Below are 275,889 nucleotides of genomic sequence, written 5' to 3'. Positions count from 1 at the left end.
GAGAAACAGGCTCTCCGCTGAGCGGGGAGCTGAATGTGGGGCTCGATCCCAAGACCCCAGGATCATGACCTGAGCCGAAGGCAGCCGCTTAATGGACTGAGCCACCCAGGCGCCCCGGTGAGTATTCATTTATTATCTACCTTCCCAGAGCCCTCCCTTCCTCCGCCCCCACCCCCGGCCCCCGGACTTATTTACCAAAAAGCTTAGGAGCTCTGGCTTTATGATGACTAATGGAACCTCAAAGAGGTCAGTATTAGGCATTCTATTTCCCTGAGGGCAAGGACTGTGGTTTTTTTTAAAAGATCTTTTCAGGGGCACCTGGGTGGTACAGTCGGTTAAGTGGCCGACTCTCGGTTTTGGCTCCGGTCATGATCTCAGGGTCTTGGGATTGAGCCCCGCGTCGGGCTCCGTGCTCAGCGCAGAGTCCGCTTGGGACTCTCTTTCCCTCTCCCTCTGCCCCTCCCTCTCCTTGCCTTTCTCTCTTTCTCTCTCTCTCTCTCTCTCAAATAAATAAACAAATCTTCTAAAAAAATTAAAAATCTTTCCAGCTCTGACCCTCCCTAATACAATGCCTGGCTCATAGTTGATGCTTAATCCATATTTGTGAAGTAAATGTATGAATCATTAAGCCAGTGGGAGGTTTATAATTTGGCGATGTCTCAGAAGGGTAATTTACTTATATATTCATTTACTTCTCACTTTATTTCTATTATGTTTTGTTCCACAAGGGATTTGAAAAAGCTTATAAGAATACATAAGATCAAATAGAAAATGTAAATAATAAATAAAGCCAGGATCATTAAAAACATGCATTAGGCAAAGACAAGTCAGTGGAGTAGAATGAGTTATGCAAGCAATAGGGCTCCGCATAATTATCTGAACCACAGATTCAGATCTGAGTTTTCTGCTGAAAAAAATGAAGGCCAAAAATGATTCTCTTGACTATAAAGGCAAAACATTCTAGTTTCTCAAGCTTTTCCTGGAACTTAGCTCTAAAATAAATTTCTGGTGTGGAACTTTATATCTGGGACATTGAGTGATGTAGTAAACGATGTCCTCAATGATATTCTTTTTTTTATTATTTATTTATTTATTTGAGAGAGAGAAACAGAGAGCATAAGCTGGGGAAGTGGCAGAGGGAGAATTAGACTTCCCACTGAAAAGGGGGCTTTGGCATGAGGCTCGATCCCAGGACCCTGAGATCATGACCCAAGCCAAAGGCAGACACCCAACTGACTGATCCACCCAGGTGCCTCTCAGTGATATTCTTATAGCAAATCCTATAGGGCTTTTTAAAAGTTGTGTCTTATAGCATGAAAACCTGAGGTTTGTCCTATAGTGCAACGCATGGAAGTAATTTTATAGGAGACCAAGGAAATATGGTTTAAGACTAAAACTTTCTAAATTTTTAGCTAAATAAAAAAAAATAGATCTCAGAAACCCAGAGGATTGCTAGTCCTTCAACACTTCCCCATTGAGATCCCCTCTCTGAACCAGACCTTTCATAGGGGTTGGGAACAGACCATTGGAGTTAGTATCTTCTTTCAAGACCTGAAAAATCCTTGTTCTATGTTGTTCATTCAGAGTAGCAACATATACTATTGTAATGAGATTAAAATTTTTTTACAAGCTTTTATGAAAATGGAGGTATCTAACCAAAACCTTCAGGATGGATGACTAGCTACCCTCTGTTTTGGTTATCTATTGCTGCCTAGCAAACTATCTTTAAACTTTGGCTTAAAACAACAATGACCATTATTATTATCTTTCATGGTTATAGGGGTTGACTGGGCTCAACTAGGCAGTTCTTGCTCAACTTTCCTCATGCAGTTATAGACAGTGACTGGGGCTGGAATCATCTGAAGGCCTGCTCACTCACACGTCTGGTACCAGGATAAGAAGAGTTGATCAGCTGGGGGCTGGGACATTGAGGCTCCTTGGGCAACTCTGTGTGGTCTCTCCACATGTTTTCCCCACAACACGGGTTCAAAATAGCTGGACTTCTCACACAGGGGCTCGGCGGAGGGGAGAAAGAGAGAGAGAGAGACAGAGAACGAGATGGAAGTCATATCATCTTTTTTTGACCTAGCCTTGAAGGTCAGTCATGCACTGTCATTTCTACAACATTCTATTCATTGAGGAATGCACAAAAATCTGCCCAGTTTCAAGAGGAGAGGAAATAAACTCCAGGAGACATAGATGGGGAAGTGGCAGGGTTTGGAAGAACGTGTGGGACCAGAAATATTGTTGCAGACATTTTTGTCAAATACAATCTGCCACATCCTCCTCATTTCAAAGGTCCACCAAGGGAATACCAATAACCAAGATAGGATTTTTCTTTTTTTTAAAAGATTTTATTTATTTACTCATGAGAGACAGAGAGGCAGAGGCAGAGGGAGAAGCAGGCTCCCCGCGGAGCAGGAAGCCTGATGTGGAACTCGATCCCAGGACCCTGGGATCATGACCTGAGCCAAAGGCAGACGCTTAACCGACTGAGCCACACAGGCGTCCCTAAGATAGGATTTTTCTTAAGGACCCAATTCTGAGCCTTTAATACGTGAATAAATGGAAGTCTTTCAAGTTTGTTTTTTTTTTTTAATCATAGAATGTAGATAAAGTGACTTAGCATGGAAGATTTTCAAAGAAGCTTTTTCCAATCACTCACCACAGACATAGAAAAAACTGCATAATGCTTCCATGACAAGCCCAGTTTTGAACATGAAAGCCATTCCTAGTTTATATCTCCAGCAGGGAAGGAATTCAGCCAGATCACCCAATGGTTTTCTATCATTCAAAGAGCAGTTAAAAGGAAAGTGTGGGAAGGGGGAAGAATAGATTCCTGCTTTAGGCCCTTCAATACAGTTATCTGGTTTTCCGGGAGCTAGATCTATCTGAAGACAGATACTGATACTTGCTAAGATGTTAAAATGCAGCTTTTGTATAAGAACCAATAGCTAGGAATTAATACTGTGTTCAGGAAACTTTGCCTAGAGTAAAGGAGTAAAGGCAAAGAAGAGGTAAATTAAAAACAAACAGGAAAAATCAACTTTATAATTCATTTATTTAAGTTTTAAAGTCATACCCATTTCATTTCAAGAAAGGTCACTAATAATCTATTATGATATACTTTTTATTCAAGTATAATTAATATACGGTGTTATATTAGTTTCAGATGTACAATATAATGATTCAACAATTCTATACATTACTCAGTGCTCATCACAATGAGTGTACTCTTAATCCCTTTCACCTGTTATTTTTGATCATTTTTTCCTGTTAAGTAATAGTAGAGTATTTGTGCTTGCAACTCTGTTGAATCTTGTATAAAGTATCAATCCAGAAATCCTCACTCTGACATATTTTAAGGAAGAAATAGGCATAAAGTTTAAATGGAATGTTTAACAAACAGATGGCTCTATATTTTGGAGGAAGTAATTTAGAACAGGCTTTGCATAATTTTGATAGCAGAAAGCCTTCACCTGCTGCTTTATTTAAATTAAGGCTTGTAGCCAAATGGAATACATGAGGAGATGTTCCTGGGTACCAACCTTAGAAACTATAAATTTCAATGTAGTCTTAGGATGATACTAGCAGGAAGAAAGGGAAACCTCCCAGTTATCAACTGAGATTTGTGCAAATTTGTGCTGACCATAAATAATTATGTCTCCAGATCTCTCTTCTTTATTGGTTCTGACAGTAAAAATCCAGGTGTCCTACAATGTTCATGAAATTGAATTTTAGGCACTGGTTTAAATTTGAAGAAATCCCATCTGATCCTTCTGCATTCCTTTTATACACCACTGCACCAACCCAAGTAAAAATCAGAGGAATATTAACTAGAATTCTGAGCTCCCAGAACTCTAACTCCACCAGGCTCCCAGATAGATGTCCTAAGAGAGTGCTCCTGAAACCCTCCTTCTTTGGAGGCTCAGTGGGGGGAATGCACTTGAGGTATTGTAGGAAGAGTAGAAACTTCTGTTCTTAGACCCCCCTAGGGTGGGCGTACTCATTGCTTACCCAATGGTTCCTTGGGAATAGAACTCCCAGGGGTTTTTTCTTTTTTGGTAACTTTTAGGGAGGGACAATACATATACACCAAAAGCACCAAACCTAAGTGCATAGCTTGATGAATTATTGTACACACATTTGTGTCACCACCACACAGATCAGGATGTAGAAAATTCCCAGCACCTCAAAAGATTCCTTCTCACTTCTTCCCAGTTTGTACCCCAAACCATGGGGAGGTAATCACTATTCTCAGTTCTATCATTATTGACTAGTTTTGACTGTTCTTAAACTTTGTATAAGTGGAAACGTTTTCTCTTAAATTGTCTTCTTCCACTCAGTTTAATATTTATGAGATTCTTCATGTTGTTGCATGTACCAGTAGTCTGTTCTTTTTTTAATCGCTGTGTAGTATTTTATTTCATGCATATACCACAACTTATTTATCTATTCTTCTGTTAACTGTCATGGAGTTGTTTCCACTTTGGCTAATACAAATAAAGCTGTGATGGACATTCTTAAGCACGTTCTTTGTGGGCATAGGTACTCGTTTCTCTTGAGTAAATTCCTAGAACTGGAATTGCTATCATAGGGTTGGCAGTGTTTAGCTTCAGCAGAAACTGTCAAGTTGGCTTATGAAGTAGATATAACATTTTACACTCTCATCAGCAATGTAAAGAATCTCAGTTCTTCCATATATTTGCCATCATTTGGCACTGTCAGTCCTCTTAATCCAGTCATTCTGCTTGGTGTCTGGTAGTATTTCATTACGGTTTTAAATTTACATTTTCCTAGTGAGTAATATTGCTGAGCACTTTGTCGTATGCATATTGGATGTTTGGTTGTCTTATTTTGTGAAATGCCTGTTCGAGTGGTATGTCCACTTTTGGTTAGGTTGTTCATTTTTTTTTCTTTTTGGGGGGGGTGGAGGAAGAGAATCTTAAGCAGGATCCATGTCCTGCGCAGACCCCAACGCAGGGCTCCATCTCACATCCCTGAAATCATGACCTGAGCCAAAGTCAAGAGTCAGGTGCTTAACCAACTGAACCACCCAGGTACCCCTTTTTTCTTATTGATTTGTAGGCGTTATTTACATATTCTGAACATAAGTCTTTTGTTAGAAATATGTGTTGTGAATATCTTCTCCCAGTGTGTGACTTGTCTTTTTATTCTTTTAATGGCATCTTTTAACGAAGTACAATTTATCAAGTTTTTCTCTTTTATAATCTTGTTCTTTGAGTCCTGGTTAAGAACTTCCACTGATTGGATCCGGCTCATCCACATTTTCTAGGATATCTCCCTTACTTAAAGTCAACTGATTTTAAACTTTAATCACATCTATAAAATGCCAATATCTAGATTAGTGTCTGATTGAATGAGTGGGGACTATAGCTCAGTCAATTTAACACATCAAAAGATCATTATAGTCATTAACATATTTTTCTATGTTTTCTTCTAGAAGTTTTATTGCTTTACCTTTTTATTTAGTTGGACAATCCATCTTGTGGGTGGTGTGAAACAGGGGTCAAAGTCAAATGGGGTATAGTTATGGGGCAGAATATGCTCAGGGAAGATGTGCTATGGCCCCAGCCTCAGGAGAGGAATTGCAGATTGATACACGCCAGTCATGGTAATCCATTCATTCAGCAAATATTTATTGAGTCCTTACTGTGTACCAAACATATTCTCAGTTCTGAGATCCACCATGAATAAAACGGGTAAATTCCCTGTTGTTGTGAAATTTTCCTTTGCAAGTAATTGATTAGAGATTAGGTACATGACCCCATTCTAGGCAATGGTACCTGAAGAGACATGCTGTAGACATCTGGGAAAGGTGTTACTTCTTGATAAAAGGGAGACTTTCAAAGAAAAACTCTGCCTTGTACATGGGAGCATGTGATATTTGGTATTAAAGCAGTCTTAGAGTAATACCCAGAGAATGACAGAGAAGCCAACCCAGAGCCCTGACACCTTCAAGCTCCTTTATTATCCAATTCTGGAACAGCCCATCTCCAGGTTTCGAATGTGACATTATTAAATATTCTCATTGTTTAAGCCACACTTGGGCATTCTATCACTTGTAGCTGTAGATGCATACATTTCTCGGCATGGCCCAGCAGCTCGCTAATACTTGTGCTATAACTCGCCTTAATTTTGCCTTCCACCTTAGACATTTGCCCTCACACCTTCTCCAGTTCCCTTTCTAACCTGCTTTGGACTTTAATGAAGAAAATTGATCCCTTCTGCTGAGGTCACTCTGCCCCAAATTTTCCACCTCAAAACTATATCCATCTTAACTTCCCTGCCATAACCAACTTCTTTTTCTAGTTTGACTTCCATCTCTCCAACCCTCCCATATACCAAGCCCCAGCTGCAGAGGTAGGCACTCGATGATGGTTATGCAGTATTTGAGCTATGGTTGGTGCATTTTTTGATGCAAAGCCACATGAAATAAGATGCTATGGGGAGCGCCTGGGTGCCTCAGTTGGTTGAGCGTCTGACTCTTGGTTTCAGCTCAGGTCATGATCTCAGGTTGTGGGACTGAGCCCTGACTCAGGCTCTGTGCTCAGTGGGGAGTCTGCTTTTCTCTCTCCCTTTGCCCCTCCCCCCACTCGCAAACACACTCTCTCTCTCAAATCAATCAATAAGTAAATCTTAAAAAAAAAAAGAAATATGATGCTATGGAGGAACAGAAACTAAAAGCCTCGTCCAGAAACCAGACTTCAGAGACAGAAGTGGACAGCAGAGTTGAGAGAACACACTGTCCCAGAAAGACAGAGAAAGACAGAGAATAGCTGCTCAATGATTTCTGGTTACCATAGGCCTGACTGTACTTCTTGCACTGAGTTCCTTGGAAGTGCCTTGAGTTCTCATAATGAAACTCTTTCCTTAAGCTACCTTGAAAGGATTTCTGTTTCTTGCAAACAAATCACTTAGACTTATGGCTCTTGCAGTCCCAAAGGGGGCCTTATTCTGTCAAGTGTGCAATTCCCCCTGTGAGAGAATGTTACCAAGTGTTTGGGGGAAGCCGGGTATCTGTTATGTAGACTTCCAAACTGCGCCAGCAACACCTTCTACAGATTCTAGCCTAGGACTCTGAAATAGAGAATAAATCCTTCCCCAGTCCTTCCTCAGGGTGGGTTCTTAAATTCCTAGAGTTCCCTTCCTAGAGAAGCCAAGAGAAGCATTTAACTTTTCAGTCTTAGTTTGGGTCATTCTTCCCCCAAAGCAGAGCCTGGACGAGGACTTGAGTTCAATTAGTTTATTTGGACGGTGACTTGAGGAAGCAAGAATGAGGAGCAAGCAGAGTGTCACAGGGCAGGAGGAAAAGGTCAGTAAGTGGTTCATTATTAAGCTGGTTACCACCAAGTGACAGGAGCTCAGCTGCAGTGGAAACTTTCTGAAAATCCATGTATGTAGTATGTGCCTTAGAATCCACCTACTCTGTCCACCATTGATTGAGGTTTGTCCCCAGGATGTTAATTTCCCTGTACTTTTGGGCTGTTCTGCACAAGGAATAAAGGAACTCTGTGGCTTCAGAAAAACCCCAGAGGCAGAAGAGCTAAGAGTTATAGGGGTCTCAATGTGGGACACTGGCGGTGAGCATGGGAACTGTTCAATTTCAGCTGACATCAGAGGTGGACTAAGGAGATGTGCCCAAACCATCTTCTACATCCTCTCTTTGGGGAAAGGCTTTAATTCAACTCTCTTTAGACATGATTGTGGGTCCCCAGAAGCAGGAACCCTAGAAGTAAATATGTTATCTTTTGTGACAGACTGCTATCTGCTAACCAAAAATCCACGTTCTCTTCTTCCTGGGCATTCTGCTGGCCCATATTTCCCAGCCTTCCTTGCAATTAGGTGTGGCCAACTGACTGAGTTCCAGCCAATGGAATGTGAGCTGAAGTAATTGTGTACCACTACCAGGCCTGGTCATAAATACCTTCCCATGCATACTTCTCCATGTTCTTTTCCCTTTTGTTGGCTTGATGTTGATTCTCAGGCGACCTTTGAAACCATATGTTGAAGATAGCAGAGCCTCTGCCTTCTGGGTCCCTGAATAACTGTGTGCAACACACCATCTCTCCCTCCTCCTCCTCCAGCCCCATCTCACCCACCTGTAACTGCCTTGCTCTGAGAGAGAGAAAAAACTTCTATGGTGTTTGGGCCATTATACATTTGGGTATTAATTCATTATAGCAACTAGCTTACCCTAACTAATATACCTACCGCAACACCATACCATTCCCCTGGCACAGAAATTATTCTTCAGGTGTCTCTGAACTACACTAACTATGAAAGACTTAAAAGTTTAGAAAGATAATTATAAAATTGATACATACACATGTACAAATATTAAACAATACAAGAGAGTCTAAAGTCAAAGTAAAAGACCCTTGTCTCCTTTCTCACCCCATTCCCAGCCCCACTCCATTAGATAACCACTTTAAACTATTCCTCCCATTATTTTCCTGATTGTTACCTCCATATAATCTCCTATTTGTAGTTTTACCAGCGTTAAAAATTATTTAGTGGCATCCCACTATGAAAGATGAGTAGTTACCAAAGTTGTTTCTTTAACCTAGGAATGTGAAAGAGTTCTAGACAGAAGAAACAAAGTGGTAGGAGGAGCTCACACCTGCTTTAATTATATGAAAGAGAAGCAGCACGGTAATGTGGGACAAACACAAACTTTGAACTCAGATTTGTGTGGAGTTTAGCTTCTACCGCTTATTTGCAAAATTAGGAGTTTGTGAGAAATGATGCATCTGCTGGTGTTGTTCTGGGTTCATCCCTAGAAATATTTTCAGGTAGTTGCGCTCTATGGTAGTTGCCAATTAATCTTAGTGTCAAATCTGAAGACCAAAGTGTTTTGGAGGGTAACCTGTATGAAGTGCCTTGCACATATATTACTAGAAACAGATCCTTAGGTCCCTGAATCAACAATTCCACCGAAGTCAGCACGTCTTGCTCCAGCCGATAGAGGGCAGTAAGAGACACAGAGTGCACTTGCCTTTAGAGCAAGGGAAGTCTTGCTTAGCAAGTTGAAGTAGTAGTTCAATTGTTATCAGCCTATCAATGCTGGCCGAAGTTCAGAAGTATATAAAATTCTCACATGATATGTCCATCAAAAATGACTTCAAAAAAATCCACCAGATTTCTTGAAACATCAAATAATAAATTTGTGTTTACATCAACAATAACATAATAAACATAATAATAAAATAATATAATAACATTACATATTCATTCAGAAATAATCAACCTACATATTTAGATACTTTGCTCAACCATTAGGTAGCAGCCATAAGAAGATTTTCGTCCTGTTGCTACCGTGTTGTTATATGAAGAAAATAGCTCATTTTTTGTTCTCTGTACTATGTCCAAAGTGATTCTTGTGCTGATTCATGTTACTAAACAAATGATATCATCTAGAATCTACAACAGAGTGTTCTTTAGTGACACTCTTCTCCTTCAGTCTGTTTCAATGTTCCACTATGGAATTTTTTAGATTGGAAAAATAACAAACTCCTAACTGACTATTCAGTAATGGGAATTCTCAGGAATCCTTAAATTACATAAATAAATCACGGAGGGAGTCTGCCTGAGACCGGATGTGCTACCATGGATGGAAAGATAAACGTCAGGCTTTCAGACTTGGAAAAATAAGTCACTTTTTCCCATTGCTACTTGATCTTAGAATTCAGATACATTTTGATTAATTCCAAGTTCAAGTGGGAGGATAATATGGGAGAGTAGGTATAAGGGAAGAAGGAAGATGGGAATATGCTTCAATATCATTCTTGAATTTCTTTTTAGAAATAAGCCTGCCAGGATGATAGTTGGGAGCCTTATCTTAAAAAGGCATCAGTTGCCAGAACAATAAAACATCTGACACACAAATGAATTTAATATTCAAAAGAAAAATAAATTATTAATATATATTTTAAACATCTCTATATAATAATAAAAAACTAATGTCTATCAGAAATTTTCTTAGTTAAATGCACAATTCATTCTCAATTTTGCTTCATGTATCACTAGACTCTTTCTTCTCTGAGAATTCTCACTGACCCTATGGGTTTGCGTCTTTAAGTAGAAAAGGAAAACACCATCCTTCAAATATTCAGTTTATTTGGTATAAGTGTTAGGAAAGTTGCCTTTTTAAAGTAAAACTCATCAGGGGGCGCCTGGTTGGCGCAGTCTGTCGAGTATCTGACTCTTGGTTTGGGCTCAGGTCGTGATCTCAGGGTCACGATCTCAGGGTTGTGATCTCAGAGTCGTGAGACAGAGCCAGGCATTGGGCTCCACACTCAGCGAGGAGTCTGCTTAAGACTTTCTCTCCCTCTGCATCTCCCGCTCCCTCTCTCTTTCTCTTTCTCTCTCTCAAATAAATAACTAAATCTTTAAAGTAAATCTCATCAGGAGGTAACAGACAGGGTCTGTGTTAGGCAGATGGGTCTCCTACTTCCGATCTACTACTGACTGTCCATTTGACAATAAGCAAATTATTTAGCCTTTCTTTGCCTTTGTGTCCTCATCTGAAAAATAGGGATAATGATAGAATGCCCAACTCATGGGGTTGTACTTGGAATATGGTAAGCACTCAGTTGTGTAAAAAGTTTTGTTTTGTTTTTTTTTTTTAGTGTCAGAAATTATTTTTGAGTAAATGACTAATAAATGTTACCTGCTATCATCACTACTTTGGGCCATAACTTCAGCAAATATCAGCTATTTCAGCAGAAAACAGTTATTTTGTTTTTTCCCTTTTCCATTTTTCCTGCTTTGGGAAACATAGCACTGTCCATATTCTGATGCTTGTTCTTGCTCTAGCAAGAATTTTACAGCATCTGCCATAATTATGGTCTTTGATAGGGACAATCCATGTAGACCGGAGGCCAGGACAGGAATGGAAGCTGATTCACAGTTAAGCCTGCAAGTCTGAACACGGGAACCAGGGGGACACATGTGTTCAAGATTGAATTGGGGACATCAGCTTACATGGGAGAAGGAGGTAAAAGAGATGGGAGGGGAAATAGCATTAGCCAGTTGTTCCTACTGAATCCAAAATCCTGGGTATCTAGGACTCAAGACAGGCAATCAGTGGGACTTAATGCAATATCTGGAAGATCTTTGTATATAGTTGACATTCAAGATAGTCATCAGCTGATATTAGTGCCTCAGTCATGAGGACACCGGGAATTAGAGGCAAGAAATCCAGACTCTGCAGAGGATGAGGTACCAGAAGGAATTTGGTTTGGGGGAAGCTGGTGAAAGGAGAAACTATAAGGGGACTCAGGAAGATAGCAGGATTTATTTCAAGGGAATGAGTTAAGATTCTCTTGGGCAGGACCACTTCTGGGTAGATGGCCCAATTTGAGTCACTTGGTATCAGTGTGTCAGCACCATTCCAGTGGCCCAATTTCACATGATTGCAAGGGGCAAGGTGCCTGCTGGCCAGTGGGGCCATATAGTTACTATCTGTCCTCTTGAAACTGGAGCCATTCATGGGCTTCCAAGGTGACTCCAAAGATATAGATACCAGAGCTCTTTGGGGCACCTGGTCAACCCCTCTGGTTGGGGGTCTATTGGGGGGTATGGTGTTGGAAAGTGCCCCAAATTATAGAAATGGGGACTAGGATCCACACAAATCATGGGCTAGCCTTGAGTCCCATGCACCGGATGGGGACTAGAAAATTTTGAGGAAGGCGCTACAAAGAAAGAGGAAGTGTGGGGCCCAGCTTCCCAGCTTTGCTTGCCCAGGTGCAAGGATGGTACTTCACTTAGGTCAGAGTGGAGTCAACAGCACCTGTATATTAACTTATTTAGTCAGAGTAACTGTCTGGAAAGGGATTGGCCTAGAGAATGACCCTAGTTTTAGCAGTTAAACACTCATAGTTATGCCAGTTAAGCATGTTAGTGCTTAGGAGTCGCAACTAAACTTGACCAGTGGTTCTCAATGCTGGCTACACGGTAAAATTAACTGAGAAACTTTAAAACAGAACAACACACATACACAAGCACACACAGAAGCACTTGGACCCTCAGACCAATTAAATCAGAGTCTAAAGGGATGATGGACTGATAACATGATTAAAAAAAAATCTTCCCCAGTGGTTCATTGTACAGCCAGAATTGAGACTCACTGCTCTAGATTTTCCTCACCCAACACCCATTTCTCTGGTGATGGCTTTCTTTATTGCCACTTGATTCCTGGAAATTCACTTGATAGTTTCTGAGCACAGATAACTGTGCTCTCCAGCCAAGTCTGGATTATCTACAATTAGGGAACCCTCACTTGCTCTTTACTTCTATCGGCCACAGATGTTGTAGATCTTAGCTCAGTCCTTCCCCAAACTCTGACTTCAGTCTGGCGCTTTCTGTTACCTGCTGTTTCTGTTTTGCATGCACTCTATTGCACACCATCATTCAGTCAATACTGAGCTGTAAGCCTCAGTATTCTTGGAATCACACGAATGAGTTGTTTGACCTTGAAACCCTTCAATCTTACCTGTTTGCTAAAAGTACTCTGTGAGCTCTACTTATTTTTTAGCCATAAAGTAAATAAAAAGTAATTGGTTTAGAGATTTTGGAGATGCCTTAGAATGTCATAAACTAGAATGAAAACCCATTGCTATAAAAATGTCTTATCTCTTTAAAATAACAAGGAAAACCCTAGCAGAAGACTTAATATCAGCCCTTTCTAAAAGCTTATCTATGCACTTAAGCAAATGTCCCAAGCATTTGTGAGTATTCCTCCCCAGGGCAAGGGAAGTCCACTATACACAAAAAGCTCCAAATCTCCCTTCCTTCCTTCCTTCCTTCCTTCCTTCCTTCCTTCCTTCCTTCCTTCCTTCCTTCCTTCCTTCCTTCTTTCTTCTTTCTTTCTTTCTCTCTCTCTTTCCTTCTTTCCTTCTTTCCTTCCTTTTCTCTTTCTTTCTTTTTTCTTTCTTTTTCTTTCTTTCTTTCTTTCTTTCTTTCTTTCTTTCTTTCTTTCTTTCTTTCTTTCTTTCTTTCTTTCTTTCTTTCTTTCTTTTTCTTTCTTTCTTTCTTTCTTTCTTTTTCTTTGCCTTAAATGGCTTCATGGTGCTCCTACTGAAGGAAAATAGATGAAACAAGCAAGTTACCAGAATACTTTTTAGCCCCACAAATCTGATTTGTATTTGCTGCTTAATTAGGAGTAACTACTTTACTTTACAAAATCCTTCCTCAGCAAAGTGTCCATCTACCAGCTTTCTTATTTCTCTCCTAAAGATGCTAGCTTGGGAAGCCAACAGCATTTATGTGTGGCCTTCCTGTGATTTTTTTTAAAAGGTTTTGTTTATTTATTTGACAGAGAGAGACACAGTGCGAGAGGGAACACAAGCAGGGGCAGTGGGAGAGGGAGAAGCAGGCTTCCCGCTGAGCGGGGAGCCCGACGATGCGGGGCTCGATCCCAGGAAGCTGGGACCATGACCTGAGCCGAAGGCAGACGCTTAACGACTGAACCACCCAGGCACCACCCTTCCTTTGATATTTTTAAAAGTCACTCAGAAAAGCTGACAACATCTTAATAATAATTTTTATGTGTAAAAAACCTTTATATCCTTTATCTCTTTGGAGCCTGATACCAACCTGGTGAGGGGCAAGGCATGTATGTCTAGTCCCATTTCCTTTTTCTTTCTTTCTTTCTTTCTTTCTTTCTTTCTTTCTTTCTTTCTTTCTTTCTTTCTTTCTTTCTTTCTTTCTTTCTTCTTTCTTCTTTTTTTCTTTTTCTTTCTTTCTTTCTTTCTTTCTTTTTCTTCTTTTTTTTAAATTTAAAACTCTCATTTATTAGTGTACCACTCAATCTTTTTTTAAAAGATTTTATTTATTTGAGAGAGAGAGTAAGGGGAGGGGCAGAGGGAGAGGGAAGAGCAGAGGGAGAAGCAGACTCCCCATTGAGCACAGAGCCTGATGCGGGGCTTGATCTCAGGACCCTGAGATCATGACCTGAGCTGAAGTCAGATGCTTAACCAACTGAGCCACCCAGGTGCCCCAACCACTCAATCTTAAAGGAAAAAAAAAAAAAAGCAGCTCCAAAGATAGTCTTCTACCATTCTTTAAAAAAGGAAACTGTTTCTTTTAACTTTATACCCACCCCACACCCCATTTTCAAAACATATCATTTAACTGTCTTGGTCATGGACATTTCCAAGATGAGATTTCATATTTTGCTCCCATAGCTTCTGGCTATCAGAAAAACCATGCTTTCCTTCACTGAAGGAGTTTGGGCCTGCTGATGTTCGTGTATCCCTTCCAGTATTCTTCATCCTCATCTCTGCTTCTGGAGGCATTTCCTCTGGTTCACTATCTTCATCTTCATTAAAATCTGCTGCTACTGACAGGGTTTGGGGGCAAGAGTTGGAACAGTTTCTTTCGGCTTACTTGATCCAAGTTTGGTGGCTATGGCTAAGGCTTTCTTTGTCGTCTATCTATGGCAAATCCAAACTTGGAGATCTTTGTAGGCTTTTTTGGGAGGTCTGCAGCTTCTTCAATGGATCGCTTCTCAGTGCTGTGACTGGAACTTTACCCTCCATTACTCTGGTGGCTCTAGCTCACTGCAGCTTCTTAGGCTTCTCCTCTCACACCATTTTCCCTGCCGTGGCCTCCCCTGTAGCCACACCAAGCCCCATTTCCTTTTTCTATTTTACAACCAGAGGACAGAGATTCAGATGGTTTACATGGCCCTGGGGAAAACACACAAGTCAGAATTAGAACTCAATTACAGGGTGTTGGGATTCACAAGTCTGGTGCCTCCTCACTATTGAACTGTGAAAATATCAACTGCCCACATTCATTACTGAATACTGTATTAGTCTGGGTTCTCCAGAGAGAAACAGAACTAATAGGAGATTATATATATATGATTTATTATAAGGAATTGGCTCCTGTGGTTATGGAGGCTGAGAAGTCCCAAGATTGTGGTTGGCAAGCTGAAGACCCAGGAGAGCCAATGGTGCAGTTCCAGCCTGAATCCAAAGACCTGAGAACCAAGAGGCTGATGGTACAATTTTCATTCTGTGAGAAGACCAGCATCCCAGCCTGAAGACAGTCAGGCAGAGAATAAATTCTCCTTTACCCCACCTTCTGTTCTATTCAGGCCTTCAACAGATTGGATGAGACCCACCCACATTGGGGAGGGCAAGTTGCTTTGCTCATTCTACCAATTCAAATACTAATCTCATTCAGAAATAACCCTCGGGTGCCTGGGTGGCTCAGTTGGTTAAGCGACTGCCTTCAGCTCAGGTCATGGTCCTGGAGTCCCGGGATCGAGTCCCACATCGGGCTCCCTGCTCAGCAGGGAGTCTGCTTCTCCCTCTGACCCTCTTCCCTCTCATGCTTCCTATCTCTCATTCTCTCTCTCTCTCAAATAAATAAATAAAATCTTTAAAAAAAAAAAAAGAAATAACCCTCACAGACATACCCAGAATAATATTTAACCAAATATCTGGGCAGCCCATGGCCCAGTCAAGTTGACACATTCAATTAACCATTACGAGTACCCACTTAATTGTGTGTACATCTCAGTGCTAGACATTCCTGGAACTGTCCCCTTCTTGTGTCACTGCCTGAGAGTCAGAAACCCAGCTTGCCCTTTTGGATCTCGCCTGAACTGGCTGTGGTGGACAAGTCATTTCATCTCTATTGTTCTCGGTTTTCTCAACTGTAAAATAACAAGAGTCAGATTTAGATGACTTTGTAGGACACTTACAGCTTGAAAAGGGTGTTTCTGTGATTCTTTAATTGAATTCTAAGAAAGATTTTAAAAGATGATTTGACTTCTGTTTCATTCAAAGCTGTGTCCTGGGTCCAACAAACGCATGACTATTGCAGGTACTTACTCATCAAATAAAATCAATATGGAGGTGATAATGCTGTATCTGTACACAGAAATGTGAGAGTCTATTATGCGGTCAGCTTTAGACTGACTACCATGGTAGATATAGATATAATTTGTAATACCATCCTCGCACCAAGGACCTTACCATCTGCTCTTGAAAAGATTAGCACAGAAGAAATCCTGGTATGACTTAGAGTGAGGTACAGCCTACAGGAACCATTACCAAAGACAGTGGGATGTCAGTGAGTCAGGCATCCCCTAAAGAAGGAATTAGGACTTGGGCTGGGTTTAAAAAACAAAACAAAGCAAATAAAAACATAGGAACAATTTGGATAAACAGAGGCAAAAGAGGAGGACTTTCCAGGCTAGGGAAAACTCAGGCAAGAGTAAGCAAGGATCATTTGTATGAGAATGAATGGACTGGGCAGACATGTTTGGATAGGAGATTGCCAATAGAAAAAGGCAAAATAAAAATAGTATTTTTTCAGGTATCACCTGACAGCAATGGGAGGATGGAGTGAAGGGTTCTCAGAAACTAGCTCCCTTTTACTAACTGCCTACTATGTGCCAGGCTCTGTGATAGAATTTTATATATATATATATATTTTTAAAGGTTTTATTTATTTATTTGACAGAGAGAGACAAAGCGAGAGAAGGAACACAAGCAGGGGGAGTGGAAGAGGGAGAAGCAGGCTTCCCGCGGAGCAGGGAGCCCGATGCAGGGCTCGTTGCGGGGCTCGATCCCAGGATCCTGGGATCATGACCTGAGCTGAAGGCAGACACTTAACAACTGAGCCACCCAGGCACCCCAGAATTTTATATATGTTATCTGGAATATTTGCAACAGTCTACCAAGTAGGCTTTCTTATCTCTTCATTTTACAGATAAGGAAATTCAAGGTCAAAGAGATTAAGAGTCCAAGGCAATCCAGCTGATAGGAGGCTCAGTAAAAATTCCAACCCAGTTTGAGCTGACTCCATAATAACTCCTTATTCCACAACCCACACTGCCCCCTTCCCAAACCAGAAACTGCGGCCAGTTTCAACAAATCAACCAAAATGTGATCATTTGGTGGGTTTTGCCATTGTGGCAGCCAGTTACCCAACAGTTGATTATCTTGCCTGGCAGTGATCTCATTTAGTTGCTATGAATGTTTAACTCAGCCACTTGGTGGTCTGTCTTAAGGACAGACTGCGATCCGGTGTGTGGCAGGCCATGTGACTGGGGGCAGAGAAGGCAATCGGACTGGTAAGTGCTCTCCTATTGACTCCCAGAGGCAAACGGCAGAGGCAGGTCCTGTGAGGAGCTGCTGTAACCACAAACCAAGGGCAGTCCTTTATTTGTGCCTAATGTGGAAAAATCGTTCGTCACGCACCAGTCATTTCAGTAACACCTGCACGTTCCTGGCCTTTGAGCACAAATTAAAAACCAAATTTGAATTCAGACATTGAAGTTATTTACATGAAAGGCTCTACAATTATACAGAAGATCGGAGGGAGAGTCAGAAGTAGAAGCTATAGTTTATGATCCCCACATGTCTTTTGTTAGTTTCCCGAAGAAATCAGAAGAGAGATGGTAGTATGTTTGGTTGGGGAGACGGGGATCCTAGTTCTGTACAAAAAAATCTATTCAATTATATTATAAAGATAAATCATTGTACCAATCCTAGTTCCAAAAAACCTGTCTTTCTTTTTTTAAAAATAGAGAGAGAGGGGCGCCTGGGTGGCTCAGTTAGTTAAGCGTCTACCTGAGGCTCAGGTCATGATCTCAGGGTCCTGGGATCGAGTCCCATGTCAGGCTTCCTGCTCAGTGGGAAGCCTGCTTCTCCCTCTGTCTGCCGCTCCCCCTGCTGTGCTCTCTTTCTGGGAAAAAAAAAAAAAAGAATAGACATATTTGGTACCCTGTGCCCCACACCACTGATGCAGTTCAACCCAGACATAAACAGTCTGATGATGTCACTGCTGCACATCTAGCTAGTTTCTCTATTGAGACCTTCCAAGGTGTTAATTGCAGTTTTGAATTAATCATTATTCTAACTGAGCCAGACTTGTTTTTCCCTCTTGAAGCTTGTCATAATTAAGTTTGCTTGAATTGGTTAATGCGCCATCAATGCAAATTATCATTCCACAATACACTACTAAACATGTACAATTGTTTTTATTATGCATGGAATTTTATATGTGGAAAAGTCATAATTAACTATTTATTCTAAAATTCTATTTTCATGCCTTTCTTACTGTTCACTTCATAGGTCAGGATTTTTATCAGGATCTCCTTTTCTTTCACACTTTGAAATCTAAAAGGAAAGCCACAATGGTTTCAGTCTTTTCTGAAAGTGACCTATTTCAGAAAAGAATATCAATAAATATTTTGTATGAGTCCTTTTCAAATGTAATATCTCTTTTCTGCTTTTATATACATTAACAAAATTTCTATAACATTCTCACCAGGATAAAAATAATTCAGCAAAACTGGTTATTAATCTATCAAGATGACTGTGTATAACTTCCTTATTTTCCATAAGTTTCCATTGCTGGAAGTAAGGTTTTGTTTTGTTTGTTTTTTGGGATTTTTTTTAATGGAACTAAGGGCTTTTAATGAAAGTGCCTCATCAAGAATAGCTAGAGGAAAGCTGCTCCTTTATTTTGGGAACCAGTGGGACTCGGTAGGGGTCTAACTAGGAGAAGGTTTAGCATTTCGCACAGAATCCTGCACTGGGGTGGGTCAGGCCCTGGGGATACTGATCTGGTCACACCTAGGTGGAGGTCCTAACTGGCAAGCTTAGGTGTTCTGTGGGTTCTAGTCTGGACCTGGGGTTGGAAAGGAGAGGACCAAGGTACAGAGATTGGAACCAGTTTGATGCTTAGCAGGTGTCCACTTTTTCAAAAAGGTAAAATCTGAAGAGTCAGAAATCCAGGCATGAGTCAGCAGCTAGCTGATTTATCAATGAGCCACCAACTTTGGGATTCAAGGATAAGCTCTGTCCTTGGGAGATTCTTGTCTTCAAGCCAGGCTCCAGGCCCAGGATGGGATGGAGTATCAGCAGAGTATTCTAGAACCTTTGCTCAGTGCACTTGTAGAACTCTCTACCCCCTATTGTACTCACTCCCACTGTGAATACTAGTTTAATGCCTTCCCCATAAGCTCCATGAAAGGACAGACGTGGCATGTAGTGTTCACCCCACTATCCAGCCCTGTGTGTGGTTTTCACCACTTCAGGCCAGGCTATTATCAGTTCTTACCCAGATCATGGCAACAGCCTCCAGACTACTCTCTCCACTTCTACTCTTTCATCTGTCCAATATATTCTTCACACAACACCTGGTGTGTCTTTCAAAATGCGGATCTGGTTTTGCTATCAGCCTTCTTATAACCCTTCAGTGATTCCCCATTGTCCTCAGGATAGAGCCCAAATCCCAAATGTGGTCTCCAAGCCAACCAGCTACCCTGGCTTCTTTCAGTTCTTCATGCCACACTCTTTGCCACCTCCTCCCCAGGCGCCCCTTCACCTACCTAACTCCGTCTCGTCCTTCAACGCTCTGCCTGGAGATCATTTCCTGGAGAAATCCTTCCTTGAAACCTTGGTCTCCCTGGTATTCTCTCCAATGGTGCTTCCTTTTCATAGCCCCTTCCCAAGTGTGTGACTCATTCATCATTTTTTATAATTTTGTTTTTTAAGATTTTATTTATTTATTTGACACAGAGAGACACAGTGAGAGAGGGAACACAAGCAAGGGGAGCTGGAGAGGGAGAAGCAGCCCGATTCGGGGCTCGATCCCAGGATGCTGGGATCATGACCTGAGCCGAAGCCAGATGCTTAACGACTGAGCCACCCAGGCGCCCCCATCATCATTTTTTTTTAAGATTTTATTTATTTATTAGAGAGCGAGTGAGAGAGAAACAGCATGAGAGGGGAGAGGGTCAGAGGGAGAAGCAGGCTCCCTGATGAGCCGGGAGCCCGATGTGGGACTCGATCCCAGGACCCCAGGATCATGACCTGAGTCGAAGGCAGTCGCTTAACCAACCGAGCCACCCAGGCGCCCATCCCCCATCATCATTTTTGATTAATGTCTGTTTCTCTGATTTGACTTGTAAATTTCATGAGTGTGGGGGGTGGGGGGGTGGGGGAGGAATGTACCCATTTTGTTCAGTCCAGAACATAGGACTTAGGAACCCTAAGTTTATGTTGAGTTAGCTCATGAACACTTCTTAGGTATTATGTAAAGTATCATGAATACTTAGGTACTAAGTCCAGTAATGAAAACTGGAGCTAGGAGTGGGCTGACGAGTGGAGGGCTGGGTAAGATGGAATTGGAGCAGCTCCACACAAACCCAGCAAGAGGTGGTCTAGAGGGGCATAAGCACCTCCTGCCTCAGCTCAAGGGGCCTCACTGAACTCTCCCAGCAATGCTGAACTTCAGTATAGATGAATAAATTACACCTTCCCAAGATCATATAGCTGGTCTAGGGGAGACCCAAGACTCCCAACAGGCTTTGTTCAGGTGTCCCTTCTCACACCAAGGAGCTACTTTTCTCTTTCATAAGAACAATCAGGCAGCAGATAAATAATTACTAAGGTGCCTGCCTGGGACTTCTGTCCTTACTTCTCTCTCTCTCATTCTCCATAACAACAGCATCTGTGTTACTCAGTTATTCTTCAGTCATGCCTAGCTTGGGACCAGATGATGATGGATACTACCTAGAGGTTTGTGCGGAACATCTGAATCCCAGGCTTTGCTGGTGGTGATTGTTTTCTGCTGAGTGCTGTGGGCCCCGGCATGGCCAGGAGGCTGACAGAGCTACTCAGGAAGCCGGATGGGAGCTTGGTCACGCTGCGAAGCCACCCGTGGCAGAGCAAGCAACAAGCAGATGGAACATGGATGTTGCTGTCTCGGGAAAGTCTCGGACAGCAGCAAAGAAGCAGGCTCAGAAAGAAGTATAGGGGCAGTCTGCGCAGCAGAGGCTCAAGTGACATCCTCACACTGGGTGGACACCAACGGTGGCCATGTTTCCACACAGACTAGGGACTCCCGCAGGAGAAAGACACACTCCATCTTTTCACTTGCTTCTGTATGAAAGCTTTTTTGTGAGAGGAAATCTGCGGTATGAAGGGGAATGCTTCCCTGCCTGGGTGTACTATAAGCTGCTAAGGATATTTCAGGGGACTGAAGACATTACCTACCTGCTCTGTGTACAGCTGTGTTTCTATTGATTAAAGAGCTTGCCCTGGGTATCCTTTTTGGTTTGCTTCATTGATTTCCGACCTTGATTTCAAATCATTTTGTAAGGACAGAATTCACACTTACTGAGAAAATCTTTGTTTTTGGAAGCAATTTTTCTGGAGCCAGTTGGAAATGGTAAAATCCTGTCTCTGCTTCACTTCCACGACATTAGAAATACAGTTTATATAATGAAGGACTCGGAAAATGATACTACTTGTTACCTTTTCAAAATTCACCTAGAATTCTTACTTCTAGCTGTTTATACAAAAATGGGTTTCTATACTTTTGTCCTCTTTCAAACAATTGCAAAACCTTTATTTCAAATATCTTTGCTAATTTCTTCCTTTACTTACAAGGTTTTATACCAAATGACCCCAGTCAAATGGACATCTTCAATGAGAAAGTAAATGGCTATAGGAAGATAAAAACAAACTGTCCCTTAATTTACAGACTGTGGAATGTTCTTCATGTGTCCTTGGCAATCTCTAGTGAGTTCTGTTTTTATATCTAGATGGGCAATATCGGCAGCCATACGTGAATGTGTTGAGAATCAACCTTTGAAATGTTGAGCCACTGACTATTTTAAATGCTAAATCAATCACATGTCTGAGCCATTTTAGAAATGAAGGTTACATAACACACTTAGATTTCCACACTATATTTTTGGAAGCTATTATAAACTTAAGATATGATTTAAATAAGGCATTATATTTATTATTAATTTCAAGCCCTCTTTCCCCTTTGTTACGTACACTCTTGAAGCAGGGAAGGTACAAACATAACATCAGTTCACTGATTTGGGGTTTCTATTCATGAAATGAAAGGTTGCACTTTCTCACTGTCGTTCCAATTTTTTGACCTGACAGGTACTGTTTAAATAAGGGTCATAGGATTTCAGGGTTTACAGGGCCCTTCTGGAATTTGTCTGGACAGCATAGGTGCCCTTAATTCTCAGGAACTTGGCCTTGGGCATCAGCAAAAGGCTCTTAGCCCTGGGGATGGGAGCTCTTCATGTCTCCCTCTGAACTTGCTTCCTGTGTCATTTTGCAAACCCCAGACTTCAGTTGTTCTCATTCTTGTCTCTAGGACTTGAAGCTTTATTTAGGTCCTTCTTGGCTTCCTAGCAGGCCTCTTGTGAATGTGTATTCCATTCCTCTTTGCTTTTTCCAGCTTCAGCCTTATGCCTAATTGTGGCTCCCTTTGGCTCCGTGTCTCCCTTTCAGGCCAGTCTGACCCACCTTGGGAGGGAAGAAACAAAATTTATTTTCCAGTGTGAAACATACCCATCGTCTGTAAATGTTTTGATACTGTTTTATTCATTCAACAGATATTTATTGAGCAACTATACTCCACCAGGCCAGTGCTGGGAGCTCAGTGAAGTGCATAAAGCTATCAGGGTCCCTGTCATCACCCAGCTCACTGACTAGTGGGGGAGACAGACATTAATGGAAAAGTCACACAAATACATACATAAATGATTACAGACTAATGGGAAGAATGGTATAGGATGCTTTGGAATTGTGTCAAGGTGACTTGATCTGTAAAGGATCGGGGAGGAGAAAAGGCAATGGAATGATCTTTTTTAGACACAGTCCTGTTTTGCAGCTTAATCCAGATATTTTCATCCCTGATTGCATCTAGAATCTCCTGTGCAGCTTTAATAAATACCCAAGCTTGGGCTTGGGTTTTATTTATTTAAGTAATCTCAACACCCAATGTGGGGCTCGAACTCATGACCCCAAGATCAAGCGTCACACGTTTCTTCAACTGAGCCAGCCAGGAGCCCCTCACCCTCAGAGATTCTGATGTAATTGGCCTGAGCATCAATATTTTCTGCAAAGCTTTCAGTGTGATTCTAAAATGCAGCAGGTTTTAAGAGCTTACTCTTTTAAACCTACGTGTTGATGTTTTCAATGTCCTACACTTTTTCTCTGATGTTCAAATACAAATCATCTATATGAAAAAAGACCTAACTTGGGGTGCCTGGGTGGCTCAGGCAGTTAAGCATCTGGCTCTTGGTTTCAGTTCAGGTCATGATCTCAGGGTCCTGGGATCAAGCCCCGTGTCCAGCTCCTTGCTCAACAGGGAGTCAGCTTGAGGATTCTCTCCCTCTTCCTCTGCCCCTCCCCCCCCACTCTCTCTCTCCTTAAAATAAATAAATCTTTAAAAAACAAAAATAAAATAAAATAGACCTCACTAAAAGTTTCAAATAAAGTTGGAAACGGGTGCCTGGGTGGCTCAGTCGGTTAAGCGGCTGCCTTCAGCTCAGGTCATGATCCCAGGGTCCTGCGATCGAGCCCCGCATCGGACTCCCTGGTCAGCAGAGAGCCTGCTTCTCCCTCTCCCTCTGCCTGCCACTCTGCCTGCTTGTGCTCTCTATCTCTCTGTCAAATAAATACATAAAAAATATCTTTAAAAAAAGTTGGAAACAATACTTGTCATTCCTTACTCATTTGGAATAACTGCCAGCAAATACCCTATAAAATATACTTTTGTGATCTTCAAAATGTTTTTTTCTTTTGAAAGTAACATGAGCATATTATTAACCATTTGAGGAAGAAGGAAGAAGAGATTAAAAAGGGAAGCACACTCATAAAGTCACTATCCAGGGCGCCTGGGTGGCTCTGTTGGTTGAGTACCCGATTTGTGGTTTCTGCTCAGGCCCTGATCTCGGGGTCATGAGATCGAGCCCCAAGTCGGGCTTTGCACTCAGTGGGGAGTCTGCTAGAGATTCTCTCTCTCTCTGCCCCTCCTCTGCTTGCTTTCTCTCTCCTGCCTCTCTAAAATGAATAAATAAATCTTAAAAAAAAAAACTCACTGTCCTACTGCGGGCACTATAAGAATTGTGGTGTATTTTCTTCTCCCTCCCCCATGGATCTGTACAATCTGACAATATTTTTTATTTTTTTTATTTTTTTTAAAGATTTTATTTATTTATTTGAGAGAGAGAATGAGAGATAGAGAGCACAAGAGGGAAGAGGGTCAGAGGGAGAAACAGACTCCCTGCTGAGCAGGGAGCCCGATGCGGGACTCAATCCGGGGACTCCAGGATCATGACCTGAGCCGAAGGCAGTCGCTTAACCAACTGAGCCACCCAGGCGCCCCTGACAATATTTTTTAATAAAGTAGGCTCTACACCCACTGTGGGGCTTGAACTCACAACCCTGAGATCAGGAGTCACATGTTCTACCAACTAAGCCAGCCAGGCACCCCTATATAGACAATAAATTAAATGATGACTTAAAACCTACAAATAGTTTCGATATAAATTATATTATATATATATATATTTTAAGATTTTATTTATTTATTTGACAGAGGGAGAGAGAGAGAGAGATTGAGAGAGCACAAGCAGGGGGAGTGGCAAGTAGAGGGAGAAGCAGACTCCCCGCTGAGCAGGAAGCCCGATGCGGGGCTTGATCCCAGGTCCCTGGGATCATGACCTAAGCCGAAGGCAGACGCTTAACCGCCTGAGCCACCCAGGTGCCCCTAAATTATATTTTATATAATACATATAACATAAATGATGTGTATCGGACCGCGAAAAATTGAATCTCGTGACTCCCTCTTCTAGCCACCTCAACATAGATTCCTATCCTTACCTCTTGGTCCTGCATTGCTCTCTGGCTCGAAGGAGTAAGACTCAGTTTGGCCAATGTCACAGTGATCTCCTAACTGCCTCTTACCCCATGGGGCTAATCTTCAGCCCTATCGAACGGCTCTCTGTAGCATTTGGCACAGTGGAACACTCTTCCCTGCTTGAAACCCTTGTCCTTTGATTTGTAGAACACCATTTCCTTCCTCCCACCCTCCCCATTTTTCCTCCTGTTTCTCTGAAAACTTCATAGTTTCCTTTATGGTTCTTCTCTCTGGTCCTAGATGTTGGGGTTCCCCAGGGTTCCATCTCTGGCCCCTTCTTTTCTCATTCTATCCTTCCTGGGATTCCCTCCAAGCCCAAAGCCTCAGCTACTATTTATGTGCTGATAACTCCCTTGGGGGAGGCCTGATCTGCTGAAACCTCCAAAAGGCCAATGGTATGGCAAGAAATAAGGTGCAGAAGTCTGTTGCTAGGGTGCAGCAAGAAGATTCTTCATATGGAGACAAGCTGGACATTCGAAAAATGACCTGTCTTCCCCTCTCTTCACCATCCCCTACCCCAAGCCTTGCCTAAAATAGAATAAAAGACAGCAGAGTGAGCCCCATGATTCTGCTTCCCTTGACGCACAGATTCCTCACACCTAGGGACTGTTGGGACCAGAACTCTGCCTAGGGGGCCGTGTCCGCTCACATGTCCCTGGGTGTATATCCTTTGCAGTGTTTGTTTGGAAATAAAATAGAGTAAAAAGCCGCATTTTTTGAGTCCCCAGTCATCATTCTCACAAGTTCTGGAAATTGGACTGGCCTCAGTGGCCTGCCTACATCACTCTCAATCTACAGTTCCGGTCCAAGCCTCTCACCGGACCAGCTCACACCACTGCCCACCAACCATATTCACCCAGTGGCCCACGTGCCCCAAATGGGATCTCCCTTCCATCTTCTTGCAAAAGCCCTGCTGGGTTAGATGCCTTAACTCTGGTTGGCAGTGCCAAGCCACTATTCTACCTACTTGCTCGTGTCAGAAATCTGACAATCAACCTGTTCGCGCCCCTCCATACCTGTATCCACTCCCAGGTGATTCCATGCCATAAATACCTTCACGACTGCACTCCTCCCCTTCCGTGCCCACTGCCACAGCTTGATCCAGGCTTCCAGGATCTGTTCTGGCTTAAGTGTGGTGCCAGTAGCCGTCTTTGATTCGAAAAATACAGATAGAACTAGAAAATGAGATACCTTCATTCCATTATTAAGGAAATGTACTTAGTTATAAAGATTAGAGTTATGTTTCTGAAAATGGAAAAGGTTATATAAAAAAAAGTTGCCATTGATTTTTACTGCCTGACCTACTCCAGATTTATTATTTTTAAAATGATGATTATCTTACTTTTCCCAGATAATCAAGAAATTGAAGAATTTTTTTGTCGGCTCATTTTCCTCTTAAAACTAGATCGTCACTATCCACAACTTAAACTATATAAATCATATATTCTCCAAAAACTTTTTTCTTTGTTTGAGTCTCCCAGAGAACTGGAGACAAAGGAAGCAAGTTCGGTTATCTTACATAGGAACACAATAAACTGAAAGGTAGAGGTATATTATGGGGCAGGATGGTGCATGTTGGGGACGAGGAATGTTAAGATCGTGTCCCCACAACATGCAAAGCTAGTACCAATTTTTAAACAGCTTTAGGTGGATTGAAAACTCTCCTAAATATCCTTTTTCTATATTTTCTCCTATTTCTAAATATAAATTATCATTAGCAAGTAATTATGGTGAATAATAACACTGTCCTTTAATTTCCTGCCAGCTAAGGCCTGGCACAGTCAAAGCATGCTGAACTCGAGAATGTGCAATTTTAGCATTGAACACTTAAACTCAGAGAAGATGGGAGTAGAGGTTACCGTGGCAACCTGGTCCCGCAACCCTGTGTGTGGCCATATTGTTCCAGTGTTTGAGCCACAAAGGCTGGTTATTATGATTTAGAATACAGGCAATGTTTGGGTACAGATAGGGAGTTTCCCTTGTGCACGCTTAGAAAGGACAGGTACTTTGGAATCTGCAGAAGAGGATTATATGATTTTCAGCAAAGTGACACTGAAGTAGTGAAAATAATTAGTAGTTGTTAATGACAGTGTGTAATTGTAAACTATGCCATAAAAATAATGGAATTATTGGTTCTGTAAAAATAGTTGCATTGGAATTTAATAATTAAGTATAATTGCATAAGTAGTATAACTAATTCATTCAATAATACTGATTAAATCCTAATATTTGCCAACCTTGTTGTAGGTGCTGGCATTCAGTGAACAGAATAGGGGAAACAACATGCAGCAAATAGTTTATGGTATCGAGTGTGGTAGGATGTTGTGAGGGGTATGAGGACAGAACAAAGCAGGGCAGGTGGATTGGGAACGCTGGGGAGGGGAGGGGTGCGGTATGACAGTTTTAAGTTGGGTTCTCAAGGAAGGCCTCGTGGAGAAGATGTCATTTGAAGCGACTCAAAAAGGTTGAGGGCGTGAGCCATGCAGACATGTGGGGAAGAACATTCCAGGCAGAAGGGATGCCAGTGCAAAGGCCGTGAGGGAGAGGCATGCTTGCTATGTTCAAGGAGCAGTAAAAAAAAAAAAAAAAAAAAAAAAATTGGAATAGAGTGAGTGAGAGGGAGAAAAATAAAAGATGAGATCAGTAGTAACTGGGCAAGATCCTATAGGGCTTGGTAGGTCACTGAAAGTATTTTGGCCTTTATTCAGAGAGAAATAGGCAGCCACTAAAAGATTTTGAGCAGAGGAGTGACATGACCAGTTAGGAGCCAATAGCAACAACTAAGGGAGGAAATTATGGTGACCAGGGAGGTAGTAATGAAACTAGGAAGAAGCAATCAGATTCTGGACATATTTTGAAAGTAGATACAATAGGATTTCCTGATGGATTAGATGTGGGGCATGAAAGAAAGGAGAGTCAAAGATGACTACAAGCTTTGAGGCCTAAACGACTAGGGATAATGGAATCACCATCATCTGAGATGGGGAACACTGTGGATGGAGTGGGTTTGGTGGTGACGATAGGTTGGAGTGGGAGAGCAGAACAACGACATCTATTAGACATACAAGTAGGAAAAGAGAAGGCAGTTGGGTGTACAAGTCCAGAGTTGAGGGGAGAGGCCTGGCTGTAGGTATACAATTGGCGGTCATAGAGCAAATAAAGCCAGAAGATCAGATGAGACAACCAAGGGATGGAGAAGAGCTGATGGAGCCCTAGGACACCATAACAGTAAGACGTTGAGAAGAAAAGATGGGACCAGCAAGAGACTAGGGGGAAGCCAGAGAGATAAAAGCAAAACCAAGTGAGTTCAGGGTTCTAGAAACCAAATGAGGAAAGTTTTTCCAAGAAGAGGTCGTTGGTGCTCTTGACTCATCAGAGTGATGAAAGTGAAGCCCGATTGGAGTGGATACAAGAGAATAGCAGGCAAGGAATCAGAGGCAACCTGCAGACAGCTCTTTTGGGGAGTGTTTTGTTTTGTTTTGTTTTGTTTTGTTTTGGGAACGTCAGCTAGAGGGAAAGTGCGTTCATGAGAAGATTTTTATTTTTATTTTTTATTTTTAAATTTTAGGTAGGAGATTTAAGATGGATAAAAACAGGGGCGCCTGGGTGGTTCAGTTGGTTGAGTGTCCGACTCTTGATTTCAGTTCAGGTCCTGATCTCAGGTGGTAAGACCCAGCGCTGCGGCAGGCTCACGCTCAGCAGGGAGTCTGCTTGTCCCTCTCCCTCTGCTCCTCCCCCTGCACTCTCTCTTAATCTCTAAAATTAAAAAAAATTTTAGAAGATGGATAAAAATATAGCCTGCTTTTATACTATGTGTATATAAAGTTACTATTTTATATTCTTGATTATTTTATATTGAAATTTATCTTCCGGACACTATAGACCTTATTCCCTAACACCTCCAATTGGCTAAGCCTTTGTCCTTCACTTGGGGTATTGATCCTTTCCTGAAGATATGAGTGTTTTATTCAGCCTGGATAACATGGGCAGTCTTTCAATCCGGAATTTCTCACCAACATGGAATTTGAATGCCCCCAGGCTTTCTAATATGTCCAGTGAGTCACTCCAGCATGAGTCCGTCTGTAATATTCTCAGTCTCTGCTCCTAGTCTCAAGTCCCACAGTGATGCTGAAGGAAGACACAAAAATGCAGGCGTGACCGGCCATTCACCCATCACATCCAGCCCCAGCCCCAGCCAGGCCTTTGGCACTGGGCTGCATTTCCCATATCTCTTGTTAGTTACCTATTGAATCGATCCTAGGAACTGTTTTAGTCTAGGCCAAATGGGAGCATTTGCAGGCCGTGTGTCGCCGGGAAGCTCTACCCTCCTGGCCAGAGGACAGGATGGTTGTCAAATCCTGCAACGTCCCTGCAGCCCAGGAGGGAGACAGAGCTCACAGGCAGCAAAAGAGGGATGTGCCTTTCACACAACAGCAGCATGGCATTGGCAGGAAGACACAGTGGAGCAATGCAAATCTCTTTAGAAATCTGTTCAGTGTGACGATGCGCTTGAAGGGTGAGCTCTGAGAAATCACAAGCAGAAACTAAGAATCCCGTTCTGTGTGCACAAACCCCCTGCTGCTGAAGTTGGCCATTCAGAAGCTGACAGGGAGAGAGGGAGGCCCTGAGGGGTGGGGAGAGGCGGGGAGTAGATGGTGTTCAACCTGGTTAAAGAGAGAAGAGAATCAGCACTGCAAAGGGACCAAGAAGTTTTCTTTTCACGGCCTATGGACCTCAGGTGTGGAGTGGAGTTAATCATGCTCCTTGGCTTGCTTGGTATCTCCCTCCCCAGCCCCACCTAACCATCTGACCAATGTCTTCCTGAGTGGGGTTTTTTATAGTTCAGACAACACACACACACACACACACACACACACACACACACACACACACACACACTTTAAAATTAGCTCATATTCATAAAACTGTGCCAGAATATAGCTTTTATTCCATTTAGAGGGTTCAGTTGTTAATCCTTTTGCTATTTTCATGAAGCCGTGAGTTAAAGAATCCTACTCAGGTATAGTTAAAGGCAGTTAGAAACTGGGTGGCACCAACTAACAACTGTAATCAAGATTTTGGTGCAAAGGGTGAGCACTTCTCTCATTCAGGAAATATTTACTGACTGTCCACTATGTGTTAGTACTGTTTTTGTTTTTCTTTCGACTTACAGAACTACTACATTTATCAAGTATTTGCCTGGTGTGCTTTTCTGACAACCAATCAGTTCTCCAACTCCAACTGAGTGTCCTACAGTTCAACTCAATTCCGACACTGACTGGTCAGAGTTAGTGCAGACGGCACAGGGTAAGGACCCAGTCCCACAAGATCATCCCCACTTCAGTTAGCAGTTGCATATTGAGGGCCACCCATACATCTGACCAACTGGCCATAAATCAGAGAGCCTCATCACCCCTTCCTCAGGTTCCCTGATTTGCTAGAATGGCTCGCAGAACTCAGGAATACACTTTATCTATGATTACTGGTTCATTATAACGGTTACAACTTAGGGACAGCCAATGGCAGAGATGCATGGGCAACAGATAACTCTGGGGTGAGGGGTGGGGGGACACAGAGCTTCCACGACCTCTGCAGGCAACCCACTCTCCCAGCACTTCAATCTATTCACCAGCCTCATTCAAAAGTTTGTATAGAACTCAATCTCTACCCCATCTTCTTCCCAGGGGGGTTGGTGGGTGGGGCTCAAAGTTGCAATTTTCAAATCACTTGGTCTTTCTGGTGACCGGCCCAGCCCCCATCGAGTTGACCTAGGGGTCCCACCCTAAGTCACCTTGTTAGCATAAACTCAGGTGCGATCAGAGGGTTTGTTATGAACGATGAAAGACATCTTATCACTCAGGAAACGCCAAGAACCTTAAGAGCTCCGTGCCAGGAACCAGAGACAAAGACTGCACACATTTTTGTCCTCTACCACAGCACCATTTGTCAGTATCTCTGCTGCGCTGCCCAGATCCCGGACTCAGATCTGAGCCTCATTCCCTCAACTGCTGGGAGTGCTGTTGGCAGCTGACAGCTTTCAGCCTCTGGGAGCTGCCCTCAGCTGAGGACAGTTGCCTCATCCGAGGTCACGTAACGTCCCTGGGGGATGTCCACTGGCCGATGGGGTGCAAGCCAGAGCCACTCTGAAGGACTTTCCCAGCCCCAGGGCTTACTGTGACCACGTTCTAGTTCAGTTTTCTTCTCTGCCCACTCCCATCTCTTCCCTCCCCGATACTGATCCCAAGGGCATTCCTTAATAAAACCCCTGCACGCACATCTCCCTCTCAGAGCCAGTTTCCAGTTTCCCACGTAAGACAGCAGGCATTATGCTTGGTACTTTACATGTAACATATATTTTAATTTTCCTAATGACCCAATAAGATAGACATTATTGCCACTTTAGAGAAGAGAATACTGAAAACGAGTAAAGTTGAATAAATTTCCCAAAGTCACAGAGCTGAGAAAGTAGCAGAAGCAGGACTTGACGTGAGTCCACTTAACTCCAAAGATAAGTTCTTATCACTGTGACACCTCAACTTACTGGCCATTTACCTGTTTGGGTGCCACCCAGAGCCTGGGCCAATCTGGTGCGAAGCAGGGGAAGGAGAGGCACCAGGGTCAGGTCAGGAGGGTGTTAAGAATGGCTGACTTGGGGACTCCTGGGTGGCTCAGTTTGGTTAAGTGTCTGCCTTCGGCTTAGGATCTCTGGATCCTGGGATCGAGCCCCGTGCCGGGCTCCCTGCTCAATGGGGAGTCTGCTTCTCCCTCTCCCTCTGCCTCTGACCCTGCCTGTGCTCTCTCTCTCTCTCAAATAAGTAAATAAAATCTTAAAAAAAAAAAATGGCTGAGCTGTGAGGAAGTAATGAAAGCAAGGAAGGAGTCAAGGTGGGAGGCTGGAAAAACCAACTCTTCCGCCAGACTGGGAGGCAGATATTGAGACTTTGTAGGTAAGAAGAGTCAGAAAGAATGAGTTGAGGGAGTAAACAAGGGGAGCAATTTAATCTTAATCTGCAACCCAGAAATACCTCTGTGTGCGCCCTGGAGTGTCGCTGGTGGACATATCTTTCAAGGAACTAAATTAAATATGACTTTGGCAGTTTTCCATAATTATTGCATATTTTTGTCATTTAAGAAAATCTACTTTTATGTTCTAGAGTTGCCACCAATCCTAGTAATTTATTACACAGATATTAGGAAATATCCATGTATAATTAAAAAGAGGGTTCACTTACCTGTTCTGTTTAGCTGCTAATTCTACATTATTAAATGTATAATTGTGGTCTGCAGTTTAAAAATATTTCTTTGTCACATGAGAAATCATTATGCATCTAGGAGGTGTAGGTTTCCAAATACATTTATATTTTTATTTCTTCTTGCCAGTTCATCCTTCCATTAAGCCTTTAAGGAATACTTATTATGTTAGACTGCAGGCAAACAAAAATCAATAAAACACAATTCCTGTCAAGGTATTAATAGTCTAGTGGGAGAAACAGACAATTAAACAATAACAAAAAATGACAAAAAGGCATATATAGCAAGCTCTGAGCACCCATTGAAGGGAGCCACTAACTCTGATGGGGATAACAGTCTTAGAGCGGTTTAAGGGAATATCCAAGATTGGAAATCAAGTAATAGTGAGAGCAAAACCAGTGTTAAAAAACAAAATTCAACTGAGTAAATTTAAAGATCTGCTTGGCTTTATTAAAGGATTCATGAATCAGGCAGCATCCCATCTAGTAAGTAGAGGGGAGCTCCAAAGGGCTACAGAAAGGGAAAGGTTTTTAAAGACAAGTTAAGGAAGTCATAAACAGGTTATTTGGGGGAGGTCACCTTCCTTTGGGGACAAAAGGGTCTTATTAGGTGAATTACCTCATCTTCTTTTGGGGGATAGAGAGGGTCCATGTGACCTTACTGGGGCTGACCAGAAATTCTTGACTGGCCAGTTAAGACCACATTTCTGGGGGAGGTTGAAAAGGCCATTAGGTTAGGTAATAAGCCCTGGTTTGGTGATGTGGCCGAACATAAGTGACTCCATATTGGACATGTGGTTTTCTTTTTGATGCCAGTAAGAATCAATTCACAATGGGGGCACCTGGTTGGCTCAGTTGGTTGTGTGTCTGACTCTTGGTTTGGGCTTAGGTCATGATCTCATGGGTCGTGGGATGGAGCCCCATATAGGGCTCAGCACGGAGTCCTCTTGGGACTCTCTCTCCCTCTGCCCCTCCCCCCTGCTCTCTCTCTCTCTCTCTCTCTAATAAATAAATAAATCTTTAAAAAAAAGAATCAATTCACAATAGATAAGATTAGCCATCAGGAAAAATTATCCAGTATGTTGTCTCCTATGCTTAAACTCTTCAGTGCTTCTCTGTTGTCCTTGGGAGTAAGCTCAAACTTCTTACCATGACTGTCCATTATCCTTGCTTGCTTTTCCAATTTCATCTCAGGTTCCCAGTGATTTGTAAGCACTTCAAAGCACCTGGGATCACACACGAGAGCTTGACATTTGTGCCAGTTAGAGTCTTTCAGCTCCAAATGACCTCAATCAGCCTTGTGAAGCTGACACTGGGATTTGCAAACCGATCTGGGCTGTGCCAGCTGGCTTGCCGCTGGGCTCTGCCTCCAGGGGAACTAGAGCGAGATGGCTGGGCTAGAAGAAAAAAGGTGACTCACCCTCCCCTTGTCCTTCCTGCTCCAGAGAGCCTCACTCCCGCAGAGCTGCTCCACGGCAGCCGGTACCTCCACTGGTAGCCATCGAATCGTGTTGGCAGGTTTTTCAACATCTGCAGAACCAGCTTCATCATGCTCCTCAGAGACACCAGCACCACCAGCAGAGGTCTGAGGGGTTAAATGTTGCCTTGTCTACGTTTTTAAGTTTTTTTTTCTTTTTTAAGATTTTATTTATTTATTTGTTAGAGAGAGGGAGCAGCAGGTAGAGGGAGAAGCAGGTCCCCACTGAGCAAGCAGCCTGATGTGGGACTCAATCCCAGGACCCTGGGATCATGACTGAGCTGAAGGCAAACACTTAACGACTGACCCACCCAGGCGCCCCTGCATTTTTAAATTTTAATAATTCCAGCTTCTTCTCATCATTCCTCCAGCTGTAGGGGTGGTAGATGCCATAGGGCAGTGGTTCTCATGCGGGAGAAAGTCTGCCTCACAGGAAACGTTCAGCAATGTCTGGAGAGATTTTTGGTTGTCACAATTCAGCAGAGCCAGCAGGATGGTTAACCACCCACAGTGCCCAGGACAGCCCACACTACAAAGAAGTGTTCCGTCTTAAACAGTGTCAACATTCAGAAACGCTCTTCATTTTTCAGTTAATTTTATACACAAAAAGTATATTCGATTCCCTCTGGCCAAATAATTGCCTGATTTTTAACTGAATCCTGACTGATTCAGCTCTCAAGAGTGTTAAAAAAAGAAATTGGATGACTAGGGGAAAGTTGAAGATATCCATGGTTGAATCTAAAGAATATAGTTACATGTAAGTGACTTTAATCTTCATGTATCATGATATGAATTAAGTGCATAATATATAAAATGTCTAAAGTGGATAAATCAAGAGGTAGTGGTATTATATAGGAAAATAGAACTTTTGGGGGGAATGGCGTCTGAGAGAGGTAGAGCAGGGGATTGCAGCTTTTCATTGTAAGCTTTTTTTTTTTAAAGATTTTATTTATTTATTTATTTGACAGAGAAAGACACAGCGAGAGAGGGAACACAAGCAGGGGGAGTGGGAGAGGGAGAAGCAGGCTTCCCGCTGAGCAGGGAGCCCAATGCGGGGCTCGATCCTAGGACCCTGGGATCATGACCCAAGCCGAAGGCAGCTGCTTAACCGACTGAGCCACCCAGGTGCCCCCATTGTAAGCTCTTTATACTATTTTGAAAAACCCATGCTCATGTATTATTTTGAATAAAATATTTTAAGGAAGAACTTTCCATGACTTATGTACTACTCTGCAAATATACAACTGAAGCCCCGAGCTGGTGGTGATCAACAGATGTGTTTTGTTTGATCTTCACTGTATTTTTTAAATGGCCAGTATTGTAAAAAATGTAATATTGTGCACAAAAATCCAATTTTAAAGAATTTTCCTGAAAAATCAGAAAATTTGGCAGTTACAAGTCCTCATTTGCATATGGTAACAATCAGCTATGCTTGAGCAGCTGCCCACCTCAGACAGAGTCTGTGTTTTCCATTTTGCCACGGTCCCCACCGCTCCCTGCTTCCTTCCTGAGTATTCTTGTGCAAGGCTGGCTTTCTTCTTTTGGGCTACTGGCTGCACTTATAGCCTTTGGAGTTTGTAACCCCAGAGGTACAGTAATAAATAATCTCCATTGTCTTGTACCACGGTATTATCAGCATACAAAGCCACAAAAGGAATCTACGTGAGTAGATCCTGGTTCAGGATTGTCACAGGTCTGGTACCATTTATTTTAAGTGAAGGAAGAGAAAGGCTCCTCTTTGCACCAGTTTATGATAATTTATGTGCCAGCATTATTCTAAGTGATCCACATGTATTAACTCAGTTAATCCTCACGACAGTTCAGTGAAATAGGTAATAGTATCCATTTTACAGATGAAGAAACCAAGGCCTGGAGAGGTTGAGTGACTTATACAATATCATATAAGTCCCCTCCACAAGTTATCTATTTTTAGCCAATATGAAAAAAACAGCCCGTGCAGTTAGTTCAGTTGGTCTTTGTATTAGCTGGGACTGTTTCTGCTCCAAATATAGAAAGCCAGCTCAGACCAGCTTTAAAACAAAACATCTCAAATGTGGATTAATAGACTCACACAGTCAAAGCGCGGGATGTCAGTGTTGGCTCTGGTCCCTGGGTGATCGCATCCAGCCTGTTCTCTTATTCTCTCCCCCTAATTCAGATTGTCTCTATATGTCGACTTCATTCTTTCAAGTTCCTCAATGTCATGAGTGATGCAGGCTGGAGGGAAGACCCTGATATGGAGTTTAACACTCGGAATGTTTATTAAGGCGTATCTTCAGGGGGACACCTGGGTGGCTCAGTCGTTAAGCGTCTGCCTTCGGCTCAGGTCATGATCCCAGGGTCCTGGGATCGAGCTCCGAGTTGGGCTCCCTGCTCAGTGGGGCGTCTGTTTTTCCCTCTGCCTGCCGCTCCCCCTGCTTGTGCTCGCTCTCTCTCTATCAAATGAATAAATAAAACCTTTTTTTTTTTTTTTAAAAAAGGTGTATCCTCAGGATTAATATGTAGGGAAGGGAAAAGCAGGATGTAGGATTGGGCAGAGGGGAAAATCACGCTGTGGTGCGGACGCAGTGCCCGCCACGGATGACCCCATAAGGAACAGTGGAGTTCGAATGGCCTGTCAGAATTGTCCCACATCAGAATGAGGTGGCCTGACTCCTGGGTCACTCAGTCTTTGGAGGCAGGCTACGCAGGGAATGGAGTGACCTTGAGCAAGGAGGTTCTCTGTAGCTGAGGCAATTCCTGAAGGCTGACAGCCAAAGCTATGTGCCAACAATACTCCCCGCAGCTGGGGCAAGTCCTTCACTGAAGCGGAACCTTGGCCAGGCATCCAGTGGAGGACAGGACTGTCAGCCATTCTGGGGTCACATTCTTATAGCTTTCCATCTAAGGAAAAGAAAAGATCTTCCCTGAACTCCAACAAATTCTATAGAAGGAATCTGGTCTACCTTGAATCAAATGCCTACTCCTTGGGCCAGTCATTTGGCCAGGGGGTGAGTACTGTGATGGGCACATTTTTGGTCATGCCCACCCTTGTGGGCAACTGGGTATTCAGCAGAGGACTGGGGTTGGCAGTCCCACAAAACCCCCTAGAGTCAGGGAACAGCATTTCCCCAACAGAAGAGGCGGTGGTGCTATAACCCCAAGAGGAGGGAGGCAGTGCATTATGTAGACTGAAGCAACAGCTGCTACGAATTTTCCTGTTTCTCAGTTCAGCGTTTCAGTGTTGACCTGCTCCTGGATGATACTGGCAGCCGTAACTTTTACTCAGCTGGAAACCGGAGAAGGGTGCACAGCTATCTGCTTAGGGAGAATTAAAGTCAGCTGGACCCTCCAGGCCCCCGGGAGTAAAGGATCAGTCATCTGCCAGTTTCTGACCTCAACCTAGCCCCATAACAGAGACCCTTAGTTAGTGGCCAGCTTTGGCAGAGTGTTCCCCCTCCCCCCAGTCAACCAATGAGAATGTGGTCAATCAGGAATTTAATAGTCTGTCTTGCCCCGAGAGCTTTAAGCCAGCTTGGTACATACTCTGGACACCTGCGAAAATCTTCCTGTATTAATGGAGTATCATCTCAGATCCTCTTCAGCTCCCCAACAGCTTCCTCTTCATACACATCTCTTTCCCTTTCCCGAATTTTGTCTTCATCTTGGGATTCTCTTCCTTTCTTTGACTTTGGTGTTTGCTTTGGATTTTTTGGATGCTGAATTTTGGCTCCTACTGCCTTGGATTCATTGTTCACACCCGTCCTAGTTAATCCCTTGGTCCCCACTGACTTGACAGCCATGCTCCTGTCTGCCTGTTCCCTTATGCGGGGGGGCACAAAGGGTCTCAAAATACTGCACTCTGTACATCTATGTGGTTTTAAATTCTTTGAAAACACCTCAAATGGAAGAGCACACAGTGATTAAAAAAATAGAGAGGTGCAAATAGGAAAAGCCAGATATCTGCCAAGAGACAGAGGAATGGTTACTTGATGGCCTTCCCCTGATCCAGGGTCTGACCTTGCAGGTGACGACTGTATGTGACCTCGTCAGTTGGTTATAGTTAGACGTGGTGCCCAATACTACTGAAAGCTTACAAGAGATGGAAAGTTATAAATAAGAATGATCATCTATTATTTTACAGAGGAAATGTAACTACAAAAGGGACTAGATACTTGAGCCTTCTTGCCAGCATATTCTCTCCTTTATGGCAAGTTCCAATTTTGACTCATTTCGTAAGGTAATAAGGAAAAAGTCAACCCAATACATCTCAGAGGAACCGGGTTGACCTGGATGAACTGAACTCTTGGATGGCGGGCAGTGCCACCTTGTGGTAGCTTCAGGTGTCCACTGGCCCGCCAAGCTCCGAATGGCAGGTTGGGTGGGAGGTGATGGTTTGAGCATCTTTGTGATCTATAAAAGTATACTTGGTGTGACATACACAGGAGAAGGGAGAGCTGCCTCTGCCCTTTGCATTGCATTAACATGTGTCTCGACCTCTTGATGCACTCGCCCAGGTCAAGTCTTGCTGGCCTCAGAACCATTTGTCTCTCCGAGCTGCCTATCTCTGAGCAGTTAATGTATGTGTTTACATCTCAGAGGGGACGTTTATTTTCAAGCACTTGGTGGGATAGTTTACCGTCTCCCCTGTGTATAGACCAAGTGGCTTCTGCTGTTACAAAGGTCCGGGAAGTGGGGCTCGGCCAGCTCTCTTGTGATGCTGTTAGAGGCTGTACCGGGCTGAGCCCCATTCCTCCTGGGTCTCTTGAATAATCTATGTGCTTCTGCTCTGCATTTTTCTGTCCCCCAAGTACCTCCAGGGTCTGCCAGAGACCTGCTTCTCTCCAGGAGAGATTTCCAGTTCTTGTTTCCCTTGCTACGTTTGGATTGAATTACCTGGCTCAGGTGCCTAGCTTCCTGCTGCTGCATGTCCGCATACCCTGTGCTTGGGGATCCAGTTTTTGTTCAGAACTTGAGTGGCAGGTCTAAAACTGGCCTGAATCTGGGGCGCCTGGGTGGCTCAGCCAGTTGAGCATCTGCCTTCGGCTCAGGTCATGATCCCGGGGTCCTGGGATCAAGCCCCGCATCATCGGGCTCCCTGCTCGGCAGGAAGCCTGCTTCTCCCTCTCCCACTCCGACTGCTTGTGTTCCCTCTCTCGCTGTGTCTCTCTCTGTCAAATAAATAAAAAACAAAATCTTTAAAAAAAATAAAAAATAAAACTGGGGTGAATCTTTTTGCCCATGTTTGGTCTTTGATCTTCTGTCCCAGGAAGGGTGCCTAGGGCTCTGACCTCTTTGGTGTCCCTGCTTGCTCCTTTCCAGCTACCTCTTTGCCCCCCCCCTGGGTATGGTGTAGGGCCAGTGTTCCAAGTGAAGGACCCCAAACCCTTGCTTAAAAAAAAATTGCCCTTCTAGCCGATCTGATCTAGAATCCCTGTTTATTTATTTATTTAAAAAAAGATTTTATTTATTTATCTGAGAGAGAGAACACATACAAGCGCACAAGAGGGGTGGGGGTGGGGGCAGGGGGACTTGATCCCAGGACCCTGGGATCATGACCTGAGCCGAAGGCAGGCACTTAATCAAATGACCCACCCAGGCGCCCCTTGAGTGGCACAATTTTTAAGATTTTATTTATTTATTTGACAGAGAGAGACACAGCGAGAGAGGGAACACCAGCAGGAGGAGTGGGAGAGGGAGAAGCAGGCTCCCTGCTGAGCAGGGAGCCCGCTGTGGGGCTCGATCCCAGGATCCCGGATCATGACCTGAGCCGAAGGCAGACGCTTAACCGGCTGAGCCACCCAGGCGCCCCGAGTGGGACAATTTAAAAAATAAATAAATAACTGTTCTCTTTAGCACAGACCTATTTCTGCTGAACGTTTTTACAGTATGTATATCTAATAGCTGTCAAGGCAGCAGAAATACTGAAACTGAATAATATAAAGTGTAGTGACATTTTACAGTGAGTGATTTATCCTATATCCTATTTTCTAATTTTTAAAAATTATCAATCCTGCCCCCTGCCCCCTTCCCCAAATGTGTAGGATTCAGAAACCCAAAGGCAAACTTGGGAAATAATTATAAAAAAAAATGAAAAATAAAAAGCTTTGCAAAATCTCTCAGAAGTTTGATCTGCTTTGACTTTCAGCTAGTAAAAGTGAATTAGCCAAGTACATGTCCCTAAACATAGTTTTTATTAATATTTGTTTTACTAAAAAATTCCATATGTCACATGGCATTCATACCTGTATAGTGAAGTATAAAAATATGAATGGGGAGGAAGGGATACATAGGTTTCAACTGTATTTCTAGTGGGTTGTTTTCTGAGTTTCCGTTTTCCAGTTTTATTGAGATATAATTGATGTATAATATTGTATTAGCTTAAGGTACACAATGTAATGATTTGATATAGGTAACATATTATAAAACGATCACCACAGTAAGTTCAGTTAACATGTATCCCCTCCTGTAGTTATAATTATTTTTCTTATGATGAGACCTTTAAAGATCTACCCTCTTGGCAATTTTCAAATATATAATATGATATTGTTAACTGCTGTCACCATGCTGTACAGTATATCTTATTTATCTTATTTATTTATCTTATAACTGGAAGTCTGTACCTTTTGACCACCTTTACCCATTTTCCCCATCCCACTGTAGTGTTTTCTTTCTTAAGTGGTGTAACAGATGTACCGGTGTTTATTATATTATTTTTTGATTTTTATTTATTTATTTTTAAAAAGATTTTATTTATTATTTATTTGAGAGAGAGAGAGAGAGAGAGAGAAACAGCATGAGAGGGGAGAGGGTCAGAGGGAGAAGCAGGCTCCCCACTGAGCTGGGAGCCTGATGCAGGACTCTATCCCAGGACTCCGGGATCATGAGCTGAACTGAAGGCAGATGCTTAACCGACTGAGCCACCCAGGTGCCCCTATTTATTTTTATTTTTTAAAAAAGGTTTTATTTATTTGAGAGAGAGAGAAAGGGGGAGGGGCAGAGGGAGAGCTAGAGAGAATCTTAAGCAGACTCCCTGCTGAGCACGGAGCTGGAGGGGGGTCTCAATCCCAGGACCCTGAGATCTTGACCCGAGCTGAAATCAAGAGTCAGCCGCTCAACCCACTGAGCTACCCAGGCACCCCATTATTATATTATTCTTTAAAAAATGGTTTAAAAATAGACTTTTCCCTACCCCTCACTGAATACATTTTTTAAAGATTTTATTTATTTATTTGACAGAGAGACACACAGTGTGAGAGAGAGAGAGCACACAAGCAGGGGGAGTGGGAGAGGGAGAGGCAGGCTTCCCACTGAGCAGGGAGCCTGACGCAGGGCTCGATCCCAGGACCCTGGGACCATGACCCGAGCCAAAGGCAGACACTTAACCCACTGAGCCACCCAGGTGGCCCCCTCACCGAATACATTTAAAGTAGCACCAAGTTAACAGCCTCCCAGGAAGCACACATCCCGTTCTTGCCATGCCCGTGGTGTTTTGTACTTCTCTTTTGGCTCTGATGACACGGGACTGTATGTTAATTGTCTCATACTTCTCTTTCTCTGTCTCGCCCGTGGCCGTGAACTCTTAGGGGCAGGGGTCACTGATTCCTCACTGTTGTCTGCCAGGCCCAGGTGCAGTGCTAACACAGAATTGGTGCTCAATCAATATTTGTTGAATGGATAGGTGGCAAGATGGATATAGGGCAGGGTGATGTCCTCAAAGCAGCCAACTAAGCAGTGCCAAAATCCCAGCCCCTAGATGTCTGTCATTAACTTCTCTCAACCTTCTTCCTCCTAACAAAATCTCAAGGGGCTGCCTAAGTAACAGGTCGCATAGAGAATGTGCTCAAATGGCAAAACCTCATCCATAGCTCTCGTTCCCTAAGGAAGAGCTGTCTGGGAGGTTCATAGAGACTTGGGTCACCTTCCTGGGTGACTTTGGAGAGGAAGGGTAGAGGTGCTCTCATTTATTCATTATCTACCATGTGCTTAGAACCATGTTAGGCACTTGAACATATACTATTCTCACCTCGTTCTTACAACCATGCTGTAAGGTAGGTATTATTATATCTGTATACATGTATACAGATGAAAAAATGGAGCTGCAGAAAGATGACAGACCTTGACCAATTAATAGGCAGCAAGAGGTGGTGCCCAGGCTTACTCTAGGGCTCTCTGGCACCGATGCCCAAGCATGTTCCTTCTACCACATACCCCACGCTCAGAGACAGAATGCTCTGACCTGAGAGGAATTCCAGAGGTTGTCCATGTAATGCAACCTTTTGCAATTAAAATGATTTTCTTAAAAAAAAAAAGAGAGAGAGAGAGAACTTTGGAACATTCCTCTTGCCAAATAGGATTTTGCAAATCATGATTTTGCCAAGAGAAACAAAGAATGCTCAATTATCCTTTAAATCTATAATTGATTGAGCAACTCTTAGCCAGAACTTTTTGGCCCTAGCGGATGAGTGAGGCATGCCCTGCCATTTTACACATCGAGGGCATTCTGGCTCCGCTCTCCATAACATAGGGATGACTTTTATTCAGCTCCAAGGACCTGCTTTACCGGTCTTCAGGGCTGCTACCTGAATCATCTCAGCTAATCCTGTGACCCTAGGAAGAACGTAATATAAGTAACCCCAACTGATCTTCAGGAAAACATAACTTCCTCACAGAGACTATGACTGGTGAAACTGAAATGGGATCCAGATCGGTGTGAATCCAGAATCAGTGTTTTTAAAAACCCCACCCTGATGAGCTTGTCCTACAGGCTACACTGCAGTCAAGATGAGAGGAACCAGAGGCGCTGAGCTCTGAGTAGCTTACATTTATTGCCTCCCACTGAGCAGCATTTCCTGTTGGCTTGAGATACATGGGGTAGAGCTGCGACTAGCAGGCACATCTCCAGGATCACAAATCCCTTTCATAATTAGAAAAGATTTCCTTTGTCTGGATTTTTAAAAAACTACTTTCCTTGGAAAGACTCCCTTTGTTGAGCAAAGGCAGAGAATTCTTTCTGTTTTCAGTATGGGTGCTTGGGGGTAAAAAAGAACACAAATCCTTTAATGTTAGTGGCTGTTACCAAATGGGTTCGAGAGTATAAGCAGAATGGTTGAGGTTGAAGCCATTTTTGTGAGTTTTCAGTGAACAAGATCAATTTGGTGAGATTTATGTCCTGCCTAGAACTTTGCCACCTCACACTGTTCATTTGTTCTTAAATTAAGAGGGTTTATTTCTTAGGTAACACAAATATAAACAGACAGGAGAAAATACCCTCAGGATTGAACTAGAGAAGTAGTGGTATATGCAAACAGCTGCTGGAGAAATTTCTTGAAATTCTATTTATGATCACCTCCTTTTGGGAAATGAGGAAAGGAAAGCAGACGTCGGCCTGTGGAATATTTTGCAGAGGATTGTTTATGATTATGTCACCCTGAGTAGAAGGAATGTAAAAGAGACACTTGATGTTTCGTTTGGAAATGTAGGATGAATGGGGGCTAATTTGGCATTGGTGAGCAAGACTGGACCACACGGACTACTGAGCCAAGACCAATTAGAGGAGGGGGATTTGTGAGAAACTGGCCCTGCTCATATGGATAGGAGGGTGTGTGTGTGTGTGTGTGTGTGTGTGTGCGCGCGCGCGCGCATGTGTGTGCATTGGTGCACTGAGCCCAGGGGTTCTGCCGTGATATCTACCAAGTTCTGACCTGACCCTCTACAACTTCCCACATAGAAAAGGCAACAGTCGTCCAGGCTGCCCTAAAAGGGTCACTAATAGCACATTCATCCCAAGGAAGAATACCCAAGCTGGAAGGGCATCCTTGCCGCTAAAGGTCATGGAACATGTATGAGGGGAGGGGAGGGGATGGGAATGAACAGGGCATGGTGCCAAATACTTTCTATTATACCTCTGAGCCTGTCACTTTTCTCCTTTTAAACAGTCTGTTGTACTTGATTATATCTTACTACATAGGTGGGCTGAGAAGGATTTTTTTTGTTATCTCTTTCCTTCTACAAAAACATCTCCAGCTAATTCAGAGATGCCATCGGCAATGTAGCACTAGAAAAGTCAGAGACTGCCCGCTTTCTGCCCCTGCTACTAACTAGCTCTGTGACCTTGAGCAAGTCACTTCAGCTCTGGGCCTCAGATGTGTTATCAGTAAAAGGATTAGACTGGTAAAAAGATGATTTCTAAGGTCCTTGTCAATGCTAAAATTTACAGGGCTAACTTTCCTATAAAATTCAAGATTTTTTCTGTCTGTTCGTATGTTGTGTTTCTTTTTTTTTTTCCATTTAAAATCACCTTCTTTAATGTACCAGAAACACATGAGACACAAAGAACACAAAGAAAGCCCAAGAAAACACTTAGTCCCTGAGTTGGTAGTTTGGGGGGCAGGGCGCGAAGACAATGAGGCTTTCTAGTCTCCCAGGGAAAGAAGGGGTTGAGAGGACACAATACCACTAGGCCCCCGGTGAATGCACAATCTAGTTCTCTCCCAAGTTTGGAAAGTGCTGATTTTCCTAGTCCTGGTCCTGACCCTGCTCCCATGCTTGGCCTCCAGTTTTCAAAAGTCATGTGGTTCCCAGAATGGCCCCTTTCTTTCGTTTCCTAGCATTTTCACTCAAGGAAGAAGGCTACTTACCCCGTCGTGGTGTCAGAGTCCCAGTGAAGTTATCATCTTGTAGGATGGTGAGGGGAGAGCTCCCTAGTCCCTTGCCATTCACCTGCCATCTATTAGGCTTAGAACCTGATGATCAGGGAGCCTCAGGGTCTCTCGAAGGCTCGGCCAAGCCCTGGCTGGTCAAGAGGTTTCTGAGGGCTGTCCTGCTTCCTCCTTGGAGAATATTTGCTTGGAGGGGAGCTCAGTCTGGCTCCCGGGCGCCATCAGGTCCTCAATGGAAAACCAGGTGGCTAGAGGCAAGTCCAATTCAGAAGGTGAATTGCCTGTAGAGGCAATACGGGCTCTGGGGAAGATTCAATGTGGGGGCTTCAGTCTCAAATACTTCACCCAGCCGTTTCACCAGTCGGCTTGGGGGCTCTCAGCTGCTGGTCTTCATAGGTGTCCATGCAATGCCAAGGATAGGAGAGCAGGGATCAAGTCTTGGGCCTACTTAGGACCCTCCAGCTGCTCCCCTGCTGGTAGGTTTGGCTGTGGAGAGCTCTCCAGCTGGATGGGAGTGTGCAGGATCCTGACACTAGGTGAACTGGGGTCCACCACTCCAGCCAGAAGCTTGTTGTGCGGCAGAGGCCACACTGGAGTGACTGGGACGCACTTGGCAGAGCCCATCTGAACTGGGAGGACTAAGGTGGAGCAGGGCCCAGCCTGGGGTGAGAAGGGGTTGCTGGGTTCCAATTCCTCTTATGGGTGCACTGCAGCTGGAGCTTCAACTCCCAGCACTGAGTTTGAAAACCTCATATGTTGTATTTCAGTGTCCCTGAACGAAACTTGGTAAAGGATTAGCGATTTGGTTATGGTGAAAAATATGGGTCTACAATGGATGGTTTCAGCCTGGAAGATTTCCTCACCTCCTTTCAGAGTGCCTAGCTATAAGGAAGTTTCTACATTCTGTAAGCTGAGCCTTGACAAGTCTACACCTACCTTCTTAAAAGAAACATTTGTGGAGGATTCCTGAGATTATTCCTTCATTATAACTTTATTCCTTTTAAATGCAACCTTTATTAAGTAGTCTCATCGCCTTGGATCCTCATCTAGATCTTACTGCATTCTAAGGAAATACGATACTGAGTGAAACCTAACTCTACATAATCACTTATCTCACCTCATTATAACTTACCTGTTTTCCAAAGTGCCTTGCCAACTCAATTGTGCACCTTTGAAGGTAGAAATCATGTTTTATTTATTTTTCCATTCCCTACTGCTGAGTTTAGCATTCTGACTCAAGAGTTACTTTTTGAATAAAAGATCATTAATTCATCACGGTCAACCCATGAGTTACAACTGAGATTTGGCCCACTACCTTCGTGCACTGTTAAGAAGGGCGAGTAGTATGGGGTTCATGAGGTTCACCAGAAAGTCTTCTTGGGTTCCTCATTCACACAGTCTGTGGTGTTGGGACGGGTCTATTTCAAAAAGTGTAGCCCCAGATGATTATAATATACTCATTTCCCATCTTCCCGAGGAAAAAAGAAACACTCAAAAGTTGTGCATTTTCCAGGTGTTCCTATCGAGGGCTGCTTGAAGACACTATAGCCAAATTATGGAAGCAGCCCAAGTGTCCGTCGGCTGATGAATGGAAAAAGAAGATGTAGTGTATATACAATGGAATACTACTCAGCCATAACAAAGAATGAACTCTTTGCAATGACATGGATGGAGCTAGAGAGTATCGTCCTAAGTGAAATAAGTCAAAGAAAGACAAATACCAGATGATTTCACTCATATGTGGAATTCAAGAAACAAAATGAGGCTTGTAAGGATATGACCTATTTTTTACATTGATGATGAAAGCTCATGTGATCTTGTCAGTTCAGAGGAAAGAAGGAATGCTAGGGGTCATATCACCCCCAGAAACAGCTGGACTGGCCAAGGAACCTGTAGGAATGCAACCTCACTGGTTTAACACAAAGAATCAAGATATTTTTCAGATTCCAGGTCTCTTGAGATGCAACAGGCCTCTGGGAACCAGATGAAGCGGCACCAGAGCACCTGCTAGGATGACCTGATGGGCCTCTAATCAGCGGCATCCACCTTCTCAAGAGACCCCTGCCCCAAATTTTGTGCTTAAAAACCCTGACTTGTTCAGGATTTTTGAACATCTATCTTTCTTCAGTAAATTATCTATCTCTCCTCACTGCAAGGATTCAGTGTCAGTTTTTGGCTTGCTGTGCCTCGGGTGGATGGACTCTCATTTGGTTTCATTACATTATGACTTTGTGACTGATGGGGAATGTAATTATATTTCGATGATTATAGTGAAACGCTCAACTGCCTGAACTAGCCATACTGTTTGCCTTCAAGATCAGATGAAGTGGTAAATGCAAGAAATAATAATAGACTAGAAGCTGAAGTTACGGAGCCATTTCTGTGCTAACTGGGCCAGATCTCAGCAGTGTGTTTATCAGAAATTTAGTAACTGGAATAGATATCTAGAAATCTAATTATATGGTCTCTTATCTGCAGTAAGAGCCACTAAATTGGAAAATTATCTCCTGATCCCTCCTACTTATTTCCATTAACATTCAAATAGGTAAATCTTCGCCTAATCCCCCTCTCTCACCCAGCCCATCAAGCCTACCTTCGTACATTAAAAAAAAAAAACTGCTTTCTTCACAAAAACTTCCTTTTCTGAGCCATGAACCATCATAGTTTAGAAGGTAATAGGCTAAAATGTTAACAGTGGTTACCTCTGGATGACAGAATTATAAGTAACATTTTCTTATATTCTTCTGTACTTACCAAACTTTTCATAATGAGCATTTATTCTTTTCATACTAGGAAGAGAAACAAGGAAACAGATTTATTTAGGCAACGCTACAAAATGACTATAATCCTAATGCTTGGCAATATCCTGCAAGGAATAAGACACAATATAAATTTGGGAAATACTAGACACTATCTCCTTTTGGGAGAGTCCCAAAACACGATAGTATATTAAACATTTGCAAATTCCTCCAAAAAAAGAAGCCTGCTTCACTTAGTTTAATTCTGCGCTTTCCAACATTTTTCATAAAAGATGTTTTTCCTGCAAAATCTGTAAATATTTTGTGAAATCAGAAATCCACAGGATATCTTTTTGGGAAACACAGGTGATTGAGTACAACTTTATTTTTCTAAGAGGATGACATGGGTTTTCTTACCCAGGGTCTGAGGATCCCTGGAGGGTCCACGAGTGGGCTTTAGGCAGGTGCCACAAACCCCAGAAGTTCTTTGCACAATACTGAGTGTATGTACATGTGTGCTTTATTCTTGGGGAGATGGTCCATAACACTCATCATGTTCTCAGGCATCCACATCCTGAAAAGATAGAGGACCATGGACATGGAGTAAAATCAGCTTCTTGACATTCATCACTCTTGGCTAAGTAACACTTTGCCCTCAAAACAGAAAAATCAAGAAATCTGTTGCCGTATTTAGCAAAAACAAAACAAATAGGATGCCCAATGAAATGTGAGTCTCAGATACACAATGGACAATTTTTTCATATAAGAATACCCCATGCAATATCTGAGACATCTTTATACTAAAAAATTATTTCTTGTTTATCTGAAATTAAAATTAAACTGGGTATCAGGGGCCTGGGTGGCTCAGTTGGTTAAGCGTCTATCTCCGGCTCAGGTCATGATCTCAGGGTCCTGGGATTGAGCTCCGCATCGGGCTCCCTGCTCAGTGGGGAGCCTGCTTCCCCGTCTCCCTCTGCCTGCCGCTCCCCCTGCGTGTGTGTGCTCTCTCTCTGTGTCAAATAAATAAATAAAATCTTTTTAAAAAATTATAAAAATTAAACTGGGTATCCCGTATTTTATCTCACAACCTTAGTTAACTCAAATGTATTAATACTGGGGCTATGGAGCAACCATGAGAAATGCCTTTCTACTCAATGTTTGACCCATGGGACAGGAACATCAACATCACCTGGAAGCTTGCTAGAAATGCAGAAGCTCGGGCTTCACAGCAACCCTGCTGAATCAGAATCCGCATTGTGTCAAGATCCCCAGGTGAAGCTTTTCCATGTTAAAGTCTGAGAAGCCGCGATATGAAGAATTCCTGACCTCGTAATTGTCAACCTTGGCTGCACATTGGAATCACCTGGAAGCTCTAAAAAGCCACATGCCTGGGCTCACTCCCAGGGCATCAGATTTAGTTGATCTGAAGGACAATACGGTCATTAATATTTTTTAATATCTGCTATCTCCACCCCAAATGATTCTAATGTGTAGCTGCGATATTGTGATTTATAAGAAATATATATTTGGTTATCCAGACCATCAAAATATATTTCTCACATATATATTTGGTCTTGTCTACGGCTCCTGGCTCACAGCTCCTAAAACCCTTGCAATTTCTCAAGCAATAAGAGCAATGGGAGCCTCTTGTGTTGTATTTGGTCTCTTGACCTGAAATTGATTCAGAGCCCTCAGGGGAAAAAACGTGTCTTGTTATTCCTAACAAACCCCTTTCCACCTGAACTGGGTTTTTGTTAATGAAGTGACCCCGCATCTAAGGATGGGGGCTTGTTGCCAGGAGAACCAACCATGTGATTAGAGGGTTGGAACTTTCAGTCTCACCCCCCAATCACCAATGGCCAATGATTCAATCAATTATGCCTATGTTGTGAAGCCTCCATAAAAATCCAGAAGGTGAGGGTGTGAAGAACTTCTGGACTGATGAACGTGTGTGAAGCTCCTGGGAGAGTGGTGCACTCAGAGAGCATGGAAGCTCTGTGCGCTTTACCTGTCCTTTGCCCTACGTATCTCCTCCACCCAGCTGTTTCTGAGTTATATTCTTTTATAATAAACCAGTAATGTGGTAAGTAAGATGTTTTTCTGAGTTCTGTGAGCTGCTCTAGCAAATGAATCGAACATGAAATGGGGGTTGTGGGAACCCGGTTTAGAGCCAGTTGGTCAGAAGTGCAGGTAACGACCTAGACTTCCGACTGGCATCTGCCATGGGGCGAGGGGAGCAACCTTGTAGGACTGAACTCCTAACCTGCCGGAGAGGACACTATCTCCAAGTAGCGTCAGATTGGAGTTGAATTGTAGGACACCCAGTTGTTATCAAAGAATTCTGCGGTTGTGGAGAAAACTCCCTACCCCACACCCACATCAGAATGAGATGTAGAACCTTTAGTAGCCAAGGTGGCATTCTTACATAAAGTCAGGGACCCAACCAAGATGAGGACTTTATGAGAATTACCTGTGGAGAACTTCCCGCCATACATTTGTGTGCCCAACTAGGTCTATTGAACCAAAATCTCCAGGTATGTTTGCAATTTCAGAAAGTCTCTGGTACAATTCTGCTATATATTCTCCAGGTGAGAACCATTAATGTTTAGGATGATGTAAAATGGGATTCTCCAGCTTCTATCTAGCCACCAAGTTATTGGGGGAAGAAGGTTTACCCAGAGGAACTCAGCATCAGGCTTGGTTTTCCTCCTGGTCCCCTGGCACCCACAGAACCACAGGTGGCAGGACGCAGAACGCAGGATGGCCTATGCCCATCAGAGGGAGTCATAAGAATGTTCTAGTTCTCTATGAAGAGCTGCTGTATTGCCTGAGGATAAAGGTGTTCACTGTCTCTTACCAGATTAAGTCCTTTGTTTCGGCTCTTAAAATGTGAAATGGCACCCCACATGTCTATTTAGAATACTAAATGAATTAGGAAAATAATTCCAGCAGAAGCAGGGAATGACTTAAATATTCTGAGTTCTATTATACAGTGCAGGTGGTGACTTGTTTGCTCGCTGATCATGTAAAACCCAGCTGCAGAGAATGACAGAAAGGACTTGTCAGGGGTGTTGGATCCCTGGGCTGAAAAATGGGCTAAGCAGCAACAGTTAAATTATCTCATCCTTTTCTCCAACACATGGTAATTGAGTGCAAAGCTTGATAAGAGGCAGGCAGAATTTTAATTAAAAAAAAACTAAATTAAATCTTAGGGGTTTCATCTGAGGTTGAGCCTGCAAAATGTCCGTCTTTTAGTTTTGCATCTTCTTTTAGAAGAAAATGAATATCAACAGTTTTCTCAGCCTTGGAATTATTAAATTAAATTAAAAGGTATAAAGAAATGCTTGGTTTCCTTAGGGGAGGATGAGAAATGGGATGTGAATACATTAAGAGCCGGACAGTATCTTTGATTGAAGCAAATTAGGCCTATTTCTGGGTTGATGACCACTTGGTAGCCTGAAGGCTTACTGGCAAGTTCATCCTGTTGATGACATTAACACAGGCAGCTAGTGGGGTAGCTAGCTCAAAAGAGACAAGCCAGTGTTCTTATTCTTTTTCAGAAGTTCAGAGTGGATCTCCTTCAAGGCTGAAATGTTTGAAGATTTTATTCAGGAAAATGCATTGTGTTTTACTGTCCTTACGTTCTAGTAAACCCTAGAATGTGGTATGCATATGGTTCATCATGGGATCTTGCTAAAATGCAGTTACTGATGGAGTAAACCTGGTGTGGCCTGAAACTGTGCATTTCTAACAGGCTCCCAGCTGAGGTTGAGGCGGGTCCGCTCCAAGAGCACACTTTGAGTAGCCACACTATAAGGACTTAAGCCATGTGGACCAGACAGGGTCTTCTGGAGAGAGAACCAAGTAGATACAGATACATACATGTGAGGGGGAGAGAGGGGAAGAAGGAGGGAGGGGGGGAGAGGGGGAGAGGGGGAGAGGGGGAGAGAGGGGGAGAGACTAGCCTCCAGCTTACTGCACCAGAGCTGTACTGGCCTTGCAGTAAAAAACCATGAAAATCTTGGCTCCATCAGTGAAGTGAGCAAATAGAACTTGAAGAGATGCTAGGAATAGTTGCTTTGAGTAGGAAGTTACTCGTTTTCTGGGCAGGTTGCAGGGCGGCTTCCCAAGCATTAAGTTCCTGGTCTATAAAATTTAATAATCCTGCTGAAGTTTTGAGGATTAAAGAATACAGAGTTCTAAGAGATTAAGTGAATCACATGGAATCCTCTTTAAATTGTGCTAGGGGCCAAATGGGATGACTCATGTAGCTGCTTCACGAGCAAGGTAACCTACGTGACTGTTCTCTGTAATATAGTCACAGGACCTACTGGATTGGGGTTTTTTTCCTAATAAACTTTGAGTAATTTTAGACTTATGAAAACATTGCAAAGATAGTGCAAAGTCTTCCTGAATACTCCTCTTCCAGTTTCCTCCATTTACATCTTTTACATTATCAAGATACTTTCATCAAGTAACAAACGTTGGTATGTTACCACGAAACTCCAGACTCCATTTGGAGTTCCCTGGTTTTTCCATCTGCCTCCTGTGTTCCAGGATCTATCCATCCCTTTGTCTTGTCTTCCCCAGTGACCTGTAGTCTGTGACTGTTTCTTGATCTTCTTTCCCATGACCTTGACGGTTCTGAGGAGTACGGCTCTGTATCCAATAGAATGACCCCCAGTCTAGGGTCAGTGGGTGTTTCTCTTAGGGTTCGACTGGGGTTACCTCCCAGGGTTTTTTGGGGATTTGAGAGAATCTGCAAAGCACTCAGGACTCTATTGGATAGGTTTTCTTTATCCATGTGCATTTTTTTTTTAAGTAGGCTCTATGGCCATCGTGGAGCCCAACGCAGGCCTTGAACTCATGACCCCAAGATCAAGACCTGAGCTGAGATCGAGTCTGACGCTTGACTGAGTCACACAGGAGCCCCAGTCCAGGTGCCTTTTTAATGCACAAAGGCAAAGCGGAGTTGTGGCAGGGAAGAGATGCTCTGCAGCCTGGGTCTGAGTCCCCCCGCTGCTGCTGCTTTCTAGCTGTGTGACCCTGGACATGTCTTTAAGCCTCTCAATTTTCCTCCCCTATGGATAAGGATAATAGCATTTTTCTCATAGGGTTGTTGTGAGAATCAAATTGATACATACGTGAGCTGATACAGAGGGCTTATTGCATTCTGGGCACCCAATCAAGCAAGCTCCCTTTACTTTTTGCTACTCGTATGAATAGTGTGGCACCATCTCTCTCCTCTTCGGAGTGATTCTCCATCTTGGTGTAACTGTTTATCTACAGTGGTGATGCCTGTGAAGGTGTGTTTGGAGGGTGCCGATCTGAAGTGTCCTTGTGAGCACAGGTCCTTGGGCCATCTTCAGAATCCTAGGAGCCCTCCTTCAGCAGCAGCTCCCACTCCACAGAATTTTCTGCTTCCAGCTCAGCGCCATCCAAGGGTGGGGGGACCAGGCGAAAGGTGGAGACAGCCCCTGGCCTTGCACGGAGGGTCCCGAATCAGGCATACGGAAGAAACCTGGAGGAGGGTGGCTGCAAGGAGCAGAGCCTCCTGCAGCAGGACACAGAGCCTGGGCTGCATGGGCTGACCTCATATCTGCCATCATCGTTCAGGGCAGGTTTCAAGTAGGGATCCCTGCGTTCAGCACACAGGGGATGGCTCATGGCTACACCACAGTGTAGTTCTAACTAATCCTAGGACAACCTTCTAAAATTACGTAATTAAAGTCTTGACTAGAATGAAGTCTGAGTGTATGATTTAATAAAGTGGATCAAAAGGGCTATTTAAAAAAAGTAGAGGGAAAGAGTGAACAATAAGCCTGAGAAGAAAGAAAACTGAAACCAATAACCTCCCTCTCCCCGCTTCCTGCTGTCTCATTTCTGTGGTGCCTTTTTGTCTAGTCTTATTTGTCTCACTTATGTGCTAATCCCTCCCCGGGCCAGAAGGGTGTCACCTTGATTTCAGTGCAGCTCTAGCACGGAGGAATTCCTTAGATGTTTTTTTAAAAAAAGAGCAAGAACAATCACCTCACACTTCCTTACATTCTAACGGCTCTTCCTTGCCTCTTCATATTTGACTCCTTCATAAAACCATTTTGAGCTATGTTGTAAATGAAGATTTTAAGCTTCCCAGATATCTTATTAGGTGGGTAGGTGACAGGTATCTCACAAATACTGAGGGTCTATTATGGGCCAGACACTGTTTTAGGCATTCAGGAACAGAGCAGACCAAGATCTATGTCTATGTGCTTCCATGTTGGTGGGAGACCCAGGTAGAACATTACAAGTATAGTGTGTAGCCTTTGAGTGGTGGGAAGTGCTATGGAAAAGACTAGCAGAGGGACCCGGGAAGTGGTCGGTGGGAGGACTGGGTTCTCCATTCTTCCCATTTGCCAACAGGGGGCTACATTCAGGACCAAGCACTCCGTTCTTTCCCTTACTTTCCCCAGTGTCTGCTCTAAGCTTTGTCTAGGGGTCTCTGACCCTTTTCTGTATCCACTGTAGAATAGGAAGAGGAGTAAATGTACCTAGGCACTTTGCTCTGGAGCCAAAGTGTCTGGAATTGGTCCCTCGCTCCGTGGCCTGCTTCTCTGTGACCTTGGGCAAATACCCTTCTCTCTGCTTTGATTTCCCCATCTATAAAATATATGTACTTCACAGGGTTGTGGAGAAGATTAAATGTGTTACTATAAGGTGCTTAGTGCAGTGTCTGGCACATAGAAAGCGCTCAGAGGTTAGCTTTAAAATAGTGGTATCAGTGTGTTGTGGAGTGGGGGAGGGTTGTGAGTTGGAGAGTCTCCTTAAGAAATGAGGGGCAGCATGAAGCACAGGATCCATTTCTATCCCTAAATACCCCTAAACACCTCTAAGCCTAGCTACATGGGGCTCCTTCCCTCAAGAATCCAAAATATGAAGCTTGGTATCTCCCACCTTATTTATTGAACAACTTTATGGAGACCTGTTAATACCATGTTGAAGGTCAGAGGCTATTTCAAAAATGGGTAAGAAAAAAGGTTAAAGAAAATACTCCTGATTTTTGTGTTTTCCTGAGAATTCCTATAAATTTAGTCTTCTCTAAAGCGGACAATGTGATGGGTTGAAGGCACAAGTCAAAGGGGTGGCCAGAGAATTAGCACAAATACTGCCGAATAAACTCACTGTATCTAGACAACTTTCCTGGGGTAGCTTATTTTCTGAATGAGTCCTAAGGACTCTCCCATAGTAAATTATTAAACTTTGTGCAAGGTCTAAGATTGAGATAAAAGAGAAGAAAGTTATGTAAAGTGGAAGGTCAAATACACTTAATGCATCTCTGTGAGCTGGAAACCTCTTCTATCCTTCACCACGCTGACAACGAGGGGCTGGACAAACAGTGTAGTCACAGTGATTCCTTTTGTAGCATTCCAGTTGTTCCACAAGTGCTACCTTAACCTTGTCTCAAGTGCAGAAGGTCCTCTTTGTCAAGGGAGAAATAAGGAGCTCTGTGTTTTCAGACCAGGTTGTATAGTATCTGGTCAGTCTTACTGAGGGCCCTAAGTGAATTTGTATCCCATTTTCCAATTATCAGACCCCTACCTTGGTTTCTAACGTGAGACCCCAGTTCCTCCAAGACTGGGCCTTGACTTCTGGCTTCCATCCCCTCCCGGAGGCTGGTGTCCTGACCATCTTCCGGGAAGATCTACACGTGATGCAGATTTCCCAGACTCTCCATCACTGTTCTGTCTACCTGGCAGGACTTCCTCCTATCCTGGACCTCTTGGCCAACACTCTGCCATCTTGGGCCACCCGTTGCCCCTGAAATCTGCTGATAACACACTCTACACTCTGGACTTCTTGCACCTGGGTCTCAGCCCTTCCTGTTCTGGTTGATTCCGCTGTTCACCGAGTTCTCATCCCAACCTGACCTGAAGGCGGTTGTAGAAGGCAGAAGTAGGTTATATGTTAGCCATTCCGTTCTGATCCAGAATGTCTGTGCTGCTTCCTGGGGCCGTCGTGATGATCGAATGAGTCCATGCATCTAGGTGATACCTGAAATGAAACCTGAAGCATGAGACCTGGAGGACGGATGGAGGCATTCCAGACAGAGGGAACTTCCAAGTGAAGACAGATCCCAGTGTCCATGGCCCAGAGGCCTCGGGGTGTCCCTACTGGACCAAGGAAGTGGTCTTTTGCTGAGGACATCAGGGTCCTGGAATTCACAGTTTTAGAAGGGTCCCGGCACAAGGCTGCTCAGACACATTTGCCTCCCTTCCTTCCCAGCTGAACCTAGACATTTTTGATTAGACTATCAGGTGCTAATTAAAATCACTAAGTGAACCACTTTCCTTTTACTCTTAATTTTCGAATACTACCATACTGATGCATACTAAATGTGTCAGATTAGCTTGGCTCTAAGTTTTAATTTACTGCGATACTGAACTCGATTTATGTAAGTTCTCCTTCCCAGTGGGCTGTTTACATAGCAAGATGATATTTTGCAAAATTGTGAGCATTAAATAGGAGTCCCATTTAGCTACTTGTCTACTTACAACTTTAACTCTTTGTAATCAAAAGTCCCATAAAATGTAGAGTGATACTTCTTTAATCCACATATCTAATTCCTATGCTTATTCTCTGCCTTTTCCCCAGGAGCATCTTAACTGACTATCATTTTGTTTTTTCTTATGTGTGTATTCTAGAATCTAATAAAGGGAGGGGGGAATATTCAGGGAAAAGTTGAAGGTATTTGATTATTTTCTAATTTAGCTCACATCTGGTAGACTTTTCACCATTATCTCTAAGGATTAATAAGCAAAAAGATGGCTTTACATTTCCCAACTTATTTATCTTTCATCTCTGTGCTTAAATCTCTAGTGCATATTTGTGTTGCTACAGGACAAAAACTCACTTCTAGTTCATGCAGGGATCTAAGGGCTCTTGGCTGTCAACAATATACAGCATAGAGCCCCTTAATAAACCTGACCTTGTCTGTCTCCAAGTCAAATGGGTTATATCAGCCTTGGAATATGTGCGGTTGGTATGCTTTCGAGAATGTGATTGGATTCATATAATAAACCATGCACTAGTGGGACATAAGAGATGAACAATAGGAGAAAATAGCTATATGTTGTACTGAGGGGTAAGGATTACTGTCATTATATAAAGAATTGTTTTGAGGATTTATTCAGTTGGTCAGTCTTCATTCATTAATTCAACAAAAGTCCATTAAGCATATATGTATTGAATTATGTCCCCCTGCACCCCTCCCCCTGACAAAAAGTTCATATGTTGAAATCCAAGTTCCCAAATCTCATAATGTGACTTTATTTTTAAGATGGGTTCTTTGCAGAGGCAATCAAGTTAAAATGAAATAATTAAGGTAGGCCCTAATCCAATACAACTGGTATCCTTATATAAAGAGGAAATTTGGACACAGAGATACACATAGAGGGAAGATAATGTGAAGAGACATAAGAAGATGGCCATCTACAAGCCAAAAAGAGAGACATGGAACAGATCCCTCCCTCATGCCCTCAGAAGGAACCCACCCTGTAGACACCTTGACCTTGGACTTCTAGCCTTCAGAACCCTGAGATAATCATTCTCTGTTGTTTAAAACACCCAAGTCTGTGATCCCTTTGTTAAGGCAGCCCTTGCAAACTAATATAAGCCCCACTGTGTGCCAGACACTGTTCCAGGTGCTTAGAATACGGCAATGAACAAAACCAACAGCATCTGTCTTTCTGGAACTCATATTCTAACATGAGAAACAATCAAGAATATAAATAGATATAGTTAAATCAAAATCTATGCTTTGAGGAAATAGGAGGCAAATTAAGGAGACAGTGATAGAATGTGTTATTTAGACTGGGGGAAGCAGTTCAAGGAAAATTTCCCTGAGGAGGTGATATTTAAGAAGAGACCTGAATGAAGTGAGAGAAAACTAGGTGGCTATCTGTGGAGAGACGATCCCTGGTGGAAGGAACAGCCAGGACAAAGGCCCTGAGGCAGACATATGCTTGACCTTCTTGCTCTTCCATGACCATGGTCTATGTTTGAAGCACAGCAAGAGAGGAGGAAGAATGGCAGACAGTGGAGTCAAAGATGAAGGCCAGTGTCAGGAGCTATAGGACCAGACCCTGTAAGGGCTTTGGGTGTTACTGTGATGACAGCCATCAGATGGTGTTAAGCAGGGTAATAAGATCTGATAACCTTTTTTTTTAAAGATTTATTTGAGAGTGTGTGAGCACATGCACGTGCGAGTAAGCAGGGAGAGGGGCAGAGGAAGCGGGAAAGCGAGAATCCCAAGCAACACAGGACCCTGAGATCATGACCTGAGCCAAAATCGAGAGTTAGACACTTAACCAACTGAGCCACCCAGGTGCTCCAGGATCTGATTACTTCATAAAGGCTTACTCTGCCTACTGTGTATAGAATAGATGGTAGGGACACAAGAAGAGGGGCAAGGAGACAAGTTATATAGTAAAAGGCTGTTGGAATAATTCAGGAGAAATTCTAGTGGCAAAGACCAACCTGGCAGCAGGAGAGGAGAAAATCTTGGATCTATTTCATATTTAGAATCTTTGTAATTTACTGGTAGATTGAATATGGGATGTTAGAGAAAGAGTCAAGTAAGACTCCATGAATTTTGGCCTGAAAAACCACATGAGTCATGATGCTTGTTGAGATGAGGGACACCTAAAGGGAAGAGAACTGAGAGTTCTGTTTTGGACCTGTTGATTGGGAGGTGGCCATTGGACATACAAGAGGAGTTTAGGAGAGCGGTCTGAGCTGGAGATGTAAATTGGTTATCTAGTTAAAGCCAAGATCCTGGCACCTAAAGACTAATTGTAGAGAAGAAAGAGATCCAAAGCCTGAGCCCCGAGGATCCACATGATAGTGAAATGAAAGAAACCAGAATAAGTGGCACTGAGAGGGGGAGCAAGTTGTCCAGGAAATCAAGGGGGACGGGCATTTCAGGGAGGGGGAGTGATAAACTCTGTCCGTGGCTGCTCATGGGTTGAGTGAGATAAGGACTGAACTGCTCTTTGGTTTGGCAAGTGGGAGACTATTGGTGACCTCAATCAGGTTTTGGTAAAGTGGCGAGATGACTACCTCCTTGGCCTGGATTCCAGACATAATGGATGGTGACGGGGAGACAGCCAAGTCTTTTCATTGTTCTTCAAGGGATTTTTCTACAAGGCAGAATGAAGCAGTGGAGAGGTGGGCTCTAGGGAGGTTTGCTGCTGCTGTTTGTGTAAAGCTGGGAGATAGTAAGTCTATGTCCTTCAGATTTTGTGTTGAAGGAAATTATCCAATAGAAAGGGGAAATTGATGTAGGAATCAGGATTCTTGCAGAGCTGGTAAGGGAAATGGAATCCATGAACAATTGAAAGGTTGGTCTCAATGTGGCCTCCCAGTCTTGCACATTCAGGATGACTCACCCAGTGTTACTGGAGAGGAGGCAGGCTTATGAAAATAGAGAAAGGTAGGGAGATGAATGCTTGGCTTTTCTCAGTGAAACAGCAAGTAAGGTGATGAGCCGAGGATAAAGAGAGAGGAGGGCATCTTTGGAGGTTTGAAGACAGGAGAAGGTGTGAAATAGTCCTCTTAGTGAATGGACTCGGGATGTGTGTAGACTTTGATGGGCTCAGGTGAGGTTTGAGATCCTAAATTTAAAGTGAGACTAATTGCCATGGTTGTATGTTTTTTCTTCAGCTGTATCTGGCTACTTAGGTGGAAGCATAAGAGAAGGGAATGACTCGGGGCGCCTGGGTGGTTCAGTCATTAAGCATCTGCCTTCAGCTCGGGTCATGATCGCAGGGTCCTGGGATGGAGCCCCGCAGCAGGCTCCCTGCTCGGCGGGAAGCCTGCTTCTCTCTCTCCCACTCCCCCTGCTTGTGTTCCCTCTCTCACTGTGTCTCTCTCTGTCAAATAAATAAATAAAATCTTTAAAAAAAAATCTTAGAAAATTTAAAAAAAAGAGAGAGAGAAGGGAATGACTTAGATTTAACCAGTGTTATGGACTGACTTGCCCCCAACCCCATTCATGAGCTCAAGTCTTAGCTCCTAATGTTACTGTCTTTGGAGATAGGGCCTATAAGGAGGTAATAAATGTTAAGAGTGGGGCCTTCATCCCATTGAACTGGTGTCTTCCTAAGAAGAAGAGCCATCCAAAATTTCCCCTTCTGTGTACACACAGAAGAAAGGCCATGTGAGGACACTGGGAGAAGGTGGCTGTTTGCAAGCCAGGAAGAGAGCCCTTACCAGAAACCAACCCTGACTGTACTTTGATCATGGACTCCTAGCCTCCAGAATGGAGGAAAACAAATTTCCACCCAGTTTGGAATTTCGGTAGGGCAGCCTGAGCAAACCAATACAACTAGACATGGAGGTGTACCAGGCAAATGAGACAGAAGATGGAATGAGGAATGACCATGGAGTCATGGAGGCGGGTCGAATGAGAAAATGTAGAATGCTAAGCCTTCTGCGGGGAACATGGCAACTGCTCAACCAAAGGTGGCTGCTGCTAGCTGTCTTCTAAGTGTGGCCTGCCCTCTGGTCCTGCTAGCACAGGTGCCATGTCTGGAGGACAGTCATGGAAGCAGTTAGGGGTTTGTCCTCAGGGAACTCACAGTCAGGTGGACGAGACAGAAACAGTGTCAATACAACATAGTCAGCACTGTCATAAGAAATTCACCGCATTCTGATCCAGGGGAAATATCACAGAGGAGGTGACAGTTGAGCTGAGCAGAGCACTGAAACTGAGTAGAAGCTTACCAGAAGAGAAGAGGCATCCGAGGCTGAGGGAACAGAAGGCTCAGAGGAGAAAAGGACACTTGAGAGAGAGTGTAATGCATTTACCAAGACTTCATGCGGAAGGGAGGGACAGGGTGTGGTGGTGGGGAGGGAGTGAGGAGGCTAGTTGTAACCAGAAAGTGCAAAGCCTGGAGTTGATCTTACAGTAAGCAGAGGAGTGATAAGGGAACAATATTGAAAGGGAACTCAAGGTAGTGGCTAATTAAAGGGGGCGATGTGTGGGAGAGGCAGGTGTAACAATTATTCCTAATTTTCTGGCTTGGATGACTGGGTGTATCAAGATACGATCATAAGATAATAGGTGAAAGTGTTTAATGGGGATGGGGCCCGGCAGTTGGGATGGTGTTAATGAGTTCCGTTTTAGACCTGCTCAGTTTGAGGGGCCTGTAGATGTCAGCTGGCAGTTAAAATATTGATTTGGTGCTTAGGGGAGAGCTCTAGGCTAGAAAAATTCATTTGATTATTTCATACAGTAACTGAAACCACGGGTGTGCTTGGGAAAAAGACAGCTATCACTTACTGAGTCTTCATCATCTGCCAAGCTCTACACTTTATGTGGATTACCTCCTTGAATCCTGGCAGTGAATTTACTTAGCAGATACTACGGCTGTGTTTTCAGATGAATAATCCGAGATTTAGAGTCAGTGATCTGCCCAAATTCACATAGTTGATATGTGGATTTTGAACCCAAGTGGTCTGACCTAGTACCCTGCTCTCTGCCCGTGGTCATGGAGATGTCTATGTTTAAGGGGCAAGGAAAAGCGGGGTCTGGGTGGGAAATACTTAAAAACTATATTTTTAAATACTTTAAAAGTTTGACAGATGGAGAGCAGCATCAAATGCTGAAAAGTATCCAAAGGGGGGTCAGTGGAGATGAGCTCTAAATTTAAGCCCAAATTGGATAAGACGACCATGGATCTACTTCCTGGGGGCAGTCTTAGTGAAGAACAGGGGCAGAGGCTGACTGTAAATGCTGAGGAGCAAATGGGGCAGGGGTTTGTTGTACAAGCCACACAGCAGATCAGATGGAGCCCATAGGTCTGAGAGAGGAGAAGGCTGGCCACCTAGACCGTATACTGCCTACAGGTGATACCGCCTTGGCAAACTTCCCTCTAGACCTCAGCCTGGCAAGCTGAGGAATGGAGTTTGCCAGCACAGGGACCCGAGCCTATGGGGATTTATATTTAAAAACCAGAACGTTGATTGATTAATTGGTACTGAGTAATAAACCACCAAGCAAGCCAGATGTTCATAGTTTGCTAATGAGAGAATTATAGCTTGTAGGCAAAGCCTAATTATGATCAAAATGTTGCCAGGAAGCATAACTCAGCAACAGGATTCACCTGTGATAATGACTGTGTCATCAATCTGTGATACATTGCGTATCCATTTCTACCATGGTGTATACTTGCCATATAGTTCAGGTGCTCATGTTTATGGGCCATGGCACCTTCTCCTTTGGGCAGCAATGGAGTCACTCTGACAAATTTTATTTCTCTGGATTTTTCTTTACAAGCCATGCCATTCCTTTTGGAATGATCCCAAGTATGATCATTCTCATACCAGCCCCCTAATATTTGCCATATCCATATCCCACTGGTCTATACTATTATTAGCTTAATTTAGAATAATTAACATCAACATTAACAGTAAAGCTATTTTAAAGAGAATTTTGTTATGAGCATAAATGGAAATCCAGTACCCTTTGCCACAAAGAGAAGTCAATGGTAAAGCTAAAGACAAAGCTTTAAAAAACTTTTTTGTTATCATTTGTCCCCCCCGAATCTTCTTAAATAGTAGCAACGATATGTTTACTACCTTCTAGGAAGCACTTTTCTCAAAGAACACAATATAATCACTAGAGGTACGCTTTCTCAGCAACATTCTCAATTACTGGAATGTCCCCACACCATCACCTGGGCAGAGGCAGACTCACTGAGGCTCGTAAGTGTTAGCCTTCAGGACCCATTGCTTTGACCTGTCTCTTCCAAAGTCTTGTATATGAGGACCTAATTTTGTGTTTTCACAAAGAGAGCCCCACCACTACCATCTTGTATAAGGTTTAGGCCCTGAACCTGTATCCTCCTACTTCCAGATCATTCTAGGGGTGGCTAAGTTCACCACTGAAAGTTCTTTTTCCTCATTTCCTACTGCAGGAGTAAGGTGTGTTTTGTTTTGTTTTGTTTTTTCAGGTTTGTTGATGTCCCACAGTTTGTCCCCATACCATCTTTGCAGGAGAAGAGAGATTTGATGAATAGCTTTGAGGGTAGGTGAGTATGAAGGGATTACATTTAGACTAGAAAAACTTGAACATATTCATGAAGAATGGAAAGAATGAGATAAAGGATGCCTAAGAGGAAGATATTGTTGGAGAGGAGGATATTGTTGGAGAGGGGGGTTAGCACGCGGGAGAGGGGCTTGGCCTTCGAGAGGAAGAAGTATCTCTCTCCCTCTAAGCTAACAGGAGGCAAGAAGAGATGTATTTTATGTTGATCAACAAATGCAGGAGTCTCTGGCTCACGGGGCCTCTAATTTCTTGGATCCTCAGAAAACATCCTATGCCAAGAGTAAGGGTCATGCAGGTTGTGTGGGAGCTTTGAAGAGAAATCTGTTTGAAATTTTCAACATGCAGCCTGCAAGAGGGGGCTCACCAGAGGCAGGGGAAAGCACCACGGAGCCACTTCCGTGAAGCAAGCTTGAGGTGGTTGGCGGGGGGGGCGAGTTACTGGGCAGTGCAGGGCTAGGAATCTCTCCCATGTGACTCTGAAGGCCCCAGAGTCTGATTCTTTCTGGGCCTGAGTCTAAGGAGAGAAAGGAGGCCAAAGTGGCAAAGGAAAGGGAGTTGCTGATAAACATGTCACTTAAGGGATTAACCAGAGAACAGGCTGTTTATAGATTGGAATTTGGGGACTGCAGGTCTTAGCTCAAAGAGCCCGCTTAGTGGGAAGAACATGGGGAGAAGAGGAGACCAGGGTCTAAGCAGGATTCTGAAGGAGAGCTTGAAAAGGCACAAATATGAGTGATGACAAGGGTGAGGGTTGCCAAAAGAGACAAGAGGGGTGAGGTGAATGGCACAGAAGAGATCAAAGAATCAAGAGATCGAAGCTAAACCTCACTGAGGACAAGGGAAGGGTTGAAGACTGATCTCAGCACCACAGAACCCTAAACGTAAGGCGGAATGACAGGGCTTTCAGGACAGGAAATCAATAGGGATGGAGAGAGACAGAAAAATGTCCATGACCCCATCCCCAAAACCAATGATTAGGTTACCTTACATAACAAAAAGGATTCTTAAATGGAGAGATTATCCTAGATTATCCAGGTAGGATCAAGGTAATCACAGAGGCCCTTAAAAGGGAAAAAGGAGGCAAAAGAAGAAGCTAAAGAGATGTGGGACCTGGAAGCCGAGGTCCTAGTGACAACAGTATCGCGGGCTTTGAAGAAGGCGTCACGGTCCAAGAGCTGCCCACGGCTGATAGAAGTTGGACAAGGCAAGGAAACACTCTTCCCCTAGAGCCTCAAGAAGGAATACAGACCTGCCCACCCCTTAACTCCAGCCCTGGGAAACCCATTTTGAACTTCTGACGTCCAGAGCTGGAAGAGAATTCTTTTGTGTTGTTCTATGCCACTTAGGTTGTGGTAATTTGTTCCAACAGCAATGGGAATGTATTAGAGCTGGGAAGTTGGTTGATAAGCATTTTTTTTTCTCCCTAAAGGAAGGAATTTTGAAAGAATGTGAAAGAGCAGTACTCTGGGGCGGGGGGGGGGGGGGGGGGGGCAGAAGCCTAGAGCCCAAAGAAACTACCCTTGGCCATCAGAGAGAGCATGTGCTCCAAGATGAGCTGTCTCCGCTTGAGAAGGCTTCGGAGGATACAGAGCTCTCTGGGGGAAATCTAACTTTCAGCTGAAGCCAGGAGGGAGAGGAGGTAGTGAGTAGAAAGGTTAAAAGGGTAGGGGACCATTGTAATAGTTGGCAATAGAACAAGACTTTCAAAGTGTCTGATGTTAATATTAGAGGTCAGGCCCTGGGAAAAGACCAAATCGAAGAGGAAGAAGAATGCTTAACAGATCTGTGACCCCCAGGGTTAGCAGGCTGGGTGCATACCATGGGCCAACACTGAGATCACTGGAAAAAGGGAGGCAGGGTCTTTAGAGGGGGATGCAAAGGCCAGAAATGGAACCTTGTTCAGCAGTTTATTCAAATGCCTGTTGTCTCCCCCTTCAATTTAGCTGGCTCGTCTTGGTGCATACTGTTTGCCTCTGCTGGTCTTGGCCAAATTCCAAAATGTTTTTTGTTTTTGTTTTTTTAAAGGACTGAGATCAACTTCATACAAAACAGCACATCATATGCAATGCTAACTTATTAATAATTGTCATAAACCAGTCAAAATTAACCCATTCCTTTACCAGCTATGATACAAATTTGTTTATGCTTAGAGTGTGTCTTGCCCACATTAGGCTCGTAAGTGCTCATTGGACTTCACTGAATTAAGATTAAGTCACAAAGTGCTGGAATCTTGGATTTAGCTCCACATGAGAGCTAAATCTGTGAATCATGAGAGAACTAGATGGAAGAGGCCTTCTGTGCAAATGTCTGGTTTGGGACTAGAAGACCTCACACCCCTTAGCCCTATTAGCTGGGCTCAACCACACTCGGGTCAAGGCCCTCCTTTTGTACTTCTGGCAAAGACCTGGAACTAAAGCAGGCTTTGTTCTTCTCTGCTAGGCCTACTCCCTGAATCCTGACCTTGAGATATTAAGTCCACGAGAAAGGCAAGCAGGAAGGGCAAACCCAAAGGAAAGAGCATTTCTCCGGAGGAACTGGAGCAGAGCTGGCCTTCACCACCCACCCTTTGGTCTTCACCAGAGTAGGTGACCTTCCCAAGCAATGATTGCTCCAAGTCTCTTATCACACCAGATGCAAAGACCAAAAAAAAAAGGATCCAAGAGAGGTAACAAGTAAAATAGCTAGAAACCCAAGAGACTAGCCGTTGACACGGCAGAGCTTTTAACCTCTTTGTCAATCATATCCGAAGTTTCACCCCTGTCCACCAAGGCCCAGTTATGTCCTTGATTTTCATTTACATCAAACATGCCCCTCACTGGGGTGGGGTAAGAGGGTGGGGAGCATTGAGTTTCTCCCTATAAACCAGCAAATAAGTATTTTCTTTCAAACTCCAAGCGCTGATAAATATATATATATGTTAATTGTGTATATGTTCATCATTTGTTCCTTCCTGCATACAAAGCTAATTACTTCTTTAAGTACTCTTATTAGAGCTGTTAGCATATTCAAGAACATTTGCTGCTCTCGGTCTCCCAGTGGATCAAGGTATGCATTTTCAAAAATCAGCTGGTACTGTTTATTTATACAGTCTATACCAGGTGTGAGGAAGATAATTTACTGCCTTTTAAATACCCATATCTTCCCCTGCAAGTGGGTGCCCCTGTTGGGACCCAGGCTGTCTGGCTGCACTCCGCTATTGCTGGAGACCTTGCTCAGCTAGCTAAGTCTCCAAAGCCAGACATAAAATTAGGTGTCTTAGAACCACTTGTTTGTGAATCCTGAGTTACTCTACGGAGAGCTATAGATGAGGACCATGCTGACCAAGTTCAGGGGCTATAGAAAGAGGATTGAGATCCACAGAATCCCTGCAGTGTCCCCATGCCAAGTCACCACAATGCTCCATTTCCAGTTATCCTTGGTGCGGGAAAGCACAGGGGTTTATTCTGAATGATGTGACCACCTTTTTTCATAAATATCAAGCTGGGTATTTTCAGGACTAGTCCTTTTCTTTCTGGAGACCAGAATCTCCAACAGGACCAATTTCATAAGCATGCAACTTGTATAGTTACACAGGATCCTGCACCTAGAAGGGTCCCATGCTTGGTTTGATGCTCTATGCCTGCTGTCTTGAAATTCTTAACTTTTTTTAATTGAAGTACAATTAACAGTGTTATATTAGTTTCATGTATACAGTACAGTGATTCAACATTTGCATACATTGCAAACTGATCACAATAAGTCTAACTACTATCTGTGCCCATACAAAATTAATACAGTATTATTGACTGTATTCCCAACGTTGAAGTTTGTACCTCTTGATCTCCTTTAATCCTTTCGTCATCGCCCCGACCCAACCCTCTCTACTCTGGCAACCACCACTCTTTTCTAAGTCTGGGTTTTCTTTTGTTTTTTAGATTCCACTTATAAGTGAAATCATGTGATCTTTTTCTTTGAGTTATTTCACTTGTAATAACTTTTAAATAAGGAGCTCAGCATTTTCATCTTGTGATGGGCTCTGCAAATTATATAGCCTATCCTGATCTCCAGTGTGGTTTCTTTGGTTGAGAGCCCTCTAATTTCAGGGTTACTTCTTTTCTAGTCCACAACTCTTGTGCGTGCATTTATTTATATCCAATTTTCAGACTACAGTTTTCCCAAGGGCATGGGCTTTCTTATCTTTGGCTAGAGCCAAGAAGAGAGACTGACCTATCATAAATGGTCAGACAATGCTTGAAAGAGGCCTCAGGGATATTCCCATAGCCAAGGTAACAAAACAGACTATTGGGATAGTGCCACATTTGGTATCAAGTTCATCATAAAAGAGGTCATTAATTCTGGACACTCCTACCCTGCCTCCTCCTCAGCCACTTCTCTCTGCCTGAGCTGTAAGCTGCTTTAATGCTTGATTGCCCACACTGATTTTCTGTTCACCTGATTCCTGATTCTGTAAGCGGAGCAGGGAACCTTGTACTGACCCAAACAACCATGTTAATGGACCGAGCTGAGCTATTGTTGTCAGGATTCAGAGAGACCATTTTGACCCAGGGTTTAGGCACCCCTTCCCCCTGGCCAACTGAGCTGCAGAGAAGAACACAAACAGCTAGGGCTGCACGGGTGGTTATATAAAGAGGTGCCATCCTGCCCACTCTTGGCAGTCGAATCATGAATCTGTAGATATGAGCACCATAAGTGCTACATCTGTGCCGTGGGTTAGAGGGAAGGTACTTTCCTTGGAACATTGCAGGTGCCAGTCCAACAATTTTTACTGCATTTTAAATAAGAGAAGTATTTAAAAGAAACACCTACGTCTGGGGATCACAAATAGGATTCATTTCTAATGACTGCCTGGAACACTGTGTTGAACCGTGTTCTAAGACAGAAGAGAGTGCAGTGGTGAATTTATAATGCCTGCATGAGCACTTAGGCTTGCACTGATTGAGAGTCTAGCCATATTGAGTACATAGTAAACGCTCCATGTGCGTATGTTGACTGAGTAGAGATCAGCGAGGATTTGCCATTGAAGGGGTGGTTCAGAACATGCCGCCTCCAAATATGCGCCTTTGTCATGGTGATTATTTTTGCACTTGAAGGCACCAGAGAAGCAGATGCTGGAAGGGCTTTCTGACTTCCCCCTTTCTACCTCAAAGCAGGTCGTAAAATTTCCCATGAGAAAGATGCCTTCCCTTTAGCAGGCAGAGAAGAATGTTGTTATCACTAGAGACTGGGGGGCGATGCCTAAAAGGACCCATACAAACAAACCTACGAAAATAACTTGGATCTTCCATTAGTTTTCCCTCCTATGTTTCCTAGTCACTGTCTCACATTTTACTGCCTTCCCAGACCAAGCTCCTTTGTCTTATCACCTTCCCCAAATTTATAGTTCTTTGTGCAAGAAGATAGGTAAGCTTTTTGGCCTAACAGCTTCTTTGGGTCTTTATTTTCCTTCTGAAGATTCCCATGTACGCATAAAAAATATTAAATAGAATTGTATGCTTTTCTCCTGTTAATCTGTCTGATGTTGGTTTAATCCTTATGCCCCATTCTAAAACCCAAGAACGTAGAAGGAAATTTTTCGTCCTCACACCGTCAATTCTCTCAGTGTCTCTGGGACTAGGTAATCTTGAACAAGTTCCTCATCGTGAGCTTCAATTTCCTTAGCTGTAAAAAGACTTGAAATACCTTCTAGCCCTAATATTCTGTGATCCCGTCAATCCTTTTGTAAAATGAAGGCTGTTCATGTTAAATAGTACCCCCATATGACTCCATTTTGTGTGGATATGCCCTAAGGTTCCATCTCTTTAAAGCCGTGTTGTGGGGATCTACCTTAATTTATAATGCAGCAAAATATGTAGTATACTTTTTGTAGAATTGCCAGAACACATTTCTTTTGAATCTAGGTCATGGCAAATCTGGACTGTGGCTAATGATGAGAAATGGGGATTTTAAGAATTAGAACCCAAACTCACAAACTTGTTTCTTTAATGTTTTGTAAATCTAAGAGACCTATATCCTCTCCAGAGATTTAGGATACCTCATGGTAAAAACTGGAAACGTTTGACTTGACTATGGCTTCCATGGAAAGAGCTGACCCAGAATATAATTACTGATTACATTTTTCTCTTTCCTCTTCCCAGCAGCTATTCCCCAACCCACACCTCCCCCATCTCCTACCCAAACAACAGGCTTTACTTCAAGAGAGGCTGCCCAGGGAACTTCTTAGGAAGATGACCCACAGAACCAGATAACCAGAGAGCAGAATTGGATATTTGCAGGGAACTGGTATATGATTTGCCATTTTATTTGTTTTACTTTATTTTGAGTGGTGAAGCAATCTGGTATTCGTGGAGCTAGCCTAGTGCTCCTGCTTTGGAGGAATTGTCCGGTTTAATTTATGAAAAGCATCAGAAATGAGGAAAGTTTATCGACCACATGAGCACTGCAAAATTGACTAGTGGGACGGTTTCAAGCACCCCGGGAACCCTCTTGATCTGCATGATTTCCCCTTTAATCTGCCTTGATCTCTGAGCAGCTTCATTAGAGATGCCTTCTTTGGAGTTAAGGTTTTGTCCTCTAATAAAAATAAAATGCTCATGGGAGAGAGAACACCACACTGAATGATTGTCAGCCATTAACTATCAGCCATCATTTTTTTGGTTTAATTTTATTGCAAAAGTAATATGCTTTTGTTGTTAAAAAAACAAAACTAAACATTACCGATAATGTTAAGCATCCCTTGACCAGGACCACAGTGTTGAACAAATTCACAATGACTTTGCACACACTGGGTTGGGCAGTGTTGGCCTGGAGACCTGGCCTGTGACCACCTGTTCCTCTAGACACACTCCAGTCCTCCCACAGGAGGAAAACATTGCTATCAGCTTGTAGATCCTCCTAGACTTTTTTCGGTACATTTGCATACAGACATATGTATCCACAGAACCTAAGGAAGTATTTTGTTATGTTCCTTTTTATATAAATGGTATCATGTTGAATATATTGCTCTGAGATGTATTTTTTAAATGTAACAATATTATTTGGAGTTCTTCCCATATCAGCATATATATTTTTATATATGAAAGCATTTAACCAATTTTGTACATGGTTTAAAAAAATCAACACAGACCTAGAAGCAGCCACCCTCAATACTTTTTTCTCCTGGTCCCACACCTCAGAGGGAACGACTTTTAAGAACTTCTGTTTTAAATTCTTCTAACAGGGGCCCCTGGGTGGCTCAGTCAGTTGAGCATCCGACTCTTGGGTTTGGTTCAGGTCATATCTCATGGTCCTGGGATTGAGCCCTGGGAGAGCACCCAGCTCAGCAGGGAGTCTGCTTGAGATCTTCTTTCTCTCCTTTTGCCCCTCCCCCCCCGCTCTCTCATTTGAGAGTGCAAGCTCTCTCAAATCTTTAAAAAAAATTCTTCTGACAGTTACTTATATATATATATTTTTTGGTCTATCAGCTTGAAGTATCAACTGCGAATTCTCATCCATCACAACAGGAAATTAACTTCCCCTTGCTGCCCTTGTGCACACGCTCTCCCTCCTGGCACATCTCAAGCACCACTGGTGACATCTGTACCTTCAAACTGCCAGTCCCCCTGTGCCCCTCTCTGTCAACATAGATCGTGCCCCCAAAATCCCTGTTTTGAAAGACAGTGATAGGTGCTTTTGCATGTCCCCTCTTCCACAGTGGACCTCCATCAATTTTTTTCTTGCCAAGACTGATATCATTACATCTTATGTCACCATGATCAATATTCCATGATTCCATGATCTTAGGTTGGTTTTAGAAGCTGAAAAACTACAAACAGTATTTTCATTATAATACCCTGGGCAGGGAGTGCCCCTGTGGAACTCAGTGGTGCTTCGTTTGTACTTCAGGGGGATCTGTGTAGGAGCCCCTGTGCCACCCCAGGAGACCATCCAGAGAGCTTCAAGTAGAAATGAATTCTCTCCCCGTCTCCCACCTTGAACCCAGATATTTGTATCTTCCAGTAACTAGTTGATCCCCTTTTCTAAAAGAGAACAATCTGAGAGAGGATTTTTGAATGTGAAAGACAAAATAATCACTAAGTACAAGTCACATTTTTTGAAATCTCTTCATGTTTCTATAACATTTGACACTACGGATCACTCCCTTTTTTGAAACTCTCTCCTCAGTGTTTGGGAGCCTACGTTCCTTGCTGTCTTCTCAACTTAAAAACTCATTCACCAGCTCTTTTTTTCCCCCCACGTGTGTTTAAAGATTCAGCCTCATTCTTCATCTTTCCCTCTATTTTTTCTAATACCCAGAGGCCAGCGACTTTTCAAATCTTTCTCTCCAATGCCAATATCGTTCCCAAACTCCAGACCTTCGCTCAGGTGGCCTGTCTTTGTCTGGGTGTTTGCAGGCATTCCAACCTCTGCTGAAAACAGAGCGCGGTGTCCTTCTCACATCTACTTCTCAGAGTGGACCTCATCCTGGTTAACAGAACCACCATCCAATTAGTCTCTGAAGCTCAAAACCTTGACTCTCTCTGTGGCAGACACTGGTCATAAACTTATTTCCCATTTTTTCTGGAGAACGGCTGAACTAATTCCCAGGCTCTATTGCAGTTAGGTATGGCTGGTGGGATGTAGAAGGAAGTGACGTATGTCACTTCCAGAATTGGCCCATAGAAATGATCTTCCTTGAGATCCTCCACTCTCTCCTTTTGTGACTCTTTGCTGGCTAGACATTGCCTAGGGCTGTTTTTCGTTGTTTTTCTCTGCACACTGGAAAGGGCAATGTATCATTCTTGACTCAGGAAGGGAAGTCACAGCTTCTGAAGGGATTGTTAGTGAGAATGCTCTTACCCAGCATTATAATTAGATATCAACTTGGTGAGACTATGGTGCCTAGTTGTTTAGTCAAACACTAGTCTAGATGTTACTGGAAGTTTTTTTTTTTTTTTTTTGGTTTGTTTGTTTGTTTTGGATGAGACTAACATTTAAAATCAGACATTAAGTAAAGCTGATTATCCCCCATAAGGTGGGTGGGCCTCATTTAATGAGTTGGAAGCCTTAAGGGGGAAGACCGAGGTTTACTGAAGAAATTCTACTTCAAGACTGCAACATAGAAAGCCTGTGAGCATTTAGCCTTGGACTTGTCAGACCCCACGGATGTGTGAGTCAATTGCTTAGAACAAATCTATCCCCTTATCTATTTAGCCATCCATCCTTTTTGTTCTATTTCTTTGAAGACCACTGAGCAGTACATCAAAGAAAAAGTCAGGTTCTTTCCATATCTTTTATTTTTTTATTTTTATTTTTTTAAGATGTTATTTATTTGTCAGAGAGCATGCACACAAGCAGGGGGGAGTGGCTGGCAGAGGGAGAAATAGGCTCCCAGCTGAGCAAGGAGCCTGACGCGGGGCTCTATCCCAGGACCCTAGAATCATGACCTGAGCCGAAGGCAGACACTTAAACTGACTGAGCCACCCAGGTGCCCCTAGTTGGGGTTCTTACCAGCCTTCTCAGGCAGAGAAGAGGTTCAGATATATTCAGGTCTCACACCCTCACTTCCCAATGTCCAAAATCAAAGTCATCAGCTCCCTCCAAACCTCTCATTCCTGGGTCTCTGCTTCTAACTGCCAAGGTTTAAGACTGTAAAGACATTTTGAAATCAGTCCTCTCCTTTAATCTCTGATTTTACTTCGCATCAAACCCTGACACTTCTGTATTTCTACTTCATCTCTGAACCAGGCTCTCATCACCACCCACACCGTGGTTTTCCACTCACCCTCCCGACCGCCATTCTGCCCCTTCTACCCATTCTGCACACCACTGCCACGTTAATCTTTCTTAAATATCTCTTCATTCTTCTACCCAGCCCCTCAAAAGACTGAGAGCTCATTGTTTTCCTAGAGCATCAAGTCTCAAGAGATGCACTGTTGCAGAGGAGGAACAACCCGGAGACAGGCTATAGTGAGAGCTCCACCATAGATTCATATTAGCCCTAGAAGCTGGGCAAGTTAGCTGTCCAATTTTATAGGTTTTAAGGTGTCCCATAAACTGGTCCTCAGGCAGTTGGAAGATTTCCCCTTAAAGCATGGTCTTGAAAGTTCCAAGGCTCCCAGGGCATAGCTGGAGTGCATGAATTATTTCCAGATACTGAGTTTCCCAAATCGTTACATTCCCTATCTCATTTTGGGCTACTAAAGTGGCTATACTCTAGAGAGAGGCATTTTAGGGATCAGAGATAAGATTTTTATAATCCTTACAAACAGAGAATGGTGATTAGAGCCACTGAGAAGAATGAGCTCTCCCAGAGAGTAAGGATGAGAAGAGAGCTGAGGACAGACCTTGGGCAACACCAGCCTAGGGCTGCCTCATTTGTTAGACTTCCTAGAATCTAGCTCAATGCCTACCATATAGTAGGTATTTAGTAAACATTTCTTGAGTTGCATTTTATTAAATAGTATGTACATGTTTCACTCCTTCATTGACCCACCCACTCAAGAGGTGTTTATTAAATACCTAGAAAGGATTAGGTTATGTGCTGGATATTGAGAATACATAAATCAAAATAAACACTGTCCTGGGAGTTCACAGTTAGGGAGTGGGAGGTTGGAGACAGATGATGATCAAATAATTTCAACAATACAATCACCAACATAATATATATGCTAGTCTGGAGTATCAGGGAACATGTTTTCTAAGAAAGTGACATTTAAACAAAGATCTAAAGAATGGCTGAGTCATGGGTTGTCCAATAAATTCTTATCAGTTGTACCTGATGCCTTCTGCTAGCTTTCCTGGTGAAGAGACTGACATGGACTCTCGGGAGAGAGGAAGCAAGGGTTGTGCCAGATGCAGGACAACAATATTCTTGTCTGTCGGTGAAGCCTTGTAAGGTTTCTCAAATCGCCCTGTGTAGGCTGCTCCCCACTGGGTACATAGTTGCATTATTTAAGAGGGGTAATATTAAAAACCTGAGTTTGGAAATTACTTGGAAAAATATCACAAGAGCTCATGCAAAGCTTAAGCCTCAAGTACACAACTTGAACTTTGTTCTCCTAAGTCACACACTTGGGCATATCTTTGGAGCAATCTCAGTGGAGACCCCTGTGCTTAGAGCCAGTCTAACCCAGCATCTGGGCTCTGTCCTGTTTGGGGATAATGGCACACATGTTTGGCATCAGGCAAGAGCCCAGCCCGTAGCTAAAACCTCCCCTTAATATAACTTTTTTAACCACCGGGTTTTCACACCCTACAGTGTGTGAAACTGTTATTCTCTTTGCCACTTTAAGGACACAAAGCTAAGTAAGTTAAGGATTAAAGGGAATATGTGAGAAAAGCATTTTTCTTATTTCACTTTTGTAATTTTTAAAGAAAATAATCCTTGGGAAGATGGGATCGAATTTCCCTGCAGAAACTATGAGATCAGGTTGCAATGACTGAATGTCATGGAAAACAAAGATGTACTTTATTATTTGTATATTTTAGTGTTCTAATTCTTTTTTACATTTAATTTTAATTTCAATATAGTTAACAAAGTATTCTATTAGTTTCAGGTGTACAATATAAAGATTCAACAATTCTATACATTACTCTGCCCATCACGACGAGTACACTCTTAATCTCCTTCAGCTGTTTCACCCATCCCTCCACCCATCTGCTCTCTGGTGACCACCAGTTCTCTATAGTTAAGAGTCTGCTTTTTGCTTTGTCTCTCTTTTCATTTGTTCCTTTGTTTTGTTTCTTAAATTCTACACATGAGTGAAATCATATGGTATTTGTCTCCGACTGGCTTATTTCACTTAGCATTATACTCCCTAGATCCAACTGTGTTGTTGCAAATGGCAAGATTTCATTCTTTTTTTATAGCTGAGTAATATTCCTGTGTGTGTGTGTGTGTGTGTGTGTGTGTGTGTGTGTGTCTGTCTCTGTGTGTACCATCTTCCTTATCCTTTCATCTGTTGATAGATATTTGGGATGCTTCCATAATTTGGCTACTGTAAATAATGCTGCAATAAACATAGGGGTGCATGTATCTCTTCAAATTAGTGTTTTTGTATTCTTTGGGAAAATACCCAGTAGTGTAGGGCAGTTCTATTTTTAATTTTTTTGAGGAACCTCCATACTGTTTTTGTTTTCCACAGTGACTGCACCAGTTTGCATTCCCACCAACAGTGCACGACAGTTCCTGTTTCTCCACATCCTTGCCAATACTTACTGTTTCTTGAGTTGATTTTAGCTGTTCTGACATGTATGAGGTGATATCTCATTGTAGGTTTGATTTGTAGTTCCCTGATGAGGAGTGTTATTGAGCATCTTTTCATGTGACTGTTGACCATTTGGATGGCTTCTTTGGATAAATGTCTGTTCATTTCTTCTGCCTATTTTTTAATTAGGTTGTTTTGGGGGTATTGATTTGTATAAGTTCTTTATATATTTTGGATACTAACCCTTTATTGGATATGTTGTTTGCAAATATCTTCTCCCATTCAGTAGGTTGTCTTTTAGTTTTGTCAGTTGTTTCTTTTACTGTGCAGAAGCTTTTTATTTTGATGAAGTCCCAATAGTTTATTCTTGCTTTTGTTTCCCTTGCCTCAGGAGACATATATAGAAAGACGATGTTATGGCCAATGTCAAAGAAATTACTGCCACTGCTCTCTTCTAGGATTTTTTGTGATTTCATGTCTCACATTTAGGGCCTTAATCCATTTTGAGGGTTTTTGTGTGTGTGTGTGTATGGTGCAAGAAAGTGGTCCAGTTTCATTCTTTTGCATGTAGCCGTCCAGTTTTCCCAGCACTATGTGTTGAAAAAGGTGATGCAGTTTAGTAGAAGCTCATTTGTCCAACCTTTAAAAGGCTTCTTTTTTTGGGTGCTAGAACTTTCCAAGTCTTTCTTCAGACTCTGAGGCTCTTCCCTCTAGGTGTTTTCTTTCCTCTCCTCCTTTAACACCTTGCATAAATGAATCATGCTAATCATAAAGCAGAATGTCCATGCAGGAATTTAAAAATGAATTATGGGGGTGCCTGGGTGGCTCAGTTGGTTAAGCATCTAAGTCATGATTTCGGCTCAGGTCATGATCTCAGGGTTGTGAGATCTCCCTACCTCTCCATCTGTCCCCCTCTCTAAAAAAATGAATTATGGAAGCAAATATGATACATGTAAGAAAACCAGACTGCACTGTTTACATTTATCACCCTGTATTTTCATCTTGCCATTTAAAAAAAAATATTCTCCTCTATCTTTGAGCACATCACAAACCTTTTGGGAAGCCATCTCTTCATTCATCTTTCATATTGTTTCTCAGAGCAATTTCATATCTGATATTTTTTAACATTGAGTGGGACAGTTGCATAAAAAATTCATATACTGAGCGGTGACGTCTTCTAAATATCTGAGTCACAGCTGGATATTAAACTAGTTAAATAGTTTGAAAGGGCACTTTCTTAACATGCAAAGTTATTGTTCTATTTATTTTCATTTCCTGCTCTTTTAATGACTAGATTCTTCCTTTTGTTTAGCAAAGGTATTTGTTCCTCCTGTCTTTTTGTGCTTGGCAAGGCTGTGAAATCTCTACCAGACTGGAATGCATGTGGCTCCAAAATCGGGGCTAGACTCACACAGGGCCCAGTTTATCCTGGATTGCCACAACTTATGAGCCCTTATCCCAACCACTGTTTTTCTTCAGTCAATAGTTTTTTGTGTACCCCAAAGTCCCATACCTCAGCAAACAAAAATACTGTGCCCCAGTGTAGAGAACATCATCCCCAAACCAAAATGTTTTTGTTTCATGACTCTCCTTGTGTTGAAAACAGCATGTTTCCACAAAGCAGGAGGCTGAAGCAAGGGTTAAAAGAAGACAGTTGGGAAAGGAAAAAATAAAGCTGGCAGGATCAGAGAAGAAAGTAAGAAAAGGAAAAAGGTAACTGAGGCTAAAATTTAGCAGATCTTATGGTCTCTTACTTTTAGAGATTTCCAGTTTTGCTCGCTTCCCATGACTTGCTGGCTCTGGTATTAAACATCCGAACATTTGCAAGGTTAGCATGGATGGGGGGTGCTTGAACAAAGAGGTACAGGCCACATGGGGTTTGCCTCCTTTCCGGAGGTGGATGTGAACTCTAGGACTTCTGTGGGCAACTAACAAAAATGTATTCCAGCTAGCTTCACCAAAAATGGGAAATTCACTTGAATAGATGTTAAGATATCTCACAGAACCCAAGGCAGGAAATCCTCTGTGCCCACAGGGATGCCAACAGAAATCAGGGACCATGGGGGTTACTCTCTTAGCAGCATTCTATTTTGGGTCCATGTGGGGTTTTTTTCCCCTTTGTACACCTCGGTTGTATCCCTTTCACTCTTTCTTCCCCTCTCTCTCTTTCTCTTTCTCTCCGTAGACTAGCTTTCTCTGCTTCTCAGTGCATTGGGCCCCTGATAAACTGACCAACATGTCAACACCTCAAATTGCAAATACTCAGGATAGAAAAGCTATTAGGTTCATGCCAACCAATGATTGACCTCCTTCAGGATCAGGTGTCCCCTCTTATCCAGTCAGTTGAAGCCATTAGAAAGCGCAGGGTCACATGGTATAAAATCGACTTTAGAGACCCACAAACACATAGAAGGGGGATTTGGATAGGCCAGAATCCCCACAACCTATCCATTACATCAATGCCTTAATTTTTGCCTATTGTTTCAGCTCCCAGAAGAACTATGGAGGGGAGTGGGGAGGTGAGAAAGTCCTGGCTTGTCCACTGAAATTTCTGGCACAATATCCAGACACTGACAAATATTTAGTGAACAAAATAGAAAGATGGCAGTGTAGGAGAGATAAAGCAGAAGGGTGGTAAACATGGATGATAGTATTTGATTTCATGGTCATTTTCTTGCAATGGTCTTTTAAAATTCTCATCTGGAAATGATTCCAAAGTAACTGCTATACCCACATACAAATATATCCATGCTCAACATCATCAGGCTTCAGGGCAATGCACATGAAAACCACATTGAAGGGGTGCCTGGGTGGCTCAGTCGGTTGAGCCTCCGACTCTTGAGTTCAGCTCAGGTCATGATCTCAAGAGTCCTGAGATCGAGCCTGGTGTCAGGCTCTGCACAGGGCATAGAGCCTGCTTGGGATTCTCTATCTCCTGCTGCCCCTCCCCCATTTTCTCTCTCTCTCCCTCCATCTCTCTCTCAAACACACACACACACAAACACACACACACACACACACACACACAGAATGTCATTTCACATCCAGTAGAATGGCTAAAATTAAAGGCACTGACAATTTGAACTAAGGGTGAGAATGCAAAGAAATTGGGCTCTCATGTATTGTCGGTGGGAGTGTAGAATGGCACAACTTTGAGAAACTGATTACATATAAGCCTACCCTACAATCCAGGAAGTTCACTTCTAGTTGTAGATATAGCCAGGAGAAATTAGTGTCTATATCCACCAAAAGACATATACAAGAATATTTATAGAAGCTTTATTCTTAACCCCAAACTGTAAACAATCCATCTGTTCAACTACAGTAGAATGAATAAATGGCAGTGTATTCATATAATGAAATATTATGCAGCAGTAAAAAGGGATGAACTGCTACCTGTAACATTGATGCTCAGATTTAGTCTTGAAAGAAGCCAAAAACAAGAGTAAACACAATATGTATATACAGCATACTCATTCTAATTATGTGAAGTTCAAGAATTGATTATAGACGTCAGATTAATAGTTACTTTTGAGGGGTGGTTGACTGATAGGGTCATGAGGGAGCATCACAGTGTGACAAAAATATTCTATATCTTGATCTGAGTGGTTGTTATGCAGATGTAGAGTTTTATAAAAAGTAATCAAACTACACATTTAAAAAATGTGCTTTCTACTGCATGTAAGTTGTACTTAAATTTTTTTATTACGTTATGTTAATCACCATACATTACATCATTAGTTTTTGATGTAGTGTTCCATGATTCATTGTTTGCATATAACACCCAGCACTCCATTCAGTACGTGCCCTCTTTAATACCCATCACCAGGCTAACCCATGCCCCCACACCCCTCCCCTCTAGAACCCTCAGTTTGTTTCTCAGAGCCCAATTTAAAACAAAAAGAGTCTACTTTCTCTCTTCATACAGAAAGGCCAGTAGGATTTCTCCAGGACCATTGAAAATCCTATTGGAACCCTTTCTTTTCCTTGGTACTCAAACATACTAATCTGACACCATGACTTTCTTCTGAATACTGCTTATAAATGTCTTGGTTTGCTGAAACCATATGAACAAATAATTGTGGGACTCTCCGTTCAGCATTGTCTGGAGGGGTGGGCTAGGCACAGACGAATATTTTGGTGTGCGGCAATGTGGCATGCAGATGGTGGGAGACGTACGTGTAGGCACACTTGGCACATATTCCCCACTGTGCTTTGGGGACAACTCATGGACAGAAAAACAGAGTTCCACTGGCATGTTAGTTAGCTCAGAGCCTGTCCTGGCTAGAAATATGGCATCTTCCACATTTCCCTTCTTCTGTTTTTTGGATAAAAGAATGCATCATGCAGCGGGTAACAAAGGGGTCCTGGAGGCCAGCAGGGATCTTCCTCATTGTCGATGACCTTCCTTAAGGAAATAGGTTTATAGTATCTTTGTGGTACAATAGCTAAGTGAACCAGAGGTACATCATCTCCCCTGACGTTCCCTTTTTTCTAGGCCTTCCTCAGCACCATGTCTTGTCCTGGACGGGCTCCTAATATGAGTCTCCAGGCCCTGGCAAGATTGAGCCTTTCTTTGTGAATCCCAGGGTGGACCCTTTTAATTAATCTCCAAAGCATCTGGATCCTGTTTCTCAACACAGGTTAAGTAACTAAGCTTCTTGAGCCCCTCTATCTAAGCTCCATGAGAATGAAAAAGGGAACTACTTTCTGAGGGATTTGCCTCAATTCCATAATATCTTCTTTATATGAGTTGACAAGGTGCTGAACTCCATTCCCAGGCATGGATGTCACCACAAAATGGCAGATCATTTTAATTTCTGAAATGGGAGCAGTACATTGTGAGATCAAGCAGAAGCTTGTGTGAAATTTCTTTGACAAGAACTTGAAGATTTCCTCTTCTCTGTTTTTGATGGTTTGTCTTTGCCATACCCTACATCCTTCCCTACCTTCTCTCTCATTTCTTTTATGTCCTTTCTTTGGGATGCCCTTCCTACTTTCTCACTGAGTTTCACTAACTTTTCTCTCCCATCAGTTGTATCTCCTAACATCCTTTCCTATAACATCACTTTTGACATGGGAGTTAGATTGGACCACCTCATGCTATGTATTTGGCTTTTCTTTCCCTCTTACTCTAACCTGCCTTCATTTTACCACTTGACTTGACAAATCAGTAGAATTTTGAGAGCCATTTATGTCGACATTTTCATTTATTAAAACATGTTTTGTTAGAAATGCCAATTTGGAGATACCTGGGTTGCTGTCGTTTAAGCATCTGCCTTCAGCTCAGGTCATGATCCCAGGGTCCTGGGATTGAGTCCTGCATTGGGCTCCTTGCTCAGCAGGGAGCCTGCTTCTCCCTCTGCCTGCCACTGCCCCTGATTGTGCACTCTCTCTCTCTTACAAATAAATAAAATCTTTTTAAAAAAATACCAGTCTGTTTTTCATTTTAACCAAATACACCAGCAAGATTGGTTAGATGACCTTCTTTGTATGCCTTCAACTTTAAGGAGCATTTTAATGTCAATTCTTATCACTGGAAAATTTCCATGCCTGACTTTTTTTTTAATTTGGAATTTTTTTTTTTTTTTTTTTTTAAGAAAGGGAGAGTGGTGAGGGGGGAGTGGGAGACGGGGATAGAGAATCTCACACCCAGCACGGAGCCTAACACGGGGTCAGTCTCACGAACCTGAGATCATGACTTGAGCCGAAATCAGGAGTTGGGTCCTTAACCAACTGAGCCACCCAGGCACCCCTTAATTTGGAAGTTTCAAACAAATATAAACATGTGATGAAGTCCCATGTACCTGTCACCTAACTTTAACAATTTGTTGATCTTGTTTCATTTATCCACTATGCACATTTTCCCTTTTCAGAGTGTTAAAGCAAATCCCAAATGCCCGTTTATTGTCCATACTTCAATGTATTCACTGATCTTTAAGATTCACAAAGAAACACAAAGACAGAAGGTATAAGATAATCATTAAAAATGTTTATAAAACTGTCCATTTTCACTGGTAAATTTGCTTGGAAATGTAAAGAGCCAATTTATTTATAAGACCACAAAGTTCAGTTGTGTTTCCTATTATTCCAGAACCACAGAGATAGGGATTCATGATAAAATACTTCTATTTTTCAAATAACATTTATTCTTAGTGTTTCCCAGATATATCCACTTACCACACAGTTCCTACCCTTCTTGAGACCCATGGACTGGAACCAAAACATGACACTTCAAATAATAAGTGAGAGGGAAGATGCCCATCACACATTGTACTCTGTGGTTTACAACCAGTAGGGCAACTTATTTAGAAGTCTAAAATATCTTGATTTCTAAAACGTCAAGCTCACCCAGTGCCAAATTGTTATTTGATGTTAAAACATTCAAACAAACCAGAGACCGTGGGAGGCACCATGCATCAGTAGGTCAGAACCAAAGAATAACGATGGTAGCTTTCCTATCAGGTGTGTTCTTGTTCCTAAGCTCTTCTGTGCTTTTTTTTTTTCCCCCCAGTTGAGGTGAACTGTTTATTAAGCAGGTCTGGGGTCCCAGAATTGAAAAACTTACTAAATTTAGATTCCTATGCAAAACTCCTAATGAGTTTTGCAAAGAGAGCCAGAGAGGTCTCAACGGTTTTTGCTGTAGAAATATTTAACTCTGTGTAAATTCTTTCCTCTTGGAATGAGTTTAGAAGCTGAGATGTTGGCCTTTGGCTTGCCCTCATATTTACAGCTTTTCCTTTGAGGGTAGTAGGAGTAGTTGAGAATTTCTTGTCTTCATTAGAAGTCTCAGGCCAGTGGTGGAGGGTTGAGGGTTCAGCTTGAAATTGGTGACAGTGGCAGTTCCCACTATTTCTATATGGGAGGGGCTTAAAAGACAGTAATCTGAGGCTTTGTCTCAAAATTGTATTTGTCTAGTACTTTATGTTAAATGTAGGGTATGTCCCTATCAAAGACTGGGTGCCTTGATAGATTACCGGGGGGATGAAGGGAGAGAAAGCTCAAAGGCTCTGGTGCTGCTTCATGTCTACACATGGGGCAGAATTCTATAGTCTCTTCCATCCACCTAGGTTCCCCCCAAACCCAAATTTTTATTTAAATTCAAGTTAGCTAACATAATGTAATGTTGGTTTCAGGAGTACAATTTAGTGATTCATCACTTACATAGAACACCCAGTGCTCATCACAACAAGTGCTCTCCTTAACACCCATCTCCCATCTAGCCCATCCCCCACCCACCTCCCTCCATCAACCCTCAGTTTGTTCTCTATCGTTGAGTCTCTTATGGTTTGCTTCCCTTGCTCTTTTTTTTCCCTTCCCATATGTTCATCTGTTTTGTTTCCTAAATTCCACATATGAGTGAAATCATATGGTATTTGTTTTTCTCTGACTGACTTATTTTGTTTAGTATACTACACTCTACCTCCATCCACGTTGTTGCAAATGGCAAGATTTCATTCTTTTTGATGGCTGAGTAATGTTCCATTGTGTATATACACCACATCTTTATCCATTCATCAGTCAGTGGACACTTGGGCTCTCTCCGTAGTTTAGCTATTGTTGATAATGTTGCTATAAACATCAGGGTAACTGTACTCCTTTGATTCTGTAGTTTTATATCCTTTGGGGTAAATACCTAGTAGTGCAATCACTGAATCGTAGGTAGTTCTATTTTCAACTTTTTGAGGAACCACCATACTTTTTCTACAGTGGCTGCCCCAGCTTGCATTCCCACCAACAATGTAAGAGGGTTCCCCTTTCTCTGCATCCTCGCCAACATCTGTTGTTTTCTGTGTGGTTAATCTTAGCCATTCTGACAGGTGTGAGGTGGTATCTCATCGTGGTTTTGATTTGTTTTTCCTTGATGATGAGTGATGTTGAGCATCTTTTCATTTGTCTGTTAGCCGTCTGGATGTCTTCTTTGGGAAAATGTCTATTCATGTCTTCTGCCCATTTCTTAACTGGATTATTTGTTTTTTGGATGTCGAGTTTGATAAGTTCCTCATAGAGTTTGGATACTAACACTTTATCAGATATGTCATTTGCAAATATCTTCTCCCATTCCATAGGCTGCCTTTTACTTTTGTTGATCGTTTCCTTTGCTGTGCAGAACCTTTTTATCTTGATGAAGTCCCAGTAGTTCATTTTTGCTTTTGTTTCCCTTGCCTCCAGCAATGTGTCTAGTAAGAAGTCGCTATAGCTGAGGTCAAAGAGGTTGCTGTCTGTGTTCTCCTCTAGGGTATTGAAGGTTTTCTGTCTCACATTTAGGTCTTTCATCCATTTCAAATTTATTTTTATGTATTTCAAACTTTCTATAGCAAACTTTCTCTTGGCTAATTCTCTCACAGAAGTCTTCAATGAACTTTGCCTATGGACGAACCCAGACAGAATATAGACCATTACTACCATTATTATTAATTTACTTACATCCTGCTTATTTCTGATAATCCGAGGCAGCACAGAATATCCAGTTGTACTTAGCTGATGCTTTTTTTTTAAAGATTTTATTTATTTGAGAGAGAGAGAGCATGAGAGGGAGGAGGGTCAGAGGGAGAAGCAGACTCCCCACCGAGCAGGGAGCCCAATGTGGGACTTGATTCTGGGACTCCAGGATCATGACCTGAGCTGAAGGCAGATGCTTAACCAACTGAGCCCCCCAGGCGCACCTTAGCTGATGCTTTTGACTGTGAATTGTAATCTCTGTGCACAGGGACCACTGATAGACATAATTCAGGATCAGCAGCACTCACAAGATAGATTTTCTTTGACCAGGGGTCTTTAATGTTATCAGAAGGGTCTATCTTATTTGCCATTCTTCCTTCTAGATTATCTACCCTGAAGTTTATCATCTAAAAGAAAGGGGTCCTTAGGGGTGCCTGGGTGGCTCAGTCAGTTAAGCATCTGCCTTCGGTTCAGGTCATGATCCTGGAGTCCTGGGATCGAGCCCTGCTTCAGGCTCCCTGCTCAGCAGGGAATCTGCTTCTCCCTCTGCCCCTCCCTCTGCTCACACTCCCTCTCACTCTAAGATAAATAAATAAATAAAATCTTAAAAAAAAACAAAAAGGCAAGGGGTTCTTAACCTCAGGATGGGCATCAGGAGGATCTGTGTATGCCCTGAAATTGTGGGCACAATTCATTGGGCAAGGACTTTTTCTGGAGAGGCTACTTTTTCCATTAGATTTTGAAATGTTTCCATCACCCCAGAAATTTAAGATTCACTGTTTCCTATTAAGGTTTCTAGGCAGAATTTAGGAAAAACTTAGAGGTACTTCTGTTTTCTCTGCCTTCAGTATGGGTCTTCAGTACTCAATTATCATTATTCCATTACCCTGGACAACATGAGAAGTGAGTCCTCAGAGTTTGAACCCACCTTCTCCATTTGTTGAGGCTCTCTATTGGTTGTTATAGCAATAAGAATCCTAAAAGGGCCTTCTTGTTAACATTGTCAAAAGCCACATAGCAGCTGTGAGAAGCTGAGTTGGATTCTCTCCCAAGGGCTTGTCAAAAACTCCTAAAGGGGTAAGGCCACTTTCAGAGGCACTATACGTCTATACATGCATTAATGACAATGTCTACTTGATGTAGGTGAATTGCAAAAAAGTTGGTTCGCTTCATCCCTTTTATAACCCATGGTTGTCTAACATGTTTAGATACTTATAGCAATATGGTCAAGTGGAGTCATACCAACTGTCATTTTCTATAAACTTCGAATTCTCTTTTACCAAATACAGGCATAGTGAGTATCCCAGCAACATCCCTGACCTACTTGGGCAGATGAACAGCATTTTTAAAAAAATTACCCACAGTGTTCACCTCCAAGGATATAAATAATTGAGAAGTGTAAGCATCATAAGGAATAACAGGCTTTTAATTGTAGAAAAAGGCTTTCATCTGAAAAGCTGAAATACAGGCATATACTCTTAGTGCCATTACAAAGCTGCATAGCTTGTCTTCAGAGCAGGTATTGTAAAGCCCAGGCTTTCAGATTTCTAGTTCTGCCTTGATGTGTGTGTGTTTAATTTTCTGTCTCATATTTTTTGAGTTTTTGCTGTTGTTAAGCTCTGAATATAAAAAGAACATTTGAAGGGCACCTGGCTGGCTCAGTTGGAAGAGTATGAGACTCTTAATCTCAGGTTTGTGAGTTCAAGCCACACATTGGATACAGAGATTGCTAAAAACAAACAAAACAAAACAAAACAAAACAAAAACAGACATTTGACCACCATCCTTGAGAACATCTCTTCAAAAAGTAAATTCAGGTAGCGCCTGGCTGGTTCAGTGTGGAGCATGTGACTCTTGGTCTCAGGTATGTGAGTTTGAGCCCCACGTTGGGTGTAGAGATTACTTAAAAATAAAAACTTAAAAAAAAAATAACTTCAGCACCTGTTCTTGGAGCCCTCTAAAGCAGGATTTTCCAAACTGCAGTCCCTGAACCTTTGGCAGGTGGTGGTGAAATCAATTTGGAGTGTGGCAATGTGGATTTTTTAAATGAAATAGAATATAAAATATTAGAGAGCATCAGATAATAGTAAATATAAGTATTTTATGACATTTTAATGAAATTTTTGTGTATATGTGTTTTTACAGTGGTGCTGGTAAATATTTAACAACTGGATCTCTGGAAAAGAGGTGTGTGTAATGTGTATATGTGTGTGTGTGTGTTCATAAGTCTATTAGAAATCCTGCTGATATAAAGTAGCTCATAATTTACAAATATAAATATACAATAATTCTTTATTGTAACTTTCATATAACCAGTTAATTTCCACAGAATACTTCCCCTGATTTTTGCCAAGCTTTTGTATCCACCTCGAAGGCGCCTCCGTGTTCAGACCCTCACTCACCCTCACTCTCCAGCTCTTCCTTCCCGGTCTTCCTAATGTCAGTGAGTGGAAACCCCAATGACCCCTCAAAGTCACACTGGAAGACAAAAACCGCAGCAGGTATTTGAATAGACAATTGTTAACTAGGTGTAAAGTTGTTAGCTTGAAACTAGGTATAAAGTTTCTAACTGAAAGGGTGAAAAGAGGCCTCTCAAGTATGGAGTGTGCAGGAAGCAGCTATTTCCCTTAGGGCTGAGGGAACAGAGGAAGGAGATAGGAATGATTACTATTTAGAAAAGTAAAGGAGGGGTGCCCTGCCGAGCTGAGCCTCTGACCTCTGAGGAGGGGGCTCTGTTCGGCTGGTGCTGCTGTCTCTCTGCGGAGGGCAGGATGAAGTTCGTTCCGCAGAGGGTGGAAAAGCCGCAACCTGCATTCAACTGTTGCCACCAGGGGGAACAAGGTCAGCCAGGGGAACAGGGGAAGAAGCTTCACGGTGCTCAAGAACCGGAAGCACGTGGGAGGAGCCAATCCCTTCTTCCTCCTCTTCTTCCTCCCCACTGGCGGGACCTAACGCGGGGCAGCTGGTAAGGCAGAGGGCTAGTTTACAGATGCCCAGTCTTGCCATCGCAAAGCACAGTACAGAAGGGAGTGTTTGGGCTAAAGACAATACATAGGCTAATAACTGTCCCAGCCAACTGCCTGGCTGATCAAACCAGAAGCCTACAAGTGATCATGGTTTCCTTTTTGAAAATGTTCTCATATTTAATCTATCACCATATCCTGAGAGTTCTGCCTCCAAAATATATTCTAAGTCTGCCCACTTGTCTCCATCCCAGACACTGCCACCCCCAGACCAAACCACCATTTTCCATGGTGGATGACTGCGGGGGTCTCCTCCTGGTATTTCTCCTTGCTTCCGGAAATGTATTTTCTCACAGTAACCTAAACAGTCTTTTCAAAACACAAACACTCTAGTAGTTTTCCATGGCACAGAGAATAAACCCCACCTCCTTGCCATGGTCTGCCTTGCCTCTTTCACTCTGTCTACCACAGTAGTCGTGGTGGCTTGCTTTCTGATCTTTGAGCATGCCCTGCTGGATCCAGCCTCAGGCTTGATCTTGCTCTTCCCTCTGCCTGAACCCTTCTCCCCCCACCCCCCATGCACAGAACTTGCTCCTTATCATTCACACCTCAACTCAGAGGTCACCTGCTCAGACATTTGTCACCTGCTTCCCAGACTACCCATTCTAAAATTGCACTCTTTAAAGGCAATTACAATAATCTCATTTATTTGTTACTGTGGGCCATTTCCCCCACTAGAATGTAAGCCTGAGAGAACAGGAACACTGCTTTATTTATCATGCCATCCTCAGCGCCCAGGATAAATGCCTGGAGAGTTGAAGGAATTTAATAAATGATTATTAAATTATGATCATGTTTCATTCTCAGAACAGTTTTTCCCTGTTATACAGATGATGAAATAAGGATATGAAATGGATAAATAAAATCATCCAGTGGTGCAAAAAATAAATAAAAATTGAATCATGTAGTTTAACTATAGCCTAAACTCTTAACTTTAATATCACATTTTTAGCCTTTAATTTGTACATGTAACAACTAGATGGCATGCATCTTCAAAGGAACTATAATTTAAATATATTTTTCTCTCCATCTCCTGAGGAAAAATGTCCATTAGCTTGTCAGTGTCATCTGCTCTACTGTAGGAGCTGCCTTTTCATTGCAACTTCTAAAAATCATGGAGGAAATTGACAGCCTGCTTTTTGGAATGAGCAGAGTGGATTATTTTAAGAAGATATAATTTTTCTAAGTGCTGCCATCCACAAATAGGTTTTGGGAAAGAACACCATAGGTGACCTAAATCTTCCTTTCTGAAAAGGACAACCAACTGTTGGATTCCGATTAGTAAAATAGAACACAATTGGTTCATCTGAGCTTTCATTTCAAATATTTCCACTGATCTGAGTTGGCTGCTCAGATCTAACTGATCTCCTTTCTCTGTCACAATTCTGTAGTTCACATGAAGAAGCAAGAAAAATATTCTCAGATCTTGTATCATTTAAAAAAGTTGAAGTTATAACTCTGAGAGTAGAATTCGCATTATCTCAAATTTCCCATGAGTATGCCAGCCATAATGAAAGGTTGCTAAGAAATACTTTATTTCCATCAAAGAACCACTTTGAGGAAATGGAGCCATGGGTGTTTCCCACTGCCCCAGGCTCTAAAGCCCTTCCATACAGGTTCATTTTAGTTTCTTGGGCATTAGCTAGAATCATCTCTACAAGATGAAATAGTAATATGTCCCTAAATTATGGGATTATTTTCTGTGCTTCAAGCATTTAAAGTATCTACATGAATTAGCCATGAGCAAATATTTCAAGATGCGGTCTGTACTCATTACCTTGCCTCTTGTTAAGCTGACAATCCTTCAGATTGCTAAGATTTCCCACCAATAGATATCTAATTTACACAGCTCCTCACTTTCCAGTAATTTCTTCCATCAGAAATTGGCTTGAGACAAAGAAGTGGAAAGCTAGGGAACCTGGAATGCTTTTAATAGGACACATGAGAAAATACATTGTTTATATTAGGAAGAATATATAACACACTGAAAACATGCTGAACATGTTCTGATTTCCAAATCCTATTTAAAAGTTTCCTGGCCCGATGCCTAGCAGTAGCTAGAAGGTACTGGGTGGTAAAACTGTCTTATACTCTTCTTGCCTAGCTTTGCTTATTTAAAAATTAGCCACTGCTTTGGTCCTAGTGCCAATTTTCTCATCGCAACACAAAAAGCCAATAACTGGTGTTCTCCTCATACCCCAATGGCAGGATTATAACAGGGTAGGCATTTTTTACCTTGTTCTTATGTTTTCAACTTCCTAGGAAATACTACACTGCATCAGACTGGCAAAGAATAAAAGCCTATAGTACTGAGTGTTGACAAGAATGGGGAACAATGAGAACATTCATACAATGCTGATGGGAACATAAATTGGTCAGTCCCGTTGGAAATCAACTTGTCAATATTTAGAATACTTTGCGGTATGAATAACCCCTAGCAATACTACTTCAACACTACTTCTAGGAATAAACTCTGAATATTTGCAGAAGAAAAACACAGGAGTACTCATTATAGCCTTATTGTTAATTGTAAAAATTTGAAACAGGACACATTTCCATCAAAAGTAGAATAGATGAATTGTGGTACATTTAACACAAGAGAATACTTCTTAGCACTTGAAATGAAGTAATTAGAGCTGCATGTTTCCTAAAACAAATACAAGCCCTGAATTAGATATAGAAAATTTTAACATTTTACAGCATTGGGCTGCAGATAGGTTGCTATTCCCTACCCTTTCCTATTTTTCTAATGTTAGAGGAAAAAAACACCACCTCGGCAGGTAGTTTATTTTCATTCAATAAATTGGGTTAAGCATTTTCTACGGGTCAGGTATTATGCCAAGCGCTAGGAGTCAGAGTCCTTGTCCTCAGAGGACTTAGAATCTAAGGGGGGGCTGATCCTGAAACCACCTCCTTTGGCCCATGGCATTAATGGGTACCTCTGTTATCTTCTGCTTCATATTATGGTTTTAGGTTTCATTACATCTTTCCTTCTATAGTAGTGCTATCCCGTAGAACTTCTGCAGTGATCAAAATGTTCTGTATCTGTGCCATCCACCCATGTACCCACTAGCTACTATGTAGCGATTCAATACGTGAAACATAGCTAGTGTGACTGGGCAACTGAATTTTTTTATTTTTTAAGATTTTATTTATTTGTCAGAAAGGGGGAGAGAGAGAGAGAGAGAGGGAACACACAAGCGGGGGGAGCGGCAGGCAGAGGGAGAAACAGGCTCCCCACTGAGCAGGGAGCCCGATGCGGGACTCAGTCCCAGGACCACGGGGTCCCGACCTGAGCTGAAGGCAGACACTTAACCGACTGAGCCACCCAGGCGTCCCTGGGTAACTGAATTTTTAATTTAACTTTTAAAATCGAAGTCTAATTAACACTCAGGGTTATATTAGTTTCAGGTACACAGTATAATGCCTCAACTCTATACACTTCTCAGTGCTCATCAAGATAAGTGTATGCTCCCATCCACGTACTCTTAACTCCCTTTATCTATTTCACCCATTCCCCCACCTGCCTCCCCTCTGGCAACCACCAGGTGCCTGTATTTAAGAGTCTTTGTTTTTGTGTTTGTTTTTTTGTCTCTTTGTTCCTTAAATTCCACATATGAGTGAAATCCTATGATATTTGTCTTTCTCTAACTTATTTCACTTAGCATTATATCTTCTAGGCCCATCCATGTTGTCGCAAATGGCTAGATTTCATTCTTTTTTATCGCTGAGCAATATTTCATTGTAGATACATAACAACACATCTTCCTTATCCATTCAGCTACTGATGGACACTTGGGATGCTTCTATATCTTGACTATTGTAAATAATGCTGCAGTAAATATAGGGATACATATGTCTTTTTGAATCAATGTTTTCATTTTCTTTGGGTGAATACCCAGTAGTGGAATTACTGGATCATATATATAGTAATCCTATTTTTACATTTTTGAGAATCCTCCATACTATTTCTCCCAGTGGCTGTACCAACTGGCATCCCCACCAACAGTGCACAAGGGCCCTTTCTTCTCCATATCCTCGCCAACACTTGTTATTTCTTGTCTTTTTGATTTTAGCCATTCTGACAGGTATAAGATGATGTCTCAATGTGGTTTTGATTTGCATTTCTGTGATTAGTGATGTTGAGCATCTTTTTGTGTGTCTGTTGGCCATCTGTATGTCTTCTTTGGGAAAATGTCTATTCAGGTCCTCTGCCCATTTTTAATCAGATTATTTGGGGGTTTTTTGGTGTTGTTCTTTATGTATTTTGAGTAATAATCCCTTATCAGATATATCATTTGCAAGTATCTTCTCCCATTCAGAAGGTTGCCTTTTTGTTTTGTCAGTGGTTTCTTCCACTGTGCAAAAACTTCTTATTTTGATGTAGTCCTAATGGTTTTTAATTTTATTTTTATGTTTTTTTTTTTTTTTTGAGAGGGAGAGAGAGTCTTAAGCAGGCTCCACACTGGGCATGGGGCCCAACACAGGGCTGGATCTCATGACCCTGAAATCATGACCTGAGCCAAAATCAAGAGTCAGACGCTTAATTGACTGAGCTACCCAGGTGCCCCTGGATTTTAATTTTTAATTTAAATACATATGGCTAGCAGTTACCAGATTGGACAGCACGGTTATAGAGTGTATGCTCTTTGAGGGCAGGGGCAATGTCTTTCTCATCTTAATAGCTCTTCCTCAAATCCCCCTTCATACCTGGGGCACATATCGCCAGATATTGAATCTCATAGAAGACATTTGATGAATATCTGTTGAATTGACCCCTGGAATGGAGTCCTCGCAGTGCCATTAACTAGCAGGCGTTCCGGGGAAATTCACTTAATCTCTGCAAATTCATTCATCTATTTATCAAACATATACTATACAGCAGTTCTGCTCTGCGTTGAGAGGATATAAGAATAAATAAAATGTAGTCCTTGAGGAATTTGTGGGCTTGTCCGGGCAATAGGTCTTGTAGAAATAAAATGACAGAGTTAATCCTGACAATTTCTAAAATCTCTTCCAGCCCTAACATCCTACAAATATGTTACCCTGATTATTCATTTGGGCCTATGATCACTTTGAGAGTTTATGCAAATGGACAATAAATAAAATGGAGATAGCTAAGCTTGAGATCCCTCTGGTCTTAATCACTCATTCATTTAACACATATTTACTGAATGCCCTCTATGGATGTTTCTATTGTGTCTTTTTACCCTAATGGTAAGGGAGGGGATTTTCACCCTAGGATTATAGTGGGGGGGCAGGGGGGGTAGCAAACACAAAAGCCTACACTGGACAGATGAGATTGAGAGCAGTTTATTAGTCACATAGAGTCACAGCCCCGGGAGGAGGACACCACATACCACAGAGGGATTGCACCCAGGAAGAGAAGAGGGTGAGGGCCGCTGGTTCCTGTGGGAGGATGGGATTGGCTCATTTAAATAATTCCACACGCTGTCAAAGAACCTGCTACTTAGGGATACGTGGAAACTATGTCTGGTCCATTTGATAAGGATTGTTGTTTGCCTAAGAGACCTTATCCTTGAGAGCAGAATAGGGCAAGGAACTTGCAATTAGGCCATTTGCAGTCTGCCCGATTTTACCAGATGTTAAGGCAGCGTATAATATTGAGCCTTATTTTTAGGCCTTACACCACAATGGCCCAGGCACTATATACACCATCTACTAGGCACCGTCATGGACTAGACAAGAATAAGTGGTTCCTGCCCTTACAGATCTTATGCTTTAAGTTTCAGGGCATATTGGTACAATTATAAGTCTATAATGTGGTTTATAATAGACATTCATCTTCCCATCTCTCTAACTCTGCCCCGGGTCCCAGGGCCAACAGAATGGAGGATGGCTTCTTTTGGCCACTAGAGGGCATTTCCTGCTTTCTGCATAGGCCCCTGTCTCCTTGGGGTTTAACTACAATTGTTAGGGGTGGGGGATTTTTTTCCCCCCAAGTAGGAGCCACATCCAATGTGGGCTTGAACTCATAACCCTGAGATCAAGAGACGCGTGCTTTACGAACTGAGCCAGCTAGGTGCCCCCAGTTGTGGGTTTGGTTCAGGGCACTGACTGATTCTTAACTTTGGTACACATCAGAATCATGTGAGAAAAATTTTAAACATAGCTCTACCCCCCAAAAATTCTGATTGAATAGGAATAGGATGGAGCTTGAACCTCTGTAATTTGAACATATTTCCCAAGTGGTTTTGATAGGTAAGCAGAGATGAACAGCCAAGCAATTTAATCATACATTCTGATTTTCAGGTGTCCCCATTTTGTCTTTTTTTCCAGCCTTCTTGAACTATAAGTGACATATAACATTGTGTAAGTTTAAAGTATACAGCCTGTTGATTTGATACACATATGTATTACAAAACAATTACCACCATAGGGTTACCTAATACCTCTATCAACTCACCTAATTACCATTTCTTCTCTGTGGTGACCACATTTAAGATCTACTCTCTTAGCAACTTTCAAGTATATAATATGGTATCATTAACTGTAATCACCGTGCTGCACATTAGACCACCAGAACCTACCCATCTTATAACTGGACATATACATACTCTGACCAGTATCTTCCTATTTCCCCCACCCCTCCAGCCTCTGGTAACCAACACTCAACTCACCATTTCTATGAGTTGGGCTTTTTTAGATTCCACATAGAAGTGAGATCAAATAGTATGTGTCTTTCTCTGTCTAACTTATTTTGCTTAGCATAATGCCTTTTTAATGCATATACTTCTTAAGCATAATACACTTAGCATAAGGCTGCCCTGAGTCTAAATGAAAAAGCTGTGTGGACTTTTGCAGCAAAGTGAAGGTGGAAAGGCAGACTATCACCACCCCTGTGCCATGGTTGTCATCTGGGCTCCTAAAGCCCCCCATGCTTGGAAACCACATCCTTGGGTTTCTGGCTCCAGACCAGCCTTTCTGGCCAATGGAACCTGTGTGAGTGTTGGAGGGGGGGTGAGGGGAGGGCACCAAATGAGACAGAAGGATATTATGACTCCCTCTTTATCCCTCCCCCATGCCTCTCCCAAGCAAACAAAATTTTTTTCTCAAAAGACAAGTGCTTTCCAGCATTCACCTCTGCAAAATGAAAGAGTTGGCAGCCTGCAAACAGCTCAGTCTGAATAGTCTTGGCTCAGGTAGGGCATCCTGCCACAAACACATGCATACACGCTATCACTGTCCTCCCCTCACTTGGTCCCAGCTCATTCAGTTCTGAGAAACAGGAAGGAAGGGGCCTTAATAACTGGAAACAACCTGATTTTCCATCACTTTAACACTGAGTCACCAAGTCTTTAATTGCTTTCTTTCTGTTAAGGTTTTATTGTGTTTTTTGTTGTTATTGTTGCTTTGTTTTGTGAATGAAATGGGCTCCTCCCAAAATCTGAAAGGAGTTCTTGAGTGATATTTTTACAGTTGCTTGTTTGAAAACGCAGTGTAATTATTTGATTATAAATATTCCTTGGTAAAAGTTGAAAGAAAGATTCCAGGCAAAGAGAGCCACAGAGTTATTTACGGATTATAGACGTCCTTTCGAAGCAGTTACGCTAAAATTATGAAAGATATACTCCCTGGGAGATATGTGAGTTCACCTAGAAAAGACCAATGTTCCACTTTTAGGTAAGCTGAGAATTCGTTCTTGCCCTCCAGTGATTGTAAATACACACCTGCATGCACGCACGCACGCACACGCCACTATTCTATTTATTATCAGGAAATTTTTTAAAAAATATTCATTTGAGAGAGAGAGAGAGCACAAGCAGGGGAAGGGGCAGAGGGAGAGGGGGAGAAGCAACCCCCCCCACCCCACCCCACGGAGCTGGGAGCCCTATGTGGGACTCATCCCAGGACCCTGACATCATGACCTGAGCCAAAGGCAGATGCTTAACCCAGGTGCCCCAGGAAATTTTTAAAAATCTCCCAGGGCTAAATTATAAATGTCCTCTTCCCACCAAAATGGTTTTATAAAAGAAGGCAGTTGGTCTGGTCCTAGAGAGTGGACATCAGAGCTGCTGACTGAGCACGCTGGGACTTTACCTGGCCTAAGAACTACTCAATGGCTCCTTTTTTTTCTTCCTTCCTTTTTAAACCCAGCCTAAAAGGCTCATTTCTGTGCCTATGCAAATCAGACATTCCTCAGTGCTTGCTCCTGAATTACTCACTTGTATCTCTCACTTGACCATACAACAGTAAAACAAGAATTCACTGATTAATACCTTGAATGAGGTTGACTGTCCCAATGCCCAAGACATCCAACAAAATTGCAAGTATGCTCCAGAGGCATAGGTGTGTCAGGGTGTGGACTATAAATTATCCTTTCTTGAACTCAACATGTAATTAGAAATTCCATATCAGATATGCCTACTTCAGATGATGCAACCAGAAAGAATGATAACAATAACATGCTAAAATAACAAATAATCTATAATGAATCTCACCTCCCCTTTTCATAATTGTCCTCCATTTACAAAATACATTGCTAGGCAAATCAGGCTTCTCAAGAGAGGATGGTATAATGTAGGCTTTTCTTGTCTTCTAAAGCCACGCCACAACTTAAACAGCTAATAAGGAGGGCTACCGTGTTATTGAAGGCCTGCGTCCTAGGAGAGAGCTACCATGTGAGGTGGTTTACAAGCTGTCTCTCATTTAACCTGAGGAACTTGGAGGAAGGTGCTATTATTTTGCCTGTTTTATAGATGGGGAGACCAAGACTCAGAAAGGCTAAGCAACTTCTCAAGTCACCTAACAGTAAAGGATGGATATGACACCCACAGATAGTTGTGTAAGTCAATCACTGCACACAGAGGCACCCAGCCAAGGGGATAAATCAAGGTTGAAAGCCAGCCTGTGATCTACTGCCAAGCCACAAACCAGCAGGGCAGCACCCACCGAGAGGAGGCACGCTTTCCTCCTATGATCCAAGGCACCACTCAGGCTAGCTGAGGCCCTGAGAATAACCTGGAGTCAAGCCCACTGAGATCCTGTGTGTTTCACACTATAGTACACTACCTTGCCAAGCACATTTTCCTTTCGTCAAAGGTCCTGTAGGGGTCACATACTATTCCATTCTTCTTGGTGGCTGGGCTTGGAGGTGGGCATAAAGGGAAGGATAGGCTACCCCTGAACGGAAGTGGACAGATGCCCTCTCACTCTTGGAGTAGCCTGGTTTTCTGGCTTAACAGGAGGGGTAGTGATGGAGAGCAGGAGCCGAGTACGGTCCTGGAAACCACCAGTGGAGTGGCCTGAGCCCTTGGAAGTTTCCTTGGTGAGCTTTATGGAGGTCACCCAACTGTGGGAGTCGAGGTGCCTCAGGATGAATGGCTGTAAAGGCCCTCACGGGAGACCACTTCAGTGCAATGAGCCAATAGGTGGGAATTTTGGGGCTGACCCCTCCACAGGTTGGCATTTTGGCCTTTGGCCAGTCATTTAACCTCAGTGGTTTCCACTTCTCCATCTGAAAATGCAGACAATGATACTGGGTGCCTCTCAAGTCCCAAGGGAATGGTGTTTAGAAGGAACATTAGGGAATGTTTTAAAGCAGGTTAAGTATCTTTGGGGTACCTGAGTTCTTTCTCTTTCTCTTTCTCTTTCCTGCAACATTCTCCTCTTCCCTAGCCTTCCTGTCAGGAGGGGAAACATAAACTGATAAAAACCAGTTAGTACTATAGATGTTAGGGATTACAAATATTGACTTTGTCCAAACTATCTTCACCCTACAGAAAAGGCAAGGAAGCCTTTGCACAAAGGATCAAATCACTGTTGGGTAAATTTTAGCAACAGATGAAGGTTTTGGGTTTTCCCAGAGCCTATAAATCACAAAGGTAGCTACCAAGGATTAGGCTTTCCCTGGAGAACATTATAAAGCATGTTAAAAAAAAAAATCACATGTATATATTTACTTGGTGGGATAGTATAGTCATTATAAATGGTCATTTACACAAACTATGAGGTAACATCAGGGAAAAATCCCAGATTTAACATGATATGTAAAAAAGCAGGACCCCCAAACTTATGTCAGTTATGGACTACAACTACATAAAAATTATATACACACACAGAGAGGGCCTGGAAAGTAACATAGAAAAATAAATGGTTGAGGTAGTGGGACAGTGAGTGATTTTTAAATTTTTAGTGAACGTTATTACGACAGTGTGAAGTATATTTAGAAATACTGAAAAAAGAGGAAATGTCATTTTTAAAATAGCTGTAGAAAATTGACAGCAGAGGTCATTGGATTCCCTACCATCGTTTCAAGCTGGTAATTTCTTTTACCTGGTGCAAGATGTTTTTTTAAGATTTAACGTTTCTGTAAAGCCCTTAAATGTTGTTTTTGCTGGGACGCCTGGGTGGCTCAGTCATTAAGCATCTGCCTCCGGCTCAGGTCATGATCTCAGGGTCCTGGGACCGAGCCCCGCATCGGGCTCCCTGCTCCTCGGGAAGCCTGCTTCTCCCTCTCCCACTCCCCCTGCTCGTGTTCCCTCTCTCACTGTGTCTCTCTCAGACAAATAAAAATCTTCAAAAAATATTGTTTTTGCTAATACAAACACACTTGAGAAATATTTATGTGGAGATGTTCTGTTTCTACGAGACTTTGCCAAAGCCATTTTAAAGACAACCTGGTTGGATGGTCTGTCATAGCACTGTGCTGACACTGAGGACAGGGAACAGTCAGGGGTCCCTTCACTCCTCAGAACGTGTACTTAGAACAAATCAGAAGGATGTGCTTCATAACGTTCACCCGATTGACGAGTGAATCCTATCGCAGTAAAGTTCACGTGAATTTAAAGTCTCCTTTAGTTTAATTACCACCCTTGGGTGGGGGGGAGCTTCTGAGTGAACACACGTGCACCTGCTTGATAGACAACTAGTCCTTGTAAGTCACTCCTGTCTCGCAAATAAGAGACGAGATTTTTCCTAGAAATGCAACGTGTGCTCTAAAGAAAAAATTACAACAGAAATTTCAGACACTGCAACTAGCTTTTAGTTTGATTGATTTGATTTTCCACCTTCCCACTTACACACCTGAGAGCTTCTGAGCTTCTCAAGGTCTTCTATAACCACCCTCCTGCTCTTCACCCTTAAAAAAAGCAAACTTCTTGGATCAAGACTGCCAAAGGTAGAAGGAACCTTATGAATTACTTGTTTCCGCTGCCTCATTTTAAAAACAAGGAAATTGTGGCTCGGAAGGTGAAGTGAATGACTTTGCCCATGGTCACACTGTAGGTTAGAGGCAAACTCAGGACCCTTTCTTTTCTTGGGGCAATGATCTTGCTTTAGGATCAGCCCATGGCATAGCTTTAAATTAGTGGGTTACCTCTGTGCCCCATTACAAAAGTTATATGCTTGCTATATGAAATATAACAAATGCATAAGGAGAATATAAAAATTATTCAGAATCCCACCACCCAGAGATAAACACCATTAATATGTTGTGTATGTGTGTGTTTGTGTATTTCTGGTCCTATAGGCATTACTTAACATGGACAGGAGTATGGACAACACATGTGCAGAGATGTGGGTGACACTGCATTGGATGAGCTCTGGCCAAAGGTAGGATCACCGTGCTGGAAAATTCTGCTTCCCTCATGGAAATGCAGAGCCCAGGGTAGTCTATGGGGGGAGTTGGTGTTGTTTACATCATGTCCATCCTGGGAGAGAATACCAGAAATTTGAGAGCATCCAGTCCAGGAGCAGAGCTGTCTCTTTTCTTTTTTCTTTTTTTCTTTTTTCTTTTTTTTAAGATTTTATTTATTTATTTGTCAGAGAGAGCACAAGCAGGGGGAGCAGCAGAGGGAGAGGGAGAGACAGGCTCCCCGCTGAGCAAGGAGCCTGATGCGGGACCCGATCCCAGGACCCTGAGATTGTGACCTGAGCCGAAGGCAGATGCTTAACCCACTGAGCCACCCGGGCATCCCCAGAGCTGACCCTTTTCTGTCCACTCTACTACACCTAGCACTTTTCAGCATTAGAAGTGCTCCTTTCTATAGGCTAAAATGCATGGGTCAGGGAGGGGTTAATTAGCTTTGATTCCTCTAGCTATCACTGAGGCTTTCTGCAGAATGTACTTGCCAGTAAATTGTGAACATTTTCCTATGCCAGTAAACATTCTTCTGTATCTTGATTTTTAGTCACTCCATAGGAGCCCATGAAACACATGAATCCTAATTTATTTAAAACCTGGTTTTGGATGTATAAATTGCTTCCAAGTTTTTTATGATTAAAACAATACTGCAATGAACATCCTTGAGTGATACTTAAGAATGTGCATATCTACTCTTTCTTCAGGATACATTCTTAGAAATAGGATTGCTGGATGAAAGAGTATAAATATTTTAAAGGAATCTGATACTCATTGCCTAATTAACTCCAGAAAGTTAATGTTCAATTCTACCTATCAGAGTTGGCCTTGTTTTAGGTTTGCCAAAATTTAAAACCCACCCCCTGCTTTGACCTAGGCCTCACCTCCATTACTTCATGCAGGATGAGATAGAAGTCTCAGATACCAGGAAGTGGAAGTTCCAGAGCCCAGGCAAAGGGGCTTTTTGGTCCCCTCATTTCCTGCGCAAGACAGAGCTGAACAACATTCAGACATTGCCTGCGCCCTGGGCCAAGGGGACACCACTTGGAATGTCTGAGCAGTCCAGGACTTCTGAGCCCATTCAGTTCACTTGGACTAACAGGAGGATGGAAAGAATTTTGCCCACAGATCAGAACTGAGCCCAGGGAGGTGATTTTCTGAGCTCTTTCATGACCTCACCCGCGTCAGAAGTGGTAGCCCCTGGGGCCATGCCAGCATGCCCTCTTTCCTCTTCTAAGGCAGGTGCAATACCAATTTTCTCTCCACATTTGGGACACTATTCTCTAATAAAAAAGCACTATATAACAAAAAAGCAAACTTCCTGGACAAGAAGGGACTTTTTATAGGCATTTTGTAAACATTATGTGCTTTTTTTTTTCCTTCTCCTCTTGTTCCAAATATTTGAATATTTTATCTACCTTCAGGGAAAAAGATTCAGAGATCCTAGTGTAGTGTGCTTACTTCTCTCTTCTAAAAGAAAGGGCTAACACAGAGCACCTACTGTGTGCGAGCAGTGTAGGAAATGCGTTATGCTTGTTTGTTCACTCTATCTTCATAACAGCTTGCAGTTGTAGGTGATACCGTCATCATCCTCATCATCTCCATTACACAGATGAAGAAACTGAGGGACAGAGAAGTTAAGGAATTTCTGGCTAGAACGTGGCAGAGCTGAGAGCACAGCCTGCTTTCGAGAGCGTGTGCCCAACCACCGCAGGCTGGCTTTCCACCTCCTCCCACCATCTTGGCTGAGAGCTGGTAATAGGCTGTTTATTTTTCATTAACAGCAAAGTAGACTTCGTGGAAAGGGTCATCCTCAATTATTCCAGTGGCTTTGTCCAAAGCTTTCTTTCTTATTCCCTATTCTCTTTGTCCAATGTCATCTCTTGACCATTTCTCCTATGCACTCGTCTGGATATGGTTTTAGGCTCTCTCACCCTGTGAAATCAGAGTGGCTCAGAGTGGCTCGATCTGTCCTGCCTCTCAGCCCACTTTTCAGGCTGACAATGGTTAGTCTACATTTTAATTGCGGTTAGATTTAATTATGACTGTGACAGTGGTAGGTGTGACATTCAGGAGAAAATAAATAGAATTGATTTAACAAACATTTCTACACCCATGAAAGGTATTTCCATTGCTCAAGACGACCAAAAAAAAAGGACTTTAACTCAGGAAGCTGATGGGAAGTAGGGGAACAGAATAGTATGTCCTGTCACTAGCATGCTTGTATCAAGGTTCTTGATTAGAATTTCTGGGCTGTTTGCACGCACTTCCTCCAAGGCAGCAAGTATTTGCTCTCTTTTGCAAGCGGGATTGAGATTTGAGAGGTCACATGATCTGGTTCAGGTCTGCAGTTGGGGGGGGGGGCAGGTGCACCCCAGTGCTCCTCACTGCTGGTTCAGCCCCAGGCCCCGACCCCCACCCCCGGCCCCCGCCGCCTGCTTCTTTCGCTTGTGATGTCACAGGATGTAATGAACCAGACAGTCTGCACCTGAAGATTAACATCTTCCCATGGAAAGGAAACCTTTCCTCCTGCTAATAACCATGCCAGGTTATGGGCCCTAAATTTCTTAAGAAATATCAGTCAGCTTGAAAAGAAAAATCACTCACCCCGCCTACATTTATAGTGATATGTGACAAGAGTATCAGGTACTGATACCAAGTAACTGCACCCTGTGTTGTAACTCTTTGTAATCCCCCCAATATGCTGGTGGTTTCACCCCCGGTCTGCCTGGGGTACCCCTCAGTTTGTACTACTTTTTTCTTAAAAGACATTCTCTCTGTATCTCTCTCTCTCTTTCTCCGTGTAGATATCATAAGACAAACAGTGATCCATGACTTGACATAGATATAATTTATATAAAATATATAAACGCACTGGGTAGACATACTACATTGTACATATACATGTGCATATACATAAATATAATGTTGTTTTTACTGTATTTTCCCCCTTTTTTTCTTGGCTTACCCTTTCTCCCTCTTCTCACATAAGCCACCTGCTAAAAGAAACCATGCTGGTCTGAAGGCGTGCAGGTGCCCTCGGTGCCTATTCAGCAGTTCCCTACTGAAGACTGGAGCGCCCAGCTGGCCACTGAAGACTAGTCTGCAGCTCCCACTGCTCAGGCCACTGAATGGGTAGGAACAACCACTGAGTGGTCTTAAGCTGGTCTTCCACAAAGGCACACAAAATGGAAATAGAAATGGAAAAGGTTGACGGAAAATAAACAGTTGGTGAAAAAAAAAATAAAAAAAAAATAAAAGAAACCATGCTGTTTCATGTCTGTATCCTTTCATAGTTTTACCAATGCTCATGTAACCCTCTTTTTATAAATATGTCCATACACACACGTTTATACACATGCATTTTATACAAGTTCATGTCCTTTTCTTCTGAAGATGGGATCATACTGCATGTATTTTTCTGCATCATGCTTACCTCACCCAGCATTTTCTGGTGGAAATCCCTTTAAGTCAACTTGTGTAGCTGCAATTCAGTCTTTTTAACAGCTTTCTAATATTCCACGGCATGAGCAGTGCCACAATTTACTTGACTCTTCCCCTAGATTTCAGGCAGTGAAGATTATGGATCAAAACATAGACATTTTTAGTGGATGTTACCTGATTGCTCTCTAAAGATTCTTTTTCTAGTCAATTTAAAATAAACGTTTCTAGGGGTGGCTGGGTGGCTTAGTTGGTTAAGCATCTGCCTGCAGTTCAGGTCATGATCCTGGGGTCCTGGGATCAAGTCCTGTGTCCAGCTCCCTGCTCAGTGGGGAGCATGCTTCTCCCTCTACCTCCGCCCCTCCCCCCAACTCACGCTCTCTCGCAAATAAATAAACAGAATCTTTTAATAAAAAAAATCTTTGTATAAAATACTGCTGACATTATTTTTACATCATTTGCATTAAAATATTGTAGTTATAGAAGTTACCTATTCTGTTTGTTACCACTTTTATGATACAAGTTTTATATAAACACATGTCTTTATTTTCTGTTATAGCTTCTTGATTTTGCTCTTTACCTCCCTCTTTCACCTACTCTTTCTGACTAACGCTCATTCAGCTTCCAGAATCAGCTCAAACTCAGAAGTCACCTCCTGTGTATCAACTAACCTTCCTTCCATTTACCCCAGGCAGATAGAATTCTTTCTCCCCTGTATCAACTTATTTAGTGCCTTGTATTGAACTTGCTTGACTTTGTCAGCCCCCTGAACTGCAAGCTTCTAGAAGGCAGACTCAGTGTCCTCTTCACTTATATTAAATCCAGCACCAAACACAGTACTTTAATACATGGCTACTCAATATTTAGTAGACAAACAACATATTTAGATGTTTTTTGGGTTTTTTTGTTTTTGTTTTTTTGAGAGAGCACAAGCAGGGGCAGAGGCAGAGGGGGAAGCAGACTCCCCACTGAGTAGGGAGCCTGATGCGAGGCTCGATCCCAGGCCCCCAGGATCATGACTTGAGCTGAAGGCAGATGCTTAACCCACTGAGCCACCCAGGTGCCCCGATACTTAGGTGTTTTATGAACTTTTTACTTCACACCTAGTTTAAATGCCTTAATTAGTGCTTCTAAAAAACTTGCTGAAGAAAAAAAGATTGGGTTAACTCAGGTTTCCCAAGTGAGATGATAACAGAGCATATTTGTGATGCTTATTATATATTTTAGAGAAAGAGCACTTATTCACTTCACCACAGACTCTCAACCACAGCACAGAGGTAATAAGAACCAATGTGCGTTTTTTCCCTTATCCAAAAATGCAGTGCCTGCTAGTGTGATGGGCATACTTTTGAGAATATAAAATGAGATACTGATACAGTTCTTAGCCCCCACCCTTGAGCCTAGCCCACTGCTTTACAGAATTTTTACTTGTTCTTTCCCTATCAGCACCCTATTGGGTAAAGCTTCCTGCAGAGTGTGTGTATGATGCAGAGATCAGTATCTTATCAGGTCATCATACATTCTTATTTTCATCTTTTATCTACTTCAGTGATTACTGATGAAGAAATTTAAGAATATAAATATTAATGAAAGGCTTGGATTTGCATAATTTTTTATCAAAAGCTTTTTTTTTTGTCTCAAGAGAACCAGTCAACTTAAAAACTATCAGAATAAAAATATAAAGAGATGACTATCTTGAAAACTCATGTTTGTTTATCCTTCTGTAATATTTACTGTTTGGAAAACAATAGTACATTCAAATTTATCTTAAAGGAAAATTTGTCTCAAATCGATATGTAATTCCTGGCAGATAATAAGTGCTCAATAAATAGTTATTGGATCATGGACTGAATTGTGGTAGCTGACAACCTCATTTATAACTTTGTTATTTTTAGAGTTGTTTTAAAATACTCACACCCAACATTCTCTAGCTGATGACTTTAAAAAAAATTATTCCAAAAATGTACATTTGGCAGAAACCAATGTTGCTCAAGGACCTCAACAGGAAACCTATGTTTGGCTTCTTTCCCCTTGGCAATTTAGAGCCAAAAGCAGCTTCTAGTGACAAGCTTATGGCAGTGTTTTTGGACCATTGGCTCATGTAAATTTTTTGTGCTTTTTGTGCCAAATCTAAACAGACTAAAAAACTAAAACTCAATTTAAAAGCAGATTTGTCTCCAAAATTTGACTTAGGAATATGAGCCTTAGTCTATATGTTACTGGGCAAATGATAAGCATGTGAAGGAAGGGATGAAGTTTAATGTGGGCAGCAGTTCTAAAAAGCACAAAATTATTTAAGTACAATGGTGCCATTTAAGGCATTTGGAAGAGATATCAGAGAACAGAATTCACTTATAGAACCTGTTCAACAATATATCAGTTCTTTAGCAAGAAATTAAAATATAAAATATTGCTCAATTGCCCCTTCAGCCAACATTCCACTCTCCCAATATCTGAGAAACTGGGCAGGAGAGGAAGCAGACTGCTTCTAATTACCCTGTAGCAGCCGAGGATTGCTTAAACTTTCAAGGTATGAGATGGAGCAAGGGAGAAGATTGAAAATAATAGCTTTCACCAACCTGTCACAGATCTCTAGCTTGACAAATAAATGAAAACAAACAGCTCTAGTTTTCTTCTTTGGCCCTTGGCATCATTTTCCAAATACTTATCCCTGGTGGAACATTGTCATTTTTTTGACAACCTCCATCAGGGTTCTGTGAATCCTCCTCGGGTACTGGAGAAAGAAACAGGTCCTACTGGTCTATCCCACCATAAAGTGGCTGAATCACAGACATGGACATGGAGATGGCAAGAAGACAGGCTGGCTCTCAGAGGCACCGAACTCAAGTGATATTTGATACAATTTATTTATGGGCACTTGGAGTACAAAGATGCTGCAGAAGCAGCCTTCTAGAACTCTCTCTTCTCCTTTTCCTGGACCAGTGGCTAATCTCCATTAAAACAAGACTGCTAGACTAGCTTACCATTCAAAGTCTTATTGTTTTCAGAACAGTGAATTCAGATCATATCAAATTTCTTTCTTTTTTTGAGCTGGGAAACTCAAAGGCTAACTAAACGAGCCTTCCCCAAGAGTTCATAGGTCTGAGGAAATTGTGCCTCCCTCAGGTTCTCCATGAGCCTTCTTACCAACACATAGCTGGACGAATGGGTAAAAACGATGTAACAGTGAACTGGAACAGCCAGTTTCTCTGGTATGTGACCATTGTACCTACAGCAGGGACAGCCTAAACTCCAAAATCTTTTAACCTATATTTAGTCCTGAGAAGTCCTGAACACAGCATGATCTACTTCTAGAGACCTAGGTTCATGGTCTCAGGGCTCCCATGTGTGGTCGGTACATATTGATTGAGCACCTACTTAGTGCCTGACATTGTGGCAGGCTCTAGAATACAACCATGAACAAAACATGCACGTTTTTCCCCCTCAGGGTTCTCACAGTCTAAGAGAGGGAAGCAAGTACTTACAACAGCAACTTTTTTAAGTATTGGGTGCCAAGGGGTCACATGAGGAGGAGCACCCAGGAAGAACATTGCAACTTTGAGTGTAGTCGGCCTCATCCCCTTTCCCTGTTTCTTTGTGACTGGGCATTATTAGTATCCCAGCCTGTGAACACAGGAAACTGGCAAATAGGAAATGATGGCCAATTATCTCCAGTGTCTTCCACATCTATTTTGTTCTTCAAACACTGCCTTTGTGGCTACTTTGGGAAAATAGAATCAAATGTTACTTAAACCAGTGATAGGCACTGCATGGTAACAGGCATTCACAAATGCCTTTCTGAGGATTTGAGGATAAGCCAGGAGCCGAGACAAATGTGATACTATGTTAATGTCACACTTACAAAGGACTTACTCCTCTTATGTACAGTCACATAGACTATGCATTTTGAACTCTGGGTGCTTCTGATTACAAGTCAAAAAGAGCCTTCCAGGAAAGCAAACTGTTCATATACAAGACTTTCCATTTGTTTTTGGTCTTTGTGAGCTATGATTAAATTTTGTTTTCTATTTCCACACAACAGAGTCTGAGTTAAAGTTCCCCAGAAGCAGAAGAGGATTCATGTGCAAGTGATGTACTAAGCAAATGCTCCCATGAGAAGGCTAGGTATGGGGGTAAGAGAAACACGACAGGGAGTGGAAGAATCTAAGCAGAAGCACAATTTCAGGTAAAGCCCCAGCTTCTATCTGGTCCTTCAGGAGGGCAGCTCAGGAATGTAAATTATACCTCAGAGTTTGTCCCAGTTGGTACCAAAGAGTTGGTCTTTCACAAACCCATTTCATAAACCCATATCAGTCACTCATCGGCCACCCAAGGAGACATAAACTCCTAGGCACTTAAACAGTTTTTTGTGTGTGGGTAAACAGCTCTAGTATCCAACAGCAGGGCTCAAAGTGAGTTATAGCTGCAGACTATTTAGGAGATCCAAAAGGATCTGGGCAAAGCATTGATAGAGTTGTTACAAGTGCCTGTTGTTACAGTAGATACACAAAAGATAAATAGAAGGGAATCAAAGCATACATAAAACCATAATTCACAAAGAAAGGCAGAAAGAAAAAAGGAGCAAGGGAACTACAAAACAGCCAGAAAACAATAAGATGTCACTAGTAAGTTCTTACCTATCAATAATTGTTCCAAAGGTAAGTAAACTAAATTCTCCCATCAAAAGGCATAGAAGGGATAAATGGATAGAAAATAAGACCCAACTAACTGTAGCCTACAAGAGACTCACTTCAACTTTACAAACACAAATAGGCTCGAAGTGAAGGGATGGAAAAAGATATTCCCTGTAAAGTAGAAACCAAAAGAGCGGGAGTAGCCGTACTTATACCAAACTGGATGTTAATTCAAAATCTAACAAAAGACGGGGTCATTATATAATGATAAAAAGGTCAATTTATCAAGAGGATATAATAATCATAAATATATATGAACCCTAAATTAGGACACCTAAGTATATTAACAAATACAGATCTGAAGGGAGAAATAACAATACAATAATAGTGGCACTTTAATACTCCACTTTCAACAGTGGATAGATCAGCCAGAAAATCACTAAAAAAAAAAAAATGCTGAACTTGACTATACTTTAGACCAAATGGACTGAACAGGCATATATAGAACATTCCATCCAACTGGAGCAGAATATGCATTCTTCTCAAGCACACACAAAGCATTCTTCAGGATGAATCATATAAGTCTTAGGAAATTTTAGATTGAAATCATACCCAGCATCTGTTTTCGCCACAGTGGTTTGAAATGAGAAATCAGTAACAGGAATAAAACTGGAAAATTCACAGTTGCATGGAATTTAAACAACACACTCCTGAATGGGTCAAAGAAGAAATCAAAAGAGAAAAAACAAATATATTGAAACAAATGAAAATGGAAACAAGCATACCCAGACTTACCAGATGTGGCAAAAGCAGTTCTAAGAGGTAAGTTTATAGCAATAAATGGTTACATAAAAGAAAAAGTAAACCCAACAACTATACCTGCAGGTACTAGAAAAAAAAAGCATAAGCCCAAATGTTAGCAGAAGGAAGGAAGTAACAAAGATCAGAGCAGAAATAGAGACCAGAAAAACAGCAGAAAAAAAATCAATGAAACTAAGAGCTGGTATTTTGAAAGGATGAACAAAATTGACAAAACTTTAGGCAGACTAAAAAGAAGTCTTAGCTCTATTTGAGAAGATTCAAAATCAGGAATGAGAGCAGAGCCATTACAATGATACCACATAAATACAAAGGATCATAGGAGACTATTATGAATACAACTATACACCAACAAATTGGTTGACCCAGAAGAAATTAATGAATTCTTAGAAACATGCAACCTACCAAGGCTGAACCATGAAGAAATAGGAAATCTGAACAGACCAATTACTAGTAAGGAAATTGAAGTAGTAATCCAAAACCTCCCAACAAAGAAAAGGTCAGGAAGTCAGATGACTTCCCCAGTAAATTCTGCAAAACTAATGCCAGTCGTTCTTTTTTTTTTTAATTTTGTATTGTTATATTAATCACCATACATTACATCATTAGTTCTTGATGTAGTGTTCCATGATTCATTGTTTGTGCATAACACCCAGTGCTCCACGCAGAATGTGCCCTCTTTAATACCCATCACCAGGCTAACCCATCCCCCCACCCTCCTCCCCTCTAGAACCCTCAGTTTGTTTTTCAGAGTCCATCGTCTCTCATGGTTCATCTCCCCCTCCGACTTACTCCCCTTCATTTTTCCCCTCCTGCTATCTTCTTTTTCTTTTTTCTTAACATATGTTGCATTATTTGTTTCAGAAGTACAGATCTGTGATTCAACAGTCTTGCACAATTCACAGCACTCACCATAGCACATACCCTCCCCAATGTCTATCACCCAGCCACCCCATCCCTCACACCCCTCACCACTCCAGCAACCCTCAGTTTGTTTCCTGAGATTAAGAATTCCTCATATCAGTGAGGTCATATGATACATGTCTTTCTCTGATTGACTTATTTCACTCAGCATAACACCCTCCAGTTCCATCCACGTCGTTGCAAATGGCAAGATCTCATTCCTTTTTATGGCTGCATAATATTCCATTGTGTGTGTGTGTGTGTGTGTGTGTGTGTGTGTGTGTGTGTGTGTGTGTGTATATATATATATATATATATATATATATATATGCCAGTCGTCCTTAAACTCTTCCAAAACACTGAAGAGGAGGAAAACTCTTCAAACTCATTTTCCAAGGCCAGCATTATGCGGATACCAAAGCCATATAAGAACGCCACAGGAAAGGTACAGGCCAATATCACTGATAAATATAAATGCAGAAATTCTCGAACATATTAGCAAAACAAATTCAGCAGCATATTAAAAGCATATACCATGATCAGAAATAAAAGGCAACCAAAATTGGAAAGAAAAAGTAAAATTAACCCCGGGGGGGATATGATTTTATATTTAGATGACCCTAAACACTCCACCAAAAAACTGTTGGACTAATCATAATTAAATTCAGTAAAGTTGCAGGATACAAGATCAATATATAGAAATCAGTTGTGTTTCTCTACACTAGCAATGAAATGTCTGAAAAAGAAATACACAGAAAACTATAAGGCATTGATGGACATTAAGAAGTGAAATAGAGAAGACACAGAGGGAAAGATCTCCATGTTCATGGATTGGAAAAATTATTAATATGTCCATACTACCCAAATCCATCTATAGATTCAGTGCAATCCCTATCAAAATTCCAATGGCATTTTTCACAGAAATAGAGAAAACGATCCTAAAATTTGTATTGAATTACGGAATACCTTAAAAAGCCAAAGCAATCTTGAGAAAGAACTAAGTTAGGGTTATCACACCTCTGACTTCAAACTATACTACAAAGCTGTAATAATCAAAACAGCAAAGTACAGGCATAAAAGTAGACAGACATAAAGAAACAGAATGGCCAGGCCAGAAATAAACCCTCCCCTACAGAGCCAGCTAACATTTTACAAGGAACGGATAGTCTTTCTAACAAGTGGTGTTGGGAAATCTGGATAACCACATACAGAAGAATGAAACTGGACCCCTATCTTATATCATTCAGAAAAACTAAAATAGAGACTTAAACATAAGGCCTGAATCCTTAATACTCCTGAAAGAAAACAGGGAGGTAAAGCTCCTTGACATTGTTCTTGGCAACAAGTTTTTGGGTATGACACCAAAATCACAAGCAACAAAATATAAGTGGGACTACATAAAACTAAAAGACTTCTGAACAACTAAAGAAACAGTCAACAAAATGAAAGGGCAATGTGGAGAATGGGAGACAATATTCGCAAACCATATCTGATGAGTTAATATTCAAAATATGTAAAGAATTCATGTAACTCAATAGTAAAAAAAAATTTTTTTTGACGGGAAAATGGGCAGAGGAACCAAATGGACATTTTTCTGAAGAAGACATGCGAATAGCTAACAGGTACATAAAAGATATTCAACATCCCTAATGATCAGGAAAATGCAAACCAAAATCACTATGAGATATCACTTCACGCCTATTAGAATGGCTTTTATCAAAAAGACGAGATAACAAGTGTTAGCGAGGATGTGGAGAAAAGGGAACTCTGATGTAGTGTTAGTGGGAATAGAAGTTGGAACAACCACCATGGAAAACAGTATGGAGGTTCCTCAAAATATTGAAAATAGAACTACCATATGATCAAACAATCCCACTTCTGGATATATATCCAAAGGAAACAAAAACGAGATCTCAAAGAGATATCAGAGTCTCATGGTCATTGCAACATTATTCATAATAGCCAAGATATGGGAAGAGCCTAAGTATTTGTCAACAGATGATTGAATAAGGATATGGATTGTGTGTGTGTGTGTATAAAGAAATATTATTCAGCCATGAGAAAGTAGGAAATCCCGTCATTTACAACAACATGGATGGACCTTGAGGGCATTATGCTAAGGAAAATAAGAGACTTACAAGACAAAAACAGTATAGTATCACTTATATGTGAAATCTAAAAAAAAAAAAAAATGAACTCCTAGAAAGAATAGAATGGGTATTGATAAGGGCTGGGTGGTGGAGGAAATGGGAAGATGTCAGTCAAAAGGTAAATATTTCTAGTTATAAGTAAGTTCTGGGGATTTAATGTATAGCATGGTACCTATGGTTAACAATACTATATTATATAATTGAAAATTGCTAAGAGAATAAATTTTTTAAATTAACATAATGTATTATTTGTTTCAGGGGTATAGGTCTGTGATTCATCAGTCTTACACAATACACAGCGCTCACCATAGCACATACCCTCCCCAGTGTCCATCACCCAGCCACCCCATCCCCCCACCCCTCTCCGATCCAGCAACCCTAAGTTTGTTTCCTGAGATTAAGAGTCTCTTATGGTTTGTCTCCCTCTCTGGTTTTGTCTTTAAGAGAGTAAATTTTAAGTGTTGTCACTACAAAAAAGAAATGGTAATTATGGGAGGTGGTGGAGGTATTAACTAACCCTACTGCGGTAATCATGTCACAATACATAAGTGTATCAAATTATCATGTTGTATATCTTAAACTTACATAATGTTAAATGTTAATTGTATCTCAAAGCTGAAAAAAAAATCTAGAAAAGACTTCAGCCAGATTTTTAGGTCTTGAATATCCAGTTGGGATGTATAATTTTTAAGATAATTGCTCATCACTGAAAGCTTTTGAGAAAGGAAATGATATAGACATATCACTCAATCCTGAGATATATCAAAAGTGCCTGACCCATGCAAGGCCCTCTATAAATGTTTGTTGAAAAGAATTGGATATCTTTTCCAATTCCTTACATGTAATTTACTTACATGTAAAAAAGGAAGATAGTTCACTAGGAATGGTCTCAAATTAGAATTTTGTAAATTATTATCCTGGAAAGATTTGAAGGATCTTTTCGATAAGAAAGATTCATAACTGTCCTGAATCTAAAGATGTCAAATTCTGTCAGAATCTATAGATACCAGAGTAAATGGAAAGAGCTAAAACTAAATATTTTAGTAATTCAAAAGAATTCAACCATCAAACAACAAAATACAAGATTGGAGTCTAAGGGTGACTAACAAGAATTGGAACAAAATTCTAGCCCTCCTATTAAAAAAAAAAAAAAAAACTTTACACGGCAAGTCAAAGATGAAGGCTCATAAAGAGTTCTATAAAGGGGTGCCCGGGTGGCTCAGCCTGTTAAGCACCTGCCTTCGGCTCAGATCATGATCCCAGGGTCCTGGGGAGCCTGCTTCTCCCTCTCCTGCCTGTTGCTTCCCCCTACTTGTGCTCGTGTGCTCTCTGTCAAACAAATAAATAAAGTCTTAAAAAAACAAACAAAAAAAAGGAGTTCTGTGGCAGAAAAGATCCAGGAAATGTTGTGGGAAAGAGATAGAGTCACACTTGAGGCCTGAATGCACAGAGCAAAAGATTTTTGGAGTTATGTGACCAGGAAAATTGAAGGCATCTGCTGTTAAAATTTTGATTGCAGGACCTTATAAAAAGGAAAGAGGAGAAAATAAAAATCTCAAAAAAAAATTCTAGGGTAATAATGACTTGTACCTAGTTGATGCCCAATAAGTATTTCATAAATTTCATGCTCAGAAATGCTGACAAAAGAGCATAAAAAATCAAGAAGTAGTGTGTCCAGAAGAATAACTGATTTGCCATCCAGCTATTGTTTGTGGAAATTTGGTGAAGGAGAGAAGGTGTTTGGTGGAAAACTCCAGCAGACCATGAAACCTGCTATACTCACCGACCTCATCTCATGATGGGAGTACACACAGTTCTGTCTTCATATATCAGCCACATCTGTGCCACAGAATTCTCTACTCTGGTCCCAAATGATTAGACCAGGGATTCGTTCTTGAGCAAGGTGAAGTTTGGTCAGGTGCCTGGGAAACGGCATGGTGTGAAACACTGCCCAGTGGGGTGCTCCATGTTGAATGGTGATGTGCTGAGCCTACCAGATGTAAGATGCCCACAGAGAAGAGAAGAGTGACAAGATGGTCCGTTTTAGAGCAAGACACGATGCCTGGAACCACTGGAGCTACCATTGTGTCTCAAGCAAGTGGAGGTCACCGTTTCGATTCCTTGAGCCTGTTCTACATTCTAATTTTGGAGATCTAAAGGACTATATGCCTGTTCAGGTAGTTCCATGGGCTTCCTTAACACCATGTGTATTGTTACAATAAGTCCATATCACCTAAGCAGATCTCGGCATGTCTCCTCTTGGCAACCTGAAAGAAACAAACCATTACAGACTTTAGCTGTAAATACGTATTATACACATACCTGTTGGGTGAAAAGGGGGGACTGATTCACTCTAATGAACCAACTTTTAAAGTTAATACTGCCCCTGCAAATCTGCTCTGTGAGTTATCTCTTCCCTATACCTTGGATAAAATCGAGGCCAGGATACGTAATTTTTCTGATCATGCTTAGGTAATAGAACTCTTCCATTATTTCCATCACAAACAGTCTCTGTAATTTACTACCACTAGTTCAGTGTACTTAAAACAAGGCAAAGGACAAAACCCTTCACGTGTCAATTAAGGCTAAAGGCTCTCCTCTCCCCCAGCTGGGGCCTGCAGCAGGCAGCAAGCATGCCGTGGAAAGGGGGCACGTCAGGGTCTTCGCTCTACTTTCAAACTCCATCTGCCCATGAATCAACTGCAGCTTCTGACCCATCCAGGGCAGGAGTAGGGGATAGGGTCAGGAAAGACTAGACTTGACTGGCATCCATCTGATGCTGGTTTTCTCTGGCTTTGAATGGTATGTAAAGCTGGCTCTGTTGTAGGTACTTTAATGGGGTCTTCAGAGATCCACCTCTACTCCCAATCACCAGGGATCTCTGCCCTGTGCTTTCTAGATATGGGCACTACACTTGCCAGCTGGCTACACAGAAGTCCTCAGCTTGAGACACTGAGGCTGTAGAACTTCAGCATCTCTCTGTTAAGGTCTTGTCAGCAATTCATGCGGTCTTAGAACCTAAGATAACTGCTCCTGGGCTCTCTCTCCCTATCCACTAGGACCCTCTGTCCTGGGAATATAGTCACTTTTTACACCATAGCCCCTATCCTACATCCAGGTGCTACTTGGGTGAGCCCATTGCCCTCAGTGGTCATCAGATGTGAATCAGACCATGGTCCATTATGTGCCCCAAGCATCAGTCTCCCCTTGAAGCCCTTCTCTCTAGCCCTGAAATATCACAAAAAAATCACTCTCAGTACCTCCCTATGAGGGACATGGGGGAGCTGTGAGACACTTACATCCTCTCTCTTAAAGAATCCTCCTTTTAATCTCCAGGTTTCTAGCCACTTCAGCACTTTTATACCCAACTGTAGGGCAGCTCCTTTGCAAGTCCTACATAGGTAGTCTGGAGTCTCACTTCAAAATGGAGGAGCATTTGGAACCTATTATCTTGGGTCCTTAGCCAAAAAATGAGTCTGAAACAGTCCTATTTTAGCAACTTGTTGCATATGTAAAGACCTTTCTATAATTCAAGAGACATGTAGATTTTTTTGTCATTGTTTCACTTTTTAAAAATATTGGCAACAATCCAGTAGGAGCCTTTCTTCTGAAATCTACAAAATAGAGTCTAACATAGTACTTAATGAGATAGTCAATGGAAAGTTTAGCATAGGGCTTGGCACATAGTAAGTGCTAAATAAACATTAGTTCTTCCTGTTACTAGATATCCTTTCACCTACATGAAAAAAGAGAAGTGGATTTGAGCATCTCAGTTGGGATTAAGGCTTGTATGAATATTTGAGATCCATTTAGCTGCTTTGATCCCCATGAGTGTGATGAGTGTATGAGGTAATTATCCTAGCACTCATTCTTTTCACTAGTTGCCATTGAAAACTGTTTCACTCCTCTTGGCCCACCAATGAGGGAAGTCTGCTGATTAGTCTGAGGTGAATGATAATGCATAAAAATATACAACCCTTAGAGAACAGAACCATCAGCACAACTGCCTGAATTCAAAGGATTCAACATCTTAGAAAAGATCCTCTTACCCCTTGCTCAAGTCCCCATCCTCAAGAACATGGAATTTCATAATCTGTGCTCCAATTATCTTATTTCTTTTCTTTTTTTAAATTTTATTTATTTATTTGAGAGAGAGCATGAGAGGGGGGAAGGTCAGAGGGAGAAGCAGACTCCCCACTGAGCAGGGAGCCCGATGCGGGATTCGATCCCGGGACTCCAGGATCATGACCTGAGCCGAAGGCAGTCGCTTAACCAACTGAGCCACCCAGGCGCCCTATCTTATTTCTTTTCATTTGAATCCTATAATGTTTGTCATGGTTTGTTTTTAAGTATGTTAGGTTTATATTATAACAGATGCATCTTGCCGTCGCCATCAGAGTACAAAATAAGAGGATACTCTTTTACTACTCAAATTAATAACTCAAAGCCTCACCTATTTCAAGAATGATTACTATCACTGCAGAGTTGTTCCTTTATAAGCCAAAAACTCCAGGAGGTTATTCAATCTGATACTTGTCCTATTGCTTCACAGAAAATCTGCTTGGTGCACTGGAGTGCCACATTATCTGTGGCTATTACTAAGGTTTCTGGAAGAAAAAAAAAGTGTGATGGACATTCTGCAATGCATGTAGAGAAGTATTTAAGAATACAAGTAACAAACATGTCTGTAAGAGTGCTGATAAATAATCCCCCCTCCCCAAATAAAGAGGTGGCCCAGCACTCCACTCAGAGCCTCTGCTTCGATGATGGAGACATAGCAGGGAGTGGTTTCTTTGAAGGGGGCAGGGAGATGAATGCACGAAGTGGGACAGACCCCCATATTATGGCTCCTCAGTACACACTCTTTCTGTTTACATGAACTCGGTCATTTCCTCAAGGCTACCAACAGTGACAGAGTGGCTAGGAGAGAAGGGTCCCCAGCCTCAGCCACAGGGTGAACCATCTCACATGAGAATTCAGGTCCTGGAAGGAAACAACCCTAGACCAAACTGCTCTTTCCAGCGAGAAACTTCTCCTCAGATTCGAGTGCTCTCCTGCTCGGTGGCCTCAAGCTGGGGCCAGTTTAATCTATTAGAGATGTCTTATTAACATTAAGGAAGGGGGTTGGTGCCCCTATCCCTCTCCTTCAAATCTCCTCCACCCTTGTACCAGTTTGCCCTCTTCCTTCCAGCAATATCCGGGCTCCCTTACTAAAAGGGGCCAAGCAGGTAGAGCTTCCCGGAACAAAGAAGATCTATGCCGGGCAACTGGATTGGCCCCAGCTAGAAAGAGAAACAATACTTGGTGAAATAGTGTCCATTGTTTACATTTGCATGGCAGTTTCATTTAAAAGGGGTGAGGGAAGGAAAATTCATATTCTCCCACATTGGCCATCTTGCTACACAGGTGGTTGAACCACTGAAGAATTTCAAAATACTGGGAAGATCTAAACTCCAAGGTAAACTTATTGCTACTAACTAGAAGTTAGACTTCCAAGAAGCTAGCAGGGCAAATCCTCAAGGCCATCCATTCTGAGTGAGTTGAAAAATTAAAGCTACAGCTTTGTAAGGGTTGACTAGCCTCAAAACACATCGATAATTGCCTCATACAGCACACACCACGTACAATGATTTGCTGGCGGTTCATGGGCAGCAACACCGGTGCAATCAGTTGAGAGAAGTTCCTAGCCCAGATGCTGGATGTACTGAGTCACCTGGAACCTCCTGCCACCTACCCCTCCCACTGCTGGCTGCACAAACATGTGCGTCGCTTCAGAGGCTGATTTAAATGACTGGCCTCTGGGAGATGGTTTGTAACACATGTAGAAAAAAAATTCCATCAACACCTATAAAGCTGACCATTTAATTCTTCTGCCTAGAACAAAAAGAACTTTCTTTTGTTTATCCATTCTTCACTTGGTGGTAAAAGATATGACAGGGAAACTAGCTAAAGTATTTGCCTTTCAGATTATTTTTGATAAGTTATTTTGTCTTAACTGGATGGAACATGGCAGCAATGTAAAATTTTAAAGTTTTCAAAAACACAAGGTCAGAAATACAAAAGAAAGTCTAAAATTTCCAGTTGAAGTCTGGCTCCATAGAGGTTTGCAAAATAACACAGATGACAAAGTTCTGAATTGAGGGACAAATTTTGGCTTCCCTGATGGAAAACAGCTAAAACAGCATTCATGTCTTGCCACATTTTCTACCCTTTGGTATCCTTCACTTTTTCCTATGGGAAAATTCAGAACTCCTTAGCCTGAAAGACAAAGACCTTGACAATCTAGCCCAAATCCTCTTTTTAGCTTTATGTCTCACCCCACCCTCCCTAAAATCTACAATCTCATAGGACTCCCCACTTATTCCATGTATAAAACATATAACATAGTCTATATTGTTCATAGATGTTTCTTGTACCCAAGAGGTTCTTCCTACTTTCTCAACCTGAAAAAACTTAGCTCAAAGGTCACCTCTTAAGAAAGACTTTGAAACTGATCACTCCCTCCTCTGTGCCCCATAACATTAATTTAATTACACTATTTTATTAGTAAATAAATTTGATTATTTGTCTGCTCATTTCCTCTTTGCTCCTTAAGGCAAAGAAAATATCTCATTCTCTATATCTGTCCTGGGTCCAACAATGCCTGGCACAAAGTACCCACTCAACAAATATATGTTCACTGGTGTTGGCTATTAAGGATCAACAACTTGTGAACACCCCCTTTTTCTGAGCCAGAAGCAAAGCACCCAGCACCAGGCTTAGCCTGACTGGGCTCTAAACCCAACCACATAGTTACCCTGGAGGATATGAAGATGATCTTACTCAGGGGACAGAATAAGATGGAGGTTGATGCTCCATCTGCTGTGAACCTATGCCCCAGTTATGGAACCTGGGTTTTGGTCTTGATCCTGGGAATATACTTTCAGCTCATCACTGAATCCACACTTCATCTTTGTGTGTCCAAGTTTCTGTGTTAACAACATGCTGTCCCAAGGACTACCAAAAATGAGGTTTCTCCCTCTCTCAGTGCAATGGAAATTGCAAGACATCAAGAAGCTAACCAAAAAATGTACCCTTCATTCCCTGTTTAAGCACAATCCTAGGTCCACCCATACCTGCCCTGCTTCAAATCCTTGACCTGAAGGTGAGATTCTTCAGGTGTCTAAACCATTCTAGTCATGGCTCACTTAGCAACGGGGGCTTTTCTTAGAGACACAGGTAAAGAAAGGGGAGTAGGGGTGGTGTGATGGATCTAAGTCATTGCTGCGATTTTTTTGATGTTCCTGCCATCTACAAGTGGCATCTAAGTCCCCACCCCTTGGATCTAGGTGGCTCTGTGACTACCCTGACCAGTAGAGGATAGCAGAAGCATGACTTCTGAAGCTGGATTACAAAAGGCCACACGACTTCCCCCTTATTCACTGGAAGGTTGCTCTTGGAGCCATAAGCCACTATGTAAGAATTATGACTATTCTGAGGCCACCATGTTGCAGAGACCAAGTATAGGCGCTCCAATAGACAGTCCAGCCTTCTAGTCATCTCTGCCAGGTGCCATTTTGGACCCTCTAGACCAATCATTCCACCAACTGACCTTCATCAATGTCATTTGGAACAGAAAAATCACCTAGCTAAAGCTGGTCCAAATTTATGACCAATATAATCATGATATGTAATAAAATGATTGTTAATTTTTTAAATGACTATTATTTTAAGTCACTAAGTTTGGGGATAATTTGTCCATGCAGCCATAGATAACAGCAACAAAGGTAGAAAATGAAATGCCGTCATCCCTTTTATTTTTCTCAGGGAAGACTTTGAATTTCTGTAGTATTATTGAGGATGCTAATAAGCACAATTTTCTTTAATTTTTTAATAAAAACTTAAAAAGCAAACAAGATTTCCAAGGTTAAAAGAGACCATTTTATTGCCAGGGAATTTGCAAATGTAGTATTTTTCTTTCCTCATTACTGACTTGCAGTCCATCTTTGGGAATGGATACATAGACTTGTGTGCTTACTTAAATATAACAGACAATAGTCACAGTGTCTGTTAGTCCCATCTGCCTCCCTGGAAAAGGAAAACTCATTACAGGAGACTGTCGAGAGGTCTCAGAATCCACGAAGGGGCTTTTTCCCAAATCTTCCGTAACATAAGCCCAACATCTAGTTCCTCCAAGATTTATAGGGTACCTAAAACCTCTATCTCTAGCAGGGCTGACTCCTTTCTACTTTGCATTTTTAGATAGTTAGGCTTATTTCTATACATAATCAAAGCTTAATTGCAAAGACAGAATGTAGCTTGAGCAGGAAGAAATTGTTGGCAGGATAGTAGATGACTTGTCAGATTGTTGGGAAGATGAAAGAAACAGCATCTAGATTGAACCTTACAGCACAGCCAAGTCACTGAGGGCGCCGTTCCTGCCGCCTCTGTGGTCAAAACGCCACTGGCTCATGGATCCCATCACCACTGCCGCAAGTGGGAAACCACAACAATCAGGAAGTCCCTATGATCTGGTGACTGCTCCACCCCAGACGCAAACCATCTTGGCTGCCATCTGCACCCACAGAACAAGGGCCCTGGACCTCACAGCTCCAAACACCCACAACCGACACCTCAGTGACTGTGGCCGTGAGCAGCAGGAGCAGAAGGAGAAGATGCTGAATTTCCTGCAAGTACATATAAGTAGTTGAACCTAAATCACATCCAGAACCTTGTGGCAATCGAATCTGGGAAAGGTGGTTTTTGCCTTTTTTTTTTTTTTTCCCGCCAGCTTTCTAGACTTTGTAGTATAAAAAGCACGCTGGAAGGAAAGCGGGATGGATTTGAACGCCCATCTACAATACTATCACAATGTGTTATTTCTTCTCCTGAACTATAAGCAATTTGGATCTCCCTTTACATTCCATCCACAGAAGCATCTTTTTGAGAGAAGGAAGGGGGGTTAGTTAGTTTTCTTCTCTTAAATAGAGAAGAAAAAAAGAGAGAATCCTGAAGTCCTGCACACCTCTTTTAAGTCCCCACCGGGGCACGCAGTCCTCAAGGGTGGGGTAGTATGATCTTAGTCTCATATATTCTCCATTTTCCCTGCCTGTCCCCAGGTCTGTGTTTCACTCACCCCTACCCTGCCTCGTGCCCTGGGAGGCTGGCCTCCAGAGATGGCTTCCCCTGAGTTCCTGTGCTCTCAGACTTCTGGCTGGGCTTAGCCAATGAGAGGGACCAGCTAAAGATCAGACGGCAGGGGGAGAGCAGTTGGGTTCCTTATTCCCTCTATTTCTTCTGTACCAGGCTGTGGTTCAGCTCTGGCTATTTTCTCTACCTAACGCCGGTACCCAAGTCATAGCACCTGTCAGGTGGCCCCAATGCACCAGCCACAGTTCTCACTGGGGGCTGATAACTGCTCCTCTGGCTTCCTACTGATGCTAGGCACACAGTACATGTGCATCCATCGCCTTTGCAAGGTGGTTGAGTGTGCCATTTGTTAGCTGGCAGGACACAGACTTGGGTGTGATGGTTAGAGTTTCCAGAGACCATCAGGCCGCTCACTCGACCATCTCGTTCCACCGATCTGGTCAGACTTTCTTCCTTTGGCTGAAGCTGGGTCTGCTTCCTCAGAAACACTGCCCATGCTATATGAGGGAACGGGGTCTCATAGGACCATGACTGCCCTTGGCTGGATTTAACTGCTCAATTTCAGTTCCTCTTCAGTAAAGAGAACAGCGACCACCTCTCAGGATTGGTGCAAGCACTGAATACGGCTACGTATGTAAAACAGCTGAATAGACTGTAGGTGGTTGTTACAAATATGAGCTATGACACAAGCATTTCCGAAGCTTGGCATGCTTTCTATTTATCTTGACTATTGCGTTCTCCCTTCTGCTAATTAAGTTCCTTATCAGTAGCAAATTGTTATCGTAACCAGGACTCCCATCCTGGTGGCCTAAATCTTCATTCCAGGGAGAGAGGGATTGCGGGAGAGAAGGGGCAAAGCAGAGGTGGCATTTAAAAAGTCATTTTCACTCTTAAATAGAGAACATACCCCAGGGGTCCTAAAGTTTCTCACTTATTAACTCAGGGTGGAGAATTGACAGAAAAAGCCATTACTGTGGTTTGTGTCTACGGACAGTCAACAGCAACATTGGCCTTGGGCTGAAACAGCCAGGGTAGAGTCATTGTGACAGAATGAAACCGAGGAAAGTGTGGCCAATCTGCCAATTACCACGGCGCTTTGCCTCCCAGTTGTTCCAGACCTCCTCCAGATCTCGGACAGCTTTTAGGATTTTAGCTAAAAGAGTGGCCGAGACAGCTGGGCAGCCTGGCAGAGGTTTAATGGGTTTGAATCCTGACTTTCCATTTTACCAGACAAAGAAGCTTTTAAAATATTGAGGGGGCTCTAATTACAAGCAATAATGAAAGGCCTATTCAAGAAAGCAAGCTTCATATAATTATGAGAGATTAAAGTTTTTAAGGAATTTATAGGTTTAGAGAGATTGCTTTGGGTGGGAAAGATTAAAATTTGGTTACAAGAACTAGAAAAAATTCACCAGAATTTTCCAGGAGACTATTTGAAAAAAGAAGGTCTACACGATGAACTATCCTAACATGATCCAATATCCCAAATCTAATTGGGTCATATTTAAGTCACAAAGCAAGTCATATCTGGGCTAAAAATTTATGACATTCTATTATAAGAATCAGTGCCTAACCATTAACAGGTTTTTTTTTTTAAGATTTTATTTATTTATTTGTCAGAGAGAGAGACAGAGCACAAGCAGGGGGAGGGGCAGGCTCCTTGCTAAGCAGGGAGCCCTATGCGGAACTCGATCCCAGGGCCCTGGGATCGTGATCTGAGTCAAAGGTACACACTTAACCAACTGAGCCACCCAGGCATCCCCTAACCATTAACAGTTTTTTTTTAAGATTTTATTTATTTGACAGAGAGAGAGACAGTGAGAGAGGGAACACAAGCAGGGGGAGTGGGAGAGGGAGAAGCAGGCTTCCTGCTGAGCAGGGAGCCCGATGCGGGGCTCGATCCCAGGACCCTGGGATCATGACCTGAGCTGAAGGCAGACGCTTAAATGACTGAGCCACCCAGGCACCCACCATTAACAGTTTTAAGAGAACAATGAAAAAGGTCTTTGTGCCCTGACGCAGCTATTGAGGATACACATACCTCTTCCGTGCAGGGAAGATGGTCAGAATCCTAAATAACTGGTCTAACCAAGGCACCAGCCAAATAGAACAGACCCCACCACCATCTGCCTTATGGCTCACCTGGTAGGTCCCACCTGAACACCAACTCCACCTCACCCCACACACTAGCTCTTGCTCATCATCGGCAGCAAAACCGTTCGCCATCCAGAGCATTCCACACTTTCGGAAATGAAACTCAGATTCCTTAGGATTGTTTTATTCTTTGCTGTCTACCTTCTGCCTTCCCCTACCAAAGACAACTTGCAACTTTTTGACAACCCAAAAGAAGGCAGTCCCCCCTGAAGCTAGCAGAGTGCAGCTCCAAATAAGAGGTGTTGTCTTGAAGGAGGCAGCTGGCCTCAGCGAGTCATTGCTGATGGCCCATGGGATGTAGATGGTTGTCCCCATCTTTGAGAGGGTGATGGGGGCTGTGGGCAGCTGAGCAGGATCAAGCCTGCTGAGATGTCACTCACCAGCACAAGCTTGGTCACGATGGCCTCCATCCTGATAGGCCCAAAATAAAATTCAAAAACAAAGAGTTTCAGTTACCAAAGAGTCAGCCAGCTCAGCAGCAAGTCAGTTTTTATTTTGTTTTTTTAAGTCTTTTTTTTTTTAAAGTAATCTCTACACCCAATGTGGGACTCAACCCCGAGATCAAGAATCGACACGCTCCACCAACTGAGCCAGCCAGGGGCCTCTGTTTTTTTAAGGTTTTATTTTTATGTTTTATTTTTTTTAGTAATGTCTACACCCAACGTGGGGCTCAAACTCATGACCCCAAGATCAAGAGTCCCATGCTCTTTTGACTGAGCCAGCCAGGCAACCCTAGTTTTTGCTTTTTGCTTTAAATTGAGTAACTCTTCCTTCAAGCTTCTTGACTGGGCTTTCCTAGCCCTTTGCAGTTAGCTTTTTTTTTTTTTTTTAAGAATTTTCAACTTTATTTATTTTTATTGAAGTATAGTTGACATACAGTGTTATATTAGTTTCAAGTATACAACATAGTGATTTGACAATTCCATTCATTACACTATGCTCACCATGACGAGTGTAGTCACCATCTGTCATCACACAACATTGTTACAATATTATTGACTATATTCCCCTTTGCAGTTTGCTTTATTTGTAGTTACCATACTAGACTGAAGTCATCTTCTTATTGTCTGTCTCCAGTGCTGTGTCTCTTTAAGGGCAGGGGCTTGTCTCATTCTCCTATGTATACCCAACACCTAATCCAGTGCCAAGCATACCTGTCATGTCTCAAAAAAGGGTTTGCTGAGGGACGGCTGGGTGACTCAGTTGGTTAAGCATCTGCCTTCAGCTCTGGTCATGATCTAGGGGTCCTGGGATTGAGCCCCGAGTCAGACTCCCTGCTCCAAATCGGGCTCCTTGCTCAGTGGGGAGCCTTCTTATCCCTCTCCCTCTACCCCTCCCCCTGCTTGTGCTCTCTCACTCTCTCTGTCAAATAAATAAATAAATAAATTCTTTTTTAAAAAGCGGGGGGTTGTTGGGCTGAACAGAATTGGTCTTAGGGTGAAGTGAAAAAAAAAGTGAAACAACAATCTCTCTGGATCTACTTTGTGGTTGATGCAATATAAGAAAATGATTATTAATTCACTAGATTTGGTTTAATGTTTTACAGTTATGTATTTCCAGTTTGAGAATTTTAGTAGTTGGTGAGAATAAATTTGACATCCATGGACTGAAGCTCTCAAAGCATACCATTAGTATTATACATAAGCATGAGTCAAGATTAAACTAGTATAGGGGCGCCTGGCTGGCTCAGTGGGAAGAGCTGTAACTCTTGATCTTGGGGTTGTGAGTTCGAACCCCACATTGGGTGTAGAGATTACTAAAAAAAAATAAATAAACTTAAAAAAGATTAAACTAGTTTAGAGGAAATACCATTTAATTTGCTTAGCATGCTTTTTTTAGAAATTATCCATAAAATAATTTTCTTAAAAGCAGCAAAATAATCAGTTTAGTGAGTCTTTTAAATGATGCTGGATTAAAGTTTTCCATAAATGAAAGCTATGACTATTCTTAGTTTTAAACAAAGATGTGGGTTATAAGAAATAAGTAATATTCCTTTTATGTAGAAAAAATTACTTTTAGTGGTTTCACTTTTATTTTAAAAGGAATATGTATTCATTGATGAAACATGGAAAAAGTGCAGAAAAGGTTTAAGAAAAAAATCACAATCTACAGTCCATAAATAATCATTGTAAACAGTTTATTTCTTTTTAGTCTTATTTCCATGCATATGTGTAGTTTTTACATGGTTGGGATTGTATCGTTCATATGGTTTCATATCTGGCTCGTTTCTACTTAACATCACAGCTTAAACTTCATTTAAAAAAATAAAATGGTGACATTGCTATGCTCTCAGTCAGGAACTACTTCCCCCCTCCTTTTTTTCCTGCTAGGGAGTGACAAGCCGAGCATTTTGTCCTTGTCAGCAGTGCACTACCCTGGATAGAGATTGGCTGGGTTAGAGATCTCCAGCTTTACACACAACTGGGCCTTATTTTTTATTAATCTGGTTTTCTTTCAAAACTCCTAACCAAATCTTAGACTTTGTAAGAGGCAAGTGGTGAACCCAGAAGAAAGCAACAAATGTGATTAAGGGGACATCTGATGAAGGAAAGAACTAGGGGTGCTTTCCTTCGATATGGAGAATGATGACTATGGGACTGTCAGGGGGAGCCAGGGCATTACGTTTAGTTTGCCCTTCAGTATTATTCTGGTATCTTCTGTGGCCCTTTGCTCCCCTTCACCCTTCTCCACCTGCTCTGTTTCCCAGGAGGCTGGCCAACATACTGCTCCCCCCAGCTCTCCCGCCCTCTGACTGCCAGTTGGGTTTGGCCAGTGGGGGGCCCTGATGGGAAATGAGAGGCATCTTCACTCCCTGGCTCCCTCCTCGTGGGGTCACTACAGGCTGGCTACATCACCCCGTGTAAAGCCACAGCTCCAGCCAAGCACACTGGTAATCAGACACTCCCCTCATCCCTTCAATTCTGTGGTCCATTGGTACTGGTTCCGGGGCATTGCAGTACCCCTGTGGTTTCCCTACACACTGCCCATCTTCTCAATAATCCTCTCAGGAAACTCTCTTCCAGTGACCCAGTTTGAGGGGGCCTTCCGTTTCCTGCCAAGACAGACTGATAGAAATATTTAAACCATAGGTGCCTCTCCCAAGGCTAGGGTACTTCATTCGGTCTTCAGAATGAAGTAAACTGTACCTGCGTTTTCTTAGCAGGGTCATTTAGGGATAATAAGTGTATAAATAACGGATCTCCAGGTCCAGCAAGTGGCTATTTATACTGGCCGTGCCGGGGTGCTGATGGTGATGATGCACACAGTAATAATAGCTCTTGTGCTTTGTACTCCAGTGTGATACCTGCACCAGATACACTTCCCAGCTGGGCCCAGGCCTTCAGAACAAGTCAGCAAGGTGGCTTTTGTTCCCATTTCAGAGTTGGATAAATCAAGTATGTAGGGGCGCCTGGGTGGCTCAGTCGGTTAAGCGTCTGCCTTCGGCTCAGGTCATGATCCCAGGGTCCTGGGATTGAGCCCCACGTCAGGCTCCCTGCTCAGCGGGGAGTTTCTCCCTCTCCCACTCCCCCTGCTCATGATCTCTCTTGCCTGCGCACTCTTTCTCTCAAATAAATAAACAAAATCTTTAAAAAAAATTTTGTAAAAGTCAAGTATGTAGAAATATAGGTAACTTTTACCTACTATCACACAACTACTACATCATGTCCATTCCCTCACCTCTTTCCAGTCTTGACTCAAATGACACTTTCTCAGACTGGCCTGGGCTGGCGAGCCACTTGTCACGGTTCTATCCCTTTCCCTGCTCTGTTTGTCCTTAGCACTTCTCACCACCTAACCTACAGTTTGTTTTTCCTCAACCATCTTATTTCACGTTTGTCTCATTCCACTCGAGTGTAAGCTCTGCGAGGGCAGGGATTCTTGTTTTCTTCACTGCTTTCTCCCAGCGCTTAGAACAAGTCCCCGCACACAGCAGGGGTTGAATGGATCTTTCTGAATGAGTAAATGATGAAGTTGGCACCCAGAGCCTGGGCTGCCGGACTTAAAGGCATTGTTTTCCTACGACACCCTCCCTAGCAAGCCATAGTCAAGGTAAACAGACAATCGCCTCAAAGGCAAAAAACAATGGCCTTATTTTTTCACTAGACACAACCATTATACAACTGACTATGACTGCAACATAAGACAGCTAATGAAAGAAAACAAAACGATGTTCACATATTTGTTTTCCAAAAAGTGTGTTTACTATCAAGACGCCCAGATGGACGGTAAGGCCATGTGGGCTTTGACAGAATGAGGTGTCACTGAGAATGCCAAGGAGAAGAATATTGAGCAATGGATTTTGGTGCAGATGGCAGCCTCCCACTGTTGGCTGGGTGCAGGTGTGCACGGAGTGAATGGAGGCTTTCTTCAGGGCCAGGGAAGCTGGATGACATGGGCAAGCAAGCTGAGCAAGTGTGGCCAACTGCGGTCTAGAAGGAGCAGACGTTCTGGAATTGAATCCTGAATACTGCCTTGTTCTTCTTCTTCAGATGCTTTATGCTCCATTTCCCATGCTCTTGGAGCTGGAGTCCATCTTGTCAATTCAGATGAGAGAATAAACATTAGAGGTCATATCACCCTCAGGCAGGGCTGGACGGGCCAAGGAATATTAAGAAATGGAAACACTTGCTTATCAATCAAAAGAACATGTCGCAAGGTAACCCCGCTAGCTTACAAGGAGTTAATCAGCACTACCCTAAAGACTTAATGAAATCTCTAACATACAAAAAATATATTTTTTCAGATTCCAAGTCTCTTGAGATAGAATAGACCTCTGGGGGACAAGGTTAAGTGGCACTAGAAGTTTTTAAGTAGGGAGCCCTGCCTGGCAAGGTGGCACTGCCCACATTGTTATGCCCATTCTCCAAGCCTGGCTCCTGCCAGGCTCCCAAGTGGCTCTTCAGCGTGATCAAAATTCTACATTCGGGAGCCGCCACATGACAGATCTGACTGGCTGAAAGTTGGACTGACCTTGGTCACCTCCGTCTTCTTGTAGATCTATCTCATCAAACAACATAATGAAGATGTTTTAGAGTATAAAAGAAAAAATGGGTTGGAATAAACTATTGAAATACTAATATGGTATGCTGCATATAGTGATTATACTAGGTTCCTTTGGAGTCACCAATCTGTTGAGTTGTAAACGTGAGAGAAAAAGTTATATGTGAATGTATGTCAAATCAGCATTTGTGTTTTGCATCATTAAATGAAAAAATAAAAATACTTCTGTATTTTTCAGATTAAAAAAAAAGAAGAAATTTTTAAGTAATATCTATTAAACATGGCCTCATAACCTCCAGTCAGTGGTGTCCATCTTCTCAGGAGACCCCTGCTAGCATGACCTCATGGGCCTCTAGTCAACAGTGTCCACCTTTTCAGGAAACTCCAGCCCCTGTTTTGCCCTTAAAAACCCTCACTTACAAGCCAGTGGGGAGTTCAGGACTTCTGAGCATCAGCTCCCTGTTCTCCTGGGTAGCGCCACACCAATAAACTGCCTATCTTCCTTCACTGCAAAAGCTTGGTGTCAGTTTTCATTGGCTTGTTGCATATCAGGTAGACAAATTCTCATTTCATTCAATTATACTCTTACTTACGAAGAAGGGAAGGAAATAATAGTTTATGAATAGACTGATGGTAAGAAATAAGTGTAGCATGAGGCACCTGGATGGCTCCATCAGTTGGGCGACCAACTCTTGATTTCAGCTCAGGTCATGATCCCAGGGTCCTGTATTGGGCTCCTTGCTCAGCAGGGAGCCTGCTTCTCCCTCTGCCTGCCACTTCCCCTGCTTGTGCTTGCTCTCTCTCCGACAAACAAATAAATAAAATCTTAAAAAAAAAAAAAATCACAGTCCTACTATACTGATAACTAGATTCTAATGGAATGGTCTACTGGCCATAGGAAGTTATTTTCTCCAGCACCAGGTACCTTATCATTACAGGAAAGGGAAATTTTGAAAAAAAGACCTCAGGAAATTCCCCCACATTGGTATCACTGGGTGACAATTTTTCCTTCTCATAGGAAGCACGTAGAATTAAGAGACCAGACTATTGGTCCTGGTCCTTAAGAAAAGCATTATGTTTCCTGGATGCCCCTTCCCAGAGACAGGCTCCATATCGTTCAAAGTCTTCTTAGAGATTATTCCTGCTTGCTGTTTTACAACTCTATTAGAAATATGTTGAAACTTGTCCTTCAGTGTCTCAAATGAGATAGGAAAATTATCAGTGCCTGTCACCAAGGGTCTATAATCTACTCCCTGCAAGAAAGTAGTGAATTGGGTCAAACTACCTTCCCCTTGAGAGCTACAGCCCAGCAGGCGCATTAGGCTCATCTGCAATGCGTGAGTAGACCAAGTTTTGTCTACTGCCAATAATCTAGACATTAGCTACTAGCCACACGAGGCCATTCACATTTAAACTGGTTAAGCAAAAGAAAAAAATCAGTTTCTCAGTTACATTAGCCACTGGTGGCTACCGTATTGGGTAATGCATATACAGAAAATTTCCATAATTACAGAAAGTTCTTTGGAGTATACCACTTTAGAAGTTGGTGCCAGCCTGAGGCCCAGATCCACTCACACAAGTGAAAAGTCCCATTTTCAGGCTGCAAGCAGTGGGGCTAAGATCTGAAGATTGCTTAGCCTTGAATCTCAAGGGGAAAATAAGAGACTGTAAAATCCTTTCCGCTGGACTCTTAGTGTCCCTGAACTGTCATGTCATCGTGACTTTTAAAAAAGGAAGTATGGTCTAGCTCAGAGAAGGAAATCGTGCCTACATTTTGCCAGATCTTAAGATCATGGTTCAAATCTCTCCCAAAATACCATTTTACTGTTAAGCAGTAAATCCTAAAGAATGTTCACTCAGTTCCTTGCTGAAGGGTCAAAGCTTATGTTCCAATGAAGGACAAGGAGATTCTGGGGATTCTTAGCCACAAGAACAGAACATGGTCCTAGAGGCCTGGGTAGATTACATGACTCAGATTGCCCCACAGTACCCTGTGACCCTCTCCTTATGTCTTGTAAACCCCCAAGCACATTCCCTTAGTCAAGCTTAAGCCTTTCTGTTCTACTCCTTGTCTTACCTCCTTTAATCTCCACTTCTGGCTTGAGCCATTGATCATTCTCAGCCATTTCCGGCTTGACCTATGGTAGTCTTGACCACAGGGCCACAGAATAAAGCATCTATGAACTAATCAGAACTTTTGCACTATAGAAAAACACAAGTAAATACAAAATCTCCTGCTACCATCTTGCCAGTGTCTTATTAGGCTAAGGGTTTGTGTCCTACCCAGTCTTAAGTTAAATTTTAAAAAGCTCCCTTTTGTTCCTTTAACCCCAGGGGCAGCTGAGCTTTAGGAAAGAAGGCATGAAAAGACCTGTTCGGCAACATTCGTAACCTTGACTAACCCACAGGTTCACGGTGGGAGACTGCATCCTCAGTGCCAAATAAAATGAGAGCGGTTTCTGAATAGAAGCATGGAAGAGTCTTAAATCATCCAAGCAAACAAGAATGATCCCATTTCCAAATAAAGGAAATTACAAGCAAGGTGGCTGCCCTGCCGTTTAGTTCAAGGACTAGTAAACTCCCCATACTGATGTTTGTGAAGCTCTTTACATTTTAGAAAAACAGCCCAGTGGTCCCTCAACCATCTTACTGTACAATTTACAGTTTTCCTCCTGGCCTTTGCCAATCCTTAGGATGATGTGTGCCCGCTCACAGAGTGCTGCCCCTCCTTCTGGAAAAAAAAGCACACTGTGGCCCAGTGGTCCTCGGAACCTGCAAAGCTATGGAAGCTGCTCTCCAAATCCGACTAGGAGCCCAGCATATAAAAGAGTTAGCAGGGAAGCTGCTCTTGCTGAAGAGGGGAGCCCTAGCCTGTTCCCACCTTGTCTCTAAGGAAACGCAAGAGCTTTCAGGGCTCTGTTAAGGCTCTGCTGTCCAGATGGACTCACTGGAGACCTTATATCAGCCATTTCAATGTCAAGGATGCTTGGATTAGGAAGATTATCATCTGTCACTTGCAAAGAAGTTTATAAAGGATATCAGAAACCATTATCTCAAGGACAAAGCAAGCTCACAGATCCCAAGATTAAAAAGAATCATTTTTTTTTAAGATTTTATTTATTTATTTGACAGAGAGACACAGTGGGAGAGGGAACACAAGCAGGGGGAGTGGGAGAGGGAGAAGCAGGCTTCCCGCTGAGCAGGGAGCCCGATGCGGGGCTCGATCCCAACCAGGACCTGAGCCGAAGGCAGACGCTTAATGACTGAGCTACCCAGGCACCCCTCAAAGGTGACTTTCATGCCCTAAAAAGATTGTTCAAGATCTTTTCTGTTTTTTATTTATATTTTAAATTGTAATTTTAAAAGATTTGATCTTAAGATTTCAACTTATAGGGGTGCCTGGGTGGCTTAGTCGATTTCGGCTTTGGCCATGACCTCAAGATTGTGAGATCAAGCCCCTCATAGGGCTCTGTGCTGGATGTGGAGGCTTCTTAAGATTCTCTCTCTCCCTCTCCTTCTGCGCACCCCCTAAAAAAAAGGAAGAGGAAGAAAGAAAGAAAAAGAAAAAAAGATTTCAACTTATAATCTTACTATTGCATTTACAAATCTAGAAGAGTTCAATGATCACTTTTAATAGATCACTTTTAATTAAGTTTTACAACTTAATTAAATAATCTTTTAAGCATTTAAAATTGCATTTGTCATATTAATATATCTAATTTTTGTGCTTTAATTGTCTGGTTACCAAACAAACATTATTAGACACTTGCATAATTCTTAAATTTACTAAATTAAATTTCTAAAAATGGTTAAAAGTAAATTCTTTTAATTATCCGATTACTGCTTATAATCCAAGAAGAATTATCTTATTTCTCTGAGGTCTAAATCAACTAACTCAATTAACTTTTTCTAAATTGGAATCACAATTTGCCAGATATCTTAATATACCAAAATCTTAACTACTCCAAGTACTCAAAATACCAAATATACATAGATTATCTTATATTTAACATAAAAGTATACATAATTTGGAGTTTACTTACTTCATCATTTCTATATTTAATTATAAGTCTTTCCAGTGAGGAAATAACTATGTCACCCTAGCTCACCAAAGTTTCCTTTTGCACCGAGAAAGCTTCTGTCCAGGTCACAGGGCTTGATTATTTTATTTAATCCTAATGGGTCACATGGGGCCTGAGCCCTATTAATAGTGGAGCCTGAGCGCTATTAATAGTGGTCATAACAGGGTTCCATAGCTTTCAAAAAGACTGAGTGTCATATCATTAGCTAATTCTTCCTTCTGTTATTAGAAATCTGTAACTCAACTAAAATTATAACTCTTGCATTTCTTTGGCTCTCCTAAGATATAAATGTGATTTTATTTAATTCTGCTTGTCTGGAGACGTGGTCTGATTGCTCACAAATAAAATCATGCTAATAACAAAAAGCAAAGAAAAGTTTTAAAGGACCAAAAAAAAAAAAAAAAAAAAGAAATGCAAAGCCATATTAGTGAAACTGTAGAATTAAACACAATGTTATGGAGATGCCCTGAGCCCAGATAATTTTAGGGACACAACACAGTCACAGATAAAAGAACTGCTAAAACACTGGTTAAACGGAAACAACTTCAGACTACTTAAACTAGGGTATGTCATCTAGTGGAATTGAATCATGGAAGTAAAGGGAAGGAAAACTACAATGTTTATTTCCAGATGCACCATCAATTACCAGAAACTCAGTTTTGTCAACACCGCTAAATATTTAGCCACATAAATTTATAGCCCTGTTACCTGAGCCTGATTAAATCCAAACAGGAAAGTCCTCTGGTTTGTTATTTAAAAATCCAGGACTATTTAGAGTATAAAACCTTTCTGGTTTTTGCCACAGACTGATTTCATTAGAAAATGCACATTTTACATATTTAATGTGTCCATTCATTGTCTTCATCTACTTATTACTGATGTATATTAGTTACTACTCTTACCCAAAATAATCAATGGTTTACTACAATTAAGTTTAATCTGCAGGCATGTCACAAAATAGTTCAATGTAGGCTGGGGAGGGGTTGGGTTCTCCTTCACACTGTTATTCAAGGACCCTAATTTCTTACATCCAGAGTCCAGAGTCCCCCTCCTGAATCCTGTGTCTGGCCAGCAGACAGGGGCAGGAAGAGAACATGGAGGCCTCTAAGAAAGGCTTCATGCGCTATACCCCGAAGTGGTCTTCCTGCTGCCTGCTTCCTGTTGGCCAGAACCCAGCCACATGGCCTCACCTCGAAAGAGTATCTACTGGACTCAGCAGGAAAGTAGAAACAACATGGTGAACAACTGGCCAGTCTCTGCTAATTATATCATAGCTTAATACTTAATGTTTCTTTCAGTAATAACTATATAGATAAAATTATGATCAGAGTACAAATTAATGTGGCTGAAACAAAGCTGGTATCATTTTATCATGCATGATGACACACCACAGCAAGAAAAGTAATGATGTTCATATTCCTGTATCACTTAATTTCTGATGCACCACATTTTCCACAACCTTTTACAAGTTGAGATGATCTACCAGTGGAATAGAAGCTGGTCAAAATGACCTGTTTTCATTGTTATTTTTAAAGAAGATGGTTATGGTCGATTTCCATAGAAAATATTAGCAGATCACAGTGACCGTTTGATAAGAGCTCGTCTTCATATAATGCTCCACTTTATAAAATATTGGTTTACTAAGAAGGGAGATAATTTACTCTGACTCCTGTTTTTAGGAATAAAACACTTTCAGCCGGGGGAAGCATGGGGGCGGGAGACACCGAAGACATGGATTCTACTGCAACAGTCCAGGCAACTGACGTTGATGGCCTCACTCAGCATGGGATGGGGCCAGTGAGACCAAGTTTTGAGTCTCTGATGTATCATTTGTTAGCTCTGAAACCTTGAACATATTAGTTAACCTCTATAAACTTCAATTTCCTTACTTGTAAAATGGAGATAGAGTTTTCAAAGAGATGTGAGAATTACGTATCTTTTCCCTCACTAGAATTTAAGGTCAGTGAAACCCCTTTCTTATTCATTGTCAACCTGGCACATGTTAAGTTCCAGGACTAGATAGTTTTAATGATAGTTTAATGATCATTTAATAGTATCATTATCCATATCAGTACATCCAGCAGGCAGCTAAAAATTAAAGCTTATAATTCAAGAGCAGTATACCATTCACACGCAGGCAAAAAGGGCCCCTGCTGTGGGCCTGGGTTGCAGAGCAATGCCATTCATAAGATGGTCAATCCATAAACTGTTACTGGGCCACACTGGAGAAGTACAGAAATTGAGAGTAAGCATTTAAAAACTTTATACCTTTTGACATTGGCATATCATCTCATTAAACAAGGTATAAACCAGTTAGGGTATGTTTGAAATTGAGTGATAGGTCACATGTGGTGTAGACTGCATACTATCATGGGTGTTGGGGCCTCTTTTCAACATGTTATTTTAAGGTTAGTCATCATAACCCCACAGTAAGTAAATATAAATAAATGAAAGCATTTCTTTATTTTTATGACATTATTATCATTTTCATTTTTAATCAAACCAGCTGTTTTTTTAAAAAGTTGTGTGTGTGTAGTTTAACCCAATAGCTAAAGTAAGGAAGTAAATTTCATATCATTTACTTTTTAACCCTAATTTACTGATTAGGAAACAACTTCTTTTTCAAGAAAAGACACACTTCAAAATATGGTGGTAGTAGAAAAGCAAATGATAACAATGGAAGTGATTCTGAAGACATGAACAAAAAAGTTCATAGTAGTTTACTCAGAAGTGCAATCCCTCATAATCTGAGTTCAATTTGTAGCCATAATTGATGGTGAAGTGCTAAAACTACAGGATCTTATCTGTACAAATGTATCAACTAATGAAGCAATGAGACCACCAACACTTAAGTAGCTTAAAAAAATAATATTTAAGTGCCTTTTGCATACCAAATATAAGAAATAAGTAAAAAAAATCAGAAGAATTCTTTGAAAGAGAGTAATGAATTAAAAACTTGACAGAAGCAGATTTTAACTATTTCTCATAGAAGCAGCTTTGTAGGCTTCTCAGAAAATAATATTGGAGGTTACGAAGCCCAAGCATCAATACAGCTGCTGAGACGCGATTGCAAGGCTGTATCAAAGATGGCGACTTAGAAATGTTGATCGATACTGTGGTAAAGGACGTGGCTCCAGTGCCCTTGTCCGGTGAAATCATAGTTGGACATATTTGGGAGCTGACTAATGAGATGGAAGGCTAACTCATAGGGAAAAAAAATGAAACTAGCAAAGTATTTCTCCTTGAAACTAGAGGAATACACAAATACTCTTCACGTGACCCTCCATTGAGTATAGGTATGATTTAAACATGCCCGTGATGGGAAGAAACAGTTCTTTTATTTTCTCAGCTTCGTGGCCAATAAACACAACTGTGAGCTGTATAAAACTATGAAGGATTACGCTGTCCATAAATGTGTCTGGAGCTAGGATTTTGTGTAGGATTATATTCTGATGGCACAGCTGCAATGCCTGGAAACATTCTGGGTTCATTACCCAGTTTCAGGAACTTGTGCCAGAATGTAAATCAACATACCCCTTCCTTCGTCAAGAAAGTTTCGCTGCAAAAGTCAGCTGAACCAAATGGGAAATTCATAGATCTGAAATTCCTTTCTTCCATAGAAAGATCATTTAAATTTCATTATGATGTCAGAGGGTAAGTTGCTGGAAGTGGCTACTGGTAAAGGACTGAAGACAAATTTTGCTCCATTTTGTATAAAAATTCTAAATGAACAACCCAGGCTTGCTCAAATTACTCTGAAATATCTTCTTCCAGTCTGTCAAAATACCCCAGTAAGACTGGTTTCCTTACTATGAGTGTTATTAAAACGGAGCATTTGGAAAGCTTAGAGGTACGTTGCTACCTACAAGTAGCGTGTTATCATCAACTCAAGCAGGCTTGGAGAGTGAGTAAACAAGCTCAGTTGTCACATAAAAACCCTTAAATACTTATGTGAATGGTGCTGTTCAAATGATGCAGTCAGGCATCTAATATATGAATCTTATTTCATTCATAAATTTTTGCTTAGTTATGACGTTGTACCAACCAAAAGTTAACAAAGGTAGTAGGGACTGACTGGGTTAAATTGTACATCCACTTTCAAGAACAATATATTCAATTTTTATAATTTTTCCCCTTTTTTGTTCTGCTTATTTGTATTCAAATGTATGTCTAACAATCTAGTAATAAATGAATTTATGTAAAAACTGGACTTGTATTTTGTATATCTTTGTTTTTAATTTTTTGGACTTTTTTTTATCACAGGACCCTCAGAAACTTTAATATGCCAGTGTACAATGTGAATCTCCAAGAGACAATTAAAGCATGAAGCATTTCCTAAACTTACTTGACCATGAAACCCGTTGTACTGTTTCCATGGAAGCCAGTTTGTGAAACTCTTCTCTTCCAACTTCCTTCTCTGACCAAACTCGCCTATTTGTGCTCATCTGAACTCCTCTTACTTTCCTGCTTTAATATACAGAAGTTTGGTGAAATGTCCAAGAGCAGTGCTAGGGCTACACGGCACCATTTGATCCATGTGCTATTCAATTTCATGACATTTTCCATTAAGTTGGTTTTCGAGTTCCTAAGTCCTAAGTCCTAACCATAAATATTGTAAAAATAGATTGTGGAACCCACTACAAATGTTTGAGTTACGTTACAAAATATAGAAACTATTTTTTAAATAAATCAATTTAATAATACTGCTAGATGATATGAGAAGCAGGGGCTCCCCCGTCCCATCACCGGTCCCACACAGCTGTGTCTGAGCAAGTACAGGTGTGGGCACGGCAGTAGGCAGACATGGGGTTGACAGGTACGCTTTTCTTCCTTCCTTCTTCCCCACGATGACTCACTCCCAGGTGGTCTCTGGGACCCGAAGGAAGGAAGCGGCTCATCTGCACTAGCTCTTGCGAGTCACTCTGTGGCTGAAAGGACCGTGGCGGGGAGAGCTAGTGTTCACACAACCTTGCTGAGGGAGCACAACTACCAAAATCGTCGGTAAAGGGAAATTTTAGCAGCAGTGAAATGAAAAGAGGAAGAGAAAGGATGGGGCCAAGCAAGTCTATGATTTAAAGGTCTGTTTGGTTCCAAATCCAGATGAAACACTGGCTGTATTTTGTATGCCTTTGTTTTTAATTTTTTTATTGTATTAAAAGGAGTATTCATCTATAACAGATTGAAAATGGAAAAAAAGGGAGTAAGATCCTTTACAATAGAGTATGCTGCTTTAGAAGGCCAATATGGTACCAGGGAATCCATGGGACCACATGTGTATGCTTACTCAGAAGCTACCATCCTAGGCCTCAAAGAATTCCAGCCCCAAAGGCCCTGAGGCTATGTCCAGGACCCATGCAAGCTTCTTCTCTGGGAGAATACTGTTGGAGGAGACCAGTGCTTTCAGTGTGCAGATACCTAGTTATGAGGGTGTAGGCCGAGCTAGGATACACAAGCCATGCATGCTGAAGGCCCCTTACAGTGTGAAGTGGAAAAGAAGGAGACAGGCTAGGGGCTTAGAGCCAGCTCATCCAGTGGCATCATGTTCCAGCATGAACTCCATAGAATTCAAATCTGACCCAGATTAAGAAGATATATTTGTTGCACAGTGAAGGAAACCATCAACAAAACAAAAAGACAACCTACTGAATAAGAGAAGATATTTGCAAATGACATAACTGATAAGGGGTTAATATTCAAAATACATAAAGAACTTATACAACTCAACACCAAAAAAACAAATAATTTGATTAAAAAATGGGTAGAGGAGCTGAATAGACATCTTTCCCAAGAAGACATACAGATGGCCAACAAACACATGCTCAACATCATTAATCGTCAGGGAAATGCAAGTCAAAACCACAATAAAAATATCACATTACACCTGTCAGAATGGCTAGAATTAAAAAGACAAGAAATAACAAGTGTTTGGTGAAGATGTGGAGAAAAAGGAACCTCATGCACTGTTAATAGGAATGTAAATTTGTACACCACTGTGGAAAACAGTTCCTCAGAAAATTAAAAATGGAAATACCATAAGATCCAATAATTCAACTACTGGGTATTTACCCCAGGAAAATGAAAACCTTAATTTGAAAAGACATATGCACCCACCCTTATGTTTATTGCAGCATTATTTGCAATTGCCAAGATATAGAAGCAACCCACGGGTCCGTCAGTAGATGAATGGAATCCTATCTACAATGGAATATTACTCAGCCATAAAAATAGTGAGATCTTTCCATTGGTGACAGCATGGATGGATCTAGAAGGTATCATGCTAAGGGAAATAAGTGAGTCAGAGAAAGACAAGTGCCATATGATTTCACTTAGATATGGAGTCAAAAAACAAAACAAATGAATAAACAAAAAAGCAGAATCAGACCTATAAATACAGAGAACAAACTGGTGGTTGCCAGAGGGAAGGGGTCGGGGCATGAGCAAAATGGGTGAAGGGAAGTGGGAGACACAAGACGGTCTTCCAGTTATGGAATGAATACGTCACAGGAGTAAAGGTATAGTGCGGGGAACACAGTCAGTGACACCGTGACAGTGTTGTGTGGTGACACATGGGAGCTGCAGCTGGAGTGAGCGCAGCATAACATAGAGAATTGCAGAATCACTATGTTGTACACCCGAAACTAATGTAACATTATGTGTCAACTACACTCATATATTTTTAAAAAGGTCTATCTGTCAAGACAAAATGATCTAATGTATTTATTTAACAGTTGCTAGCTTCATTTATGACTTTAGAAGTTTTAGACATTTGGAATGTGGGCCTCCAGTTTGTTCTTTTGTCCAGGCCCCACAAACATTGAGGGAGGACCTATCCCAGATATACATCAAAACTAGAGCCCTACATTCGGCAGTCGGCGGAGAGGGGATATTTGAAGCTGAGGGAGAGGCAGTCAGGTGTGAACAGGTGCAGTCCTACATTCAGGCTGCCGGCTCTGAAACGCTCACAAGCAACCTCCTAGCTGTAGACCTTTGGACTGTCTTGCTGTACCTCAGCTTTCTCATCTGTAAAATAGGATGTTCATGGCACCGACTTCATGGGATGATTTTGAGGTTGAAATGAGTTCACCCATGTAAAGCACTTAGAACGGGCTTGGCCTCGAGTAAGCTCTCAACACCAAGGGAGCAGCTAAATTACATGGGGAAAGAATACCGAGCAAGAACAGTGGACGATCAGGGGCGCCCTGGAAACAAAGTCCAGAAATAATAGAAAGGGAGGAGAGAGTGTCCAGCACCCACCACAGGGTCTAGCAGGTGGTAAGTAAGTGCTCAGTAAATGTGGATGGATTTGAAAAATATCCTGGGCAGGAGACAGAAGGAGCCCTTCACATTGAATGCAGCAGAAGGGTCAGATGGGGGAGGGAGGGTACTGATGAAAGCCGATTGAATTCACAGGCAGGAAATACCTTGAAAAGGATGTTTCATCCCACAGGAAGTGAGATTGCAATAGATGAAGGAACAAGTGGGTAGCTATTTCTCTTTTTAGTTTAGTTTAGGAACTCTAGTGGAAACTTCTCTCTTTAGAAATTAGTGTAGACAATGAAAGAGATAAAATAGTAGCTTGAGGGGCACGCAGGGTTGAAAGAAAGTTCTTTTGTGTGGCTGAGAGAAAGAGCAGTGGGGAGGAAGGGATGATTAATGGAGCAAGAATCTAGAAGAAGGATGGGAGGAGAAGAAATCGAGAGAAAAAGACCTAGGGGTCAGTCTGACAAAAGAACATTCTGCCTGAGGCGAAGGACGTGGGGAAAAGCGATAAGAATATAGAACATTTCGAAGGATGATAAACTGAAGTTCTTGAAGTTTGTGCAGGGGAACTTTAATTTCCGGACGAGCAAATACGCACAACCCAGTGGTGGGAAGGTCAGTACCTTATGTGTTGCGGCCAATGCGGTAAGGTGACTCGCACATTCTAGCCCCCAGCTGGCTTACCTTCCTATACTACACACGGTCCCCAGGCCAGATTTAGCCTGTGATGGACTGAACACCAGGAATGGTTTTCACGGTGTTTGTTTGTTGGATTGTGGTAAATTATACCAAACATAACATTTACCATTTTAAAGTATACCATTCAGTGGCATTAAGTACATTCACAAAGTGCCACTGTGTGCTAATTTATCTTGGAAGTTACCTCATCTTCAAGGTGACTCAGGTGGGCAGGTAGAAAAGGAGGGGAATGTTTTCGACCCAGAGGTAATAATTCAGAATTCTAATCTCAGTTAATTCCGTGTGTATGCTGAGTAAGTCACTTCATTGAGAGCTGCTCCCCTTTCTTCCAGCCAACATTATGCTCTTGAAAAAACAAAGTGCTCAAATTAGAATGCTTGCTTTATTGCTATTCGTGTGTGCTCTCTATTTTCCCACACAGCCGCGCGGGTGAGTAATCATGACATCACCACACACACACACACACACACACACACACACTCCTTATATGAACTCTGCTACAGGAATGCACATGATGTTCAGACCCCTGCTTTTTTTTCCCTATATGATTAATCTCTCTATTATTAGAGATTTTCTTCCTGACTTGAATATACTGGTCCTATCGAGAGAATAACATTTCTTAACATTTCTCTCCCATGGTTCCCTCTCCCATAAAAAGGAAATGTTTCCAGTCTTGCTCCATGTGAGAGAAGCTGGGAGAGGGAAATGACAGAGAAATGAAGAAACTAATGTAAAATAGAATAGAGGGGAAAACAGCACACACACTTCCTAACAGCTGACAAGATGACTCTCGAAGTCAGAACAGATGAAATAAGACCCAGAAAGTCGATAACTAGTCCTACTGGTAGGGAAAATAAGAGGTCTGTCAGAGAAAAGCACGTTCTTGCAGAGGTGAGAAGGGGGTTTACTCTTGAAGTCCATACCCAGGAGACCCTGTCACTTGGGCCCTTGTGTTTTGTAGGCAAAGAACAGCCTGTGCAATCGCTTCTGCCCCAGCCAGCTCGTAACAGGCAACACCAGACATCTGAGAGATAATTAGCTGCTTGCCCTTCATTTTCAGCCTACAACTAGACAATCGTGGGTGCAATTATTTGTGTGTACCGATAGATAAAGAACTACCCGCCTTGTGAAAGGGAAAGAGATAGAAGCGGGGCCCTCTTTTAATAAGTCAGTGTTTAAAATCCAAGCACGCATGTAATTTGATTAGAGGAAGGACACCCCTGGCTTCTTTGAAATTACATTTTTATACTTTAGCAAGTGCTTTCCCTGGCCCATCTGTGGGCCTCACCACAGCATCATTAGCATGGTACAATCATAATTAAACCCTTCGTGAGAAAGGCCCCATCACAGCCAGACCGGCCGTGGAGCCCACCAGACCACAGAGGTACCCGACAGCCAACACACAAATGGCACAAATAAAATGCCCAAAGGTCGAAGGATGAAAGTTATTGCATCTTGCTGGAATTGTAAAGACATCCACCAAAGGGCGTCCAGCGCAGGGCTGGACACTTGGAAGGTACGCGGCGCAGCGAGTGTTTCCTGAGCCGAAGCTCCCTTCAGGCCTGCACAGCACTGAGAGCATGCCCTTACTTGAGCCCTTCGTGCTCTGTGTTGGTCCCTCTCCCTCAGGGTCTTGCGAGCTACGGTGGGGACAGGCCCGTGCTATTTTCCTCTTCTAGTTTCCTCAGCTTATTTCTGTCCCTGGCGGCAGAAAGCAAATTCACACTAGCTTCGATCCAACAAAAGGAAACAAAATGAGTGGCCAACGGAGGCAGGGCTCTTGGCAGGGCTCTGTTTCTTGCTTCCAGGCTCTTCCAGTAAACGGGCCTCCTCCACTTTGCTGCCAGTGGCCGTCCGCCATGTACAAGCTACTGGCTCTTCAGTCAGCCTGCAGAGGCTTCAGTCCGGGCCTACCACTTACCTAGAAAGGTTCCTTAACTGCTGTCAGGAGTTTCTATCTCTGTAAATGGGGAAAATAGTAGCAATACCTACTGTATTGGGTTATTGTAAAGATGAAGTGAGTAATAGATGTAAGGAAGTCACATAGAATGTGCTCAATACATGTAAACTGTGTTAGTGATTCTTGTTGCCTTTAATGGAGGAGGCAGGGAGACAGATATGACAACAGACAATTCTAGGCTTATTAAACACCCTACCTTAGTGACCCCAAAAGAAAGAGGGAACAGTTCCATCTCCGCATCTGTAGAAACAATCTGGGGGAGGGACTCTGATTAACCAAGTCTTCTTGACGGTTTACTGGATTGCAGGCACATCATAGGTCATTCTGTGCATTACCTCCATTAATTTTCACCATGATATAGGTGCCATTTTTATCCTCATTTTACAGATGAGCGAACTGAGTCTTCCAGACATTTAATAGAGAGTGTGCAGAGATGGGCCACCTTTTTCTGTAAAGAACTGGATAGTAACTATTTCAGGCTCAGCAAGCCATCTGGTCTCCATCACAGCTACTCGACTGTGTCGGAGCATGAAAGAAGCAGCACACAATATGTAAACAAAAGAACATGGTTGTATTCAAATAAAACTTTTCATCAAAATTCAAATTTTATAATATTCATGTGTCAGGAAATACTATTCTTTTGATTCTTTTTCCCAATCATTTAAAAATATAAAAACCATTCTGAGCTCATGGGCCGTACAAAAATAGGCAGCAGGCTGGATTTGGTCCTTGGGCTGTTGTTTGCTGACATTTGAGTCATTTGCCCAAAGCCACACAGCTAAAAATGGTGGATCTCAGCCTTAGGTCCAAGCAGCGTGACTCTGGAGTTCACACACTTAAACACATCAGCCTCTCATTGTGTAAAAATGTATTATTGATGAAGAATTGAGTCAATGAGACTGGAAGGAAATACTTAAGACTTTGCAATAAGCAACAGATACTACTGGACAGGCTCTCAGTGGAATGCCAGAACCTTCAAGGATGTGGCTTGGCCATTTTATACTCTCTCTCTTGGAGCAAGCTGATAGTATTGTGAATAATTCTTGACTATAGACGTGCAGATAAATTCTATCTGGCGGAGGAACAACCCTCTTCCCACCGTGGAAAAGTCAGTTTTGTGTCCACTTGTAGATTCTTTTCAATATCTCTCATCTCTTAATATGTCTGTTCTTTGGATTCTCCTTTGAGCTGGTTGTAACATCTGCCTGGTTCCCTCAGTAAATCATGAGTTAAAATGAAATCTTTAACCCATATTTATTTGCTAATTTGAATGAGGGTCAAGAGTCTACCTTGTTTGAAAATTATCCTTTAGCAGTTTTGGAGGCCTTCCAGGAGGTGCCCAATACACTCCCCTGACAGCTGGGTAAACTCCCCCAACAGAAATGGCACATCTCTGTGCAGTGTAAATCCAAGCACATCTTTTCTTGAGTTCTAGAGGTAAATTAAAGCAGCAGTAGAACTCTGCATGCTTCCTGGTTTTCCAATTTTAATTTGATCTCTACTCATTTTGTGTTTTGATTTGTTTACAGCCAACAGGTTTTTCCCTGGTGGTGACAGCATGACTGGGAATTTAGTTTATGTAGTGATGTGGTAAAGGGATTATTGGATTATAGAGATCTATTCTCTGTTAGGTGGCTTGTTAGTCTTTTTTATGTTTGTCTATTTGACTACTTTCTGCTAAGTCAGAGACAGAAAGGGAGAAATTTGAAGATGCTAGGCTGCTGGTTGTGAAGATAAGGCAAGGGGCCACAGGCCACAGAATGCAGGTGGCCTCTAGAAACTGGAGAAGGCAACGAAATACATCCTCTCCTAGATCTTCAGAAGGAATGCAGCCTCTGGATTTTGCTCATAAGATCCTTTTCAGACTTCTCAACTTCAGAACCATAAGATCATAAATTTATGTTATTTTAAGCCACAAAATTTGTGATAATTTATTACAGCAACAATAGGACACTGATACAGATTCTTTAAGAATAGATCCTTCTTTCTCAGGATATAATTGGGGAAATCTATTATGAGGCCTTCAAAGCCATTTTTGAGAACGATGCTCATTTAATCAGATATTGCAAGCATTTTTAAGGAAAAGGAAAGACAATAAGGAAAAATTTAAGACTTTGAAATAAGAAAAGACACCACTGGAGATTCTTTCAACAAAACGCTGGAGCCACCAGAGACTCTCTGGCTCTATAGGGATGTGCACTTTGTTTTGACTAAGCTATTTTACAACTCTGTAAGTTCTAGAAAATCGAGAGTAATACAAATAATTTTTGTCCAAAGACATGCAAAGAAATTCTATCCAGTGATGGAACGACAAAAGCCAGGTCTGCGTCTATTTGCAAATTCATTTCAATATTCCTGATCTAGAAATAAGTCTGCTTATTGGATTCTTCTTTGAATCACTTGTAACATCTGCCTGATTCCTTCAGTAAATGATGAGTTAAATGGAATCTTTAATGTATATTCATTCCATATCTGAAAGTCGTAATTTTATCTTTTTTTAAGATTTTATTTATTTATTTATTTGAGGGAGAAAGTGGGAGAATGAGTGGGGGATGGGCAGAGGGAAAGGGAGAAGCAGACTTCCCGCTGACCAGGGAGCCCAACACGGGACTCAATCCCAGGACCCTGGGATCATGACCTGAGTCAAAGGCAGACGCCTAACCGACTGAGCCACCCAGGCGCCCCATAATTTTATCTCTTTTGAAAATTATCCTTTTCTAAGATTCTGCTATTATTAATATTCTTATATATGTTCCTTTAGGGAAACTCAGTATTTTGTGCAGTCCATTTTATGGCCAGATAGCTCTAATTATTAAAAACATACTGCTAGACGCCCGGAGCCAGCGCGGTACACCAGGGGTTGGAAAAACCACGCTAGGCAAAGAACTTGCATCAAGATCAGGACTGAAATACATTAATGTGGGTGATTTAGCTCGAGAAGTCTAATCAACGGATATCATGGAGTCTGGCAAGATGGCTTCTCCCAAGAGCATGCCGAAAGATGCACAGATGATGGCACAAATCCTGAAGGATATGGGGATTACAGAATATGAGCCAAGAGTTATAAATCAGATGTTGGAGTTTGCCTTCCGATATGTGACCACAATTCTAGATGATGCAAAAATTTATTCAAGCCATGCTAAGAAAGCCACTGTTGATGCAGATGATGTGCAATTGGCCATCCAGTGTCGTGCTGATCAGTCTTTTACCTCTCCTCCCCCAAGAGATTTTTTATTAGATATTGCAAGGCAAAGAAATCAAACTCCTTTGCCATTAATCAAGCCATATTCAGGCCCCAGGTTGCCACCTGATAGATACTGCTTGACTGCTCCAAACTATAGACTTAAATCTTTACAAAAAAAGGCATCTACTTCTGCGGGAAGAATAACAGTTCCACGGTTAAGTGTTGGTTCAGTTACTAGCAGACCAAGTACTCCCACACTTGGCACACCAACCCCACAAACCATGTCTGTGTCAACTAAAGTAGGGACTCCAATGTCCCTCACAGGGCAAAGGTTTACAGTACAGATGCCCACTTCACAGTCCCCAACTGTAAAAGCATCAATTCCTGCAACATCCGCAGTTCAGAATGTTCTGATTAATCCATCATTAATTGGGTCTAAAAACATTCTTATTACCACTAACATGGTGTCATCACAAAATACTGCCAATGAATCATCAAATGCATTGAAAAGAAAACGAGAAGATGATGACGATGACGATGATGATGACGATGATGACTATGACAATTTGTAATCTAGCCTTGATGCTTGTAACATGTATACTTGGTCTTGAAACCATTGTACTGAGATTAAACATGCATGCTGGGTATTTTCAAGTTGTGTTGTAGAAAACTTAACTGGCATTTAATGAGTAAATATGGTTATCCTTTCCACTTGAGATGTTGGGTTTTCTTTAATAGGATTAGTAATGGTTATTCATCAGCCTTTAAGTGTAAAAATAAAATTGTTCATCAATTTGAAAAAAAAATACTTCATCTATTAACTCAAAATTAGCATCCCTCTAATTTCACTTATTTATTCCATTTTTGCCCCAAGAGTTAAATAAGATAGTCTTAAAGATCTTTTTATTTTTTTAAGATTTTATTTATGTATGTGAGAGAGAGAGAGCATGAGCAGGGGGCAGAGGCAGAGGGAGAAGCAGGCTCCCCGCTGAGCAGGAAGGCCGACAAGGGACTGGGTTCCAGGACCCTGGGATCATGACCTGAGCCGCAAGCAGATGCTTAACCGACTGAGCCACCCAGGTGCCCAGATATGCCTTTTTAGAATATTTAAAGATATGTGTCCATCTGGGCTCTGAGGCCCATTTCTCTGCCCCAGAATTTATCACTCCCCTGTCCTTTCTTTCCTGACCAGTCACTTAATTCATTTGCTTCTTTCTGGTTGCCATCCCTCTTGTCATTCAAAAAGTAAATTTTTTTAAAAGATTTTATTTATTTATTTGAGAGAGAGAGCAGAGTGAGAGTGAGAGAGCACAAGCAGGGCCAGGGGCAGAGGGAGAAGCAGATTCCCCACCGAGCAGGGAGCCTGACGCGTGGCTGGATCCCAGGACTCTGGGATCATGACCTGGGCGGAAGGCAGACACTTAACTGCTGAGCCACCCAGGTGCCCCCCAAAAGTAATTTTTTTGGCAAAAGCCTGGAGAATTAGGAAAAGGCTTTCCATACCACCCTCTTCCAACAACATATGTATACGCACACACTCATTCACACACTCTTAAAAGAGTTCTCGCCAGGGACACCTGGGTGGCTCAAATGATTAAGCATCTGCTTTCAGCCTAGGCCGTGATCCCAGGGTCCTGGGATCGAGCCCCACATTGGTCTCTTTGCTCAGCATGGAGCCTGCTTCTCCCTCTGCCCTTCCCCCTGCTCGTGCTCTCTCTCGATCTCTCTCTCTCTCTGACAAATAAATAAAATCTTAAAAAAAAAAAAAAAAAGAGTTCTAGCCACTACAGGGACAATGATAAAACAGCAAAATTCAGGACATATTAGAAATACAAGTCATGGGGTGCCTGGATGGCTCAGTCAGTTGAATATCCAACTCTTGATTTCAGCTCAGGTCATGTTCTCAGGGTCATGAGATTTAGCCCCGTGACAGTCTCCAAGCTCAGTGTGGAGTGGCCCATTGCACACTCTCCTAGTTTTCCTAGTTCTTGTCCTGCCAATCAGTCCCCACCCAGTGTGTTTGGATTTGACACCAGGCTAACCACAGAGACTGTCGCCCAAGGGAGTCTATTGTGGACCAATCGTCACACTGGCCTTTGTCTATTGAAATGCTTTGTTTTTGGGTGCCTGGGTGGCTCAGTTGGTTAAGCACCTGCCTTCACCTCAGGTCATGATCCTGGAGTCCTAAGATAGAGTCCTGCATGGGGCTCCCTACTCAGTGGGGAGTCTGCTTCTCCCTCTGCCCTTCACCCTGATTGTTCTCTCTCTCACTCTGTCTCAAATAAATAAAATCTTTAATAAAAAAAAAAAAGAAAAGAAAAGAAAAAGAAATGCTTTGTTTTACCAGGATCTGCCTCCAAATATGGAACACCCCAGGCGAAGTTATTTCTTATTTCTTAGCCCCTACCCTCAAATGCATTCTGTGAGTTTCAAGGTATCCCGAATTAGTCACCTCCTTGGGCTTACGTAGAATTTTCTGGTTCTTTCTCTGGTCTACGGCAGTGGTTTTCAAAGTGTGGTCCTTGTACCAGCAACATTGACGTCACTTGGAAGCTTCTTCGAAATCGAAATTCTCAGGCCCACCCCCAACCTACTGCATCAGAAACTCTGGGGGTGAAGCCCAGCAACCTGTGTTTTAACAATCCCTCCAGGTAATTCTAATGTAAGTTCAAGTATGAGAACCACCCGCCGATGGCATCTTTACTCAGGAGGCAGAGGTCTGATTCTGCTCCATGGTCCAGTCCAGGGCTGGTGTCCTGGGACTCTGGCCACTTGTCAGAAGCCACACTATGAAGCCTGTTGATCCCTCCTCTGCTTCTCCAGGCCGGCTTTTCCACTTTTTTCTGTTGATAAGCCTTGTCCTGCCTGGACCGCCCACCAGGTTCCTCTTTCTGGCATGAGGATGATCTCAACTTTGGCACAGAGAGCAGAGCTGATGCACACACACCGGAGCAGAAGGAAGTCATTCCTGAACCAGTCTTCCAGCTCTCTGCACATCCTGGAAGGCATTCTCTCCCAACTGTGGCCCTTGTGACACTGTCATATAATAAGAAATATGTATTTGGTCTTCCTCTCTAGTTCCTGGCATAGAACTCCCCAAACCCTTGTAACTTCCTAAGTCCTAAGAGGAGAAAGGAACAGCGTTTGTTATAATATTTAGTTTTTGTCCCCAGTTCCTGAAATAGCTCTGGAGTGTGAAATGTGAAAGGAGCATCTTTTGTGATTCCTAGCAAGCCCCTTCCAACCACAAATGAATTTATGTTAATGAGGCGACTTTTGAAAGGGATGGGGGCTGGTTGCCAGAGGAACCGGCTATGTGATTGATTAGAGGGTTGGAACTTTTAGTCCTACCTTCACACCGCTGCCTCCAAGGAAGGGAGAAGGGGAGAAGTGATTATGGCCAATGATTTAATCAATCATGCATACCTAATGAAACCTCCAAAAAGTCCTAACTGAAGGGGTTGGGACAGGTGGGGAAACGCATCCACATGCTGGGACGGCGGCATGCCTGGAGAGGGCTTGGGAGCTCCGTGCATACCTCACCCTATGAATCTCTTCCGTCTGGCTGTTCCTAAGTTGTATCCTTCATAATAAACTGGTATATGTAAATGTTTCCCTGAGTTCTGTGAGCCACTCTAGCAAATTATCGAACTTCAGGAGAGCCATTAGGAACCTCTGATTTGTAGCCAAGTCGGACAGAGTTGTGGGTAACATGGGGACCCACTACTTGGGATTGGCATCTGAAGGGAGGGCAATCTTGGGACGCCTGGGTGGTTCAGTCTGTTAAGCGTCTGCCTTCGGCTCAGGTCATGATCCCAGGGTCCTGGGATTGAGCCCCACATCGGACTCCCTGCTCATCAGGGAGCCTGCTGCTCCCCCTGGCTTATGCACACTCACTCTCTTTCTCTCTCTCTTTCTGGCAAATACATAAATAAGATATTTTTCAAAAATGAAGGGAGGGCAGTCTTGTGGGACTGAGCCCTTAATCTGTGGGGTCTGACACTATCTCTGGGCAGATAGTGGCTGAATTGAATTGAATTATAGAATACCCAGTTGGTGTTTGCTGAGAATTGGAGAACAGATGGGTGTGAAAAACCCACTATTTGCTGTCTTAAGTACTGTGAGGAGAGAGAGAAATGGAGTTTCATCCGTCCTTTCCCCTCTCAACCCTACAAAATAGGAGCAGTCCTCCAGAACTATCTTTTTAGACTCACTGACAAAATAGCAATACTTTCTTATTATTTTCTGTGTTTTCTGGTTTCCATACAATGTGCATAGATTTTGTTTATATCAGGGGGGGCAGTGATTTTATTTAAAAAAGCAAAACGAAAAATGTTGAGACAATGATCCCAGTTTTGAAAGAAAGAAAGATGTGTGTGTGTGTGTGTGTGTGTAAGACACCGGTGGTGGTCATTGCTGGTGATAGGATTATAGGTAATTTTAGTGGTTTACTTGCCTTCTCATTATTTTCCAACTTTTTACAGAAATGATTGAAGCTAGATACATCATGCATAACATCCTCATATTACTTATTATTTCATGTTACCTAAATGATCCATCAAATTGTAAGGAGATCATGAGTTTCTCACTGTGTTTAAGTCGAACTGACTTGTCTGGGGTCCAGCAGCACATCAAATAATCTTTAAAACACTTATCAGATCCTCAAAAATGAAAGCCTATAGAGCCAAGGATCTGGACCCAAATGCCGGCCCACAGCTGTATTCCCAGGACACTGAACAGCGCCCGATCCTCGATGACACTGAGTAAGTGAACAGAGCACTCAGCAGCCTCTGTTTCCCAGAAGCTGTCCTCTGTTACACTAGCATGGATTTTGCTCTTTTTGGTCCAATTCAGTTGCTTCTAAAGAAGGAAACCTCCCTCCCTGTTTACCATGCAGGACTTAACACAGACGAATGCCTCATCCTTGAAAAAAGTGGTGGAAACTGTATATACTTTATGGTCAGATAAACCTGGCACCAAATCTCAGCCTCCTGCATCTGCTCATTAGGGAAATTCTGCATACATCTATGTACAAAGGCACCAGGAACGGAGGAGCTTACCACCCAGCTGGGTACCTCTCAGGGGTTCTGTTTTCTTCTCTGTCAAATGGAGCTGATAATTACTAGGCAGGGTTGCTCAGAGCCTTAAATCAAGCAGTGCACAGAAAATGCCTGGATGGTTGGCAAACAGCTATTTTTATTCATATTGCTGTTGAATTTAAAGACAAACGACTACCCTATAATGTTTTCTGAAATTGAATTAAAATCAACAAACACTGTCTGAGTCCCTATTTTATTCCAGGCTCTGCACTAGGTAGGGACCTTCAGGATTAGGAAGGGAGGTACAAATCTGTTCCTGTGCTCTTAGAAATCATCACCTATAGCTCTACAAAAGTAATCGTGTTTTCCTTGGCAATATCAGCCTGGGGATAAAAAGTCAAAGGTACAGGGTCACCTGGGTGGCTCAGTCGTTAAGCATCTGCCTTCTGCTCAGGTCATGATCCCAGGGTCCTGGGATCAAGTCCCGCATCGGGCTCCCTGCTCAACGGGGGAGCCTGCTTCTCCCTCTGCCTCTGCCCCTCCCCTGCTTGTACTCATGCAGATGCGTGTGTTCTCTCCCCACTCTCAAATAAATAAATACATAATCTCTTTTAAAAAAAGAAAACCTTTTTCTGATACTCGTTACCGTGGTAAGGAAGGCTTTATTCAAGACCATTGCAATAGAGGTATTGTAATAATTGAAAGATTTAGCTCAACTCCAAATACAGCAGAGATATCTGGGGACTTATAGCCAATGAGCCGAGTGAGGGGTCAGTGGATGGAAAATTGCTAAGAAAAGACGCCAAGGGTGGGATTTAGCAGGATTCTTGCTCCAACAGGGCTGGATGGCTGGGTAGGCCAAAGACTGGACTGGGACCAAGGTTGAGGACTCATCAAAAAGTCTCAGGAAAGGGGTGCCTGGGTGGCTCAGTCAGTTAAGCGTCTGTCTCTTGGTCTCAGTGCAGGTCTTAATCTCAGGGTTGTGAGTTCAAGTCCCATGCTGGACTCCAATCTGGGCTCCATGCTGGGCCTGGAGCCTACTTAAAAAAAAAAAAAATGGCTCAGTGAAGCCTCACTAATTTTTGGTCAAGGAGAGGGGGTGGGGGATGGGTTAGCCTGGTGATGGGTATTAAAGAGGGCACGCATTGAATGGAGCTTTATCATAATGTTGCCTGCTTTAAATGTGGCACTTGGAACTGAACAATGTAGCACAGACAGGACCTGACCAATGCAGGGCCTAGAAGGATTGTGTCTTTGCTTGAGTGGATGTTCTCTCCTATTCACGGTTGACATTAGATTGCTGTGTAGCCATAGCCATTTTGTGCCTGACTTAAAATTAAGATCTCAGGCAAGGAAAGCGTCAGGTGCTTACTCACAAGAACTCTTCTCTTTCCAATCTATCCATCATCTTACTATCCAAATTATCTTCCTCAAATATATACCTGAGCAACTTCCAATTGTCCACTGAGTAAATCTCTCCACCTCAGCATGGCAGATAAGCCATCACAATGAGATCGATTAGTTTGAGTGAATTCCCCCAAATCTGATATCTCAGGTCTAATCCAAACCATCTGCCCTGAAGCCGAGTACTGGGGAGGTGTATGAGGATTCTCCAGAGAAACAGGACCAGTACTATATAGAGAGAGATCTATAGAGGAGATTTTTTTTAATTAAATTTTTTTATTATTTGTGTTAATCACCATACATTACATCATTAGTTTTTGATGTAGTGTTCCATGATTCACTGTTTGCATATAACACCCAGTGCTCCATTCAATACGTGCCCTCTTTAATACCCATCACCAGGCTAACCCATCCCCCACCCCCCTCCCCTCTAGAACCCTCAGTTTGTTTCTCAGAGTCCATAGTCTCTCATGGTTCGTCTCCCCCTCCGCTTTCCCTCCCTATAGAGGAGATTTATTATAAGAACTCATTCATGAGGCGATGGAGGCCAGTAGTCCCATCCTCTGCCGTTTGTTTGCAAGCTGGAGAACCAGGAAAGCTGGTGGTATAATTCAGTCCAAATCCAAAACCCTGTGAATTGGAGAGTTAATGGTGTAAGTTCCTATCTGAGTCCAAAAGCCAAGAACCAGGAACACACATGTCCAAGGGCAGAAGATGGATGGACATCTCAGTTCAAGCAGAAAAAGCTAATTCATCCTTTCTCTGCCTTTTTTTGTTCCATTTGGGGCCCTCCATGGATTGGATGATGCCCACATTGGGAAGGGTCATCTGCTTTACTAAGTTCACCTCTTCAAATGCTAGCCTCTTCTGAAAACACCCTCACAGATAACCCCAGAAACAGTGTTTTACCAGCTATCTGGACAATCCCTTCAGCCCCACCAAATTAACACATAGAATTAACCATCACAGGGGCACCTGGGTGGCTCAGTCATTAAGCGTCTGCCTTCGGCTCAGGTCATGATCCCAGGGTCCTGGGATCGAGTTCCACGTCGGGCTCCCTGCTCGGCGGGAAGCCTGCTTCTCCCTTTCCCACTGCCCCGCTTGTGTTCCTGCTCTCGCTGTGTGTCTCTCTGTCAAATAAATAAATAAAATCTTTAAATAAATAAATAAATAAATAAATAAATAAATAAAAAATAACCATCACAGGAGGGGTGGGTCCTGAGGTGGCTTAAGGGGGTAGGGATGGGCTTCTATCCAAGACCCCAGAGAAATCAGGGCACAGATGCCAAAAGTCACATCATGGAGGGTTGCTAAAACCAAAACCAGTTAAGTGAGTCCTGAGGTGATCCGGTATGCTGGGTAAAGGGAAGTTAAACACTAACTCCCCATGAAGGACGTTTCAGGGAGGGCATTGAGTATATCCATCAAGTCTGGTGGGGGGTAGGTGAGGGGTTCTGGAGATGGAGTTGAGCTCCTACAGTGGCTCCCCCTCATTATGGAAGCATGAGTCTGTGGGCACAGGACAGGTTTCATCACAGGTGCTGTCATCGTTTTGACAGAATGAGACATTGTGAGTCTTTGAGACCATAAAGCTGGAGGTTAGACTTAGAACAGGACAAACAAGGTCTTATCTCATGTGTCACGTCTGTCAGGTCATTGGCTATGGGAGTCCTGGGTTAAGAAAGATTCTGAAGATGCATTTGTTTTTAATAGGATAAAGAATAAGAAACAAGGAACAGAAAAATAGAAAATAAATGAGAAACATAAATACAAATATAAAGCCCAGGGTTAGCTTAGCACTTGGGGATTGGCTGACTAGATAATACAGTAGTCTTCCCCTTATCCGTGGGGGAAACGTTCCAAGACCCCCAGTGGATGCCTGAGGCTGTGGATAGTGCCAAACCTGTTTTTTTCCTTTACATCCACATGTATGATAAAGTCTAATTTATAAATTAGGCACAGTGAGAAAATAACAACAATAAGTAATAATAAAACAGAACAATTATAATCATATACTATAATAAAGGTTATGTGAATGTGGTTTCTCTTTCTCAAAATATGTGATTGCACTGTACTCACTCTTCTTGTGCTGATGTGAGGTGATAAGATGCCCACATGAAGACAGGAGGTGGGGTGAATGACAAAAGCACTCTGACAGAGTTAGGCTACTATTGACCTCTGACCTCACATCAAAGTAGATCTACTACTTCCGTGACTGAAACTGTGAAAAGTGAAACCATGGATGGTGGGGGTAATGGGGGGGGGAGGGGGACTTCTGTACTGTGTTGTCTGGTCAAGCAGAGCATTCACAGGGGCACAAAGTTATCTAAGTCTCTGTCTGCTGATGCGACACCTGGGCAGGAGCGGCTCCATCTTGGGCCTAGTGATTCATTTGCACAGACTGGACAGCAGTGCCAGCCTCCCCTTGTCCCCTCTGTGGTGCTCAGCAGCCCGCTGAACCTGGCCTCACAAGCATGTGTCGTTGTAGGAAGAAATGCCACACCATCCAATGCAGCTACTGTGAGCCACCTGGAGCCTACAGTGGGTGCGGCCTCTGATGGAGGCCAAGGAGAGCTGTGCTTCTCCGAAGTTTCGTGAATATCCTGTGAGGGGCCCACAAGTTTGCTGCCACAGGCCGGGGTGCCTCGGCACCCAGATTGAGAACCATGGCCTAGGTAGCCATTTCATCCCCTTTTATATTAACAGCTCTGTTTTCTCTTTAAAAAATGATTTGCCTGTTTTCTTATTTGAACTTACTGGCCAGTCACTCGACTGGTGGAGTACACTCAGTGAAAAGAGCCAAAAAACGGTAATATTTTGGCTGTTAGAAGAAAATGATGAGAAAAGGATATAAATAACTCAGGAAGTCTTAGAAAATGAGACAAGGAACCACGATCTTACTAAATCATCCAACCCATGTCAAAGTGGGTCCTAAAAGACATTTTTTTTTCCCTTTTGAATCATGGCCAATGTCTGTTGTTTGGTTTTGAGTGACAGCTGGGATTGACTGGAACAGCAGGAGAATTGGTGAGACCACACTCCCAGAGCAAAACGCGGGGCGGGGGTTGCTTTTTTTTTTTTTTTTTTTTTGTCTTTAAAAACCAAGGAAGAGAGAGAAGAACAATGAGAAGAAAGGAAGACGAAATTGTCGCTCCCCTCACATGCGTAGCTTTTTTTTTTTTATTACACATTTGGCAAATATAGTCTCTTGCCTCGAGGCAGTGATGTTTGCATCAAAACTGCTTTAATGCAGGATGTTAAAGAAACAGTGGATGGTCAGAGCCCTGGCGAAAAAGGATGAAAGAATCTTTGGGCTTTCGGGAGTGCCTTCCCTCGGCCTCATTCTGCTCCAGCCTCGGGGAGGTGGCCTCGTCCAGGCCTGCTCAATTCTTTCTTTTGTTCCACTTTAAGCATCTTTATAACCCGGTCCTCTGGGTCCTTTAGGCCAGAAGAAGGTGAAAGCAGAGCGAGGGTCCTTTAGACCAGAAGAAGGTGAAAGCAGAGCCTCACAGCAGGATGGGATTGCTCAGATTGTGCTGAGCTATTAATTCCTGTGCCCTTCAGAAGTAGGGACTGTTGTTTTTAACGCAGGAGGAACCTAACTATCCAAGTGAATGGGGCCCTCCTGGGTGGTTCCTTAAAACTCCGTGAGTCATACAACCAAAAATTGAAAAAACAGATCCTGAGGTCCAGGAGTAAGGGAGCACTTTTTCAGAAACAGGGGTACATTTTTGCTTTTGTTTCCAGATTCCTGAATATAGGTTTCATACTGTAGAAATCTGAGCTGGTGGCAAAAGGAGCAAAACTGAATGTGTTGAGCCCCTTGGTTCACAATCAGCATTTTCTTGTCCAACAAGGAGCAGGGGTAAGATTTTGTTCTCGTCCCCGAGGCGCTGTGTTGACACCAATGTCAGCAATCAACTTGACGTTGATAATTTCCCAAGTGAAGTTAAACACTGCGGGCTTGCACATACGCACTGGCAAGAAAGGAAGTGCTCCCGAGGACAGCCCGTGAGAAGAGCCATTCCCTCAGCCTACAGGGGGGAGAAAGTGTCTCTTTTTGTAAACTACAACAGAAAAAGGCAAGGCATTGTATTTTAAATGACTAATTAGCTATTTCATGCTGCAGCTAAAGCACTTATCTGTTGACAGAATGTACCACTGTAATGGTTTGGTTTAATGATGTTTGGAAAGTTAAAAGTCTACAATGTGAAATATTCAACTCATTTGCACCATCGTTAAGAAGTGAATGAGAGCTGTGGCATTTCAGAGTTGAATGTGGTGCTCTTGCACCCAAAAAGGAACATCCTTTGATCATTTCCCCCAGAGCCCAGGCAGGCCCTGGATTTGGGGCACCAGGAATGACTAGATCAGGGGGATTACTAAAGGTATGGAAATCAAAACTTCTGCCCAAACTGTCTCCTTGTACTTTAGGAACTGTCAATTTCCAAAGCTAACCTGGGGAATAAACATTTTAAAAATGGCAAGGAAGAGGAATGGTTTGCCCTTAACGCCATCATTGAACAAGCCCACCAGCAATGAGGCACTTGAAGAAAGTGGGGAGGTGGACCTGAGGCTTCGAATGGAGTCTAGTTTAGACTTAAATAAGAAAGTTAATTTGGGGGGGCTCATTCTGTTAAGCATCTACCTTCAGCTCAGGTCATGATCCCAGGGTGGGGTCAAGCCCCACATCAGGCTCCCTCCTCAGCGGGAAGCCTGCTTCTCCCCCTGCCTCTCCACCCTGCTTATGTTCTCTCTCTTCCTCCCTCATAAATAAATTAAATTAAATTTTTTAAAGAGAAAGTTAATTTAGGAACAGGGAAAATGGAAAAATAGAGGTTCCGTGGTTTTGAATTCCACCAAAGAAAAGCAACAAAAAAAGAATGTGTGATACAATTATTATCTAAACCGTACAGAATTCTGGGAGTTCATGGAGGAAGCCAGGAATCACAGGTGTTTCCATAAGGCCAAATGGACAGTGACACTGAGTGGTTCCCAGATCCAGTTTGGGAGAGAAAGGAATGAGTGGAGACCTCAGAATCGGGAGCACAGGTGCAGATTGTGTTAACAACAGCAGTAATAGCAACACACACGTTCTTTCCTCCCATGTGACCTTTGAACTGCTCTTCCTTCTACCCCAAATATGCCCACTTTCACAGGGCTGGCTACTTCGAGTCATTCACCCTCCATGAGCTTTCCCCAGCCACTGGTCACTCTCCACCATATCACTCTGCTTTAATGCATTCATGGCTTTTTCCACCACCCAAATTTATCTTATTATTTGAGTATTTGTTAATGGTTTCTCTCCGGTGGTGGTAAATGTGTAACAACTGGCGGTGAGGGAAAGGAAATGAAAGTAAATACATATAACACACAACTTCCAAATGATGATAAAATATGCAATACTTTTTACTGTAAACTCTATATAGTCGATCAATTCTCACAGAATGCCTTTGAGCAGTTTTGCCAAACTCTTGTATCTGTAGCCAAACTATGGTTGCAGTTGAACCATGATGTGACCAAAAGAGTTGCATCCCAATCTGTTCTTTTCCCAATAAAAGTATTGTCATTAAATCTGATGTATCATCTGCTATTAAGTGATTTCTCACCCTCACCCCAATGAGATTTGCTAAATTGGCACCCCTTTTAGCTTCAGCACTAATGGTCGCCACAGCACCAGCCATCATTTCAGATTTTGTGCAGTTGCAAGGATTGGAACATTGTTTATTAATAGCTTGCAAAATTCCTAAAAATGTAATGATCCGCTCTGGGGCGGGGCGGGGGGCGGACGACCAGTACAAGCCCTGTACCTCTCCATCTTGGATGGTACTAAGTTCTATGACAGAATGAAGGATACCTGGCAAACATCAAATACACACAGGTCCTTTCTTAACATAAAACATACTAACATCTTCGTTTGGATTCTCTTAAATCTTTCATGTGAGATTCTAAGTCTTCCTGGGATGGAAAGACTGGCGAGGGTGTGATCATCCCAACTACGGTTGCCCAGCTACTAAGAATGGTAATTACCACCTTCACTATTAGAGGATTCTAATAATCAGATTTTGGTCAGATGTGAGACTTGGAGCTGCAGATATCCCAACCAATTCTTCTCATTGTCAGACTGTCTTTTTATAGATATTGTGTCATGGATTTCAAAATGTTGAAAGGCTTCTTGTCTCCTGACTCACACTGTTTCATTCTGCCTCCTCACAAAGTCTGCAATTTCCATTCAGGCTGGTCACGTGATTGGATGTGGTGTTTCTTTCATTCTTAGGACGTGTAAACTATTAGTTTACTAGAGCTGCCATGACAAAGTACCACAAACTGGGTCACTGAAACAACAGAAACTTACCGTCTCACAGGTCTGGAGGCTAGAAGTCTAAAACCAAGATGTTGTCAGGGTTGGTTCCTTCCAAGGGAGAATCTGTCTTATGCCTTTCTCTTAGCTGCTGAAGGTTTGGTTTGCTGGCAGTCCTTGACATCCCTTGGCTTGTGGACCATCTTCCTGATCTCTGCCTTCAACGTTCACGTTGTATTCTCCCTGAGTATTTGTTTATGTCCAAATTTCTCCTATTAATAAGGACATCAGGCATATTGAAGTAAGAGCCCTCCCTACTCCATCCAGTATGACCTCATCTTAACTAATTACATCTGCAATGACTCTGTTTCCAAGTTCAAATTCTGAGGTCCTGAGGGTTAAGACTTCAACATATGAACTGGAGGAAGGACACAGTCCAATCCAGTAGTGGATTTGTGTGTGTGTTGTGGGGGGGTGATGGTGTCTAACTCTAAAGACCTCTGAACTAGATGGGATCCTAACGCAAGTAAATATATTTTCTGTGTAATAATTAAACATTTTTAAACTTTATGGGATCTTGCATTCTTTCATAGCTTTAGGACCTTACAACTCTTAGAGATATTTAAAGATATTTCACACAGCTTTGTCTGTCTTGTGGCCAAGAACTCAAGAGGTCATTCTTCTGACAACCTGGTTTGAGTCAACAGTGCACAATGCTGAATAACAATGCTGTAAATATACATTATATCTTTGAAAACCCACTCTAAAACCTTTATTCTGTTACTCCCATAATTCCTCTAGAAATTCAACAAAAACAGTTCAGTGATTACTTGCTATTAGTCAATTCTAAGATGAGCATTTTTCCTCAAATTAAAAAAAAATGAGTATAGTTGACACACCATGTTATATTAGTTTCAGGTGTACGACTTAGTTATTTGACAAGTTTTCTACATCATGCTATGCTCAGCACAAGTGTACTGACCATCTGTCCCATTACATCGTTATTATAATATCACTGACTATATTCTTTATGCTGGCCTTTTATTCCCATGACTTATTCATTCCATAACTAGAAGCCCATATCTCCCCGTCCCCTTCACCCATTTTGCCCATCCCCCTTTCTCCCTCCCCCTCCTCTCTCTTTCCTCACATTTTAACATCTCTGAAATCACAATCTGTTTATGATCTTTGGCACGTTGTAGTTTAATTAGCATCATATCTTTTTTCTTTCTGGTGGGATATAAAATAATGATATGATCTTAATGGTGTCTTAGTTTCAGTAAAGTACAATGTTAAGTATCTACTATGTGCAATGTGAGACAGGAGTCCATCAAAATCCTAAAGGAGAACACAGGCAGCAACCTCTTCAACCTCAGCCGCAGCAACTTCTTCCTAGAAACATCGCCAAAGGCAAGGGAAGCAAGGGCAAAAATGAACTATTGGGGTTTCATCAAGATAAAAAGCTTTTGCACAGCAAAAGAAACAGTCCACAAAACAAAAAGACAACCGACAGAATGGGAGAAGATATTTGCAAATGACATATCAGATAAAGGGTTAGTATCCAAAATCTATAAAGAACTTATCAAACTCAACACCCAAAGAACAAATAATCCAGTCAAGAAATGGGCAGAAGACATGAACAGACATTTTTCCAAAGAAGACATCCAAATGGCCAACAGACACATGGAAAAGTGCCCCACATCGCTCGGCATCAGGGAAATCCAAATCAAAACCTCAATGAGATACCACCTCACACCAGTTAGAATGGCTAGAATTAACAAGTCAGGAAACAACAGATGTTGGTGGGGATGCGGAGAAAGGGGAACCCTCTTACACTGTTGGTGGGAATGCAAGCTGGTGCAACCACTCTGGAAAACAGTATGGAGGTTCCTCAAAACGTTGAAAATAGAGCTACTGTACGATCCAGCAATTGCACTATTGGGTATTTACCCCAAAGATACAAATGTAGGGATCTGAAGGGGTATGTGCACCCCAATGTTTATAGCAGCAATGTCCACAATAGCCAAACTGTGGAAAGAGCCAAGATTTCCATCGACAGATGAATGGATAAAGAAGATGTGGTATATATATATATATATATATATATATATATATATATATACACAGTGGAATTATTATGCAGCCATCAAAAGGAATGAGATCTTGCCATTTGCAACGATGTGGATGGAACTGGAGGGTGTTATGCTGAGTGAAATAAGTCACTCAGAGAAAGACATGTAGCATATGACCTCACTGATATGAGAAATTCTTAATCTCAGGAAACAAACTGAGGGTTGCTGGAGTGGTGGGGGGTGGGAGGGATGGGGTGGCTGGGTGATAGACATTGGGGAGGGTATGTGCTATGGTGAGCGCTGTGAATTGTGCAAGACTGTTGAATCACAGACCTGTACCTCTGAAACAAATAATGCAATATATGTTAAAAAAAAAAAAAAAGAAGATAGCAGGAGGGGAAGAATGAAGGCAGTGAGATTGGAGAGGGAGATGAACCATGAGAGACGATGGACTCTGAGAAACAAACTGAGGGTTCTAGTGGGGAGGGGGTGGGGGATGGGTTAGCCTGGGGATGGGTATTAAAGAGGGCACGTTGTGCGTGGAGCACTGGGTGTTATGCACAAACAGTGAATCATGGAACACTACATCAAAACTAATGATGTAATGTATGGTGATTAACATAACAATAAAAAATTAAAGAAAAGAAAAAAAAAGGTAGAAGGAGAATGGTCTATAGAATACCTACAAAAAGAAAAAAAGTACTATGTGCAAACGGTGCTAAATATCTGGAATATATAGAATAGTAATAGCAAAAAGAAGCTGCCTTCACAGTCTTTTAGGAGAGATAAGTAAACAATAAACTTCAGTGTAGTGATTTGGGGCATAGTTTTTCCTGTAGACTCTTGCTATTCACTTACCCACTGCCCTTTTCATTTATATTGCATTGTAATTATTGGTTCTCTTGCCTGTCTTCTCTAGCAACTTGAAGGCAAGTGCCCTATCTTAATTGACCTTATATTCTCAATGCCTAGGACTGCACATAGCACATACATAATCAATGCTAAATGATTCAATAAATGGATTAAGGTCCTCAGAGCCTACGCTGTGTTAGAAAGTCTCACTAAAGAAAACTTAAATTTTAGTCTCAATTGCCTATTCCAACAGGACTTTCAAGCAGGACTGCCCAGAAGGCATATCATTAAGTGGCTTTTTGCTGTAATGGTTCTTGGTAAAAGCTGGAAAAGCAAGGCAAAGTGTAAGGGTTGTTCTGTGGTCTCTTCTGTGGTCTGTGATGGTTGTTCACAGCCAACCATCAACTGGCCTGCAATATCATTCAGAAACGTGGGGGTGTGGAGGGATGTGTGAAACAAGAGCTTCCCTCTATTTTAGGGAGTTCAGACAAAATTAAGTCTAGGTGAGCTTTAACTGGTATTTTGATTGGTAAATAGATGCATGGACCAAGATTAAGATTTATTTATTTATTTAAAAAGATCTTATTTATTTATTTGAGAGAGAGAAAGAGAATGAGAGAGAGTGGTGAGGGGGAGGGGTAGAGGGCGAGGGAGAAGCAGGCTCCCTCCTGGGTTGTGGTGCTGGGCTCATCCCAGGACTCTGGGATCATAACCTGAGCCAAAGGCAGACATTTAACTGACTGAGCCACCTAGGTGCCCCAAGATTAAGATTTAATAATGCAAGTGTAATGTAAGTTAGCCTTGTCAGTTTCCTATTGCTGCATAACAAATTATCACGAGTTTAGCAGCTTAAAACAACACACTTTTATTATCCCAAGGTTCTGTGGGTCAAGAGTCTGAGCATGGATTAGCTGGGTTCTCTACTTAGGATCTCACAAGGCTACAAACAAGGTGTTGGCCAAGCTGTGTTTCCATCCGGAGGTTCAACTGGAGAAGGATCTGCTTCTCAGCTCCCTCAGATTTGTTGGCAGAATTCATCTCCTTGTGGTTGTACGACTGAGGTCCCTGTTTTCTTGCTATAGCCAGGGGTTGCTCTCAGCTCTAAAGGACACCTGCAGTGCCTTGCCGTGTGGCCTTCTCCATAGGCCCTCACAACATGGCTCTGTATTTCAAAGCCAGCAGCAGACAGAGAATCTTTGACCTAAGGGAGAGCGCAGTCTCTTCTAAGGACTTTTATCTGATGAAATCAGGTCCATCCAGGATAATCTCCCTTTCAATTAACTCAAAATCAACTGATTTGGGACCTTAATTATATCTGCGATCTTCATTCCCCTTTGCCATATTCTGTTGGCTAGAAGCAGGTCACAAGTCCCACTCAAACTGAAGGAGAGAGGATTATATACAGTGTGAACGTTAGGGAGTGGGGATCAAGGAAGGGACCCATCTTAGAATTCCGCCTATCTTAGCCTACATAGCTTCTCACTATAATCTCAGGGCAGAACCAGGGGAAAATAATAACCATGAAGTTAACTTCATGGAACTCCAGGGTTGGAAAGGACCGTTCCTTGCCTCTAAGTGAATGAACCTTAACCAGACCTGAAAAATAATGTTTGTACTTTTACAGATCTCCAGGGAAAGGGATTCTATTTGTAATCATTCCTTGTGGATAATAAAGTTAGCCCTTACTAACCTAAACACCTAAACAAACAACTTTATTTTAACATCATTGCACAGGTACTAGGATTGCCAAAAGTGTGGACTATGCAGGTACACGGAGCCGTCTTGAGATCAAAAAAGCCAGTCTTTGTAAAGTAAATGTAGCACAATTTCCCTGAGATCCCTCCAAATATAGAAAGTGTCAATTCAGGAGCTCATACTTTCAGGCACTGCTGGTATCCTTCTTCAGTGATCGGTGGGGCTTTTTTTTTGTTTTGTTTTGTTTTGTTTTGGTATCAAGCAGAAAATGCAAAAGAGGAGACAGTTACCACACACCAAACCCTTGCCACTCCACATGTGATCTGTAGATCAGCAGCATCGACATCACTTGAGAGCTTGTTAAAAATGCAGACTCTTGGGCTACAGTTCAGACCTGTTGAATCAGAATCCTCATTTTAACAAGATCTCCAGGTATTCGCGTGCATGTTAAAGTCTATGAGGTCTGTATTAAACTCACCAGAGCAATGTCCTCAGCCCTTAGCCAAACAGCTCGAGATATCCAGTGTCTCTTAACTGGTCTCTACTTTGCAGGAATTGCTGTCATTTTATTATTTGTTGTTGTTGTGATTCTATCATTTATTTACTTATTTCTCAGCTTTATTGAGATCTAATTTACATTTAACACTCTATAAGTTTAGGGTACACAATGTAATGATTCGATATAAGTATGCATTGCAAAATTATTACCACAGTAAAGTTAGTTTACACATCTCTCATCTCACATGCTTACATTTTTTTGTGTGATGAGAACTTTGAAAATCTACTCTCTTAGCAACTTTCAAATATACAATAAAGTATTGTTAACTATAGATACTGTGCTGTATATGACTTCCCCAGAACTTATTCATCTTACAATTGGAAGCTTGTACCCTTTGACTACCTTCACCCATTTTCCCCTTCTCCCACACCAAGCATTTTAAACATAATCCAAAATCATTGCTCTGACTACTATTTCACTTTGCTGACAGAGATACGGAATCTGATCTATTAACAGTTTCTCTGTAAGATGAGAGACTACATTATTAGGATTTTGCTGACTTATTTTTTAAAGGTTGCATTTATGACCTGTTTGTTAGAAAACAGTTCAGTTAGGAACTTATATGGACATACTTGGTTGCATTCCAAAACCAATTTGGGGGGTGCCTGGGTGGCTCAATCTGTTAAGCCTTTGGCTCAGGTCATAATCCTGGGGTCCTGGGATAGAGCCCCTGCTCAGCAGCGAGTCTGCTTCTCCCTCTGCCTCTGTGTGCTCACTCACTCTCTCTCTCTATCTCTCTTTCTCTCTCAAATAAATAAATCCTTACCCCCCCCAAAAAATTTGGTGGTGTGGCAATGACCAAAATATCAATATCCCTAATTTGTATTATATGTAGAACACGCATATATATATCTGACTTTTTGCTTCATCAAAGGCTATATGAGACTCCAGCAAACTTCCAGGGAAACTTGTCATCTTCACATGTAGATCCTTTCTAGGGTCTACTACAGTATTTTGTAGCAGAAGCTGAATTAGTAAGGGCACGAGCTTGGAAGACAGGGCTGTGGCTACATGTGTGTGTGAGAAGGAAGCAGGTGGGAAAAGAGAACAGGAAAAGGGGGTTTTGTTTGTTTCTCCGTAAGCCAGGTGTCATGGGTCCTTGTGAGCAGTCTCTTCACCAGCTTTGGAAACAGGGCTCAGGTTACATTACAACTGCATCAACCACAGGCTCCTCACAAATCTCCAGAAGACAATGTCAGTCTTACTAGAGATTTTGTGGAAGACGAAGCGAAGGCTGACATTGCCTCTTAGACTGCAAACAATCAAATACAATTCCCCATTAGACCTTTCTGTTATCTCCCAGCTCTAGGCTGCCCTACAAAGTCTCCCCCAATGTATTTTCCTCTCATACCCCTAGCTTTTCCATCTCCTCCACCCCTTAATATTCATCCTTTCCTATGAGAACAATGTGGCCCTGTCTCAAATCTTTCCATTTTGGATAACTGCACATTTCTTAATAGTCTCTTTAAGAAAGATCATTTCACTTTGCACCCAGGAAACAAATGATCCTCTAGTTATGGGGCTCGATCCTCCTTACGGGGCTGTGAGGATTATGAATAATAAATGGCCTACAGTTTAACCTAGTGGTTCAGGGTTTGGGCCTGGGGTCAAGGTTCTCCTTATATAAATTACTCAACCCCGCTAAGCCTCACTTTCTTGATATGTAAAATGAAGTGTGGGCTCTGAACAACACAGGCTGTGTCTTGAATAATAAAAGTAATGTCTACCTTATGCATTTGGGGAAAATAATATCAGACATCATATGAAAAGGACTTCCCCAATCCCAGTGCCTGGCACAAATAATAAGTGGGTTATAATAGCAGTTGTTAAATAATTCCCAAACTCAATCATTCCAAGTAAATGAGGGTCTACCAAAATAACTCCTAAGTACTCTTTCAACGAGCATCTATTTAATGACTACTGAATGCATAGTACTGTAAAAACAAAATAAGAAAAAAGGAAATAGGAGATAAATAAGCATCTAATGAGAGCCAGCTATCTACCAGGCACTTTACATTTATCATCTTATTTATTCCTTCAAATAATGTAATGAGAGAGATTTGTATCCCCACTTCTACGAATAATGGGACAGAGCTTTGAGAGTTTCTATAGCTTGCCCAAAAGGCACAGATCTGAGTTCGTACCCAGGTCTGTGCGGCTCCAGAGCCCTGGCCCTTCTATAAATTGCAGTGCCTCAAAAGTAGAATATATGAGGGGTGCCTGGGTGGCACTACCAGTTCAGCATCCAACTCTTGGTTTCAGCTCAGGCCATGATCTCAGGATCTTGGGATTGAGCCCCACACCGGGTTTGTATTCATCATGGAGTCTGCTTAAGACTCTCTCTCCCTCTCCCTTTTGTCCTTCCCCACTGCACACACACACACTCTCTCTCTCTCAAATAAATATATAAATAAATAAATATTTTATTTTTATTCATTTTTTTAAAGATTTTATTTATTTATTTGACACAGAGAGAGCACAAGCAGGGGGAGCTGCAGGCAGCGGGAGAGGGAGAAGCAGGCTCCCCACTGAGCAGGGAGCCTGATGCAGGGCTCGATCCCAGGACCCTGGGATCATGACCTGAGCCAAAGGCAGACGCTTAACCGACTGAGCCACCCAGATGCCCCTAAATAAATCTTTTTTTTTAAGTAGAATATATGACCAAATCTTAAATTCTAAAGACGAAAAGAGAAGGGTTAAATGAATAGAAAAGGGAGCAGAGAGAAATATAGGAAGTAGGAAGACAGAAAGGAGAATCAGATGTTGAGAGCAGGATGAGAATGGCAGGAGGGAGCTGGGAGGGTGACTCCTCCACTCACACTGACAACAGCCGCTCATGGAGAGCCAGCACCCTGCACTCACCCTTGTCACCTTAGGTGATGTGTGAACTAGATCCAGGAGGAAATGCATCACTTCTGCGGCTTACCAACAACTTCAGCTAGTGACAAATGATCTCACCCTCTCCTTTGAGAGGTTCAAACAGAAGTACTTTAAACTTCTATGTACAATTTAATCCTCTGCCTTATTTACAATTTAATTTTGTACTACCCAATAACTGTCTCATATGGGCTCATCTCATTCCCATCACCAGACTATGAAACACTCAGTGCCTGTACCTTGGTTTACTATTCTGTAAGAAGATGGTCATGGATGAAAACACATTACTAAATCTTATGAAACCTTTCTAAGAAGAAACTGGAAAACAGAGCTTGGGATAGAAGAGAGTTATTTTGAGTGTAAACAACAGAACAGAGAGCCCAGACATAAACCTATGCATCCAGGGTCAACTAATTTTTTACAAGGGTGCAAGTACACATAGTTAAAAAAGGGTTCAAGTAATGGTTTGGGGAAAACTGGATATCCACATGCAAAAGAATGAAACTGGACCCCTATCTTATACCACTTACAAGTATTAACTCAAAATGGATCATAGATTTCAGTGTAAGACCTGAAACGGCAAAACTCCTGGAAGAAGACATAGTGGAAAAATCTTGGCAACGGTTTCTTGGATAAGACACCAAAAGCCCAGGCCACAAAAACTAAAATAAACAAGAAGGGACTGCATTCAACTAAAGAGCTGCTTCAAAGCAAGCAGTCAATAAATTGAAAAGTCAACTTACAGAATGGGAGAAAATATTCACAAACCACCTATCTGATAAGGGGTTAATATCCAAAATATATAAAGAACTCATACAACTCAATAGCAAAAAAGCAAACAATCCAATTAAAAACTAGAGAAGGAACTGCAGAGACATTTTTCCAAAGAAGACAAATGAAAAGATCCTCAACATCAGTAATCATTAGGGAAATGCAAATCAAAATCACAATGAGGTATCACCTCACACCTGTTAGGATGGCTATTATTAAAAAAGATAAGAGATAATAAATGTTGGTGAGGATGTGGAAAAAAGGTAACCCCTAAACAATGGAATATAAAATGTTATAGCCATTATGGAAAACAGTTTTCAAATATTAAAAATAGAACTACCATATGATCAAGCAATCCCACTTCTGGGTATATATATACGAAGGAATTGAAAGCAGTATCTCGAAGAGATATCTGCACATCCATATTCACTGCAACATTATTCACAACAGCCAAGATAAGGAAACAACCTATGCCCGTCAGTGGATGAATGGATAGAATCGATGCAAAACACACACGCACACACGCACACGCACACGCACAGTGAAATATTAGCCATGAAAAAGAAGAAACCCTGTCACTTGCAACAATATGGGTGGACCTTGAGGGCATCATGCTAAGTGAAATAAGTCAGGCAGAGAAAGACAAATACTATATGATCTCACTCATATGTGGAATCTAAAAAAGCCAAACTTACAAAAACAGTGAGTAGAATAGTGGTTCCCAGGGGCTACGGGGGGTGGATGGGAGATTGAGGAGATGTTGTTTAAGGGAACAAACTTACAACTAGAAGATAGTAAGTTCTGGAGATCTAATGCACAGCATGGTGATTATAGTTAACGCTATTATATTATAAACCTCAAAGTTGATAAGAGCCTAGATCTTAATTGTTCTCACCACAAAAAAGGATTGATAATTATGTGATGTAATAGAGGAGTTAGCTAATGATAGGATGGTAATCACAGTATAAACCAACACATTGTACACTTTAAACCTACACAATATTATGTCAATTATATCTCAATAAGAAATTCAAGAAAAACAAAGAGTAAGTAACAGAGATTTTGGAAATACATTGCCAGATTTATGAACATATCTTTCTGGTTCCATGGAGGTGAGGGTGTCTGTCCCCTGAGGGGAGTGGCTCCTGGTCAGCTGCCCTGGGAAGAGACCAGTCAGGGGAATAGACTCAGGGGAGGGGTATGTGTGGCAGGGGGAGGAGGGATATTTTCTTGGCTCCTCATCCGGTCCACACTCGGCCCAATCTCAGTGTTGCGGAATGGCCTGGAGCGCTTCTGTTGGGGTGGGAGCTGTTCCTTGTCACAGGGCAATAACCTTGGGGGCACACAGGGAGCGTGCAGAGGAGAGGACCTCAGGTTAGGCCCTAGCTATAGTTTCCCTGAATCATTCTCCGTGACACATGGCCTTTTGTCATCCATACAGCCTGTCCTGCACCCGATCAGGTCCACACCCACACTTGGGTCAGAGTGATCCGGGGAAATGCTGGATCCCCTCCCCTGAGGTCAGAAGATGGGGCCAGCAGAGAGCCGGCTGGGCTCGGAGCCTCGAGGCACTCCCTAGGGGGTGTTACTTTGAGGAAGCCACTTAACCAAAGTCTGTCTCACTTCCCCATTTGTAATATCCAAAGAAACATCTACCTCTCAGGGTTGCCATGAGGATTAGAGAAATATGTATGGAGTGACTGGAATTTATATATTCATTCATTGTTTGTTCATCTCATCCCCTATTACTCTAATTATTACCTGCCAAGCACCGGGCAATAGGAAACGCAGCAGTGAGCAAGACAGATTAAGTTCCTGCTCTCCAGTGAGGAGGAGAGACAGACCATCAGCCGGTAAATGCGGTCAGCACCTGATTTGGATGCCCATGATTGATTCAGGAAAAACCTGTAAAGGGCGAGGGAACCAGGCGCAGGGAAGGCAAGAAGCTGAGCGGGAGTGTGAGGTAGGATCTCACCTTGGCCTGGTCAGTGGGGGCTCTGGCCTACAGACCACACCTTTAGAGTGGTACTTTGAAGTAAGAAGACAGAGCATTCGTCCCCCTGTCCGTCCTTGGCCACCCCAGGTGAAGTGGCTCCTCAGTCAAGGGAGACACTGTAGAGCTGGTCACAGGTACGAGTTGTCACAGAGGTGGCATTTACGGGCAGCGGGCTGTGGGCACACTGGCTGGTCAAGGCGCTCTGGCCGGGGCCGCAACAACACCTACAGATGTTCCAAGGGAAAAAGTCACATAGCGGTAGATGTGAGATGAGAAGGAGCATTCAGGGCCATGAGGGAGACTGTGATTGCTTGGCCACGAGCCAGGGCTGGATTCAGATCTTGTGGAACCTGAAGCTTACAATCTGGGGGTCTCCTTCAGAGTAGAAGAATATGTAAAATCATGAAAATAAAACCAGTACAAACATGAAGATTTATTCAAAATGAGAAATGAGGACAAATCACAAATAATAAAAGCTAACAAATGCGTCAAACATCACAAAATCCACCAGAAAAAAACCCATGATCTACATGAACTCCCTGACACACCTCTACATTGTTTGGCTATATTTTTTTGATGATGTCCTCATGTGATAATGGTTTGGTAATATACCATCTTTTAAGAGAATAAAGATATTTTGATCTTTCCCTGAAAATGGTAGACCAAAAAAACCAAACAAAAAAAATCAAACATTTTTTTGTTATTGTCACTGTTTTGTTGTTACTGTTGCTTTTTTAAGTTTCTTTGAGCTTTGGAACTCGTTATTTGTCGAAATCATGTGACTTTTTAGGATTATTGTCAAGTTTGGAGAAGCCTCTATGAAGTGTCTTTCCTGAATGAGCTGTGAGCTTTAGAAAGACGTACCACAGCTAGCTTCAGACTCCACACATTTCAAACTCACTCTTGTCTCCTGCTAGCCTCATCTGGTGGTTGCTGGGTGTCGTGGGACTCGTTCTTAGTGAGCTGCCTGCCTATGACCACCATTGGCAATGAGAATTTTCCAGGAGAGTAAATCAGCTTCCCCTTAGCCAGCTCCCCAAAATGCCCACAGCCATTCCAATGCTACCTGGCAAGGGGGAGCAGAAGAGAGGGACAACCGGAGTAAAAAGAGAGAGTAGACTTATATTTTAACTGATGGTTGTCAAAATATTTTATTTTTGCAGCATTTACTAAAACACACAAGCATGTGAAAAGATCCGTAGGGCTCCCCCCACCCCCACCCCAGGACTTAGAAAAGGACGTGGTAGGTGAAGGGCTCTGAAATGGAAGCTTCACTAGCTTTATCCTAAATTCGCCTGTGTTAGTGAGGGATTCTTTGAGCAGGTGACATAGACGCCAAAAACACTGAGTTGGCACTCAATAAATGATTGTTAATTGGAGATTCATGGTGAACCCACTGTGGTCTCTGAAGACAGGGATCCTTGGCTCTGTCCTAAGACTCAGACCAAATGATGGAAGGCCAGGAAGGTAGTGATTGCCCAGGAAAGCTTCTTTTAGAACAGAAGTTGCCTGCATCAGAGATCCTCCCTAAAATACCCCATTTCCAGTCTTTGGCCACCCTTGCCTACAGGCAATAAATGGTAATGGGCTGTGCAGGGTTGGTTGGAATCAGTGAAGATTTTAAATCAGTGCATTGTTTGGCTATGATATGCATCTTCTCATCCTTTGCTGGGTCTCTGGATTAAGGGAGTCCCTTGTGCCTGCCAGGTGTCCCTGATGAGAACATGTGTCTCCCAGCCTTGTAATTATTTACCTGTCCGGCTCCCTTACAAGAATGAGCTGGGCCAGGGCAGAATCCTGGCTTATTTATGTGCCTAGCACACAGCCTCGCATACAGAGACATTCAATCCATGTTGTGAGATGAATACACAATTGCCCATCCAGGAATGTAGATAAAAGGAAAAAGCATTCCACCAGTTTCTTTATTTTATCTCTAATTCCCAAGGGCAGGTAAGTTAATACTTTGTTCAGTGTGGTCCGTAACGTACTGCTTGGCCCTGAACGACTTAAGAATATTTCTGTTTTTCAGGTCATTTGCAGAAAGCACAAAGCTAGTTTACATAAATAATTTGCACTGGTGGATGGAAAGCATTCACAAAATAAAGGAGAAATAACCCACAATACGTAGTTTTCATTCTGGTAACTCTGCACTAAAATATGAAACAGATTCTCTTTCTTTTTTTTTTGAGAAGGACAAGAGAGCTTCTTGTCTAGAAGCACTGTTGCCTTTGTCAATAAATAAAAGGTCCTTGTGTTTGCAAGGATTTCACATGATGTACTAAAAAAAAAGGCGTGTAAAGTTTTCCACAGCAAGTGTGCTCACCAGATTTATGCAAACCACTTAATTACAGAGGGTTCAGAGGAATCAACCACACTTCTGTGCAGTGCTAATAGAAAGGCTACGCAACGTCTAGGGGTTTTCTCCTTTGGGTTTCTTCTTTCCTCCCTAGCTTTCACAGATCCAACAGGAACAAAGAAACTCACAAATTATTTTTGAATTACAGCTGAAAATTTGAAGTGTATTTCAAAGGGACTGACAATATCTGACATCAAGCTAAATTAATAGCAGAAAAAAATATTTTTTCTCTTGTATTGAAACTACTAACAGTGTTGGATAAAAGCAACTGAAATCCTTCAAGAACTTTCTAGGGCTCTCAAATAAACCCTGGATGTAGATAAAAGCCTCCTTAACTCCGAAGATTTCAAAGAAGTTAAACAACATAATATATTTTTTAATTTTTTATTGTTGTGTTAATCACCATACATCATTAGTTTTTGATGTAGTGTTCCATGATTCATTGTGTATAACACCCATTGCTCCAAGCAGAGCGTGCCCTCTTTAATACCCATCACCAGGCTAACCCATCCTCCCACCCCCCTCCCTTCTAGAACCCTCAGTTTGTTTTTCAGAGTCCATCGTCTCTCATGGTTCGTCTCCCCCTTCATTCTTCCCCTCCTGCTATCTTCTTTTTTTTTTTAACATATATTGCATTATTTGTTTCAGAGGTACAGATCTGTGATTCAACAGTCTTGCACAATTCACAGCGCTCACCATAGCACATACCCTCCCCAGTGTCTATCATCCAGCCCCCCCATCCCTCCCACCCCCCACCACTCCAGCAACCCTCAGTTTGTTTCCTGAGATTAAGGATTCCTCATATCAGTGAGGTCATATGCTACATGTCTTTCTCTGAGTGACTTATTTCACTCAGCATAACACCCTCCAGTTCCATCCACGTCGTTGCAAATGGCAAGATCTCATTCCTTTTGATGGCTGCATAATATTCCATTGTGTGTGTGTGTGTGTGTGTGTGTGTGTGTGTGTGTGTGTGTGTGTGTGTATATATACATATATATATATATATACACCACATCTTCTTTATCCATTCATCTGTCGATGGACATCTTGGCTCTTTCCACAGTTTGGCTGTTGCGGACATTGCTGTTGTAAACATCGGGGTGCACGTACCCCTTCGGATCCCTACATTTGTACCTTTGGGATAAATTACCCAGTAGTGCAATTGCTGGGTCGTAGGGTAGCTCTATTTTCAACTTTTTAAGGAACCTCCATACTGTTTTCCAGAGTGGCTGCACCAGCTTGCATTCCCACCAACAGTGTAGGAGGGTTCCCCTTTCTCCGCATCCCTGCCAACATCTGTTGTTTTCCTAACTTGTTAATTTTAGCCATTCTGACTGGTGTGAGGTGATATATCTCATTGAGGTTTTGATTTGGATTTTCCTGATGCCAAGCAACAACATAAATATTTTTATAAAAAAATTAAAATCTAGACAAATCCTGAAAACAGTAAGTGGAGATTCACTTTGGATAGTTGGGAAATATCTATATTTATCAAATATATACGTAAGGCAAGAAGAGCTTTAGTGTCATTACTGAAGGAATAACAGGGGCTGGTAAATGGAATTTTATTAAGTAAAAGTTACTCTCTGTTAAAATACTAATAAGAGTAAGTTAATCTATGTGGCTTCAGGTGATAGCCCTCTAACCACCAGCTCTATTTTTAAGGGTAATTATGAATGATATTGAAAGTTTTTGCCTAACTGTAATCAACTATTTCTCTGTACCCTGCCTGGTCTACTAGTATGTGAAAATCTGACATCAGCCTCATTATCGGTCCCTGCTAAAATCAGTTAGCTTTTATCAGTCGCTAATACCTCTAGTTTGATTGGCATTTGTGCTAGCAAGGCTGTGAAGGCAAGAACTCCGGGTTGGGTTGGGCAGGTGGGCCGCAAAGGTCAGGAAAGTTGAACACATAAAATGGTATCCAAAGCCTGGTTAAAAAAAAAAAAAAATCAACTGTCTCTGAGAGATAAATATTCGCTCCCTGTGTGGAACCTGGGCTGTGGTCAGCTCCGCAAGTCAGGCCAGCTTGAAGCCTTCATAGGAGATGGCAGATGACCTTCTCCGGGCCCGTGTTCTCTTCTCTCCCCATGTGATGTGAGCTAGTGGTCAAGCCCATGGGCACTGCAGCCAGATTTACAGTTCAGGTGTATGACCTTGAACAAGGTACATTTTTTTTACACGTCTGCCCCATTAAAGTGTAACTTCCATGGGGGTGAGCACTTCCTGTAGCTTGCAGCCATAAAAGAGGGCCTGGTGCTTAGTAGCTGCTCCATGCGGATTCATTGAATGAGTGAATGAAGGACTTAACCCCTCTGGGCCTAGTTTTCTCATTTGGAAAATGAGGATAATAGGAGCACTCAATATTAATATATATAGCAACCAGTGTCAAAATGCAGGCACGAGTCTTAACTACCCATGGGGCCCTTTATGTTCTTCCTGTTCAGGGAGAACATGGTTTCAGGATGTGCAGCTGCTGACAAAGGGGGACGGATAAAGTCACCACAGGTGGGTCCTGTTACGTGTTATTTAATCGTGTTTACTTGGCAATTCACTCTGGTCTTTCAAGAAAGAGATTTGGTGGTACAGATGTCCTTACGCTCTTATTTTTGTTTTCACGGGCCAGCCACTTATTTTAATGAGATGAAAATGACTCAAAATATGAGGAAGGAAGAGGGTTAGGAGCAAATTTTCAGTTACATTTCAGAGCTCTCATTCTCATTCCATTTACACAACTTGAGTGGGAAAATATTTTTAGAAGTCAGTATGCTCAGTTACAAAATAAGTGTATAAACAAACTGTTATCTTTCCTACAGTTGGCTGTGTTCAGTTGGAAAAAAAAATAATGGAAATATTTTTGCAATAGCAAAATTATATATTAAACACCAATGAATAAACTTAAGAACTATGAGGGCCTATATGAAGAATCCTCTACAACTTTATTCAGAGACATAATAGAAAATATATCAATGAAGAGACACACTTTATTTGTGGATGGAAGTTTCATTATTATAAAGGCATCAGTTCCCAAATGAATTTAGAAATTTAATATGAAATTTTCCATAGTATTTTCCTTGGACCTATTCAAAATAATTTTAAACCTCAACTTTTTAGGCTAAACTTATGAGAATAATCAATATAATTTAGAAAAACAGGAGAATGTGGTTAAGGAAGGACTTGTCCTATCAATTATTTACCAAAACATATTATAAAGGTGTAATACTTAAAGTGTAGTAAATAAGACTGCTAGTCATGATCCCCTAAATTTATTTCACGACCTACTAAGAATTGTGAACTACAGTTTGAAAAACACTGGTTTATAGATATCAAAAATGGGCAATTTGGTTAAATATATGTCAGTATGATCATGCAGAATATATGCTGCTATTAAATATAATGTGGTAGAACTGTATATTGGCCTTGAAAGGTGTTGACCATATATAGGTAACTAAAAAATTTACTAGAATTGCCCCATTTTGAAAGGACAACAACAAAAATATATGCATATACATACAGAGAAAAAACATACGGACAAATAAGTGCCGATATATTAACAGAGGCTTAGTCCATTTGTCTTTAGCTTAAACCTCACTTCCAATTTTTTGCTATTATAAGTAATACTATGATTACTACCTTTATGAAAAAAATGTTTTCCAAATTTCAGATGATACCCTTAGGATAGGTTTGTAGAATAACGTTAATAAACATTTTTAAAGCTACATCCCAAAATTGTTTTCTAAAAGAGTTGGAGCAATTTGCATTTCTGCCTACGATGTATGAATGGCCATTTCCTTGTATCCTGACTCATATTAGAAATCTCATTTTTAAAAATGAATAAATACAAAATTAAAAAAAAATATTTGCTCTTCTGATAGGTTAACAGTTGTCACTATTGTTTTATGTCTTTCTATTTCCAGTGAGGTTAAACAGTTTTCCATATGTTAGTCATTTGTATTTCCTCTTTTGTGTATTGTTGCAAATTCTTTCTGCCTGGACTATTTCCTTTTGAGTGATGATTACCTTGATGCAACTTTTTTCACTCCTAAAGAATATATAATCTCATATCAAAACTCAGTCTAAAATTTTCTTCTGTCTAAGGTCCTATCTTATAAAATGAAGAAAAAAATTTTTTTAAAGATTTATTTATTTACTTGGGAGAGACAGAGAAAGTGCGGGGGCGGGGAGGGGCAGAGGGATAGAAAAAGAAAGAGGGAGTCCCAAGCAGGCTCCACGCTGAGTGCAGGGGCAGGCTCGATCTCGAGACCCTGAGATCACAACCTGAGCCTGAACCAAGAGCCGATGCTTAACCAACTGTGCCACCCAGGTGCCCTTAAAATAAAGAAAACTTTTAAGATATCTAAGGAACTCTACGCCCTACAAATTTACTGTAACCATTCATTGCTGAAGACATTTTTCATCTACGCTTGATACTTCAAATATAATGACTTTTAAATTTCCTTTCCTCCCTCCTCTAAATATGCCCGAGAAATTTTAATTAATATGTTGTGATATTAAGAAATTTTATTTATGCAGCATAAAATTATCTTCTGAACAACACCGAATAAATAAAATTATTTAGGGGAAAGAACGTGTCCAACAGACCTAAAAAAATAAAATAAGCTTACTGGGCTGGAACTAATTCTTGGTCTATTTTCAGCAATCAACAGAGCTATCATGGAACTTTCAGGACACACACACCTGTAGTGCCATGGGGAAGGCAGTCATTTTATTTTCACGAGTCAGGTATTTTATTAGGTAAGAGATAAGTGTTTTCTCAACTGTGAGTGGGTTAGGAAATCAGTTAAGTGGGTCGGACTGGCTTTTTTTTTTTTTTAATGAAATAGAATGGAAGGGAAAAGAAAAGGAAAAAAAAAGAGCATCACATGTAATAAAGGTAGATATTACTTCATGTGGTATGCCAAGTCACTATGTCAAATGCATCCCTGCTATGGGCTATTGTCAAATGGGTTTAAAAGCACAGGACTTCAGAGACTATCCAGTGTTCTTCTAATTTAAAAGAAAAAAAACATTAACTCCCTCCTTACCCCCAAAATTATTCTTCACTAACATTAGTCTTTAATGACTTATATTTGTTTTAAAGAGGATTATTCATTTACTGCTACCATATGCTAGGCATTGTTCTAGGCACTGAGGATACAGTGGTAGTAAACAGAGACCTCTGTTCACGCAGAGATCCCCTAGATTAGGAAAACAGACGATGTACAGCGTCAGGTCGTTCTCTAAGCACCATGAAAAGCAGGAGGGTTAAGAGAGGGCAAGTGATGCAGGTACAGTCTCAGGATGTTGTGAGAAGGCATCACTGAGGAGGCGACGTTGGAACAGAACTCAACATTTAACTTTTTAATCGAGCATTTTCAATGTTATTTTAAATCCAAATGAACATCTTAATAAATAATAGTGAACAATTGCTGAGATTTAAGGTATATGAACTACTTAATGCCCTATCGTGATTTTGAGCTTTTTGTTCATTTATATTTTTAATAATTTGCTGAACAAATGTTTATTCTGTGCCTGCGGAGGCTGGCCTTTGTATTGGGCCCTGGGGATTGAACTGAGAAAAAGATAAACTTAGTTTCTGCTCTCGGAAGTGTCCAGTCTACTGGGGCATTCAAAATTGGGAAATAGGCAAAGACAATCACAGTGTGATAAGTATGTGATGGGGGAGTACAGGTGGCAATTCCCTTCTTAGGGGATCAGGGAAGGCTTCCTGGAGGAATGATGAGCAAGCTGAGGTATAAAGCATGAAATAAAATGACCCTAACTTCCAAATTTTTGGATTCACCCTCATTTAAAATCATAGCTGAGACCATCGACGTTTCAGTGGTGCTAAACAAGAAACTTCATGTTGTGACAGAAGGTGCTTTTAACTTCCCATAGCACCAGGTTAGTTACTATCCTCTGTTTGAAAACATCCAGAAGAAGGTTAGAGAATGTTTACACACCTGTTCCCAGTAAACGTAGATCTATAATGATTCTTTATCTTGTGATCATACAGCTAGGTTTCTCCTTGTTTACTAACAAGGGCAAAGAGTGCTCCTGGAACACTCAGAGGTGTGTTTTTATAGGTGAGCTGTTGATTCATTACCTGGAGACTCTGAATGTTTGTCCTGCAGAACGGCATTCTACATGTTCGACTGCTGCTGCCGAGAAATCTGTGTCTTCACTTGTTGTAGTAAACTGTTTGTCATCCAAGGTTAAACTAGTTCGCCAACCTTGTGATAATGAACCAGTAAAGACCTCGCGGAGGCTGATAGAATGAACTCAACCAGTATAAAAAGGCTGTTGGTTTTCTTGGCATAAGGAAAATACCTGAAGCTTTTTCCTCCTTGCATTGATTATGCAAATAAAAATAAATAGGTGAGGCTAACCCAGTTAATTTTAAGCACAACCCCAAATCTCATTCTGGCAGAAGTGGAGCGTCAGGTGGAATGAGGGTCCAGTGCCCCCGATCAAGGGAACAGAACACAGGCAGGGCTGCAGGCCGGCGCAAGCAAGTCTGTTTCAGAAAATGAACGGGGTTCAGATGCAGAGCTTTTGCGGGAAGATGGCAGGCTGAGTAGATGTGTGTGATTTCCCTCCCAACCCAAACGTCACCTACTATGGCAATACCCTCCCGAAATGGCTTCTCATAACCATCGCCACCCGTTTTATCCAAAGCATTCATCACTCTCTAAAACACTATATAATATTTTACCCATTTATCTTCTGCTCCCTCATTAGAATGTAATTAGCTCATAGAGAACAGGACTTTTGTCTATTTTGCTTATTAACAGCCCCAACTAAGAATGCGAGACTAAAAACTGCTTGGAAGTTCAAAAAAGAGGCTTAGTAATTTTGATCTTCACTCTAGGTCCAGGGTAATATGGGTGGATTATTTGCTGACACTTTCCTCCCCATCCTCTACTCCCCATATTAGTATTTTTAAGTATTTCCCTTTGGACTGTAAGAAGAGCCTTACAATCTCCTACCTGGAGGGTAAGGTCTGGAAAACTGTCCCATTCTGGGAGCTGAGTGCGGACAGAGGTCCGGGAATTTCTGCATTTAATGTTTTTAGTTTTGTTGTTATCAACTTTTCCACATTGGTTTGTAGACTTGTGGGAGCAGGGTCTCTGTCCAAATTGGCTCAGCTCAAGAAATAGGTGGTAAAAGCTGATTCTCCATCTTCTTTCTTTCCATTTCATGCTTTAAACTTCTGCCAGTTTTCTTCAACAGTCTCTCTCTGGTCCCATTTATCAATGCAAACATTAAGATGTGTCTGTTCACTTACCTTAAGTCTTTAACACGCTTCTTGTGGATCTGTCACCTGACACTTTCTCGCTCATTCTTCCTTGTTCTACCCCCCAATGAGTCACACCTTCTCTTCTTATTTATTTCCTTTACACAAAGCAAGCAGAAGCCTCATACAGGACTGAAGCCACATATATTTCTGATCAAAGAGGATGAGGTGGAAGGAAAAGGAAGCAAGGGAACAAACCGGAAGGCCAGGAGCTCCCTAACACAGCGCATTCAGGATGTTTATGGAAAGTTCATAGATTTCCTTAACTCTACCACATGCATACAAATGTTCCAGCTGAGTTTACATGAACTTGATGAACTTCATTTTTCCATGAAGTCACATTGGCAAGGAAAACGGTCTTCAAAATCAAGTCGTTCTTTGCTAAACCTTCTATTAATTCTGCTGCTACCACATGCAAATGAGCTGCAAAGACAAGTCAAGATCACCATTTAGACGGCATTTATCAATGGAGACCCTGAAACTCTCAGATGATGTTACCCTTCTCCAACAGTAGCACTACTTTACCTAATGATGGCTTGACTTGCTTTTTTTAACATAGCAGCCAAACCACAAATTTGCTATTGGTAACAATGGAGAAATGTTATTCAGTAGAATTCTTTTTGGGGAGAACACTGTGCTTGTTTTGAAGCAATGTCTTGGTAAGGTCTTTTGGGAGTATAAAGCGAAGACTAGCAACCCAAGTATCCATCAATGGATGAATGGATAAATAAAATGTAGCATGTACATAGGATGGAATATTATTCAGCCTTAAAAAAGAAAGGCAATTCGGACACATGCTATGACATGGATGAACATTGAGGGCACTGTACTAGGTTAAATAAGCCAGTCACAGAAAGACAAATACACGAATACTCTATGATTCCACTCATATAAGGTACCTAGGGTAATCAAATTCACTGAGACAGAAAGTAGAATGAAGGTTGCCAAGGGTTAGAATGGGGGGAAATGAGATATTTTTAATGGGTAAAGAGTTTCCATTTTGCAAGATGAAAAACTTCTGGAGATTAGTTGCACCGCAGTGTGAATATACTTGACACTACTGAACTGTAGACTTAAATATGGTTATGATGGTAAATTTTATGTTCTACGTATTTTACCACAACTAAAAGTATCTTGAAAACCTATAAAAAAGACCATGAGATGCAATAGTGAAAATAATCTAACACTTTAAAGGTTTGCAATTTAAGTGTACTTATGATGGCGTTCTAGCTTATAGTTGTTTTTAAAATCACAACATATAATACAAATTTTTAAAAGACTATATTTGCATTCTTTTTCTCATAAATCGTCCTGTCCTCCTCACAATTTGTACCCCAGTTCTCCTGACCACTGTCCCACAGCATTCTATTTGATAAAGGCTGGATCAATCCAGTAAATTGAAATTAACAAACTCTCCTAATTTTTGCTAAGGATGATAGTTCCCAGTACTAAGTTGCAGAGCCTCTACTTAGGTCAAGATAAGTAGGCCAAAAAAGGATAGACTGATTGATTTTCTCTGTATTTTCTATATACTTTCTCACTGGCAACCTAGGTCCACAACCTTGGGCCTAGAAAAATCTGTGTTTTTTATTTTTTTTTTAAAGACTATTTATTTATTTATTTGAGAGAGCAACAATGAGAGACGGAGAGAGAGCACATGAGAGGGGGGAGGGTCAGAGGGAGAAGCAGGCTCCCCGCGGAGCAGGGAGCCCGATGCGGGACTCGATCCCGGGACTCCAGGACCATGACCCGAGCCGAAGGCAGTTGCTTAACCAACTGAGCCACCCAGGCACCCCGAAATCTGTGTTTTTTAAATGGTCCCAAAGTATTTATGATGATCAGCCAGGTCTGGGAACCACCAGACTAGAGGGAAAGCATTAAAATATTTTCATGAACAAGTAAATATTTGGGAGTAATACTCTAAAGTGATTTTGAAGCTCTTACTAAAGTTCTAAGTTTAAATTAGAAGACTTTTCAGGAGAAACCCTTACACTAGCAAACTGTTTTAAAATTCTATTTTCTCTTGCTTGAACATCACAATTACATAAACAACTTGATTCCCCTCCCTCAGTTGTGAAAGGTTATAGCAGGCTTACCCAAAAGTGTGTTATTCTTCCTACCTGCGCTGCACACAGGGAAAGGTAGGTTCAGAGCCTCCTGGGCTCAAGACCTGTGTGGTCACTGAGGGGTCCATACTTAGAAAGCCCCATGCTGGGCCTAATGCTCTGCTGTTGCCATCTTGAAATTCTTTTTGTGTTTTAAGTTTTAATTTTAATTCCAGGTAGTTAACACACAGTGCTATATTCGTTTCAGGTATACAATGTAGTGATTCAACAATTCCATATGACACCTGGTACTCATCACAGCAAGTGCACTCCTTCAACCCCATCACCTATTTCACCCATCCCCCCCTACCTCCCCTCTGGTATCATTAGTTTGTTCTCTATAGTTAAGAGTCTATTTCTTGGTTTCTCTCTCTCTCTCTCTCTCTCTTTCCTTTTGCTCATCTGTTTTGTTTCCTAAATTCCACATTGGAGTAAAATCATAGGTATTTGTCTTATTCTGACTCATTTCACCTAGCATTATATTCTCTGGCTCCAGCCATGTCATTGCAAATGGCATGATTTCATTCTTTTTATGGCTGAGTAATATTCTATTATATATATCACAACTTCTTTATCCAATCAGCAATCAATGGACAGTTGGGCTGCTTCCAAATCTTGGCTATCGTAAATAATGCTGCTATAAACAGGCATGCATGTATCCCTTTGGTTTTTGTATTCTTTCAGTAAATACCCAGTAGTGTGATTGCTGGATTGCCATCTTGCATTTTTTTTAGATTCTTAATAATTTTTTAAGAAGGGGCCCCACATTTTATTTGTTTATTTATTTATTTAAGAGAGAGAGAGAGAGAGCACACAGAGAGAGAGTACGAGCAGGGGGAGGGGCAGAGGGAGAGGCAGAAGCAGACTCCCCACTGAGCAGGGAGCCCGATGTGGGGCTCAATCCCAGGACCCTGGGATGATGACCTGAGCCGAAAGCTGATGCTTAACTGACTGTGCCACGCAGGCGCCCAGGGCCCCACATTTTCATATTGCACTGGTCCCCAGAAATTATCTAGCTGGTCTAGAACTTGGGTTACTGATTGCAAAATGTGAGGCTCTAGGTTCAGTTGGGAGAAGGGTTATATGACTAAAGAAGCCGCGTTATCCCTTTTATTCAAGATTCAATGTAGCTATTTTATACAAAATTTTCATAGTGATTTTGCCATAGAGCATGGCAATACTAATACTAGAATCCACAATTTAAAGAGAGCACATAATAGTTACATACAAGTTTCAAACAGAAATTCACACAAAGATATAATTTTCTCATAAATATTTACAAGTTTCAAATTGCTATATATCTGTAACTCCATTTATCTTGGTGTTTCCTTGTGAATGAAGTCTATCCAGTGTCTACATCTTATTGAGAAAAATCTGTGAAGCTAATGCAGAAAGATGAATCAAGAATGCCAAAAAAAAAAAAAAAGTTTCCATCCTAAGCCAAAGAATGAATCACTTGTGCATTCATATGTTATAGAAAATATGATTCCTTTTTTTCCAGTTTTACAAGGCCAACACCTATCAGAAAAACTAATTCTTACGGTAACTGATTTAGACTAGGCCTCAAAAACCATAAAAAGGCTGTTCATAGAAACGAACAAAGAATGTATTTGTAGGGGGGCGCCTGGGTGGCTCAGTCGTTAAGCGTCTGCCTTCAGCTCAGGTCACGATCCCGGGATCCTGGGATCGAGCCCCGCATCGGGCTCCCTGCTCGGTGGGAAGCCTGCTTCTCCCTCTCCCACTCTCCCTGCTTGTGTTTCCTCTCTCGCTGTGTCTCTCTGTGAAATAAATAAATAAAATCTTTATTAAAAAAAAAGAATGTATTTGTATGTTTATCTGGGAATTCTTGCCAGAATCCATTCCAAATCAGCAAAGTAACATTTACTTTTACATTTGTGTTTTAGTGAATTTTATAAACCCCTAAGCTAACTGATTTTTGCTTGTGGAGATATAAGCTGATATTAGGAGAAGACTGGGGATATGACAGAACTGAAATGTTTGTGCCTATTTATTAAGCATGATTATCCCTCCTCATCAGAAATCACTGTAAGTCAGCTTTCTCAAAAGGCACTGATGTCCAAAGTCTGTGTTTTACTTCCTCCTATCCTTAAGTCACCTACTAATGCTGGCTCGTAAAATGTACTCAGCAAACCCTGGCTTTACCCTCTCTCCAATTATGGCCTCTCAGGGATCAAGCTCCTCCCATCAGCTAATTTTTCACCCTTATCTGTCCTGATTGGGCAGCACCACCAGGTAGCCAACTTTTCATTTTCTCTCTTGAACACTTCCATTATACTTTACTTGTTCGTGGTCCCACTTTTTCTGATTTCCAGAATGAAAATAATCTAATTCCTATCTCAGTCTCATGTTTTGATGAATTAGTGTATTAACAAGGTAGCATCCTATTCTCCTGTCTGTTTTGGGGTTTTATTTTTGTTTTTGTTTTTACAATAACAATATTTCAGGACAGTGGCAATGGAGTGACTATGAAAGTGGAAATTATGGCGAGGCAACTTGGAGTTTGAGATACCTCTGAGTCTCATAATTTAGATAACAGCCTATGGACAGGGCTGTTTTTTTGTAAAAGACACTTAATCATTTCTTTACTCAATCATCAAACATGTACTAAGGACTTAGCCTGTGCCAGGGCATACGACACTGAACAAGGTGATCAGGTCCCTGTTCTCATGGAACTTACATTCTAGGCATGTTCCCCACATAAATCTATGAACAAATAATAAGGAAATGTTTGGTAATGATAACCACTATGATGAAAATAAGACATGGTGCTGTGAAGAGAAGTGACCACGGGGGCATAGGCTGGGGGCTACAGCTGAGTGGTCAAAGATGGCCTGTCTGAGGAGATGACATTGAAGTTGAGACCTGAATGATAAGAAGGATGACTTGGGGTGGTCTAGAAAAAGAACATGTCTGACATGTGGGAAGAGCTAATGCAAAGGCCCTAAGGTGAGAGGTGGCTCTGTGTGTTCCAGGGTATTGTGGTATGTGCTAGAATGTAGGGTTACCAAGGGAAGTGAAGGGGGAGAGGTAGACAAGGGCCAGTTTATGTGGAGTCTTAGAGGCCAGGAGGAGTCTTTGGGTTCGATTCTAAGTGTGACTAGAAGCCACTGGAGTGTTTCAAGCAGGGGAATGACGTATTCTGCTTATGTTTTAAAACAAAACCTTCTGGCATTTGGGTTGTGACTTGACTATAGATGCCAGAGAGGGAGCAGGGAGGGCAATTAGGACAGAGAGGATGGTGGCTCGGGTCAGGATGGTACCCGTAGAGGTGTCAGCAGCAAAGTCAGGATATACTTGGAGAAAGAGTCAACAGAATTTGCTGATATATTGCATATGGCGGTGAGGAAAGGAAAGAGAGGAGTCATGGATGATTCCTGGGTTTGAGTTCGAGTAACTGAATGTATTATAATGTCATTTTCTGAGATGGAAAAGCTGGGGAGGGGTAGTTTGGTGGAACAGGTTGTAGGGGGGAATCAAGACTCACATCTTCAAAAAATATTGAGTGTGGGATGCCTATTAGACAACCAAGTAGAATTATCACGTGAGCATTTAGATTTGTAAGTCTGGAGCACGGAGGAGAGGTCAGGGATAAAAATTTAAATTGGGGAGTCATTGGCATATAGATGGAAGTCTAAGCCATGGGGTTAGATGAGATTATCTAAAGACAGGGTAAATGGAGAAGACAGGAGTCAAGAATACCGCCGCTTAGAGGATAAGCACAGAAGTCAGCAAAGGAGCCATTGAGAAGTGGCCACTGGGGGTCTTTGGCAATCTTGACAGGGCAGTTTCAGAGTGATAGGAACAGAGTGAGGGGACTGAAGAAAGATAGATGACTACTCCTCAAGCTTAGGCAACACCCCACAAAGCTGTGCTGGTCCAGGAGCATATAATGTTCTTAATGGTTGTTCTGGTTTTTTTTTCCTGAACTCTGTGGCACACAGAAAATATGCAACAAAAAAATGCTATGAAGTTTTCATTGCCACCTGCATAGCTCATAAATCTTGCGATGTCCTGAAAGAACTGCCAAATAGCCAGCATTAATAATTTTATGGGGTAGCTCTCCAAGACATCATGAAGGAATAACTAATAAAAGCAATTGTAAACGGGCTAACAAAAGTGGAAAACCTGACTGGGGACAACTTATGCCTGATGAATTTCTGTGTGGCAATACTAACAAAGCTACCATAAACACATGGTATTGACTTCTGTGGTTAAGGCATTCACATTATAACTAATCCCCAAACTAGTGAAATATTTGTCTAGAGTTGTGACGGATTTTTTTCACTTGTCACAATGTGCTACTGAAATAGCATCTATTCCATTGAGTGCAACAACTGTTTTGGTGGATGATGCAGATGGTAAGGGGAAGGGGCTGAGATTACTGCTGAAGGAGAAACAAGATGAGTCATAAGCAGTTCCTGCCTTCCAGAAAGCTAGCAAGAACTCCCCTATCACCAGGCTGTCACCACAACAGGGGCAGGGACTGAGTCGCTCGGGATCACCATTGTAAACCAACACCTAGACATAGAAGGCGCTTGTCCTCGTCTGTTCCAGCTGTGATAACAAAATACCAAATCACTTAGAAACAGAAATTTCTCACAGTTCTGGAGAATGAGAAGTTGAAGATGTGGTGTCGGCGGATTTGGTGTTTGGCAAGAGCTTCCCGGTTCAGAGACAGCCATCTTCTTGCTGTACCTGCATATGGTGGAAGGGGCTGTGGAGCATTGTGGGGTCTCTTTTATAAGACCATTAACTTCATTCATGAGAGCTGCACCCTCATGACCCTCAAGTCCCTCCCAAAGACCCCACCTTAGACTTGGGTTTTCAACATTTGAATTTTGGGGGGGACACAAATGTTCAGGCGTAGTGGCACTTGAGACAATAAATGAATAAATGAGTGAATTTAAAATACAGAAAGATAAGTGTATCTGGTGCATAGGAGTTGCTCAATAACTATTTATTGAAATAGTTATTGAGCAAAAGGCTTAAAATCCACGACAAAATAAGTCGGAAAAACATAAACAAAGGGATATAGGACTAGGAGTGTCAGAAAAAAATTTTGCAAAGACTGTGACTCCTGAAATAGGCCTGGAAGGGGGCGCCTGGCTGGCTCAGTCAGAAGAGCAAGTGACTCTTGATCTTGGAGTCATGAGTTTGAGCCCCATGTTGGGTGTAGAAATTACTTAAATAAAACTTTAAAAAGGGGGGGTGAGAAATGTAAGATTTTTGACCACATACGGAGACCATTTAACATTGAGCCAAATATTCTGTAGCAGCAATGTGTGTCAGTGTCCTGGGCTGGGACTCACCGTGACAACTTGCAGAGGAAGCTTGTTTTCTATGAACTAGTACTTACCTCCCCCAACTGACTTTATCTCCTTGAGAAATGGCGGTTTGGGATGAAGATGCTCAGCCATCCAACTTCAGCTATCGTGCAACTAGACCATGATGGAATACAGGTAGCAGAGCTCACGCCTCATGTTCTCCCGACCCATCTATCTGTAAGCACAGAGGAGGTGTGCGCGGGTAGGCACAAATGGTTTGCCTTCCTACTGACTTTCGTGGGGAAACACGGGCTGGCATCGAGGACACCTGCAGGACTAACACAACACGGAACCTCTGTGGAACCTTGCCCTGTCCACCCTCTTCTCAACCATTTCAGGAAAGTCGAAGACCCCAGTGTGAAAGGCTATAAATAGGACAAACGGGAGGAAAGTACCTCTCTCTCTCTCTCTCATTCTCTCTTTCCCTCTCTTCAGCTGGTGTCTCAGAAATGTCCCAGGTGTGTGTTTGGTAGAGGGGAGAGAAGTGGAACCAGCTTCATGAGTATGGGACCTGCACCGTTACTCAGGGCTCTTGGCTTCACCATCTTGAAATTCTTACCGGTCTTTGAACAAGGGACCCCACTTCTTCATTTTGCACTGGGACCTACACATTGGGTAGCCTGTCCCAGAGGCGGGAGCTGGTAAGAACTAGCCTGCAGGGAAAAGCAAGCTCAGGCCTGACTCTCACCTGGGTCTGACCCTGGTGCTTGTTGACTGGCTTCTGGTCAAGTTCTTTCTCTTCCCAAGCACACCCAATGTCAGAACAGAGGGACCTTGGATTCGCTAACCGGGATCTAAGGGAAGAGCAGGAAACAGTTCTCAACTGTTATATTCCTTTGAAGGCTTATATTTTATCCTAAGAAGAAGAAAAAAAAAAGATATTTGCATTCTGTTCCATAATATATCCGTTGGGTACATTTTTAAAATAAGATAGGCCTTTTCCCCCAAAATAATCTTTAAGTAAGACTTACACTTGAAGAAGATACAGCCTCTTTATCACTTGTGTATAGAGGCCTTCTGCCCCCTCCCCACCAAGTAACCTCCCATGCTGTAACAATGGGGGGCACACAGGTCAAGGAGAGGCCCTGCCAAGTTCCAATTCAGCAAATACCCCTCATAGGACTCCAGTTTCCTCTCTCTCCTCACATGGCCCTCCCCGTGGCCTTCACTGGCACATTATATAACACATGGTGTCAGGCTCCTTTTTCTCTGCTCTTCTTCCTTTTCCTCTTCCTATAAAAAAGTCTCAGTTGCTTGCCAGAACCCAACCCTAAAAGTGCTTTCTATTTCCTCTCTCAGTCTAGAGGCGCCTCACAGCCAGGCCAGTTGGCTTCTGACTAGGCCTCCTGGCTCCCAGGAAGGCTCTGCAGTTCTGGGTTCTACCCACTTCCCAGAGCCCACCCCTTTTCCCTGCTCTGGACTCAAGACCCACCAGCAGTGGGGGCTGGCAGGGCATATATAACCAACTCTAACAATGATGGCAGTCACGGGCTCTCAGTTATCTCTCAGGTCTGCACGTGCGGTGCCCTCTTCTCAGAATGCTTAAGGACTTCTACTTGTCCTTGGGTCTCAGTCTAAATGCTACTTCCTCTGGGAATCCTTCCTTGACATAAGCCACCCCGCCTCCCACTCACCACCCAAACTAAGCCAGTCCTCCCTTACTATTCTCTCTTCCCCTTATGGGAATACTTACCACAGTATACTTACTACATTCTTGCTAACTTGCCTGCATCCCTCACTCGACCCCCAGCCTAATCAGAAAAGGGACTTGCTAGTCTTCTTCTCCGTTATATTCCCCAAACCTGACAACAAGAAAAGTGTAGGATGCTGTTGAAGACTAGGCACTGTTAAGTGATTTTCATTTATAATGAAATGAACAACAATTCTAGAAGGAAAGGATTAGTGTTCCCACTTAACAGATGAGAACAGGGAGGCTCAGAGAGGTTGAGTAAGTTGCCTAAGGTCACACAGCTGGAAGTGGTTCCATCTGGTTGTGAGACCTTGAAGTCTATATGCTTAACTCCCTATGTCAGTCGGAGTTCAGTCAGAGAAGTAGAACCACCAGGAGTGATACAGAGTGAGGCATTTGTTTTAAAGAATTAGACCTTGAAAGAGTCATCGCTGGAGCTCATTAAATGGTCTGTGTAAGGCTATTGCTTCTGCGTCTGGTGCTGGGCCTGCAGTCTGCAGGGCAGGTAGTTGGGAAGGAAAGTAGGAGAAAGCAAGGACAGACTGGAGCCTGCGGACCCCAGGGCAACCCACGTTGGTATCTCCCTGCCTCCAAGCCTCCCGTGTCCATGTGAGGATGACTTCCAGGAGCAGTAGGTACCTTTGTCTGGGGTAAACACACCGCACCTGGCCCTGAGGTCACAAAGGCTGAAGGAGGAGACCTGGCAGGATCTCAGGAGCTGAGGGCCCAGCTGCCGTGCCCTGCCACCCGCGTGAGTCAGTGGGGAAGCGACAATGTCTCGGAGCTGCTGCTGGTCTTCTGGTGCCCGACCCTGCCCAGTGCAAACCTGCCTTCACTCCCTCTCCGCTCGCTTTACTGTTACAGATTACAAAATAAGATGTCCACTCCTGAAACTCAATACTTGCAACATCAATGTATCACATACCATTATGTAGTATATGAGTGCCTTCAGGGATCACTTCCATGCCAACTGCATCCCATAATCCTTAAGTGGAGGAGGGGAAGGGTCTTGCCTGGGTCAGCTCTCCGATCTCATGTCTGGTTTTTCTGGGACTTCCCAAAAAACTGTACTTCAAGGGGCTATCTTGGCTGCATTGCCTCTCCCAAAGAAGTTTTCCAAGCTTGCCACTCTCCCTGAATCTCCATGTGCTCACCAACCCGGAACCTCTCTAAACCCCGTCTTTTCAGGGTTTTACATTCATTACATAGACACAGTTGATTAAATCATTGGCCATTGGTCATTGATTCAATCTCCAAGCCCCATCTCCCTCAGACCAACAGGGTGGCACCAAAAGTTCCAACTTTCTGTGTTTTTAAAAAATTTTATTTTATTTAAATTCAGTTAATTAACATATAGCGTCTTATTAGTTTCAGAAGTAGAGTGCAGTGATTCATACCAGTTGTATATAATACCCAGTGGTCATTACTTCAAGTGCCCTGCTTAATGCCCATCACCCATTTACCCCATCCCCCCCACTGCCCTCCCCTCCGCAACCCTCAATATTTTTCCTATAGTTAAGTTTCTTACGGTTTTTGTCCTTCTCTGATTTGATCTTATTTTATTTTTCCCTCCCTTCCCCTATGATCCTCTGTTTGGTTTCTTAAGTTCCACATATGAGTGAAATCATATAATTGGCTTTCTCTGATTGACTTATTTCGCCTAGCATAATACCTTCTAGTTCCATCCATATCATTGCAAATAGTAGGATTTTATTTCTTTGATGGCTGCATAATATTCCATTGTGTGTGTGTGTGTGTATATATATATATATATATATATATACACCACATCTTCTTTATCCATTCATCTGTTGATGGACATCTAGGCTCTTTCCATAGGGTTTGGCTATTGTGGACATTGCTGCTATAAACACTGGAGTGCATGTGCCCCTTGGGATCACTACATTTGTATCTTTTGGGTAAATACCTAGTCGTGCAATTGCTGGGTCATGGGGTAGCTCTATTTTCAACTTCTTGAGGAACCTCCATACTGGTTTCCGGAGTGGCTGCACCAGCCTGCATTCCCACCAACAGTGTAGGAGGGTTCCCCTTTCTCCCCATCCTCACCAACATCTGTTGTTTCCTGACTTGTTCATTTTAGCCATTCTGACTGGTGTGAGGTGGTATCTCATTGAGATTTTGATTTGAATTTCCCTGATGCTCAGTGATGTTGAACATTTTTTCATGTATCTGTTGGCCATTTGGATGTCTGCTTTGCAAAAATGTCTGTTCATGTCTTCTGCCAATTTCTTGATTAGATTATTTGTTCCTTGGGTGTTGAGTTTGATAAGTTCTTTATAGATTTTGGATAGTAGGCCTTTATCTGATAAGACATTTGCAAATATCTTCTCCCATTCTGTGGGCTGTCCGTTGGTTTTGTCAACTGTTTCCTTTGCTGTGCAAAAGCTTTTTATCTTGATGAAGTCACAATAGTTCATTTTTGTTCTTGTTTCTCTTGCCTTTGGAGACGTGTCTAGCAAGAAGTTGCTGCAGCCGAGGTCACAGAGGTTGCTGCCTGGGTTCTCCTCAAGGATTTTGATGGATTCCTGTCTCACATTTAGGTCTTTTTTTTTTTTAAGATTTTATTTATTTATTTATTCATTCATTCATTCATTTATTTGAGAGAGAAAGCATGTGAGAGAGAGGGAGAGAGAGCATGGGCTGGGGGAAAGTTAGATGGAGAGGGAGAGGCAGACTCCCCCCTGAGCTGGGAGCCTGATGCGGGGGTACTCGATCCCAGGACCCCAGGATCATGACCTGAGCTGAAGGCAGACGCTTAACCGACTGAGACACCCAGGCGCCCCTCACATGGTCTTTCATTCGTTTTGAGTTTATTTTTCTGTATGGTGTAAAAAAATTGGTCCAGTTTCATTCTTCTGCAAGTGGCTGTCCAAGTTTCCCAACACCATTTGTTGAGGAGACTGTCTTTTTTCTGTTGGTGAAAGTTCCAACCTTCTAATAGCATGTTTGGTTTTCCTGACAACTAGCCCCCTCCTTAGGTGTGGTCCCCCAAAAATCACCTAATTAACATAACAAGAGACAGCTTTAAAAACTCTCATCACTCAGGAATTTCCAAAGGTTTTAGGAACTCTGGGCCCCAAGGAGGAGGGGGTGCTTATCAATAAAAGCACACAAAGAAGCAACAATGGTCAGGGGACATTTTGACTATAAATACCAAGAGTTTGTGAGGACTGCCCAAGAATGTTTGGTTCTGGCAAGGCAACGCGTAGCTGACCTGAATAGCTCTCCGAAGACCTTGGGGCAATTAGCTCCTACCTGGTAAAGGCAACTCTTTTCCCAACAGTGTCAAAGGCAGTCCGGTAGCCTGAGTACCAACTCATATAAAAGCACACATCAACTACATTTGGACTTTATTCCTTTCTCTTCCTGTTGCCTGGAATTATGTGATTGATCTGTCACTGGTTTGGGGTATGTTATTTCTTTACTAGTTTATTAAGAGACCTTATCCTGTATGCTCTGGGTTTGTGAGATTCCCACAGCAAACCTGTGTTAATTGCTGGCAAAGACAAACTCAGTCTCCAAGCATAATTTGCCTCCCAAAACAAAACAGCTTATCATTATCTCAATATTGTTTCTGCTGTGTGTGAAGAAATGTAATAAAAATTACCTGAGCATATAAAATGAAGCATACGATTGTCTCTGCTTGGGCCCTCTACCTCTCCTTCCTTCAGGCTTCAATTTAGACACACCTTATAGAAACCTTCCCTGACCTCCACTCATGCCCACCCCTGCCCAATTAGCACCTTCTGTTAGTCTGTGTCACAATATCCTACAATTTCCTGTTTGTTATACAGATCAACATGGTCATTGAGTGGTTGTCTGAGTCTTCCCCAATAGAATACGGGCTCTATTAAAGTGTAGATTGTTTCTCCTGTTGACCATGGCATTTGCAGTGCTTAGCATATTATTAAATGCTCAATAAATAATTACTGGTGATGAAGGATAGTTGGAAGGCAGGTGGGCAGGGACAAGAAGCCCTGCCCTAAGAGGAAACCACCCTTAAAAGGATTTTACACCACCCTGGAAGGAGCCCTCCAGCCTTTCCCATGAGATAGATAGATAGATGATAGATAGATTAGATAGATAGATAGATAGATACATACATACATACATACATACATACATACATACATAGATGACAAAAACCTGATTGGATGACAGGCGCAGGGAAGGTTAATCAGATTAAAACAGCCCGACAATGAGCCCATAAAAACCCCTAGACTGAGAAACTCCAGTGGCGGGGCGCCTGGGTGGCTCAGTCGTTAAGAGTCTGCCTTAGGTGCAGGTCATGATCCCAGGGTCCTAGGATCGAGCCCCGCATCTGGCTCTCTGCTCCTCGGGAAGCCTGCTTCTCCCTCTCCCACTCCCCCTGCTTGTGTTCCTGCTCTTACTATCTCTCTCTCTCTGTCTCTGTCAAATAAATAAATAAAATCTTTAAAAAAAAAAAAAAACTCCAGTGGTAACCCTCTTGGGTCCCCTCCCTCTCCGGTGGCTTTTTACTATCACCTTACCATGGCTCGATAAACCTTGTTTTGCTGCCCACCACTCTGTCTGGTTTGCGTCTTCATTCTTCCAAGTGGCATGACCAAGAACCGTGGGCACCGACGAAGGAAAAAAATCCTGTAACACTGGCACCCTGACTGAATGAATCAGTTAACCATGAGAAGACAAGAGAATTTGCTTTGAGTACTGTCTAAATGTATTTATAATTTGATTTTGTGGAGTCCATTGTTGAACAGACAAGATTTAGGCTGTTTTCAAAAGAATCAACTGAAAAGTAAATGATTAGATTGTGGTGTCTAAATGTGGTGCCTCTCCCAATTGGAAGGGGGCCCCCAAATGTGGGGGTGGGCGGTGAAAGGAATTACCTGAGGCAGGACAAAGGAGACAGAAGTGTACTGCATACACCACAAGGGAGAGGAGGGCAGAACAGGGACGGAGAGGCTGTCTGCAAGGAGGCAGTGGTTGAGGGCTGCTTTTAAAGAGGGAAGGTGAGGAGGTATGATGACATGGAATTCTCCCTTTTCTGGTGATTGTGCCTGGTTGTAAGTAACCCATTGGTTAGTTAGGGCCTATGGGTGTTTTGGGGTTTTTTTTTAAGATTTTATTTATTTATTGACAGAGAGAGAGAGACAGCAAGAGAAGGAACACAAGCAGGGGGAGTGGGAGAGGGAGAAGCAGGCTTCCCGCCGAGCAGGGAGCCTGATGCGGGGCTGGATCCCAGGACCCTGGGGGTCATGACTTGAGCCGAAGGCAGACGCTTAACGACTGAGCCACCCAGGCACCCCTGGGCCTATGGGTGTTTTGAGGTGGATCTCCTGTATTCAATCAGGGGCTCGGGGTCACTTTGGGCCCTTCTGCCTTGATCAGGTATCCGTTGCTCAAGCCTGTTGTCTAACGGCAGCCTCCATTTCACTTCTCACCCTTTTGGCTAAGATCAAGTGTAGTATCTGTTCTTACCAGTTTAAAAGCCGCCTATACATAGGTGAAACTTACAAGTTTCAACTATATTCAAATAGTCTCTTTGTCATTCTAGTTTACGTACATCTTTTTTTCTTTCTTTCTCCCCACACCAACCCCTTTTCATGGCAGGTATGGAATATTAACAAGTCTGGGGGTTTGTTTCTCAAATATACAGGTTTGTTTTTTTTTTTTTTTAAATGAGCCAAAAGATAGCTATTTCTCATTTAATACAAAGTAGAGAAGAAAGTAGAATTCAGCGATTACACTGTTTCCTAAAGAGACAAGGGTACATTTATCATCTGCTCTTACATCAGATGGTTTGATATCTACATAATCTAATGACCAGGTTAAATGCTGCTAAATGTTACCATCTTGGCTTTGGAAATTTGCCTTCTTAGGCCCAGGAGGCTTTCTTTCAAATCTATCATCTATATAAAGCATAGCAGGAAAAGTATTACTTTTGTGCTCAAAGACCATGCTTTGAAAGAAAAAGTCATTGTCCTAACAATTGCTCCCTGACAGTAAATTATCACAGTTGATAAAGACCTATTCCACTGTTGGGAGTATGTTGGAAGATGCTAGCATGTAGAAATAAAAGAGAAACAGAAACATATATTAGACCTTGTATTCCTTTCTGTTTGTTCATTTTCACTAGGTAGTAATAATAATAACAATAGTTTTAATTTGGGGCTTATGAAGCATTTCCAATATGCCACTGTTGGTTATAAGCTCTTAGCTTATAGTAACTCGTTTAATATATGCAACCCTGTAAGTTCTCTATCACCCTGTAAGATCGAAACCATGATTAGCCCCATTTTATAGAGGTTGAGTGGCATACTCAAAGCCACATAGTAAGTGACAGAGTGAGGGTTTAAAGTTGGGTAGTCTGGCTCCACAGACACGGTTTTTAGCAATTCACTGTGTTGCTTATTATGTATAATATGTTGATGTTCTATCCTTTCTAGAGTAACATGTATAAATCAGCAAGCATGTACTGAGCACTGACCTAGATGCAATGCGGGAAACAAAAAATTATAACATGATGCTTCACTCACTTTAGAGGTATCTTTCTGGACCGAATTAAATTTCACACTTGTTTAGATTTTTCCTGACAGTGGTTCTCAAGTGGTGTGTTAGGACCTACTGCAGTGCTGGATCAAACTTTCATCTGATTAAAGTGTAATTCCACTTCACTGTCAGTAGATAGAGAAAATGTTGAGCAAAGAAGGTCATGCTGCGCAGTGTAGAATGTGGTCCACACCACTAAGGATAAGACGTAAAAGGCAGAAAGTAGTGTCAAGCCAGCTCCCAAGAAAGATCACAGGTTTCTGAGAACATATGATGTTCTCTATTGGAGAATTTGGGCTCTTGTAGAATGTAAGCTACATGAGGGCAAGGATTTGGCCTGTCTTGTTCACAGTTGTAATCCCTAGGCAATATCCCAGTGCCTGGCACAGAGTAAGCAATAAATATTTGATAAAGGAATGAGTGAGTGAATGAATGAATGCAAATAAGAGAGTGGGGCAGAGCTGCAAATAGGTCTACTCCCACAATGACATAGTGCTGAAGATGGACCATGGAAAGAATGATAATGGTAGATGCATTTATAGTCATGCTATGTTTTGTTCTTCTCTTCTAGGAACTATGCTGTGCTTTTTGCTGACTTAAATAGCATTTTTCAGTTCTTTTATTTTATTTATTTGAGAGAGAGAGAGAGAGACAGCACGAGCAGGGAGAGAGGCAGAGGGAGAAGCAGGCTCCTCACTGAGCAGGGAGCCTGATTTGGGACTTGATCCCAGAACCCTGGGATCATGACCTGAGCTAGAGGCAGACACTTAACCGACTGAGCCACCCAGGTGCCCCAGTCCTTTTATTTTTTTCTGTGTACCATCAAGAATTCTAGGATTCAGGGGTACCTGGGTGGTTTGGTAGGTTAGGTGTCCCATTCTTGGTTTCAGCTTGGGCCATGATCTCAGGGTCATGAGATCAAGCCCCGAGTCAGGCTCTGCACTCAGTGGGGAGTTTGCTTGAGATTCTTTCCCCTTTCCTCTCCCTCTCTCTCTCTGCCCCTCCCTCTGCTCATGCTCTCTCTTTCTCTCTCAAATAAATAAAGAAAATCTTTAAAAAAAAAGAATTCTAGGATTCAGAACTTTATCATAAATTCTTTATGAATCTCCCAAAGGAATGCTAACATATTTATAGTCGCACATCCAAGATAAAAGAACTACTTTGCTTGGATTTTGATAGATAGCTTCCATAGCAAATAGAAAACACAATCACCATTCCTAGAGAAATGCTTGTTAAAAAGATGTACAGTTCTAAAAAAAAAAAAGGAACAAAACAAAAATAGGTATAGCACAGACTACAGAGTTCTTGTTTTAAATAGAATGCTTGAGTTAACCTGTGTTCTTTAAATTTCTGGGTCCCACTGTTTAGATATCACTCCTTGGTAGTTAAGGGGAAGAATCAAATCTTGGACCTTCATGGAAACCATCTAGCTTTTCACTAACGACTTCCATATCCTTTGCTAAATATTATAATCTTTCTATTTTGCAATATTGTAAAGTCACTTTCTTCTTTTGTTTTTATCAAATAATAATAAATCCAGTTTTGGTGGAGGGATAGATCTGATTTGGGGGAGCTAGTTTGCAAGAGGTAGGTATAATGCGGAGAGAGAGGTACCAGAAGAGTCAGACTTAACATAAATACCACCTCCTCTTAGATACATAGGAAGCGGCAGCAGTGGAAAGAATCAGTGAGTGGCATTAGTACAAGACATCATTTTACATGTGAAATTTCAAGAAAATGTGGCTTTTTTAATTTAGATTCAATTAATTCAATACATATAATGTATTATTTGTTTCAGGGGTACAGTTCTATGATTCATCAGTCATATAACACCCAAGGCTCATTACAACACATACCCTTCCTATGTCCATCACCTAGTTACCTCATCCCTCCACCCTTCTCCCCTCCAGCAACCTTTAAGGCAATTTTTTTAAAAAAGATTTTATTTATTTATTTGACAGAGACACAGTGAGAGCAGGAACACAAGCAGGGGGAGTGGGAGAGGGAGAAGCAGGCTTCTGCCAAGCAGAGAGCCCGATGCGGGGCTCAATCCCAGGACCCTGGGATCATGACCTGAGCAGAAGGCAGACGCTTAAGACTGAGCCACCCAGGTGCCCCTAAGGCAATTTTTTAGAGCAGTTTTCAGCTCACAATAAAATTGAGGAGGCACAGAGATTTCCCATATACAGGTATCTCCTGCTTTTCAAAAGTTCATATTACACCATTTTGCATTTACAAAAGACCTACGTAAATATCCATTTCTGATTTTTACTTTTACAGAAAAAGGTGAAAAGTAAAATTAGCCTTCAATGTTTGCTTTGCAGCAAGCTATTGTAGAGGCAGTGTGCACCCCAAGCTGCAAGAGTGGTGCCACCAGACTCACTACACTCAGCCCCATGGCTTGAAACTGTCTGTGAGCATCTATGCTTTATCTTGATTTATGTTGTGCATCCAGTAACAAGATGTGTCCTAAGATATCAGAAAAGCCTAAAAAGAGATTATTTTGGGGGGGCATGGGAGTGCTCAGAAAATCTTCCATATAAATTAATGATAATTGTTTTCTTTGCTTTATACCATTTAGACTTATGAAGGTTCTCATAGGAATGCTCTACTTCCTGATAGCAGGAGACACGTGCATAGCCTCTCACATTATTAGCATCACTCGCTAGAATGGTACATTTTTCATGGAGGATGAACCTATGATGACCAGTCATAATCACCCAAAGTCCCTGGTTTACCTTAGGGTTCACTCTTATTGTTGTACATTCTATGAGTTTGGACAAATGTATAATGCATATATCCATCATTGTCACTGCCCTAAAAATCCTCTCTGCTCTGCCCACTCACAACCCATCCACCTTGGCAACTACTGATTTTTTTATTGTCTCCATAGTTTCGTCTTTTCCAGAATGTCCTCATTAGTATGTAGTCTTTTCAGATTAGCTTCTTTCTCTTAGTAAAATGCACTTGAGGTTCATCCATATCTCATCATGGTTTGATAGCTCATTTCTTCTTAGCAGTGAATAATATGCTATTGCTGGATTATCCCACAGTCTACTGAAGAACATCTTGGTTGCTTTCAAGTTTTGACAATTATGGATAAAACTATGAACATCCTTGTGCAAGGTTTTATGTGGACATGTTTTTTATCTCATCTGGGTAAATACCATGGAGCAGGATTACTGGATCGTACGGTAAAAATTTGTTTGATTTTGGGATGCCTGGGTGGTTCAGTCGGGCATCTGCCTTTGGGTCAGGTCATGATCCCAGGGTCCTACAATCAAGTCCCGCATCAGGCTCCTGGCTCAGTGGGGAGCCTGCTTCTCCCTCTGCCTGCCACTCCCCCTGCTTGTGCTCTCTCTCTCTCTCTTTGAAAAATAAATAAAATCTAAAAAAAAAAAAAAGAATTTGTTTGGTTTTGTAAGAAACCATCAAACTGTCTTCCAAAGTGGCTGTGCCATTTTGCATTCCCACCAGCAATATATTAGAGTTCCTGTTGTTCCATATCCTCACCAGCATTTGGTGTTTCAGAGTTTCAGATTTTGGCTATTCTGATAGGTGCATAGTGGTATCTTGTTGTTATTTTAATTTTCATTAAAGCATATGATGGGGGGAGTATAGTTTCATACACTTATTTGCGATCTGTATATCTTCTTTGGAGAAGGGTCTGTTAAGGTCTTTGGCCCATTTTCCAATCAAGTTATTTTCTTATTGTTGAGTCTTAGGGGTTCTTTGTATATTTTGGATAACTGTCCTTTCCTTTATCAGATGTGCATTTGCAAATAATTTCTTTCAACCTGTGGCTTGTCTTCTAATTCTCTTGATACTGTCTTTTTGCCCAACAAAAGTTTTTCATTTTAATGAAGTCCACCTTATCAATTTTTTTTCATGATTTGCGTCTTTGGTGTTGTATCTCAAAAGATAACACCACACCCAAGATCATCTAGGCTTTCTTCTATGTTATCTTCTAGGAGTTTCATAGCTTTGCGAGTGTTACATTAGATTTATGACCCATTTTGAATGAATTTTTGTGAAGGGTGTAAGGTCTGCATGTAGATCCATGTTTTTTTTTACCTGTGGATGTCCAGTTGTTCCAGTACCATTTAGTAAAAAGACTATTTTGCTCCACTGTATTGCTTTTGCTCCTTTGTCAAAGATCAGTTGGCTGTATTTATGGAGGTCTATTTTTGGACTCTCTATTCTGTTCCATTGACCTATTTATCTCTTCTTTTACTGGTACCACACTGCTTTGATTACTGTAGCTTTAGAGTAAGTCTTGAAGTTTGATAGCATCAGTCCTCCAACTTTGTTCTTCTCTTTCAAGATTGTGTTAGCTATTCTGGGGCTTTTGCCCTTCCATATAAACTTTAAAGTCAGGTTGTTAATACCAACAAAATAACTTGCTGGGATTTTGATTGGGATTGCATTGTATCTATAGAGCAAGTTGGGAAGAACTGACATCTTGATAATATTGAGTCTTCCTATCCACAAACATGAGATATCTCTCCATTTGTTTATTTCTTTGATATCATTTATCAGAGTTTTCTGGTATTCCTCATATAGATCTGGTACATATTTTGTTGGTTTTATACCTAAGTATTTCATTTTGGGGGGTGCTAATGCAAATGGTATCATGTTTTTAATGTCAAATTCCACTTATTCATTGTTAGTATATAGGAAAGCAATTGACTTTTGTAATGTTAACTCTGTATCCTGCAATCTTGCTATAATCACTTATTGGTTCCAGGAGGGTTTTTTTGTCAGTTCTCTTGGATTTTCTACACAGTCGTATCACCTGTGAACAAAGATGGTTTTATATCTTCTTCCCAGTTGTATGCCTTTGCTTTTTTTTTCCTTATTGTGTTAGGAAGGACTTCCAATACAATACTGAAAATGAGTAGTGGGAGGGGACCTCCTTTGCCTTGTTCCTGATCTTAGTGGAAAAGCTTTGAGTCTCTCACCATTAAGTATGATGTGAGTTCTAAGTTTTTTGTATAGTCTTTATCAAGTTGAGAAAATTCCCTTCTATTCCTAGTTTACTGAGAGTTTTTATCATGAATGGGTGTTGGATTTTGTCAAATGCTTTTTCTGCATCTATTGATATGATCATGTGGTTTTTCTTTTTTTAGTCTGTGAATGTGATGGATTACATTATTTGATTTTTGAATGTTCAACTAGATTTGCATACCAGGAATAAAGCCTACTTGGTTATGATGTATAATTCTTCTTATACTTCTTTGGATTTGATTTACTAATATTTTGTTAAGGATTTTTGCATCTATATTCATGACAGATATTGGCCTATAGTTTTCTTTTCTTATAATGTCTTTATCTGGTTTTAGTTTAAGGGTAATGCTGACTTCATAGAATGAGTTAGGAAGTGTTCGCTCTGCTTCTATCCTCTGAAAGAGTTTGTAAAGGGTTGGTATAATTTCTTCTTTAAATGGTGGTAGAATTCACCAGTAAACCCACCTGGGCCTGACACTTTCCATTTGGGAAGGTTATTCATTATTGGTTCAATTTCTTTAATAGGCATAAACTAAAACTTATCCTTAAAAAAAAAAAAAAAGAAATTTAGTTGTTAATTTGTAGAAAATGGTTAAGATGCTCATAATTTCTGTTCTGTAAAGAGGATAGCACCAAAGGTAACAGTTTAATGTTCTATAGGACATTAATCAGATTTTTATCTAATTTAGCAATAGTTTAGAATGACTTCAGTATTTTCTTATACTGATGTATGCACATTATTTCTCTTATCTTTCCTTAAATCAGCTTTGTTTACTGCTGATTTTCTCAATAGTTAAAAACTTGACCTGTGTTTAACTGTATGTGTATGAGAATTATTTTATAACATTTTGAAATTTTACTTTGACATTTTATAGAAGTACAACTTGGTACTATTTTAAATATTTAAAAATATTTAAAATCTTAAAAATATAAATGCTCTTTTACCTAGCAATTGCTTATCTAAGTATCAATCCTAAGAAGATAAGGATGTGCTCAAAGATTTAGCTCTAAGAATGATTATGGGTGTTCTGCATATAATAGTGAAATAGAAAAAACTATGCAATACTAGAGGGCCAACTGATACCTAAATTTGTTTTAAGAATGGTTGTTTCTGGGGCACCTGGGTGGCTCAGTTGGTTAAGCGACTGCCTTCGGCTCAGGTCATGATCCCGGAGTCCTGGGATCAAGTCCAGCATTGGTCTCCCAGCTCAGCGGGGAGCCAGCTTCTCCCTCTGACCCTTTCCCCTCTCATGCTGTTTCTCTCTCTCTCTCTCTCAAATAAATAAATAAAATCTTTAAAAAAAAAAAAAAGAATGGTTGTTTCTGGACAAGTGGAATTTGTAGGTTTCAGAAATTTCTTTTATGTTGTTCATATTTTCTTGTGACACTTTTGGAAGAAGAAAAAAGAAAGCTTAAAGATCACAAAATCTAGTGACACTTCTCATTCTTGTTGACCTCTGTTGAGTTATTTAGACCATAGCTATAAGTCTTTCCCTCTGTTCCAATTGCTGCTACTAACTCAGGGAACTTCAGCATTTTTCGAGCAGGACTGATCTACTCTCTCCCTTTTCAATTCCTTCATATCCCATTTCCAATGGCCTTCCAGTTCTGCAATTCACTTCTTCACTCTTCTTCACTTCTGTGATTCAGTACAAAGAATTTTAGATATTGCATTCATTCAGAACTGTTCATCTCAGATGTTTCGGCTTTTTGCTCTGTTCTGCTTTTTGATGAAAATGCCTTGTTTTTCTGATTAAATGAACTAACACATTTGCTGGAGAATTTTTTCAGAAAATACGGAAAGATTCAGGGGTGCCTGGGTGGCTCAGTCGTTAAGGGTCTGCCTTCGGCTCAGGTCATGGTCCCAGGGCCCTGGAATCGAGCCCCGCATAGGGCTCCCTGCTCCTCAGGAGGCCTGCTTCTCCCTCTCCCACTCCCCCTGCTTGTGTTCCCTCTCTTGCTGTGTCTCTCTCTGTCAAATAAAATCTTTGAAAAAAAAAAAAAAGAGAATACAGAAAGATTCAAAAGAGAGAATCAAAACACTGCAATCCAGAGCATACCACTCAGCATTTTTGCAACCTCTTAAACTTGCTGTTAGGAATAGTTTTTTCTTTGCTTTCCAAAATGGGATCTTACCATTCATTTTACTTTTATAATCTGGTTTTTGCCACTCAATAATTTACCTTTCCAAGCCCATCTATACAGACCCACATCATCATTATTATGGCTAAAAAATATTTTATGGATGTAGTATTCTTCATCTAACTCAGGGTGTCTCAACCTCAGCACGGACATTTGGGGCTGGATAATTTATTGTGGGGCCTGTACTGTGCACTGTAGGATGTTTTGTAGCATTCCTGCCATCTACCAGTTACATACCAGTGGCACCATTCCCCTAGTCATGACAATGAAAAATGTTTCCTGCTAGGGGCCCCTGGGTGGCTCAGTGAGTTAAGAATCCGACTGTTGATTTCCACTTAGGTCATGATCTCAAGATCCTGAGATCAAGCCCAGCATCAGGCCCCATGCTCAGAGAAATAATCTGTTTGTCCCTCTCCCTCCCCCTCTGCCCCTCCCCCCACCCCCACCCGCCCCTGTGAGCATGCGTTCTCTCTCTCTCTCAAATGAATAAACAAACAAATAAAATCTTAAAAAAAAAAATGTTTCCAGCTATTCCAAATGGCTTCTGTGGGCAATCTTGCCCCAGTTGAGAACCACTGATACAATCAATCTGCTATTATTTGACATTTATATTAATCTATTTTTTTATAATTAAAAACAGTGGTGCTAATAAAGATCTTAACATATATAAACTTAGCACTTCTTTGAATTGCCTGCATAGCTTAAATTCCTAGAAAGGAACAACATATTTTAAATGTTGATATCTATTCCCAGATAGTCCTCCAAAAGTGTTGTATCAATTTATATTACCGTTTAAACAGCAGAAATGTCACATTTCCTCATATCTTGTCCAAGTACTGTCTTTCTTAGTGAAAAGCAAAACATACCATTTTGCCCTTTAAACTTGTAAATTCTTTGATTGCTAACCAGGTTGGTTATTGGTCATTTGTATTTCTCCTTTTGTGAGCTGCTAATTAATGTCTTTTGTCCATTCTTGGGTTTGTAAGAGCTAGTAATTCTTCCTTACAATTTGTAATTTTTCTGGTAACATTTATGCTGAGTTTTCCTTTACAGAAGGTATATATTTTTTATGTTGTCAAATTATTAGCCTCTTTATTGTGGTTTTACTGTTAATGGTGTCATATTTAGAAAGATCACCTCTGAAGTCTTATACTTCAGTGTTTTATTCTATTAGACCAACCTTCTATTTTTCTTTATTTCTCATTAGACTCTAATACTAAGCCTTTGCTCCTTCTAGACCAGAACAAATTAAATTTGAATGTACATATATGAATTAACTAGAATCTTATTAAAATTCACATTCTGATTCAGTAGGTTTGTAATGGGACAAGGGAGCCTGTCTTTCCAACAAGCTTACAGGTGATGTCAACTCGGTTCCTGGGCCACACTTGGAGTCACTAGGTTCTAGCCCTTCAGCCCTCAGTCCTCTGTACCCTCTACCTCCATTCTCTGATTGGTTCTCTTCTGAATTTGCTTCCTTTCCCACCTGCTGTGAATCCCAAGGACAGGAATTTCAACTCTACTTCACCCCTTTGTTTTTCTGGAACAACAACCCTCAATCTCCACCCCAGTATTGACAAAGCCAACGTTTCTCCAGTCTCCAGCCACAGTACCCCTGAAGGAAATCTTATAACTGCTACCTTCTTCTATAACAAATGTATCATTTCTAAAGTCCAATCAGCAAGCTTTCACTTTGTTCCTCATCAGCTCCTTTTCCCATTTTTATAGTAACTTTGCCTAAAGGTAACCTCCTCAACCCCATTCCACCTCCTCTGGAACCTCTTAGTCAATGAACAACAGCGAAAGAACCTCTTCAAGCCATCTAGTAGAAGTCAGTTAGCATAGTAACTCTGATACTTAAAAAAGAAATCCGCTCAAAAACACACCCGTGTCAAGATTTTCCGACTCTTAGAAAAGTCTGTCTAAAGGTATGAATTAAACTAGATTATTTAATAAACACCTCATACAGTTCTTACAGTGTGCCTGCCAACTTTAGTTAGGTGGGTGCAATTACTATTTCCATTTTACAGACCAGGAAACTAAGGCATAGTGAGTTGACACAACCACAGAGAGTCCGGGCAAGGATTGGAACCCATACCTTGTGACGCTACAGTCTTAGGTTTTATCCATCCGGGCTCTGCTGCCTGGGACTCACAGGAGGCCTCATTGTTCCTGAGAGCTCAGTTCTACAATAGCATCTGCATCTGCAACAAAGAAGAGGCAGGCAAATCAATAGCGGTTTTCAGCTCCAGATGGCATATTTGATTCACTCAAGACACTTTTTTAAAATGTCCTTTCCAGGACCTCATGGAGAGAAATTCTGTTCAATTAGTTTTCAGTGGGGCTCTAGGATTTTTAATCTGTTAAAGAGGAGTATTATCCCAAATCAGTGGTTTTCAAGCTTTTCATATTCACTGGACCCTTGGCACAAATCTCCAATCTCTCTGACAGGTAATGTGTGACAGGTGTGTGAGGTCTTGGCCCGCACCACAAACCGCCTCCCCGGTTTAGTTGAAATCTTTGTTATCCCTAGGGCAAATGTAGACCACCTTCCAGAAAGAAGCATTTTTAGAAAGAGAACTAAAATTGGCCTAGGGAGTGTTGGTGGGGGGACTGTTGGATTTACAAATAGTAGGTGTGCTTTCTTCCATGTGATTTCCAGTTTTAAATTTGACTGATTTAGCCAATCTCACACACCAACTAAATTTGTCGGAAATTTTCCTATACTGCACAGTTGGCAATTTAAAACTTCTACACACATGCGTTCTCTCTAGAACCCCACGCTTCTGCGCGCCTGGGTCACTCGGTTGGGCGGCTGCCTTCGGCTGGGTCATGATCCTGGAGTCTCGGGATCAGTCCCCGCATCGGGCTCCGTGCTTAGTGGGCAGGCTGCTTCTCCCTCTGGCCCTCCCCCGTCTCGTGCGCGCTCTTCAATCAATCTTTTAAAAAAATAAAATAAAACCCCACGCGTCCTCAGAGCACGGCTGGGGAGCCTGGCACAGCTGGGAGCGCGGCCCCTACGACTAGCGCCGCAGAGACCCGTGAGAGCCACGTGGAGCTCTCACCGCGTGCCGGGGCTCCAGGTGAGCCAAGGACCCGGTTCTACAGCTGCAAACTCGCGTGCCCCTCGCCGGAGCCGTGGTCGAGGGGAGGAGACGCTTCCATCCGGGGGCGCCGGCAAAGCTTGGGACCGCGACCTGCGACTCGGTTTTCCGCCGCCCACCCGCACCGTCCGGCGCGCCCCCATTACCCGGCGCCGCGCGGGCTCCAGCTCGCCCAGGTGCGAAGGGTGCTGAGCCGCCCCGGCCGCGCCGCTCGGCCCCGCCCAGCAGGGGCCCGCACGGCGCCCGAGTGGGCCGGCGGCACGTCAGTCAGGGCCGGGGGCGGGGTCCGGCAGCGGCCGTCCCCCGGCCCGGCTATAATGTCGGGCCCCGGCGGGCAGCAGGCGGCGGGTGGAGGTGCGCGCTCGGGCAGGGGTGAGGCTGAGGGCGCGCGGAGCTTCTCGCAGCTGCCGCAGCTGCCGGCCCGCGGCGACTCCCGGAGGAGGGAGAGAGAGAGAGAGAGAGGGAGGGAGGGAGGGAGGGTAGGAGGAAGGGAGGAAGGGGCGGGCGGCGGGATGGAGGGCACTGGAGGCTGCCGGTGCTTCGCTCACACCAACTCCCGAAGGTGCTGCTTCCAACTTTTACCTTCTTGGAAGCAGGGAGCGACAGTGTCAGGAGACTTGACATTGCAGGGCTGAGCCGAGCTAGTGACGTCCACAACCCTTTCCTTATCGGTTCTCAGCTTTGTTATTTGTATTCATTTCTAGAACATGGACTTCGCCCGCCTGTGGCTAGGGTTGCTGCTGCCTTCGGTAGCTGCGCTGGATTTCGGCTACCACCACCAGGAAGAGATGGAAGCATTTTTGAAGAATGTGGCCCAAAACTACAGTTCTATCACTCGCTTACACAGTATTGGGAAGTCTGTGAAAGGTAGGGTCCATCTCGTGCACTTTCCCAAACCCCCAGCCCTCGCTTTCGTTCATTAAGTATACCTTAGCTTCCTGTCCCCTTTCCTTGGAGCTACTCGGAGGAGCTCCAAGCGGGTAAGCCGGTGCCTTGCGTGTTGGTGGTTTTCTGCTTTTGTGTGTTGTGTTGTGTTTTATTTTGTCAGGGAAGTAGTAAGAACAGCTGAATTTTAGTAAACGTCTCTGCTGCCATTCAGTGTCATTGAGTCCTATGCATTAATGGTATTCTTTTTCCATCTTGCACTGGTTGCTTGAGGTGTGTCTTTTAGTTTTTCTTGGTAGGTAAACTTATGTCGAGAAAGTCTCCGTTTATCCATAGCAGCTTTCCCTTTTTGTTGGCTTCTTTAAATGCTTTGGACTGTTAGTATCTTTTTTTTTTTTAAGTCTCCAAGCTAAAATAGTTCGATTGTGTTGGTGAGATTTCTATTGTGTATAATTAGCCCTATGACATAAAGTGATGCAAAACTATCGTTTCTATAAGTTTTAGTGTTAAATAGTACAGTTGGTAAGATTTGTGTCGTGTGTAAATTAGCCCTATGGCTTAAAGTTATGCAAAAAAGTGGCTCTGATACTGATTAAAGGCTCTTTTAAAAATCATCTGTTTGAATAAGACAGTTGCTGGATAATAAATACATGCTAGCAATGACTGGGACTAGCATTTTCACATTTATCATTTAATTGCTTTATTTTAATTTAGAAATTATATATTTAAAAATAGCTGTATATTAAGTCTAATTTTTATAGACAGGGAATTTGAATCAGAGAGATTAAATATTTTGCTCAAGATCACCAGATGGTAGATTTTGTAACCAGGATTCGCATTCAGATCCTTCTACTTAAAAGTGTAGATATTTTGGGGACAAGGAGAATACTTTATCAAATATTGTTATTTCTTAATCTTTTTATATTGGTGCCCCCGAAGAGATTACCTGAAAACTTAATGCTTAAATCAAAAGTTTTGTTAAGTTTATGCAGTTTGGATCTCCTCTCTTTATAAGGTGTGTTCAAATTCTACTTAGATTTTATCTCTGAGCTTTTGAACCAAGGAGTGTCTCTTAATTACCATATTCTCAATCATTTTCAAGAAAAATTAAAGTCATGGTTTTTATATTAAAGAAGACCTACTTTATGAATTTACTTATATGTAATGCAAAATAAAAAATGCTGGGTCATGGTTTTAATGGTATCTTTGTTTTCAAACATTGCCAAAGAGTTGGTGCCAGAATTACTCGATATTGCTCTATAATCCAAATTACAGAGGTTGGATGTGTGAGAAATCACATCTTGAATCAGAATATGTGTTCAGCCTTTTGAAATCATTTCCCCCTAGGGTTCAAGAGAAGAGCAATTTTAAAAGATCTTTAGTAAAGCAAATATCTTGAGTTATTGTTCAGTCATCATTTAAACCACAAGATGATGAGGGTGTCGTTAATTTTAAGTACTAAATGATTTGGCAAGCTTTTATATTTTCAAACACAAAGTACTTGTGAAAGAAAATTGGGGAATCTCTTAATGTGAACCAGCTACTCTGATCCATCTTTCATGATATCAGACCGCAGTAACAGTGAAAGCGAGTAGGCTTTTTTTTTCCCCCACTTTGTATGCACTCTTGTGGTTAAAGGACTGAGAAGTTATCATGTAAAAATAAAATCTGACACTAGTCGTCAGATGTTTGTGTTGAATATATTGTTCTGAATAATTACTCCGATTAGGAAAAAGGTTCCAAGTGGTGGGTTAAAATGTACACTGTATCACTTCATGTTATCATGACCATTGAAAACCGGTGCTCTTTTCACTAGACAGGCAGTTTTCCCTGGCGGTCCCACCCTCTGGTGTAGGATATGTTTGCTTAGCAAACAGCCTTTTACCATATTTGTTATTTTTTTAATTATGAACCTGGGCAATCTACCTAGAAGAGGAAGTAATATTCCTACCTGGCTGGTCAAGTACATTTTTAGTTTTTGTAAATGCACATCATGTGGATTTTTGTTACTGTAATCATGGATCCTATTCTGCCTTTTTCCTCAATTCACATTATTTCTACATAGGATGATGACCTTCCGTTGTAACTGGTGATTTTTTTCAGTTTTTTATTTTGAAATGCTTGAAATCCACACAAAAGTTGAGCCCACATATACCCATCACCCAGATTCAGCCATAGTAGACTGACCATATTTCATTTGGAGCTTTTGGGGAAACCCCATTACATAATGACCTAGTAAAATCTTAGGTGAAACAAGCAGCAACTCAAAAAACTGACAACTGAGTTAAGAAAAATTAGAAAAGGTACAATATTCATTGGTTTATTCATTCGTCCATTTACTTAAGCGAATATACCCCCCCTTTTTTTCCACTCCTAACCCCCTCTGTCTAGTATGATGCTAGCACATATTCAGTAATTTATATTTTGTTTGTTAATGAATTGAATGTTGAGTGAAAGCCGTGTGAAGCAAGCAAAGTTGTGTGCCATTCGTTGCCTGCCATTAAGTAGCCCCCTTTAAAGGACAAATGTATTGTGGATTTCCCCAACGAGCCTCTCCACACCCCCAAAATTAGTTCTAGGACTTTTTTTTTTTTTTTGGCTTTTTAAGTTTTAATTCCAGTTAACATACAGTGTTACATTAGTTTCACGTGTACAATATAGTGAATCATCACTTTCATACATCACCCAGTGCTCATCACAAGTGTACTCCTTAATCCCCATCAACCCATTTCACCCATCCTGCGCTCCGCCCCCCCCCCCCCCCCCCCCCCGCGCTCTGGTAACTATCAGTTTGTTTTCTAAATTGAGAGTCTGTTTCTTTATTTTGTCTTTTTCCTTTGTTCATTGTTTTGTTAAATTCCACATATGAGTGAAATGGGTATTTGTCTCCAATTGACATTTTGCTTACTATTATACTCTAGCTCCATCCATGTCCTTGTAAGTGGCACAATTTCGTTATTTTTTTATGGCTGAATGATATTCTGGGGTGGGTGGGTGGGTGTATGTGTGTTTTCACAACTTTATCCGGTCATCAATCAGTGGACACTAGGCTGCTTCCGTATCTTGGCTATTGTGAATCATGCTGCTATAAACATAGGGGTACATGTATACCTTTGAATTGGGTTTTTGTATTCTTTGGGTAAATACCCAATGGGCAATTACTGGATGGTAAGGTAGTTCTATTTTTAACTTTTTTGTGCACCCTCCATACTGTTTTCCAGAGTGACTGCACCATTCTGCCTTCCCAACAGTGAATGAGTATTCCTTTTTCTAGTTTTAGGACCATTTAAAATGAGATTTTTCTACCATCTCCATTTTAAGAATCTTCCCTTCTGCTTAGTCGAACCTTTACTTTATCTGAATAAAGAAGGTTGCAAAGGGCAAGGAGTAGATAATAAAAATCTGTTATCAAGTGCTTCCGTATTATATGTTTTAATACATCATTTCAATCTCAGTGACTCTGAGTAGGTATTGTTATCCTTGTTTACAAAACAGGTCAGTGCAGCACAGGGGAAGTTAATTAACTGCTGAAGATCACAACCAGTAAGTGTTAGAGGATTCAAATGCAGATCCATGTATCTCCCAAGCCCATCTCTTTGCCCCTTAAAAAGGCAGTTTGACACAGAGGTAGATATGTGGAGATTGGGTTTTCTAGAGTCATGATTTGGGCACATGTGATTTGAAAGTGCAGCTTCTGCCAAAGGATCTATGGCTGTGTTGTTCATTACAGTAATCATTAGTCACCTGGCTATTGAGCAGTTGGAATGTGACTAGACAGAATTGAGATGTGCTAAAAGTGATTTTGTAGACTTAATACAAAAAAAAGTAAAATAATGTTTTTATGTTGATCACCTGTTGAAATAATTTAGAACTATAGGTTAAAAATATTTTTAAAATTTCACCTGCTTTTTACTTCTGTTAATGTGGTTATGGTTACTAGAATATTTTAAATTATATGACTCGTATTATATGTTGATTGAGCCATGCTGACCTAGAGAGAAATTTGTTAGTAACTTTTTTTTTTAGTACAAAAGGAAGTTAAGTTCATTTAGAAAATTTGGAAGGTACAGCAAAGCACCAAGAAGAAAATTAAAATCTCGCCATACAAAGAAAACATTTAGTAGACTAAAATCACTATGTGTACTGTTCTGTGCCTTTCTCCCTCACCCTAAGCTAATTATCTTGCTAGTGCACGCAAACATGTTATTTCTAAAAGTTGATTTTAATGCCCTGCTTTCTGTCCTATCAATGGATAGCCTAGTGTTTATTTAACTTCTACCCCACTGATGGACATTTAGTTTTTTTCTCAACTTTTCCTGTTACAAATAGTGCCATAGTAGACCTCTTCAAAGCTAAGACGGCAAAAAAACACAGACTTTGGAACCACAGTGCCCAAGTGCAAATTCTAGATCCTCTACTCTGTAGCATTGTGACCTGGAGTTGTTGGATAATTCCTGGCACATAGAAAGTACTACATAAAAGCTGCTGCTAGGGATATTGTAGCTGCTGTTAGGGAGAAGTTTCCAAAAAGGAAATTACCAAGTCTTAAGCAGTTTTATGTATTTGATACATGTAACCAAATTGCTTTCCCAAAAAGATTGTATTGATTTTTATAATCTCACGAGAAATGTATGCTAAGAAAAAAACAACTTCTAAATCTTCTGTTAGTCATAAATCAGTATTGGCATTAGTGGTTTGGAAGATTATTGTAGATTTGTCGAAGAGTACAAAGTTTTGGTCATACAAGATGAATCTGTTGTAGAGATCTGCTTTTTACTGCATAGTGCCTACAGTTAAACAATACTGTATTGTATGCTTAAAAATTTGCCTAGATGGTAGATCTTACATTGTGTTCTTAAAATAATAGCATAATAATAAAGACTATTGAAGCGTCTGTTTTTCATTGTTTAATGTATAAGGGAGAATTTATTTCTCATGCTTTTTCCTCAACAACACTCACCTTCACATATTCATTGGATGGATATTAATGGAATTACTCTGCTGGGAGCAATACCATTTCAGATGCTCAGTAATCTCCCTAGAATTGGTTTAGACCCCTGCCCCAAAGAGGCGTGTACTGTGTTCTCATGCCCAGATCTCTCATTGTCTGCTGCCCTTGATGGGGTAGATTTTAGCTGGTGATTTGCCCTCAGAAAAGAACATTGTGTATAAAACTTTGCCACATTTGGTTTTCTGTCACACTCTGTTCATTTCTCAAGTGTGATTGCTTCTCCGCCTTTTGGCTAAGATCAAGTGTAGCATTTCTCAAGTGTGATCATAAAGCTAGTTTGCTTGGGATCCTGTAGGATCCTGTATTAAATGCTCTTTTTTTTTTTTTTTTTTTTTTTTGGAGAGAAAGCATGTGCACACGAGGATGGGGGCAGAGGAAGAGAGAAAATCTTAAGCAGGCTCCGGGCCCAGCACAGAGCCCAACATGGGCTCAATCCCATGACTCTGAGATCATGACCTGAGCTGAAATCAAGTGTTTAACCAACTGAGCCACCCAAGCGCCCCTAAAATGCTCATTATGATGTAAATATGATATCGAGGACCAAATATCAAGAAAATCATTACAATCTAGGAATTTCAGCTGTAATCCACGTTTGTGATTTAAAGTTATAATGGTTTGGCAAGCCTTTCTGCTTCTTGAAAGGTTTGAAATGCAGAGTCCTTTTCTGAAACATCTTACAGATCAGGCTTGTTTATCACCATTCAGGGATTCTTAAAGATACTGCCTTTTTTTAAAATAAAGAAAAGCTTTAGATTTCCCCTACATTTATAGTATGATATTTTAAAGGAAATTGAGGGGTGCCTGGGTGGCTCAGTCATTAAGCGTCTGCCTTCAGTCATGATCCCAGGGTCCTGGGATCAAGCCCCGCATCGGGCTCCCTCCTTGGGGGGAAGCCTGCTTCTCCCTCTCCCACTCCCCCTGCTTGTGTTCCTGCTCTCGCTATCTCTGTCAAATCTTTAAAAAACAAAAAAGAGGAAATTGAGACAATATCCAAAAGGTAACATAGGATTTTACTCTGCTTCTTCTATCTAGTAACCATTTTTATTCCAAATCTCAAATCTATCTAAATGGCAATAATCTAGGGACAAGTGGCATTTGAAACTTAAAAAAAAAAAAATGACAGCCAATATCAAGTGACTTTTACTATTTGCCTGGTACTTTACATATTATGTTTCACCTGATCATTCTAACAATGGTATGAAATACCATTATTATCCTCCAATTTACATACGAAGAATTGAGATTAAGTGAATTATACATAATAAATGACAGAGGAGCCAAATTATTAGTAAATGAAACCAGTGCCTGTCTTGTGCCAAATTTTGAACCTTCTTTACTGTGAAGTTTCTCCAGTTATTTTTCTCTCTGTCCTTGTTCCTTACCACCTCCACCCTGTATCTCCTGCCCCTGCCATCTTCCCTCTGACCCGATTCTGGAAAAGTTGACAAGCTTCCTCTATCATCCAAGAAAAGTCATATATATATATATATATATATATATATATATATATTTTTTTTTTTTTTTTTTTTTTTTTTTTTTATGTGCTAAGTGATCTGTGGAATTCCTGGATCCGTTTTAGGTATTCAGTTTCATCTAAAGCAATTTGGATTCCATCTTTTGTTTTAAAGATAAATTTTTTCTATATGCCAAAACTCTTTGAGTATGAGGCAAAAGGAGATGTCTGAGATTCTGGTTTGCACCCTTAATGGGACATCCACCCACCAAAGTGCCATCTCTTTAGAGAACAGTGGTTCTCATTGAGCAGTACCGCCCCCTAGGGGGAATTTTGGAAATGTGAGGGAGTGGTTTAGGCCAATAACTTCTAAGTCTTGGCAGGGGGAACCCTCCTGATGCATTCTTCTGATCTTGTCAGCAATGCACGAATAGTTATGCGGAGTAAAAAAATTGTCACCCACACTTTCTAATGCCCTCTAGGTGAAAGACCAGTTTACAGTTATCTGAACCTAAAACCAAACTCTGTTTTATGTACAAATAAAAATACTTTTCCCACAGTTTTAATATGTACTGAACTTTCCAGGAATGTAACTGTATGTAAACTGAGGGGAAATTCTATTTTCCGTAGCTCTGAACTTGATTGGGAGGGATTTCCCATTCATAAGATCCTGACACTGGTGACCACACAGTTGAATCTGTCGGCCTTTGTAGCAGACGCATTCACTGTGACTCTCAAGTATAGGTATAAGCATCTGACTTTCTCGTGTCTTCTCGTGGCTCGTATCCAGAGGTTTACCTGCTGATACCAGGTTTTATTATAAGTTTCTCTTTTATTTCTCGTCTATATAATTTGAATGTTATACTGATCTTTTTGGAATTACATAAACGTGTTTTCTGGGCATGTTATGCCAGCATGGTAAAGGAAGAGTTGCAAAATATTGGATGTGAAAAAAGAGGCATAAACTGATAGGGCTAGGAACTGTTGAAGTAAAATCACAGACCTAGATTCAACTTTATGTAGCCAGCATCCAAAAGGTGTTTGGTCTCTGTTCTTAATCAGTGAACAGGCGTGTCTGGAGGTGACACTAGGGTGACAGTCGTAGCTGGAGTTGAGCCACAAAAACTGCCTTTAGTCCTGTTTCCTTCTTTCACTTTGTGTTTCTAGAATGTCCCTTTCGTTAAGAGTACCTAGTAAGATAAAAGGAATCCTAAAGTAAAAAAAAATAAAATAAAAAGTAAAGATTATTTCAAACACCAGTTTGCATCTGGTTTAGGAGATTAAAGTAGGTCTTCCTATCTAGTGATTTAAAGCAGTTGGTGTTCTTCCGAGCTCCTTAGTGATCCAATGTAATACAGTATAGTAGTTTGCTGAGAAGTTCGTAAATCCTCATTTGAGTTTGGTTAAAAGGAAACAGACATGAGTTGCACATTAAGACTTTCTCATCTCGGTGTTGTAAGGATTGCTGCATGTTAGATGTTTTAAAGTACAAATTTTCTGGTCTGTGACCCTTGGCAAAGTAGCTTCAGCAAGCTCAGCTGGAGGGCTTAGTCTCCACTGCAGCAAAAAAAGGCTGCCAACTTCAAACAAATTGCCTTCAAACTGGCTCCACAGACTTATCATGAACTTACCCGGAGCTGAAGATAACAACCTTCTTGTGGGGTATAAAGGCATTAACAGTCGTGCTTAGGTATTGGGAGGGTTTATCCTTGCACAGAGTTTAGTAGAAGAAACCAGTGAAATCCCCCTTCTGTTTAAGTAAAGAGCTTTCCATTAGTTCCTTTCCCGGTTTTCTAATTTCTCTGAGAGAAATATTCTGAGAAAACTAGAACTGTACTTGAGCAAAATTGAAGTCACATGAACAATTATCCAAATACATGCCTCAGATACCTTTCTGACAAAGTACACAGGTATATTATGAATACAATCAGACAAAATTTAGTACAATGTCCCATTTTTAGAGTGGGAATGGATGTTACAGACCCTGTGATCACTCATTCAGTTCTTCACGGCTTAGTTCAAAATGTTAACAACTCCTGGAAGCCTTTCACCAGTCCCCTGGGCAGAGTTAGCATCTGCCTGCACCCCTCTTCCTGGCAACTCTGGTTCTAGCTAATTTGCACCTGGGGGGCAGGGATTAGGCTGTGTTCATCTTCCTATATAGGCCCAGATCTGTGCTTATTAAAGGCCAAGCACTCTCAGGGTCAGAGCTGAAGAGTTTTTCCATGCATAGTAAGTGAAACATGAATGTAAATCTACTTTTACACAATATAGTATATAGTCAGGTTGTTATACTGTGTTAAGTATATAGGATATATATTTTTATATATGCTTTTATATAGTTACATTTACCATATAGAACTTTGGTATATAACTTTATATTGCTACATAAATTGTATGTGGTAAGTACTTCAGTCTCTCAAGTGTTTTTGTGGTATTTTTATGGTATTCAACTGAGTTTCTAAGAGTAATAGAATAAAATGCGTCCCCAACTGACGAGCTTTTATCTGAAATTTAGCTCCATGTGCATCTAGTATTATTAAGGTGTAAATAAATCTAATTAAAAAGTAATGGGGCAACTGTTGAATTGCTATTTTATGGCAAATACTATAGATTGGAGAGGTGGATGCCACAGCTTGAGTTAAGTCACCGGAGCGTAGGAGGTGGCAACGGGGACCTGAGTGTCTTTCGGGCAGTGAAGGGCATAAGTGAACTGCTCCAAGCCCGGAGTGATTCTGTGCCCTATCCCTTGGGTCCTCCAACCACTAACCAAACATGTATTAAGAGCGAGTAAAATAGGAGATACGCATGCTCCTCCAGGAAGTAGAGTTGAGTAAATATGCCTTGTTTTATTTGAACAGTGCCAAGATAATTTAAGTGTCTATTTAGAGAATTTAAAAAGAGAAGAATCCTTTGATGAAACCTGCCCTCCACCCCACACAGTTCAGCAGAAAATGGAAACCCCTTAATTCAGTGGCTTTTTTCCATCCACACTCAGGAATGTTGTACAGATTTAAGATGAAGGTATCTGACACGTTTACTTGCTTTGAGTGGTTCAGAAAGGCACAGGTTTTGGAAATTCACAAATAGACTGTTGAAGAACCTTAACTTTAATTTTTAGATCCTACTAAATATTCATTCCCTTGCCCATTGTTGGTAACTCAGGCCCACCCATTAAAATTCTCTTTTTTTTTTAATATTTTATTTATTTGACAGAGAGAGATAGCGAGAGCAGGAACACAAGCAGGGGGAGTGGGAGAGGGAGAAGCAGGCTTCCCGCCGAGCAGGGAGCCCGATGCGGGGCTCGATTCCAGGACCCCGGGATCATGACCTGAGCCGAAGGCAGATGCTTAACAACTGAGCCACCCAGGCATCCCCCCATTAAAATTCTCTTAAAGGCAGGGGGTGGTAGTCACTCTTGTGAGTATAGGCACCTGGGGATGTGTAGAGCGCACAGACCATTTTTTTTAAAGATTTTATTTGAGAGAGAGAGGGAACAAGCTGTGGGGAGGGGCAGAGGGAGAGAGAGAGAGAAAAGCACACCCTTTGCTGAGCACAAAGTCCTACTGGGGGCTTCATCCTAGGACTCAGATCATAACCTGAGCTGAAGGCAGCTGCTTAACTGACTGAGCCACCCAGGCGCCCCTGCACAGATCATTTTAACATGCAGCAATTCAGCAGTTTCCCCATTACTTCCCCCCCGCAGTTTTTTGTTTTTTTTTTTTTTAGATTTTATTTATTTATTTGACAGAGACACAGGGAGAGAGGGAACACAAGCAGGGGGAGTGGGAGAGGGAGAAGCAGGCTTCCCACCGAGCAGGGAGCCCAATGATGTGGGGCTTGATCCCAGGACCCTGGGATCATGACCTGAGCTGAAGGCAGATGCTTAATGACTGAGCCAGCCAGTCCCCCCTCCCCATTACTTTTTAATTAGAAAGATTTATGTACATCTTAATACTAGATGTGTATGGAGTTAAATATCAGAGAAAGGCCACTCAATTGGAGAACATTTTCTTTCTGTTACTCTTAGGAACTCAGTTGAATAATCTTTTAGCATCCTGGAGATAAGCCTAACTGGTTTATCATTTGTTACTGGTAAGTTCCTTTCTATTTTTAAAGAAACAGAAAGACAAATTGGGATATATCACATTTTGGCTTTAATAAACAGTTTAATTGAGCTTGATCATCTTTTAAGAACACGTTTTAAGGGCGCCTGGGTGGCTCAGATGGTTAAGCGTCTGCCTTTGGCTCAGGTCATGATCCCAGGGTCCTGGGATCGAGTCCCGCATCGGGCTCCCTGCTCCGTGGGAAGACTGCTTCTCCCTCTGCCTCTTTCTCTCTCTCATGAATAAATAAATAAAATCTTTAAAAAAAAAAAAAAACACGTTTTAAGAACGTGTACCTCTAAGTGCACAAAATGTGTTTATGGGATCTATAGCACACACTGGTTCCAAGTGCAGAAGTGGGCAACAGTTGCAAAGGCCTTGAGGTGGACAGGTTATTGCTATATTCTAAGAATAGAAGCAAAACCAGGGGAGCTGGAGGATAGTGAGCAAAGGCAGAATCCTACTGGATGAAGTTGGAGAGGTGTGTAGGGGACATCATAGAGTGCTTTGCAAGCCAATTCAAGCATGGAAAGTTCGATTCTGTTCTGAGGGTAATAGGGAACCGTTATTTTAAGGACAGCTTTAAGGGTTTTAAGGACAGTAATATAAACTGAGGTAGGTTTAAAAAAATAACTGCCTGCTGAATAGAGAATTAGAAAGGGGCAAGTATAGAAGCAGAGAGAATAATCCAATTATAATAATCCAGGCAAATGGTGATGGTGGTGATTTTGATTAAGATGCTGTATTAGAAATGGAAGGAAGTGCAAGGATTAAAGATTTGTTTCAGAAACAAAACCAACAATACTTGCTAATAGATTAAAAGGGGAAGGGGAATATCAGGAGAAAACACCCTGGAATGACCTTTAGCTTTTATGCTTGGCCAGCTGAGTGGGGGAGGTAGTATTGACCAAGATGGGGACAACTAGAACACAGCAAGTTTGGGTTGAAAGCAAGAGCTCTGATTTAGACAACTTTTTATAAGTTTGAAGTCCTTAGTAGACATCCAATGGGGATGTCCAGTAGTTGGGTATGGGTATGGAGTTTGGGGGAGAGGTTGGCTAGAGAAGTAGACAAATACACTGATAGTGGATCTTAAACGTTCTCACTACCTGCACAAAATAGTAGTAATGTGAGGTGAAAGATGTGTTAACTAATCTTACTATGGCCATCATTTTACAATATATGTGTATCAAATCATCATGTTCTGTACTTTAAGCTTACACAATGTAATACAAGCCCTATTCAGAGCTAAGTTTTTTGTTGTTGTTTTTAAAGGTTTAATTTATTTATTTGAGAGCGAGCAAGTGAGCATGAGCAGGGGGAGAGGGAGACGCAGACTCCCCACAGAGCAGGGAGCCAAACGCAGGGCTCGATCCCAGGACCCCGGGACCATGACCTGAGCTGAAGGCAGACACTTGACCAATTGGGCCACCCAGGTGCCCCAGAGCTAAGGTTTATTAAACAAAGGATATGGTGCAGGAACAGCAGGATAATGATCTACATAGGCAAAGACCCGAAAGGTCAGCATCAGCTTCTTTGCTCTCCTCGTGTGAGGATCCCACAGCTATGTGTTTCTCTCCAGCTGTGAACTGTACCTCCACCCAGGGAAGCCCACTCAAGTCTTGGCAGTCCAGAGTCCTTCAAGGGAGCTGATCACATAACTGTGCACCCATCCAGAGCGCAGGCTCCTGCAAGATACCAGGTGCACATCATGAATCTTCTTGTTTACTTTAAACAATGCTTTTGGCTTGGTTCGTCCTGACCAACTACTGACTTGAGGGTACAAAATAACAACATTAATTAGTGAACATTTCAGGAGTATAGTGCTCAGAGTTTGACTAGGGGTCATTACTGCCACTGCAGGTGCTCCAAGAGATAAGCAAGGGGTGAGTAAAAGAGACAGGCTGTTTTAACTCTTTCCTTGCTGAGGTCTTGGTTAACCAACCATGTTGAATGCTGCTGTAACTGAAAACTGAGAGCCGGAAAGTGGAGTTAAATTGTTTTTCTCTAGACCTCTTTATTCCGAGGACATTTATTACATGCCTAATATAGTTTGTGGTGTGTGCTAGCATAGGAATATAGAGGTAAAGAAGTTAGACTTGGTCCCTGCCCTGATGGGGTTGACAGCCTGAGAAGTGAGTAGGAGGGAAGAGACCCCCCACGAGATACAGGTGTGAGCGGCCCTGTGGGAGCCACGGCACTGCATCCGAGACCTGCAGGTGTCCAGGTGGAAGGAGGACGGCGAGGCAGTAAATAGCACAATCAAAGGCCTGGTGGTGAAGGAGCATATTGACCTTAAGAAACACGCGATGTGCAGTGTGGCTGAAGAGGAGAGCTGAGGCAAGGTGGGAACATCATGGAGGGCGTTGTACACTGTGTTGAAGATTTTGGCTTCATCCAGGAGGAGCCATAATCATCCTAGGATTCATGCCTAGGAAAGTGACAAATTTGTTTTCTTGATTGGAAAATTTCTGATAACTTTACATTTCATTTTGCATTAGAGTAAAGATACCCTTTAAGATATGAAGTGGAACAGCCATTTCGTGTCGGGGGGGCGGTGTGGTGAGAAAATACAAACCCACCAGACTGAGTAAATCAGAACACCAACAAAATGTAATATCAAATCTGTAAAAATAACAGTTCCCAACAACTATCAGTGTGAAAAGTTCTGATTTAAATCCGGAATTGGACTGAACTCTTCATCTAAACCTTAAAGATTATTTTACAATACATTTTATTAAAAACATTTCAACCATGTATGACACATACTATCTTTTCTTTTTGCCCTCACAGAGCACAGATCACATGAGAGGGAAGGATTTTTTTAATCGGTTTTGGAGGCAATTCTGTGTATGCTAAACTTATAGAGAAACTGATAAATATTACATCTAGAATCCAAAGAGAAATGCCAGAGTATATAGAAACAAATACTTTTTTCCCAGCTGTATTGAGATATAATTGGCATGTAACATTGTGTAAATACACTTGAGGGTTATCCACTATCAGCAACTTTAAACGTGTGTAATACAGTATTAACTATGATCCCATGCTGTACATTAGATCCTCAGAACTTGGAAGTTTGTACCATTTGATCAACATTTCCCCATTTCCCACACTCCCCGGTCCTTTGCAATCACCAATCTCCTCTGTTTCTATGACTTTGGCTCTTTTAGATTCCACATCTAAATGAGATTATAGAATATGTATCTTTCTATGTCTGACTTATTTTACTTAGCATAATGCTTTCAAGATTCATCCATGTTGTCTCAAATGGCAGGATTTCCTTTTCTGGCAGCTGAATAATATTCCATTATATATCATAAAAACATATAATAGGCAATTTAATATATATTATGTATAATAGACTATATTATATATATTATAGCACACATATATGTGGTTTTGGTTATCCATTCATCCATCTCTGGACACTTAGGTTGTTTCCATGTCTTGGCTATTGTAAATAATGCTGCAATGAACCTAGGGGTGCAGATACTTCTTAGACATAGTGATTTCATTTCCCTTGGATCTATATATCCAGAAGTGGGATTGCTGGATCACATAGTAGTCCTAGCTTTAATTTTTTTGAGGAAGCGCCATACTGTTTTCCATAACGGCTGCACCATTTTACATCCCCACCAACAGTGCACAGATACTTTCTACTTAAAAATAATGTTGGAATATTCTTATGAAATACAACCATTTATATTTCCAGGTGGTAGTAGCAGCACTGGGAGGGAACTCAAATCATGGTCTCATTTTCTAGGGAAGCTATTCAGGAAGAGCAGTGAGGATGAGAAATGAAAGAAATGCTAGTGCTGTTTATTGAGCCCCTGTTATATACCAGGCACTCTGCTAGGCACTTTACAAATTTTCCTCATTTAAGCTATGTAAATACTCTGAATTCTTTACATTCCCATTTTAGAGCTGAGAACAAATAAATAGAGTTCAAAGATGAAGCAATTGATGACCCAAGCGTCTATCTTGGTAACTGGTAGATTTGGGTCATTCACTCAAATTTGTCTCTTAGTAATTCATTTACATATTTATTCAAATATTTAGGGAGCTCCTGTTGTCTCCCAGAATCTGTGTGGAAAGATACAAAGAACAACAAGGCCTGGGCCTTTCTCTTTAGGAGCTCAGGCTGGGGCCTGACACCCAGTCACTTGAATGAGAAAAGTACTCTAACAGGGCTATGGACATTCAAAGGCCTAACCTCCAGGAGGCTTGGTAAAGTGGAGGAAGGCTTATCAGGGAAGCTGATACTTAAAGCTTTGAATGTTATCAGGCAGACAGGTGAGAGGATAGGAATGCCAGGTAAAGTGAATGAAAAAACAGACCACAGCCTAGGGGGCTTGGTGGGGTTAGCTGTGAGAAGCAGCTGGAGCACTGTATGTATGCTCCATGGTGCCCTTGTATGTATGATCAAGGATAAAGATTTGCCAGTGATTGTTTCTGCTGTATCTTAGCATCTAGGGTAACTTCGTTTGTGCTCACTGGAAGATACAAAGTTTTAGAAGGATTTTGTTGTCATGGGGCTTTTTTTTTTTTTTTTTTAAACAGATTGTTCAAAGAACAGTGCTAAATAGGGGAAATATTTTGACTCCCGTAACTCTTCACTAAAATTGCTGTATTTGTAGCCCCAAGGGAATTAATGTTTCCATAGGACATTCTGTTCTCTGTCCTTGGGAAAATATGTTTATTAAAAGAATGATAAAGGGTATTTGAGGATTAGTAATAAAGTTCTACACTTTATTGAATACTTACTATGTGCTGGATACTTGTCTGCATTATTTTAAATCCTGATATCAATCTGGGAGTTCAGTGGTGTTCTCTCCGCTTTACAAATGGGAAACAGGCTTTGAGAAAGATGACATGCCCAAGACACTTGAGCTAGTGTGCAGCAGGGCTGGGAATTCATACCCAGGTCTGTCAGAATTCAGAGCCCCAGTTGTTTCGATTTTCAAATGGTCTCTAGAGTCTGGAGTCTCCTGTCCAGGTGGCTTGGGATACTTCAGTGGGTAAGGAAACAGAAGACAGCTTGGGTTGCCCTTTCCTAATGCAGAGCAGCTCAGCTTTAACTGTTTACATTGGATTTTACGTTAGATTTTTTTATTGGAATAAAGGTCCCGTGACCAACAGTGGGTAGCATGAAAATTACTGCATTGACCATGATACTTTTGCCAGAATAGACTGAGGTGGATGTGCCAGGCCCTCTGGTAGGTGCGAAGGAGTATCAGTTCCTGCCCTTTTGGAACGTAGATGCTTTTCAGAGGGTTCAGAGGCCTCTGAAACTGATCAACACAAGATTGTATCCATTAGAGAGTATTGAATATACTCTGTATAAATCAAACCAAATTCTAGGAGGTTGTGTAAATAAGAGTGTCTTGGCTGATCACCTGTGTGTTGGTTTAGGCCAAAGATCTCATTCTTGACCCTCCCCATGCCCAAATCCTTGCTATGCCCTAGGGAGACACAGTCTCTCTAAATATCTCAAAATGCTTGGAAGCACTTAACCACCCCTCCTGGTTTGCCTGAGCCCAGCAGCTCCCCTCACAACTGAGGTGTTCAGACCCATATGGGCTCTGTTGATGGACAAGGTGGAAGGGGAGAGAGCAGGGGATGGAATCTGCCATCAGGAACTTTGGATTTTCCAGTGAGCACAGACTAGGATATCTTAGATGCTAAGGCTGCAGGATCCCAGGTGAGGACTGTGCATAAGACACAGGTGCAGCCAGTGAATGAGACAGTCGGGTCAGACAAGTAATGGTGCCCGCTCGCTAGAGATGGAGATACAAGTGAGTTAAGGAAGGAAAACAGAGTAACCTTTCACACTGGGGAAACGAACAGAATCTGAGGCTGTCACACCCTGTACATCCTCTAAGGGATGTCTCGTGACCTGGCATAAAGTTACAGTGCGGTCTAGTGAGAAATCCTTCATTTTTGAGGCGGGAATGCTAAGGAAACAGAGTGAACTAATGGAATAGAGTGTTGCCTAGTAGGAGAAGGTAACTGTCCAGGGGTCTGAGCATCTAGGCACCACAGCATGATCTCTGAGGTCATAATTGACAAGTGAGAAGTTGAAAAGTGCCTCTTCTCCCCATTCATTCTTTTTTATAGAGTCGCCTTTAAAACAGGTTCCCATCTGGCAGTCATTCTTTTTTTTTTTTTAGAGAGAGAAAGAGATTTATTTTAAGGAATTGGCACACATGATTAGGAGGGCTTGGTGAGCCCAAATCTGATGGGGTAGGACAGGATGGTAGGCTGGAGACTCGGAAAAGAGTTGCAGTTCAAGTCCAAAGGCAGTCTGGTAGCAGGATTCCTTCTTCTGAGGGGAGGTCAGCATTTGTTCTATTAAGGTCTTCAACTGATTGGATGAGGCCAACCCATATCATGGGGGGTAATCTGATTTCCTCTTGGAACTGCCATAGTCCCTGAAGAAGAAGCAACAACAGACAGACATGGTTAGGGCCGGGCAGGGGCGCGGGGCTGCGGCGCTGCGGCTGCGGGGCGCGCACCCGCCGGCTGCGGTCGGTCCGCGGCACCACTGCTCATGTGATCCTGACTGCCCGCGAGCCGCACGCTCCGCAGCCGCAAGCACTGCGCGCCGCGCCTGCCCGCGGGTCCCCCCCGGCAGCCGGCCCCGGGCGCGAGCTGCGGGCCCCTCTGGCAGTCATTCTAAAAATAGGTTTTTAGAGTAAGTGGTAGGGTGAAAATTAAGTGTTTAGCAGAGTAATCTTAATTTTTTTTTAAATCTTGGTAAGAAAGAAATCTTGGTAACAGGTATTAAAATTGGGGAGCTATCAGAATAGGGTGAAATACCATATTTATTCCCAGAACTGTAAATACACAGTTTGAAATGTTTGAAAATGACAATAAGACAGTTTAATTGTGGATAAGACTCTTGTTATGCTCTTCAGTAATCGTGATTTTGAGCAAGATTCTTACTGTCTGTGGGCCCATTTGCTCTTTTGTAAAATGGAAATAATAGTATTAACCTTATGGGTTGTTGAAGGTAAATGAATGAATAGATATGAAGTGCTCTGGATGTGATTGGCACCTAAGAAATGCTGTGGAAGTACCTGCCGCTGTTGCTGTTACAGAAATTGGGATCTTTGGCAAGGGGGCAGCATGGCACTGATACATGCTTTGACGTTGAGAGCAGTTGAAGCCACTGTTCACTGAGGGCGTCTGTGCTTTCTCTCCTTGAGTCTTTGTAGCCCTCTAGGAGGGAAATAACCAATGGACAGCTTTGGAGAATGACTTGCCAGTGGTTAAGTAACTTGCCCAGGGCCACAAAGTAAGTAGTTGGCAGATGCAGACCAGAGCTCTCCGTCTTCAGAGCTTGGCTGACCTCATTCCTGCCCGCACACCTCGGGAGCTGGGCCATACAAGTTGCAGCATCCAAGCCACACCCTCGCTTTGACAGAAGAGGAACATGAGGCTGTCGGATGCAGTGATTTGCCAAAGGTCCCCCTCTAACAGTTAGACTGTGAAGTCCAGATGGGGAAACCAGATTTAATATTAAGGCTGTGTGTCTCTATATAGGGCCCAATTGCTTACGATCTGTTTGGCAAAAAAGACTCAGGACACTGATTCCACTGGGATTTAATATATACATGCTCAGATACTGGACAACAAATGATCCTTCGCTTTAATTGGCTTGTATTTATATACTTGACAGTACGAATGAACATAGAGTAATAAGGGATTTTTTGTTGTTGTTTTTCCACTTTTGTATTTGCTTTGAAAATTTGCCTCTTTAAGAGGTTTAAAATCATGTTTAACTATAATGTAGTAATCTTAGGAAAAGATCAACACATTTTTACCACTGGCCCTCAGCAGATGAGAGCTTTCTATTCAATAGAGAAACACATTGGCACAAAGTATGTATAAGGATGTACATTTGCAGCTTGCTTTATTTATTTATTTTTCAAGATTTTATTTGTTTGACAGAGCAATAGCTAGAGCAGGAACACAAGCAGGGGGAGTGGGAGAGGGAGAAGCAGGCTTCCCGCCGAGCAGGGAGCCTGATGTGGCGCTTGATCCCAGGACCTTGGGATCATGACCTGAGCCGAAGGCAGATGCTTAACAACTGAGCCACCCAGGGGCCCCTGCAGCATTATTTATAACAGCAGAAAATGAAAATGATGGTCATCTAACTAATGCTTATTAGATTGTGTACATAAAGTAATTAAAATGACAAATTTTGTATTTTACCACAATTTAAAAAATAATGTAATGTGCCCAAACCATCAACTTGTACACTTTATGTGGGTGAACTGGAATGTGAATTATCTCAATAAAGCTGTTGAAAAATAAAACCATGCATTTATCAATAGGGAACTGATTAGATTATGCTATACTCAGTCAATGAAATATTATATAAGCTTTATAAAAAGAATGAGGTAGATTTATGTTTTTGATAGGGATAATGTCCAGAATATATTGGAAAAAAAAAATCATGTCCAAACTTTTTTCTCCACATTTTTATATATGCACATGTCTATAGTTTTGTGGGTATCACTGCCTAAGTATTGTTATGCAACTTGCCTTTTTCACTTATGTGTGTTGGGGGTTGGTACACATAGTATTACAGGGCTCCCTTCTATCTGAAAGTAGAGCATTCCTTTGACACCTTTCCTTAGCCCCTTGGACTAAAGTGAAGAAGCATTTACCATTAATTTATATGGAAAATTTTTCAAGTGTTCACAGATCCAAAATAGAACTTCTTAGGCTTTTCTGATACCTTAGGACACCTCTTACTAACAGATGCACAAAATAATCAAGAAGCACAAAGGCTCACAGATAGAGTTCTGTGGTGGCTTGATGCTGAGATGTTGAGTATAGCAGGGGGCCCTCTCACTGCTGTTGCTGTTCGGGCACACTGCCTCTAACAGCTCATTGCAAAACAAATGCTGGATACTGTTTTCTCTGTTTGACTTTTTTCATAAAAATGGAGTGGTATACTACAAACTTTCAAAAAGTGGGGGTAATTGTACCTCACTGTCTTTAGCTGCTTCATACTGTTCAAGGTTTGATTTTTCTCAGTTTATTTAATAATTTCCATATTGATAAGTATTTAGGGTATTTACAACTTTCAGACATCTCAAATAATGTTATGCCTCATACCCTTGAACAAGCACATGGACTCCATAATTTCTCAAGGTAGGCATTGCTAAGTCAAAAGGTACGTGCATTTCTGTACTTGGTAGATATTGGCAAATTGCCCTTCAATAAGACATATTATTTACATTCTAGTATCACATGAATATGTACATTTCCCCAATCCTAACCAACACTTTAAATTTTTTCCAATCCAATCAGTAAAAAAAAAAAAAAGTCTATTTTAAATTGCATTTTCATGATTAAAAATCAGATTGAGCATGTTTTCACATTTATTTAACATTAAATAAACACTGAGCTACTACGGTAGATGCTAGAGACAGCAGTGAACAAACATTAAACCCCTGCCCCCCCCAATTTACGTTCAGAGTTTATTGGCCATTTATATTTCCTCATGCCCTTTGCCTCTTTTTCTGCTTATTTGTAGTTCTGAGATATTCTGGACATTCTTTGTGATATATGTGGCAAATATTTTCACCCATTCTGTGGCTTGTCTTTTATTGTTTAATATATATATATATATATATATACATACAATATAGTTTTCAATATTTTTTTGCCTTACACAAGTTTTTAATTTTTATGAAGCCATAGTCATCAATCTTTTTCTTTATACTTTTATGTTTTATGTCTCATTTAAAGAGCCTGCCTTTACCCTGAGGTCATAAATATAGTCTATACTTTTTTCTAATATTTTTATAGGTTTAGTTTTACATTCGGCACCTGACTCCATCTGGAATCTATTCTTGTGAATGGAGTGTGTGTGGATTTCACATCCTACATACAGTATATATATTTTTGAATGTTAAAATTTTTAAAAAGTGTGTATGGTTTCTGAAAGCAGAAAGAAGCATGAAGACTTTGAAAAGACACTTAGGGGGCACCTGGCTGGCTGGGTCGGTAGAACATGTGACTCTTGATCTTGGGGTTGAGTTCATGTGCCACATTGGGTGCAGAGATTACTTAAAATCTGAAAAAAAGAAAAAAGGAAAAAGAAAGACACTTAGGGAGTGGATGTCAGAAGAGAAAGGTAAAGTGATGGGAAAGAAGGCTGTGGCCTGTGGAATAAATTGGGTCATAATGGGTGTAGGGAGGGACGGAGGCAGAAGGATGAGCCCCTGGCTGACCTTGTGTCCTGGTTGCTCAGGAAATACATGAAACTTCTCAAATACATGAAATGACACAGCTTCAGATACAAGAACCAAAAAATAAGCCAGAATGATTCAGAGATTGGATTCTTTGGTATTTCTAATTGTAATGTAATAGGATCATTAATCCGTTATCTGGGACAAAAATGACTTTGGGATAATATCCTATTTAAAAGTAACCCAACCTTTAAGGGGCACCTGGGTGGCTCAGTCATTAGGCGTCTGCCTTCAGCTCAGATCATGATCCCAGGGTGCTGGGATTGAGCCCCACATCGGGCTCTCTGCTCAGCAGGGAGCCTGCTTCTTCCTCTCCCACTCCCCTGCTTGTGTTCCCTCTCTCACTGTCTGTCTCTCTGTCAAATGAATAAAATCTTTAAAAATAAATAAATGTAAAAGTAACCCAACCTTTAAAACAAACAAACAAAAAAAACCCTACCTTGGATTAATGATTGACTTTATTTCTGTTAATTCTGGCTACCAGAGGTTCAAAGTGAACCACTGACTGATAGGTATGCTAATTAACCCTTTTTAGATTTAAGAGAGTGTCTTCAGGGAGTTTATTTTTTAAGGGTTTTTGTTGTTGTTCTTTAATACATCTGAAAAGAATGCATATACAAAGAATTGAGACATGAGAAAGCATTGGTTCAACATTAATGAATCTACAAGAATTGGGAATTGGGGAAGGTGGAAGAGATTACCTGAACATTTTTAAAAATTGGAAACTGCAACCAAAATAAATAGATAAAATCCCATTAACACTTAAGAGTCTTCATAAGACTATCTCCATGATTTTTATAAAATTAGGGAGCGTCAGTTGGCTGCTCTAGGATTCCTCCAATGCAAAACAAATAAGGAGATCCCTGACTGGCCCCCATGTCGTTGAACACTCTCCCCACCCCATCCCACCCCCAACTTCTTAATGAAGCAGGTCTCCATTTTCAGAACTTGAAAGAGGATGTTGCATGGCTGAAATATGGGTAACAATTGAATAAGCCTTCAGTAGATCATTCTTTAAAGAGGCCTGGAGTGGGAGCTCCTCTGGGCCAATCCATTCAAAATCCCCCCAGTACCTTTCTTTTGGCATTTAGAGCCATACAACCCTGTACCGTGTGTGGTACACCAGTGAGCTTAGAAATACCAGTTCATTCATCAAACACACATGATTGCTTGCCAAGTGCTTCTTGAAGGTTAGCTCATTTACTCCTTCTAGCAGCCCGATGCAGTACAGGTATAAGCCTTCTTTGACACAGGAGGAAATTCAGACTCCAAGGACTTAAATTGGGTGCCCAGGATCACACAAGAAGTAGCAGAGTCACAGTGGGAACCCAGGTCATCTGGCTCCAGGTAAGCATAAGCCCTGTGCTGATACTGCCGCCACGTTGGCTATGTCAGCAAATGCAACCGTCAGGAGAGGGAACTACGCTCCCATGAGCTCTCAGGAGGCCGAGCTGAGGAACCTGTGTCGCACGTGTCTGTGGTCCTCAGGCCTCCCCGGAAGGGGCCCCCTCCCAGCTGAACAGCAGCTGCCCCTGTAGCCCACCTGCACCCCAGAGCAGCCCTCTCGTGTCCGTTACTGTGAGTTCTGTAGTGTCCAGCAAAGTTCAGCCTCGTGGTTAAAAAAATAAATAAAAGGGAGAAGAGTGCCCTCAGACACAAGATGTAGTTGATCTGTGCAGAGAGTTCTATTTATGCTTCGTTCTGGAAGGCAGTGGTTCTCCATTTGGTTTGCATCACACGATGAAACACTATGCAGCCCAGAGAACAAATGGTTTACAGGTCTAACAACAGATGCGTGAGCCTAAAACAGGGGCCAGTGTCTGGAAGTAGGCACACAGGTGCTGCTAGGGTTCTAGCTACACAACTGTGGGTTCAGTTTCTACAATCCAATTTTCTGTGTGTCGTATTTCGCTAAGGAGGTTGGTTGGTTGAATGGTGTGTATTCTAGTCAGCTGAGGTATTGTGAAAAATGCAAACTCCTGAACTTAGTATCTAGAGATTCCCATTCTGGGTGGGGCCTGAGAGTTTGCAGTTTTAACAAAACCCCCACATAATTCTGCTGCAGGTAGTCTAGAGATATGCTGGGGTTTTTTGTTTCTTTTAAGATTGTGTCTAATATAGTCAAAAAGTGTCTGGAATGGCTCCTTATAATTATTGAGACTTTTCACTCAGGTTCCTGTGTCGCAGCCCATGGAAATGTAGGTGCCTTTTGAGAGGCTTGACTTGCATCATGCACTTATGTGCATGAAATCAAGTCTAGGCCTTTGGACATGCCATATGGCCCACTCCTTTTTTAAGTGATCAGTGACCATGAGAAGCTCTGGGACTTTTTTAAATCGGGCTTATACATAGAAGTTTATTTTTTTTAAGTTTTTATTTTAATTCCAGTATAGTTAACATACAGTATATTAGTTTCAGGTGTACAATATAGTGATTCATCACTTCCATACATCACCCAGTGCTCATCATGACTAGTGCCCTCCTTTTTAAAAAATTTTTTTTATTTAAATTCAGTTTAATTAACATATAGTATATTATTAGTTTCAGAGGTAGAATTCAGTGATTCATCAGTTGCTACAACACCCAGTGCTCATTCCATCAAGTGCCCTCCTTAATGCCCATCACCCAATTATCCTATCCCCCCCACTCACCTTCCCTCCAGCAACCCTGTTTGTTTCCTAGACTTCAGCATCTCTTATGGTTTGCCTCCTTTTCTATTTTCATCTACTTTATTTTTACTTCCCTTTCCCTACGTTCATGTGTTTTGTTAAATTCCACATGAGTGAAATAATATATTTGTCTTTCTCGGACTAATTCACTTCGCTTAACATATTACCCTCTAGTTCCATCTGTGTCATTGCAAATGGTAAGATTTCATTCTTTTTGATGGCTCAGTAATATTCCATTGTGTGTCTTTTTCCATTCATCTGTTGATGGACATCTGGGCTCTTTGCATAGTTCCACTATTGTGTACAATGCTGCTATATACATTGTGATGCAGGTGTCCCTTCGGATCACTGTTTGTATCCTTTGGATAAATACCTAGTAGTGCAATTACTGGATCATAGGGTAGGTCTATTTTTAACTTTTTGAGGAACCTCCATACTGTTTTCCAGAGTGGCTGCAACAGCTTGCATTCCCACCAACAGTGTAAGAGGGTTCCCCTCTCTCTGCATCCTCGCCAACATCTGTTATTCCCTGACTTGTTCATTTTAGCCATTCTGACTGGTGTGAGGTGGTGTCTCTTTGTGGTTTTGATTTGGATTTCCCTGATGCCAAGCGATGTGGAGCATTATTTCATGAGTCTGTTAGGCCCACTCTTTCTTGAGACAGTGAGCACTGTGCTCTCTGACCAAGCTGCCTCATATCCTTGTGAAATTGGCAGGGCATGAGTTGTTAAATATTTTATAAACTACCAAAGACCAAGATAAGATGTGCTTAAATGGGTGAGTAAACTGAGGTGGCTTGTTAGCAGTGGCGTTTCCTCATGCTCCTCAGAAATGGCCATTTCTCAGCCCACATTTTAAGGTGGGAGCTGACCTGAGATGTAAGCCTAATTATACAGTTTGATAAAGCCAAAGAGGTGGGCCTGCGAGACTTTCCTGACCTTAGGATAGTCCTCGCAGTCTTGGATCTACTCCAGCAGGCAGCGCAGAGCCTGAACCCTCAGTGTGGCTGCTTTAGGCACATTAAGTGAAAGCTGCGGTTCCGAGGACAAGGTGGCATCGTTACGGCCACGGTCTTCAGCTTAGAAAAGACGTATGATCAGCTGGTTATAAATACACAGCCAGAGAAATAGCTGGGAAACTTAGCAACTGCCGAAAAATAAATGCTGGTTTCTCTGTGCACATAGGCCTACTTTGCAAATAACATGGACTTTGTATTTTAGGGGGTGGGGAAGGGGTTTAAAACTTTTTTTTAAGTTCAGGTATCGTTGGCACACAATGTTACATTAGTTTCAGGTGTACAACATACTGACTCATCAAGTCTGTATGTTATGCTCACCCCAAGTGCAGCCACCACCTGTCCCCGTAGAAGGCTCTTACAGTACCATTGACTGTATTCCCTCTGCTGTGCCATTTATCCCCAGGACCTGTTCATTCCATAGCTAGCGGCCTTTACCTCCCCCTCCCCTTCACACATTTTGCCCATCCCCCCCAACCTTGGCAACCCTCAGTTCTCTGTATTTTATAGGTCTGTTTCTGCTTTTTGTTTATTCGTCTGTTTTGCTTTTTGATTTCACATGTAAGTGAAATCATATGATATTTCTCCTTCTCTGACTTATTTCACTTATAGCTTAATACTCTCTGGGTCCATCTATGTTGTCACAAATGGCCAGATCTCATTCTTTCTGATGGCTAAGTAATATTCAGTTGTGTGTGTGTGTACGTGTACCACATCTTCTTTATCCATTTATCTGTCGATGGATGCTTGGGTTGCTTCCGTATCTTAACTATTGTAAATAGTACTGCAATAAACTTAAGGGTGCGTTTATCTTTTTGAATTAGTATATTTTCTTTTGGTGACTACCCCAGGTAATGTTGATTTTGAATGATAAGCAGTTAGTTTCTCAAAGCATCTATAGTCAGAAAATAAACACATGACATTCCAGAAGGCATCTTTCATTGATGAGTCTGATAAGTTGAATGTCGCTGTTGGAGAAGTGACTTAAGAGTTGTTTTTGTGTATGTGTACTGTATGTGTGGTATATGAATGGTGTGTGTGTGTGTGGCATATTTGTATTGTGTATAGTGTACTGTTGATATAAGTGACATGTACGTGTTTCATATGTGGTGAGGACGTGGTATACTTGTGATTTTGTGTGGTGTAGGTGTTCTGTGTGTGTATGTGGTGTATTTGTGGTTGGGGGTATGTGTGTATCAGTGGTCTTCTGTGTGTCATGTGTGTTTTGTGATGTATGTGTGGTCTTTGCAGTGACTGGTGTATGTGTGGTATAGAAGCATGTTAAACGTGTGAGGTATGTGGTTGTGTTTCCACGTATGGTATAAGTGTCATGTGTGATGCGTGTGTGTGTGTTTGCAATATATGTTTTGTGGTGTGCTATATGTGTGGTATTTGTTGTGTATGTAATGCATGTGTGGTATGTGTGTGGCATATCAGTGCACACACCACATACACCACACACACACACCACAGTAATACCACTCACACCCACCACACACCCACCACACACACACCACACACCACATATGCCACACATTTACATACACTACAATTACCACATATACGTCACACACACATTAGTCTCAGAGTGAAACAAACAAAAAACACTTCCAATCCAAGATCCTAGCCTCGTCCCTCACCAGTAAAATGAGGATAATAATACCTGCCTTACTTATCTCATGGGGTTTCTGCTGAGGATTAAATAATACGATGAAGTGTATGAAAACATTTTGGAAATTATGTAAAACATCAGTATTTTAAGCAGATAGGATTTCCTAAAATCTTTGAGTTGTTCCTCAGACTCCATGCTATTTCCTTTGTAATCCTAATCAAATTCTCAGTGAAACCCTGGAAAAGCCCAAAATGAATGGAAATTCCTACTAAAGCAGCTCACACTATAATGCCCCTCAGCGAGTGACCATTGTGAGTGGATCTGCTGAAAACACCGTTGGGGATTGCTTTGTAAGCTTGAGAAATGTGTTGACAGTTTCTGAAAGTAGGCTGTTGCAGTGATGTGAAGGCCTGGGCATTGGTTCTTTTTAAGTCAATGTTTATATTTTATCTACTTTGCGACAAGAGGGACAGCAAATTTAACACGCTACTTTGTTAGAGAAATTAATTGGCACCAGCTAGGCAGCCTCCCTGGCCCAGTCCATGGAGCGTACCACTCTTGATCTTGGGGTCATGAGTTCGAGCCCCACACTGGGTGTTGAGATTACTTAAAAATAAAATATTTTTATTCTTTTTAAAGATTTATTTATTTGAGAGAAGGAGAGAGAGAGCTTGAGCAGGGGGAGGAGCAGAAGGAGAGGGAGGGAGCAGGCTCCCCACTGAGTGGGGAGCCCGATGCGGGGCTCCATCCCAGGACCCCGAGATCATGACCTGAGCCCAAGTCAGATGCTTATCTGACTGAGCCACCCAGGTACCCCAAAAATAAAATCTTAAAGAAGAAAAGAAATTAACATCAGCTTATGGTTCTAGGCACCACCTTTGAACTATAGTGTTAAAGTATGCCCATATTCTTCTTGGCTGTATTAAAAATGAACAGAAACAGAAATGTAAATCTCATATTCACCACTTCTTTGAAAGCACTTGAGTGATTATCATGTAGCTTCTCAAGTTTGTTGACAGCAAATATATGCTGTGGGGGGTTTTTTGTTGTTTTTTGTTTGTTTTTTTGTCAAAGGATAAATTTAAAGGGTCCGTGAAAGCCACAGACGTGTGGTCCTGCACTGATGTCCATGGGGTAAAGTAGGGCTTCTCTGGAGTCTTGTGTCGGGCTGGGTGACAGGCCCTTCTTTCTCAGGCTTTGCTGCCCCTGCCTCTGCCTCCCCTCACCCTTCCTCCCCCGGAACAGTTTTGCTTCTCTGTTCCAGCTAAAGCCTGAAGGGGAATGGTGATCACATTGAGGCAGAGAGAAGAATTCCAACCATTTACATTCCTTTTTTCCCCTGATCCGAAGTCCAATCTTGAGGAAGAGATGAGAGTCATGATTCAGTTGCCTAACACTTACGGATTCAGTTGCCCAGGCTTTACGGATTCCTTATTTTTATCCTATGTTAGTCCCTTGGCCTTTCTGGCTTAATGACTTGGTGATCTGAAGGGTCAGTGGTCACATAAATCATATGATTTAAAAATATTTTTGTGGTTTGTTTTCCGGTTGTAGTAACAATAAAAAAAAAAATGTTTGTCCTTTAGTTAACATTCACATTTATGTGGGGATGATTTCTCTTTCTCATTATCCTTAGAGATGTAAGAAGCTAATGTGCTTTGGTTTGAGATAGTTGACATGGCAATTTCTTAACTCCTTTTGTAGGATAGTCCTGTGTTTTCACTGGGGAGAGGCAGCCTGTGAATTTCTCACCTCCGGGCCTCCATTCCCTTCCTCATGGCCTCACCATTCAGGTGAACAACTCCAATCTTTCTTGATCCTGCATCTCATCTCTATAAGCTGCAGAAGCCAATGAGTCAGGCCATGATTTTTTATGTTTACCTTTTTGAAACCTCCCCTCTCCCCCGCTTTTTATTTTGAAATGTTTCAAACCTGTAGAAAAATTGCAAAAATAGTAAAATAAATATTCACACAGTCTTCATGTAGAACCCCCAATTGTTAGTCTTTTGCCACATTGACTTTGTCTTTCTGTCTATAGATTTTGCTGAACTATTAGAAATGCTAAGTAGCCTGCCACATCATCCCTAAATACTTCAGCTTGCATCACGTAAAAATGACTTCGTCCTACCTTACCACAACACACGATTATTAAACCAAGAAAAATACTACTCAGTGAACAATATATTCCACTTTAAAGTTCTCCAATGATCCCAAGAATGCCTTTTTATAACTTTTGTTTTTTCTTAGAATTTTAGAGTCCAGTCAAGGCTCACATGTTGCATATAGTGTTAATGTCTCTTTAGTCTTGTAATCTGGGACCGTCCCCCTCCCTTTTGTTGACATTGACCCGCTCATATTGAACCAGTTTTATGTCATTGACTCACTCGTTAATGAACAAATTCCTTATCTATAAGCTCTTGGGTTGTGCTCTCTCAGTGATGAGTTGGAGTCCCTCCATACTGCAAATCTTAACATGGTTTCCAGCCTCATTAGACTGGAGATAGTTAAAATCTGTGTGATGGCTTCAATCACTTTGACAATAAGCCATGTAAGAAAATGTGAAAGACATGTTTATGGTTAATGGTTCAGCACAATTAGCTGAGGTGACCAGTTTCCTGCCCTGCCCTCTGGCCATGTGTGCGTGCAGCCTCCAGGCTCAATGCCATCCTCTGGCATCTCGTCTTGGGAATTCTGAATGAGATTCAGGGCTTGGACTTAAAAAGTAAACTCACTGGATGTCTGGTGATAGGAATGTTTGTGACCTTTTGTTTTGCTTACAGATTTTGAAGGACATGTTTTCTCAAGATAGCCCTTTTTACTTTCTGGGTCCGTACTTCTATTTTTTTAAACACTTAAGTGGGTTTTGGTGTTTCTGAGCTGATCTGATCTGCAGATCTTCTGGAACATACATTGCTGCTGACTCCTGGCAGAAAGTCTCTATCCATATGTTATGGGCACTTTGTATTTGAAATTTTTCTTTAATTGCTTCACTGCTGCTTCATCTGCTAGAACCTAAAGTTTGTCATCAGCCAGTGCTGCGTACTTGAGGCCCTCAAGCAGACATGTGCTTACCATGTTTCTGGCACTATTCGTAAAGCTTGTGGGGGTTAAATGAGATAGCAGCCCCATGAGACGTGGGTACTCTTAATCCCGTAACAAAGATGACAGAATGGATTCAGTCAGAGGGATGAAGCGACTTGCCCAATACCACATGGCTAGTAAGTGGCAGAACCGGAGGTTAAACCCTGGCAATTTGATTCTAGAACCTGCGTCAGTACATAAAGTACCACTGCAGGGATACTGAGTATCTTTTAAGAAATCCCAGATGCTGGGCACCTGGGTGCTTCAGTCGGTGAAACATCTGCCTTTGGCTCAGGTCATGATCCCAGGGTTCTGGGATCGAGTTCCGCGCTGCATCGGGCTCCCTGCTTACTGGGGACTCTGCTCTCCCTCTGCCCTTCCCCTCTGCATGTGCTCTCTCTCCCTCAAATAAATAAATAAAACTCTTAAAAAAAAAATCCAAGGTGCTATTTTGAGGTAGATGGTGTGCCACTGAAATACTGGTTTTGATGTCCTTTAAACTGTTGATTCCCTTGGGAGATTTAAATCTCAGAACAGTGGTACTAATGAGAAGTCTACCCTTGTTAATCCCACATATCCATCAGATGCCCTGGTTTTTGGTTAGGGCCAGTCCTCGAAGGAAACTCGTGTCATGTTGGCAGCCTCAGGGCTCCTGCTGTCAGGAGTTCCACATCCTTCTCTGGACTCTGGCCTGCTTTACTCTCAAATGAAAGCCTTTTAGAGCACAAGCTCAGGGAGTGGGATGATGGAAAGAGAATGTTCTATCCTCCCAGGTAGCTTATGATGAAACTAGTAAATTAATTGCCATTATTCCTTGCCACTATAAGATGAGTTCTTAGGGTAACAATAAATAGGCAGTAAGGATAAGCCAGCCTCCAGCGCACTGTCTTTTTCTGGGTCACATGGACCTGAATTGACCTCATCACAAATCATAGCTCTGTGACACCTATGGGAACTCATAAGAAATAAAAACAACTGGGGAGAAAGAACTGGAACGTCAACACTGAATGTGAATGCTCCTGACAAACCCTAAAAGAGAACTCGCAAATGGACAATAGATGTGTGGTGCTAGCTGTAATTATTGCATCTTTTTAAAACAAGATTTGAAAAGCCTCTTTAAGCACTGTTTGCTTTTTAAGATAATACTCAACTTGGCTACCGGATTGCTGCACTGCTCTTCAAAAGGATGATTTGGTTATGCTCAGCTTCTCTCCTGAGGGACCGAAAAGGGAAGTTCTCAGCTTTTTATAGTATGAGGCCTCTAGAGATTTTCACTTTGGGGACTTAAAAAACAAGTTTCCTGTCTCTATATTAAAAAAAAAAAAAAAAAGACTAGAAAGAAACATAGGGAGATTATGGTGGTTGGGATCTGAGAATGATGGCTAGTTCTTAAAACTTGATTTTTTAAAACTTCATGTAACTTATAGCTTAAAAATGAAAAAAAAATTTTTTTTAAAGATTTTATTTATTTTATTTGAGAGAGAGAATGAGAGAGAGAGAGAGAGCACATGGGGGTGAGGGTCAGAGGGAGAAGCAGACTCCCTGCCGAGCAGGGAGCCCGATGCGGGACTCGATCCTGGGACTCCAGGATCATGACCTGAGCCGAAGGCAGTCGCTTAACCAACTGAGCCACCCAGGCGCCCAAAAATGAAAAAATTTTTAAAGATTTTATTTAATTGACAGAGAAAGAGACAGAGAGGGAGAGAGGGAACACAAAGCAGGGGGGAGTGGAAGAGGGAGAAGCAGGCTTCCCGCCGAGCAGGGAGCCCGATGCGGGGCTCGATCCCAGGACCCTGGGATCATGACCTGAGCAGAAGGCAGTCACTTAACCAACTGAGCCACCCAGGCGCCCCAAAAATGAAAATCTTTAGAGGAAGGGGAACCGATTCCTCAGTGTCTGATCTGGGAATAGAGTGGGCCGACCAGAGAAGGTAGACTTGCCAGTGCAGAAAGGCAGACGGATTTTCTAGGACCCTCTTGTTTGGTTTGCTGGTTAATAATTAATGAGACAAGCTTCTCTCCTTCTCTGGGAGTTGTGACTAGTTTTGAAAATTAAAAAAGAATTTATCCCAACTCAATGCATCTTCAAATTTTTCCTGTTTTTCAATTACAAAAGGAAATGGCTCTCAGCAATCAGAAGAATCCCTGATTTAGAAACTGAAATCTCCAACCCCCTCTCCCACCCCACTGACCTGTTCAGGAAGAAATAACGTGGAACCTAACATCTACATTTCCCAGGTATCATTTCAAAACATTAGTGCCGTGCATGGGGACAAATGTGTAAGCAAATGAGACCCCATCTCCCCATAATGTTGGAAGAATATAACACAAAGCCAGATACTTGGTTTGGATATCTGCACTCTCCCATGGTAATACTCCAAGAAGGTCCATCTACTCTGGAATTGCAATCTAGAAAATTGGATCCTTTTCAGATCCTACCCAATTGGTACTTTGTAGACTAACCGCAGGCTTTTCCATAATACTGGAAAACTCCATCTAGTCTCTGGACCAGGCGTGACCCCAGCTCCAGCTGGACTTCCTGAGTTGTTAATTTATCCAGTCATCCATCCATTCAACAATCACGTATCGATCATCTTTGTATGTGCCAGGCACTATACGAGATTCTACGAGCACAATGATACGCTGTCCCTTGCTTGCGGGAAAACCTGCAGTTTCATTAAGTGTTAGGAGAGGGGTTGCAGAAGTACTAGGAAGGTGCAAAAGGGAGAGTAACTCGGGCTGGCAAGGGATGGCACCGAGGGAGGAGAAGGGTAAGAAAAGTGTCGGATGGAAGAGGGCTCTTGGTTGAGCCTTGAGAAGTCAAGTGGAAGTTGGCCGCTTTGACCAGGTGAACAGAAGACTATCCATGCAGAAGGAATGACATGCACCAAGGTAGAGGCGGATGGTTGGCTCCTTCTGGGACTACACGTACTCAAGAATGGCTAGAGCCTGGTGTGTGGGATTGTGGTTGGGGGCTGGCTGCTGAGGCAGAAATTGGACAGACCGTGAGAGTTCCGATATGCCACGCTGAGGGGCTTGGGTTCTATCTTAATGCCATGGGGAGTTACTGCAGGATAAGCAGTGGCACCATGGGATTTGATTCATATTTGATTAACCTCCCAAATAACAGAAAGTTTATAAGACACTGTGCTTCCTTTGGACATTTTTTTTCTTCAAATGAAAGTGATATCAGAAATTAGAAAATCAGGAGACACCTGGCTGGCTCAGTAGAACGTGAGACTCTTGATCGCAGGGTCATGAGTTTGAGCCCCATGTTGGGTGTAGAGATTACTTAAAAAAAAATATGACATTCCAGAATATTTTTTTAAAAAATAGAAAATTAGTGTTTTTCAGGCCACTGTAATCAGTGATTTACAATTGTTTCAGCTGACTAAATGCCAGACACAGGCTAGCTATTCAGTACCTATTTATTGAACGAATAAATGGGAAAATGAAAGGCTAAGCCTCTGTACAGGGTAGTAGCTTTCACAGTGAAGATGTGTCTGATTTTTGTCAAGTCCATACCAGGATTTACAAAGGAGTCTGGTTGCCTCCAGGAGCACTTAGTCCACACAGGCTGCAGTTGCTGGCTCCAGTGCTGGCTGCTGGCCCTCAGCATGGTCTCCTAGCCGTGGGTTAGCAAAGCCTCGGCTGCCCGGGTCCTGGCTTCTCAGGTCAGGCAGGCTTGTATTCCAGCAGGTAACTGGGCTACCGATTTGCCTGTGCCTGGGTTTTACTGCATCCTTAAGGGGCCTCCCCTGTTAACCTGGCTTGAGACTGCCCCACTCCACTTCCACATGACAAGTATTTAGGTCCTTTTGTGTTCCATTTTTCTCTGTTCGTGTCCCACTCTGCACTTCTATAACTCAAAGCATTATTTCAGCTCTGGAATCATGTCTGTCCACAGACAAATACTATTTGATGATGCAGGCAGATATAATGAGATTATCCAGGGAAAAATTTTTGAAGAGATAGGCTTTGCCAATGATGTCTTACTATGATACTACCACTTTTTTTTTTTTTTGAGAGCACACCCCGGGGGGGGAGAGGGTGTGGGGGTTGGAGAGGAAGAGAGAGCCGACTCCACGCCCAGCAGGGAGTCTGACGCAGGGCTTGATCTCACAACCCTGAGATCATGACCTGAGCGGAAACCAAGAGTCGGTTGCTTAACTGACTCAGCCACGCAGGCGCCCCCACATAAGTAGTTTTAAAGATTGATCGATTTCTTTTTTTTTAAGATTTTATTTATTTGACAGAGCACAAGCAGGGGGAGCTGCAGGCAGAGGGAGAAGCAGGGAGCCCCATGCGGGGCTCAATCGCAGGACCCTGGGATCATGACCTAAGCCAAAGGCAGATGCTTAACCAACTGAGCCACCCGCGCATCCCTGATTGATTGATTTTTGAGCATGCGCACGAGCAGGGGGAGGGGCAAAGGGAGAGGGAGAAGTAGAGCAGACTCTGAGTAGTTTTAAAGCAAAGTGTTTAAACTTTCCTCATCTCTGTGGGTCATGCCCACAAAATCTTAGGGTTCTGGGAGCCCCTGTCTGAAAAAAAAAAACTCATTATCAGCGATAAGAATGATGAACGTTCAGTGGAGGGAAGGATCGTTTGGGGTGGATTGGTTACAGAGGGATATCAAACAGGAGAAACTAAACTCTACTACAGAGATTTTTAATACCCCAATCTCCAGCTCTTGTTACAGCAGTTTTTAAACTTCAGTGTGCATGAGAATCCCCTGGGTTCTTATTAAAACAGAGACTGCTGGTCCTCACTCTCAGTTTCTGATTCAGCACATCTGGGGTAGAGCCTGAGAAAGTGCACATTTCGCTAGGTCCCAGGTGACGCTGATGTTGCTGGTCCCGAGACCGCGCTTTGAGAATGATGGCCTTCTGAGGCTACCTAAGACTCTGCGCATCAGGCTGAAAGGAGCATCCTCACGCCTCCCACTTGTGGTTGTCAGGGTTAAGTGGATATACAGAAAAGGCTCTGAGCTATAAATGATGCTACTGTGCAAGCATAACCAATCTGGAAACTTTGGCCCATGCTTTCTGTCCCTGTTTGTTTGCTGGTGTGTGTGTGTGTGTGTGTGTGTGTGTGTGTGTGTGTGTGTGTGTGTGTGTGTGTGTGTGTGTGTGTGTGTGTGTGTGTGTGTGTGTGTGTGTGTGTGTGTGGTTTTTGTAATGAGCCACTTAGCAGGAACCTCTTTTCCTCCACTGCAAAGCCAGAGGCCAAGTGTTTAACCTGACTTAAGTGATGTGCTGTATTCACCTCGCCCATTATTTAAGGTAGGGCTGAGCTCTGTGTGCTGAGCTGTGTGTGTGTGTGGTAATGGGAATGTGCACAAGTGAAATCAAAGGTGTGGTGTCAGATCTTTGACTCATCCTTAGGGAAGGAGGGAGGAATTCATCAGCCTTACAACAGCCTTGCCCATGGAGCTGTTATTCCCACTTACATATGAGGGCACTCTCGGGCAAGCTCTCTCAGGCTCTGACTTAGCTCAGGGAGTGATTGTAGGGATACACAGAGCACTGTGGAGTCTGGGAAACCAGCTGCTGATTCATCCCCCTGGATACCAGAGCTTCGTGGGTCATACAATACATACAAACAAGCCTCGTGAAAAACCGGAATGTGCCTCATCATCACAGCAGCTCTGCCCCGGTGACCAGGCCACCCAGGCAGAGTCTGAAGCCCTCAGAGCAGAGAGAGCCTGACAGGGTAGCCAGCCGTCCGGTCGGGGCTCTTGTCCTAGATCCATTGGTCGTAGCCAGGTGGCACCCGGATCCTGTTCCAGGTGTGAACCATAGCAACACAACATTACGAGAACTGCCTGGGAACATTTCCCCCAGGGGGACGTTGGCTCTGGCCTATCTAGTACTTTCAGGGAGATTAAGGCAGCCTGGCATCGTCAGAAGAATACAGATTTTAGAATCAGATCTACCTGGGTGTGGACCCTGGTTCTGCCACTTGAATACATTTCCTCGACAGTAAGTCATGGGTACCGCCCATCACGTGGAGGTGTTGTGCAGGTCAAGTAACAATGTGCCTAGGCTGGGGTCTGGTGCAGAGGATCTGTACTTCATGAATGATAGGATTTTGTGTTTTATTTTTTAAAAAGAAAGATAGGGACATGGGGAAAAAAGTTTTTTTGATTTTTATCACCCTATCACTCAAGCTCTTATCACTCATAGTGCGTCACTGTTGACTCTTGTAGACCCATCTGTTAATTTAAGGCTTTATATGCCATGGAGCTGTTTCCTTCCATGGTACTTTTTAAATGAACAATCTGTTTTTATATGGCTGTAGTTAATATAATTTTGTATTCTGATTTCGAAATTATGTAATTTTGGTGGATATGCTGTAGTTCACATAAAACTTATTTTTGAACATCTAACAAAAGAGCAGTGGTTGAACTAGTGGTAATGTATTCAGATAGTAAAATAGAAGTATATTTGTTAACATAGAAGTGTGCTCATGATTATATGTAAAATGAGAGTTTTACCTGAAAACCAAGTGCCTCCCAGAACCATCTGGATGTTCACCGCCTCAGCCTCAGCAAGCTTTCAAATTTTAATGGGCCTCAGAATCACCAAGGGAGCCTGTTAAATGCAGGTTTTGAGCTTTACCCCTACAGTTTGATTTAGCAGATGGAACTCAGGGGTTGGCATTTTTACAAGGATCCAAGTGATTCTGATATGGGCATAACACGCCTCTCATTTCTACCTGTTGAAGCTATACTTAGTTTTCCGCACTTCACCATCAGCTTTCTCCTAAATTCCTAAGGTATTTCGTGGCACTTTTTGCCTGCTTTCTTGTCTTTGGATCTTTGTGAATCCTAAATTTGTAAAGCTTTTCCTGTCTTCTGAACAAACCCAGTCGGGCACCTGTGTCACATCCCTGGGATTTGTGTCAAGCTCCAAGTTCCTGAATATAATATAGATACCAAATATTTGGAATCCAGGTTTCTTTGATTTGTAGTGAAGAGAAAGAGGCCAAGCATTCCAGAACTCTTCAGCATACCTGCTGTTAGAAAGGGGGAATAAAGGTCCCAACGTTGATAGGAAAAAAAAAAAATCTTGTTTAAATTACCCTGACCTTGGCAATCATACTGTGAAAAGTAGGTTGTCCTTTGTGCATTTACTTTGGTCTAAGCCAGAGATGGCCAGTGTTTGGAAAGGGGGGTTAAAACCCTTCAAGAAGCTTGTTATTCCAAAAGCATTGCATGGATATCTTCTAGGATTATTGGTTGGTTTTCATTCTCAAACTTTGTGCCATTGAGGTTATTCAAGGTAAATTTCTCATCTTGCAGTTCATTTAGGGGCCATTCATGCTAAAATTGAGATTGAGTTACCCATAAAGTACTTCTTCACTTAGGTTTTATTGATCTCCCTCCTTCCTTAAGCCAATTAAGATTGAATCTCCATTGTCAAGTCAGGTTTTGTTGTCTTACGTCCTATCCTTATGTAACAGGCCGGCTGTTGCAAATTGGTTGTTACACTGTTAAAACAATTGGTAAATATTATGTTCAGATGATATTGAATTTCTCCCCCTTGCCTGTGAGAGGACTAAATCATAATCTGTACAAATCTGTGATTATTCTATCTTTAAAAGCATTAATAGCTACAAAAAAGCATTCCGCGGAAGGAAACCTAAAGAGCCAGGTTTATTAGCTCACTCAGAAAAAGTTCTTCCTTGGGGCGCCTGGGTGGCTCGGTTGGTTAAGCGACTCTTGATCTCGGCTCAGGTCATGGGCTCAGGGTCGTGAGTTCAAGCCCTTTGATTTTTGTTGTTGTTGTTTTAAGTAGGCGCCACACCCAGCCTTAAAAAAAAAGAAAAACTTCCTTGCTCACATGAAAATGTTAACTTTGTAGAATTGAAATTCCAGATGACCTGAGAAATCATACCGGGCAATAGAAGGTTCTGGTTGGTGAAATTGTTCTGATGGGAAATCACTGGATGCATTATACTTGTCCACATGGCAAACTTAGAATCATTCTTCAAAACCCTGTTCAGAAGTCATCTATAAACCCCTAGATCTGTAAAGCTTTTCATGATCCCCCTTCTTGGAAAGAAGTAACTATTTCTTTTATTCTACAAGCACAACAGTACCTTATATACACTTCTGTGGCCGTATATGTCACCGTCTAGTGTATTGTGTTTGCACATTGCTATTCTCCACTAGATCAGAAACTCACTGGGTGAGGCGCCTGGGTGGCTCAGTTGTTAGGCGTCTGCCTTCAGCTCAGGTCATAGCCCCAGGGCCCTGGGATCAAGCACCACATCGGGCTCCCTGCTCCGCAGGAAGCCTGCTTCTCCCGCTCCCCCTGCTTGTGTTCCCTCTCTCGCTGTGTCTCTATCTGTCAAATAAATAAAATCTTTACACCCAGTGAGGTTTTGTTTTTTTTTTTTAAGAGAGTATAAATTACCTGTGCAGTCTGATCACATGTCTAAATGGCTGGATATAGTCGTACTAACTGAATGAATATATGAATGAGTGAGGATTCTGTTCTAGTCAGGTGGCTTCAGTCAGATAAACGGCATTTTGTGGGTGTTTTCTGAGACATCCTGCAGTTAGAAAATTAAAAGCATCACCCTGTCATGAAAAATGTACCTAAAATATTGTTACAATAAATTAAGAATGAATGGTGAAAAAGACAGGCTGAGTATCTGTTTCTTTCAGGATTCCTCATACCAACTGAGTGTTCAGCCTGTGGGACCCCTGATTTAAGGGACTGGATCTGAAATTCCACAGAAACCTGTTCCACATTAGCCCATCAGCTGCTGTTAAATTCCTTCCCTGGGCTCCTGAATTCCACAGGAGGCTCAGATATCACTGATATTTGAGCATTATATATATGTGATAGATTTTGAATATATTCCTCAATTTCTAATTTTAAAGTCTTTGTATTAAGAGAGGCTGATGACTAAAAGAGATGATTTTAGAACGGAAAGTGACCTCTTCATTTTACTGATTAGGAAACCAAGCCTCCTGAGAGACGGGCAGTTTTCTTTAGTGGAAGGAGCCCTAGAATCAAAGTCAAATAAGTCATGTCTTGGCTCTGGGGCTCAAATCACAGCCTCTTACTGGCTGTGTGATCATAAGCAACTTACTTAGGTGGAAGATCAGTTTTCTCATTTGTAAAGTTTGGTTAAAAATCCATCTCAGTGGGTCATGACAAGGGATTACCAAGATAACCTGTACCGGAGTACCAACCGTAACGTCTACACAGAGCAAATCCTCAGTGAGCTTTAGTCTCTGCCCTTCCTCGCCTGAATCATGCTCCTCACGGCAGGATTAGGACTTAGAAGTATTCCTTGAGGCATCATTAGGATGGATTGTGGTTGCCAGTTTACCTGACAGGACTCGCGCACATCAAGGACACTTGCCGCAAAGGAGCTGTGTTACATTGGTGTTTGATACAAGATTCAGGATTTGGTATTTTAAAAACAATCTCCCTTCTGCGTTCTATTTTTTATTCCGTGTTGCTTTTTTCCCTTTCTTTGAACTGAGAATTACGGCACCCTCCCAGTCAACCATCAACTATAATTTAAGTTTGTATAATTGTGTGAATTAGCAAGGTCATTTCTATAAAACCCTAGGAACTCAGAGTAAAGTATATAAACATATTGGGAAAATCAGACCCATGTAGCCTAATCAGCCTTCAATTTTTAAAAATCACATTCTGAAATAAGTGAAATATCTGTGCTAAATTGAAGGGGTTGGGGCTGGAAGTGAGCAAAAAAGCGTTTTGAGCATGAGGTGTTAGTCTTACTTATGCGCTTCAGTCGTCCTGAGACGCAAGTCAGGTGGGAGAAGCAGCAGTTTGCTTTCTCTGCTCATTCCCTGGAGTTCATCTGTCATTTGCAAACACAACTTATTTTTCTCTCTCTTCCCTGTAAAGGCAGAAACCTGTGGGTTCTTGTCGTGGGGCGCTTCCCAAAGGAGCACAGAATTGGGATTCCAGAGTTCAAATACGTGGCCAACATGCACGGAGACGAGGTATGTATGCGGCTTGAATATCTGAAAAGTCACCAGACACACTTCCCCTCAGGTCTCTCAAGCTCCGTGTAAATGCTAAGGTAGCAGCATAAATCGTACCAAAAAATCTGGAAAGGTCTTGCAGTGAGGCCTTCTGGGAGAATTGAAGGAACCAGGGTCCGACAACCACCAGAGCCAGTGCTCTGGGAGGCTCCCTGGAGTTCATTTTGTACCCGGACTGGAAAAACAGCAGTGCCCAAGCCCTCACAGCCAGCGGAGGCCCTGAAACCCACCCTGGGCTGATGTTTCCCACCTCCTGGGGGGCATCAGATGACCCAGCGATGGAGCTGTAGTATATTTGAACTCAAAACAATCAGAAGATCCCAGAGAGCTATCCAAACTCCTGATATCTGACTTTTTGAAAGCTTTTGTCACCTGTCTTAATCTTCTGCTCAGTGTTTTCAATATTGAAGTTGACGGGCAATCAGGCTTACGGTTCTCTCGCTCAACAAACGCTCTTAAATGTCTTGCCTCTTTTCCAGCGTATCAGAGATAAACTCTCCTTTTGTTTTGTTTTGTTTGATGTCATGTTATTTATTTGGTTTTGTACATTACCCTCTTACCCCCCTCCCCCACTTGGCAGTCATTCCCCTCAGGCCTTTGAGGGTGCTCCCCTGTCCTCTCTTACTGGGCTTCCTCAGAGGATTTGGGGAATGTGACAGTTGCAGTATTTTCTGTTCCCAGGACCCCATACGCCTGAGCAGTGAAGTGGAAGGGAAAGATCGCTCCCAGTCATCACAGTCAAGAAAATTTACATAGCAATATGTGTAACGCCCGCTAAAACATGCTTACCTTTAAGGAGCGTCGAAGTAAAGGCGTAGTCCAGTATGCCTCATGAAGACACATGGGAGTTGGCAGCAGTGTGGGTGGTGGGCTCTCTTCTGACACTGGGCTTCCTGTCCTGGCTTAGCCCTCCCCGAGCCCAGGCTCCATAGGAGCAGGGTCCACCTCTCAGGATGCACGCAGCCTGACCTGTCCTGCCGGGAGGACAGGACTTCCTGCAGTGGGAGCAAGATGCAGACACTGGCCTCTAAGAAAGGCGTAGGCCCTTGGACCTGATTTGTGAGCAGATGGAAGGTCAGTGCCCCTGTGATTTTGCTGAGTGTGATAGGGCCGTACCTGTCAGGTCTGATGTCGCTGGGAGTCTGACCAGCATTGGTGTAATAACACAACCGTTCGCCACGGATGGCGGCCCAGACCTCCCCCTTGCTGTGTCGTCTATGGACCCAGGTCTGTGGAGTCCATCTTTAGAAAAAGACATATGGCACTCGTTAACTACAGTAGTTTACTATTGAATTCCTGACACGTCGGAGGTTCCAGCATGGTGCTCAGAAGTAACCCTCCGAGCTGAAACTTTGAAAGAGAAGCCAGAGTCCTTTCCATCCCTCACCTCTGAGTTGGCTTCTTTCTAACATGCACTTTCCCAAACTTCTGGCCTTTTGATGTCTGGGTAGGTAATGTATCCCATCAAATCGGGGCTCTCTAGTTCACCCTGATTCTTTGAGGAATGCTAAGGACTGAGATTAAGAAAGGGTGAAGTCCCAGTGTGCCTTGGGGTGGGGACCTGAGGCCCTGTGATTCCCCCGTGTGTCCCCCATGTGTCCCCACTGGTGGCAGTGTCCGGGCTCTGTGGGCCACGGAGGAGCTTATCCTGAATGTGAGATCTTGTGCCTTCTGCCCTCCTGGTGCTGCGAGGAGCTGGGGACAGTGACAGCTTCACTCAGGAGCAGAGGAGTGTGTTTGAATAGAGGGTCCAACCACCTGACCCAGCCTTCTTCCTCTCTCAGATCTTTTGGAATTGAAAGAGCATTTTCGAGAACCCACTATAAAATGCTACATAGCTAACATTTTAGGGCACTGGTTCTCACCTTCTTTAGGTGGATGCCTTGCTATTCCACCACAGATGCTGGGTGCTGATCTCAGGATGTATGGATCTTTCTAGGAGTCTGTGAGCCTCGTGTGGACAATCCCACAGGGGACATCTATGCACAGAGTGGCCTGCTGGACAGAAGTGATCACACTGTTTTTAAAATGTTTCCTCTCTTACCTGGACCCCACCCCACACAGAGGTGTGTGTGTTTCCCACACTGAATACATGGCTAGATGGCAGTGAGCATCCCCAGCATTAGAAAGACCCAGTTCTGCTGATCATACCTGCTATTTTCCCCCATGAATTTTTACCTTACGTCCTTGTACCTTGTTTTAGAATCAGGTCTTTTTTAAATTAAAGGTAATCTGTTGTTGTTATTAAAATCAATCATGTACATCTCAGAAAAAAACATAAACCAACAACAACAACACTGTATATTGACCTTCCAAAAATTAGTAGTTAATTCCTTACTATTTATCCACCTAGATGTTTGTGTGTGCATGTGTGCACTTCTATTAAATGAGCTATGCTGATTTGCTATTTGTCACATTTAAGTTAATACTAGCCACCCTTTCATGTCAATATGAGTTTATCCTGTCTTCTACCCCACTTTCTGGTTTCTCAAATGTCCCCCAGATTGTCTACATCAGGATCCAGTCCAGGACCATGCATCACATGTGGTCCATTCCCTTGAATCTTTTGTTCTAGCATTTAAAGGATCTTTTCGTGACTTTAGACTTAATAAAGAGACCTGATCAATTAGTTATCTGTCCTGCAGAATGTCCTACATTCTGGATTTTTTGCTTCCCTGTGCCTCTAGTCTCTCTGGTTCCTTCCAACCGGAAGCTAAGTGTAAAGGTTTGCTGTATTTAGGTGAAACATTTTTTGGCTAATAGACCCGTAGGAATCATGAAGATGGATTAATTTGGCCAATGCTGAGGGTTTGCAAAAACTTTGGGTAGCAAAACCAACTTAAAATGGCCCCTTGGCAGGTAGGTATTGTTATAAAAGAAGTGATATTAAACCTCCTCTTGTATAATATCTTTCTTGTCTCCCTTCACCCTGCCGTTGGCTCCTGTCCTTCCAATGACCCTGGCTCACTGTGCCTCGTTGATCAGACTGGCAAGTTACTTTCTCCACAGTGCTTTACAAGCACATAATAACACGAGCCAACATTAATAAGCATGGGCTACACTAAGTGCTCGGTGGGGGGTTGTGCTTGGTCGTAGGCTGTCTGAATCCCAGCCCAAGCGCCGGGCCTTACCCAGCTATGGGTCTGCCTCCTTGACTCTCTCTGCTGCCTTCCAAGTGTTCTGTTTGTACTCTTTTCATTTGGACATATAGATCTATGATCTGTTTGGATGGATACCTAATGGTGCCCTTCGATGAGAAGATTTGGTCTTACTCATCATGTAAAAAAGTGGCAAGCTCTTCAAGGAACGCTGGATATAAATCCAAGTCCATTTTTTCTACTCCCTGCCTCCTCCTTGATTGCTGTGGAATCACACGGGGTAGCTAACTGCACCCTTTGAGAAGCCTTTGCCACCTGGTGTTCATGCTCTTTCCAGAACAACGTGAGAGGCGTGTTTCTGAGTTTTCTACCTTTCTCATTTTTCATAAGACTAGCAGGTGTTTTCCTAGTTCACCCGGGCCCTCCGTGTGCACCCACAATGACATGTCGCCTTGTAGAAGCCTCGATCCTAGTTTTAACGTACGCAGGTGCCTAGTCGGTGGCTCAGACACAGCTCAAGTCTAGGGATTGTCCCTCCTTGGATGATGCCGGCCCACGCTGAGTGGGGCTCCCTACCGTCCCCTTCCTCCGCCAGTACTGACAGTGTTTGAGAGTGGGGTCTTTGTCCCCTGTGCCCTCCTCGTGCTGGTGGCTGGCTTTGTAGTAAGCTATCGCCAGTAATCTACCAGGCCCCGAAACTGGGCACGTCTAATACCTTCAGCCTCAATGTGGGCAGGAGAGAAGCCTGGGAAAATCACTCCTTGTTCCTTCCTCAAGGCCTCCTCACACTGTTTTGTGCCTGTCTCCTATCCCATGGTTTTTAAACTTTGTAGAGAAAGAAAATCTTGGCTAATCTCTAGATTATTAAGACATCTCTAATGCCTCTCTAATGGAAATACTGAAGTGAGGCATGACTATGTGCTGAGAAAGTTGAGTGCCAGTAGTTTTAAGCTAATCCAGTAATAGGCAAAGGAGAGGTCACAGGCTGGGTTCACAAGGTTCCCTTGACTTCAGGGCCATGGTCTTCAGTAGTATGGGGGTAGGTATTCAATATGTGCTTGTTATGCTTAATTGCCAATTCGGATTCTTTTTTTTTTTTTTTTTTTTTTGCCCCCTAAGCTCCTATTTCTTAAACATCAATAAGTTACTTTTACTATGATGGGTTATTCAGGTAGACTTTTTTTTTTTAAGATTTTATTTATTTATTTGACAGAGAGAGAGCACAAGCAGGGGGAGCAGCAGACAGAGGGAGAGGGAGAAGCAGACTCCCCACTGAGCAGGGAGCCCGTTGCAGGACTTGATCCCAGGGCCCCGAGATCATGACCTGAGCCGAAGGCAGACGCTTACCCGACTGAACCACACAGGTGCCCCTCAGTAGACTTTTGAAATATCCACATCACACTTAGAATTTCACATTTGGGTGGCATTAATTTATAGTTTATTGTGTTCTAGATATATAAGTTGAAAGCAGAAACATTCCCTGGATAACAGTGGCCATATTTTTCAACCAAAAAATAAAGGATAATGGATAAATGATTTTCACACCCCTTCTTGACATATAAGAGACAACTTATGTAGTTTATATGCTAAGATGTTTGCATTTAAAGGGCATTTTAATGGTTTATATGAACACTAAGACATAATATCCGAATTTTGCCCATGCTGGAAAATCTGGGATGTGTAGTAAACATGCAGTACAAGTTCCAAACGTACTAAAAACAAAAACAAAAACAAAGAAATTAAAGCTTGTCCTTCCAGATGCCATTTGCCAAGTTCTTTTTTCCACCATTATCACAGATGATAGCAAAATGTCCTCAGTTATGCAGTGTGGCTTTAGATCATTAATTTTTTTCCTTTATGGAGCTAGAATTAATCTTTTTTCCAAGTGAAGTGTCAGATTCTTTTAAGTATGTATTAAATTTCTCCTGTAATTGTGCTTTTTCTCTTCATCTCCACTTTTGGTAAGGCTGGGCTAGGGCGGCCAGATTCCTGAGTCCTTGGCAGGATCACAATCGTTAGCCCCCACCCCTGGAAAAGTGGTTCAATGTTAAAAATGGTTCAAGGGAAATAACTTGATCATTTTTTTTAAGATTTTATTTATTTATTTGACAGAGCAGGAACAGGGGGAGTGGGAGAGGGAGAAGCAGGCTTCCCACCCAGCAGGGAGCCCGATGAGGGGCTCGATCCCAGGACCCCGGGATCATGACCCAAGCCGAAGGCAGACGCTTAACGACTGAGCCACCCAGGCGCCTCTAATTTGATCATTTGTACATCTGCCCTCGTTAAGCAGCTTAAGTCCTCATGTTTTCAGAAATTTCCTCCCTAGAAAGTCTTGACCTTGTAATGGATTTGTCAACAATAATCAGCAATCATTTATTGAGTACATGATATCCCCAGAGCTGGGCAAGAAACCAGTGCTACAGAGAAAGCCCGTTAGGATCCCTGCCCTCAAGGCTTAGAGGATGGAGTGGGGGGGCGGGGTGGTCAGTCAAGGTCAGTCGGGCCATTGTAAATGTCTGTGGGTGGTATTAGGAGAAACACAAACGTGCAGAGTTCTGGGACCTCATGCGTAGGTCATGGCACCCAGACTTTGGGAGCCCAGGGAAAAGTCTGCTAGATAACTTAGTATTTTAGGCTGATATTTGAAGAAGGACTTAAGGAGGCAATCAGACAAATGAATTAAATCAGTAATACACTATTTGGGGAGCCCCTGAGGTCACAGGCTTTTCTTCCACCGAGCAGCTGCATTACAGTGTAGCATTTTAGAAAACCAATTCCGTCATTGGGATAGCTGGGTTTTGTTCTCTCTCTCTCTCTCTCTCTCTCACTCACTCATTCTCACTCTCACAAATTACCTAGTAATTGTAGACTCTTCAAAAATTTTTTTCCACTGTTAAAAAATTCTTTGAAGAGCTAGAACAATCATTTTTATCTCTCTAGCAAATTCCGCCTTAATTGTAAACTAAAACTGATGGAGAATTTATTTTCTGCTTTCTGGGTTATTGCCATTTTAACTGGTAGATGAATGATCAGTGAAAGGCTCCCGAAACTGGTGTGTTCATCCAGCCTTTCAGTTTCTTCATGAGGGATTCTCATATTAAGTCTACACCCTCCCAGAGAGGAAGTGAGCGTGCTAAATGGAAAGCTGATTAAGCTTTTGGGATTGCTTTGACCGTGTTCTTTTTTAAAATTTGGACTCTCTGGGATTTCATATTCAAAGACTTAGTTTTAAAGAAGGGAGGTTTATGCATAAAACATGAATGAGTGCTTGAAACATTTATATTAAGGTTGGGAAGAATTAATTTGAATAATATTTGGCATAAATCTGCTGTTAGGAAGACAGCAAAATATAGCCCAACAAAAAGAGAGGATTTTAATTCCCTGAAATTTTAGCTGTTTAGCCTCAGCAGTTTTTAAATTATCTGACTCTTAATTGGTTCTTTACCATATTTCCAAGATTTTTTACTTATCCTCTGCAGTTAAGGACATGTGATTTGTTTTGGAATATGGAGACAAACAGAAAATACCTTGGTTCTACATTTGTTGACTTGAAAGAATCATGATTTTTATTGGTTTTGTAAAAATAATAAAGGTTCTCTTTAAAAAGCCACAAAAATAAAAGGAATAAAAATCATTCAAAATACTATCACTTAGAAATAACCATCATTGGGCGCCTGGGTGGCTCAGTTGGTTGGGCGACTGCCTTCAGCTCAGGTCATGATCCTGGAGTCCTGGGATCAAGTCCCGCATCGGGCTCCCTGCTCAGCGGGGAGTCTGCTTCTCCCTCTGACCCTCCCCCCTCTCGTGCTCTCTATCTCTCATTCTCTCTCTCTCTCTCTCTCAAATAAATAAATAAAATCTTTAAAAAAAAAAACCATCATTAATATCTGCCACACATCATTCTAGACATCTATGGATTTCTGTAGGAAGAGAATGAGAAGGATTAAAAGGATATAACATAAAATGGATGCCATATTCTATGTTACCCTTAAATAAGTACAAGATTTCATTTTACTTGGACAGGATAAATTGAAGTGAAACTAAAATAATTGGTGAACTTGATAAATATTTTCTCAAATTATTGGAAGATTCTTCCAGTCAAGGAAAAAAATGAGGGAAAACTTGGAAATTGTAATCATTGAAAATATATAGTTTTTAGCTCTCGATAGAATCTTCTAACCCCTTGCTATGAACGCTTCTGTCCCCCAGCCCCCATCCTCTGTCAATGATAAACATTAACTTTTCCATTCTGTTCTGTACCTGTTCTCCCACAGTTCCTCAGTCTCATTCTATAGCTTAATTACAGCTTCTTGACTCCTCTTTGTTTTCATTTGCTTTGAGTTGGATGAATGTCTTTGCCAACTCACGTCTTGAGTTGTGGTGTGCTTGAGATTGTTCAGTTGAGATAGTTGAGGGAAAGGCACATCTTGAGCCCCATGGGGATTCTGGTACGGCTCCTCTGTACTTGACTGGGGACTCAGATGGGCCTCGGTTTCTTCCTGATTCATCCCTCTAACTGAACCAACCGCCCGACAGTCCCAACCAACATTTAGAAATTTCAGGAGCTGCAAGTGACTCTTAGTCACTGCCTCCTCCCCAAGCCCTTGGCAGAATGCTCCTTAAATCACTACACTTTCCACGTGTAAATTAGCTTTTCACAAATGAGAGTCACAGCAGCTCCTCCACTGGCCAGCAAGTAGCTCATGAGGCTGCTTCCAGAGTGCTTGAGCTCCCAAAACAGACACTTGGAAACCTCGTGTGTGGCTTACTTGCCTTTATTTGGTTATCTGTAAAGACTTTTTCAAGCTGACAACTTTTTTTTAAGATTTTATTTGAGAGAGGGAGAGAGCATGAGCAGGGGGCAAAGGCAGAGGGAGAAGCAAACTCCCTGCTGAGCAGGGAGCCTGATGTGAGGCTCCATCACAGGATTGTGACCTGAGCTGAAGGCAGACACTTAACCCACTGAGCCACCCAGGCGTCCCACAAGCTGACAATTTTGACTGTAAAAACAAAAATCAAGGTAGTAGAAGATAGAAATAAGTAGGAAAAAAAATTGAAGTCAGAATTGAATATATTTCCACTCTGAAATTGATGGCTACCTGTGAATATGTAAATGACATATTCCAAATTTTCTTAGTCCCCATTTCAATTATTCCATGTTCATTAGGATAACAAATTCATCAAATGTGGTTTCTTTCCTTGCCAGTGGGGGGAATAAAGTGAGAAATTACCATTCAAGGATTGCTCATCCATTGTCACAGCAGTGATTTCATAGGGTGGAGCTGTAATTGGAAACCGCTGCCCTGCTACATTGCCTACCTTAGTAGTGCCTTTACAGCACAGCCCTTGATCAGCCGCTGCCCTAGAGTTCCCAGTGACTAACCCCTCAGCAGCATCTGACCGTGGGTGAGAGGCCAGCATTCCTTACCCAGAAGCAGATTCCTTGAACCCAGGATTATAGACACAAGCTGATATAGCCCTAGTCAGATCTTTCTATAATAAGGTTGAGGTGTGAATTACCTTTTTAAAATAATAATTTAAAAAATTGTCCTTACCATTGAGAATTATAAAACAAGATCTCTCCTAGGTCTCCAGTTTCCCAGTCACTGGTGATACATAAGATAATTGTGGGTGGACCTGACCATTTTTATTTTCATAGTCCTGCTTTTTAAACAGTGTACATTAGAAACCTGTCTAGCAAAATGGTAATGACACAAAGGTTTTCATTTCTCCTGTAGGTAAAAAGTGAGCCAATTTAAAGAAAATATAGATGAGCAGTCATATAGATGATATGCAGATATGGCAAAAAAAAAATACGAGAATGATGTGCAAATGACTCAAGTTTCGGCAGCACGAGAATATGGCAATCGGAAATACGCAGATAGGGCAAACATTGCACAAGTGTGCAAGAGGGAAATTTGGAAATAGGGATATTAAAGTCTGAAACCTATTTAAGTTGTGCTTGTTACAAGCCTGAATTTTACCCTATTAAAATCGACATTTGTCTATTGTGTCTGATGCAGTGGGTGTCCCCTGCCGTCCCCCGAGACCCACACGACGGCGTCCGGCCGCACCGCGCATGCTCGCGGAGCCGCGCTCCCGTTGCTCTGCCGAGCGCCGCCTCTGCCCTTCCAGTCCGGGAAGTATTTTGGAAGGGAAACAAATTGGAAACATAATGAGCTTAACCTTTATCCCACCTAATTCAATTTTTTTAAAAAGTAAATTCTTCACAGATGGGTACTTTAAAACAAAATTAACTTTCTAAGTAATTTTTGCTGAGAGTTTTCAGCGCGCTGGTGACTGATTGCCACTTGCCAGAGCCCCCATGTGTTTGAGAAATCGTGGTCTCACAACTGGTTTTGGTTTCAAATACCAAACTGTAGTAGAGCCCCTCGTGGGGGAATTTGTGCTTTAGGGACTATTTTCCTCTGACCTAATAATATCCCGTTTTGTCTTTAACACACACAGACGGTCGGGCGGGAGCTCCTTCTCCACTTAATTGAACATCTCGTAACCAATGATGGAAAAGACTTTGAAATCACAAATTTAATCCGCAGCACCCGGATACACTTCCTGCCTTCAATGAACCCAGATGGATTTGAAGCGGTCATAAAGCCTGACTGTTTTTACAGTAATGGAAGGTGAGGATGGACTCGTCTTTTCAGAACAACAAGGCCCCCATCAGACAGTACCCCGGGGGCCTTGTTAGTGAACCAGCTCAGCCTGGATCATGTCACTGCCATGCTGAAAACTCTTCAGGCTGCCACTGCTTTGAGGACAAAAAGTAAAATCCCAAAGAATGCTGCTTTACTCCCATGCCCGCCCTACTGCTCGCACTTGCTCACCCTGCCCCAGCCCCTCGGAGTCTCCTCCATCTCCTGGACCGACCTGGTTCTTTCTCGCCTCAGGCACAGGCACACCTCACTTCCCACTCCTCGCCCCTCTCACTGCCAAACAGTGTTTCCTCAGAGACTCCCTCCATGACCTGTCCTATATTAGGCCCCTGGTTCATACCACCTGCCACTTTACCTTCATGGCACAAATTTTAAGGTCTGATTTTTTGTTCAGTGTCTCTCTCCACACAGATCTGTAAGCTACCCTGGGGGCAGGAATCCTGTCACCCATGTTGCTCACTGTTAAATCTCCAGGGCCTAGCTGGGCCGTCAGTAATTACCAGTTAGTTTATTAAGCCAGTGCAAGAACTAACCACAAAAGAAGAGGGAGTCAGGGCGCCTGGGTGGCTCAGTTGGTTAAGTGTCTGACTCCTGATTTTGGCTCAGGTCATGATCTCAGGGTCGTGAGATGGAGCTCTTTGTCGGGCTCTGTGCTCAGTGGGGAGTCTGCTTCTCTCTCTCTGTCCCTCCCCCCATTTGTGCTCTCTCTCTCTAAAAAAGCTGTTAAAAAAAAGAGGGAGTCTTGTATTTCTGATTTAAACAGTTTATTTTGTTGCAGTGTGCCTCAGGAAGTTTAGCATTTCTCTAATGTCTAACATTTATATTTGGGCAAACATTTGTTTGCTTTTACCAAAAATAAATAAAATCTCACCAGATTCCCTTCAACTTTAGGTTTTTCTAGTGTATTTAAATATGGCCAGTCCACTTTCCAGAAGTACATTTGTATAAAGTAGTGTGTTCCTGTTGTCTCTGTTACCAGTTGCTATGTAACAAACCATCCCCAAATTTAGGGATTCATACCCTTTTTATTTACTCTCAATTCTGTAAGTCAGGAATTTGGACAAGCCAGAGCAAGGCTGGCCAATCTCTGTACCATCCTGTCTGGAGCCTCAGCTGGGGCTGGCTGAGACCACCAGCCTGGGACATGTCTGGAGTCTCAATTCTGGCTGTCACCTGGGTTCCTCATTTCTCCAGGCGGACTCTCCACGGGGTTAGCACCGGAGTCTCAGGTTTCCCAGAGGGAGTGTTGCAAGAGCAAAAGCCCCGAAATGCAAACACTCGTCAAACCCCTGCTTACAGCACAACAGCTACGATCCCCCCTGGTAAGAGCCAGTCACACGGGAGGGGCTGGGGAGTGCGTGGATGCCAGGGGTGGCCCTCCGAGGCTACCCAGGCGACCATCCACCTTCCCTGTGCTCACATTTGGAAGAACACCTGGAGCCCAAACCAAAGGGATACACACTGCACGCGTCCACTTCCTCACATACCATCAGTAAACCCAAAAATATTCTTTCTTTTAAGGGAAAATAATAACTACTATGACCTGAATAGAAATTTCCCCGATGCTTTTGAATTTAATAACGTGTCAAGGCAGCCTGAGACTGTGGCTGTCATGGAATGGCTGAAAACAGAGACATTTGTCCTCTCTGCAAACCTCCACGGCGGCGCCCTGGTGGCCAGTTACCCATTTGACAACGGTGTTCCAGGTGAGCAAACAGCGCCCGGCCTGGCTTCCTGAGCCCGGAGTGGGACTGCAGAGTCGGCCTCCAGAGGGGAAGTCTGCCCTCTGCCCTTTGCGGCCAGGGATGGAAAAGCCTCGTTTTCTCACCTCTGAGCCACTCTTCCTACAATTTATAGACTGCAGATGGGCACGGTGGCTGACCTGGCAACCCCCAGGATTATTTGAGATTCATTGGGAAAATAGTAGAATCGGGTTAGAATACCCCACAAGAGGCAACATGCCTGAAAGTAAATAAAACCGGAACAACTTTACCTTTCTTTGCTAATCATAGGAGCAATCATTTGACTCCTCTTAAAACTCTGTGGGATGAGGACTTAAAACGAGCGCAGTGCCTTTATTTAACCCCTACAGTATGTAAGGAAGGCTTGCCACCCCCCAGAAATGAGTGAGAGTGACTAAGAGGCTATTTACCTTGTAAGCCGATACAGGAGGAGTTGGAATATGCATCTAGTTTGTTTTGTGTGGTATCACCCTGTGTCTGCTCATTAGAAACGAGGAGAAAGGGTAGGGGAAGCCCTTGTGGAAGTGGACACGTGTCCCTCTGGGAAAGCAGGGTCTTTGCATGTGATGCGGTGGTGTGTTTACTAACACGGCGCCACGCGTTTCCAAGTACTTGTACTCCGACACCAACAGAAAGGTCTTGGTTTATTTTTCACACACAGCAACTGGGACGTTACACTCCCGTAGCTTAACCCCTGACGACGATGTTTTTCAACACCTTGCACATACCTACGCTTCAAGAAATCCCACCATGAAGAAAGGAGACCAGTGTAAAAACAAAATGAACTTTCCTAATGGAATCACAAATGGCTACTCCTGGTATCCACTCAAAGGTCAGTTTCTCTTCCCTTCTAGCATTCTCCTATTGCCTTCATCCAGAGGTGCCACTGGCTTTTGTTGACCCCAGCAGTTATCCAGATTTGTTCAGCATGGTGCCATCCTTTAGTCGTGTTTCTGTCAGCTCATGGCCCAGAAGCACTGGGGGCTGATGGCCGGAGAGCTGCTCAGGATGCTCGCTCAGCATTTGCCTACGATGAGCCAGGAACTTTGCCAAGAAAGCTGAACAGGACACAGCCCCTACCCTCAGGCTTAATAGGGAAGAGCAGCACGCAAGTAAATAACTGTGGTGGCAGTGTAATTAGAATAAAAATGGGAGGTTTGGAAAAGGTAGTGTGCCCGAGAGGTAGAAAGCCAGAGTACAACAGGGAGTGGAGAAGACCCTGGAGAAATGTAATGCTTAGGTCACATCGACCAGGAACCCCTGCTAATCCAGCTACTTATGGCCAGATCGCCCGGTTTGTAAAACAAGCTGAACTTGTACGTGAGGTATCATGATTTTTAAAGCCACTTTGCAAGCTGAACAAGAATGCTTTTCCAGCTAGATATGAGGTGGTGGGTGGGGGGAGGGTCCAGTTTTCTGCCCTTGGACCAGGACAGCCCGGTGAGGGAGGGGGTTAGGAGACCGCCATGTAGGGCCACGGGATTGGGGGCAGGGGGCTGTTCTTGTAAAAGGAATCACTAAGCAAGCCCAGGGGTGTAGGAGAACTCGGGTTTGTCGGGCGCCTGAGCGAGCAGGAGGGCCCTAGGGCAGAAGAGCAGCGGGGAGAGGGTGGGCGGGGACTGGGCCTCAGTGGTGGAAGGTGCCCCCCGTGACACTGGTTCGCCCGACCCTGCCCGCAGGGAGCAGTAGGCTGCGTTGCGGCACGCGGGCCCCTTTCCCAGGTGTCACTGGGAGGTACAGGCTCTGCCGTCCTGTTGCATGAGCTGGTACTTTCCGGTCTCTGCCAGCTTCCCAGGTGATGTAAGCAGCAGGGCCAGCTAGACACCGCAGCACCCCACACTCCTCTCTGTTGTCCCCAATACAGCTCCCGCCACAGGCCCACGCCCTGCTCCTCTCCACAGGCAGCCAAGGGCTCCCTCCTGCCCCAGGGCAGAGCTGTCCCTCATGGGCCGTCTGTAACCTTCAAGGCAGTTCCGGATGTGTGGGGAATGAGCCAGGAAGCTAACGTGGCTGTGTACGTTACGGTGTACCCCAAGAAAGGCAGGCAGAGCCCGCTACTTTGAGGAGCTTAGAACAGAGCATTCCAGCTCGGTCTGGAGGTTTTGTCCACCAGGCCTGAGTTGCATTATCCAGAGCTGCACACACACTCCACGCTTAGCAGCCCCATTCCTGCACGCTTTGTACGCCTGTTCTGCTGTTTCAGTTCTTTCTGAGAGCCATCCAACCCAGGACTTCGGTTTTGTTTCTTTTTTTTATTTCTTGATGAAAACAAGGTCAGAGAGAAATACAAAACTTAGAAGGCGAGTAAATACAAAGGACAGAGGAATTCTTCCTGCTAGAATCTAGACCTACATAGATATTAATATTTTGATATATTTTGACTATTTTCTTAGCATGAAGTCTTTTTCTAATTCAGTACTTCCCAAATACCCCGACAGAATTGAGAATACATATTTTATTAGGCAGATATCAAGTATAACAAAATCTGGCAGAAAGTACTTCCTTCAAAGTTACTGTATTTCATCAAATCCAAGATGCCACTGATTATAAAATACACTGTACCACTAAGGAAGAAACAAAAATGTTCCTGGCCAATCTAATAACGTTTTTTAGCCATCAAGTTTAAGAGCCCTCCCAATTCAGATTTTAAAATATGAAGTCTTGCATCTGAGAAAATACAAAATGGGACTATAGCCCTTTGAAAATAGGGTCTCCAGAGGTGAGAACTGGGAGGTGAGCATGGGCACTGGTGGCCTCAGAAGGGGGTGTGGGCCCCGGCCCCCTCTCTTTCATTCCTGAAGCATCTCGGCGTCACGGGCAGGAGCACAGGGCCTTGAGCAGGACAGTCTGCGCTGGGCTGTGCACTCACGTGCATGTTACTTACCCTCTGGGATTGTCTCCTCGTCTCTGAGATGGGGGGGGGTCACTGCCGTGACCGGCTCTTCAAATGGTTCCCCAGTCATAGCAAACGCCCACTGAATGTTAGCCATTATTCTCCCAGTGAGTGTACTTAGCTTTACATTATGTATTTATGAATGGTTTGTAAACAATTTTTTAGAAGTATTGTTCCATATCTGTTTAGAATGTAATTTACAGAAGAAATGTACACTGATGAATCCTTTTTGTAAAGTATGATTGACAAAAAAGGACTGACCCTTCCCCTCCCCCTTGGTTGCACAGTTGAACTTGGGCCCGCTCTGATCCAGTTACCCATATGGGAGTATTTAGGACTGCCTGTTCATGCCTGGGTGATAAAACGTCAAGCCCTGAGTTTATATGCTAATATGTCAAATTCGTCTTTTCCTGTTTACATGTACTTTCCTTGCAGCTGTCTGATTCACTTGTCCCCAAGATACATGATACTTGACTCCATTCCAATTTTAGACCTTAAAAAATTAAATATCTTTGTGTTTAGGTGGAATGCAAGATTACAACTACATCTGGGCCCAGTGTTTTGAAATTACGTTGGAGCTGTCATGCTGTAAATATCCTCATGAGGAGAAGCTTCCATTCTTCTGGAATAAAAACAAGGCCTCATTGATTGAATATATAAAACAGGTTCACCTAGGTTTGTAAGATTTTTTTTATTAATTCCTATTAACACAAAACATAGCATCTAGCGAAACCTTTGGGTTGAGAGAATGCAAGCCCCTATTTGTTTTCCTGGTAGAGCCTCATTTTGAGTACCAGAACTAACGATTAAGAATTTTCTCTGCATGAATATCCGCAGCACGTGAGAAATGCAGTGCCCATCAGTTCATAGAAGAGAAAGCATGATGTATGTTACTTTAATATGGGGGTGCAAAATCCAGAGTACTTCCAACTTCCAATTTTTCATGTGGAAATCTCACAAAAGATCCAGGAAAACAAGTCATTACTCTGTTAAATCATTCCCCATCTAGGAAATGCCGTTTGCTTGTCACTTGTCACACAATATCATAGATCCAGAGAACACTGGACATGCCATTTTGCCTTTTTCTTAGTACTGGGATGCTGACCTAGCACCATTAGCTTCAAACCCCTCACACCCTGCAACTCTGCCAAATGACCTACCTGGTCCTGGAAGTCTTCCCAGGCTGGTCGTCTTACAGCTGTCTAGCCTTTATCTCACAGGTGGACAGACTAGCCGGGCAAGAGTGATAGTTCTCAAACCTGTACAGCAGACTCCCAGGAGGGCTGGTGAAAACACAGATTTCCAGGCCCCAGCCCCAGGAGTTTGATTTAGTGAATCCTGAATGGTGCATCTTCCGCGAGGAGAGGCTGGTGCTGCTGGTCCAGGGACTACGCTCTGAAAACCACTGTAGCAGAGAAACTCAGTGCTTGTGATGGTGATGGAGTCATGCAGTTTAAGCTTCTTTAGCCAGGCTGCGTCTCTGTGGGCAGGGAGTGGAAGCCTGTCTGCATTGCCAGGGTTTAAGTTCTTTCTCTCCCTTCAGAAGGGCTTCAGAAATTGGCACAGTAATTAGACTACTACGTCACGCTAAAGTAGGTGTAGGTTTGTGTCGATGAGGGGTTGCATCATAGGCCTGCTGCATAGCTGCACAATTCCTGTAATTACCCCAAAGCTTTCCACCTGCTAGTGAGATGGAAGAGTCAGACACACAGGGGGTCCAGGGCTGAGTACAAGGATAATTAAGAGCTTCCTGTGGCCCAATATATGCCCCTCCCCCCTTTCATACCTCTCCCCACAACCTCCAGCACCCCCCACAGCACAGGTGCACAAAGATTATTGGTGAATTCACAGGGCTGAGACACGTATGAAGTAGGCCAATTCCCTGTGATAAGGGATGTTAAAGAAGTCATTTTTTCATCAGCATCTTAGCATTTACTAAGATTATTGGGTCCTCTCAATTAATATTCTGGTATTTTGCTACTAGATTTTCCTCATGAGGCACATAGTAATTTAGCCTTTCTATTGTAGTTCCTTATTTAGTGTTACTCTGCCTATTGTAAAATTTCTCCATCAGCATCAACATGGGAGTGCAGCTGAACAAGAAATATGCTCCACATAACTGCACTACTCTTTTCAGAATTTCAGTCTAGCTGTAAAGGTTATTTTCCAAGCACTGAATTAAGGTGGGCTCTGAAGTGTCATGCTGACCTAATAATGCCCGTGAAGGAGCTTTGTAAACTGTTAAGTAACGTGCACATTGTAGCATGACTATTACTAATTTGGAGGGCTTACAAGTCCATAGGTTTTATAAAGAATATTCATCTGCCTATCCCTATAATCAGGTATGCACAACCTACTTAAAAATATATATATATAAACACATCAACCCTGCCCCCTTGTGGTTTAAGACAGGCTTTTTTTTTTTCTAATTTAATAATGAAACCCAATTTCAAAACACTAATAGTGTGGTTATTGTCACTTGATAGGTTCTTTCCATTTCAGTGTGTAGTAGGAAGCCAAAGACTGTCTCTGCTTGGGGATGATGGGAGCAAACCTTCTTGCTGGTTTTGCTGTGGTTTAAGGAAAGTACTGATATTTATCAAGCGGTGTTGCGTTCAGGGGCTTAGCTTCACCACTTGCTAAGATGCATCTGAGACTTGGACCCATCTCCAAGTCTCTGGCTGTCTCTGGCTTACCTTGTCTGGGAAGGAAGGCCTGGAAAGTGGTACATATCACTTCCATTTTACAGGTGATGAAACTGAATCTGGGAATGTTTAGTGACCTGGGATTTACACTGAGACTGACTGGTACCTATCTGTACTTACCTAATGTGTCAGAAGACCTCCTAAGAAGGGCATGAGGGGAATATCTCTTCAAAGAATAATGCCACCGATACCCAATGAATAAATGCATAATTGGGTTACTAAGTCATGACTGATGTTTATAGTTGGATCCTACTTACAAAGATCAAAAGGATACATAACAAGTAATAGGAATAAATATAAATGAAACTTTTAGAAAAGGCAGAAGGACAAATTACCTGAAACTAGAGGTTCACAGCTGCTGTCTGAATATGTGAGAAGGAAATATGGCATTTAGTAATTTCTTCTCGGGGGGGGGGGGGAATGAAGAGTCAAGAATTAGGAAAGTGAAAGGCAACTTGGGTCAAGCAGAAGTTTGCTTAATGTTTGAGACAAAGATTTTGTTGCTAAGTGTCAAAATTTTACAATTCATTTTAAACTTTTCTGAAGGAACTATAATTATGCTGTGTTATCTTTCTGCTCCAGTAAATAATTACTAAGTAAAATGTTCTGGGAATAGTTCAGGGTCATTTTTTCCCTTGTGGCTTCTTATGTCATTAAGATGATATGTCACTGAGTGAACACACTGGAAGGTGAAGTATAACATTTAAAATGACCTTTTCTTAACTGTACTGAAATTTTGAGGTGAGGGGTATGGTGTCAGGTTCAGTGTGGGCCCTGGAGACTAGTGTGGATTTACAGCCAGGCTGTAGGAGCTTAAGGTTATGTAATAACCCAAAGCCTTAGTTTCCTCATCTGTAAAAGTGTGACAGTATTGCCTGCGTGACAGAGTTGATGTGAGGATTCAATGAGAACATGCACGTTAAGCATTTGCCATAGAGCCTGAAATATACTAACAATAAACGTTCACTCCTGTTATTAGTAATAAGACACCATTAACCAATCCCATGATTCCAAGCAATCTTGTGATTATAATTGTTTCCCATCTAGTCTGACCATGAGACAAAACTATTGAGGCCCTTGCATAGGTAAGTATCTTATTGTAAATTAATACACTGGCATTTTTTTTTTTTAACTAATCTCTACACCCAACATAGGGACTCGAACTCATGACCCCGAGATCAAGAGTCACATGCTCCACTGCCTGGGCCAGCCAGGCGCCCCCACCTCCCCTGCTTTTTGTAAATACACTGGCATTTTTTAGTTTAGGATTTAGTGGAATCTACCGAGGACAATGTTGTAGTAGTTTGGTGACTGAGTAAGCAACTTGGAAAAGATAGGAATGGATTTAGGTTGTCATCTGTGTTATTTTGATACTAGGTGCCATAAATGGACTATTTGACAATAAACAAATTTAGTCTATAAATCTGATTGTTAGCTTGACTGTATTTTAAGTTACATCAAAAATAAGTTTACCAAGTTCTGGTTCAAGATGGCAACGTAGGAGGATCCTGAATTCATCCCCTCCCACAGACACACCGAATCTATAGCTACATATGGAAACCCCAAAACTACCTGAGCCGTTCCTACACGTTGGGCGAATGAGAATAAACCTATATTGCAACGAGTAGGAGAGGTTGAGACACGATCCTGCCATACACCCCATCCCTGTTGTAGCAACCCACATCGAAGGAACTCACAACTCCAAACTTCTCCCTGAGCAGCAAAAGGTTTGAACCCCACGTGTGGCACCCCAACTTTTAAAAGCTACCCAAGAAACAATCCCTGAAAACACCTAGCTTTGAAAGCCACGGGGCTTGCATCCACAAGACCCTCAAACTGGGAGATAGTTCTTAAAGGGTCCACACAGGTGCACTTGGCTGCCTGCCAGGGCCCAGTGCAGAGCCAGCCAACTGAAAGATGCCCAGTTTTTCTGTGACAAAGGCCTATTTGCTGGTCTTAAAGCTTTGACCTGAGGGGCAGGCATCTAATTTAACACACATCTAGGGGTCTACTGAAATACTCTCCAAAGATGGAAGCTGGCAGAAACCATGTTTGCACTCTCCCTCCCTCCAGCTCACCAGTCTCTCCCAAAAGGGAATCTATGCATGCATCCGGTGCCCCAGTTTTGGGGGCTACCATCCATGGGATACCGCTTAGTAGCTCTGGTAGCCTAAGTGGGGTTTATGTTCATGGCTCCACAGGACACTAGCAAACAAACAGTTCTTAACTGGCTCTCACCCCAGGGCTCAGTGTAAAGGGAATAGGGAGACCCATCCATCCCCCAGTCCTCCCCTGAAAGAGATTTATTTGCATCCTTTAAAAGCCTCTGCCTGAGGGTCTGGAATACAATCGGCCTGAATCTAGGTACTGATAGGTCTTGGCACAACCTCAACTACTGGGAACTACTAAGAATAAAGTAGGCTGCTTAGACAATCAGGTTCGAGAAACAACCAAAAGCTAGGGCAGAGTTGAATGATAAGGTTCATCTACAAAAGACCACTCCTCCAGGACTGGAAGATGTGGGTGTTTTACCTAATGTATAGAAACCAACAGAGAGTCAAAGAAAATGAAGAAACAGAGCAATATATTCCAAACAAAAAAATAAGGTAAAGCCTCAAAAAAGACCTTACTGAAACAGAGATAAGTGATTTACCTGATAAAGAGTTCAAATAATGACCAAAAACATGCTCACTGAGCTCAGGAGAACAATGCATGAACAAAATGAGAATTTCAACAAAGAGGTGTTACAAGACACCACCAAATAGAAGTCACACAGCTGAAGAATACAGTAATAGAACTGAAAAATACAACAGACTCAACATCAGACTAGATGAAGCAGAAAAATCAGTGAACTTGAAAACAGGGCATCGGAACTAATCCAATCAGAGCAACAAAAGGGAAAGAATGCAATAGCGTGGAGATCGCTCAAGGGACTTATGGGACAACAATGGGCATACCAACATTCGCATTATAGGGGTCCCAGAAGAAGAGAGTAAGGGACAGAAAACTTAATGAATAATGGCTGAAGAGTTCCCTAACCTGGGGAAGGAAACAGACCTCCAGATCCAGGAGGGCCGGAGAGTGCCAAATAAGATGAACTCAGACCCACACCAAGACACATTATAATCAAAGTGTCAGAAGTTGAAGACAGGGAATCTGAAAAGTAGCAAGAGAAAAACAACTTGTTACATACAAGGAAATTCCCATATTATCAGATTTTTTTTCAGCAGAAACTTTGCAAGCCACAACGGAGTGACACAGTATATTCAAAGTGCTGAAAGAACGAACCACCAACCAAGAATATATGGCAAAGCTGTCCTTCAGAGCTGAAAGAGAAAGGATTTTCTAGACAAGCAAAAATTAAGGAGTTCATCGCCACTAGACCAGCCTTACAAGAAAGTTTAAAGGAACTTCAGGCTGAAATGAAAGGGTACTAATTAGTAATACAAAAACTCACTGGTAAAGGTAAATCTTTAATAAAATTCAGAAGAGTCTAATGTAAAGATAGTGGTTAATCACTTACAAAACTATTATGAAGGTTAAAAGACAAAGTAGCAAAAATAACTATAACTACAATAATTTGTTAATGGATACACAAGATAACAAGATGTAAAATATGGGCAGGAGGGAGTAAACATGCAAAGGTTTAGAATGCAATCATATTATAAACTTAAAATAGACTGTTACAGTTTTATGTAAGTGTCAAGGTAACCAGAAAGCAAAAACCTATACATAAAAAAAGATGAAGGAATCTAAGCGTACCACTTTAGAAAACCAACAGATAGCAAAGGAAGAGAACAAAGGAATTACAAACCAGCCAGAAAGCAATTATCAAAATGGCAGTGAGTACATACCTATCAGTAATTACTTTAAAAGTAAATGGACTAAATTCTCCAATAAAAAGAGTGGCTGGATCAATTAAAAAAATAAGTAAAAATAAATAAACCATAAGACCCATCTATGTATGTTTCCTGCAGGAGACTCCCACTTCAGACACACACAGACTGAAAGTGAAGAGGTGGAAAAAATATTCCATGCAAATGGAAACCAAAAGAAAGCTGGGATAGCTATACTTATATCAGACAAAACAGACTTTAAGACAAAGACTAATAAGAAACAAGGTTATTATAGAATTATGAAGGAGTCAATCCAACAAAATGATCTAACATAGGAGTACTTAACTATATAAAGCAAATCTTAACAGACCTACAGGGGAAAATAGACAGCAATATAATAACAGTAAGGGGCTTTAATATATCACTTTCATCAATGGATAGGTCATCCAGACAGAAAATGGTACTTAACATATACAGAGCATTCCAACCAACAGCAGCAGAATACACATTTTCTTCAAGTGCACATGGAACAAATTTACAAAGGCTGGGGCGCCTGCGTGGCTCACTTGGCTAAGCATCTGCCTTCAGCTCAGGTCATGATCACAGGGCCCTGGGATTGAGCCCCATGCCAGACTCCTTGCTCAGCTGGGAACCTGCTTCTCCCTCTCCCTCTGCCTGCTGCTCTGCCTACTTGTGCTCATGCCCTGTCAAATAAATAAATAAATAAATAAAATCTTATCATCTTTTCCAACCTCAGTGGTATAAAACTAGAAATCAATTACTAGAAGAAAATTGGAAAATTCACAAATATTCAGAGATGAAACAACATGCTACTGCACAACCAGTAGGTCAAAAGAGAAATCAAAATCTTGAAATGAATGAAATGAAAATACAACATACGAAAACTTATGGGATGCAACAAAAGCAGTTCTAAGAGAGAAGTTCAGAGGGATAAATGCCTACAATTAAACAGAGATCTCATAGAATTGTTGAATCACTATATTGTACACCTGAATCTAATACAACACTGTTAACTATACTGGAATTAAAATTAAAAAAAAAAAAAAAAAAATCTCAACCTAACTTTACACCTCAATTAACTAAAAAAAGAACAAAATAAGCCCAAAGTTAGAAGGAAGAAACAAAGAACAGAAATAAATGAAATAGAAACTAAAAAGACAATAGAAAAAAAAAATAAAACTAAGAGCTAGTTATTTGAAAAGATAAGCCTTTAGCTAGACTTACCAAGAAAAAAAGAGCAAGAACTCAAAATCAGAAATGAAAGAGATGTTGTAACTGATACCACAGAAATGCAAATGATCATAAAAGACTAAACAATTATACACCAAAAAAGTGGACAACCTAGATGATAGTTAAATCCATAGAAGCATACACCTACCAAGACTGAATCATGAAAAAAAGAAAATCTGAACAGACCTTTTACCAGTAAGGAGATTTTTGGCATGTTTTTGATTACTAATTCAAACAAAAGCCCAAGACTAGATGGCTCCATTGGTGAATTTTACCATTTAAAGAAGAATTAATACCAGTCCTCAAATACTTCCAAAAAACAGAAAAGAACGCTCTCAAACTCATTTTACAAGGCCAGCATTACCCTGATAGCAAAACCATGACACAAGAAAATTACAAGCCAATATCCCTGATGAACATAGATGCAAAAATCCTCCAACAAAGTATTAGCAAATCAACCTCAACAATACATTAAAAGGACCTTCCTTGATCTAGTGGGATTTATTCCAGGGATGCAAGGATGGTTCGACATCTGCAAAATCAGCGTAATATACCACATTAACAAAATATGAAAGATAAAAATAATATCATCCCAATAGATGGAGAAAAAAACCATTTAACAAAATTTAACATCCATTTATAAAAACTCTAAAGAAAAAATCTTGAACTATGTTAACTAGATATATTGTGATCATTTCACAAATATATCAAATCACTATGTTGTACATTTGAAACTAATGCTATATGACAATTATATCTCAATTTTTGGGAAGGTTTACCTTCCCTTAAATACTTATTACTTTTTAAAGATTATTTATTTATTTGAGAGAGAGAGAGAATGAGAGAGAGAGAGCACGAGAGGGAAGAGGGTCAGAGGGAGAAGCAGACTCCCTGCTGAGCAGGGAGCCCGATGCAGGACTCGATCCCGGGACTCCAGGATCATGACCTGAGCCGAAGGCAGTCACTTAACCAACTGAGCCACCCAGGCGCCCCTTTTATTATCATCCAAACAACTTAATAAATATTGGGTGTATTTTTCTTAAATAACTACAAGAATTCTTTTTCATATGTCATAAAATGTAGTGTTAACATTTAGTGTTCTTTTTGTCTTGCAGGTATAAAGGGTCAAGTTTTTGATCAGAATGGGAATCCATTACCCAATGTAATTGTAGAAGTCCAAGACAGAAAACATATCTGCCCTTATAGAACCAACAAATTTGGAGAGTATTATCTTCTTCTCTTGCCTGGGTCCTATGTAATAAATGTAAGTATACAGCCCTCGTTATGGTTATTAAAACATTTTAGAACTTGCAGTAGTTACCCAGAAGGAATCCAAAATAAGTCTGGAAAGTCCCAAAAGTAGATACATCAGGACAGAAGGGAAGGTCATCAACAGACTTGCATTTGGAAGGGAGTGGGAGAGGTGGAAATAATAGGAACATACCAAACAAATCATGTTTTTTCCCAACTGGCAGTGTTTTTAATAGAAGCCCAAACCTATTTCTTGTGACATGTCCTATGATAAAAGATGGAATGAACATTATTAATAAGAATAATTAAACAATGTAGTCACAGTACTTCCAAGCTTCATGGAATACCATTTCAATGCCCATTTCATGAGACATAATTTCTGCTATTAAAAAATGGACTGGGACATAAGTTCCTTAGAATTCATTATAAAAATTTGATCCACAAATGTTACCACTATATAAAGCTAGTAATAGACATATTTTGCAGCCCTTCCATAAGCAAATGATGTTGAGTTCCTATCAATGCATGTAAAGTTCCAGGTTTAATTCTAGAAGATGTCTGAGTCATTTATTCCTAAAGGGAGGCTTGGACTAGTTTGAGCCCAAACAGATGCATGTGAATGAACTAAATGAAAAAGTACCTGATTTATTTGGCCTGATTGTGCCTCTTTCTCCTTGATACGACTTTCTCTAACTCTCAGGATTCTTCTCCTTTGCTTAGTGGGTCTGATGCCAGCTACAAGCAGTCATTCCATATAGAGTGACTCCTGGGAAAAGGTGGTCATCTACTCAGTAGTAAAAACTGGCTTTACATTCTGTTATATCTTAAAGGTGAAATAATGAAAGGCATGTTTTTCAATTCATAAAACTGTAGGATTCAGAGCTTCTCTGTTCCATAGGTTAGTCCCACAGAGCCCAGCAGGGGGCCCATCAACTGCTAATCTTAAGAATCTCTCCTAGAACTGGAAAGACCTCAATTCACTGTGAATTTTTGCCTAAAAAGGCCCTTTATTTTCCTGTTACAGTGACATTTCCATTCCATGAAAAAACGTGTGTGTGTATGGGTGTCTTTGTAATGAATCTAAATTATTTTTATGTAATGCCAAAAATAAGGCACACCTTTATAAAATTATGAATTGTTCATTTCCCTTTAGACTACCATAGTACCTGTTGGCTTTAGCCTCTAATTCTAGGACAAGGTTGGAAGGCAAGACTTTGGAAGCTGAAATGAATGACTAAAATATATACCAACTGGAGCTTATGTAAATGATTTACCCCCATTATTTTCCTTCTCCATATATAATAAAACTATTTCTCAGGGGCGCCTGGGTGGCTCAGTTGGTTAAGCGTCTGCCTTCAGCTCAGGTCATGATCCCGGGCTCCTGTGATTGAGCCCCCATGTTGGGCTCCCTGCTCAATGGAGAGCCTACTTCTCCCTCTCATTCCGCACCTCCCACCCCCGCACTGGTGCCACTCACGCTCGCTTGCGCTCTGTCAAATAAATAAAATCTTTTTTTAAAAAAGTATTTCTCGGTGGACATCATCTGTAGTTAGTTTAGCATTTGTCCTATTTTTCCTGATTTCTTCCACCAAAATCAATCAATCAATCAGTCAGTCAATAAATCTAGCTTAAGATTTAGACTCAGAGAGAAAGCCAGGTAAAATCAAAGCCTTTGAGGAAGCAGTAAACTTGTACAGCTGCAAGGAAAATGGAATAAATTGAGAACAGAATTCCACTTACAAATATTCTTGATACCCAATCAGGATATTAAGTACAGACTCAGAACAAAGGAAAACAGTCAATTCTTTACCTTTGCTCTCCATAAAAATGATGGGGAGACAATCAGTCTATGGCTTCCTTCTCCTAGGATACATCTCCAGATAAGGGACCTGTCTTTATTTCACTTCATAACTCTGGGCAACAGGCATCGGACAACTCATTCAGTGAGTCGGCCTGAAGCTGTTACTAACCTGGGAGGCCTGGCAGCTGGTTATATGTGTTTCATAAAGGCCACATTTTAGTGGTGGATGTCAGTGTTTTTAGTGTTGGCACCACTTAACATCTGAAATCACTCAGATGATTGTTTTTTGTTTCCTCTCAGGTTACGGTCCCTGGACACGATCCATACCTCACAAAGGTGGTTATTCCAGAAAAATCCCAGAACTTCAGTGCTCTTAAAAAGGATATTTTACTTCCCTTCAGAGGGCAACTGGATTCTATCCCAGTATCAAATCCTTCATGTCCTAAGATTCCTCTGTATAGTGATTTGCCAAGCCACTCAGCTGCAACAAAGCCTGGTTTGTTCTTATTTTTAGTGACTGTCTTTCACATATTTGTCAAATAAAGCAAAATGTGAAACACAACCCCCATCATCACCTGGAATCAGGGATTACTCATGCCAGGTTACTGCAACTCTGTTAACTCCCTCTGTGGGACCTTGACTCAAGAAACGCCATGGTCCTTCCCTAAGAAGAGAAATGGTTGTTTTCAAACCACAACAAGCAATGTGTGGTGATAACAAAGGAATGATTTAATCTTGATGAATGGAAGAAACCTACCTTTCAGGTACTGTCCACTACACTTAACCTTGAAGTTGTCTTAGAAATTTAACTTGAGAATCAAGAAAGAAGTTCCTGCAAGAAAAAAATGGAGCAAATTTTGTATACAGAGCCAGATGAATATAAGCAATGAAGATGAACATTCACTGATAACCTACTATCTACAAAACCTGGCCATGAGTGCTATATGTGAAGACATAGTAAGTGCCATATGTAATTACTTCTCAGCACAGGGAGAAATGACAGGACTGGGAATATTTCACGTCACAGATGTTCTAAGGAAATAGGAGTGGAGAGAGGCAACCGTGTCTCAGTGGCCCAAGAAAAACAATATGGGCCTGATGGGATGACAAGGTTCTATATACAGAGCCCCAAAACAACAGGTCAGTTAAACCTTTCCGCACTCAGATGCCACAGTTTTGTTATGCTGAGGACCGCCAAATGTGTAACTCTAGCATCTTGCCTGAGCCTCAAACTCAAGCCCAACTTCCCACTGTACGTATCCACCTGGATGTGACCCACTGGTACCTCAAACTCATCATGTTGAAATGGGACATATTTTTCTCCCTGGAGCTGCTCTTCCCCCTGTATTGTCTCTGGTTCCAGTGAACTAGAAACCCGAGAGTCATCCTTGATGCTTTCTCCTCCTCAGCCCGTATATTCAGTCAGTCACTAAAGATTGATGTGAATTATAAATGTTGGTTGATTCTCCCTCTCTCTGTGGCTGGTAACATTGTCAGTTTAGGCCATCATGACTCACTGCCCCCACTGCAGCAGTCTTACTGGTCTCTTGCGCCCAGCCTTCTCCTCTTCAAATCCATCTTCACACAGCACTGGGGAGGAAGGTCTACTCAACAAGCAACAACAATCAACTTGCTTATAGTTCCTGTACACTTAATGCACGGTTTGTGTCCCGTATCTGAACACCATTCTGACCCACCACTACATTTTCTTTCCCACTCCTTTAAAACTCAGTTTAGGTGTCAACTCCTCCAGGAAGCCTTTGCTGACATTCATCCCTCCCAGTCAATCTGGGAACCTTTCCTCTTTGGTACTCAAATGGGTTACCTCTATTATGAATTTACAACTGTATTATAATCTTCTACTTTCATGTGTGATTTTCCCTAATAGAATGTGAGCTTTGAGGCCAGGGTCTATTTAATTAGTTTGAAAAATTCATTTTTTTTTTTAATCTTCAGAGCCCAGTACTTAGTAGAAACTGAACGAATGAGTGAACAAAGAGTTCTATGAACCTACTACACCCAGTGTCTCCCAGAAACTTGTGTTGGGCTTTGAGTCATTTTGTCAAATGAGGTCCTATGCTTTGGCAATCTCTAGCTCAGTAGCAACACTGACAGAAGAGTTTTCAAATACGTATCAACAAATAAATTCAAATATGGTGGTGTTATTACGCTTTGCATTTATCCTAAGGTTCATAGTAAATGTATTATGTTACCTGTTAAGAACACAAACTACCTTTTAATCAGAAAACAAAATTTTTACCATTAGTACTCAATTGAAACAACTGTTCTCCACTATCATGAGAGTTAACCTATCTTAAAACATTTTATGTAAGAATTAAGGGGGAAACATCAAAACAAAAAATAGCAACTCCTAAGCAGATTTCTAAGTGCTATGCGTTGCTCATGGAATATGAGTTGCCTTGGTTCTTTAAATTGAAAGTTCTCTAGGATCTGAAAACAAAGCTATGCTGTGCTTGGTATGTGATGAATGCGTGAGAACCACAAATGAGTGGGAGATACCTGGGCACTTAGGAGCTATTCCTGTGCCAATCATACTTGTTCATCTAAACAGAATTTGTAGTCTTTTTATCTCTTATAAAATCTGGTAATAACTTGAATATCTGATTTTTTATTTAAATAAATAATTTATTATGTACTTGAAAGTATGTATCAATATTACAGAAATGATTTCGGTATGCTACAAAGCACATAAACTCGATTTACCATCAAGCCTTATTTTTCAGTCAGACATTCTGAGTCCTAACTTTTCTAAGATACCAATTTTCAAAGGGACATGAACTGAAATCTGAACTGGTTCATGAGCCTTAATGTAAACTCCTTAAGGAAATAATATTTTTAAAATCAGAAATTTTATCAAACTTAAAATCGTTTAGAGACAAGTAAAGCAATCTCCAAACCAAATCTAAACCAAACGTGAATTTAATACAGAGCATGTTCAGGGTACGTATTTTGCAGCAAAGTGCTCAGAAGTAAACTTTGTAGTGAGGGTTTAGTATGATTGAATCTCCACTAACCAAGTTAAGTGTCCAAAGGGAGAAGCCACCATGTACTTCCAACTATACTCAGACCAGAGCCCCAAATCTCCACACATGACATCTTACCCTCTTAGACTGGTGGTTATGCTCCTCAGGTCCTGAGTTCAGGGTATAATTCCTTTTATGAAGGAAACAACATGGTAAAGGGTTACAAGATAGAGAAAAGACGACAGAATGCAGGAGTAAGATTTTAATTAGAAGGCAAGACCGCTGAGTTCAAACCCACTCCACATTCAGTTTCCTTACCTGTTAAATGAAGGCCCCTGCTTGACTGATCCTGTGACTATCAAAAGCAGCAGTTTAAGATGCCATTATTTTGATGTCCTTTTTGGTACTTGGCCAGGCAGAGAAAGGATAACTAACACTGGGTGACATAAATATTTTGAAAGCAGCAGAATATACCTTATTAAAGACCAGGTCTTTTGTCTCAGATACAAACAGAAATGACCTGAAAACTGAAACACTGGCTAGGTGGAATGAGCATTAATAATAGTTAAGGCATCTCCTGAACTAACACAGCTTTTTATGTACCTATCTAAATTATGATAAATGTTAACATGAGTGAATCTAAATGGAAGGGAGTATTTTAGAGAAATGTTAAGTCCCCACAAGTAAGTGTCAGTTTGATTTTGGTACTTAATTATCACATTCAGAGCAGAAGTATTAAAAGCCACTTAGCATTTTTTAAAGTCTAAGAAATCAATGTTGTGTTTCATTCCCGAAGTGAATTTGCATTTGTAATGTTTTTAAAATTGTTATAAGAAGTTACCTCTAGCTTTAGAAAGTAAAAATATCTGATACTGGAGTGGAAATACCTTTCCTAGGGAATCCAGAAAAAATGAGCACAGCATATTGTCTCATAATAAATTGCTTATTAAGAAGTTTGGTTTTTATTCCACAGTAACAATACATTTGTCTATTTTATGACAGATCCTTATATCTTCCTCATGACTTTAGATGGGGGAAAGGGGGAGAAAATGATTACTGAAGAGCCAAAAAAAAAAGCAACAATAAAAACAAACCACCTCACGATACCTAAAGTAGAAGTTTAGGGAAAGAGTTGAACTTCGTTAGAGACTTTACATTCTATCACTAATAAGCAGATACTCTACTGGCCACAAAACATCTTATCCTACTTAGCATATGAACTACTCCACAGCCTTTTATAGATGTTTCACAGCTGATTTATAAGTTTTCTCAGTGACTTTCTTCTGTACTATAATTAAGAACTTGCACAAATTGTCTAAGACAAAGTTTATTGGGTAGGGGCCATGACGACCTCTGAATTTAGAATATTCCTGTTTTTGTTTTTGTTTTTTAAGATTTTATTATTTATTTGAGAGAGTGTACACGAGTGGGGGGGGTAGACAGAGGGAGAGGGAGAAGCAGGCTCTCTGCTCAGCAGGGAGCCTGATGCAGGGCTCAATCCCACGACCCCCAGATTACAGCCTGAGCTAAAGGCAGACACTTAACCAAATGAGCCACCCAGGCGCCCCTCCTGATTCTTAATAAGAATATTCATGTAAGCAATGAATACAGTTTCCTTCCATTACCATTACCTTAAAAACAAATATGCAAATGTAACAAAGTCTACATAACCAGACAGAACTGATTACCACCAAATAAAGCCTGGACAAGACCAAATTTAATTATCGTTTTATGAGGCAATAATATTGCAACAACTCTTCAAAACCCAGTCACTCCAGGACAGTTATGATAAATACCCAACCTATTATATATGTTATATTCTAAATCACTTTGTACCATGGGGCAGATGATGGATGAAAAATGTGCCTTCTGATTAAAAAAAAAAAAAACTGCAAACTTCAGAATGCACATTAATGTAGTAAAGGCTCTGAAAAATCATGCAGGAAAGAAATGGATTTTCCAAACATAAGCCAGAGAACCATTTCCTTAAATAGTTTAGCCTGGTACCATCCCTCTGAACTTACATTCCTTTATTACCAAATACATTTTGGAAAATGCTGGTACAGGGAGAAGTCTTTTGTCCTAGGTAATAAATTTTGTGGATTTTTTGAAACACAGAACGTAGTTATAAACCAAGATTTGCCTTCTGTAAGAATTGGAAAATTAACAGCCCCTAGCCCTCATCACTGTAACCCCTGATGTCAAATTTCCAGCCAAGGACAGACTCAAGGTTGCCCTCTGAAACATGTATACAACAGTTTAAATGAGACATGGCTGAGTACAAAATGGCTAATTTAGAGGTACCAATTTCTAAAAAATGATGACTATCTCAACTTAGTAAGTGGGAAAAGGTTTTCTATTTTCAAGAGAATTCATTATATGTAGGAACCCCTTTGGCAGAAGTTAAATGGAACATTTTAGCTAGACTTCAATATTTGCAGTTCTTTAGAGGGTCCATTCCTCCCTACTGCCCCCAAAAGGTACAATTTTAAAATGAACTAAATTTTAAAATATTAGAATAGGGAAAAGAAGTAAAACAAGTAATTAGTCCATTTTTTTGGATGACAGAATTATGTGGGGGTTTTTTTCCAACTTCATTTTTGAAAAGTTTTCTATTTCTATTTTTTATAATGAAAGAAAAGCAAATGATTTAAAGACTGGAACCTCAAATTTTAGAGGTACCAGTTTACACAGGTAATTGCTACACCTTAACACATTCATTAAACATTTCCCAGAGTTTATGCTGAAGTAACACTTACTTAAGTCAAAGTTAATTTAAAAATTGTTTTCCCTTGGGCGCCTGGGTGGCTCAAGGGATGTTAAGCGTCTGCCTTCGGCTCAGGTCATGATCCCAGGGTCCTGGGATCGAGTCCCGCGTCGGGCTCCCTGCTCGGTGGGAGGCCTGCTTCTCCGTTTCCCACTCCCCCTGCTTGTGTTCCCTCTCTCGCTGTGTCTCTCTCTGTCAAATAAATAAATAAAATCTTTAAAAAAGTAAAAATAAAAATTGTTTTCCCTTATGGACCACGGACATGAAGTTTTAAAGGATGAATACTGAAGGATTTCAGGACCAAGATGGGAAGTTTGTGTTTAAACAAGCAAGAGCAGAACTCCCATCACGTCTTTGCTCTCTAGCCCAGCAAGCTCTCCCAGGGGGAGTGTTCTGTCCCATTAAAGGTCTACCTACCATTAAAGGATGCCTGCAGAGAACTCCCAGAGCAGCGCTTCCACCTTGTGGTTAGAAAAGTCTTTAACTAAAGAGATTTGGTCTTCTCATTTGCCTCTTAAAAAAGAACAAAATAAATGTGAGAAAAGGTGGAAAAACTTAATACAGAGGGATGTTTTAAGAAAGCTTTACCAATTCTGTTACAATCCTGATAGCATATCAACTTTTGAAAAACCACTGTTTTGTTAGAACGTTTCTCTTTTGCCTTTGAAGTAATTTTTGCAATTATCGCAATACTGCAGACTCTTTTTTCTGGATATTTTTTAAAGCTGTCTTTTCCTCTTATAAATTTGAGAAAACTACATAGCTGTTCTCTTTGACAATCATCCTTTACTGAATGCCTACTGTCCACACAATGCATTATATTAGGCACCTGCCGGGGGGGTGGGGGGGAAGGAGATACAAACGGATGTTAGAACCTGCTTTTGGAGAGAAGATACAAAGCAACATATAAATAAATTTAAGTGTAAACAAAGTACCTCGGAATTGAGACAATGTAGAAGGGAAAAAAGATAGGGTTAATTCAAGGCTAATTCAGCTGCCTTTTGGAGTTGTATCCATTTATGGTCATAAATGGTCAATGGATACAAGAAAAGTATTAAAAACTACCATTTATAACTCTTTACTACCTGCCAGACCCTGTCCTAAGTAGGCTCTATAGATTTGTCTCTGATTCTAAGGTCACAAAGCAGGTACCTGATCTGCTATTTGAATTTAGCCCTTCCCACTCCATTAGGATAAAAATAACTCATGAGAGAGGATACAAATGAACTTTGTTGCAGCCAAAGTGTTTAAGAGTACAATGGTGAAAAGAAAGTAGCTGTTTCTAGAGAAGTCTAAAAGTCTAAAATGAACACCCAGAACATTTGCAATATTCAACAATAGAATTATTGAAGTTTTTTTCTGTATTTAAATCGGGGAACCAACATGAAGCTATCTGTAAATTATAAATGAACCAAAAATGGGAGAGACCAAAGGCAGGGAGGTCAATTTAGGTAGGTTGTACTGTGATCTTGGAAAAAGGCCTAATACAGGGTGTGACCTGGAAAGATGTGAACCAAAATTAACACATAGTAGTACTATAATTTAACTGAGAAATGTTTAAATGGAATTCATCTAACATGACGGTAACAAAGATGGGGAAAAAAAGACAAATTTTGCAATTTGGAATGTGAAAGATACTACTGCAATAAGTTGACTTTATTAGTAGGACATCTAAATAATTATATTTTCAAGCAGATCTGTGGGACTGAAACAGGATGAAAGGAAAATGTTTATCAGGTTTTTTTAAGATTTATTAGAGCATGAGCGAGCGGGAGGGGGGCAGGGGCAGGAGGAGAAGCAGACTCCCCGCTGAGCAGGGAGCCCCATATATATAGGGCTCGATCCCAGGAGGCCGGGATCATGACCTGAGCCAAAGGCAACAACTTAACCAACTGAGCCACCAGGTGCTCCAACGTCCATAATTTTTAAAAACATGAATCTTTAAAGAGCTTTAAAAGAGAACAAAATTTTGTTTTAGGATCATCTCTCTCCTAAAAAAAATCAGTTACGGTCTTCTTATCCAAAATATAATTCTAACAATTTTAGTACCTCACTTGAAATGTATTACCTATAATAAATTACTGAACATGTGGGGAGTCTCCCATCTGCTTGCACTTCAGACTACTCTTGTTCTATGTTCTGTGGCTTTTTATCAGTTCCTGTTAACAGTCCGTTTTATAATTGAACATATTCAACACTTCTGAGCACCTTATGCGCTGCTGCTTTAATATATTTATCTTTTTAGGGACGCCTGGGTGGCTCATTCGTTAAGCATCTGCCTTTGGCTCAGGTCATGATCCCGGGGTCCTGGGATTGAACCCCATGTCGGGCTCTCTGCTCTGGGGAAGCCTGCTTCTCCCTCTCCCACTCTCCCTGCTTGTGTTCCCTCTCTCGCTGTGTCTGTCAAAATAAATAAAATCTTTTAAAAAAAATACTTCTTTTTAAAACAGTACTTGTAAATGTCAATAATTCCCTACCATATATAAAGGAAGGCTGGCTCTGTATGATAGACAATATGGCCACAAACTTTTAAACAGTATTTTTTTAAGCTGAAGAAACACTCTGTAAAGATGAAATCAAACTCCAGTACAAAATCCAAACAGCGAGCAAGTGCAACTACGAACTTTTCACGATGCCGTGACAACTTGCAGTTACCACCCTAAACCAACAGAGGTACACACTACACACTAATCAGTACCTTTAAAACCTTCATTAAAAATGAAGGTGAACAAAATGATGCCAACAGCTAACTCTGGTCTGACTTTGGAGCCTGCAGATTTCTGCTTTGAAGTCAGCTTCAAGACAGGTCCCAATGCTTTGAGATTCACTCAAATTCTTATTGATCACCTATATATTGGAGTCACAATCGGCCTCATGGAATTTAGCTTCAGAAATGCAGAGAAATTACAGAAAATTACAACAGGGCTTTTCATGCTGACAAGTAGCAGGGTGGTTAGTCCTAATTCCCCTCCCCTGCCCCAGCTACAT

The 275,889-nt window shown here is 41.9% G+C and overlaps 2 protein-coding genes and 3 pseudogenes across 4 annotated transcripts; 4 read left to right on the top strand and 1 right to left on the bottom strand.

Annotated features, from left to right (window-relative positions):
* Window positions 1–43,917: 43,917 nt before the first annotated feature.
* On the bottom strand, window positions 43,918–44,720 carry LOC114214901 (cell division cycle-associated protein 3 pseudogene; annotated as a pseudogene).
* A 92,561-nt stretch (window positions 44,721–137,281) lies between these two features.
* LOC114214946 (transcription initiation factor TFIID subunit 9-like) lies at window positions 137,282–147,813 on the top strand. Of its 2 annotated transcripts, none has more exons than XM_028110824.2 (2): window positions 137,282–137,362; window positions 142,168–147,813. In XM_028110824.2, the coding sequence occupies exon 2, from the start codon at window positions 142,365–142,367 to the stop codon at window positions 143,160–143,162; it is 798 nt and encodes a 265-aa protein (XP_027966625.1). In that variant the 5' UTR covers window positions 137,282–137,362; window positions 142,168–142,364; the 3' UTR covers window positions 143,163–147,813. The 2 variants fall into 2 exon arrangements, with proteins under 2 accessions (XP_027966625.1, XP_087881392.1); XM_088025266.1 differs by having other exon boundaries at window positions 137,288–137,362; window positions 140,936–147,813.
* On the top strand, window positions 137,286–271,087 carry CPM (carboxypeptidase M). 2 transcript variants are annotated; one of them, XM_028110821.1, is made up of 9 exons: window positions 137,286–137,362; window positions 202,462–202,624; window positions 241,760–241,857; window positions 251,466–251,638; window positions 253,193–253,377; window positions 254,075–254,245; window positions 256,829–256,981; window positions 265,214–265,362; window positions 267,451–271,087. In XM_028110821.1, the coding sequence occupies exons 2-9, from the start codon at window positions 202,465–202,467 to the stop codon at window positions 267,691–267,693; spliced, it is 1,332 nt and encodes a 443-aa protein (XP_027966622.1). In that variant the 5' UTR covers window positions 137,286–137,362; window positions 202,462–202,464; the 3' UTR covers window positions 267,694–271,087. The 2 variants fall into 2 exon arrangements, with proteins under 2 accessions (XP_027966622.1, XP_027966624.1); XM_028110823.1 differs by lacking the exon at window positions 137,286–137,362 and adding an exon at window positions 202,065–202,111.
* Window positions 190,385–190,484, top strand: LOC114215107 (U2 spliceosomal RNA; annotated as a pseudogene).
* LOC114215120 (U2 spliceosomal RNA) lies at window positions 207,866–208,075 on the top strand (annotated as a pseudogene).
* Window positions 271,088–275,889: the final 4,802 nt, after the last annotated feature.

The sequence above is a fragment of the Eumetopias jubatus genome, unplaced genomic scaffold (assembly GCF_037043125.1).
Source record: "Eumetopias jubatus isolate StellerSeaLion01/CBP00866 unplaced genomic scaffold, mEumJub1_p1.0 scaffold_8, whole genome shotgun sequence".
Lineage (NCBI taxonomy): Eukaryota > Metazoa > Chordata > Mammalia > Carnivora > Otariidae > Eumetopias > Eumetopias jubatus.
Note: the sequence above shows the minus strand (reverse complement) of the source record. Positions and strands in the feature narration are given on the sequence as shown.

Coding starts and splice junctions, on each gene's coding strand:
- LOC114214946 (XM_028110824.2), top strand. CDS start 142,365: ATGGAGTCTGGCAAGATGGCTTCTCCCAAGAGCATGCCGAAAGATGCA.
- CPM (XM_028110821.1), top strand. CDS start 202,465: ATGGACTTCGCCCGCCTGTGGCTAGGGTTGCTGCTGCCTTCGGTAGCT. Junction 253,378..254,074: donor ATTTGACAACGGTGTTCCAG/GTGAGCAAACAG, acceptor TTTCACACACAG/CAACTGGGACGTTACACTCC. Junction 254,246..256,828: donor CTCCTGGTATCCACTCAAAG/GTCAGTTTCTCT, acceptor CTTTGTGTTTAG/GTGGAATGCAAGATTACAAC.